Source organism: Carettochelys insculpta, chromosome 3 (genome assembly GCF_033958435.1).
Source record: "Carettochelys insculpta isolate YL-2023 chromosome 3, ASM3395843v1, whole genome shotgun sequence".
In the NCBI taxonomy this organism is placed as follows: domain Eukaryota; kingdom Metazoa; phylum Chordata; order Testudines; family Carettochelyidae; genus Carettochelys; species Carettochelys insculpta.
In genome coordinates, this window is record NC_134139.1 from 176,613,051 (window position 1) to 176,901,408 (window position 288,358).

At 44.6% G+C, this 288,358-nt stretch overlaps 3 protein-coding genes across 5 annotated transcripts; 2 read left to right on the top strand and 1 right to left on the bottom strand.

Annotated features, from left to right (window-relative positions):
* Positions 1-58,098: 58,098 nt before the first annotated feature.
* On the bottom strand, positions 58,099-74,827 carry CMPK2 (cytidine/uridine monophosphate kinase 2). 2 transcript variants are annotated; one of them, XM_074988938.1, is made up of 5 exons: positions 74,211-74,827; positions 73,149-73,263; positions 71,058-71,259; positions 65,189-65,422; positions 58,099-60,833 (listed from the first exon to the last, which is right to left on the bottom strand). In XM_074988938.1, exons 1-5 carry the CDS (start codon positions 74,790-74,792, stop codon positions 60,710-60,712), a joined length of 1,257 nt encoding a protein of 418 aa, XP_074845039.1. In that variant the 5' UTR covers positions 74,793-74,827; the 3' UTR covers positions 58,099-60,709. The 2 variants fall into 2 exon arrangements, with proteins under 2 accessions (XP_074845039.1, XP_074845040.1); XM_074988939.1 differs by lacking the exon at positions 65,189-65,422.
* A 9,072-nt stretch (positions 74,828-83,899) lies between these two features.
* RSAD2 (radical S-adenosyl methionine domain containing 2) lies at positions 83,900-89,749 on the top strand. Its single transcript, XM_074988941.1, has 6 exons — positions 83,900-84,230; positions 84,398-84,559; positions 84,952-85,181; positions 87,698-87,847; positions 88,973-89,005; positions 89,566-89,749. Exons 1-6 carry the CDS (start codon positions 83,900-83,902, stop codon positions 89,728-89,730), a joined length of 1,071 nt encoding a protein of 356 aa, XP_074845042.1. The 3' UTR covers positions 89,731-89,749.
* An 8,023-nt stretch (positions 89,750-97,772) lies between these two features.
* On the top strand, positions 97,773-214,039 carry RNF144A (ring finger protein 144A). 2 transcript variants are annotated; one of them, XM_074991229.1, is made up of 8 exons: positions 97,773-98,057; positions 167,765-167,910; positions 190,573-190,677; positions 190,850-190,910; positions 194,691-194,898; positions 197,337-197,484; positions 200,550-200,639; positions 208,922-214,039. In XM_074991229.1, exons 1-8 carry the CDS (start codon positions 97,928-97,930, stop codon positions 209,051-209,053), a joined length of 1,020 nt encoding a protein of 339 aa, XP_074847330.1. In that variant the 5' UTR covers positions 97,773-97,927; the 3' UTR covers positions 209,054-214,039. The 2 variants fall into 2 exon arrangements, with proteins under 2 accessions (XP_074847330.1, XP_074847331.1); XM_074991230.1 differs by lacking the exon at positions 97,773-98,057 and adding an exon at positions 98,564-98,627.
* The last annotated feature ends 74,319 nt before the right edge of the window (positions 214,040-288,358 follow it).

Genomic DNA, 288,358 nt, shown 5'->3' on the forward strand with positions numbered 1-288,358 from the left:
GGCCAGGGCACAGTGGAGTGGGAGAGCCTGAGCCCCCGCACTCCCACCCCACTCCTAAAGAGGCATCCCTCTCCTCTCCCAACTCACACCACTTTTGGTGTGCCTATGGCCTGGACCTGTGCTAAAGTGAACCTCTGAACCAGGGCCTGGGTGACCTAAACTGCTGTTTGTTTGCAGCCGTGCCCTTCAGCAGTGCCTCGGCTCTCTACCTCTGCTTCTTTGCTGCCCTGGCGTGAACCAGGGCCCCGGGCCACTTAAACTACTGACTGTTTGTTTGCTGCCCCTCCTTGCACCGGGGCCTGGATTCTCTAACTGTGTTTGTTTGCTGCCCTGCCCTGAACCAGGGCTTGGATGACCTCAACTGCTGACTGTTTGTTTGCTGTCCCACCCTGAACCAGGACCCAGGTGACCTCAACTGCTGACTGTTTGTTTGCTGTCCCACCCTGAACCAGGACCCAGGTGACCTAAACTGCTGACTGTTTGCTGCCCAACCCTGAATCAGAGCTTGGGCTCTCTATCTGCATTTGCCTGTTGCCCCTCGAGTCAGGGCCAAACCTCTCTAATGGTGTTTTGTTGCCACCTAGGCTCCCAGAACTGTTAATTGTGTTTGATGTTTGCCCGGGCCTAGGGCCATGACAGGGCTACAAGCCAGCACCTCCCACATCCTGGGCACATATATTAGCTGCCTGCAGCCCCATTAAAGGGGACTAGACTTCCAGGGAGATGGCTGTCTGCCCAAGATTAGGCAGCACCCAGATTTGGGAGAGGTGCAGAGGCCTGCATTGCCCCAGAGGGGGTGCACTCCACTGGCTGACACCTCTATAGGCAGTATTGGGCTAAGAGTGCCCTGCTCCTCGGCTGCTACTGGGCATGCTCCAGGTGGAGGGACAGTATAAAAGGACTGTGGTAGACAGGGAAAAGGACTTACTGGCTACAGGAGGAAATGAGGTAGATAGCTGAAGCTGTTGGAAGAGTGATTACAGCAATGAAAAGAGGGTTCTAGAAATGGTGGTCCATATTCTACCCCTCCACCTGTTTTGGAATTGGAAATTGCCAGGGGGCCCTGAAGAATGGGACATTGTCCCTCTGGCAGACTATGCAGATACTTCTAGGACTCCAATCTTTCTGCAGACAGAGAAGCCCCAGCCCGATAAGAAGTGATATAGGAGGCTGTGTAACTTGCGGAGGACAAGACCGGGTGGAATTGGAGATCCAGGATCCCCAGACTCTATTCTTCCTCTTCCCTGTTGTGAGAGAACTACAGAAGAAGAGGAAGGGACACACAGGTAGGATTGAGGTCCACCATAGGTGACTCAGCAGTGCCCCTCCCAGAATGGGGAGGCTGAAAAGGACTGTGGAGCCATGACAAGATCATTAAGCCAGCTAATGATTGAACTGACCCACTGCATGGTCTAATCTAATTTGCTTAGAGTCAGGCTGTGTTAAGCAAGGGCTGAATTTTTTTACTTTCCAGTATCTGGTTCTGCTGTCAGAGGTCTCGGGCTCTAAGCATTTTGTGATCTTTCGGTTGCTACTAATTTGATATTACAAAAAAACCATTATGTTCTTATGTGACTGGGAGTTTCTGCACAGGAAATGCGCCTGGATGAGTTGAACTAAATTTCCCCTTAACCCTTCTGAGGACTTTCAAGATCAGAACTGAGGTCATTAACAGGACAGCATGCGGAAACGCATGGCAAATAAGTACATCGTTTGCAGCTTGTGGCTATACAGTAAACTTCACTCGAAAATGTCTCAGTCCATTAATCGTTGCAAATACAAACAGTTATAATCCACTAAGAGCATATTAAACCTGTACATAGTGTCTGCTGTTGTCTGCCCAAGTTACACTGTTGGCTCAGTTTATCAACTATCTTAATAAAAACCCTGACTCTGAGGTATGTGAAGTTGGCTTTGCTCCTTTCCCCAACTCCTCAAAAAGTGAATTTCATATAATGCCTCTTGCCCATTGAGTATTCCCATTGTGTTAAGGGTGGTATGGAGAGTCACAGGCTCCAATGCTCTTCCTTTTCATAGAAGCCAATATAGGGATAGAGCCAGGGAAAAAGGAATCACTAGGGTGTTTTTACAATTCATGAACTTCACCTTCTAAAATGGCTTATAGGGAAGCGGTAGTATTTAAAACTACCTTTCCATCACTTTCCTGAACTACACCGAGCACACATCAGACCCAGCACAGGAGTTGGAGAAGAATATTTACAATATAGACTTATGCTTTGAAATATTTTCATTTGGCCAAGATATGCTTCATTGTACTCTCTTCCTGTGGATGTGCATTAGTAGAGCACTGCATTTACACCAGTGAGATCAGAATTTAGTCTGCTATGTTGATATTTCAAAAATAGCTACTGCATATGCACAGAGCCTAATTGTCATAGGTTGGACCAAAAATTACACCAATAAGCCATCACAGTTGCAGAGCTGATGCATTATGATATCAGTTATAGCAAATGGAACCCAGCCAACAATGAACTATCCAAAAAAGAATACATATGATGCTTTCACTTTCTAGGTAATTAGTTTCACCACTGAAAATAACCACATCTCTAGTAACATTAAGGCAGTGACACAAGCAAATCAAGAAAAGGCTATACTCTGACAACTAACTACACATCATACTAATTGCTTGCATGGCAATAGCAGAAGCCATGGAAGGCAGGAAGGAAATGAAAAAAATATGTCTAGTGATGTGTCGTTAATGGAAATAACTTAGCCATATTATGTGTATGGCATATAGAGCTTTTATAGAGTTTTGTTTGTTATTTTGCAGACTGGTACCCACATGAAGGGCTAATGCTCAGCTCTTGTAAAGCACTTTTCATAAGTAGTTTTCAAAGCACTTTACAGAGGAAGTATCATTACCCCATTTTACAGATGCAGAAGCTAATAACAAAAGAATAAAATGAATAATATATTTCTCTTCTTACAAGTAGAGCCCAAATACAAGAAGAGGCTGAAAGTTGGAAATACCTTCTACATACTTGCTAAAGAAAACAGTATATCTGCAAGACCTACCTCAACATTTCTTACATACTGTCATTAGCACAGCAAAACAGCACTATACAGCTTAAATCTGAATTATAGCAGAACCTTTTGATCAACAAGGATTTTCCTCCAAACTGCCATATTAACTAAAGAGAATATAAGTGTACTCTAGCATCATCTAGAAACATCACAAGATAACTCATAGCCTTATAGATTTGTTTCCAAATATCAGACTCTGATACTCAATAACTGCGCTTGAGGAGAATTCTGAGTATTCATAAACAACTGGGCACATCAAGTATCCTATTTTGTGTGGTGGACAAAGGTGCTCTAAGGTTCTGTTTGTAATATCCACATGATCATTATACTTGTATTTTAACCAGAGGAGTAGGTGCTATCTCCTTTTTTGGTATCCTGTGGCTGTGTTCCATGTATGGGCCAAATGAGATGTAAAATATTATCTCATGAAAAGGATGTGTGTCCAAGGGTTTCAATCATAAACTATAACTTGCCAAGTGTACGTTTTTCTTACCTTTATCTGAAATGAAATTCTTCTACTATGCTGAACATGATGTGGGAGCTAGAAAAAACAAAGTCCTAATTCTGGCTTTTACTTTCTCTGTGACCTTGGACAAGTCTCTTAAACTCTCACTTTTGATATTCCTCATATGTACAATGGGAAGATAATACCTACTTTATAAGGATGTTGTGAGAATTAATTCTTTCAGGCTAGGGACCTAGCTATTGTTCCCAGCCCTGCCACTGGATGACCTTAGACAAGTCACTTTGTTTCTCTGTTCTTAGTTTCCTTACCTGTGTAAAAAGGGGATAATTATATTGACCTCCTTTTGTAAAGTGCTTTGAGATCTCATGGTGAAAAATGCTGTATAACAGCTAGGTTTGATTATTATGTATTACTATTTTATTTAATAATCTCTGAATATGAACCTTGTACAATCTCTGATTTATTATATGGACCTAGTATTTTATTTGTAAATAATATGTAATCGACAGTCTTCATGACTAGCTCTTTTTATTTTTTCTTTGCATTTTATATTTAATTACATATGCATCAGAATTTTAAGGTTGCATGGTTAAGTCCTCAAATGTACCAAGAATTGCCCAAGTTAAGGTTACTCATGCAGCCTTGATTATGCTCTGCCTGTTGGAGAGTGAGGGAGTAAGTTTATTACATTTTTTACATATTGCCAAAGGGAGAGTTAAGTCTTTAAGGGGAGCTCAAGTGCCACCACTCACCCACCACCACCATCACCTATGTTGGATTTTCTGCATTGTGAGAATTTTAGTCATGTAAATGCCACATGACTGCAAGTGGAAAGCAGGGCAGGTTAGTGGATGGGATGCAAGCTATGGAAAAGCTGTCTGAAAATACCTTTGGAGAAAGACCAAGCCTGGATAACTTCCAACAGAAAAATAAAACTGTTAGAAGTTATGAATAATCAAAATTAGGGAATCAGAACAGAAGTCATTGTACAATGTTAACTACACCCATCACCGCTGCTGTTGCTTTTTTTCAAAGCCGTATTTGGTCAAATCCTCAGCTGGCATGGATCAGCATAGCTCCACTAACTTCAACTGCAGCTATGCTTATTTACACTGGCTGAGAAGCTAGGCCATATTTCCTGGAGAGCACAGTCTTTGGAAATCCATGGGTTTGAAGAAATCTCACTTACTAGAGTTTTTCATTTTGAGGTACACAGTTACATGGACAGGTTTAGTTCACTAAATAGCAGATGTCCATAAACATCATCAATGTCATAAAGCATCACAAAACACCACTTCACAAAAAGTTAAGCATGTTTAGCCTGAGGACAAGTCTACATTTACAACGCTGTGGGTTTTCTCCTGTTGGCATAGTTAGTCAACCTCCTTGAGAGGCTGTGTTTATGGGAGAATTCTCACATCAACTTAGTGCTACATATACCATGGGATAGAACTCTTTAACCGTTGCTCATAAGCCTGAACTTTCCACACCCCTGAACAATGCAGCTCTACTAGCCTAATTTCGCAGTGCAGACCTAGCCTGAGTTTATCACCTTAACTGCCCTGAGATAATGTTTTAAATTTGTCCTGGCCCAAATAACTTGGTTCATGTATATTTTATTTTCTTGATTTTTTTCTAGGATCATGCTTATTTGTAAGAGCCAAGAGTTGTTTTAGATGGTTTTCCAAGTATGGGGATTTCATAGCTACTTATTAAAAACCATATTTCATAAGAACACAAGAACATAAGAACGGCCATACTGGGTCAGACCAAAGGGCCATCCAGCCCAGGATCCTGTCTGCCGACAGTGGCTAGTGCCAGGTGCCCCAGAGGAGGTGAACTGAAGACGATGATCAAGTGATTTGTCTCCTGTCATCTGTTTCCAGCCTTTGACTAAAGGCTAGGGGCACCATACTTTACCCTTGGCTAATAGCCATTTATGGACCTAACCTCCAAAAATTTATCAAGCTCTATTTTAAACTCTGTTAGAGTGCTGGCCTTCACAGCCTCTTCCGGCAAGGAGTTCCACAGGCTGACTGTGCGCTGTGTGAAGAAAAATTTTCTTTTATTAGTTTTGAACCTACTACCCATTAATTTCATTTGGTGTCCTCTGGTTCTTATATTATGGGAACAAGTAAATAACTTTTCTGTATTCGCTTTCTCCACACCGTTCATGATTTTATATACCTCTATCATATCGCCCCTCAATCTCCTCTTTTCTAGACTGAAAAGTCCCAGTCTCTCTAGCCTCTCCTCATACGGGACCCTTTCCAAACCCTTAATCATCTTAGTCGCCCTTTTCTGAACCTTTTCTAATGCCAATATATCTTTTTTGAGGTGAGGAGACCACATCTGCACGCAATACTCAAGATGTGGGCGTACCATAGTTTTATATAAGGGAAGTGTGATATTCTTAGTCTTATTTTCTATCCCTTTTTTAATAATTCCTAAAATCCTATTTGCTTTACTGACTGCTGCTGCAAACTGCGTGGATGTTTTCAGAGAACTATCCACTATAATTCCAAGATCCCTTTTCTGATCTGTTGTAGCTAAATTTGCCCCCATCACATTGTATGTGTAATTGGGGTTATTTTTCCCAATGTGCCTTACCTTACACTTACCCACATTAAATTTCATTTGCCATTTTGCTGCCCAATCACTCAGTTTGCTGAGATCTTTTTGAAGTTCTTCACAATCTACTTTGGTTTTGACTATCCTGAACAGCTTGGTATCATCTGCAAACTTTGCCACCTCACTGCTTACCCCTTTCTCTAGATCATTGATGAACAAGTTGAATAGGATTGGTCCCAGAACTGACTCCCGGGGAACACCACTAGTTACCCCCCTCCATTGTGAAAATTTACCATTTATTCCAACCCTTTGTTTCCTGTCTTTTAACCAGTTTCCAATCCATGAAAGGATCTTTCCTCTTATCCCATGACCACCTAATTTACCTAAATCACCTCTAAGTCTTCTCTTCTGTAAACTAAACAAGCCCAAATCCCTCAGCCTATCCTCATAGGTCTTGAGCTCTAGACCCTTAATCATTTTTGTTGCACTTAAAATGCTGTTTAGGGTCTTAAATGCATTTACATGGGTGCATTTTCAGTAGTAAGTTACAAAGACAAGATGGCATTCTTTCGGGAGCTCTGAAGGAACTCAGGTAAGAAACTGCAGAACTATTAAGTATGGTATATAAATTATTGTCTCCAGTGGTAACCCTGGCAACTGCAGGCCAATAAGACTAACTTCAGTGCTTCGTAAATTTACTAAAATTATAGCAAAAAAACAAAATTATCAAATACGTGGCTGCATATAACTTGTAAGTAAAGAGTCAACATGTCTTTTGTAAAGAGAAATTTTGCCTTACCATCTACTGAAATTCTTTGAGGGTATCCGCAGATATGTTATAAGGGTGATAGAGAGGACTTTTCCAGAAAGCATTTAGCAACGTCTTTCAGCAAAGTCTTTTAAGAAAAGAAAAAAGCCACAGAATAAGAGGAAAGGTCCTCTCATGGATCATTAACTGGCTCAAATATGGAAATAAAAGGGCTGAACAAACAGTTTCCACAGTGGAGAGAGGTAAGTAGCAGGTTCCCCAGGGATCTGTATTGGGATAGTGCTGTTCAACATTTTCATCAATGATCTGGCAAAGGGCGTGAACAGTGAGTTGCTAAGTCTGCACATAATATAAAATTACTCAGGATAGTTAGTAGGCATCCTTCAGTCTGCATAGACTATGGATCGCGCCCTTTATAGTTTCAATTGAGGACTTCATTTATAGTGTCTACTGTGACTATGAAGACCCACACGAGAGTGACAGTCCTTGCTGCATCTCTTGCAGATGTGGTGGGTGTCTGGTGTCAATCGAGCAAGAGCTTATAACCGGTATCTGTTGCCTCCCGTGTTGATGTAATGCTGTTCAGCGATTCCGGAGTACCTGGGCACTTATTATGGAGACTCTGGGCTGCCCAGACACCAGTGTCCCCCTCTCAGCTTTACTGATATAGTCCAAAGGAGAGGAAAACCTCCACGTCTGGTACCAGCTCAGCTGCAGGAATTGCCGGGACAGTGCCAGAAGTTGACACCGAACCGCCTTCGGACTCCACTCCGGATTTTCTGTCAGGGTTTACTCCCTTAGGCTTGCTCCTTCCCAGGATAACCCACAAGGCAGTGGGGTGTGGAGAATGTGGTTAAGGATCCCACTACTTCATACCTCCCTGTCACCACGAGTAAGTCCAAAGCTAACTGTAAAGACATACAAAGGACTCACACAAAACTAGGCAACTGAACAAGCAAATGTCAGGTGAAATACATTGTTAATAAATGCAAAGTAATGCACATTAGAAAACATAATCCTAATTAATCATGCACAATGATGGGGTCTAAATTAGCTGTAAGCACTCAAGAGACTTTCAAGCACTGGTGACTTCTGGGGAGGAAGACAAGAAGGGTAAGAGAATCAACTTGGCCCCAGTGCACTGCTGGTTCCACCCCTTCCACTGAGCCCCCTCCCCTGAATGACATGGCTGGGAGCTGAGGGAGTAGAGAGGGCTGGGGCAGGGCTGCTTTACTTCCTGCCAGCACTGGCGAATGCATGAGTAGCCCAGACCCCTACAGTCTTCACCAAGTCCCCCATGAGTGCCCCAGACCAAGTTGCTGTGGGAAGGGGGCTTGGAAGAAGGGACAGAACCAACCCTGCACTCACTGCTGGTGGTAAGCAGAGCAGCATAGCGGGGAGGCGGGGGAGCAGAGCAGGCTGGGGTAGAGTCACTCTGTTTTCCCCCACTGCAAATGACCATGGGAGGCCCTGACTGCTCCTGCCAGCCTTAGACTCCCTTCCCTCACCACCTGCTAATCTTCTGAGTCCCACAGTCCCTTCCCCACCCCACAAAGTGCAAGACCATGAGAGGCTGAAAAACTGGGGTCTAGCTGCTGGCTGTTAGCCCCTTTCCCCTGCCCCCAATGGCCTTGGGGGGGCATGTGACCCTCCATGCCCCCATGTGTTATCCCTGCTTTCAAGTTATTCTCGGAAGTTCTCTGAAAACATCTGCACTGTGGGCAGCTGCAGTCAAAAAAATGCTAAGTGTTAGGAACCATTAGGAACGGAATACATAATAAATCAGAAAATACCACAAGACTGCTACACAAATCCATCATACACCCTCAACATGAATACTGCATGCTGTTCTGCTTGCCCTATGTAAAAAAGACATGTAAGAATTGGAAAAAATACAGAAAAGGGCAACAAAAAATGATTAGGGGTGTTGAACGATTTCCTTTTATGGAGAGATTAAAAAGACAGGGGCCGTTCAGCCTGGACAAGAGACAACTGAGGTGGGATATAGTGACGGCCAATTAAATTATGAGAGAGGTGGAGAAAATGAGTAAAAGGATGCTATTTCCACCTTCACATGACACAAGAAGCAAGGAACCCAAGTAAATTGTAGGCATCAGGCTTAAAACAAAGGACATTTTTTCACCTAATGCACAGTCAACCTGTAAAACTTATTGCCCAGTGTTGTGAAGGTCAAAAGTATAAATGGGTTGAGGAAAAAAAAAAAAGACTTGGATAAATTCAAGGAGGATAGATCTGCCAATGGCTCTTAGCCAAGATGATCAAGGATGTAACCCCACGCTCTGGGTGTCCCTAAGGCAGTGTTTCCCAAAGTGCGATATGTGTACCACCAGTTGTACATGAAAGGATTTCAAGGGGTACATAGCAAAAAATAAATTACTACAAATCAGGAGATAAGCACTGGAACAGCACTGGAGAAGGGGTATGTTGATATGGCCGAAGTCCCAAAAGGGTTACACAAATGTTTTATGTTTGGGAATCACTGCCCTAGAGGATGGATTACTTTATAATTGCCCTGCTTTGTTCATTCGCTCCGAAGCATCTGGCTCCAGTCATGTCAGACGTCATGGGTAGAGGGACCATTGGTCTGACCTGATATGGCCATTAATATGTTCTACACCAATTTTTCCCTGGCTGTGGAATTGATGCAGCTCTCTTACACAAGTTGAGAGGGAAGGAGATCCTGCATTCTGGGCCATAGAAGGAGTGATGCAGAGGACTAATTGTGAGGTTCATACTTAATCTTCACCTTGACCCCATGGAGTGATACTGGCAATATAGGAAGCTTCAACTTCCATTTGGTGGAAGGAACTTTCATGGTGTAGTTGTAAAAGCAGTGGGTAGATGAGCAAGAGCATTCCTTTCCCAACCTGGGAATCACACTCAGGTTGGATATGGATCCATGGCTTTGGTCCAAATTACATTTTAAAAATTGCTTTCACGTAAAAGTATTGTATTCAAAGTGGCATTTAAGGACCTCCCCTGGTGCTTACAAGAAGCTGAATTTGTGCTGGTTGTGTGGTCACAACTTGTAAAAACACTTGTGAATTGAAGCATGAAGGAAGTTAACTTGAAACTGGTTATTCTCTTATATCATATTGCACATAACTGAAGAAAAAGGAATAGCTTCAGGGTAAGCCAATGGAAATACGTCTCAACTCCACAGTTTATAGACACATCTTGCCAGAGGTATACAGGGGTTTCCAAACACAACATATCCAGTATCCATATAGCACGTGTTTCATAGTGGCAATAATGAGGAAGATTTGGGAGAAGGGAGTACAACTGGCCAAATCTGGCTGTAAACGAGGACCCTAGAATATCATCTCTGAAAATCAGGTAAAGTCAATTTAGGTGTAGATATAGGGATTTCAGCATCCAAATTAGCGAGGGTTTAAATAAGCAAATATTGGCTTTCGTTCTTTTAGTACTGTTGGTGGGGAGGTTGGGGGGTTCTCTTGTGCTAAGACTACTGACGCTCATTGCAGCTGTGTCCTTCCCAAGCTGTCAGACTAGCATTAACTGATATTTCATCAATTTGGCCTGAGCTGCTTTAGCAAGTGAGCCCCTGGGGAAAGAAAATCCATTAAATACAGAACATTAGTCTACTGGAAATCATATTTCCTTCAGTACTAAAGGAGCCTTCCCCAGTCCAGCTAGATAAACCACGGGCACCAAGGTGGCGTAGAGTAACGCTGATTATTCCTCTTGAATTTTTCATGTGTGTCTGCCTATGCATCTCAAAGTCCAGCCTTTACTGTCTTTTACTTATCCTTATTCCTATGATAAGGGGTGAAAAGCAAGAAAGGTCTGCTCCCATTCCCTGTCTGACTACAAGTGCCTGACATTAGGATGTCAGCATGTCTGATTTTAGTTTAAAAGGAAAGAGTCATTAGGGAAGAGTCTTTGGGGATGGAGGTGAGAATCAGTCAAAATGGACAGATGTTAGTTTGCAGCTCCATAACCCAGTGTCTACAGAATCCTGCAGTGCCAGAGGTAGACAGTTTGTAGTTGCACAGATGGTCATGGGTGATAAGATTTGCCTCAGGCAGGAGAGCTGTTCTTGCTTACTCTACCGAAATGCAGCCTTAGATATCTGTAGCTAAAGCACTTTGATTTTTTTTTATTGAAAACTCTTCAAGTTAAAAGGGTAAAGCTCAATTTACCAACAATATGTCAAAAGTCAAAATATAAAAAGCAAGCTTTCCCCAGCCCACTTAAATGCTAATTTCAGCAACAATTTAATTTGAAATACATTTAAGTCAAAGCTGACTAATCTCATCTTTTCCCATACAGTTCAAATCAAGGCTCTGCAGAGCTTTCTCATTAATGCATCAAATAATGCAGATGTCCTTTTTTTGCCCCCTTTGATGTGACATATGCTTCAATTTATTTTTAATCTTCTAAGTGATGCTGTAAGTAAAGCCGCCCTGTGTGACATATGAAGTTCCTATTTCTTCATTGCTCTGGATTTGGAGAACTCAACCAGCAGCAGCTAAACCCAGATTGAACCGGGCTGTTTAACTTAAACATCATAGAAAGAAAACTGACATTTAATTGTGAAGACATTTACAAAGGTAAACAGGATGTATTTGTCCTGTGCATTAAGGCAGTCTATACTAAATGCCTGAAAATCTCACATTTGCACTTTTCTCTATAAGTCCCATTTCCACTGCAAGAGAATCTGTAGCTATGTGGAGCAAGAGTGTCATCCAGTGGCTATTTGGTTAACCACATACTTTTATTCTCTCTAGCTTTCCCTGGGCATAGGTCCCATGCTTGCTGTGCTTCTTGAGAAATGACAGCCTGAAAATGAGTTGGCATGAATGACTCGCCCTGTTTGTCACATCGTTAAGTAATATTTCACATCAGCGAACTTTTCTCTACAGAAGCAAAGCAACCCAAACATTTTGCTTGGCTGGGGACTGGGGATTAATCAAAAAGGGTTCCACTGAAAGCTTCTTGGTGGTTTGCTTTCGAAGACCTGGGATGGTGGGCAATTAATTATTGGTTTTGCAATGTACAAATATAGCAAACTTTCGGCACTTCTAAGCTTGTTGTCATAGGTATTTGGAAGTTCTGGGCTTTGTGAACAGATTGTTTTAGGATTTGATCCTGGAAACTGTACTGGCAGTTTGTGAGACAGGCCCTTGTGTTAGCAGACATGGATAGAGGCATGCTGGAAACCTCCCCAGCATAACATGGCCTCACAACGGAAGGGCATCCCACAATAGCAGTCTGCACTCCTAGGATCACAGACAATTTTACTTCCTCCTCCTTCTCCCTGGGGATGGAGATAGGCCAGTCAGGCTGAGTATATATATCTATACTGCAGGAGGGTTCAAACCTGCTAGTCCAGATCAATGGATTTGTGCTAGCAGGGTTCAGTCTTGCTCTCTAAAAATAGCTGTGGGCATGTTCAGGCAAGAGTTCAGGCTCCAAAGCTTAGGCAGTTGAGTGAGATTTATCCTCAGCTGCCACACAATGCTCTCTGTATATTGCATGAAATGTGTGGCTGCAACGTCTTTGGAGAAAGGGTATTCATTTCAAGCCTTTCAGTTCATCTGCAAGAAGATGCTGCCAGGGGAACAGGTCAGAAGAACAGGCCTTTGGGAAACCCAAGCCATAAGACTAAAGTTTGTCTTCCTATGAATTCCCAGTGAATCTTTTAATGAAAACTCAGGATTGTGGTCCTCAGGAAGTCCTTGTTCACTCTATCCCCAATACAGGTGAATTCTATGCATAGAGAGAGAGGTTTTTTTAAAACTACTTAAGGGTGGTAGGAGCACAAGGCCTAAATATACACTGCTCTGTATTTACTCATGTGTGCCCTCCATTAACACTGCTATTTTTAGCCAGGTGGTGTTTCGCTGCCTCTTAGGTTTGTCAAAGAGTTTTGTCAACTACAGTCAATGAGAGCTGTGGGGACCATGGCTACAGACTGGGCAGTGTGCAGAGCCCCATGGTTGACCTGGGCCTAGGAGCCATAAAGACATGTTACCACTCTCCAGGAGCTGCTTGAGGTCAGCACAGCTGGGATCCCACACTTCAAACCCACACCGCTACACTCCTCAGATCCAGCCATGAGCCCCCACAACTCAAAACCCATTAGCCCTACCCTGGATCCCTCTTCTGCACCCCAAACCTCTCAGTCCTCACCTAAGAGTCTGCACCCCTAGGCAGTGCCCCATCTCCTCTGCCACAGTTGGTGAGTTATATGGGTTCCAGGTGCTCAAGTGCCACAAATATTCAAGACTGGCAGCTCAGTTCCAGCAATGTTAACTGCAATACAGCTTGAGTATGATTGTGATGAATTTGGGAGCGGCACAGCCTTTGCGGCAGGGAGATTAACATAACAAAGAGCTTGTTGTGAAAGTGAACTAAGGGTCATTAGAACAAAAAAGCAGTCAAGTAGCACTGTAAAGACTAACAAAATAATTTATTAGGTGAGCTTTCATGGGACAGACCCACTTCTTCAGACCAGAGCCATACCAGAACAGACTCAATAGTTAAGGCACAGAGAACCAAAAACAGTAATCAAGGAGGACAAATCAGAAAAAAATGATCAAGGTGAGCTAATCAGAAAGCAGAGGGGTGGGGAAGTCAAGAATTAGATTAAGCCAAGTATGCAAATGAGCCCCTATAGTTGACCCAGAAAATTCCAATCTCGGTTCAAACCACATGTTAATGTGTCGAATTTGAATATGAAAGAGAGTTCAGCAGGCTCTCTTTGAAGGGTGTTGTGAAAATTTCTCTTCAGTAACACGCTAACTCTTAAGTCATTAACAGAATGGCCTACTGAAGAAGTGGGTCTGTCCCACGAAAGCTCACCTAATAAATTATTTTGTTAGTCTTTACAGTGCTACTTGACTGCTTTTTTGTTTTGATAGTATATAGACTATCACGGCTTTCTTTCTGTTACTATTTAAGGGTCATTAGATTATCCCCAGACTTTTTCAGCTATTCTAGTCAAAAGATAAGAAGCAAAATGTGGGCTAATAGGGAAGGTGTTTGATGGAGTTTAGAGGCAGAATTTGAGGGTCATCATAGAAATTTGGTGAAATGAGGATAATCTATAGGATGCAGTAATACCAGGATACAAAATATATTGGAAGGACAGAACAGGTCATTTTGGTGAGGAAGTGGTGCTATATGTGAAAAAAAGCATAGAATCAAATGAAGTAAAAATTTTAAATGAACCAAATTGTACCATAGAATCTCCATGAATAGTAAAACCATGTTCTAATAATAATGAAGCAGTAGAGATGCATTACCAACCACCATACCAGGATGGTGATATTAACTGTGAAATGCTAAAGAAGATTTTAAAAAAATGGTAAAAGAACCCAAAAAGGTGACACTGTGGCTTAACAACCAGCTAAAAGAAACGGTGAGAAGTAAACAGGCATTGTTTTAAAAACAGAAATTAAATCCTCATGAGGAAAAGGGAAGGGAGCATAAACTCTGACACATGAAGGGTGCGTCTACACTAGCCAGCTACTTCGAAGTAGCCGGCACAACGTTGAAATAGCACGCATCGCATCTACACACACCATGTGCTATTTCGACCTTGAAATCGATGTTAGGCGGTGAGACATCAAAATCACTATTCCCATCCAAAGATGGGAATAGAGACCTACTTCAACGTTCAACATCGAAGTAGGGTGTGTGTAGACGATCCGTGTCCTGCTACTTCGAAATAGTGGGGTCCTCCATGGCGGCCATCATCTGAGGGGTTGAGAGACGCTCTGTCCAGCCCATGCGGGGCTCTATGGTCACCGCATGCAGCAGCCCTTAGCCCAGGGCTTCTGGCGGCTGCTGCTGCTGCTGCTGCTGCAGCTGGGGGTCCATGCTGCATGCACAGGGTCTGCAACCCATTGTCAGCTCTGTGGATCTTGTGCTGTGCAGGGCAAGTGTGTCTGGGAGGGGCCCTTTAAGGGAGCGGTTTGGGGCTTTGCTGGCCCCTTGTTTCGACGGGGAACGCTTGCGTGTGTGGACGCTCCACATTTCCTTCCGGGGCAGCTCTTTCCGATGTTCCAGATTGCTACTTCAACGTTGAACGTTGATGGCATCAGCCCTGGAGGACGTGTAGATGATACGCGTCAAAGTAGCCTACTTCGATGTCCTTACTTCGAAATATGCTACTTCGACGTCGTGTGCTAGTGTAGACGTAGCCGAAGTGTAAAAATGTAATTAGGAAAGCCAAAAACAATTTGAAAAACAACTACCCAAGTACTCATAAATAGCAACTTTTTAAGCATATCAGTAGTGGGAAACCTGTTAAACAAACTCCTTCCAAAGCCTTAAGCAAGGTATGGAGTTTGGATGGGGCTTGGGCTATAAGCATTTTGGGCACCACCCCAAAATTTTGCAAACCTACCGCTCCTGCTTCCCACACCAAACCTTCCTCCTGCAGCCCAGTGAAAATGAGTGAGTTAGTGAAGGTGAGGGCGAAGGGGAGATGGAGTGAGCAGGGACAGGGCCTCAGAGAAAGGGCAGAGGCCTGGGGTTTGGTTTTCTGCAATCAGAAAGTTGGCAAAACTATTGATGAAGTCATGTGTTACATGGCAGGTGTTACAGAGCCCTTCCCTCCCAGGGGAAGGGGCTAGGAAAGGCTGTCAGCTCCCCATTGCTGGAGCTCTCCTCCACAGCAAGGAAAGGCTCTAGCAGGCAGGAGGCAGGCAAGGCTCACTCTGAGCCCTCTGCCTCTCCTCTGTCACAGTCCTTTGCTGTGCACTTGCAGCTCCGTGCTTTCACTGAAGCCTCTAGCTCCCCATACCCTGCATGCTGCTGAGACTAGTGTGCAGCATAGAGTTAGGCTTCCCTGCTTTTCAAATCTCTCCCTGACAGTTCTGAGGATGTATATGCACAGAAAATAGCGACCTGCCGAATTCAGCAGGATGGCTGGTTTAAATTAGCCTGAAGCATGTGTTTGATAAACTAGAAGAAACTGAGATGTTTTATTTTAGCATATAGGCTGGACTGTCCCAAGGGGAGTGTGGGGCCTGAGGCAACTCACCCCCCACATCCCCTACCACAGGCTCCAGCCCTGCTTCTGCTCCCACTGCACCCCTTCCCCAAGGCCCACCTCTGCCCCCTTGCCCCCTCCCATAAGCAATGCAACCTGGGTGATTATGGGGACTTGGTGCCACAGCAGCAGGGTTGCTCCCCCGTTCACCACACAGGCAGCAGAAGCCAGAGTGGCCTGACAGCCTGCTCCACGGTGCTGTGTTATGCTGTCCCAGGCCACTGCACTCGGCTTCTCCACAGTGGCGGGAAGTGGAGCACCCTGGCTCCAGGGTGCTTGGCTGCCCACCACCACAGAGAAGCACGGCACAGCAGACCAGCAGACAGCAGCGTTGTGGGGCAGAGCAGACCGTTAGTTCCAGCTTCAGCCGCGTGCGGTGGGAGGGGTGACCCCTACTGTTGCCCTGCGCCAGGCCCCTGTATTCCCCAGGTACTTCTTACCATAGGACAATTGTGGCTGCCACTGTGGGGCCCCCAAAAGCAAGGGACTTGGGGCAGCTGCCCTGATTCATCCTATGGATAGGACAGCTCTGCACACAAACAGATTTTGCTGCTGCGTGCAAGGCTAGAAACAAACCTAAGAAGACAAAGGAGGACGAAGACCAAACTATTTTTTTTTCCTGAGAGCTCTCCTTAAGTGCAGCAAAATGCCAAGATGAGCAGGATGGTGTAACCCCAACAGGAATAATATATCCTTGAGAGAGCCTGAAAATGTTCCTTGACTAGGTTACCTCTTCTATAACAAAGCTCATGAAATCATCATACTAAGCTATCTCAGATGAAATGATGGGTGTAATTCTGAAGGTTTTAGGCATAATACTTGAGCTTGAAATAAAGCAAGATAAAACCATCTGTTCATTACTTATATTACGTTTCAGTTTGTGTTGAAAACCTATGATATTTTTAGGAGCTGGGAAGCGTAACTCAGATTAAAGGGTGATTTCTGTAAGAGCATACAATGAAACAGAAGAGGGCAGATGCCATAGAATCTGTGTCAGTCCAACTAGAACTGAAGGCTGGGTTTGGGGAAACAGATGAGGAGGTAATGTAATGTTCCTCAAAATGTAAACTTAGCAGGAAAGTTCCCATGGATGTATTGTGGTATGTATGCTGAGACTCTAGCTGAAGAGAGAGGATGGAAGGTTTTACCTTTAGCAGTACATAAACAGAGCTTTGTCACTGCCCTGTATACTCAGGAGAAATTGTTGGCTTTTTTGCTCAAGGTCTGTTGTCCATTGCTTTGTACTGCAGTTCAGCTGAAACTAAGCTCACCCTATCATTGCTTTTCAAACACATTTAAAAACAAAGGGCTAGCACAGGTGCTGCATTGCTACAGCCATCACAGGGCAAAGGAGGTTTCTTTTTTTAAATGATATAGTCTGATTTTAACATGAAAGCCCTCTCTCATCTTGCAAGGAACAAGACATGCTGCGGAAAGTTTACCATGCGGCAATGTTAATAGTCAGCTGGTTGCTGGTTGGTGGAGGGAGAGAGCTGATCCACAGGGGAGAAAGTGTGAGGCAGGAAGAATGTAGCCACTGAAGCTGCAGCACATTTGTGGATGATGGGGAGGGAGTGGAGGAAGGGCTGCTTGTTTCCTCAGGAGGTGGTACATGCATGAGTGCAACTATAGCGGTAATAGTAATGAGCCTGCCTAGAAAGGGTTAAATATCCATGGCAACCCAACAGCAAGGCAATAAATCTCCCTCACCTAAATAAAGGGCCTCAGTGTGTTATTCCTTTTGCAGCTCTGGGATGTCTGTCCCATACAGACATTTCCTAAGGCAGCAAAATTCTAGGGCAGTAAAACTGCAGTCTGATGAGGTGATACTTGCTGGTTTGCTTAGGCATATAACAAACACCATTAGAGCCAGCTCTAATAAAGCTTATGGGTAGCAAAAATATCCTCTCCCACTCACTGCCTATAGCACTGAGCCGGAATTTAATCAAGTGAGCTCTAGTTCCGATAAGCAGCAGAAAACAAGCAGAATGGTAATTTTCTTGCAATATATTTTAACAAATTCAATGCCCCAGACCGCCACAGTGGAGGCCATAATTCCACCGAGGGTTTCCAGTGATGTTAGCCAGCCTCTTGTATTTTTCTCTTGGTAGAATTACAGCATGATATGTTCAGATGGGTAGCCATTACTGTGTACATTATGATCATCAGCTCCTGGTATTGCCTGAAAAGATTGAAGCTTTGCAAGGCAGCTTTTAAAGCTGAGAGAGATTTTAACTGGAAATACAAAGAAAAGAAGTAACATGATTAATCTATAGTTCTCAAGATCCCCTAAAATGATAAGTAGATATTTAAAAAAATACGTTGTGCAATGTACCTTATTGTTTATTTCATATATAATCATGAAACTAAATTTTGGACTCTCTTAGCATCTGAGTACCTTATTCTGATCTTGCTCATACTAGGGTAAATCAAAATAATGTCACTGAAGTCAGTGGAAATATATTTGTATAACTCCATCTGAAGTGCCATTGGAATCAGGCTCTAAATGTAAAATGTAAAACTAATTCTCAACAGCTACTGACTGTAGGTGAAAGCTACGACTGAATTAAGGTTACGTCTGGTTTAAAAGTTCTATTCAGATGCCGCTGAGTGTGTGTGAGTGTGTGAGCCACAGAAGGCTGCCAAACTGTTCTGCACTTTGTCAACTTTAGCAGCCTAAAAATATGCTGACAATAAAGCTTGGTTTTGACAGTTGTGGGGAGGCCTCCAGTGGGGAGATAAATGGAGGGTGGAGGCTCTTGATCCTACTTGCTGCCCCCACTCAACATCTCACAGCAGCCAATTCAGATGAGCCAAAAATACATTCAACAGCAGAACTTTTCTTTTTGTTTTGAAAGTTAATCGTCTCCCTCACCAGATTGGCACTGGCTAATCCCTTTCACCACAAGCATGCACATTTGCAATGGATAACTTACTTGGCATCCTGCCCTCAGCATAGAGGTCTGAGGTACGTACTTGGTCTTTTGGCTGCCCACACTGCTGACCAACTATTAGAATTGAATGGTGCCTGCTGCATCATTTCCTGGCTCCCATTTTATAATAAGGGATTTTCACACTATCCTTTCTGTTGTATAGGGGCCTTTTACTGCACTGTCATATACTGCAGTCAGTATTATAATAACACCTTTCTAGTCCACTGCTTCTCTTCTTGGTTCTACTTTACACTAGCAACTTTTCACTTCACTGTTTATTACCTTACAGATTTCCAGAAGGAACTATTACTGCACCATTTATATACAGGGTTCAACATTATAATAGGAATATTCTACTTAACTCTTAAAATGCGACATTGCCACTTGTTATACTGGACTGCTGCCCCACAATATATATATTGCATTTCCTATGATGTTCAAGGTTTTTCCTACAGTGACTTTTTTGTGTCACACACTTATAAAGTGTAACCCACACCTACTGGGTGTGATTCACTGTTGTATGTAGTGGCACTTAGACCACTTACAGAGAGAAAGAATGAGTCACATCTGCAGCCTTAGCCAGATGGCTTTCCGGTGAAACTGTAGATGTTCATGAACTAAGCTCTAGAAGACTCAGGTTGCAGTTTGCCTGTGGGCAGTTATAAGAGCACCTATTCAAGCCTGGCAATGTGCAAAAATCACTCACAACTTGGCATGTGATGTGTGTTGAACACTTTCAACTGCTACTGATGTTTTCCTCTGACACTTTCTCAGCACATCCAAGACTGTGAGTCCCCATCTAAGACTCCCTCTTGCTTGCTAGATAAAAGAGGGGTTTCTTGTGATATTTAAATGCAGGACCACCAAGGGGGGGGTAATGGGGTAGTTGCCCCAGAAACTGATGATTCAATGGGGTGGGGACTCTGACAGCAGCAATAGCTGGAGCCCTGGGCCCTTTAACTTGCTGCCAGAGCACCACATGGCATGCTCCAGACAGTGCTAAGGGCAGGGGACAAGGGGGGAGCCGGTGTGGTGTGCCCCAGATGATGCTGAAGGTTGGCTGCCCTGGGCCACGCCCTGCACCATGCACCTTCCAAGAGCATGGAGCTGTCCACCCACACCTTGCCCAGAGGCCCACGGAGGTTGTCAGTTCCTCTGGTTGGATGTCAACGCCCTGACATTGCCAGCCCTTCAGCCACTGAAACATAATCCTTTGGGCTGTGCCACTCCCTACTTTGCCTCAGTTCTTAAACTCCTGAGCAGTATCCCTCTGTAGTATTGAATATTCACTGGAGATGAACAGACATAATCAGGTAAATTATTTCCAAAGAGAAAGACTGCTCTAAAACGTCTTTGATTTACCTGAGATCAGCTCCAAGGTAACAACACAGCCCTGGAATCTGGTTAGAACCTATGCTATCTAAAATAATTGAAAATTTAGATCAAAGGAATATTTTTCTTACACTTTTATATTGATCAACTTTGGCTTAATCAGGAAGGAATGTTTGCTAGGTACCAGACTTCACACTAAATTGAAAATGCAGAAGTGATGATCCTGCCAGTATGTCATTTGTGCACCAGTTCTGTCTCCTTCTCTGTAACAGAGAAACAATTTATTACTATAGGGCTCCCAACATGTCCCCATCTATCAGCCATACCCTTCATTATATGCTTGTACTTCAATTTCAATAGAACCTACCAAACATCATGCTTTTATTTACTAGTGTTTGACCTTGTTGAGACAGTTCCCCTGAAACTAAGGTATAGTAAAAGAATCAATAGGCTAATTAAGGCAGAATTCCAGGGACTAGATACGCTGTTTTGGAAATTATTCAGATTTTTCAGGCAGTGTCTACTGTATAACAGGTGAGTGATCTTCACCGGCTGCCACAAGCTTTGGAAAGAGACATCTGCCAAGAAGTACTGCATGTGAATCCTAAGGCCCAATAGAGGCCAGAGGGATTGGTACATAAGGTCATTCTCTTGAAATTCTATATGTACCAGCAAAAAGACCATGAGGCTAATGTCATGGAAGTATAGATATATGGATGGTGAACCTCCTGAAATCCTGTCAAACTGAAGAGAAATATTTTCCAAAGGTTGAAGTTTCCTTGTTTTATTCATGATGCTGTAACAGCTTGAGGTAATGAATTGGTGCAGTTTGTACCAGCAGATAGAACCTAAGTGAAATAAAGAGCAGAAGCTATGTTAATTTATTAAGGGTGCAGACTTATTACATTTGTTATTAACCTCTTTTTGGGCAACCCTTATAGGAAAGTCCTGTAGATTAATAGGGATTAAATCAATACGATTTTACTGAAGGACTCGTAAACAAGATTCTGAATAATTTAATAGACAATGAGCTCACGTCAACAGATTTTTTGAACCAGGCTTGGAAAGTGGAAGGATAATCTGTTGAACATGGAATTGCACTTGTATGCAAGAGAACTAGTATGGATTTCCATCTCTGCTACAGGTCTCTTGCATGTCCTTCAGCATAAGAGGTCTTTCTTATGCATCATTTTCCAACATGTAAAATGGTGCTGATACTTTCCTACTTTACAGTTAAACATCCATTAATGACTCAGGGGTGCTGTGATGGGATGCGACTCACCACACTTGTGCCTCCTGCTGGTCATTTTGCAGATCAGCTCCAAGGTTAGTATGCTGACTCTCAGTGAGACATCTGCTCCTAGACTGATGCTGCTCCAAGGACCAGAGCATCCTCTTCAGGACACAGCCCTTTCGCTGTGCCACTCTCTGTTCTCCCCTTCCAGGAGACGGTACCACAGTCCAATGATCCAACCACTTCCTCTGTGATGAGTAAGGGGATGGGGGAGATCAAGGCCTACCCACTACTCCAGGTCCTGGCATAGGAACCATGGAGGTGGCATCCATATTTTGAGCCCCCTCAAACCTCTCAGTCTTTTTCAGCAGCCCATTTCCCTGGATCAAGTCCCTGCAGCCTCAGCACCTGCTTCACCCTTGCCTCAGGGCCCCAGTCTGTAACTCCCAGCTACCAGTTCATTGATAACTCCTCTGATGCCTGCTCGTAGCATTGCTCTGTCTTGAATGCTGGTAGCTAGTCCTTCCTCCTGGAGCTCTAGGGAGCAACTGAATTTGGTTTGTCCTGCAACTTATCCTATAAAGACCTCCCTGGGCCTTCACAGACCCTGGCCTATTGGCTGCTTTCTGCACAGCCTCCCTGGGGCTCCATTAACCTGTTACAGGTCAGCATGTGACAGATGCCCCATCACAGATGCTCAGATGGTGATGAGAACTACATAAGTAGCTAGCTATAATGTACAGAATTCTATAGCAGGGATAGAATTATCCATTAAATTCTGTATCATAACATTTCTGCAGGTTTTGAACTTTTTCATAGTCTGTTAAACTCTGTATGATCCTGTAATAAGGGAAAATCCCTGAAAAAAGAATTTGGAATATTAAATATCTTGGGATAAATAAATGCACTTCCGTTAAGGTGATGACAATTGAAGAATTAGTATTTAAACACTGGGGAGTTTCTGTGTTTATTGGCACCCTAGTGGTAAATCAGATTGACCAAAAATCATTTTGCGGTCCATATAAGAAGATTTTGACTGTTGAACAGTAAAGAAATTCAGCAGGATCACTCTGTAAGTAACAAAACTTGGCCCAGAACAGCAGTACCAAAAAATTAGCCTTGTTCACTTACACTTGTGCCCATGTGTTGTTTTCGTGATGAGAAATGGTGACATTGGGAAGGGTTCCATCCATTCTTAACTCCATTTGTAAGCTCAGATTTCCAATACTCATCCTGGGAATACATTGAGACGTGGAGGTTTGAGAGGTACAAACATGATGTGATGTTCTTTTAGCTATAAACTTGCAAAGTAATAAAATGACTTTGTGATGAGTTTATACATTCTGCTACCCCAAGTCTGCCAACATAAATACATTGGAGGGCAATAGAACAATTCATGACAAATAATTTGTGTGGCAAATTAACTTGTTTTCTATTGGAGTTGTTTACAAAGTATTCATCACTCAAACTGTGTGAATTACTTTAGGGACAAATTGTGTTCTGGGTATAAGGGGTACAGATACCTCTAAAAAAGGTGATAGTGTGGGTACAGAAAATAGCCTTTAGGAGCCTCTCAGTTCTGGATTGGTCTGGGCAGTCCAACAATGTGCTGTTCTTTACTTGGGGCTCAGAGTAAAGCCACAATTTAGCCTTTAACCTTGGTCTGTAGAGCATTCCTGAATTGTGAAGAGTCTCACAGTGATGGTTAGGTACGTAAGTCACAGGCCGTTTCTGCACAGGACATTTTCTTTGAAAGTAATGGTAATACATGGCCTGAAATATGCTAATGGGGCATGGATGCAAATTTCCCGTGCCTCATTAGCATACGGTCGCATGATTTGAAGTCCAGAAGACCGCTCTTCCGGATTCCAAAACGCCTTTTAGAAGAGCAGCCCCCAGAAAGAAGGAGCCTCCAGAAAGACTTCCTTCTGGAAGCTCCCCCAGGGCTGTGCTTCTACACGGCTTTGTGGAATCCACAAGAACGGTCTTCCGGACTGCAACTCACGTGACCATATGCTAATGAGGTGTGGGGAATTTGCATCTGTGCCTCATTAGCATATTTCGGGGCAGGTATTACCATGCCACTTTCAAAGAAAGTGGCCGGTGTAGAAACGGCCACGTTGTATTGTTGACTTACATAACTGTCAAATACACTCAAAGTGAGAATTCTGAATATCACAAACACACTACTTAAAATTTCCTTGGTCAAATCTCAGTGTAAATTGGTATAGCTCCATTATCTATTCGTTATGTCATCTTATAAGGAGACAGAAACAAAACATTAAGACACACTTAGCTAACCAGCACAGTGAATTTTGAATGGTCAGTTGTGAATTTTAAAAGCAAATACATATTTCAAGACTCCCTTTTTATAACACAGCTCACTTGAGCATAGTATTTTCTCTTCCTGAGCATTTGTGTCAGTAAGGCTTCAGTATCCACATGCATAAAAATGGATGTGAAAAGGTCATTAATACATTCAAATTGAAATTTGTTTTCAAATTCAAATAAAGAGTGCTTTTTTGGTGCCTGTACCTCAGCAGCCCCAGCCATGGGAATGGCTGGTGGGCAGGGAGGCGGAAGTCAGCTAAGTACTGGCTCCTCCTTTTTTGTACAAAAAAGGCACTGCAAATAAATATTTGTAGACACTATTTGTTCACTACTTGCTCTGTAAGACAGTGATAATTTTACTGAAGCCTTTATAAAGTTTTAATTAAAAGGTTTTAGTTCTTTTTCCAGGTGAGTATTTGATTATAATAAGCATATAGAAAATATATGAAATATTTCTACAAGGAATTTCCCCTTCAGTAGAAGCAAAAAATTTAGACTAAATTTCTTCTTTTGAATAAAAAAAAAATATACCAATGCAAGATAATTGAAGAATAATTTTTTCTGTCCAAATCATTCTGTATAACTCAACTGCTTACATTTTCATTCATTCTTCTTTAAATGCAGTCTTAACTACTCACTTTACCAAGCTACTGAAATTTACCTGCAGCAGTCTAAAATCTGTAGAAATGAAATTTGCTGTGAATTGCTCATTGCTTATTTGGAAAACCTTGGCCTGATCCTTCCTTAATTTAAACTGTTTTAATTCCTTGAACTCACTAGTGTGAGAAAAGAATCAAACGCATGGGTTTTTTATTTATTTTTTTTGGTTTGGTTTGGTTTTTGGTTTTCTTTTCTCTTGAAGAAATTGTTAGATATGACTTTAAAAATTTCCTCTGTATTATTCTCATGCACTCTTTCTTTATCCAATGTGATTGGCAATACTTGCAGTTTGTTCAAATCTACTTCCTAGCTAACTTTTTACGCTGGACGCTTATAATGTGTTTCTTTCTGGAGTTGTGTAAATCAGAAAGCATCTCTTATTACAGGTTGCAAACCCTCAAAAACATGGCTACACTTAGAAGTTCAATGAGTCAAATCGTCTCCCCTTTCAAGAAAATTGGAGTTTTGTAATTTAGTTCAGTGGGGCCAGGTTTTATGCAAAGTCTTTTAGTGTGAACTGCCCAGGAACTGAATTGTCCATTTATTAGGACATTCTGACATTTTGAATTTGGCCAAAAAGCAAAAGTTTTGAAAAAAATGGGGTCACGGGAAAAGTTTCAATTCATAGGCTGGGTCTCATTAGCATAGCCACATGAGATCTCACTGCTGGCAGAGGGTGCTGCTGGCAGTAAACAGGCAGTGTAGATGTGCTTCTACCAGCAAAAACACCTTCTGTCACCAGCCCCTTATGCCTGAATTTCATAAATCACACTGGCTACGTCTACACTAGCCAAAAACTTCGAAATGGCCATGCAAATGGCCATTTAGAAGTTTACTAATGAAGCACGGAAATACATATTCAGCACCTCATTAGCATGCGGGTGGCCGCGGCACTTCGAAATTGATGCGGCTCACCGCTGCGCAGCTCGTCCAGATGGAGCTCATTTTCGAAAGGACCCCACCTACCTCGAAGTCCCCTTATTCCCATCTGCTCATAGGAATAAGGGGATTTAACGAAGTAGGCAGGGTCCTTCCGAAAAGGAGCCCCGTCTAGACAAGCCGTGTGGAGGCGAGCCGTGTCAATTTCGAAGTGCCGCGGCCACCCGCATGCTAATGAGGTGCTGAATATGTATTTCAGCGCTTCATTAGTAAACTTCTAAATGGCCATTTGCATGGCAATTTCGAAGTTTTTGGCTAGTGTAGACACGGCCACTGTATTGAATTTCAGGCATAAAGGGCTGGCGACAGAGGGGGTTTTTGTCGGCAGACACACGTCTACATGGCCTGATCTCACACAGCTATGTTAATGAACCAAGGAAATATGCTAATTTTCAGCCATTTGCAATTGCAAGATTGCTCATTACCATGGAGCTGCCTGCAGGATGTCTCCATGTAGACCCAGCCATACAGTCAAAGTGTGTAGTCAAAGGCTGTGGCTACACTAGCAAGTCCTTTCAGAAAATCGGGCCCTCTTCTGAAAGAACAAGCAGAGCATCCACGCATAAAACGTACTCTTTTGATCCAGAATGGAAGGAATGCAATCCTTCTTCTGGAATCCCTCTTCTGCTCACTGGTCAGGAACAGCGCCTCCTTTCAAATGTTTCTTTTGAAAAAGAAGCATGTATAGACGACCCATGGGCCAATTTTTTGAAAAAGCATTCTTCATGGTATCGGATTTTTCGATCCCTAGCCCATTCTTTCCAAAGATCAGGGGCTGTGTGGATGCTCTCTATCGAAAGAACAGATCGACGTTTTGATCTGCTTTTTTGTGTGTGGATGCATTCTTTTGAACGAAGTTCTTCTCAAAGAATTTGAAAGACCACTGTAGTGTAGCCGTGGCCAAACTGTTTAATTTCTGTTCCAATGTATTTATTTTATCATATATTTTAATGTAGAATATTAAATCTAGATAAAAACTCATTTGAAACAAAAAAAATCCAAATGTTCTGTTCAGAAGATATCTGAGTTTCTGTTTCAAAATGAAGTGTGCTCAGAACCTATACTTTCCCACAGAAAGCTTCCATTTCAGTAAAACAACATTTCTGATGGAAGAATAGTCCATCAAATATTTTGACCAGCTCTACTTTTAAAAGAACATGCAGTTAGGGTCAGATCCTTCAGTCTTTGTTCCAGAAAAACTTCCAATATATTCCTTGATACTTTTCACAGATATAGCTGAATGGGTCAGGTCCACAATATGTCAGATGCAAATTCCAAGATGTACAACATAAGAGCCAATTGGAAGGCATGTTCTGGGTGGCGGTAAGGAAGTATTGTATTCGTCTGAGGGGGAAGAGATAAGGGCATGGGAGGAAGGACTTGAGCTGAGATTTCACATAGAATCATAGAATATTAGGACTGGAAGGGACCTTGAGAGGTCATCGAGTCCAGCCCCCTGCCCTCACAGCAGGACCAAGTACTATCTAGACCATCCCTGATAGATATTTATCTAACCTGTTCTTAAATATCTCCAGAGATGGAGGTTCCAAAACCTCTCTAGGCAATGTATTCCTGTGTTTGACCACCCTAACAGTTAGGAATTTTTTCCTAATGTCCAACCTAAACCTCCCTTGCTGCAGTTAAAGCCCATTGATTCTTGTTCTCTCCTCAGAGGCCAAGAAGAACAAGTTTTCTCTGTTCTCCTTGTGATACCTTTTTAAATACCTGAAAACCACTATCATGTCCCCCCTCAATCTTCTTTTTTCCAAGCTAAACAAGCCCAATTCTTTCAGCCTTTCTTCATAGCTCATGTTCCCTAGCCCTTTGATCTTTCTTGTTGCTCTTTTCTGGACCCATTCCAATTTCTCCACGTCTTTTTTGAACTGCGGTGCCCAGAACTGGACACAATTCTCCAGCTCAGGCCTAACCAGTGTAGAGTAGAGCAGAAAAATGACTTCTTGTGTCTTGTTCACAACACACTTGTTAATGCACCCCAGGATCGTGTTTGCTTTTTTTGCAACAGCATCACACTGTTGACTCATATTTAGCTTGTGGTCCACTATAACCCCTATATCCCTTTCTGCCATACTCCTTCCTAGACAGTCACTTTCCATTCTGTATGTGTGAAACTGATTGTTCCTTCCTAAGTGGAAGTTTAGGATGAAATGTGGAGTTTAGGATGAAAAACCCAGCTGAGACTTTATTTATTTGTGAGGGAAGAGGCCAGGTGCATCTCAGACAATAATACCAATAAGTCTAAAAGGCATAAGAGAACTAACTTCCTAGAAACACTCTTCTAACATCCACCCCTTCCTATCCTCCTCATCCTCAGTCACCCATCTTCACAGGAAAAGGTACATTTTACAACACATCCTGTGAAGGTCATCTGATCTGGGATCTGGTACACCAGTTCACAGGAACTGAATTTAAAAGCCAAAAACACCTCCTTGTGTATGCTTGTCATATTAAGCTAGATTGGACTCAATGGGCCAAAAATATAAACATAATTTAGCTACTGCCTAATATCAAATGATGTTAAACAAGATCTGGGGTTTGATAAACAGACAGAGACTGCTTAGGACTATGACAAACATGTCATTAAAATCCTCTGCCAACTTGTATTAAAAAAAAACAGAAAAGAAGGGAAAACATTCAAAGCATTTTAAATGAAAACTATTAAGTAAGACTTCCATTTAACAACATCCCTTGTTCACTTTACCTGGAGACAGTTTTGGAAGGAAGTCCCTGCCCCAGTTATTTGACAGTCTCCTCTATAAGAATAGCTGTCCACTTCAATAAAAGAGAAAAAATTGGAGTAAGCTGTTGCTGCTGTTGTTAAGACCGAGCCCCTGTCACATCAGGTGACAGTTAGGGACCCAGCTGAAGATGATGGAGGCTGGAAATGTCACTGTCTGGTCCTAGCTGGTCAGAATAGCTCTCTGGCTTGACCAAAAAGCTCCAGGATCCTGGAAAGCAGTAGGCATGGCAGCCATTGGAGTAAAGCATGCCACAGTAACCTCAATATGGTCTGCATTTTCCACTTGAAGTCTTTCTTTAAGGACTCACACATGGGGTGGTGTGTGGGCTATCCCGCTGTTTAAATTCTGCCAGAGCTGTGCCCTGTCACCTCTGGGCTTGCCATGTAGGTTGTGAAAGTAAAAACATAACTTGAGCACCAGCTCCTTATAGCACAGACACTTGATCCTTTTTCATTACAAATTAAGAACTGGTATAGCCCATCCCATCATTACATTCTCCAGTTCTCCACAGAGGCACTTAATTCTCTTAACAATAAGGCCATCCTTCCTTTTTATGCAATCCCCTGGCACATTGGCTATGTACTTTTCAACTTACATCAAACAAGTCACGGATCCTTCACTACACACCCACCCCCTGATTCACACCCTGAGTACCATACAGCCCATGTACTGTGTATGATGCAGCAATCAAGTGGGAAAAAACAGTGTGTGGTTTTGTAAGTGGCAACTGTTATCAAAGAATAAGCCCAAAGGGGCTGAATTAAGGTTAATCAAGATATGTTAATACTGACATTTATAATTTGTGAGTGCTTGACTTCTTACCTTCAATATTCTTTTGAAATTTCTCATATGCTATGATTCCATGATATGATATCTTTTTTTGTCTGTTTGTTTTATTGTAACTTCCTAGGTTTTTAAAAAAGTAAACTGAAAAATTAGACATTCCATCATTTGGAACTTTACTGACATCCTCAGGGCTCATCATTAGCTTTAAAACATTTAAGAGCCTGCACTTGGGCTTACAGAGCACCTGATAGCAGTAGTAGGCTATAATCTTCTATGTAAACCAGTCACTAGAAAGAGATTAGGCTCAACATTTACTAATGGGTTTCACGGCTCTGATGAGACACAATCCTTCATTCTATGCTATCTTCTGAGGAGTGTGTGATCCAGTGTTTAGAGACCCTTCTGACACTGGCTAATCTCCCCTTTTTCAATCCTGGTTCCTCTTCACCTTTCTGCATTTGAGTCACAAGCTTCCTTCTTCTCCTTGCTGCCTGGATAGCAGCTGGGTATCATTGTCACTGAACAAAGGACAGACGGCCCCCGTCCCTCCTATCCGTATCAGAGGCCAGCCTCATGGTGGTCCCTGCAGCAGGAAAAAGCAACTGAAGGAAAAGTGCAGCTCAGACTTGGCCTTCAGCTTCATGACAGGGTGCGCTTACCCCACACTGGATTGGAAGGGTTAATCCTACATTGTGTGCCCCATTCACTCTGCTGGGGATGCTCCAGGTACACTGGTATAAAAGGTACTAGCTCAGCTCAGCTGGCTGCTGGAGAGAAAGGATATATGCCACTGTCTCCAGCCAAGATCAGACAAAGCCTGAGGCCATGGAAGGCAGAGACACCACAACCCAAGCAGACACCAAGGTGCCTACAGTCACCTCACTGAGTCTGGAGTCACTCGGGCAGTGCAGACTGGAGAACCTGGAGATAATGGAGATGCCCAGATTGTGGCAGCTGGAACTACAGTAAGAAGCAGCCCAGGGAAATTTGATAGGGGCCTGGTTAGTGAAGTCAATGTGCTTGAGTAGGAGCTTATTCTCCCCCAGTGACTCAGGGAACCACAAGGACCTTGGACTCGGGTCTGGTGAGGAGAGAGAGCCTAGACCCATTCCCTGGGGTACTACGCAGCCTTTCTTGTGCATGACAGCCCCCATACCAATTAACTCTGGGTTCTGAGCCTTATTACCCCACTTGGAGGGCTGAACATATAGTATCTGCCTGCTGGAGCTTCCAGCCCTGCTGACAGGGGTGAATTCATTGATTATAGCCACTAGGCATTACTGCCCCACTGAGAGGGGTGAATCTATTGTCTCTAGCCATTGGGCCGCACTGGCCGGCTGTAAAGGCAAGGAGAGTGACTTAGGCCATTAGGCTGCATCACTGATAGGCAGAATGAGTATGTTGTCTTACACTTGGGAGGCATAGACATAGGCTACATACCCCAAACTCTACATATAGGAGAAATGGGTGCACTGACCCAGCACTGGATGCGCTTTTTCCCAGCCCTGTCACAAGCATGTTCAGCCATTCTGTGCAGGGTGACCAGGCATCCCATTGCTAATGAAGCCCCTTCAATAAGGTTCCCTGGGTTCAAGTACACAGTACATACTTATGGCTTAACTCCTTTCCTGCCCACAGTGTATCTGGGAGTAAGAGGTGTCTGGGAGGAGTGAGTGGCCCACAGCAGCCTGAAGATGTTAGCTGCCTTTGGACACTGTGCTTGAAAGAAGGAACAAGCTGCATTCAGACATGGGAGTGAGGGGAGAGCTCTGCAAACACACAGACTAGGTCATCTGTTCCTCTCTCACGCCCCTCCCCATGGCTAGAAAAGAGTTCCTGACCCTTCCCTCTCACACACTGCCAAAAGGCTGCTGCTGTCATGTTGTGGTGTTAATTCTGGCAGAATTATGTGTGGGGCAGGGGGGGTGGGTAAAGTGTGACCCCTTGTGTCTGCACCGCACACTGCTTTGGGAAGCTGCCATGCCAGGTACCAGGAGAAGTGAACCAATAGTGGGGGTCCAGCCAGGCATGAAGAGTGGAGAGTTCCAAGCAGGGAGGATCAGGTTAGTTGGTCACCCACCCATGTGAAAGAGGAATAATTGTGTGTGTGTCCCCTCCTCGTGTGTATTCAACATTTGCACTACACCATTCTATTGCATTGCTGTTGAACTTGCTTGAATATGAGTGATTTTATTAGCTGTCCCATATTTAGCTTTGAGAAATATGCCCTATGGCATGGCCACTGTGCAATCCATATTTCATGCAGGTAGCAGTAAAGAGACGACTGAGCATGCTCAGTGCAGACAATATCTTTCTGGAATTTTAACGTCTCTACTGAGAATGTGCGAACAGGTTTTTTTCAGAATGTTACAACTTGGTGAGATTTGGGCAGGTTTCCTGTGGTGAAAGCCAAAAGCTTTCTGTGGTATCATGGCAAGCCCCCTTTCTCCATCAATGTTCATATCTTTGCTCCAAGCTGAAGGTACTACGGCTTCTCAATGAAATGGTTGTTAGAATTTTTTAATGTGGACAAAACAGGGTAATTCTCCCTAACCTCAATCTGAGAAACTGTTGAACTATTTTTGCTGATCCTATCTAAAAACATTCTGCTAGGGACAGATCCACCACTGAAACATTGAAACATTGAAATGGTCTGAAGGAGTGGGTCTGTCCCATGAAAGCTCACCTAATAAATTATTTTGTTAGTCTTTAAAGTGCTACTTTACTGCTTTTTTTTTTGACCATTGAAACAGTTATGGCAAATTCAGAAGCATTTGAGAACAGGGTCTTTTAATGGAACTTTAAGCATAGGTGTCAAGAAAGTGAATGTAAAATCCAACCCACTATTAACAATGGAGCCCTGACCAACACATTCATAGTAGGCTACTGCTGCAAGGGCAAATGTCAGTGCAGCCTTAACTGTGGAGCCACAAGGTTGCTTCCTTAATAAAATGTTGTAATATCTTTAACAGAATGAATTCACTTGACTTCTGCCATTATTTGCACCCTGAAAGAAATGGAGGTGGGGTGAGTTCCTACTGACTTGAAAGAGTGTCAGGGCTAACATACTATCAAAGGCAGTCCCCTTCTTTTCCTTTACGATCCTATTTGGTTGAAAGGCTGCTTTAAGGCATTGAAAATGCTTTAAAAACAGCAGGTTCTCATGTGCTATGCCAAGTTGCAGCCAAGAATGAAATTTTATAGCCCATTGAAAAATAAGATCTGATTATGGAAAATCTGACATGCCCTTAATTATAACAGCTAGAACGAACCCATTAAAATAAAGCATGCTGATAAAATGCTGGTGGGACAAAAGGCATTTCTTTAATATGATGTCAGAGCAATGGCATTAGTACACTGTTTCAGAATTCCATCAATCTTGTATTTTTGAGCCCCAGTAATGGGATTACAACGTTGGTAGCATTAGTTCAGAATGATGACATTGCACATGCATATGCATTACCTAAAAAGGTGGTAGAATCTCTGTCCCTAGCGGTGTTTAAGTCCCAGCTTGACAAAGTCCTGGCTGGGATGATTTAGTTGGGGTTGATCCTGCTTTGGGCAGGGGACTGGACTCGATGACCTCCTGAGGTCCCTTTCAGCCCTAAGACTGTAGGATTCCATGATGTCAGAGCAATGGCATTCGTACACTGTTTCAGAATTCCAGCTATCTTGGCTTTTTAATCACCAATAACAGGATGATGTAGGAAAAGCTGAAGTACTCAACATTTTTTGCCTCTGTCTTCACCGACAAGGTCAGCTCCCAAACTGCTGCATTAGGCAATGCAGTATGGAAGGGAGCTGGGCAGCCCTCAGTGGGGAAAGAACAGGTTAAGAACTATTTAGAAAGGCTACACATACACAAATTCATGGGTTCAGATTTAATGCATCCAAGGGAATTATCGAATGTCATTGCAGAGCCTTTGACCATTATCTTTGAAAACTTGTGGAGATCAGGAGAGTCCTGGATGACTGGAAAAGGCAAATATAGTGCCCATCTTTAAAAAAATGAAAGAAAGACAATCCACGGAGCTATAGATCAGTCAGCTTTACCTCAGTCACTGGAAAAATCATGGAGGGGATCCTCAAGGAATCCATTTTGAACAACTTGGAAGTGGAGAAAGTGCTCAAGAGTAATCAACATAGATTCATCAAGGGCCTGACCAATCTGATTAGCTTTTGTGATGAGGTAACTGGCTCTGTGGATATGGGGAAGTCAGTGGATGTGGTGTACATTGACTTTACCAAAGCTTTTGATATTGTTTCCAACAATATTCTTGACCATAACTTAAGGAAGTGTGGATTGTATACATGGACTGTAAAATGGATAGAAAACTGGCTTGACGGATGGGCCCAATGGGTAGCAATCAATGGATCAGTGTCTCGTTGGCAGTCAGTTTCAAGTGGAGTGGTCAGTTCTAGGTCCAGTATTGTTCAACATCTTTATTAATGACCTGGATGAGGGGTTGGATTGCACCTTCAGCAAATCTGCAGATGACAGTAAATTAGGGAAACAGGTAGATGTTTGAGGGTAGGGATGGGGTCCACAGTGACCTAGACAAAGTGGAGGATTGAGCCAAAAATAATCTGATGAGTTTCAATAAAGACAAGTGCAGAGCCCTGAACTTGAGACAGAAGAATCCTAAGCATTGTTACAACCTAGGGACAGACTGGTTAAGTAGCAGTACAGCAAAAAAGGACCTGGGGATTACAGTAGATGAGAGGTTGGATACGAGTCAACTGTGAGCCCTTGTAGCAAAGAAGGCTAAGGGCATATTGGGGTGTATTAGGAGAAGCCGCCAGCAGATCTAGAGAAGTTATTATTTCCCTCTATTTGTCACTGGTAAAGACACATCTGGAGTATTGCATCCTGTTCTGCCCCCGCCATCCCCCACAGTATAGGAAGGATGTGGATGCATTGGAGTGGGTCCATCAGAGGGCAACAAAAATGATTAGTGGGCTGCAGCATATGACCTATGAGGAGAAGCTGAGGGATCTGGGCTTATTTAGTTTGCAGAAGAGAAGAGTGAGTGGCCATCTGATAGCAGCTTTCAGTTTCCTGAAGGGGAGGTCCAAAGAAGATGGATAGAGGCTGTTCTCAGTAATGACTGATTGCAGAACAAGGAGGAATGGTCTAAAGTTACAGATGTGGAGGTGTAGGTTGGATATTAGGAAAACTATTTCACCATGTGGGTGGTGAAGCACTGGAATGCATTGTGTAGAGAGGTGGTGGAATCTCCATCCCTAGAAGTTTTTAAGTCCTGGCTTGACAAAGTCCCAGTTGGGATGATTTAGTTAGGGTTGATCCTGCTGTAAGCAGGGGGCTGGACTTGATGACCTCCTGAGGTCTCTTCCAGCCCTATGATTCTCGGATTCTATGATGTCAGAGCAATGACATTTGTCACTGTTTCAGAATTCCAGGAATCTTGGATTTTTAAGTGCCAATAATGGGATTACAACATTGGTACCATTGGTTCAGAATGATAGCATTGCATATCAGATCAGGTTGCTTCTGAATAAAGACAATACATGTGCTGTTAAAAACATAAGAGAGCCACGGTAGCTGAGGTAGTACCTTTTAGTTGGCCAAACTCTGTTGGAGAAATACAAACTTCTGAGTTCCAAAGCTTGTCTCTCCCACTAACAGAAGTTGGTCCACTAAAACATATTACCTCATTAGTGGATTCTTGTAGTGGTGGAGAGGCTTGTGTGTTTCAATGTCCCCAAGAGCAATGCTGCCTGCAGTCATGTACTCCCTTAGAGTCACCCATGTGGCAGAATGGCCAAGGGCAAGGTTCCAGACAAAATATGATCCAAGAAGTCCTCAGCAGCAAAGCAGAGAGATGATAACTATATAATGGAGGTGAAACTCTTGTGTAATGTTATAACAGCTGTGAAGGCAGATGAAGGCTGCTGCTGATAGAGGGTATCCAATCATCAAGGTGTACAAATCATTGGTTTCAAGCCCTCTAGCTGTCAAAGACAATGTGGTGATTGTTGTGCGCCACTGTAAAAGAAGTCCCGCACAGTCATCTTCCAGGTTTGGGAAAACAAAACATGCACAGGTCAAAAGTTGCATCCCAATCAACGAGTGCCGAAAGGAACAGGATGGTGAGATCTGGAAGCTCCTAGCTGCAGACCAATACACAGGTAGTGGATGTGTGATTCAGTTGTCTTGCTCAAGGACTGAGGTGATCGAGCAATTTGGCAGCTGCACCCATGACTGAGCAGTCCTTTTTGGGACCCACTCTACTCACCCCACTTGGGGAGGGAGATGAAAAAGGTGCCCTAAAGTAGTTTTGTCTCTTCCTCTTGGCTGGATAGCTGCATCCAGCAGGATCACCATCACAGCAGTTGAAAATATAAATATGTTTTTAATTTTGGAATTTGGAATATGTATATCCTGATGGACAACTCAAACGGTGACTGACAAGAGCAATATACAGCCATCACTGCTCATGAATTGAGTCAGTTTCATATCAATATTGCTACCTTGTCTGAAACTGGAGGAGCTAATGGACAGGTGAGGGAGGAGAAAGGAGGAAAATCTTTGGATGATCCTCGATTGCATGGAGTAGTGTTTGCTTTAGAGAACACGCTCATAAGGTGCATTTCCAAGGTACCAGTTGGCATCAATAAGCAGCTCATTACATTCCAACTGAGGCTCATTAAAAACCAATGGACAACTATGGTGAGCACCTATGCACCAGCACTAGATGCTGATGAGGATATAAAGGAAGGTTTCTATTCTCAGCTGGAAACCCTTTTATCAGAGAGCACTAAAGAAGACAAGGTCATCCTTCTGGGAGATTTTAATGCATGTGTTGGATGACACTCAGACTTGTGGAAAGGGAAAATCGGGAAAGAAAGAGCTGGCAAAAGTAACTCAGATAGCATTCTGCTCTTGACCAAGTGTGCTGAATATGAACGTATCATCAGGAGCATCCTTTTCTCACAAAAGAATGAGTTCAACACATCTTGGAGACACACATGGTCAAAGCAGTGGCATCTTCTTGACTATGTCACAGTTTGTGCCTGAGATCACAATGGCATACTTCTCATAAGAGCAATCACAAGTATAAATGACTTCACGTCATTCAATCCACAATGAAGATTAAGACTGCACCCAAATGGAGGCTGCAAAAGATGCAGGTCAGGTGCAAGATGAAGGTTCAAGATCTGAAAAACTCCATTAAGGCTGTGTCTACACTAGCCCAAGACTAGCCAATAGGAATAAGGGGATTTTGAAGTTGCCGGGGTCCTTTCGAAAATTTCGAAGTGCCGTGACTGCCAGCATTCTAATGAGGAGCTGAATATGTATTTCAGCACTTCATTAGTAAACTTCGAAATGGCCATTTGCATGGCCATTTCGAAGTTTTGGGCTAGTGTAGATGTAGCCTAAGTGTGGCCACTTCCATCAGGGTTTCCAGAAGAAATTAAGGAACACTGGGGCCAGCTGAAACCAGTAGTCATCAATGTCTGTGAGGAAACCATAGGCTATCAAACTAGAAAACATCAGGACTGGTTTGATGAGAAAGATGCTGCAATCGAGAAATTAATCAATGAGCAAGGAATAGCATTTTAAACATGTCAGAATGGCATGAATAGTAAGGGAAGCCCATGCCAAGGCAAGGGTAGAACTCTTATGTGAAACCAGAGAACTGAGGAACAAATGGAAGACTGAGAAAGCATAAGAAATGCAACATCTCACAGACATTTACAACATCTCACAGACATTTACAACACACATGGTTTCTCCAGTACCCGTAAGGCTTTTTGTGGGCCAGCTCATTATGGTATGAATCCCTTTTGCTCTCAGGATGGAACCACACTTTTGAAGGACAATGAAGCCATCAATTTTCATTGGAAAGAACATTTTGTAGATCTTTGCTCTAACTCTATGTTTACAGATGCAGTCTTTGAGTGAATCCCCCAACCACCTCCTAGGGATGAGCTCGGAGACCCTCCCAGTTTGTATGAGTTACACAATGCTATTAAGCAGATGTAGAACAATAAGGCAGCAGGTTCAGATGGGATCCCCGCTGAAATCTTTAAGGATGCTGGACCAGAGATAATTCAGCAGCTTTACCTGCTCATCCTTCACATCTGGATAAAGGAGGAGATACCCACTGAAATGAGGGGTGCCCTGTTTGTCACTCTCTTCAAGAAAAGGGATAAAACAGACTGTGGAAATTATCATGGGATCTCTCTCCTTGCCGTTGCAGACAAAGTTCTGGAGTCCTTCTGCCCCTGTCAGAAGAAATTTTACCCAGGTCACAGAGTGAGTTTCAACCCTGTCACAGAACTGTGGATATGATCTTCACAGCACAGCAATGGCAAGAAAAGTGTTGGGAAAAAAATAGACTACTGTATATAGCTTTCATTGATCTAAATAAAACCTTTGATTCTGTGAATTGCCTCTGGATTGTACTTCTGAAGATTGGCTATCCTGGTAAATATATCAATGTCCTAACATTTCTTCATAACAACATGTTAGCAACTGTCCTGAGTAGTAGTGGCTCACAGAAGTCGTGTCTACCTGTGCCAGCTACTTCGAAGTAGCTGCGCCAACTTCGAAATAGCGCCCGCCACATCTATACGTGGCGAGCCCTATTTCGAAGTTGAAATTGACGTAAGGCGGTGAGACGCCGAAGTCGCTATCCCCATCAGAGATGAGAATAGCACCCTACTTCAACGTTGAACATCGAAGTAGGGCACGTGTAGCTGATCCGCGTCCCGCAACATTGATAGAGAGGGGTCCGCCATGGCGGCCATCAGCTGAGGGGTTGAGAGACACTCTCTCCAGCCCCTGCGAGGCTCTATGGTCACCATGTGCAGCAGCCCTTAGCCCAGGGCTTCTGGCTGCTGCTGCTGCAGCTGGGGATCCATGCTGCAGGCACAGGGTCTGCAACCAGTTGTCGGCTCTGTGGATCTTGTGCTGTTTAGTGCAAGTGTGTCTGGGAGGGGCCCTTTAAGGGAGCGGCTTGCTGTTGAGTCCGCCCTGTGACCCTGTCTGCAGCTGTTCCTGGCACCCTTATTTCGATGTGTGCTACTTTGGCGTGTAGACGCTCCCCTGCAGCACCTACTTCGATGTGGTGCTGCCCAACGTCGACATTGAATGTCGACGGCACCAGCCCTGGAGGACGTGTAGATGTTATTCATCGAAATAGCTCATTTCGATTTCGCTACATCGAAATAAGCTATTTCGATGTACCATACATGTGTAGACGTAGCTAGAATGAATCTTTCCAAGTACAAACTGGAGTCAAACAGAGATGCATCATCGCCCCAACCATATTTGCAGTTTTTATTGCTGTAATTCTTTACCTAACTGAGGGGAAGCTCCCAGAGGATGTTGAGATCATTTATAGAATGGATGGAAAACTGTTCAGCCTCAGCAGGTGGAAAGCTAAGAGTAAATGTAGTCTCCCTCTGCCTATATGAGCCTCTGATTTTAGTAGGAGGATCCTTTGTGCTGCAGTCTAGCTCTAGAGACTACAAATTCCATGATGCCTTGGAAAAAAGAAAGGAAACTGTTGCTTTTCTGCCAGGCAGGAAGAGAAAATGGTGGTCTCCATGTTTTGGGAAGTTAGGGCCTGCTGCTGAAGACATGCTGCAGCCTGTGATCGAACAGACCGCTTTAAGGCAACTGTGGAGCCTTTTCCCAGTCTAGGACCTGCTACTGGAAGCTAGAGTCTGCTGCTGAGGGCTGGCTGAAAAAAAACACTGAAAAGAAGGGGCTGTAATTATCTGTGCCTGTTAAAGTGCCACAGGGGCCAGCTCCAGTGTCAGAGGGGCTGTTCATCTTGCCTGGACTGACACACAGAACCTGCACTAGCCTGTCTCCAATCCAGCTGCAGACCTGCAAGTGCACCAATGCAAGTAAGTATCTGCAACTGTGATATCTGAGGAGTGTACATTCTGGGCTGGGATCACTGATGGCAGTGTCGAAGCCAGTTAGATAAATTTTATTGATTTCTGAATACTTTGTTAATTGATTTTATTCAAGTTTGGTCTGTTAACCGTTTCCTTAAGTTGTTAAGTAAAGGTGTGTGTTAATTGTAATTTGATCAATTAGAGGTACATTATTTATAATTACCTTTTTGGAGTTAAACCCAGATTATTACTGGAATAAGCATTCCTGGAGGTTCCCAAGGCATACCAGTAAGTGTATGCAGGGGCCAGCCAGGTGGGGGCACCACCATTTCACATACTTTTAGGAATAAGGGACTGCAGTACGGAGATGAAAAGGGGATTCCCAACTATCCAACCTCACCACTAAGATACTCATGATCTCCTTTAATATTAAAACCATCAGGCACCCTGGCACGCAAGTGAGTGTTGCCTACTCCCGACTAACCCAGGAAGGAAAGGGGGTGGGACAATTACATAAAATTTCCAACATATCTATCATAGAACTTCAGTATGCTGACGACAAAGCAGTTTTTGCCTACTCTGAGAAAGTCCTTCAAACTATCCTGAAGGTGTTTGCTGTTGCTTACATATGTCTTTATCTCACTTTCAGCTTCATCAGCCCTCTCCAAATGAGACACCACACACTCCATCTATTAAAATCAATTGAGAGATACTGGAGAATGTTGACCATTTCCTTAATGTTGGAAGTCATCTCTTATCCAAGGCAGATATTGATGCAGAAATCAACTTTTTCTGAGGTGGTGCAACTTTTGCTTGTACACAGCACAGATTTTTTTAAGGTGACAACATTCAAACAGACCAAGCTTCTTGTTTATCAATCTGTTATTCTCCCAGCACTGTTGTATGGGTCTGAAACCTGGACAACCTACAGATGTCACTTGAAACTCATTGAGAAGCATCATCAGTGCTGCCTCTGCAAGAGCTTGAAGATCAAATGCAATGTCAGACGCAGAAAAATTAGTGTTCTGGAAGGGGCAAAGACCACCAGTATCGAGGCACTGATCATTTGTCAGCCTCTCCACTGGACTGCTCATGTTGTCTGGATGCCAGACCATACCACTGCCTCCCAAAAAGGTCAGATTTCCTCAGCTGCAAAAAAGGATACTGTAACATAAGAAGACAACAGAAGCATGATAAGGACTTGCTGAAGGATAACTTTAAAAAGTGAAATGTTGACATTCACACCTGGGAGCTATTCACCCAGGAACACTCAAAATGGAGACAAGTCCTATGTGATCATCCTCTGCATTTTGAACTTGCCTATCAACAAGCTGAAGAGCACAAATGGCCCAAGAGGAAGGAGATACTTGGTTTCAGTCCTGGTCAACAACCTTCTGCTGCACCTGGAAACATCTGTCTTCACTGTAATACAACTTGTGGTTCAAGGATAGGTCTTATCTGCTACCTGTGGACCCATAACTCCTTTGGAAGATGATCATACTCAGCAACAAGTGATTGTCCATCACTACTTCACCTACCTCATGTCTCAAATATTCTGGGACCAACACATCTACAGTGATAAGGCTTATTTTCAAACCATCCTAAGCTTAGGTCTATCAGTCTATGACAGATAGCTCCCATTACTGCACCTCCCCGTGCTTATCCTTACAACACTTTATGAGATTGGAAAGATGAAGAATTGAGGCACAGAGAAATTAAGTGTCTAGTACAGGATGACTGTAGCAAAGCTGAGGATTGAACCCAGATGCAATAGGGGTATTGTGAGGATCCATACCTGAAAGATGCGGCTCAGATACTATAATAATGAAGGCCATATAGGTATTAAAATAGATGAGTAATATCCTTCATCCAACAGAGAGAAGAGGCAGCTAACATCCATGAAGCCAGCTCCTTATGCACCTTCAAAACCCTCCTCAAAACTCTCCGTTGCCCAGGACACCTATAAAATCTTAACAATGTCTAGGCTGCTAGTGTTTTCAGACCACTTCCCATCATGCTGACCAATACTGTTTCATTGTTTCCTTGTACTCACTCCCCTATCTCTCTCCACCTGTCACCTGTTGTCTCATACATAGATAGTAAGTTGTTTGGAGGAGTGACAGGGTGGATTTTTGTGTGTGTGTGTGTGTTATAGAGCACCTTGCACATGGAGGTTCTGGTCCATGACAAGAGCCCCTAGGCACTATGCTAAAACTACTACTAATCATTAATAAAAATAATAGCTTCACAGCTGCTGAAGGCTCCTCCAACAGGGATTGTGCATGAGGTTTCTGTTTCCTTTGTGCCCCTCAGGGACTGAGAAAATGGTCCAGCACTTTTGTCAAAAGAAATCAACTGTTTTTTAAAATGTCTTCCCCTTCCATTGAAATGACTTGTAAACTCTCCTTTTGTTTGCCATGTTCTAACATAAGCACGTAACTTCTCATTTACAACCACTGCTTCTCTAGCACCCTTTTCTTTTGTGGTTTATCTCTTTAAAGTTGAAGATGGTTATCTTAACAGAAGAACCACACCTTCTTAAATTTAAAATCATATGATAGCCCTCTTTCTCCCCCTAGTGTTACAATTTATTTTCCGTGAATGTACGGAAACCTGTAAAACACATCATAATCAAATGTTATTGATGGTGCTAATCCAAATATAACCTGCTGCAGATTTGTTTCTACTCATAAGTGTATTTATATTTTGATTAATAAAATACTTAAGACTTCAAAGGCTCTGGCATTGCAGCAGATTTAAGCACATACACTGAATGAAATGTGGATCTGATTCTGCCATTAAATAGGCAACATTTCTCTGTGTTTGATTGAATTTATGGCACCAAGCAGCTTAAAATCTGATTGCTCATGTAAATTGTGTTCAATCATTTCCCTATGTGGAAAAAATTGTGTCAGACACAGGAAATTTTATAAGCTTCCCCAAACAGTCTCCACCACAGTATTTAGTCAAAGAGAGAGTGTTGCCTTCACTTCTCCTCCCTCCCCAACTCTGCCAACATAAAAGCCCATAATCCACAGAGTTTTTCCACACCAAGCTTGGGGGCTCTGCCAGAAACCCCAGTTCTTCCTTCCTGAGCTCTTCATGGCTTCCATGGAGCCCTCTCTCCTGAATTTCTCCCTAAAGAAAAGGTTCCACAACACAGAGGGGATGCCTCAGTCAGTATTAGCTCCCATCAGGAAAGTACTCTCAATGCCAAGAGGCAGCCCTCCCCTTCTTTGCTAATCTCCACAGAGATCAATGGGGATAATCGAGTTATGTATGCATACAGATGTCACCACTGGGCTAATGCATTGCAATGCAAAAGCTTTGCTGCTTATGCAGAGAGAGCAAATAGCCTCCAAATAGAGAAGATCATGATTTAAAAATACAAGGAAGGAAGGAAATGCTGCTGCCGCCATATGCTGCTATTCAATAGTGTATTTTACACTGGCGGTGTTTTCTTTTAAATATTGCCGATTTTTGACAGTTAAGTCATCCTAGGAACGGTATTCCTCTTATTGAAATAGAGGAGGAGAAGTATACTTCTAGTCTTTAAATGCTTCCCTCCCCCATTCCCCACTGAGGGCAAAATGCCCTTCTCTGATCTGAGCAGTGAACAGGTTCAGCTACACTAACTCAACAGCTGCACAATTCCTATTAATGCTACAGAGAGTAGCACCTATTCACAGACACCAGAATGATGGATTCCAAGTCCACTTTGGGGAATCCTATTAATTCTGATGTGGAAGTAAATATTGGTACCCAAAGTGATCGTCTGTAATTAGCGCAAACCAAATTCCCAGATCCAAACACCTGTAAACTGTATGGAATCAAGGGGGCACTTTAGGATAGTGTGAATATCAATATTGCAGCATGGCAATGAATTATATCAGATATCTGCAAAATTCTTAATAATGTGTCACATATGATGATCTCTCATAGGTTTGTATCACCTTTGTATTTTGGGTTATGGATACATATGCATGTCTAAATTACAAAACTTGTGCTGTGCTTCGGGGTGATAGCCACGGACAGTTTGGTAACACGCTGCCTAGCCTGCTTGATGGCCACCCCACCAAGGTCCATCAGATATTTGACTGACCCATGGAGAGAAGGCCATGTGGGAATGTCTACACTAGCAAGCTATGGCACCAGAAACTGCCTTTTGGCAACAAATCAGGGAGAGTGCACACACTGCAATGAGACTTTTGTTGGGAAAAATACTTATAGCTTCCACCGCTGTGAGCAACTTTTTTATTTTCCCTTCCGTTTATTGATGACAAAGAGGCGGTGTAGACACTGCTGTTGGCTTTGTTGACAGAACTGGCTTCCCCTTGTATCCCACAATGCTTGCTCTGGTGGCTCTTCTCAGTGTCATGATCTCATGTGCCCTGTACCCATGCAACCCACCTCTTTCAAGGGTGTAGGAAATATCTGACAGCTGAGTGAGCTGCTCAAGTTGGGGAACAAAGAGCAAATCACTTGAGTGCTTCTGTTCTGCCTGGCACTAGGACCACATGGACAGGCAGACTGTGGTTGCAGCACAGAGTTATATCCATCAGCACAGGGAGCTTACAGAGCTGCTCCAGGTGCCTCTCCTGGCAGTTGAGTATGCTGTGGAAGAACTCTGGAGGGACTCCAAGATGCATGGCGATCGGCTCTGCCTTCCACAACATTGCACTGTGGGATACACGCCCACAGTGCATTGCTGACACTGACAATGATGTGTGGACATAATCAGTCAGCAGAGGGAGCAAGTGTGAGCACCCTCTGGCCATTTTTGTTTTGTTGACTTTTGGGTGTCAGTGTAAGTTTTGTCAACAAAACTTATCAGGCTAAACAGTCTAAGGCTCCCAAACCCATGTGCTGAGCAGCCTGTGTTTGGGACAAGGGAAGTAGAAGCCATACAGCAAAAAGGATATAAAAGGCAACTGCATCTTATGTTCTGTTTTCATTCCTGCTACCTACCTCTGGAGTAACCTTTCAACAAATCAAGCTTGGACAAAGGACTGAATGACTCACCCAAGGCATGGATGTGTTCCATAGGGGTTTTCAAGACAGCCAACTTGCCTAGGATTACCATATTTGAATTTTCAAAAAAGTGGACACCCCTGTGAGGGAATGTATCAGTGTCTACCAGCTCAGGTTTTATTAACATATTATGTATACAATAACACAGTAATACAGCGTGAGAGGGTAGATACTGATACAGATACACTCCCTCTCGGAGATGTCCTCTTTTTTGAAAATTCCAATATGGTAACCCTAACCTTGCCAGTACGCCTTTGGAGTCAGAAGAATATTTTTGTACATGTGAGCAGCATTTCAATATAAAGACTCATTGTACTAGACCTTGGTGCTGATTGGGAGACATAGATGGGAATGCAATGAAAGGGGGTGGGGTTGCGGTACAGGCCAGTTACACAGGGTGGGTGTGAAGGATGCAAACTCACCCACAAACCAGGCACCGATGGCAGATACAAGAGGCAATGGGAGGTGATGCCTCTCCTGGGTCTTCGCACTCAATCTCTTCCCTGTTCCTATCCGCATTTTGACCATTCCTAAAGGCACACACAGTAGGCTTGCAGACTCATGATGCTTCCCCCCAAAGTGGCTCTGTTAATTGAAAGTCAAAAGCCTTCCAGCTTGTCAGACCTATTAGCAGGCTTCTGTCGCTCCACTGCGCTGCTTCTGGAGAGTGCAAGGGCAGTCCTGCCCCTCCCACAGTGTGATGCAGCCTGAGAGCAGCATGAGTGAGACCTGCCTTGTTCTTTTCATGCTGCTCATGGGCCACACCACTACAGGGGTGGGCCAGGGTTACCCCTGCCCCACCGCTTCCTCCAGCCATTCTGTGTGAGTCCGGGGCAGGTCCACCCCCTTCCAGAACTGCGTGGCCTATGAGCAGTATAAGCTCACTCTAGTTCATGCTGTGTGAGGTTTGCGCTGCTCTGGAGGAGCACTGGAACCACCCCTTCATTCACTGAAAGCAACACAAGAGTGCTGGAGGAAAAGGTGGGTCAGGTGGGGGCAGGTATGGGTCAATGGAGGAGAGGGGCTGGGGCAGAGGAGGGTTGTTTTGGCCCTTCTCTGGGCCACATGGCCGGTGTCCTCCCTGGAGGCCCACTCACCAGTTGCCTCTGGTCACAGTGTATGTATTACAAAGCTCAATATCACAACACTTTGGTCCCTTTGTGGAGCTGAGCCATAGTTCCTTGCTCATGGCATGACATTCCTGTAGTGCCTAATGTGCATCTAATTAGAGAGAACACGGCAATGACTGAGTGAGGTGGTTTTAATTAAAGTAGCCATGCAGAGCTGGTTCAAGTTAGCATTTTACTTCAAATAAAAAGATATTTGCCTGAAAACCATTGGGTTTATTTTTTATAGCTTTTCATCAGAAAAGCAGACACTTTCTGCAAACATTTTCATTTAATCAAAAACACCATTCACCATCATAAAAAAGATTTGCTGGAAAAAAAAATAACCAGGCCTTTAGATATACTTCATATCTGTTTCTCTTACATGGAGACGAGCCTTCTTTTCTGATTCAAAGCCAAACCTTATACTAATCAAATAGGGCTCTCTGCAGAAGCCAGGGAGGTAGTCTCAGCTTCTTTAACAGCTACAAAAGTCCTCAAGCAGCAGCATGAACAATGGCAGGAGCAAAGTGAATATAGGTAAATGTGAGCTTGTTGCTGCAACAGAGGCTGCTCCATGCATAGGGGGTGAAGAATTAATGTAAACATACTGCTGAACTCCAGGTCTTTGCTGACTAAGGATAGCAACTGGGTACACGGGGGAAGAGGGGAGTGGTATGAGAGAGGAACATTTGCTAGACTTTCACTCCACAAGGAGAAAACTCGGGCTAAGGAGACTGCCTGATGTACTCCAGGGTGAGCATTTATTTTAATCATGGTCACATGCTTTAGACTCATGGTTGAGGTGTCTTTTGGCAAATTAATCCAGGGTTCCTTTACCCTTATTATTAAATGTTTTCTTTGCTATGCATGTACTCAACTCTTGTAAGGGGCAAACTATTGCTTCTTAGAAGCGTCCTGGGGTAGTGATTAATTTTCCCAGATTAAGGGTGAGAGATTGCAACGGTTCTGTTTTGTATTGTTGAGGAACATGGTAATATTGACTCTGGCCCTTGTTGCTGCCAATTCCCCCAGAAGGGTTAAACAATTGCTAACTAAAGGCAGAAATGCAAGTGACTCTTCTTTCCTTAAAACAACATATTTTCCCCTTTGTTACTGTCACATTGACAATAAAACAAACCTCTTAAAACATAGCATTACACACCTGATACATGCATTACACAGGAATGACATCTACATTACATTATTGGGGGATAATCATCTGTGTGGCATGACATGGAACAGTTATGTGCTTGGAGTCCAGTAAAATAACCAACTAGCAAGAGTGAGAAAGCTCAAATGATCACATGGATTTTCTAACTTGATGCATCATCACAGCAGCCCACTTCATCCCATATATAAGAAAGATGAATTTGAACTGAAATAGGATAAGAGAAGGGCTACAAGGATGATCAGAGGAATGGAAAACCTATGGAGACTCAAGCCGCGTCTACATGTGCTGGCTACTTCGAAGTGGCTGCGCCAACTTCGAAATAGTGCCCATCACGGCTACATGTGGCGGGTGCTATGTCAAAGCTGACATCGACGTAAGATCAGGAGATGGGAATAGCGCCCTACTTCGACGTTCAACGTCGAAGTAGGGAATGTGTAGCCGTTGCGCATCCTGCAACATCGAAATAGCGTGGTCCGCCATGGCGGCCATCAGCTGAGGGGTCAGAAAGAATTTTCCCCTTGTCAGATAGGCAGGGACACTGGGGGTTTTTTGCCTTCCTCTGTAGCATGGGGCACTGGTCATTTGCAACTATGCTGGTGTAAATGGTGAATTCTCTGTCACTTAAAGACATTACACCATGATTTGAGGCGTTCTGTAACTCAGCCAACAATGAGGAGTCTATTTCGGCAGTGGGTGATAGTCTGTGTCCTGCAATGTGCAGGATTACATAGGTGACACATGGGGGGCGTGTGGGGTAAAGTGACCCCCCCATTTCTGCTTGGCCTGATGAGGGTGGGGGAAGGAAAGTAGTTCCCTCTTTCTCCATCTGTGTCTGCCCCCAGCACGCTTGGGCCCTGTCCCTGGCAGCCAGGCCTGGCCAGGAAGCGGAAGGGACAGGACTGGCCAATTCTCATATGAGCCACTGCTGGTCACTGATCTGTGCAGTAACAGCAGCTGCCTGAGAGAGTTTGGCAGGAGAGGAGTGGGGGGATAGGGCCAAATGAGCTCCTTCTCCTATCACATTTCTAGCTTGCCTGGATATAAGCTAACATACACTAGGTAGATTCCCTTAGCTGAGCCTAAAAATCCCATCATGTTACATACCACTAAACGGCCTCCTCAAGGACTAAACTCATGAGCCTGGGTGTCTAGGGCCAATGATCAGATCACTGAGCTATCCCTCCTCATTATCTGACCTTCTGGTCCATGAAATGATTGGAATGGAACAACCATACACTTGGAATCCTAATATGCCAGAATTGAGAAAACAGTGGTATCAAAGGTCTCAACTCTTTATATTTCTGAATTGCTTCCATCATGGCACAGGATGGCACAGGAAACTAGGAATAGGCCATTCTTTCATTTCTGGATTACTAGTTCAGAATTGCATTCAGGTCATTGCTAGTAAAAGTTGGTATCATCAAGTATTTACTGGTGATTTATAACATTCATAAGCTTGTTACACAAATCTTTATGTAACAGAGTACAAGCTGATGCTCATTCTATGGTCTAAGTACAGCTGCCAGTAGATAACATGATTTTATTTTTATTGCAGTAGCTTTTAAAAGACCCTGTTATGGAAAAGATCAATCATTTTGCAGGGTGCTCTACAAACACAGACTCAGAAAACACTCACTGCTTCATAGAATTAGCAATCCAAGATAAGAGACAAGAAGTGGCGATGTTACCTACCAGCTCTGTGTTCTTGGAGAACAACGACACAATATCTAGCACTCATGAAAGACCTCCCCATGCCTCTGCCCCAGCCTTTGCTTATTTGAGACCAGCAAAACCCAGGTTGTTGGCAGAAGGGAATGGATCTGCGACCTTATTGGCTAAAGCCACGTGCTCTACCATGAGGTAAAAACCAGCTGGCTCTCAGCCAAATCTGTAGAACAGACATCATTCTCCCTTGTCAGCGGTCTCAGTGGCTCTGGAGTTACACTTGAACCAAAGCATCTCAGAAGAAATACTAACAAAAAGCAATGAAAAGGAAGGGAAAAACAGCCTAAGCCCTGCTGGAAACTCTCCTAGCCTCGTTTACATCAAAGATGGGTTGAGAATGGTGAACAGCAATTCCAAGGCAAAAACCACACTGAATTCTGTGGCACAAAATGCAGGAAAGCATTACCTGATGGGAACTCTCTGCTGCAGATGCCAATGAACCCATGCCTGCACACACCCAGATTATTAATTATCAGACCAATTTTAAGAACAAATCATCTAGTGGTACACAAAATACTGAAACTGCCTAATTGCATTCTGAGCTCCCACCCACATTTGGGAATGATTAGTTCTTATTTTCTAGCCCAGTGTTTCTCAAACTGGGGCATATGTACCCTTGGGGTTACACCAAGGTCTTCCAAGGGGTACATCAACTCATCTAGTTGGTTGCCTAGTTTTACAAGCTACATAAAAAAAATCCACTAGTAACGTCAGTACAGTCTAAAAATTCATTCACACAGGCTGTATCTAGACTACAGTACAGAGTTTTGTTGACAGAAGAGGCCTCCTGTTGACAAAACCAGGAAGTGTCCACACTACAAATACGTTCTGTCAAGAATCTGTCAACAGAATGCTGCACATTTCCTGGCAGGCTTCTGTCATGACTGTTTGAGGTAAAGCGCCTCTGTCGACAGATTCTGTAAACTGAAAAAAACAAAAAAACACAAAAAAAGTATAGGTGCTCCGGGAGCCCTTCTGTTGACAGAGAGGGCTTCTGGTTGGCTGTTCTGTCGACAGAGTGCGTTGATGGGGAGCTTCTATTAGGTGTGGATGCGTTCTGTCGACAGAGGTTCTGTCAGGAAATAGCTACTGACGTCTGTCTACAGACTATCTAGTGACATCTGTCAGCAGAATGCTATAGTGTAGACACAGCCACAATGATTTATTTCTATTACTGCATATGCCTTGCGCTGGAATATAAGTACAATATTTCCATTCCAGTTCATTTATTTGACAATAAGATGGTAGCAAGTGAGCAAGTTTTCAGTAGTAGTCTGCTGTGATATTTATTGCATGTTTTTGTAAGCAAAGTAGTTTTTAAGTGAGATGTTACTTGGCATGCAGAACAAATCTGATTCCTGAAAAGGGTACAGTAATCTGGAAAGCTAGAGTGGCACTTGTTTCAAGACCTCAGATTACCTTGAGACCATGTTTCTTAACTCGTGGTATGAGTACATTTAAGGGTATATGAGAGAAGTCTGGGGGTGCTTATAATTTTTTTGAAAGGTTGAGAAACGTGGTCTAGCCTAAACAAAACAACTTTGGAATACTCCCTTGAATCATCAGTTTACCCACAGAAAAATCCAGTGTCCCTTCTTGAACCATTGTTATTTCACAAAAAAAAGGAAAAAAAAAACCCTACCTATATGCAAGTAAAGTGTTCTGATGTCTGGATCTAAATTCTGCATCATTTCCATTGGGAGTTCATCTACTGACTGATTGTGCTGGGGGTTCTGCTCTGCCTGTTTCCAATACTATGGACCCCCCTACCCCATCTACCATCACCATATGGGAATCTCAATCAGTGCGAACTTCTCACAGTGGTGAGATTTTCTCTCTCTCTCTCTCTTTTTCTCTCTAGGAATAACTTTCTGGCCCTACTTTATGTGATCAGTTATAGTTTGCTTGTCCTAACTTTTGTAAAATATTTAAGTTAGATTTAATATTGTAACAGCTTTGTTTGTTTGGCTCCTTTTGTACAAACTGGAAATATATAACTTCCATAGTTAAGCTGGTTACTTCTCCCACGACCCTCCTTTTTAGGGATGTAGCTTTTGGTTTCCCCGCTTCTCCTTGTACGTAAGCTAAAGGTCTTCTCAGACAATGTGTGTATGCACATGTGCATCTGATTTAGGGTGAGAAGAACCCAGCCCTGGGGAGCCAACAGCCTGGAGGATAGATTCATGGGAATTGGCAGAAGGGAGAAATACAGCTTCATATGAGAACACAAGTAACACAAGCAGCTTATAAGCATACCCCAAAGTGACAGCTGGCAAGCCTGGTAACAGCTATACACAGAAAAATACACCCTCCATAATTGGTACCTACTATATGCCAGTTTACTAAAATTTCCTTAAGCAAAGGTTAACGATCAATAATGAGGTGCATGACTATTCATTGATCAAGTCTGCATTGTGGCCCTGAACAAAGCCCACAGAACTCAGTGAAAAGATTCCCTTTCTCCTCTCTGATATTTGGAGCCACTCCTTTCTGAGTAGTCACATCCCACAGAACAAATCTTCAGCTTGCAAAAAGACTGTCAAACCTAGACTGCATTCTCTGCATGAAATTTATTTTTTTAGGAGAAAATATACCTGAATATTACAGAACTTTCCACAGTCACCAAAGAAACATACTTATTTTGTAGGCCTGGAAGGGACCTCAAGAGGTCATTGAATCCAGTCCCCTGTCCTCTCAGCAAGACCAAGCACCATCCCTAACAGATTTTTTTTTATCTATTTGCCCCAGGCCCCTAAATGGCCCCCTCAAGGACTGAACTCACAAGCTTGGGTTTATAAGGCCAAAGTTCAAAACACTAAGGCTGTGGCTACACTTGGCCAAAACTTTGAAATGGCCATGCAAATCACCATTTCGAAGATTACTGATGAGGTGCTGAACTGAATATTCAGCGCCTCATTAGCATTAGGAGGCTTCCGAATGTAGCACTTTGAAAGCGCCGCTGTCAAACGCCAGTGGCTGGGCGTGGCTACATGGGGATCCTTTTTAAAAGGACTCTGCACTTTTCAAAACCCTCTTATTCCCCCCCCACTGAATGCCTCATTAGTAATCTTCAAAATGGCCATTTGCATGGCGATTTTGAAGTTTTGGCCAAGTGTGGCTACAGCCTAAGAGTAAACATGAGACTGGATTAAATCCATACCTCTACGGGTGGTCTCTTTTGGAGAAAATTTTGGCAACACAAAGTAACTGTAAATCAGTGTCTCATTTGCATTTTCAATTTCCCTCATTTGCATTTCTCTTTACACAGCCAACCATGTCTATGTGACTGAACAGAAGGTCATAACTACCCAGCTGGTTACAGTGAATGAATTTTTACATTATTTATAGGGAATTCATTTGTTTTTTCCCCATATTACAGTGAAGCTAATATTTACATAACCTTTGCATCTGTTTAGTTAAATTAAGCCAGAGGTGATGATCTTTGTCTTTACAGAAGAACTGATTTATTTCTATTAAAACCAGTTTTCTCTATAGTAGACCAAAATAGATGCAACACCCAGGACCAGCAAATCAGTCTTATGCATTTCTTCAAATATTCAAATTAAGAATACAGATGAAGTGAGACTGGAAACCTAATACATTGAACAGACAGATGCCAATTGTTCATCCTTTAAAAAGAAATCTGCCAGATTTTGATTGCTCTCTACTGAAGCAAGGAATTTTCGATTAGCCTCCAAATTCTGATAAGGTACAACTCCTGTCAAAAACGTACCAACTCTTCAAAGATGCCTTGGAAGCAGTCTTGACTTTTTGGCACCTACCTGCAAACTGGATGGTGGCGCTTAGAAGTAACTGTGTGACACACAACAAACGAGAAAGGACTAAAAGAAACCTAGCAGTTCCATTCTCTTTTGTCATAGTATGCCCTTCAAACTCATCTAGGCTACGTCTACACGTGAAGCCTACATCGAAATAGCTTATTTCGATGTAGTGACATCGAAATAGGCTATTTCGATAAATAACGTCTACACGTCCTCCAGGGCCGGCAACGTCGATGTTCAACTTCGACGTTGCGCAGCACCACATCGAAATAGGCACTGGGAGGGAACGTCTACACGCCAAAGTAGCGCACATCGAAATAGGGATGCCAGGCACAGCTGCAGACAGGGTCACAGGGCGGACTAGCGCTTCTGGGGCAACAACTAGCCGCTCCCTTAAAGGGCCCCTCCCAGACACACTCAGCCTGCACAGCATGCGGTCTGAGGAGCCATAGGCACACAGACCCCGGGCGCCGCAGTCATGGACCCCCAGCAGCAGCAGCAGCAGCAGCAGCAGCAGCAGCCAGAGGTCCGCCCAGCCCTCCCAGCAGGAGCAGGGCTTGCCCTGCTCCATGCCATGCGGGAGGCAGCTGAGCACCTCCTTGCTACCCCGGAGGAGGAGCTGCCCCCAGGGCAGCAGGGCTCAACCCCCAACCCTGCAGCACCCCGCCCCCCCCCCCCCCCCCCGCCTCACACGCCGGCGGCTGTGGAGCTACCCCACCAGCACCGACTGGTGGGAGCGGCTGGTGCTTGGGGAGTGGGACGATGACCGCTGGCTCAGGAACTTCAGGATGAGCCAGCAGACATTTATGGAGCTGTGCCAGTGGCTCACCCCTGCACTCAGGCACCAGGACACCGCCATGCGGCATGCCCTCACAGTGGAGAAACGAGTCGGCATCGCTGTCTGGAAGCTGGCCACTCCCGACAGCTACCGATCCGTGGGACAGCAGTTTGGTGTCGGCAAGGCCACCGTCAGGGCTGTCCTCATGGAGGTAAGAGAACCCACGGGGGGAGGGCAGGGCAGGGGAGAGGAGGGGAGGGGAGGGCGGGGGAGGCCAGGGCAGGGGAGGGCAGGGGAGGGCAGAGGAGGGCTGGGCAGGGGAGGGGGGCCCAGGCAGAGGAGGGCAGGGCAGGGCAGGGCCACGCACACCCTGCTAACCCCTCATTGGTGCTGTCCCATGTGCTTTCTCTGCAGGTTGTGCGTGCCATCAACGCCATGCTCCTGCACAGGCTCGTGAGGCTGGGGGACCCACATGCCACCATCGCGGCCTTTGCCACCCTGGGCTTCCCCAACTGCTTCGGGGCTCTGGGTGGGACTCACATCCCCATCCGCGCCCCGCATCACAGTGGAGGACGATACCTCAATCACAAGGGCTACCATTCTGTCGTCCTCCAGGCCTTGGTGGACAGCCGGGGACGTTTCCAGGACATTTATGTGGGCTGGCCTGGCAGCACCCACGACGCCCGGGTTTTCCGGAACTCGGGCCTGTTCCGCCGGCTGGAGGCGGGGACCTACATCCCCCAGCGGGAGATCCCTCTGGGGGACATCACCATGCCCTTCTGCATCATCGCAGATGCGGCATACCCCCTCCGGCCGTGGCTCATGCACCCGTACACAGGCCATCTCTCCGCTAGCCAGGAGCGCTTCAACGAGCGCCTGAACCACGCGCGCCAGGTGGTGGAGCGCTCATTTGGCCGCCTGAAGGGACGCTGGAGATCTCTCCTGACCCGCCTGGATGCGGGCCCCAACAACATCCCCCTGATTGTGGGTGCCTGCTGCGCCCTGCACAATTTGGTCGAGAGCAAGGGGGAGACCTTTATCCAGGGCTGGGCTGTGGAGGACGGCAGGGCCGACGTCCAGCCACCTGCTGCCCCCAGTCGGCAGGTGGACCCCGAAGGGACCCGGGTCCGGGAGGCCCTGCGGGCCCACTTCGATGAAGAGGCCGCAGGGTGAACTCTGCCCAGGCCCCCCACTGCCCGCCCCTTCCTCCACCACACTTCTGCCCCAACGCCCACACCATGGAGCACCCAACTGCCCCCCACCCCACTTTTCCTGGACAAATGACAGCACGCACTTGTGGCTGAACCTAAACTTCTTTTTCTTTGAGAACTTTTTTTTTAACTATAAATATATAAAACAAGAACAAACTATATACAATATGTGGAAACAAAGTCATATGTACAAATAAAACAATCGTCACAAACAAGTGTCCTCATTAATAAAAAGAAAACCAGGGAGGATAAAGGGGAGAACTATTTACATGGGGGGGACGGGGCAAACGGGGGCCACAAACAAATAAGTTAAAACTATATACAAGGGGGGGGGCCACGTCCCGGGCCCCTCGCCCCTACAGTCCGGCACTGGGCGTGGGCGGCCGGGAGCCCCGCCGCGGCCACAGCCCTGTCCTGGGCTGGCTGGGGGCGGGCCGGACTGGAAGATATGCCCGGCGAGTCTCAGCTGGCTCCAGGGGTCCCTCGGCGCTCCGGCCCTTGGCGGTGGGTGGCGGGGCGACGGCGGACAGGACGGCGATGGGCGGGGCAGCTGGTGGTGCGGCTGGTGGATCAGGCACGGCGGGCGCTGCGGCGGCCAGTGTGGCATGGGGGGCCAGCTAGTCCACCAGGCGGTTGAAAGTCTCCATGTAGGCCCCCCATGCCTCTTGGTGCCAGGCCAGCGCCTGCTCCTGCAGCTGCAGGTGCTGCTCCGTGACCTCCAGCTGCCGTCGGTGGATGGCCAGCAGCTGGGGGGTCCGTCGCCGTCGGCTGGTGGTGGTGCGGGGTCCGCCGTCTAGCCCGCTGTGGGGCCGGTCGGTCCTCGGCCAAGGGGCTGGCCTGGAGCGATGGTCCCGGAGGGCTCTCCGGGACCACTGATGCCTCGCCGGCGCTTTCTTCCGGTCCTTCTGATGGTGCAGGTGCGGGACACAGGAGAGGAGGGGGGGAAGAAGAATGGAGACAGGCGTTAGTGTGGGCCCCGAGCCATGGCCTTTGTCCCCCCAGCCCTGTGCTGCAGGTTCCCCATCCCCGTCCCCGGGAGATGCTGCTGTGATGGATGGGGTTCAGGGGTCCCCCTGCCCTGCACCCCGTCCCCTGGTGGGAGCGACTCTCACTTCACTCCGCAGGGTCTGACAGCAGGAGAGGTGTCTTAGGCCACAGATACCCAGTTTCTCCCAGGAGTGACAGCACCAGCTTTCGGAAGAGACAGTCCTTCCAACCCGTCGTGGGGAGAAGACCCCAAGGGGGGCCCCTCTGGGATGCAGCTTTCCCCCTCCTCAGGCTGGCTGCCTTCCAGCTCTCCCTTCCCTTAGCCTCTACCTGTGGCCCCCGCCCTCCCCCCCCAATTCCAAGCCAGCTCGGCTCCTCCCTCCTCTTTGTTCAGGGCAGAGGTGTCACCTGCCAGCTGTAGCCCCAGGATCATCCTTTGCCCCTGGGAGCTCTTCGGCTCTTGTTGCTCATATGTAGCCTGAGTCTCCCTTTTGCACTCCCCCCACTCCATCACATGCTGCTGCTGCTGCTGTTGCTGCTGCTGCGGGGTGTCCCACCCCCTCCTCCCGGGGGCCCCTCGAGGTTCCGCTCCCCCCTGGCCCGGGGATGGTGCATGGCACTGTCATGCGGGGTGGGGGGGGGCAGGGGCTGATGCACTGCTGTGAGGGCCATGGCCATGCTGTCCTTGGGGCCATGGCCATGTGAGCATGTGGGGGGCCCTGGACACATATCTATTACCCCCCGCCCCTCAAGCCCAGGGGTGTTCACCAGAGGGGGGTACCTACCCGTCGGTCCGCTCCCACGGTCTGGAGATCCCCGGGGGGCGGAGGCCCGGCTGCTGCTCCGGGATGGCAGGAGGAGGATCTGCAGCCCGGATTCTGCAGAGGAGGAGCCCCCCTCCTCCTCCTCCTCCTGCCGCGATGTCCCGGGGGTGGGCTCTGGGGGGGGCCCCCGGGGTGTGGGGCTTACCTCCGGGGCGGACTCCGGCTGCAGGGCCTGCTGGGGCTCGTTGGCCAAGGTATCAAGGGTGGCCGGAGGGGAGGAGGTGTGCCGGGGGCCCAGGATGTCCCTGAGCTCCCTGTAAAAGGGGCAAGTGATGGGGGTGGCCCCAGATCGGCTGGCCACATCCCGGGCCCGGGAGTAACCCTGCCGCAGCTCCTTCACCTTACTCCTGACGTGATCAGGACTGCGGGCAGGGTGACCCCGGGCGGCCAGGCCCGCGGCCAGCCGAGCGAACGCATCCGCGTTCCGCCTCTTGCTCCCCATTACCTGGAGCACCTCCTCCTCACTCCAGAGCCCCAGCAGGTCCCGCAGCTCGGCCTCCATCCAGGAGGGTCCCCGCTGCCGCTTGCCAGCCTGGCTGCCCTTCTGGGTGGGCTGGCTGCCCTGGCTCCCCTTGGGGGGGGTCCCCTGGGGGCGCTGGGGGGGCTGCCGGGCAGCCATCGCAGCTGGGTGGGTGGCTGAGGGACGTGCAGGCTGGCCGCGTGTCTGGGCTGCCGCCTGCACCTTCCCTCAGCTTCCTGCACAGGAAGGGAGGGGGAGGGGACCTTTAAGGGGCCGCTCCATGCGGCCACCATTGAGCTGAGGGGCTGGAGAGAGCGTCTCTCAACCCCTCAGCTGATGGCCGCCATGGAGGACCCGGCAATTTCGACGTTGCGGGACCCGCAATGACTACACGGTCCCTACTTCGACGTTGAACGTCGAAGTAGGGCGCTATTCCTATCCCCTCATGGGGTTAGCGACTTCGACGTCTCGCCGCCTAACGTCGAAGTTAACTTCGAAATAGCGCCCGACGCGTGTAGCCGTGACGGGCGCTATTTCGAAGTTAGTGCCGCTACTTCGAAGTAGCGTGCACATGTAGACACGGCTTTACTGTGCTTACTGTCTTTAAGTTTCCTTCCCAAAAGTAGGATTGGAACCAGGAATGGAAAATGTTGAGGATTCACAGACCTCTCCAACTATTATTCAGAACTTTGAGGGTGTACCAAACTAGCTAATATAGTGTAAATCTCAGTCTGTTTAAATAGTTAACTTGCACCTCAACTCCTAGTGACCTGTGCTTTGTAGGGAAGGGGTTGAAAATCAGGTCTCCCCTTCTTTATTTTCAGCTAAAGTGAAAGTTTCAGAACACCGTGAAACCATCTTCATAGTATTGCACCACCAAGCCTGGTCCCATGCTGTCATTTAAAGGAACCGTGTCATGTCTTCTATTCTCTGTCTTTTGGGGCTTCAGGGTCCCACCTCCCATTTGTATTTGTGTGGAGGAGCGTTGCTGGCAAGAAGGTCTACTGCCTCATCCAGCTATGGACAGTGTCTTCTCAGGAGGGATAGATGTTCAGCTTCCAAACTGGTAGTGATAAGACCAAAGAAATACATTTCCTGCTTTGTCTCTTAGCAGCAGAAAACAAAAATACCTCATGGTACAATGGGTTAACAGAGAATCTTCGGGCTTGAGAAACCTGCCCAAGGGCCACCTAGACTCAGAGTAAAATCTTACTTTCTGTTTGGCCTGTCCAGAAGCTATTTTTATTCAGTGTGGGAAAAGTCTGAACATATTTCCTTATTTTGAGCTCCCTATCGTTTGATAGGGTTTGAGATTAAGTATCTGCTCATCCCTACTTCAGCAAAAATGAACTCAGCTAAGTTAAAAAGGTGTAGATAAAATGTGACGGAAAATATTTTCAGTGGGCCCTATCAAGTAAATGTGTAACCCCTCTTCTGCTTGCTGGAGCCCCATAGTGAAGTTTTTTCTTGCGACTAAGGTTCAGGAAGGTTCAGTGCAGACAAGTAGTAGCATAGCTCCCACTTCAAGACACACTTCGGTACTATAGGAGCGATAATTGGTCAGTCAAAGCTAGATTGACTTTAATGGGACTATTCACATGCTTAAAGTTAAACAAATACTTAAGTGCTTCATTGGATCAGTGTGAGTGCTCTTGCTGTTTCTATATGGGACCACTGCCTGAGCCTAGAATTACATAAGTAATAAAATCAAACTCCTGGTCCCTTGGTGTGTACCTATAAGTGCAATAAAATACCTGCAGCTGGCCCCTCTCAAGTGACTTGGGCCGTAGGATTATAAAATTTCTATGTAGATGCCAGAGCCTGGGCTCTGAGGCTCCCTGAGGTCATTAACTTCCATGGGCACTTTCTGTAGGATGGGATGGCTTAGCCCTGTGACCTTGTCAGATCCCAGCTGAGCTAAACACATACCATCTACCAAACCTGCTACCACACTTGGATATGCTAGTCTTCACTTCTGGTTCTAAGATGCTGTTCAGTGCTACTGTTTATGTTCTGAAGGGTGGCTGCTAAAGAGACATCCTTATACTTCTTTCACACACATTACAAGGATGTTTGTAAAATATAATTAGTATTCGCAAAGTGCTTTGGCAGCTTTGTAAGAAAAAGGATACAAAATCATCATATGCAGAAGTTATTAATTATCTGTATTAACAACTTTAGCATTCTGAATGGGCTACATGCAATACTGCCCACAGAGCTTTAATTCTAATGAAGAGCAAAGAAAACAAATTATCTTGAACAATCTTGCTTTATTGTACTGCTTGCTATACATCCTCAGTATATGAGCTCCAAGGAATACAAATAGTCTACAATTGTTATAGCTTGTGTGCCTAACTCAAATCTTTTACCCTTCTTATAGTACATGCAAGAAAAGCCAAAAAACAGACTGTCTGACTTAACTGGAGCTCTGCCTGACCAAGGAGTAATTGCATTCCTTGGGCAGAGCATTCAGGAGTGTAGGAAGAGTAGGAATCTGAAAGTTACAGGACATGTAAATCCCAGTTATCCAACCTCTGATTATGCAACTTTGGTTATGCTCTCCACCTCTGAAATTCCTCTACTCAAAACTGGTTACCTGAAGACTTCAGATGTCTCTTAAGACAAATGTATAATCATAACAGTGAGTTCTTATTCAATGTGTGCATGGAAGGCCACCATGCACTTGTACAAGCAATTAACACGTTTGGATGGTTTTCTTTCTATTACATTTTTCTCCCTTGCACACATTCTTTGCTGTAATGGAGGGAAATACGGTAGTGCCTTGATTTACGTGAGGGTTGTGTTCCCATGCACCCTCACATAATTTGAATTTTGCGTAAATCAGGGGGCAGCTTTTTTTCCCAGTGGAAAGCACATTGTGCAACTGGGGAAGCAGCAGGCGTACCTGGAGCTCCTTTGGAAAGGTAAGTCCAGGGGTTGCGGGGGGGGCAGTTGGGGAAGGTCAAGCCTGGCAGGGGGTTGGGGCCATAGGCAGGGAAAGGGGGGGTTAAGCTTGGGGTGGGTTAGGGGTCCAGGGGAGGGTGGAGTTGAGCTGGAGCTATGGCGGGGGCAGTTGAACCGGGACAGGGGGCAATGAGCTAGACCCGTGCATGGGTTTGGTGAGCCAGCCTGCAGGGGAGCTGACCTGGGGCTGGCAGCACAGGGAGGGAGTTGAACTGAGGGTGGGGATTGAGCCAGAGCCATTGTGGGGGTGGTAAGCCAGAGCTGTGCGTAGGAGGTTTGAACCAGGGCAGGGAGAGGGGGTTGAACCAGAGCCACGCATGGGGGAGGGGGGAGTTAGCCAGAGCTGCGTGCGGGGGTGGTGAGCCAGTAAAGTTTGAACTGGGGCAGGGGGTGGGGCGCTGAGCCAGAACTGTGTATGAGGGGTGATGAGCCAGAGCCAAAGCTGGGCACGGGGGTGGGGGGTGAGCCGGAGCCGTACACAGGTGAGTGAGTGGGGCTGGGGGGAAGAGGGTAAACTGGGGCCAGCAGGGGTTGAGCCAGGCTGGGGGCAGCCAGATTTTGACTTGTGCTTAAATCCCGTTAATGCGAGTTACGTGCAACTCAAAATTGTGCATTTTGAGGGTTTACTGTATCATGTTTAGTCATACTCATGTACACATTTTAGAATGTTTATTTTTGAGCTATTTACAGAGTAATTGCACTTATTTAATAAAGGAAATTAAATATAAGTAAGATTAGAAATAAAATGCCATTTCATTTAGGTTTCCATCTTGAATTTCAATTAGGCCCTGGTTCTGCAAAGCTTTATGCCTTGTGAGTAACCACAACGTGCATATCCATGTGTATAAAGTTGAACATATGCAGAAGTATTTGCAGAGGAGAGGCGGTGACCAGCTGCCTCGGAATAAAACACATGAAAGCTCAGTACAGAAAAGACATGGAACAACAGACTAAGATGAATGACGCAAGCAGATTCTCCATGTCTTTCTGCGTTGCTTAATGTTCTCAAAAGGCCAACAAATCACATTAATGCATTAAAAATTGCTGGGTGAAAATCTATGTAGAAGAATATTCTGTTTATTATGTACAAAATGTTTTATATTTTCATTTCCTCTCATGTCCCTGATTCTAATGTGGCAGTATGTACATTCTGCTCTCCTTCCTCCTTCCTCACTTTTAAATGATTTGACCAGCAATTCAGATCTTTCCTTTGTATGTAGTGAAATATTTGTATTTATTTACTCAGGCTCTGTGGGTTTTTTTTTTCAGAGCATGGTACTGTAGGCTGAGCATTCATCACTTCCACCAACTTCAACAGAAGTTGTTAATATTCCAGCACTTGGGCAAAATCATGTGCATGTTTATTTCACATTCTTGCAGAATGCTGCCACTCTAATATCCAAGTGCAATTTTAATAACAGCCCTGGGACTGTGGCTTTCAGGTTTCTGAGTGCCGGATCACGGAATGGCTTTACTGCTGGATGGTGTTTCAGATTCTCCTCCTGATTCTGCATTCATTGCGTGCCCAAAATTTGCACTGAAGTCAGTTGCCGTTTTGGTATTCAAGGATTGGAGGATCGGATTCTATATGCAGCCATAGAATACAATTACATTGTTAGAAATTCCAATCACCTTTTCATATGCCTTGTATTAATGAGTTGCTGGTGGATGCACCAGAAATCGGGGATAATATGTGAGTTGTGTGTTGCCATACATGCAAAATACACTAAGCCATAATGAAGGAGTTAGTATAAAAACAATGTTTTGAGTGGGTAGAGGAAAGGGAAGACTCTTCTGTCTGAGAATTCTGAAGCAACTTATTTGGATGGAAAGAAGCTAAATGCAGTGCATTTTCAGGTAGGAAAAATAGAAGAAACATAACATAAACAACTCATATAAATGCTGCCAAACAAAAAGCAGCTATAATGAACCACAGTGGTTTTTAATTAAATGCAAAACAGTTCTCAGAACCTCTTCTCTGGAGGGGCTGGCATCAACTTCTTTGCATGTAGGGTTTTCCATCCTTTTGTATGACTCTTCAACTCTAGTTTAAGAAAACAATAAAGAAAAATAACAAGTGATACATTTTATAACTACAAACTGCCATAAAATTAAAAAGGCATATCTGACTCTGAAAATGTACTTCCTGCAGACAAATTCTAGCATGAAGGCATGAGTTAAATGTGTTGCACTGTGATACAAGGCACAACAACAAAATACAAAGGCTGCATCTACACTAGCAACTTCTTTCAAAACATTTTTTGAAAGAACGTGGCTCTTCTGAAAGCTCTCACAGAGCGTCTACACACAATGGCCGTGTCTACACAAGCCCAAAACTTTGAAATGGCCATGCAAATGGCCATTTCGAAGATTACTAATGAAGTGCTGAAATACATATTCAGCACCTCATTAGCATGTGGGCGGCCACAGCACTTTGAAGTTGCTGCGGCTTGCTGCCACGCGGCTCATCCAGACGGCTCTTTTTCGAAAGGACCCCGGGAACTTCGAAATCCCCTTATTTCTATCTGCTGATTGCTACACAACTCACAGGCCATGTCCACACTAGCCCACAACTTCGAAATGGCCATGCAAATGGCCATTTCGAAGTTTACTAATGAAGCGCTGAAATACATATTCAGCGCCTCATTAGCATGCGGGCGGCCGAGGAACTTCAAAATTGACGCAGCTCACTGCCACGCGGCTCGTCCAGACGGGGCTCCTTTTCAAAAGGACCCCGGCTACTTCGAAGTCCCCTTATTCCTATGAGCAGATGGGAAAAAAGGGAATTTGAAGTAGCTGGGGTCTTTTCGAAAAGGAGCCCCGTCTGGATGAGCCGCCTCAATTTCGAAGTGCCGCGGCTGCCCGCATGCTAAAGAAGGTGCTGAATATGTATTTCAGCGCTTCATTAGTAAACTTTGAAATGGCCATTTGCATGGCCATTTCAAAGTTTTGGGCTAGTGTAGACACGGCCACATACTTCCTTCTATTATGCCTATCTGCTGATAGGAATAAGGGGATTTTGAAGTTCCTGGAGTCCTTTCGAAAAGGACCCCTGTGTGGATGAGGCGCACAGCAGTGAGCCGTGGCAATTTTGCAGTGCCATGTCCGCCCACATGCTAATGAGGCGCTGAATATGTTTTCCAGCGCTTTATTAGTTAAATTCGAAATGGCCATTTGCATGGCTATTTCAAAGTTCTGGGCTAGTGTAGACGTAGCCAAAGTGTTCTTTCAAAAGAATGCAATGCTCCTTTTGAAATAGCTCTTCTTTTCCCCTGTCAGAAAGAGCATCCCCTTTCAAAAGCTTCTTTCGAAAAAAAACGTGTGTAGACGCCCCGCAGACCCCTTTTTTTTTTTTTTTTTTCCTGAAAGACCAGTCCTCCTGGGACCTGATCTTTTGATGCCTGGCCTGTTCTTTTGAAAGATTGGGGCCTGTGCAGATGTTCTCTTTGAAAGAGCAAATCGCTCTTTTGATCTGCTTTTTTGTGTATGGATGCATTCTGTTGAAAGTTGTTCTTTTGGAAGAGATTCTCTGGAAGAGCTTCTTTTGAAAGAGCTCTCTATGAAGATGGTATTCACATTACGCACACGCACCACCAAACCAAGTTCCTGACACAAAGTAATGTGCTCATCACAGGGGATGCTCCTTTCCCCATGTCAGCTTGTGTTGAAATGGAGGAATCCCATAACCCAGCACAGCTCCTTTTTGTCTATTCTGATTTCAGTTAGGAGCTCATTGTTCCTATGACAGAACTTTCTCACATCCTCCATTTATCTTTCTACCTGCTGCATATGCAAACTGTATTATGAAAATCTTGCTGCTTGGAGGGCAAGCAAACAAGTCTCATAAAACAGGGCTCTTCTACAACTAGAACCTGAAGATGTGTGAGAGCAACGTAGGTTGCTTTTCCCACTCTCACAAAACAGATCATAGCAAAACCACTCAGGCTTCTACCTGAATGAGCAAAAGAGCAAGATCCTGAAGTTGTTCGCAAATCCAGATTGACTATGGTTGTGGCTACAACTAGCCCACGATTTTTGAAAGGGGGATGCTAATGAGCCACTTCAGCAGATGTTAATGAGGCGCTGCCATGAATACATAGTGTCTTATTAGCATAATGACAACTATGAGCATTTCAAAAATGCTGCTTTCGAAACACACGCTGCTGGTGTAGACAAGGCTCTTTTGAAAGGACCCCCTGGATTTTGAAAGCCCCTTCTTCACATTTGGTTTTGGGAAAAAGGGGCTTTTAAAATCCAGGGGGGTCCTTTAGAAAGGCCCCCGTCTATACCGGCAGCATCCGTTTTGAAATGGCTGCCCTTATGCTAATGAGATGCTGCATATTCATGGGAGAACCTCATTAGCATTTGCCGAAGTGGCTCAAAAGGCAGGGGCTAGTGTAGCCACGGCCTATATGTTGTGAACAGCAATAACTAAGACCCATATTTAAAGCAATATTTTAAACTGAGGAGATGAAAACCAAAGGCCTAATAGAAGGAAGGACAAATGGCATCATACTGTGCCCTCCCATTACTCTTTCCCAGATCCCATGGTATGAGTCATGTGGGGGTAGAGCTCTGCAGTTGCAGAGGAGCGTGGTCTCAAGTCAAATTTGGGCCAACCGTTATTGTACCTGGCATTATGGAAAAGCACCGTAGGACTCTCCTATGGAAGCTACTGCAGTATTAAGCTCCTCTTGTTTCCCAGCTGTGAAATTTCTATGCTGCCAAACCCCTGACAGGGAATGAGTGCTACCTAAAAGCTACTGACAGACTTGTTGAAAAGGAAACTGTGTGCTGCCAGTCTGAAGAGGGTCCTGAGGAGTGACACAGCACTAGACAGATACCCAGAGATCTGAGCAGATTTCTGAATATCTAATATCTACATAATAGCTAAGGCAATGCCCCCTTTCCACTCCACTATAGTTAAATCCTCTTGAAGAATGCCTACAGATCTGTTTTGTGAGTAACTTATTTCTCCTCCCAGGAGACAAGATTATCTCAAACCAACCAAATAGGCTAGTCTTTGGCACAGATAATTATAATATGTAAGATAGTTAACCAGAAAGTCTGATTAGCACTCTCATGCTGGGATGGAAACATGCATCTGCCAATGTTATACTTTTTATTGTACAGGTTGCACCTCTGAAATCCAGTACTCTCTGGTCTGGCAACAGCCGTGGTCCTGCTGGAACATGGCTGTTGCCTGACCAGACAGTCTGGCATCCGGAGCAGGATCCGACAATGGCTGGGGAGCTACAATCAGGAGTGGCAGCCCAGCAGTGATGGGGGAGCCACACGGCTGGGATGCCAGGGAGTCACGTGCTTGGGAGCTGATGAGCCGCTGCTGGGGAATGGCAGCCCCAGCTCCCAGCCCTGCCACGGCAGCCCTGGCTCCCAGTCCTGTCACAGTTGTCATGGCAGCCCTGGCTCTCAGTCCTGCCATGGCTGTCCCAGATCCCAGCCCTGCCATAGCCATAGGAAAGGTGGGAGTAGAGACCACTGCAGCAGCCACAGGGGGCCAGGGCAGCCTGCAACAGGGCAGGAAGCCAGCCTGGGGCAGCCTGCCAGGGGCAAGCAGCAGGGTACCAGCTGGCCAGAATTGCTTAGAGGCCAGTAGCAGAGGAATGTCCCTGGTCCAGCAAATTCCCTGGTTCAGGACTGGTCTGGTCCAGGAAGGTCCAACCTTTAGTGTTTGGATTCTCCTTCCAGATTGTTTTTAGTTCATCCTCATGTGTAATTAATGGAGCATAAAACACCATTTTTACAATTTGGCAAAAGCAGTGAGACTTGTACGGTGTCTTGACATCACTGTCGAGGTCAATTTTAAGTTTATGAAATCTAGCTTAACCTCCAAAATGAGATCATTAAATTCTGAGGAGTCTACAGCTTTTTTTTATGAAAATGGTCATCATTGCACACCTACAGAATTCAAAAACAAAACAGCTTAAGCTAAATTCTATCATTAATAATGAGTTTTCAGCCTTGTGAAATACTTTGACACATTCACAGTCACTCTGTTAATGCAACAGAACATAGTGATGTCAAAAATGCAGTCTCTCTCTCTCTCTCTCATGTGAGCTCTAAATGCAAGGTTCTGGCTTCTTGTAGTTGTCACAAATCTCAAGACTGACCAACAATGGGGGTAATTACTTGAGAAGAGCCAAAACACTACCTTAACTATGAATTTCTTTCAATATGGGGTAGTAAGGAAGTTATTTGCTTGAAGCCCAGTCACTCAAACTGACAGTACTCTGTACCATTGTCAGTCAGTATTGCTTGAGTAACAGGATAATCTAGGCATACGGAAATCCTGGCTCCATTGGAGTAAATGGGAGTTTTGCTATTGATTTTAATGGAATGAGGATTTGAGCTCTGGTCTTATGCATTATCAAGACATACTTTTGGCGAAACAAGCTATTAGCTTCTAGCTCAGTTTCCTCCTGTGTTTTCTCCAGCCCTCGTCCCTGCAGTCTCCGGATCCGCTCCTCAGGACTAACTGTCAAGAGCATGACAAGATCAGGTTTGAGCAGGTCCTCCGGCCACTGGTACACTTGATGGTGAGCTGGAGGAAGATTTTGCACTTTTCCACTTATTTCAGTGGCAATTGCATAAGCAGCTGTGCTGTGCCAATACCTGTCAGGAAAATATATAGGAGTGGGATGCACGCCTGATCATTTAAAAAAAAAAAAAAAACATTAATAGGCCAAAACCTCCTAACAGAAGGAACCACTTACATGAAACAAATCAGTAGCTTTTCATAATGCTAGCCTGATACATGATCACAATGCATGGGGGACTGTGAAAATTCTATACTCCTAAGTAATTTATCAAAGTTAAAAAAAATATATACATATATTTAATCATTATTTGTTACTGGTAAGACATCAGAAAGAAGCAAAGAGTGTTAGCCAAAGAGTTCTCCAACTATTTCCAATAAAATCCAAGCTTGCAAAAAAACAGCAATTTTCTGAGCTTGACCTATATCAGAAACATTCACTTTTCCTTCTCCAAATACAAACCCAAAAACATATTTTGTGGATACTAATCATCTTTTTTAAAGCAGAGGTGATGCAACAATTTGATAGGGAATGTGCACTCCAGTTTTCAACCACATGTACAGAAAAAAAATGGAGCTATACTTATATCACAGAACTTGAAGGACCTCAAGAGGTCATAAAGTCCAGTCCCCTACCCTCTTGGCAGGGCCAAGCATCCTCCCTGACAGTTTTTTTTTTTTTTTCATGTTTACCCCAGGCCATTAAATGGCCTCTTCAAAGACTGAGCTCATAACCTGGGGTTTACAAGGGCACTGCTCAAACCACTGAACTATCCCACTGTTCATATAAACAGAAAAGTAGCTTTATTAAAGGTAAGTAATTTATTTTACGTATGTGTTTCCCTCCATTAAGAAGTTTTGTTTGACAGCTGCTTCCACTGGGATACCAAATAACTATTAACATCTTTCTTCAGGTATCTAAGCAGTTGGTTCACCTGATCATTGGTATGTTTTCAATATGTAGATAGGTTGGATTTCTCATGTCGTAAGAACAGCCTTACTGGGTCAAACCAATGGTCCATCTAGCCTAGTATCCTGTCTTTCAGCAGTGGCTCTTTCTAGATGATTCAAAAGGAGTGAATAGAACAGAGAGGATATGGCTACACTAGAAGCGTCTGTCGATAGAAGTTGCTGTCAATAGGGTAATCTCAACAGAGCCTCTGTCAACAGATTACATCTGTACACAACTTGCTCTGTCGACACAGAATTGCCAGACTGCACTGCCCTCTGGTGCCGGAAAGTGGAATGGCAGCTCTGCAAAGAGGGCTGCTAGGCAACCAGAAGTCCTCCCTGTCAACAGAAGTCTCTAGGCTGCACTTTTGTCGACAGCACTCTGTCCAGAGATTGTTATGCCTCAAATTTTTGAGGGATAATACTGTCGAGGAAAATGCAGAGTTCTGTCAAGATTTTGTCGACGGAATGCTTCAAGTGTGTACACACTCCCTGGCTGTTTCTACCCAGGCCACTTCAAGTGGCATGCTAATACATGGAGCGAAAGATGCTAATAAGGCGAGGCGCAGGGAATCTGCATCCGCATTAGCATAATGTCACATGATTTGGGGTCTGGAAGACCATTCTTCAGAGTCCAAAACGCCATGTAGAAGCACGACCACGGGCGTGCTTCCGGAAGGAAGTCCTCCTTCTGGAGGCCCCTTCCCAAAAATTTTCAGGAAGAAGGGGCCTCCAGAAGAAGGACTTCCTTCCAGAAGAAGGACTTCCTTCCAGAAGACCCCCCCAGGGGCTGCACTTCTACATGGCATTTTGGAGTCCAGAAGAACGGTCTTCTGGACTCCAAATCATGTGATGATATGCTAATGAGGCATGGGGAATTTGCATCTGAGCCTCATCAGCATCTTTCGCTCCGCGTATTAGCATGCCACTTCCAAAGGAAGTGGCCTGTGTAGAAATGGCCCCTGAGTTATGTCGACAGAAGTCACGTCACCCCTGCCCCCTGCATTCTGTCGGCAAAACTCTGTAATGTAGACCCAGCCAAAAAGTATTCAAGTGATCCATCCCCTGTCACCCAGCTTCAGGCAGTCAGTCAGATTAGGATACCCAAAGCATGAGATTACATTCCTGACCATCTTGGCAAATAGCCATAGATGGACCTATTGTCTATGAACCTATCTGGTTCTTGTTTAAACCTATTTCCACATTTTGCCTTCACAACAATACCTACCAATGAGTTCCACAGGTTGACTGTGATATCCTTATGTTTGTTTTAAAACTGCAGCCTGTTAATTTCATTGGGTCACCCCCTAATTCTTGTGTTACATGAAGAGGTAAATAACACATCCCTATTCACTTTCTACATATCATTATTGTATAGGCCTCCATCATATTCCCCTTCAGTCATTTCTTTGCCAAGCAACTGGAACGGTAAGATGTATTCTAGATGTGGGCATACGATTGATTTACACAGTGACATATTTTCTGCCTTATTATCTAACCCCTTCTTAATGGTTCACAACATTAGCTTTTTGTGACAGCTGCTGCACAGAGCAGATGTTTTCAGACAGCTATTCACAGTAACTCAAAGATCCCTTTAATAAATGCTAACAGCTAATTTATATGCCCATCATTGTGTATGTATAGCTAGTATTGTTCTCCGGTGTTTGTTTCCTTGTATTTATTAACACTGAATTTCATTTGCCATTTTCTTGACCGGTTTTGTGAGCTGTCTTTGTAATTCTTTGCAATCAGCTCAGATTTAACTGTCAAATAACTTTGTAATGTCTGCAAATTTTACCACTTGTTTACTCCCTTTCCCAGATCATTTATGAATATATTGAACTGAACTGGTCCCATTACTGACTCGTGGGGGCCACTACTAGTTACCTCTCTCCTATTAAAAAACTGTCTATTATCATTATGCTTCTATCTTTTAATCAATTAATTGAGCCATGAGAAGACCTTCCCTGTTATCGTGACTCCTTTCTCTGCTTAAGAGCCTTTGGTGATGAAAGTCTATACACACTGTATCAACTGGATCTCCCTTGTCTAGATGTTTACTGTCCCCCTGCAAGCATTCTAGTAGATTGGTTGAAATTACACTAAATAACTGAATTATCAGACATAGATTCAACATGAATGATGGGGAAGAGTCAAAGCAGTTTTTATAAAAGGAAATCGTGTTGTACCAATCTGCCTGAAACTGAAGTCAGGCTTACTGACCAGTAATTGCCAGGATTGCCTCTATGGCCCTTTTAACAAATCCACATTAAATCAAGTCAGGTTACAGAGACAGGTGCAAGTGTTATGTTATATATCACATTTGGCAATTCTACTCCTGCATATCTGAGATCCTTCAGAACTCTGTGTGAATACCACCTGCTCTTGATGACTAACTGCTGTTTAATTTATCAATTTGTTTCAACATCTCTGCTAATGAGGACTCAATCTGGCACAGTTCCTCAGATATATGACCTAAAAAATGGCTCAGGTGTAGGAATCTCCCCACATCCTCTGCAATGAGAATCAATGCAAATAATTAATTTAGTTTCTCTGCAATGGCCTTGTCTTCCCTGAGTTCTTCTTTAGAACCTCAATTGTCCAGTCACACCTGTAATGGTTTGGCAGGCTTCCCAGCTTCTGATATACTTAAAAATCATTGCTAATTTTTATGTTTCTCTGTTAGCTGCTTTTCGAATTTTTTTTTCTGCTGCCTAGTTATACTTTTGCTAGGGGGAGAAGGTTCAGATTCAGCTAGTTTAAAAGCTCCCCTTCAACCTTTTTAATTTTACACACCAACAATTTTAGTTAAGATGGACTTCACTCTACCTGTGGAGCCTGGATGTTCGAGAACTAGACAGTAGTCCCTTGCAACACAACAGCATCACACACAGTAATAGAACTGCTTTGGTGTTTAGAGCATCATCTTTTGAGATGCACAGCTGCCATAATTATCTTGCTGTTATGCTTTGTGAGTCAAGTTGAAGATGACGATGGAATTAGTATAGTTAAAAAGGCTGATAATAAGTGGCAGTCCTTTTCACATGAAGTGTATAGGTAGCTCAATGTTGAGGAAGAGATTACAATCTATACCTACAGAGTCTGCTGTTTATAACTCAGTCTCTATGCCTCAAGACTGATATGATGGTTAACGTTGAACTGGGAATGTCACTGTTTACTATTGCTCACCAGTGTGATCCATTTATTGCTGATGACTCAGCTGTCAGTATCGGTGCTGTGCTGTTTCAACTTTTGCTTCCTCTACTGGTTTCTAGCAGCTTGTGAGAAGTGGATTCACGGTGTCCTTGAAGCATTTCTTATTGCCATCTTGTACACAATTGCTGATTTTCAGTTCACCAAACAATGGTTTTGGCATTCTAGTGTCATCTATCTGCCACACATGCCTGTCAACCACAGCTATGATGAGATAAGCATGGCTTCACTCCCCATGGAGTGTCTATGTTACACAACTTCATTGCTGGTAACTTTATTGTGCCCACTTTATATAGAATAAAATGCGTGTTGTTGATGGTTATTGTTCGTTTCACGTAGGATTCCCTGGAACTCTGTCTTTTTCAGATTGTCAGCCTGAACCCTTCTGCAGAATCTGCAAATCTCTCCATAATTAATCGTATCTCTTTTAAAGTATGTGCCTCTAGAACACAGTTATCAGCTTACAGTAGCTTGTGAACAACTGCCTCAAAGACCTTCATGGCACAGACTGCTCAGAATAAATAGTTTTCCAGAGGATTGGAAATGTATCCTAATATAATCATTCATATCTCTTGTAGCATCATTGAACATTACTGCATGTGAGAAATTAAACGAGCAGACCATTTACACAACCCTGTCTAGGCTATGGTTACACGAGCGAGTTTTGCCAACAGAACCCCAATTTTGCCAACAAAACTGGTGGAATGTCCGTACACAAAATGCATTTTGTTGACAGTATGTCGACAAAAGTCAGCACTTCAGCCGACAACCTTCTGCCTCTCCCAGATGAGGAAGAGTGCCTTTTGTTGACACAAATGTTGTGTGGATGCTCTGGGGGGGTGCCTTCTCTCAACAGACAGGGCATCCAGGCCTACTGTGCTTCTAGGTATCTGTTTTGTTGAGAGAGCAGCTAGGCAGTCTGGCCGCTCTGTTGACAGAGTGGAGCACTCTCCCAATTGGCTTTTTTGTGTGGCTGCACTCTTTCGACAGAAGTTTTGTTGGGAAATCTCTTCTAACAGTAACTTTTGTTGACAGATAACTGTAATGTTGTGTGGCCTCAACAACAGGAAATATGTCAGGCAGAACACCATCCGTACGGATTTTTTTGAGCATGCCATCATGCAACAGCCTCATAATGTTAATGATTTTTTCTGGACAACCAAGCTTATGTAATAATTGCCACAGCCCAAGTCTGCTGTTGGTGTTGACTATGTTAGCCGGGTCAGTTAAGATGTTATAAAGGTCCTGCTGCTGTTGTCTCCATTTTCTCCTGCACTGATGGCCTACAAATACCATAATATGCCTGGCTGAATAGAATACAATCAATTTGTCTTTTTCATATGCACTTAAAACCAATTACCAGAAGTAAGCAGCAATACATAAATAAAATGTCCACACCAATAAGAAAATATTTCTTAGAATACTGACATTTTCCATGCTACCACCAAATAAGAAAGATAAGAAAGAGACATCAGGTAGTTTTGCCCGTCGCATTGAAAGAATGGGTGGTCACAACATTCAAACAATAGGAAAGTATATTTTACAGACCTGTCTACAATCACAGGTGATTTGGTTGATGCTTTTGCTATCTCTGAAGCAACAATGTAGTTGCCCAAAGCATAAAATGCCCTCCTGATGAGTGTTGGTTCATCATCAAAAGTCTTCCTCCAAGAGCTGATACAAGTTGGTGGTGACCGTAGCAGAAGTGCATTCAGTGACTCCTTGACAGACTGGGTTACAGTAGTTTTGCCTGCAGTTAACATACAAATAAAAACACAAGAAACACCTTCAAATACAGAGCACAGCACATAACTAGCTTTAATTTTTAAAAATGCAAAGGACAAGTTCTTATTCGTTAAGCTACAAAATACATTTTAACATAGATATCCAATATCTTATTATGTGTCTTGACTGGGTTATTATAGGGCAGGGGTGACCAAACTCTGGGTCACAAGCTATATGTGGCTTTTTCACCATTACAATAAGGCAGATCATGCCTCCCATGCTCCCCTCACCCTCTCTCTATTTACAAGACTGGGAGCATAACTCAGGACCTTTGCCTTGCACAGAGATATTGGGGTAGGAACTTTTGAGCCATGGGGTGTGCCCGCCAAGGCTTTAGGCTTCAGCAGGAGTGAGGTTGCTGCCCCAATCTCTGTTAGGCACCTCGCACAAGGCTGAAGCACCGAGTCTTGGCAGGTGCATCCCAGCTCTCACTGCAGATCATTATATGCAGCTGAGAGAATCATTAAGTTTAGCACCCCAGTTAAAGGGGTTTGATTGTATTACAGTATGTGTCTGTCTAACTACTGGGAGTTCTTATTACATTCCTTGTGTAGTAGCCATAAGAGAATATCAGAGCTGTATTTACTGGGAGGGATACCTTTACCTGTATTTTATAAATAAATATATAAATATTGTATAAGTTATGAATAAATATTTTATTTATTTATACCCTGTGCCATTAAATGTGGTATCCAGTCTCTTAAGTGACTTGGAGCTCTGCTGAACAGATCGAGGGAAATACAGTAGGGACACAAAAAGTGGTCCCAGGAGGGTAGTTGTATGTTGTGTTCCAGAAGAGCGAGCTGGTGTGGAGCTTTTCCAACGTATGTTTGGAGGTTTCTTTATATTAAGCTGAATAAACCCCCCATTTAAAACACCCCTGCTTTGGAAATGTAACACCTAGTCCGAGTCATGCCCTATTGCCCTTTAAGCCATCTGCTCATATAGTGACTTCTCTACATTTCGGTTTCAATAACCTTAATGACATGGCAAGGTACACAGATGTTGCTGAATTAATTTATCATACAGGTTGTACCTACCTGGTCCAGTACCCTCATGACCTCAATCATCGCGAATGAGGGATTTTGCCCGACCAAGGGAGGCTAATACCCCTGTCCCTCTGGCTGTGCTTCTCTGGCTGCAGGGTGCCACCACAGCTAGCCCCCCAGCACTCAAGCCCTTCCTAGGGCAGCTGGAGAGAAGCTGGCACTCAGATCCTGGTCCTCCATGGGGGGCTGCCAGGGGAAGCTGACCTCCAGCTCAGCCTCATTGCCTCCTGTTGAGGCTGTGAGCTGGTTGTCCTCCTGCCCCAGCTCTCTGGTCCAGGAACATCCCTTGTTCTTATGGATGAGAGATGTTGCCAGATGAGAGAATGCTTTTTTTTGGAGGTGCAACATGCTTGTTCTGTTCACTTTGGTGGAGTGACATCATGATGAATGTTACCCTCTGATTAAAGAGATTTTCTACAAATGAAAATGCAGAAGGCACAGATCTTCAGAATCATTTATGAGGTGTGCTTTGAATAGCCATTAAAGGTTGTTCAAGAGTACTGTGAGTCACCTCTTCTCCAGGAGACTAAGGGCTGCCCTTTGCACATTGAGTCTCGCTTCCAATATTCTGCTCTGCCTACCTGGGTGCCCTTCCACTGACACGAATAGGAAATTTGCACCAGGAGTGAAAAATAGCTCTGCACATGAGATCGGTCATGTAAATCAGAGAGATTTTTGATCTTTGTGACTTGCTCCTCTAGACTCTCCTAATCATTTCTGAAGTATTAATTTTGAACATACAATGAATCACAATCAGACATTATTTTAACAGTTTTTAAATTCTATATTCACATTATGCACCTACCTGTTGCATCTAGTCCTTCAATAACTATGACAGGAAATTTTCCCTTTTTTGAATGTTTGGGGCATTTATCCACTAGATCAAGGACAGCTTTTGCTTCAGGGATCAATGATGTACACTGTAATGAATACATAACACTGATTACTCAACAAGCACCTGGCAAACAGGTATTTTTCAAAAGATCATATTTAACACTAAAAGATACCATTTAATACACAAGAACAATATAAATTTAAGATTGACACAAAAATCAAAGTCTTTGGTTTGAGTAATAGAAATCCTTAGTACAGATGTCATGGTTCTGCTCCATTTCTTCTTGAAAACAGGGACTTTTGCTTTGTTTTGTTTTGTTTTTTGTTTAAAGGGAAGAAGATAGTAAAGAAAGGTGGAGCAAATGCCTCTGGTGTTAGAGACTGCTTAAGTTACTCTAAAAATTATTGGAAGGCAATGGGGGTAGTACTTTTAGATAGGACTCCATTAACCAGCTTACTAATGGTAACCTGTTTATATACATGTAACTTGTTATTACACTCAAATAGTTGAAAACCAAGAAATGTGGCTTATTGGATGATGCACTGCACTGAAACTCAGGATACCTGGCTTTGCCACTGGCCTGCTGGATAGCCTCAGGCAAGTCACTGAGTAATGTGCCTCAGTTTCCTCTTCTGTAAAATGAGGATACTTACCCATACCTCCTTTGTAAAGCATGCTGAGAGCCGCTCATGAAAAGCACTAGGTATTACGATTTAACAGCCTTCGGGCCTGATCTCATGTAGGCTGGTGCCAATCAGAAGCAACGTCCATGTAAGTCAGTAGGAGAACTCTGGGGTGTAATCTTAGATTCTTGCCTCAGACTGTCCGAATGCAGGAGGCCAGGACCCAAGCGAAGACCTCCAAGTGCTAAGCAGCCCCGCCAGGCCACAAGGGTTAAGGAGGGAAGAGAGCTGATGCACGTGCGTCGATAAGCAGTGGGGTTACATGCGGGAAAGGCCCAGGCTGAGCTCCCTCCCCAGCGAGCTTCCTTCTCCCCCCGCTCCCCGCCACGGCAGCTGCCCGGGCCCTCACCTGCTCCACCACGCCGCGGGCGGCCTCCAGGCAGTGAAACACGGCGGCGCTGCGAAGGCTGGACACTGCTGGGTGCAGCGGCGGCTCCTCGGCGGCCACCACCTGGGCCCTGCGGAGCAGCTCTCTGCCGCCGGCGCGTCGCAGGGCCCACAGGCTCTGCCACAGCTCGCCGCGCTCGCCCGCCTCGTAGACGCCCAAGGGCGGCGGCGGCTGCTCGCCTTGGCTCCGCAGCAGGTCCTCCAAGGCGCGCTCGGTCTCGGGGCCCCCCTGCGGGTCCTGGATGAGGAAGCCCTTCTCCACCGCCGCCGGCGCCCCCCGGCCGCTGCTGTAGCAGAGGAGCCCCAGGAGCCGGCACCGCGCGAACGGCCCCTGCCGTAGGCTCTGCTGCAGGCGCCGGTGCAGCCGGGCCGCCGGGACGCTAGGGGTGGCAGGGACGCAGAGGGAATAGCACTTGGCGGGAGCGGGCAGGAAGCAGCGGGGCTCTGGCGCCTGGGCGGCGCCCTCGCTGCAGAGGGTGAAGTGGATCAGGTCCGGCCCGGCGCCCTCCACAGCGAAACAGGGCCCGGGCGGCGCGGCCACCATGGCAGAGAGCGCGCGGGGCACCAGCCGGCAGCTGGGCAGCATCCCGCCCAGAGAAACGAAACCGAGCCGGAGCTGGGGCCGCCCCCGCCGGGCGGGGAAAGGGAAACCGCACGCGGGGGCGGGCGACGAAACGAAAGCGAGCGGGCTGCGTGTCACCCGCCCGCTGGCCGGGGACATCGCCCCAGGGCGTGTGAGCTGGACGCCGCAGGCGCGGCTCGCCCTCGAGCGGCAGCGGCTCGCCGACCCGACCGCCGGCTGTTGTGCGGAGCAGCCAGCCCCCTGCAGCGGGAAAGGGGTAGAGGGGCAGCTGCTTTGGAGGAAAGAACCGCAACTGGCCCAGCCCCGGGTGCGAGGTGACTCCTGTGCTGGCAGAGCGGCCGTTTCTGCCCCTGCCCAAGGGGGTGACTGCGGCGGTTGCCCACCGCCCCCCACGGCCTTAATCAACAGCAAACTGCCTGGGCCCTCAGAGACTCGGAATCCCTGGGCGGGCAGGGCCCTCCGGAGGTTAGCAGCCCAGCCGTCCACCCAAAGCAGGGTCAGCCCCAACTAAATCATCCCAGCCAGGACCATGTCTAGCCGGGACTTAAAAACCTCTAGGGATGGAGATTCCACCACCTTTCTAGGGCTATGTCTACAGTAGCCAAAAACTTCAAAATGGCCATGCAAATGGCCATTTCGAAGTTTACTAATGAAGCACTGAAATACATATTCAGCACCTCATTAGCATGCGGGCGGCCATGGCACTTCGAAATTGGTGCAGCTTGTCCAGACGGGGCTCCTTTTCGAAAGGACCCCGGTTACTTCGAAGTCCCCTTATTCCTATGAGCGGATAGGAATAAGGGGACTTCGAAGTAGCCGGGGTCTTTTCGAAAAGGAGCCCCATCTGGATGAGCCGCGCGGCGGCAAACCGCATCAATTTTGAAGTGCCGTGGCTGCCCGCATGCTAATGAGGCGCTGAATATGTATTTCAGCACTTCATTAGTAAACTTCGAAATGGCTATTTGCATAGCAATTTCAAAGTTTTTGGCTGGTGTAGACACGGCCTAGGTAATACATTCCAGAGTTTCATCACCGTCCTGGTGAAGTAGTTTTTTACTAATATCTAACCTCGACCTCTCCCAGGGCAACTTGAGACCCATGCTCCTTGTTCTGCCATCTGTCACTATTGAGAACAGCCTCTCTCCATCCTCTTTAGAGCCCCCCATCCAGCCCACTTTTAGGAAGCTGAAGGCTGCTATCAAATGGCCCCTCATTCTTCTGCAGGTCAGTTTGGAGTACCGAGCAACCACTGTAGGAAAGCACATCTTTAGACAGGCTAATACCTGCTGATGCCTTACTGCAGTAGCAGCTCAGACCATGAGAGGCACACCATTCATATCTTAGATAGACTCAAGGCAGGTCTACGCTGTGGGGGAGGTTTTAGGGAGATACACACATCTCATAGAGCTGGAAGGGGCCTTGGGAGATCAGAAAAGCCAGTCCCCTGCCCTCTTGGCAGGGACAAGCATCCTCTTTTTTTTTTTTAATCTATTTGCCCCAGATAACTAAATGGCCTCCTCAAGGACTGACCTCACAGCCATGGGTTTAGCAGGCCAATGCTCAAACCAGTAAGCAAAGTGCACTATTATAGCTATATTACTTACATGGCTGGAGTTGGCATACCTTAATTTGGGCTTCTGCACTCCAAACACTTGGGGAAGATCAACTTCTTCAGAATCTATCTTCCGGGGTTTGATGTAGTGCACCTAATGGAGACATGCTAAATTGAACCATCAGGGCTCTACAGGCAGCCCTGGTATTCCTCATTGGCTATGTCTATGGCTACACTAGAGCATAAAGTCAATTTTAAGGGAGTTAGGTGGATTTTATAATGTACCTGTCTTCACTACAACTATTATTAGGTCAATTTTAAGGGGTCATAAGGTTGAATTTTCTACTCCATCTTTTTCACAAGAAGTAATGCCAAATTCAAATTTACGAGATTGACAGCATGCTATTATAGACACAGCATTATTTAATTTGATTTTATTGGCCTCCATTGTTGCAGGGAGTAAGGGAAGTTGATGGGAGAGTTTCTGTGTGGATGGACAGAAAAATGGATCTAGGACACACTGAGTTATTTATAAATAGCTGGAATTTTTGTCTTAGATTGACTTTTCAGTCTTGAGTAGACCTGGCATAAGGGAGGTCAACAGAAGTGTTTGCTCCATCAACTTCCCTTACTTCTAACCAGGGGCAGTAATACTGGCGCCAATGCAGACACCCTCTAAGTAGAAGTAGTAGTGGCTTGAGAAGAGAATGAAAAGTTAAGAAAGCATTACAAGATCAAAAAGTTGAGGAAAGCATGAAGGGACTCCCTTGTCTCTCCTAGTACGGAGAGAGAGCCCGCAAGTTCCATTTTTTTGAAGGAAATCTTCCCCCAAGCCACGCAATTTGGGAAGGGAGAGTACTGGTGCCTGGGTGTGTGGTGCATTGGGGAGGGCCAGCGCCCTAAAACTTCTGTGGCCCACAGCCAGCCCCCTGGCACGTCATGCATTGGGGCGGGGGGGGCAGCCCCAAGACTGTAGAGTAACCTTTTGACATGGTTCAATCAGTTGTGCACCTGGGGGCCAGTTGTGCACACACACAATTTCTGTGTCGGGGGCCAGGCCCCCAGCACATGGTGTAAATTGCAGAGGTTGAAAATTTTAAGACTGTGAAGCAGAAAAAACAGGCTTGTTGCAGAGAAGAAGCCTTTACCCCACCTATGGCTGGACATGCTACTGTCTGGAAGCATGGTCTGCACTGCACAGCTGGCACATGGTGTGGTGGGCTGGAACTAGCCTGCCAACTGCATGGCACTTTGAGGGGACAAGGGGGGCGTTTGCTGCCTTGTACAAATATGTAGCGCAGAAAGTAAGTTTCTTGGCCTCTCCTGCTAAACCTGTGCAGGGAAGAAGCCTTCACTCTGTGGAAGGCAGGATATGCCACTGTCTTTAAGCATGGTCCCACCAGCCCAGCCCCCATGTGGTGTGGTGGGTGGGGGCTAGCCTGTCAGCCGAATGAGATCCTGGTTCTCCTGATGGTTCCATGCTGGGGCTCTTTTGCAATCCTGAGAAATCATGGCTAGATATGCTGGGCTTCCTGTTTCTTACTTCATGCACACCTGCAGAGCAGTGGAGATGGAAGCGGTCAGAATGGACACATTCAGGGCATTGTGGAATACCTCTGAAGGTCGATAAAATCTATTTAAAGTAACACTATTTCCACACTAGTCTTAATTCAACATTTGAAATTCAGCCTTGGTGTTACACTGCATCAGAGGGGCTGGGCGAGAAAGTTGATTTTAGTGCTCATTAAAATCAACCTAATGATATTTGCAGTGAAGACATTCACATTGTAAAATCAAGCTAAGTGCCTTAAAACTGACTTTATGCACTTGTGTAGACATAGTGTCAGTGTCAGGGAAAGAAGACACAGCACCTATCTCTTCTGCCCTAGGAAACAGCATATACTGCGTTGTCCTGGTTCAAGTAGCCTAACAATACAAAGGACTTGAAGCTGAATAAAGTGACTGCCCGAGGGGGAGGGAATCACTCAACATTCAATCAAAGAATGAATACGAGGTTGTGACCAACAAGTATTGGCCTTGTAAGATAAACCTAAGAACGAGTATAGGGGTCAGACAATGGTGCATCTAGCCCAGTAACCTCTCTGGCAGTGGCCAGATGTTTCAAAACTGAAAAGCCTGCCAGATTCTCTGTGTGCAGGAAAGATGACCAACTGGTAAGCGGGGCATATAAGCTATTTATTAAGCTATTTATTAATTTAAAGATAAGGGTTTTTGCTAAAATGCTTTGGTTCTACGTAAGTAGTGCTTTGCTTTGTGAGAGATGATGGGTCACTAATAATCGTCATGACCTTATAACACTGCCTGGGCCTGGGTCACCAAAGCCGTGTCTACACGTGCACGCTACTTCGAAGTAGCGGCACTAACTTCGAAATAGCGCCCGTCACGGCTACACGCGTTGGGTGCTATTTCAATGTTAACATCGACGTTAGGCGGCGAGATGTCGAAGCCGCTAACCCCATGAGGGGATGGGAATAGCGCCCTAGTTCGACGTTCAATGTTGAAGTAGGGACCGTGTAGTCGTGCGTCCCACAACTTCGAAATAGCGGGGTCCGCCATTGCAGCCATCAGCTGAGGGGTTGAGAGACACTCTCTCTCCAGCCCCTGCGGGGCTCTATGGTCACCGTGTGCAGCAGCCCTTAGCCCAGGGCTTCTGGCTGCTGCTGCTGCAGCTGGGGATCCATGCTGCATGCACAGGGTCTGCAACCAGTTGTCGGCTCTGTGTATCTTGTGTTGTTTAGTGCAACTGTGTCTGGGAGGGGCCCTTTAAGGGAGCGGCTTGCTGTTGAGTCCGCCCTGTGACCCTGTCTGCAGCTGTGCCTGGCACCCTTATTTCGATGTGTGCAACTTTGGCGTGTAGACGTTCCCTCACAGCGCCTATTTCGATGTGGTGCTGCGCAACGTCGATGTTGAACATCGACGTTGCCAGCCCTGGAGGACGTGTAGACGTTATTCATCGAAATAGCCTATTTCGATGTCGCCACATCGAAATAGGCTACTTCGATGTAGGCTTCACGTGTAGACGTAGCCCAACTGGTCAATTGCAGTCAACTGGCTGATCCTGAGGAGTCCCCAGTCAGTTGTGATCACTGGTGGTGGAATAGGGCTGCCGATAAGGAGGGCTTCCTTCTTGTCCTGGCCGCACATCGCCAGTCCATTCCTGGAAGCAGTCAGCACAGCCTCGGGTGTGTGAACAGAGGGTCAGGAATCTCAGTGCACTGTTCCTGCCTTCAAGTACTGCTCCCTACAGCTTACAGTAGCTGGGGGGAAGCTGTAGCCAATGCAGCTCACTCCACCCCATGACCACAAGGCTGTGTTGGTCCCTTCCAGAAATGGTGGAAGTCGGGGGATATGGGGAGCCTGTCTTAGCCTTGCTACACCACCAACCATTAGGCATCTGTAAGTACCATTGGTGGAAGACTAAGAGGACTCAGCTGCAGGGCCACACAGCTGCCTATTAAGCCCCACACAGGGCTGTTGTGGGGACTCTGGAGGAGCTGCTGCCCTTGCACAGAGCTGCTGGGGCTGTCAGAGAGATGCCTTTCTCCACTGGCCCCAAGTCAGAGCTGCTGGGGCTGGGAGAAAGGTCCCTCTTGCTAGCTAATCCCAAACTGGAGCTGTGGCCAGGGAAGGAGTGCCTCTTCCTGACAGCCCCAAGGCAGAGTTGCTGTGGCTGGGGGAAAAGCACTCCTTCCCTGGCTCCCTACTCAGCCTAACCCGGCCCTACCCTGGCTGGTCAACAGGCACCTATCCCTTAGCACAGCCTGCTGGAGTTGGGCTCTCGCCCTGCCATGCGGGAGGCACTCCCTTTCTGCAGAAAGTGGCTGCTCTGCGTGTGCAGCTCCTGGTTGCCCCATGCCTCAGGGCTCTGGAAAGAGGGCTACCACCCTGTGTAGGAACTCCCTGGCTTCTTCCTACTTCTAGGCACTGTCAATGGGGCTGCCACCCTGCCAGAGGGATGAGGGTCCAGCACATGAGGCTTCTGATTGCCCCATGTCTCAAGCTCTGGGAACAGAGCTCCCTGGTTGTCCCATGCTGTGGGGCCCTGTGAATGGAGCTGCCACCCTGCAGGTACAGCTCCCTATCTGTCCTATTTCTTGGTGCGCTGGTAACAGAGGTACCACCCAGCTGGTGGGTGCTCATCAGCTGCAGAAGGTGGCTGTCCGACAGGGGATGGGGACTCCCTAGCTGCAGGGGCAGCTGGCTTCTTCTGCTGCTGCCTGCACACCTGCCAGTGAGTATGTCATGCATGTGTTGTCTGGCCAGCACTTGGTTGGTTTTACCTGCAGCTGTGCTGGAAGGGCAGCTCAGCGGGGGAATGAATATGAGACAATTAGCACTTTTGTTAAAAAAAAGTAGGAACTCCTGCCTGATGACTAAAATATGGGACTGTCCCAGGGAAAAAGAGACAGATGGTCACCTCACCTGGAACTCTCAAATAACTGGCATTTTAATCCTAAATTAATTTTAATTATGTTTCCTGTAAGAACAAGATAGTGAAAGCAAATACAAATAAACACAGCAAATACAGTATAAGTTTAGAGTGTACAGTACTACTGTTGGTAAATAAAGTACTCTGCATACATTTTTGTTTGTTTATTAATAACTAATCTTGTTTTTCTTTAGTGTTCTGTGTTGCTAAGTATACCTCTCTATCATCCAGCATATTTGACTGTCTGGCAACCTCCCAGTTCTGGAGTTGCTGGATATGAAAGAGTTTACTGTTCATTGTGCGCAAAACTATACTTGTGTTTTTCCTGCATTGCTCCTGAACCTGCCAATGTCTGAGCTAACAAAAACAAACAAGCAGTCCTATAGCACTTTAAAGACTAACTCGGGTGACCATCCATCTCGTTTTTGGGCAGGACTGCCCCATATTTCAGGCACCATCCTGACAGCCTGATTTATTTTGCCAAAGGGGCTATTTGTCGCATATTCCACTTCCTTACTAATGCAGGTGGCTGCCGTCGAACTTTCTTGTGGGGAGCCATGAACTGGACCAACGTGGTGGCACAGCTGCCACCCAACTACCCCCAGCTGGAGGGATCCAGGAGCCAGACCCATGCAGTGGTGCAGCTGCTGCCCAACTTCCCCCAACTGGGGGGAACTGGGAGTGAGACCCGTGCAGTGCCCGCCCCTCTTCCCCTGGCTGAGGGGAGCTGGGAGCCAGACCCATATGGTGGCAGGGCTGCTATCCAATTTCCCCTGTGTGGAGGGAACTGGGAGCTTTGCTGGCAGGATGGCAGCCTAGTTCCTGGTGCCCCAAGACATGGGACAGCCACGAGCTGCAGCTGCCCCCCATGGCTCCCCAGCAAGGTGGCAGCCTCCACAGGGCAGCCATTGCCTGACTCCCAGGTAGGGTGAGCATCCGTTCTGTTTTGGCTGGGACAGCGTCATTCCCCTGTGTCCCATATTTGGCCAGGGGAGATATGGTCATCCTAAGACTAACAGAATAATTTATTAGGTGATGAGCTTTTGTGGGGCAGACCCACTGCCTCAGATCTGGAGAAAGTGCTATACTGGAAAGGGCATGATGGGTTTATAACACAGGTTAAAAAAATTGAAATAAAAACTGACAAGTCAGACAGAAAGAGGGAGTTGAAGGTGTGGGAGGAGGGGAGCTAAGTGTCCTACCTGAGATCATTACAAATAAAAGATAGGGAAGGTGACTTTGTAATGCTTGTGGTAATTGCTATCTCTGTTGAGATCTAGCCTCAACGTATTGAATTTGAGCATAAACTGCGGTCCACATTTCCCTTTGTAATCTGCTATTAAAGTCTCTTTGTTGTAGGACACATATTTTCAAGTCTTTAACAGAATGGCCCACTCCATTGAAATGCTCACTGACAGGTTTATGTGCATTCAGATTCCTAATGTCTGCTCTGTGTCCATTCATTCTTTGGCAAAGTGATTGTCCAGTCTGTCCAATATACCTAGCAGAGGGGCATTGCTAGCATATGATGGCATATATAACATTGGTTGAGATATAGGAGAATGAGCCCCTAATCCTGTAACTAATGTGCTTAGGTCCAGTGGATGGTGTCTCCAGAAGAAATATGTGGACATAGTTGGCAATGGGGTTTGTTGCAAGGAAAAGTTCCAGAATTAGTATTACTGTGATATTGACTGTGGTTGCTACTGAGAATTTTCCTGAGGTTAGATGGCTGTCCGTAAAAGTGAACAGGCCTCTCACCTAGGGCTTCTCTGCGTGTCACATCATTTTCTAGTATAGCTTGTGGGTTGTTGATGATGCACTGCAGGGGTTTGAGCTGGGGGCTATAGGTAACAAGTGGTGTTCTGTTGTTGACCTCCCTGAGCGTATCTTGAAGTTGTTGGTGTCTGGGTATTCACCTGGCTGGAAGAATATACCAACATGCAGTCAACAAATACCTAGTTTTGTTTACCAGATCCAGTATGCAATACTGTTACAGCTGCTACCTGTAGCATACATTTGAAGTTGGACTGGCTTAGGTCAGAGACACAGATTTGGATACATGGTTTGCTACTCTAGAGCTGTGAAGACACATGCCTGCAATCAGACCTGCTGGCTGGGTGTGGTTGGCAGACCCACCAGGTATTGTGTGAGGCAGTGTTTTTCAACCAAGGGTGTGTGTAGCCTTCAGGGTACACTGAAGTTTTCCAGGAAATATGTCACCTCATCTAGATATTTGCTTAGTTTTACAACAGGCTATATAAAAATCTTGAGTAAAGTCAGTACAATCTAAAAGTTCATCCAATGACTTGTTTCTACTGCTTCATATGCTTTAGGCTGAAATGTAAGTACAATATTTCTATTTCAGTTCATTTATTTGACAATACGAGGGTCTAAAGTCAGCAAGTTTTCAGTAGTAGTCTGCTGTGATATTTTGGCATGTTTTTGTAAGTAAGTAGCATTAAATGAGCTGTAACTTGGTGCTATGCCAATCAAATCTGATGCCTGAAAAATGTACCCTAACTTGGAAAGAGTGAATGACACTTGTTTCAAGAACTCCGATCACCTTAAGACCATGTTTCTCAATCCCTCCTATGTGTAACCCAGTCTGGGGGGGACTTAGATTTTTTTTTAAATTCATAAAAAAAGGTTGAGACACACTGGCCAAGGAGTCCCAGGTGGGCCCGTCTCTTGCAATCAGAGGTCCCGCTCCTTTGTGGGGGCGGTGGGAAGCAGAGCACTGACCAGCTGAAACCAGGAGAGCGGTGTATTTCCCAAGAGCCTGTTTCAGAGCCCTGTGCGGGGCAGGGGCAACGCTCCGGAGAGCGGGCAGGGGGCGCACGGCAGGCAGCTGCCGATAGACCAGGAGCCCGGTGTAAACGAGCTCCCGGCGGCTTCACACATCTCTCGCGTGCTGCCTCCCCCGGAGCCAAGTTTCATTTCTCTGTAAAGGAAACCGAAACCGCCCGGTGCTCTCCCTCGCCCGCAGCGCCCGTCACATGCTCCCGGCTATTAAACAGAGCCCGCGCCCTGCGCGTCGCCCACAGCGCTGCAGCCCGTGCCGCGATGCGTCTGGCCACGATGCGCGCCCTGCCCCAGCCGCTGGCCCTGCTGCTCTGCTTCCTCCGGGCGCACCTGAGCGCCCTGTGGCTCTGCCTGGCGCCCTTCTCCTGCCGGCTCTGGGGGGTGCTGCTGGCGGCCCGGAGCCCCCCGAAGGCGGAGGAGGGCGCCGGGGAGCCGGGCGGCACCAAGGCTCCCCCGGTGCCCACCAGCGTCAACTATCACTTCACCCGCCAGTGCAACTACCGCTGTGGCTTCTGCTTCCACACGGCCAAGACCTCCTTTGTGCTGCCCCTCGAGGAAGCCAAGCGGGGCCTGGCCATGCTCAAGCAGGCGGGTGAGTCTGCCCCACTGCAGCCCCCTAGCACCTCCGGGGTGAACTCCCCTGCTGGGACTGCTGCAGCCTGCCTGGGGCATCCAGTTAGCAGCAAACACTCTGCCGTGGTGCCAGTTGTGATGGATTACTGTTGTTATTATGCATTTCTCCTTTTTGTCTAATATTAGGTATGGAGAAAATAAACTTTTCAGGAGGAGAGCCATTTCTGCATGAAAGAGGAGAATTTGTAGGGAAATTGGTCCAGTTTTGCAAGCAGGAATTAAAACTGCCCAGTGTTAGCATTGTAAGCAATGGCAGCATGATTAGAGAGCGATGGTTCAAGCGCTACGGTAAGAGGAGTGATCTAGACGTTTTAAAAGATACACAGGTTTCATAAGTCTTCCCTATTCAAGTTCATAATACAGTGTCCATTTGTGGATATTTTGTTCTTAGCACATTTAGAATGAATACAAAGAAAAGTGAAAACATGTATTTTTGAATCAGATGTCTTTAGACTGATTGACATTAGCTGAGGAGGTCCCTATGCCTGTGTCAAAAAGGAGTGATTCTTTCTCTGAGATGCTCTCCAGTCCTCCCTTGCCAACATGACATTGTCTTTGCCAGGGTACTTAATAATGCATTTTGAGGGTGTATTTTGAGGTGGAAGAGGGCAGAGCAGGGCACTTGATGGCTACACTTTACTAGAGACATTGAATATTATCTAATGTTCTCTCTATTTCAGGTGAATATCTAGACATTCTTGCAGTTTCCTGTGATAGTTTTGATGAAGAAGTCAATGTTTTAATAGGCCGTGGGCAAGGAAACAAGAACCATATAGAAAATCTCAAAAGACTCCAAAAGTGGTGCCGAGATTATGCTGTGGCTTTTAAATTAAATTCAGTGATCAATAGATTTAATGTTGATGAAGATATGAATGAACAGATTAAGGCACTAAATCCCATCCGATGGAAGGTAAGCAAGAAATAAAAGGACACAAGTCTCCCCTTAGGGAAAGGGGGGAACAGGAAGGTAGGGTTGCCAGGCATCTGGTTTTTTAGCCAGAATGCCTGGTCAAAAAGGGACCCTTGTGGCTCCAGTCAGCATCGCTGCCTGATCTGGCTCTGTATGGCTCCTGTAAGTGGCTGGCATGTCTGGCTCCTAGGCCCAAGGGCAGCCACAGGGACGCTGCACTCAACCCTGTCCCAGGTAGTGGTGTTGTTCTGGAGCTTGCATTGACTGGGAACCGTGACAAATGGTATCTTTTGGGGTTGCACCTATGGCCACAGGCAGTGTGCACAACCCTCTGGAACCTCCATCTGGCACCTGGACATGTCAGCTGCTCCAGGAGCCACCTGAGGTAAACATCCCTGGACTGGAGCCTGTGCCTCAAATCTCCTCCTACTGCCCAACCCTCGCCCCGGGTCAGAATCCTCTCTTGCACCCAAACTTCCTCATGTATCCTGCACCCAACCCCCTACCCCAGCCCCCTCCTACACTGCAAACCCCTCATCTCCAGCCACAGCACAAAGCCCCTACACCCCAGCCAGAGCCTTCACATGTCACTCCTCAACCACCTCCCCCAGCCCTGAGCCCCCTCCCATACCAGGCCCGTAGGCAGAAATCCCTCCCCCACCCAAACACAGCTCCTACTCAGCCCAAACACTGCACCCTCATTCAGCCCAAACCCCCTCACCCCTGCTCAGCTCAAACAACCACAGCCCCTGCTCAGCCCAAGGACCACCCCAACCCCAGCTCATCCTGAAGATTCACTCCCACTCCGACCCCCTGCTTGGCCCAGCAGTGGGAGGATTACCTGGGGCAGGGGCCAGGGGGTGATGGCGGGAGCAGCAGCAGGGGATCACCTCCCCACAGCCTCTGTCCCCCTCTCACCAGCATTCACCACATGACACTCCACCTCAGCCTCCCAGCTTGCTGAGACCCGCTTCTCTGTGGGTGGCTGGGAGCCCTCCAACCACCCAGCAGGGATCAGCGGGCCTGGAGGTTGCAGTGGGGTGCCGTGTGATGAGTGTAGGTGGCCGGGGGAGACAGCGGGGAGGGGATCCTCTGCAGCTGCTGCTGCCACCACTTGCCCACCCCGCTCCAGTAATCCCCAGCCAGGTTGGTTGATGAGGGAGCCGGGGGTCAGGCTGGGTGAGGAGCAGGGAAGGTGTGGGGTGGGGTGGGGTAGGGCAGCCTATTGGGGGAGGTGCATTTGCACCCCTTGCACCTCCACCCCCATGTACAGGCCTGCATACTATGAACTCCTGCAACCCAGCCCAGAACTCCCTTGACTCCTCAGCCCTGGCCCTCCTCCAGAGTCCATACCCCCAGGCTGGAACCCTCATCCCCTCCTACATCCCAACCTCCTTCTGTAGCTGGAAGTCCACTTCCAAACTCCTCATTTCCAGCCCCACTCCAATGCCCACACCCCAAGCTGGAGCCCTCAGCCCTCCCATACACACCCCCTCCTGCCCCAGCCTGATGAAAATAAGTGAGGGTGGCTGAGAGGTAGTGATGGGGGTGGGGTAGAGTGAATGGGGGCGTGGTCTGAGACAGGGGGTGTGGCCGCAGAGTCATTGTGGGACAAGGGTGTTTCATTTTGTTCTGTTAAAAGGTAGACAACCCCACAGGAAGGGAGCCCTGGTGGAGCAGAGCTCTGCTGGGTCAGATTTTCCAGTTGGGTGACTCAGAGTTGTGTTTCTAAGTTCTGGTGACACTTAGTATCAGGGATCCATAACCAATTCCCAGACAAGCCACTGGTCTCACAGCATTTGGGTGACACTCAGATACAGTCAAGACTTTGCCCCTTTGTGTTATTTACAAGGAAATGCTTTTCACCATAAAGACATCTGGTGACTTTGGGACATCTAGGGACAGTCATGGATTTTAAAGGGGAAAATTGAAAATGTCATATTACTTTGCAAAAAGGAAGTTGTTTGAATATGTAATATTGATTGTTAAGTATATTTTTTTTCATTAGAAAAGTGTTAAATAGCTTCCCTCAGTTAAAATCTTGCAAGGCTAGCATGCTTTTAAATGCACAGAGACTCATGGAAGTGTCTTTCTCAACAGCTAGAGCCTGATCCTCCAGTCCATTAGAGTAGATTTGTGGCATTTTAATTCCATTGAAAAAATTTAATTAAACCAGCATAAAACTGGTGAAACAGAGCAGGGGAATCATACAGTTTGATCTCTAGGGAAAACAATGAGAAAAATGTTGGTCCCACTGAAGTCAATGGCATAATTCCTATTTACTTCAGTGGAGCCAGGATTTCACCTTATTGTTGTATTTTGTTTACACTGGGTTTACACTCCATGGTATGCTGGTGTCACTCTGCTGACTGCACTGAAGACTCAGACAGTAGAAACCTTTGTGGAAAGAGAGACCTAGGCCCTCTCAGTCTGGGTGGGGTTTATGTTTTGTTTTTTTTTTCTCATGGTCATTATAACAGATACACAACCTTCATCATATACTGTCTGTGTTTAAGGTATTCCAGTGCTTACTCATTGAAGGAGAGAACACAGGTGAAGATGCTTTGAGAGAAGCAGAAAGATTTGTTATCACCGATGAAGATTTTGAACGATTCCTAGACCGCCATAGAGAGATCTCCTGTTTAGTACCAGAATCCAATCAGAAGGTAAAACAAAGCTATTTTTGATAATTCAAAACAAAAAGCAGTCAAGTAGCACTTTAAAGATTAGTAAAATATTTTATTAGGTGAGCTTTCATGGGACAGACCACGAAAGCTCACCTAATAAACTATTTTGCTAGTCTTTAAAGTGCTACTTGACTGCATTTTGTTTTGATAGTGTATAGACTAGCACGGCTTCCTCTCTGTTACTATTTTTGATAATTGTTATCAGAAACTAGAAAACAGTGTTATAGCTAATACTTTGCCTGCTAGTACTTGCTTAGAAGTTAACAACATCATTCCTTTAACAGCTGGGAGTTTTTTATACTTGGAGATTTTTAAAAAAAGTCTATTCCATATGGTGTGATGTGGGAGTGGGCTCAGGGCTGCAAAAGGTGGTTGGGGAGTGAGAAGGGTGCAGGCTCTGGCTGGAGTGTGTGGGCTTTGGGGTCTGGATGAGATACTTACAGGTATGGGGCCCGATTCTGTCCCCATTCAAATCAGTGGAAACTTTGCGATTGATTTCTATGGTAACTGGACCAGGCAATGTTGGTGGTGCTAAAATAGGTGGAGGCATTAAAAAATCCAGGACAGTAGCAGTAAAAATGTAGGTTTTCTAACCCTCATAGTGCATTTAAAACAAAAAACAAAACAAAACAAAGCGAAAAAGACATAATCCAGAAGAATTTAGTGCCAGATTACAACCTTTATGGATGGTCACATTTTAATAGATGATAGTTAATAGATTTTTTTTTTAATTCTGAGCCCAGTTTTTAAATATGGATGCCTTCATAGGCCACATCCTGCCTTTCTAAGTTCCTATAATCATTAAAACATATAAAATGGGTATTCACTGTATATACCTAAGTGCTGATGCGAAGAGCTGCATGAGTGATTGGATATATTTTAAAAATACCTGTATCCTTTTGAGTACTCATATTCCAATCTGATCCAAAGTTCATCAAAGTGAATGGAAAAACTCCAGCTGATTTCAAAGGGCTTTGGATCAGCTGCTAAGTGAATAGCTACTAGTTATGCCTGTACTTTACTTCTTCCCTAATTTTTACTTAAAACATATGTTTTTGTTTATGTAGTAATTTTATAGGTTTTTATTTCTTGTGCTTTTTACAGATGAGAGATTCGTACCTCATTTTGGATGAATATGTAAGTTTTTTTTGTTTGCAGCTTAGGGAGTTAATATTTGTCAGTTAATATGTGCTATACTATTATTCATAGTAACAGTCCAAAATCCAATTATTTCAGTTTAATGTTTATCCCTATATCGCACTTTCCACCTGTATCCACATGTAGCATACCATTCTTGCAGAAACAAGGATGTGTTCATCATGAACATTTGGGCTATGTCTATACAAGTCAGATGCTGGACCTGATCCTGTAAATGGATCTGAATGTGCAGCTTTACAAGTTCGTGGGGTCCATGTGCACACAACCAAATGTAGGATCAGGACCATAGTTAACATAACTGTTATATTTGATTCTCACTGTAAAAGGGAAAAAAAGTCTTAGTCTTAGTCCTGCAAATATTTACTCATATACTTAACTTTACACTTATGAATCATTTCATTGGCTTTATTGGAATTACTCAAATGCATAGAGCTAATCATGTGCATACGCCTTTATGGGATTGAGGTTTCAGTTATTTAATTTTGCAGAATTACTCCACTTTTAGCTACTTTCTGATTTTCTTAATTTACATTTTCTAGATGCGTTTTCTGAACTGTAGAAATGGACGAAAAGAGCCTTCCAAATCTATGCTGGATGTAGGTGTACAACATGCTATTAAATTCAGTGGATTTGATGAAAAGATGTTTCTAAACAGAGGAGGAAAATATGTGTGGAGTAAAGCGGATATGAAGCTGGAGTGGTGACTCAAAGCATTGTTTTTCATTGTATATGCACTTTGTAGTACCATAATAATAGATATTATTTTATATGTTTCTTTTATATTTTTGTTTTACGTATATACCACAGACCATTTTAAATTAAAAAGGGAATAATTTTAACTGCAGAGAAAATAGCATATGTAACTTTAAATTTTAGCTTCCTTAAAATTAATTTTTTTGACATTTAGATTAGTTTTATTTACTATGTATTCAGGCATTGCTAATTAATGACTGAATTTACATATAAGATGACTTCCCATATTTAGTAATTTTCTAGTTTCTTAAAATTCTTAGACCACACCTTCCACAGTGGCAGGGGTTCCCAAACTTGACTGCACCTGCTTCTGACAACAGAAATTGCTCTGTGATCCTAGGACAAAGCTTGAGCCCAGCAGGGGGCCAAAGCCAAAGTCCAACAATTTAAGCTCCCAGGCCTTTAAGCTCAGCCCTGCTGCCCAGAGCTGAAGCCAGCAGACTTTGGCCTCAGCTTTGGCTCCAGACAGTGATGCTTGGGTCTGCTCTGGGTGCCAGCACATTTAAACAGGTCTGGGGACACCATTAAAACACTGTTGTGACCCACTTTGGGATACTGAACCACTGTTTGAGAACCGCTGCACTCTGGTGAAATAAATATATAAAGCACAGAGGTCCAAAAATTGTTATCAAGGTTGACAAATCAGAAAAATTGTTATCAAGGTTGGCAAATCAGAAGAGCAGAGGGGCAGCAGCAGGGGGTGTGGGGTGGGGAAGTCAAGAGTTAGGTAAAACAAGGAACTTTAACGATCATTTACACAGAGAGTGCTCAAAACTCTCATTTATATTCAAATTTGACACACTAACACATGGTTTGAACCGGGACAGCAATTACCTGGTCCATTATAAGGACTCTTTTACATATTTTTATCTAACTCTTGACTTCCCCAGAATACAGACTAACATGGCTGTCTCTCTGTCAATATCGTAAAAATATGTGTAGTTCTAGGCATAAAGACTATTTAATTAAATAAGAAAAAGTCACATAAGAGAGAGTTTTTAAAATAATAAATTAGTGCCCAGAAAAACAGATACAACAAATGCAACATCATAATACATTCCTATAATGATCAAGATTTCCTATCATAAAGCTTGTTCTGCCTAGTTCTTAAGAAATGACAAGTTCCAATTCCCAGCCAGGTCACTAGGGGGCAAAACAGTAGTGCTTTGGAGGCAATATTGACTTTTTCTTGACTATTAAAGCAGGCTAGTGAGGCATAGGCTAAATTAAGTGAAATGAAAACCATTTCCAAGTGAAACCTCCAATTTTATCTTTGCAACATTCATTTGTGAAAGTGCGTATCGTATTTTGTCTACTATATTGACCCACTGCAATTTACATTGGCAACACTGGACAGTCTCTCTGTAAAAGAATAAATGGGCATAAATCAGACATCAGGAACGGTAATGTACAGAAGCCTGTGGGAGAACACTTTAATCTCCTTGGACACTCAGTGGCAGATTTAAGGGTGACAGTCCTGAAACAAAAAAAATTCAAAAATCAAATGGAGAGAGAAATCTCTGAGCTGCAATTTATTTGCAAATTTGACTCCATTAACCATGGATTAAACAGAGTCTGGGAGTGGCTTGCAGCTTACAAAGGCAGCTTCTCTGCTCTGGGTGTTAATATCTCCCCATTAGACTCTGACAAAGGGTCACATCCCCCATCTGATCTGACTTGCTTTTTCCCCTTTTGATAAGTGCTGTTGATACTGGGGCATTTCCACCTTGCTGAATAGACCTTGTCAGCTCTGGCCCTCTCTTTTACTGGGACCCCACTCTTTAAATACACCTCTGAAACCACCCCCCACTTGTGCAGCTGATGAAGTGGGTCTTTGCCCACGAAAGCTTATGCTCCTTAATATCTGTTAGTCTATAAGGTGCCACAATACTTGTTGTTGTTCTCAAAGCTACAGACTAACACAGCTACCTCTCTGATACTTGTCCACTATTTGTAAATGTGGCACAGGGTGCAATTTTCTCTTATTCCCAGGAGAGCACTGCTTTTGTCAGGGCAGAATATTAAATTTTTCCCAAGATATAATCATGTTTTTATCTTTGATAGAAAACATTTTTTTCTTCTCTGGAAACAAACTGAATTTTTCAATGGGAAATAGCCTTTTGTTCAACAAACTATTCAAGATGAAAAATAAATGTTTTGCTTTTTTACATGAGTCCACTTAAATCTAACTTTTTAAAATGATTTCCCCCCCATATCTAGTTCTCCTGGGGGTACTCTATTAGAATGAGTGGGCAGAATTCTGTAATAGCTGCCTTGTGTTAAATAAATGCTAGAGTTATTTGCTTTATATTTTGCTAAGGCAGGAAGTCAAAAACCACAAAGTTCACATACTGCATATCTTTATTTAGAAGCCAACTTGCATTAGTAATCACCCTTATTTTGTTGCTGCATCAATAAAATAAAATCTCTAAGTGAAGCCAAATAAATTGAAAACAGCCAAGTTCGATTTAAGAGGAGAACTTCAATTTGAAATATAGTGAACTCAAAAAACATGAGTTAGAAGTAATTTTAGTTATTATAATTGTTCCTGAGTCCTGTTGCCAATTCTTATATATTTTTCTTTTCCCTTACTTTTGTGTGTAAAACACGAATACAAACGGGCAACTCAGTGATGATCTTGTTCCTGCAGACACTTATGTATAATAACTTGCACTCATTCACATAGTCCAATTCAACTTAGGCCTGAATTCTCAAAGGCATTTAGGTTCCTAACTTCCACAGAAATCAGTGAGAGTTAGACACGTAATCTCTGAGAATGTTGGCCTCAGTGCTTACAATTATTTGCATGCCTAACTGTTCATAGCATCTGGACCACAGTGGCTACGTCTACATGTGCCCCAAACTTCGAAATGGCCACTCAAATGGCCATTTCGAAGTTTACTAATGAAGCGCTGAAATGCATATTCAGTGCTTCATTAGCATGCGGGCAGCAGCGGCGCTTCGAAATTGACGCGGCTCGCCGCCGCGCGGCTCATCCCGACGGGGCTCCTTTTCGAAAGGACCCCGCCTACCTTGAAGTCCCCTTATTCCCATGAGCTCATAGGAATAAGGGGACTTCGAAGTAGGTGGGGTCCTTTCGAAAAGGAGCCCCGTCGGGATGAGCCGCGCGGCGGCAAGCCGCGTCAATTTTGAAGCGCCGCTGCCGCCCGCATGCTAATGAAGCGCTGAATATGCATTTCAGCGCTTCATTAGTAAACTTCGAAATGGCCATTTGCGTGGCCATTTCGAAGTTTGGGGCACGCGTAGACACGGCCAGTGTGTGTCAAATGCTAGTGTAAACAAACAATGTGGAAATATGTTTTTCTCTAATTTATTTCAATTACAGTAGTTTTACTTGTTTTAGATAAATAATGAAAGGTAAAATATTTTCAGAGAGAAATGAAACTTTTAAATTGAATTTTGGGGCTTCAGGACTAAATGATCACGATGGTCTGTCCCTTCTTGCTTTGGAATATATAAAGGAACAAGTAGATAAATAACATAGAAGCCACAGCTTCTGTATAAAAATATATTGTGTTACACCCAGTTGAAGAAATGGGAAAACACTTTTAAATAGTAATTTCTGAAGTCTGTTGTTTTATATTGTTATAACTACAATGACATAGAGTCCTTAAAGAACAAAAGAGTGCTGTGGGTATTTTGCAATTATCTCTCTCTATACAGAGATATTTTTTTTATTTTTTCTCAAAGCATTTTAACTGCTGCAGATAAAATTAAAAGGCTTGAGTGTACAAATTTAAGGCAAAATTCCCCATGACTTCTATTGGAATTTTGCCTGGTAAAGACTGTGGGACGAAAAACAAAAACGAAGTGTATGCTTGTGTATTTCAATGTGATTTTTTTCTCATGGCTAAAATCTTGGATCCAACATTATCCTCTGCAGTCAGATTGTGAACCGAGGAGTTGGAATTCTCTGATTGCTGGCCCAGTCCCAGCTTGAGGAATGGCTAGTGTATCCTTGCATCATTAAATCCATCTTGCTACTGCTAACTCCAAAAACCTAGTGCCCAGTAGCATGTGAGGTAATTTGAAGCACATACAGATGCATACAACCCCCACGCAGGCTTTTTTAATCTTACCTCTATTCCTACTCCTGTGCCATTTGCAGAAAAGAAATGCAACATTTGCTGCAGGAAAATAAATACACTAAAAAGTGAATACAAAAGTAACTAAAATGTCATACATTTAGAAACTTTTGGAAAAAAACTGACGAAGAACCAAAATTTTTAGAGAGTGCAGTGAAGAGAGTTCTGATTTGTGTTATTTTCACATGGACTTCAGTCCTGTGCATTTTTTGTTGTTGTTACTATATTATGAAATGAAAAACCCAGACCCCATTCTATGTGGCATTGCTTCCAAGGAGATGAAAATTGTATGCACCAAAAATACATACCAATGAGAACTTGCTTTTGTTTTTAATGTGCTTGGAAGTCTAAACCTTGACATTTTTTATACATTTTAAAATTTATGCTGCTTCTATATGAAAAAAACCTCATTTAAAGTTTTATGTTTTGACTGTAATAAAATGAAGAATTTTTATCTATAGAATTGAGTTTCAGTATTAATCTGGAGTGGTATATGCGATTTTTACATAGGTGCAGTATATGGATGTGGTTCCTATTAGAACAAACTGTATATTTTAGGCCCAGATCCTACGAAGATTTATACGCATGCCTAACTTTAAATACAGGTAGCAAGAGTTTAATGTACTTGAAGGCAGTCGGAATATTTCCTGAGTATGTAATGTAATATATGCCCTATTTGAGGTGATTAGCTTTCATTGTAAGATATAATGTGAATATTTTAGTATGTTTCAGAAATGTCATGTTGAATTTATTACTGAAATTTTAAAACAACGTTTTGTGAAAAGTTTATATTAATATATTGTATGTTGTAAATAAAGTCTTTCCAGTTTCTTAAATATACTTAAGTTTTATTTTTGCAACATATAACCCAGAACCATATAATCTATTACATTCACAAGGAATGTAATATCTTCTGTATCTAAGGTCCTAAGAATGCCTTGCTCATACAGTGCTCATGCGGGGCTAAACATAGATTCTTCTCTTATTGCAGTGTGTTTTGTTGTGTGAGCCTGGAATAGGAAAGATCTGGATTCTGTTTCTAGTTTTACCACCTTGGAGAAGTCACATTCTCTCTCTCTGCGTGCATGCACATGCACTCACGTGTGTGTGTGTGTGAGTTTCCCCATCTATAAAATAGGGTTAATGGTATCAACCACCCTTGTAAGTCCTGTGTGACTTATTGACCAAAAGAGCAATATAACAGCTGGATATTACTATTATATGGTTTAGTTGATCACTCTGTGGCTACATCTACACTACTGCAGGTGATCAACCCGCTCGGGGCGATCTCTTGGGGGTTTATTTTATGCATGCATGAAATGGCACTTTCCAGGGTCAAAACTGACAAGGATTAAGGAGGGTCAAGGGGAGAAATCAACCATGTTCCATGTAGACAGACATTGAAGTTGATTGCTGATAAGTCGATTATAGCTACGCAATTGGCATAGCCCATGTTATGAGCATAATTATGTTACATTGTACTCTTAACATGACCGGCTAACATAATTGGTGAAAATGGAGAGATGATATCTTTGCCTTTACAGATAGAAGTGGCAAAACCTGGTGGATCCAGGGTGGTAATAGATGAAAGTGATAGCCATACAGCATCTGTGGGATACAATGTAGGCTCATTCATTGGTGGTGCAAAAGACAGAGGGGGTTCGCTGTTCTTTGGGTAGACTTGTATAACTAGACTTACCATTTTTCACCCTATATTTTGTGATACTAACCTTTTATTTTCAATGGCAGGGATGTAGTCACCGTCAGGGTATGAGCAACCTTTCGGAGGGGGAGTGTCACAATTTGACCTTTTTACCTCTGTGTATAGTCCAAGTGCTAGTGATACTTTTTAAAGTCACTAATAGTCTTTCTTACAACAGCTTTGTTAATAAATAAATAAAGATGAGGAGCTTTACTGCTTAGGGGGTGGTTGGTAGAATTAGCTGATCTTTTGTTAATCCACAGGTGGCATGGCTTTGAGCAAGCTCCTGGCTGCATGGGGGAGAGGGTGGGCCTGAACTCCTGCCTCACGTGCTAACAAAAATGGGTTTGCATGCCACTCTTGGCACATGTGCCAGGAGTTGCTGACTGCTGATGTAGGTGATTTAATAGAATGTCTTCTATTTCTAATGACTATGATTAACTACTCTTGCTGCTGTTCCTCTCATAGGCCACATCTCCATGGGCAGCTTCTGTTGACAAAACTGGGTTTTTGACAACAAAACTTGCCAAGCAGCTACACGGTTAAAATGCTCAGTTGAGAGTTTGTTGACAATACTCAGCTGTTCAGCCGGCAGCGTTATACCTCTCCTGGATCAGGTATAATGCCTCTGTCAATAGCGTTTTATCAACAAAGTGCCTGCGTAGGTGCTTCTGTTGAGAGAGAGGGTTTCCAGTTCCGCAGGCAGCCCTGTTTGCAGAGCTTCCAGTCAGCTGTTCTGTGGATAGAGGGCAGGGCAGTCTAGCTGCACTCTGTTGACAGAGCAGATTGCACTTTTTATCTGCTTTTGTGTATAGACGCCATTTGTCGACAGATGTTTTGCTGGGGTTTCTCTGTCGACAGTGACCTCTGCTAACAGAAGCTGCCCGTGTAGACACAGCCCTGATGTCTTCTTCAAGCTTGTGGAGAAAGGGAAAGAGAGAGGAAAAACACATGTCTTTGTTTGATGTCTCTTCTAAAATAGCCAAGGTTCCTCATACACCTTTTTCACTGCTTCTCTATCAGACAAATCTAGTCCTTAGCTGGTATCTATTTTTTTTCTCCTCATTTTAATAGTCTCTGTTCTGCTGCAGAATGATTTGATGAACCAGGAAGAAAAAATGGTGCAAGCACCAGGCATTCAGATCGGCTACATGCACACAAGAAGGTTTTTCGGGCAAAATGGCTTTTTGTCAGAAAAACCCGTGGAGCATCTACAAGCAAAACGTGCTTTGTTGACACACTGTCAACAAAACTCAGCACTTCCCTGGGTAGTGTTATACCTTTGTGCATTCAGGTATAACACCTTTGTCCACCATTTCCTGTCGACAAAACAGCTGTGTAGACACTCCGGGGCCCTTTTGTCCATAGACAGGGCTTCTGGTTCACTGGGCAGCCCTGTTTGCAGAGCCTCTGGTCAGTTGTTTTTTCGAGAGAGGGCCAGGTAGTCTGCTCTCTGTTGACCACGTGGATTGCTCTTTCGATCTGCTTTTATGGGTAGATGCGATCTGTTGATGGAGGTTTTGCCAGGAAATCCCCTCCAACGGTCACATCTGCCATTGGGGTGCTGAGGAAGGAAATCATGTGTTTGGTGAATAACAAGAAGTCTTGTGGCACCTTATAGACTAACAGATATGTTGGTGCATAAGCTCTTGTGGGCAAATACCCGCTTCATCAGATGCAGGGGGGGGGTGGTTTCAGCAGGGTATTTAAAGCATGGGGTCAGCTCTGGCCCTCCCTCTTACTGGGACCCCACGCTTTAAATAACCCTCTGAAACCCCTCCCCCACTCATGCATCTGATGAAGCGGGTCTTTGCCCACGAAAGCTTATGCGCCAAAATATCTCTTAGTCTATAAGGTGCCACAAGACTTCTTGTTATTCTGTGACACCTGTTGGATGTTTTTCAAGTCAGAGGGGGCAGGATCACCCCTAGTTCCAGCACTTCTGTTCCAATCCCCAGGGAAGGGCAAGTTAGGCCAGTTTGCATTAGACCAGTTTAGAAACGGGAGCTTAGTGTATGCCCCACACAGCCCCAGCCCGCAGCAGGGGGCAAGCGCGGAGTCTCCTTAGCTGTAGTTGGGCTGCAGAGGGCGCTGATGTGCGCGTCTGGGAAACCAGTGGCCGCTTCAAAGGCAGCAAGTCAGCGGCTGCAAAACAGCTGAAGCTTAATGGCGTCTTTGTGCTTAGATTAGCGCCCCGCCTCCCGGGGAGGAAGGAAAGCCCCGAGCGGGGCACACTTGCCTGCACGGCTGGCGGGCAGGGGCTGGGTTCGCAGCAATGCCCGCAGCGCGGCCGCCGCCCTGCCCCGGCTGCTAAGCGTGCGCGCGGAGGTTGCATGGTCCATGCAGGCGGCCGCAGGAACTGCCCAGGCTGCGGGGCGCAGAAGGCGCCCGCTTTGGGGAGGCAGCGGGCGCGGGCACGGGCACGGGCACGGGCACGACAGCATCTCTGCTTCCCCGCCGCGACAGACGGGTAAGGGGCGCAGCATTGCGGGCATCCCTCTGTGGCTGCAAAGCGGAAAGGTCGATGCGGGGCTCAGGCCGTTAGCACCTCGGCCCCAGCCGCGCGGGGGCGTTACAGGGGGCAGAGCTCTAGCTCCCCGAGCCGCGCGAAGTGTGTGTGGGGGGGCCACGATGGGCTCTAAGCCCGGCACGTAGAGGGTACGGGGGAAGTGGGGGGTGCATCGCTCGCGGGGAATGCATCGCAGGGAGCTTGGGCGCCTTGGGGCTGGGGTGTCTCCCAGCAGCCATCGTGCAGAGCAGCGGGGCGAGTGTGTGCAGTTGTAGCCCTGCATCGTGCGTGTGATTGCACCATGGCGGGCTCCTGTCCCAGCTGCGCTGGCTCCACCCTGCTTTTCACGGAGCTGGATTCGCTGCTACTACCTGGGCTGCTGTGGGTCCGCCCGCCGCTACTGCATCTCTAGCCCCAGAAGCAGGCAGGGAGCAGAGGGTTGCCAACAGTCCCTTCCTCTCCATCTGTGTACTAGACGGGAAGTTGCTGAGGGTGGCAGAAAGCCGCAGGCAGTACCCCTGGAGAGTGTAGGTAAGTGCTGCTGGCTATTGTTATTAATATACTCTCTGGAGGAGGGCTGAGAAGGGAGCGATAAGAAAACAGCCCTTATTTTTGAAATACAACATTGGCAACCCTAGACTAGTCCAGCAGCAGGAGGAAGATGCCGCCAGGCGCTGCCGCCTCTGTTACTCTGGTATCTCCTTTCCACTCGGCTTGTTAGTGGAGAAGCAGACAGACAACCAAAGGGACTAATCCTTTCAAGCAACAGATAATCTGCAGGGGGCGGCAGGGAGGGGGCAAGACAAGAGCAGCCAGCCCTTGGCCCTGCCTGGAGTTGGGAGGGGTGGCTGTCTGGTGGGTGGGAGGGGAGGGGCCAGCTAGGGACCTTTTTGGTGTGGATGGGGCTAAGTAATGACCCCTCATCGTCTGACGCCTTTGTGCTGTGTCCAGCTTTCTGTTGGACAGGAAGAAGTTGTACTTTGCTGCCCCCAGCCTCCTCCACCTGTGTGTAGTGCAGGGGGGTTGTGATCAGATGAACATTTTGCCTCTTTGTGATACTGGTAGGACCGGTGTAGGTTTCTTGTAGGGAGCCTTTCTGCAGGCTTAACACGCCGGAATGGGCAGAGATGGCTCAAGCTATCGTAGAAAGAAGTAAAAGAGTTCATCTGTGGCCATCCTCTTAAAGGACCGAAAGGTGGAAGGCTCCCTGCACACTGGAGCCCTGTCTGCCTAGTCCTAGGTAGGACAGCTCCACTTACTGAGAACTCTGCTGCTGCTTAGGATCATCGCCTGTTCTTGGTCTTCCTAATTCAAACAAAGCCTAATAAAGGCCATGCAGGAAATCCATCCTGTGTTGCCAAGATCAGTAAGTGATTGCATTAGGGAGAGCTGGTTGTAGGCTGAGTTGGGGATGGAAAGAAATGAGACTGCCTAGTGTATTGTGGAGTGTTGCTCTATGCCCTTTTGTCCCTGGCTGTTCAGCTGTGCTTTCCTTCTATGCTGGGTGGTACCTAGGGCACTGTTAGTTAAGCTTAATGGCCTTCACAGGGTGTTTTAAATCCACTTACATAAATGGTTCTATTTAATTCTGCATGCCTCCAGTACAAGTGTGAATTCGTGTCACTGGTTTGGGTCTTTTTGAAGAATAATTAAAAATAAATGTGTTTGTTAATCTGATCCTTCTGTTATAATTTTCTTCCTTTGTACAATACATCTCAAAGAAATATGACTTTTGTGTTCTGACTTTTCTTGGCCAGAATGGTGCTATTTCAGTTTAAAGAAGCTCTGACACAGACTGTTCAATTTTGGAGGTATTACCAAACCATAACAACTATTATGAAAGACAACAAATGATGAAAGATTGCTGCAGAGGTTACAGTTTAGAGGCTATTTACAGATACTGTAACTAACAAAATCCTTTTAGTCCATACATACTAATATTCATATCTTCTGGCCTGATCTTCTCTGGAAGGCTAAGGACCCCCAAATCCCATGGTAATCTGGGGTGCACCTTTGAAAAGGGCAGGCACTGTGTCTCCATGTGTAGTACAGGCAAAACCTCTCTCGGCAGGCAACACCTATAATCTGGCATGATTTTATTTAGCTGGACGACCACTTATCATGGGTGTCGTCAAGTTTCCTGTGGTCCCATAAAGTTTGTTTATAGCCATCTGTCCTGGCTGTCTGTGGTCAGTGCTGTTACTTAGCTGTAATTTATCCTTAAATGTCTTCAGAGTCCAATAAGCAGTGGAAGTGTTGGTAATGCTGCTAGACAATATTGACCTCCGGTGGTCCAGCACATCCTCTCATATGGCACCAGTCAGGTCCCAAGAGTGTCAGATTAGGTTGTACCTGCCTCTGGAGTCTGGACCATTGAATTGAAGAAGGAGGTCAATGAGGCAGGAAAACAGACATTTAGTTGTTTGTATTTCCACTAGATTCCTAGATGATCAGCCACATCCTTTTGTGGAACGAGTTGTTTGACCTTCACAGTGATAACTGATGAATTTTATCTTTATTTACCTAGTGAAATGAATAGTGTGTAAATGTTATGGCTTCATTTGATGTTTACTTACAATGTCTAATCTGAAAGTGTCTCCCTCTGATTTTACAGTTTTTCTTGAAATGGCTCTCTAATCTCTTTTTGTTGTTGAGTACTTTTTGATCCCATGTGTGAAGAATGCTGGTAAAAATGGCAGAAGTGTTGGTTAGAGGAATACTGCTACTGGATTTTTTTTTTCTCAATCTGACTGACTCATAAAACTTCCAATCATAGATCTCCCATTAAATAGTACATTTTGGATTTTTTAGAAATACCTTTGAAAGAAAAATGGCTCATCTACACACAGTATTTGTCAGGTTGTATATTAGTTATAGATATTGCCACAAATGATTGAGACCAATAATGTTGGAATTTAAGCTAATAAAAGATACTTTCTTTGTGTTTGGACAGTTTGACAGTAGATTAGCATTTCTGCACATTAACACTGTAGTTATTAGGCAACATTGTCTCTTTTTTTCTGTTAAATTAGCAACTTATACACTTTTGGGTACAAGGCACCCTATTAATATTGTTGATTTTGTTAACTTTTAAACTTAAAATATACAAAACATGCATTGTAAAGGAAAATGACAAAGATCTAGCTTACTTTTATTACTACTTGTTCTAATTTTTTTCCTTTATCCAATTCTGTGGTTGTATTATTCTATAAGCACGTTACAAGATTTAATATCTGGCCACCCAACTAAACTCTTGGCCTTGCATTGTTAACTTAAGCATCAGTTTTTTTTGTCTGCCCAATGCATATGGTGTGAGAATGGTGCTACTATAATTGCTTTTATGTAGAAAAGGCCCAGAGACCTCTCTTGGCCTGGAAGAAGTCTTCTTCTGTTTGACTTATCAATGCTAATGCATTGCAAAAACTAACCCCGATCCTATACATGGATCCCCCGCAAGCAGATCCTTCTGCCTTTGTTCCTGATAACAAATTTGGAGCCTAAGTGTTCCATTAGTTACTAAATTTCTTACCACCAAGAAAATGAGGCTGCAGTATTAGTCAATGTGTGTATATGCATGTGTTTTTTTGACCACATTATTTTCAGTTTCCTTTTATAACTCTGAAACTGCTACAAACTAACTATAACCTAGCACAATACTTACTCAGTTTCAGTGGTTTAATAATTGCACAGTATGCTTCTTGGCTTGTTGTCAATTGCTGCTTTTCTAAACAGGCCATCTCCCTACGTGGCTGTGCAGAAATTAGTCTGTGTTCATCTCTGTGTGAGCTGGTGAGAGCTTTCTGAGGTAGCACTGACTAGATGATCACAACAATCCTTTATGACCTTAAAATCTATGACCTTGGTACAGCTATTGGCTACATGGTAGCAACACTGAACATTACTCTAGTAATGGGAGTGCTTTTTTGCTTCTGGAAGCCACTTAAACTAGTTCATATGTGGTATGTCACAACCCTTCAACCTCACTGCAAAAGGATCACATTCCACTACTCATGACGCCAGGATTTCCTTTTTTTTCCTACCTCTTAATCCTTCTCCATCTCTCCAGGAAAAAAAAATGTTTTTATGAAAACCATGGTGTCATTGGTTTGAGTTGGGTGCGATGCAGTTAGAAGTGCTTTCATAAAGGTCAAGCACACATCATTGTGGAGGAGTGGGGGTGGTATCAAAAGACTTACATGCAGCACATTCATGTGGTTGCCTGCTCATTCATAAAGCTATTTTTCAAAGCCTTCCTGATTGCCATTGCTTCTGCATGTGCATCGGTGAATGTCCTTGTGTCCATCTGTGCCTCAGTGCAACCCAGGGCATCTGGCTCTGCAACCCAGGCTGGCATGAAATTTTCCCCCTTTGATTCACAAATATTATAGAGAATATAGCACACTGTAGTCACAGTGGTGATGCTGGTTTGACAAAGAGCCAAACAGGTCAAAAGGCACCAGAATCTGTCTTCTAAATGACGAAAGGCACATTCCATTGCCATTCTGCACTTGCTCAGTCTGTAGGTGAAGCGCTGCTAGTTGCAGTCCAGGGCACCTGTGTATGGCTTTATGAGCCAAGGTAGCAGAAGGTAATCAGGGTCACCAGGGATCACTGTGGGCATCCCCATGTCACCAATCTTAATTTTTCTGGTCTGGGAAGAAAGTCCCATCCTGGAGCTTTCTGTACAGGCCTGAATTTCTAGAGATGTGTGCATCGTGTGCCTTTCATGATCATCCCACATAGATGTTGTTGAAATGGCTGTGTGATCCACCAATACCTGCAACATCATGGAGATGTACCCCTTTGTGATTTATGTACTCTGAGGCCAGGCGGTCGGGGCCAGGCATGTGGCATGTGGGGATGTGCATGCCATCTGTTGCTCCACTGCAGTTAAGAAACCCTATAGCAGCAAAGCCGTCCACTATGTCCTGCACATTGCCCAGAGTCACAGTCTTCCTCAGCAGCTGGGCACTGATTGCCTTAGCTGTCCCCCACTGTAAATCTGCCCACCCCAAATTGATTTCCCACTGGCCAGTAGCTGTCTGCAAACTTCCACAGAGTGATTACCACTCACTTGTGAACTGGTATTGTTGTGCTTCAGGGCAGGGGACAGCAAATCACAAAGTTCTGTGTAAGTGGCCTTGTGCATGCAGAAGTTCTGCAGCTGTTGCTGGTCATCCCAGACTTCCAAAACAATGCAGTCCTACCAGTATATGCTAATTTCACGTCTCCAGAACCTGTGCTTCACTGCAAGCAGTGCAGCCAGGGCAGCTGGCAGCTCTGCATTCCTGTTCTCCAGTTTTTCGTTATCATCATCCCAATCATCCACATCCATTTCATCTTCCCATTCGCTTTGTCTAATAAAATGCTGTATGACACTGCAGGAAGTGGCCTTAACATACTGTGCAATGACTCTACACTGTTCAGGATCAATGCTAGCAACCTGCAGTGGCATGAGCTGGGGGTAGGTTTTGGGAAAATGGCTCAAAATTCCTTTGTTTGCCATTTGTTTTCCAGTGGCAGGGGTTGGGGGCATTGCACTCTGGGTTGATGATGTCGGACACCCACCGGCACTTGCGGCACATTTTTTCCCATAAGCTACTGGCACAAAAACAAAAACATAATGCAGCTGGGCAACAGGCACTGTGAGATAGGTACCCACAATAGATTGCTGATGCTGTCGAACGTAGATAAGGCAACCGAGACACGCTAAGTTGACTTTCTGTACATTTGCAGACACTCATCTTTGACTTCATAAATTGTACGGGTATAAAGTTGACTTCAGTAAGTTTGACTTTATTTTGTAGTGTAGATGTAGCCCCAGCAGAATTCTCCTTGTAGCTGTCTCACTTGAGGACTGGTCCCTGAATCTCGGACATGGCTCTGCGTAATGTTCTCTACCATGAATTCAGTTTATTTTCGCGTTTTAACCTCTGTGTGTTCACATATGTGAATAGGTTAGTCAGTCTGTGGTGTTGTCAATTCCATTGCTCAATCTCGCACACTAACATCTTTTCAATGCTAATTTTTTTGTGTTCATTATTTTCGTATTGTGTTGGATATAAATGATGGAAGAAGATGCTAGTGTGTTGATGCATTTCCAATCGTGTATCCAGAGCACGCTGGGTAAAATTCCTGCCCTTTTTTTAATTTTCGACTTGTTCAGCTTGCTGATGTAAGACCAAGTCCTGTTCTGATTTAACCTGCAGAAGCCAGCTGTCTTCCTGAGTGGAGATGAGGAACGAATGGCGTAGCATAAAGTTGAGTAATGTCACACCTGGATGCCTTGTTTAATTAGAGGGAGGCCAAGTAATCCATATTTAACTCTTCTTAGTCTTTCCTTGTAAATCAGTCTCTCCAACTTGCTTAGTGCTCCTCTTCTTTCATCTCCCTACCATTTGTTAATAGGTCCTCCTAAAATGCTCAAGAATTCCAGGAGCAATCTTTCTTCCATAGTCTAACTCGAAGGCTGGGATTAAAGATATAGTTTTGACATGAAGGTCACGTATTCCATGACTTTTGGGATCTCTGTTACTACTTCTGGGGCTGGGCTGGAGCAGCAGCAGTCAGCCTCCGCTGCAATAGCATGTGTGGGGGAAGGGAATGGGATGGCTGGAACATCTGCAAGTCCCCAGCAGTGGTCTGTTTTTCCCTCCTCCCCACCCACCCCCATCCTGGGGCATTTTTAGTAAAAGTCAGGGACAGGTTACAGGCTCCCGTTTGTTTATCTCCCAGGGCCTGCCCTTGACTTTTGCTAACAATACTGCTGACAGAATTTCAGCCTTATTTGTGGTTGTACCAGCCCTGTGACTGTACACATTTTGCCTTGTTGGGGGGCAGAGAGATGGAGATCTCCTCTGTGGGTACTGAGACAAGGTAGGCAAAGACAGGAGAGAAGAAGATGGGCAGGGCATTAGACCAACCTTTGAGATACCTGCGTTTGATTTTATGCTTTGCCACAGGCTGCCTTTGTGACCTTGAGGAAATCACTCATTTTATACGTGCCTCATTTTTCCCATCTGTAGATTGAGGATGATACTTCCCTAGGTCATTGGACTGTTGTGAAGATAAATGCATTGAAAGCTGAAAGGCACTGCGCTATTACACTAATGAAGGCATGTGACAGCTTCTTGTCCCTTAAGAGAGTGTCATGCATTACACTGTGCAATCAGTAAGGGTAAAGGGTCATCACGACTAATGTTCCACCCATCCATGCTCCTTTTGCTGTCTAGTAGTAATGGAAGTGTGATGAATCCATCCAATTTTGACTTGGGAGGAACAAGTTTTGGATACTTTTGCACTGGTGGTCAAGAGAGATGGGCATCGCTGTCTTCCTTTTGACCTGGGCAAGAACAGCCACAGTGTGGCCTAAATAATTTAGCTTCTTCACTACTTATTATCTTGCTGCCATGAAAAGCATCAGATATACCTACCTCTTCTTCCTTTTTTGTGGACTTGATTGTTCGCTGCCCTTCACCTTGTAAAGTCCTTTAAACCTTTGCAAGAGTTGGAGTAAGACTGTATCAAAGCAGAGAACGCATGACACCCACTTGCACTGGATTAAATGGCTGAGAATCCTCCCTTGAGGTTTCTGTAAAAATTCTCTACGCTCTTGATTGTCAATTTGGAGAAAACTTCTAGTTCCTCTTGTTTCTTACATGCTCTCCGTGCATCTCTGAAAAGACACTTTTAGCACAGTAATAACCCACTTTTGACTCTTCGTCTTTTGTTTCAGGATGACATTCTATTTAAAACCAACTTGTTGGAAGACTAGTTTCCTAGGGATCAGCAATGCAGTGTAACTGGAGTGTACATTAAACGTCTAAGTTAAAATCTAGTTATGACAAATCTTCAGAAGATGTGTGATCATCTTCTTAGTAAATTGTCAGTTGATGCTAAATATTTTTCCCACTCATTTAACATTTCCATTAACTCCTTAAACTGTTGATGCTCAAAGATTTGCATGAAGCTTAACATGTCTGCTGGTTGGTGTTCCCTGTCTTTTGATTTAGGCTAACTACTACTGTTAAATATTATTTTATTGCCTGATATTTCTTATTGTAGTTAATAGCAGAGGGATTCTCCAGGGTGGCTTTTGTCACCCAGAAGGTATTGTATTTGCTTAGCCTCTTGGCAGGCTGCCACAGTGCTGGCCTCTGGCCTCCAAGTCAACACATAGCTGTTTTCTTTGCCGTTGTGTCAGACTGCTCCAGTTTCTGTCAGTAAGAGGAAGAGACAAATTGTTGTGTCAGGGACAGGCCATCAGCATTTATTAATAGCAGCAGTGCTCTGTTTCCCTGACAGGCAAAGCTACCACTGGTGGCAGCCTGGGAGGGGAAAGGAGTAGGAGGGTCATTTGGGATCTCTACTTTTCTCTTTCTCAGAATTTCTTCTTTTTTCTTCATTTGAGTTCCCATGTTGGGCTGATCCATTCTTTCAGCTATGGAGGGCTGGGTGTCTTTGGATTCAGTTAATTACATTTTGGACCTGTTAAAGAGCAGTGAAAATGCTTTGCGTAGACAGAACTGCAGTAACATTGAAAATGTCATTAATGTGAAGGTGGAGTGGACTTGTGGAAGAAAAGGAGTAATTAGAGAATATGCATCTGTACTTGCTGCTGATGGAGCCAGCAGTAGCTAACATTTGAGTCCAGATGCTCTCCTGAAAGTTAAGGAACTGTTGTATTTGTTCGTGTATGATTGTACATCTGTTTGATAGCAATAGTATGGGAAGCATACAGTTATTATATCCTTGCTAATACTTATGCCAAGTTCTAGTGTGTTTTAGCTGAGATCCATATGTTTAGATCTTTTGGTGACTTGAGTGCATTCTTGTTTTTTTTCTAACAAACATTCATGTATCTATATAGGCAAAACCAATTGGGAAAGTAATTTAGTAGAAACACCTAGCTCAGTAGACGTCTTTCAAGTCACTTGCAGTCCCAAACTTTAAAGGAAAGATGGTTAAGACACTAGCCTAGGGCTTGAGGGAGAGAGATTCAGTTCTCTGCTTTGCTACAGACTTGTGGAATTTTGGGTGTCTCATTTAGTTTTTATTTGCCTCAGTTTCCATCTGTAAAAATGGGGATAGCACTTCCCTATTATTTTACAGGAGTTTGTGAAAATAAGTTCAGTAAGGATTATAAGATGCTCACATATTAGGTTGATGGATGCCATATATGTATCTTAAATACATCTCCTGTAAAGATTTCTGCTGGGGAGTATCCTTTGAGTTCTAATTTTTATGGTCTCCTCACTGGCTATGGAGCATAACTAACAAACACTAATCTCAGTGCTTTACTTTTGTACTATAAACCAAGGGCGTATCTGTAAAAATGGTACAGTCTTGAGCTGTTCCAGGAACAGTGAACCCGTATTTTCTATTGCCTTACATCTTGGGTATTGTGTAGTTATCTGTACCAGTCCAGGGTGAGTGTGTAGACCTACTAGCAAATGGGAATAGTCCAACCATTCATTCTGGCAGTAGATTTACACTGGCTTTGCACACATGTGGCTGACCACACTTGGCATAAGGAGGTGGAAAATGAAGGCTCAGTGTTTATGCAACACAAAAGTGCCACATAAAGAAACTTATCTGGTACTCTTTTAAAAGCTAGATAGGAATAACAAAGGGTGTATGTCAGGGAGTGGGGACAGGGGAGAGGGTACCAGAGGTGATGTCTGCCACTAGGATCTGCGGTATCAATGCTGTTGGGATGGTGATTGAAAGGAGAGACAGCTACTTCTCCCCCCTTATGTTTGGAAACAACAGAATTGGAGGGAGGGAGAGAGAGAGAGAGAGAGTGTGTTAGCATGCATGCACACACTAGAAGCCAGCGTCCTCTGTGAAGGGCAGCTGTCTCCTAATTGAAAACACTAAGGAGAAGATTCTTCTTCAGGTTGCTTCACTGACTTTTGTGGACTACTCTGACTTGCATCTATGAGTCTGTTAGATTTATCCACTTTTTTCTTTCTTACTTTCCCCTTCCTTCTCCAATTATTCCAATATTTGTATGGTAGAAAATTGAAAGTTGCCTTTCAGTGTCGCCTGGTAAAGTATAGCTCAGCTTTTATTATCCATTTGTGGGTGAATCTCCTTTAAACTTAATAAATATACCTTTTGTAAATGAACATGTTAAGACCTAGGCTTTACTTCTTTCCTGTTACAATAGGAACGGATATAAATGAGGTTAAGAAAAGAAGGCGATTTCTGTTTGATTTATTTGTATTTGAGATAGAACTCTTCTTGAATACCAAGATCGGGATGCTAAGTGTATATATGTATAACTAGTCATGGAAGAGATTATCAAAGTAACTATCTGCTTTGGTAGCACCAATGAATACTTTGAGATTCTCAGCAAGAAATGAAGAACTGGCTGTCCCTTTAATCTTGAAGAAGTTTCTGTAATTTCATTTTAATATGGCTGGAGTTTTGGGAACTCTTTGTAGCGATCCGAACATGTCTTCTGAGAACTCTTCTAACTGTAGTGTTTTCTAGCTCAGTGTTCCTTAAACTATGTTCCACAGAACACTGGTATTCCATGAACAGATCTCAGGTGTGCTGTGAATGTCTGACACTTCTTTATAGCATTCACTGATGGTATATATTTTGTGTTATTAAAACCGTATACAATGTTGCTTCTTCATAGCTCTGATACCTGAGTAAATTACTCCTTTTTTGCTTCTAGTGTATAGCTGCGTCTACACGTGCCAGCTACTTCGAAGTAGCCACGCCAACTTCGAAATAGCGCCCGCCATGTCTACACGTGGTGAGCGCTATTTCAAAGTTGAAATCGACTTAAGGCGGCGAGACGTCAAAGTCGCTATCCCCACCAGGAGATGGCAATAGCGCCCTACTTCGACGTTGAATGTCGAAGTAGGGCACGTGTAGCCGATCCGCGTCCCGCAACATCGAAATAGCGGGGTCCGCCATGGCGGCCATCAGCTGAGGGGTTGAGAGACGCTCTCTCCAGGCCCTGAGCTCTATGGTCGCCGCGTGCAGCAGCCCCTTAAAGCTCCCCACCCCCTGCGTTCCTGTGCAGGAAGCTGAGAGCGTGTACAGGCGGCAGCACAGCCACGCGGCCTGCCTACACGCCTCCCTGCAGCCCCAAGCCACCACCCCCGCTGCCCCCCAAGCGCCCCCAGGGCACCCCCCCCACAAGGGGAGCCAGGGCTCCCAGACAGCCAGCCAGTCTGGGAAGAGGCAGCGGGGCCCCTCCTGGACAGAGGCCGAGATCCAGGAACTGCTGGGGCTCTGGAGCGAGGAGGAGCTGCTTCAGGTAATGGGGAGCAAGAGGCGGAATGCGGATGTGTTCGCTTGGCTGGCCGAGGGCCTGGCTGCCCGGGGTCACCCTTCTTGCACTCCTGACCATGTCAGGAGTAAGGTGAAGGAGCTGCAGCAGGGTTACGCCCAGGCCTGGGATGTGGCCAGCTGATCTGGGGCCGCCCCTGCCACTTGCCCCTTTTGCAGGGAGCTCAGGTCCATCCTGGGCCCCTGGTACACCTCCTGCCTGCTGGCCACTCTTGACACCTTGGCTGACGAGCCCCAGCAGGCCCCGGAGGCGCAGTCCTCCCTGGAGGCAAGCCCTGCACCCCAGCGGTCCCCCCAAGAGCCCACCCCTGGGATGCCGGAGGAGGAGGAGGGGGAATCCTCCTCCAGCGACGGGGGGCTGCACATGATCCTGCTGTCCCGGAGCTCCAGCAGGGCGTCAGCCCAGAGGGTGTCCCCTGACCGTGGGAGCGGACCGTCAGGTATGTACCCCCCCGGTGCACACCCCTGGGGTTAAGGGGCAGGGACAACAGACATGACCAGGGCCCTCCACATGCCCAGATGACCATGGCCCCAAGGACAGCAGTGGCATGTCCCTCAGAAGAGTGCATCAGCCCCTGCCCCCCCCCAGCAGGACAGTGCCATGCCCCATCCCTGGGGCTGGGGGGAGCGGAACCTAGGGTCCCCCGGGGGGAGGGGGTGGGACACCCATCATCATCATCAGCAGCATCTCCCGGGGACGGGGATGGGGAACCAGCAGCAGAGGGGTGGGGGGACAAGGGCCACTGCTCAGGAGCCACACTAACAGCTGTCTCCACTCTTCTTCCCCCCCATGTTCCGCAGCTGCACCATCAGAGGGCCTGGAGACCGCCGGTGAGGTCTCAGTGGTCCCGGAGAGCCCACCGGGACCATCCCAGCAGGCCAGCCCCTCGGCGGAGCACCAACCAGCCGCAGGACGGGGCCGATGGCAGAGCCACCACCACCCAAGGACGGCCACGGACCCCCAGCTGCTCGCGACCCTCCGGCGTCAGCTGGAGGTGTCGGAGTGGCGCCTGCGGGTGGAGGAGCGGCAGCTGGAGCTCCAGGAGCGAGCGCTGGCCTGGCGCCAGGAGGCATGGGGGGCCTTTATGCGCACGTTCGAGCGCATAGCAGAATACCTGGCCCCCCATGCCACGCTGCCCGCCACTCCACCCGCTGCTCCGACCGCCGTCCCACCACTGTCCGCCACCCTGGGGCCTTCTGCCGAGGGGGACCTGGGGCCTGCTGACACCCGCCAGCCATACCTGCCGGTTCGCCCTGCCCCCAGCCAGCCTTGGCCAGGGCTCAGACTGGGGCGAGGGTTGCACCCGCCAACCCTGGGTGCCGGACAGTAGAGGGGTGCGGGGCCCAGGATGTGGCCCCCCTCTCCCCTTTTGTACATATCCCCCCATATAATATATTTGTATATAGTCTGTGTTACACCCCTGTTCTGTTATATGGTACCTGCCCCCCCATGTAAATAGTTCCCCCCTTTTGTTCTGCTCTCTCTATATATATTTTTGTTGTATGACTAATAAGAGAAATCACCAGTTTTTGCTTTCAAAAGGAACAGCTCCATTTTTATTTGCAAGAAAAGGGGGGGGTTGTGTGCTCTTGGGTGCTCTGTGGTGTGGGCGTGGGGGCAGGGAGTGTTGTGGAGGATGGGGGGGTGCAGTGGGGGGTCGGCCAGCGTTCACCCTGCGGCCTGGTCGAAATGGGCCCGCAGGGCCTCCCGGACCCGGATCCCCTCGGGGCCCACCTGGAGACTGGGGGCAGTGGGTGGCTGCACGTCAGCCCTGCCAGCCTCCACAGCCCAGCCCTGGAAGAATGCCTCCCCCTTGCTCTCGACCAGGTTGTGGAGTGCGCTGCATGCACCCACAACCTGGGGGATGACGGTAGGGCCTGCATCAAGGCGGGTGAGGAGACACCTCCAGCGCCCTTTCAGGCAGCCAAAAGTGTGCTCAAACACCTGGTGCTCATGGTTCAAGCGCATGTTGAAGCGCTCCTGGCTGGCTGAGAGATGGCCCATGTAAGGGTGCATGAGCCAGGGCCGGAGGGGGTACGCTGCGTCTGTGACGACGCAGAGGGGCATGGTGGTGTCCCTCAAAGGGATCTACTGCTGGGGGATGTAGGTCCCCGCCTCCAGCCGGCGGCACAGGCCCAAATTCCTGAACACCCGGGCATCGTGAGTGCTGCCAGGCCACCCAACATAAATGTCCAGGAAGCGGCCCCGGCTGTCCACCAAGGCCTGGAGGACCACCTAATTGTAGCCCTTCCTGTTCAGGAGGCGTCCTCCGCTGTGCTCCGGGGCATGGATGGGGATATGGGTGCCATCCAGAGCCCCAAAGCAATTTGGGAAGCCCAGGGTGGCAAAGCCTGCGATGGCGGCATCCGGGTCCCCAAGCCGCACGAGGCTGTGGAGGAGCAGGGCATTGATGGCGCGGACGACCTGCAGGGGAAGGACATGGGAGAGCACCAGTGATGGGTGTGTCTGGCCCTCCCCACCAGGTCTGCCCTCCCCCGAGTCCTCTTACCTCCATGAGGACAGCCCCGACGGTGGCCTTGCCAATGCCAAACTGCTGGCCCACGGATCGTTAGCTGTCTGGAGTGGCCAGCTTCCAGACAGCGATGCCGACCCATTTCTCGACCGTGAGGGCACGCTGCATGGCGGTGTCCTGCTGCCTCAGTGCGGGGGTGAGCCACTGGCAGAGCTCCAGGAATGTCTGCCAGTAGCTCCACAGCCGGCGGTGTGTGCGTCGGGGTGGGGGGGGGGGCGGTCGGAGGGCAGCAAAGTCTGGGGTTGCTTCCTCCTCCCCTGGGGGCAGCTTCTCTTCTGTGAATAAAAGGTGGTCAGCTGCCTCCTGCATAGCATTGAGCAGGGCAAGCACTGCTCCTGCAGGGGCGGCTGTGTGGACCTCTGGCTGCTGCTGCTGCTGGGGGTCCATACTGCTTCAATGGGTGTGCGTGCCTGTGGCTCTGCAGACCGCTTGCTGTGCAGGCTGCATGTGTCTGGGAGGGGCCCTTTAAGGGAGTGGCTAGCTGTTGCCCCAGAAGTGCTAGTCCGCCCTGTGACCCTGTCTGCAGCTGTTCCTGGCACCCTTATTTCGATGTGTGCCGCTTTGGCGTGTAGATGCTCCCCTGCAGCGCCTACTTCAATGTGGTGCTGCCCAACGTCGATGTTGAACGTCAACGGCACCCTCCCTGGAGGACGTGTAGATGCTATTAATTGAAATAGCTTATTTCGATGTCGCTACATCGAAATAAGCTATTTCGATGTAGCATACATATGTAGACATAGCTTATATGTTGCTATTTGTTTTTTGCTTTTTCTTTTGTCTGACAGCAATTTTTTTGAAGAAAAATTTCATAGGTGTTCTGCATAAAAATATAATTGTTTGGTGTTCCATGGTCTCAAAAGGGTTATGAGACACTGTTCTAAAGTAGCTGCATCACTAATGAAAACAAACAAACATCTCCCCTGCCCAACCCTTTATTGCATTTTCTTGCATCAGTCCCAGACATCAAAACGAAGACAGTTGGACAATTTGAAGATGTAGGGTATCATACATGGGTTAATTACTTTATTTCAATAATGTACTTTATTTGCCATTCTTGAAGCTTGGGTCATGCCAATACCATTTTCTTAACTTCATGAAAGAATAATGGGAATGTAGAGGTGGGGCCTTTTCCTCCAAACGCGATGGGTGTGTCTACACGTGCGTGTTATTTCAAAAAGACAGGCCATCTTTCGAAAGAACAGAGGGAGTATCTACACATGCCATGCACTCTTTCGATTGGAAATTGGAGGACTGCGGCCCAGACGTCAAAAGCTGAGCCCCGATCCCGTAGTGGGAAGTGCTTCCCTGTTGACAAACTACGTCGAAAGAAGGCAGGTGTAGACACTTCACAGCCCGCTCTTTTGAAAGAGGCATCCTCCATGGTGGTGCCCAGCTGAAGTGTGGAGATGCTCTACCCTGCTGAGCAGGGCTCTGTGACCTGTGCAACTGGCTGCTCTTAAAGCTGCATGAGCCCAGAAACCCCGTGGCAGGAAACTGAGAGCCGGTGAGCTGCAGGTGTATGAGCTGCCAACAGGTATGCGTGCTCAGCTGCCCCCAACAACTCCAGAAGCCACATGGCCAGTGCCTGGCAGCCTCCCAAGCCCCAGAGCCCCCCAGCAGAGCCCTCACAGGGTTCACAGGAGCTCACCCTAGAGAAGAAAAAAAGGGCCCCCTCCTGGACAGACCCTGAACTCGGAGACCTCCTAGGTCCACAGAAAGATGAAGAGATACTCTGGGAGATGGGGGTCCAGTGAGGGAATGCTGCAGCTTTCGCCCGCCTGGCCCAGGGACTGATGAGCCATGGTCACTCATAGTGGACCCAGAATCAAGTCCGTAGCAAAGTCAAAGAGCTCAGGCAGGGCTATGCCCAGGTCTGGGATGAGGCCGGGTGCTCAGGCACAGGTCCCACCACCTCCCCCTACTACCGGGAGCTCCTCTCCACCTTGGGTCCCTGTGACAGCTTCCCACTCCCAGTGGTCCTGAATACCTCTGTGGATCAGCCCGATCCAGAGAGGCTGGAAGATCCAGGATCGGCCAGCCTGAGCCAGAGGGGTGGACACCATCCAGGACTGGTCCAGCAAGGAGGGCGACCTCGTCATCGATGTCCTCTTGCGGTCATCCAGTCAGGCTGCAGGGAGCCAGGCGTCACTGGAGGTCATCATGGGACCCCCTGGTTAGTGAATGGCAGGGCTGGCACCCCGGCTGACAGGGTGGAGGCGGTATGGCCGCCAGCAGGCCATGCACGAGCCCAGAGGCCCAGGGCCAGACATCCTGGCCAGCTCTGGCCCATAGCATGCCCCTGGCATCCTCCTGCGCCACCGAGCATGTGGGCCCATGGACAGCTCCTGGCACCCAGATGCCCAGTAGGACATACGCAGGCTGGCCCACCCTTGGGGATGGTCTCACCCGAGGGGGAACCTCTGTGCACACCAGATGCCTTATGGATGCTGTGCCCACCATGCCGGGGTCCTAGGGGGATGGGGTTCCAGGGGGCATGGGAGGATGGAATGTACTCCACAGATTCCCCTGCCGCACCCCATGCCGATGCCTCTTCTGACATCCCCCAAGGCCCCTACGTTTCGATACTCCCCGCCCCATCCCAGCCCTGCTGCGGAGGTTGCAACCAGGGGAGAGGGGATCCTGGGACGGACAGGACTTTTAGCCCACAACCCTTGTCCCTGAGTGACTCTCCTGGTTTAGGCCCCTCCCTGCCCCACAATGTAATGTCTGGCCCCCAACCCCCATTGTAAATAATTAAACGTTAGCACAGGCACTGGGTTATGGTTCATGCTGGTAAACATTTATTGCACACCAATGCCTGTGACCCATGGTCTTGTGGTGGGGGAGGCATGGGTGTGGTGGTGGTGCCTGTGATGGGCGTTGGATGCATGGGAGGGATGGTGAAGGGTGGGCTCAGGGGGCAAAGGGGTCAGTGCAGCCCAGGAGTGAGGCTCACTCAGAGGGCCTCCCAGGTCTGCACCCCGTCATGGTTCGCCAGGTGAGTGGCGATAGCAGCTGGTTGCTTGAACCCTGTGGTAGCCTCAGCCACCCACCCCTGAATGTAGGCATCCCCCTTGCCCTCAACAATATTGTGGAGGGTTCAGCAGGTGCCCACCACCTGTGGCAGGTTGTGCACCCTGACCTCAAGGTGGGCAAGAAGGCACCTCCACCGCCGCTTGAGGCGCCCAAAGGCCTGGTCGACCATGTGCCTGGCAGGGTTGAGGCAGGTGTTAAAGGCCTTCCATGGGGTCAAGGTGGCTGGTATAGGGCTGCATCAGCCAGGGCAGTAGGGGGTATGCCACATCTGGGGATGAAGGTGCCGGCCTCCATATGGCACAGGCCAGAATTGCAGGAGACCCTGGCGTCGTGGGTTCACCCTGCCTAGCCCATGTAGATGTCCATGAATGGGCCTTCTGGTCCACCAGGGCCTGGAGGACTACCAGGTGGTTGCCCTTTGGGTTGATATAGTGGCAGGCACTGTGTGGTGGGTCATGGATGGGGATGTGCCTCCCATCCAGGGCACTGAAGCAGTTCGGGAACCTCAGTGAGGAGAAATCCCCAACAACTGCATCCAGGTCCCTGACATGGCTGACCTGATGCAGGAGCATTGCGTTTATGGCGCTGACAACCTACATGGGAGCAAGGCCATGTGCTCTCGTGAGAGTGTGGCAGGGTGTTCCTGGCCAGCATCCCCGCCCTGTCACCTTCCTGGCCAACGGCCCCACGGGGTCCCTATGCCCAGGGGCACCCCCAAACACCCTGTGCTGGGGGTGTGCCTTGGCCTGGCTTACCTCCATGAGCGCCGCTCTGATGGTGGCCTTGCCCACCCCATACTGGTGCCCCACTGAGTGACAGGAGTCTGGGGTGGCCAGTTTCCATATTGTGATTGCGACCCACTCCTTGAGGGGGAGTGTGGGCTATGTGGTGGTGTCCTGGTGCCTCAGTGCAGGGGCCAGCCAGTGGCATATTTTGTGGAAAGTGTTTCAACTCATGTGAAAGTCATGCAGCCGTGTGGCATCATCCCATTGCCCCAGGACCATGGCACTGCTGGTATGGCTCCATGGGCGCCAGGGTGCCAGGGGGTGGAGTGCGGGCTGGGGGTGGGCAATGTCCTCAGGGGAGCTGCTCTGTTTCCTGAGGAGGAGGGGGTGGCCGTGGTGACCTTGCAGACTAGGTGGGCAATGGTGTCCACAATGTTGGCATCCAGTGCCAGGAGCAGGGTGTTGTCGGCCATGGTGCTGCTGTGCTGGGGTCTGTGTCACTGCTGGCAGCTCAGCAGGCCTCTGCTCGTGCAGGGTGAGGGTGCTGGGGGGCCCCTGTAAGGAGGCGGCTAGCTGCGGGCCCCAGAAGGGCTTGGCAGCCATGTGACCCTGTCTGTGGCGTCTCCCCCTCCCTACTTTTGAAAGAGCACTCAGAACGCCCTTTCAGAAAAACGGGACAGATTGCCGAAAGAGGGGGTTGGACCTGCAATCCACCTTTGCCATGTGGTCTCGCGCTTTGGATCGCTGGGATGTTGATTCCTGGCTTTCGGTTTTGCCCTTTTGCCGGTGGGCTCCCATATAAATACTACCAATGAGTTTTGGCAGATACCTTCTATTCTGGGTATGTACTACATAAACAAAGCACATACTGCAAATGCAAAAGGAATGGCTGCAGGGTAGTCTGCTTGAATATGAACAGGAACGCTGGACATCTTAGGCATGTTAAAATTCAGACACTGTATTATCTAAGGCACAGAGACTTTGTATGCATGTGCAAATGGTGTGTCCTCACAAGGGCGTAAGATGGGATGCTACAAAGACTGGGACTGTTACTTCATCTGGGCCGTCCAGTGCGCAGCATGACGGTTGACCCAGTGTTAATTGTGGCCTTTGCTTGTTATTGTGACATAGGTATTGTGGCAGGATCAGGCCAGAAGGGTCCTTCAGAGTGGGAGAAAGGCAGTCCAACATGGGGAAAAGAGACTCTAACTAGAAGCCGAGGGCAGCAGGGCAATTAGAAGCAGCTGGGAGGGAGCTGGCTCAGGCAAACTGGGGCCGGCTGACTCCACTGCTGCCTTGATGAAGCTCTTTAAAAAGAAGGGTGGAAGGTGGAGAAGAGAGTGGGAGGAGAGGTGCAGGAGAGAGAGAGCAAAAGTTTGAGAGTGAGTCAGACCAGCTTCAGTGGAGAAACAGGAGGGGAGGCAGTCCCAGGAGGAATGTCTGGGCTCCACGACACAGAGACCTGCTGTAAGCCCCAGCTCTGGGGGAAAGGGGCGAGAGATGAGCCAAGCAGTGACCTAGTTAAAGAGGGGCCCTTGCCACAGTACCTAAAAGACTATGCAGAGCCAAGTCAAAAATGATTTACATTGCTCATTTGTAACTGTTGGATATGGTGGGGTGGAGAGGCAAGATGCCTCAGAACTGTGATAACTTACCTCCATTGTTCTTCCCTTTGCCCTTCATTGCCTGTATAGGACCGGATATAAGACTTGTTTATATGGGCACTGTTTTTGGAGCTGGCTGATGTCACTTCTTAGTTGGCCGACACATGAGTTCATTGTTTTGGTAATTGGACATGCTCTCCTTTTTCCAGCTTCCCACAGTTTGCTCCAAGCTAGGCACTCTGCCATCCAATTGCTGCTGGTCCAGCTAGCCTAGGAAGTGTGTCAGTGCCAACAGCAGTTCTTAGTACCTGTGCTGTTGTAACTGCCCACAGGCAGACTTGAACCTCGGACTTCTGGTGCTTAGTGTAGGTGCCTCTATGGCTTGAGCTAAAGGCTAGCTGGCTTTCAGCTGAGGTGGTAGAGGACGCTTATTCTTTCTCAGTGAAATGGTCTGGGTACCACTACATGAGACAATTAACCACACATAGCTGTGTGGGTTACACTGTGTCTTCATTCTTAGCACATCCCCCATGCTAATGTAGGCTTTGAATGTATACCCTACGCTCCAAAAACACCCGAGGGATCATTAATTTATAGTTTAGTTTGTTTAGTTTAATGTTCTGATTTCAAAACTGCATAGTCTGCCAAATCCAACCACACAGTGAAAGAAATGAGCAGCTAAGCCTTTCAATATTCCATCTCCACTGTACCTTTCCCTTCCGTATCTGAACTACCTCCTCTCACCGTGCACTGCTCTCACATCCCTGTCCTTAACTTGAGGAGCCCATCACAGGACCTGTGTTTATTGGCTATATGTTGAAGTATGTTGATGATTAATTGAGTATTGCAGTGGCTTGTATAAGTATCAGCTAGGCCTGTGGCTAGTAAAAAATTGTGTGTGTGTGTGTGTGTGTACATTGCGGCTGTGTCTGCACTTTCATTCCTCTTTCAAAAGCGGAATGCGAATGAGGAAAATTGAAAATGCAAATGAGGCTCTGATTTATGTATGCTTCATTTTCATAATCTCTTTTTGGAAGAGTTTTTTTTTTTTTTAAGCAAAAAACAGTGTAGACAGGGCTCTTTCAAAAATAAACCCTATCTTGGAACGAACCCTTTTTCCTGTTTTTTTTTCAGGAAGAAGGGTTCTTTCGAAGATGGGGTTTATTTTCGAAAGAGCCCCGTCTATACTGCTTTTTTTCTTTTGAAAGCATCTCTTCTGAAAAGAGATTATGCAAATGAAGCATGAGATATGTAAATCGGTGCCTCATTTGCATTATCAATTTCCCTCGTTTGCATTCCTCTTTCAAAAAAGGAATGCAAATGTGGATACAGACTATGTGAGGCAGTGTTTCCCAAACTAATTCAGCCACAGAATGCTTTTGGGTTTGGAACAGATTGACGGAACACATACATGCTAGTCCAGAGGGGAGGGATTTCATACTCAAAAATTGCCACGCGTAATGCTCAAAAGTTGATTTAAGAGTTAGGGTTTTTAGATGTTTTCTATTTTACAAAGAACAAAAAGTAACAAGAGAAAATCATCTGAATGAGCAACTAATGTCCTTGTGAGAGGAGGATGGTTAGCAACTCGATAATTAAGTATAAAAATGAAAAATTAAGTACAAACCCAAAGCAAAACATCAAAGTAATAGCTAAAAGAAGGATGGTTAGTCTCATTCTTTTGTACAAAAATAGAAAGGACAATATAATTCATAAAGAGCTGTTCTTCCTTGAAGCTTAAAAAACACTTTTATGACAAAAAGCGCAAAACAAATTAGGTATGGCAAATATTTTTAAAGTTTGTGTTTTTATAAATTTGTTATTTTTACAGAAAATTACTGGAAAATAAAAATAAGTAATGTTTGACACTTTTATAAGAAGAGTGTTTTGCATCTCTGTTTTAGTGCTAGTCTTATAATAACTATAGTATTATGAGTGTATTATAAATATTAAAATACCTACAGTCTAAATGCTATTCAAATACCTTAATATTTTTGATACACACATAATTTTTTCTTCCTTAATATTTTAGAAGAAAAAATATTTCTAGCATAGAAATTTCCTCACAAAGCACCTATTCACATTGCGCAGAAGACCAGTGTCCATGAAACACAGTTTGGGAAACACCGATGTGAGCTATTAACAGTTTGTAAGGCGTGGTGGAGAGAAATTTTTTGCCCTGTAATGTTCATGAAAAGATTTGTGAGACAGAGGTCACCCTGAAGCTTAAATCAGCCCCAAAAGCAGCAATGATCTGTTGCTCTTGTACAGAACCTTTCACTTGAGAACCTTGGAACCTGTTGGAGATGGGTCATTACTCATTTTTGCAGCTGTGGAAACTCAGTCACAGAGGTTAAGGCCAGAAGGTAAATGTTGGTATTCTATTTGAGACACCTAGGGCCTGATTATCAGAAGTGCTGAGTTCCCACAGCTCTAAGCAAAATAAGCAGTAGCTTCATGTGCTCCTCACCTTTTTAAAGTCAGCCTAAGGTGTGTCTGTTTGGGCACCCCAAATTCATGGAGATTTAAAACCTAAGTGTGGAAGAATAGGGAATGAAACCTTCATTTTAGTCAACTCCCACTCCTGTCATCAGTCCACTGTCCTCTGCTGATGAGTGCAACATCTGTGACGAAAACAGTTATTTTAGTATAAAAACTAGGGGGGGCGGGAGCACCAAAAGTTCAGAATGCATTAGTTCTGCAGTTGCATTGAGGGGCAGACCAGCATTTCATCAGGGACTGCCTCTCACTTGAAAACACGACACAATGGCACTCTGCAGGTAACTGAACTACATTTCTTACCTGCTTTTTTTTTTTTTTTTTTTTTTTTTTCGTTTTGTTTTTATGTTATGTTCTCAACAGTCAAAATTGTGACCTTAAAACACCTTACTAAGTGACCGCATGTGGGAAATTTTTCTCCCTTACGCATTATGTTTGGTCACCTGGTCAAGACTCTTGCCTTAAATTCTCAGAAAAGTAACTTACATTTCCTACCGGGTACTGTCATGCTGCAACCTTATTAATGAGAATTAGAAAGGGGCTGTATTAATAACAATGTAGAATTGTAGATTAGTCCGATAAGCCTCTTAAACACATGTTTAGTTTTTAAATTGAGAGCTGTGTTTATCTGCCCTTCTAAATTGTGGAAAAGGGACTTGCTCTAAAACAGCTTGTACAATTTCTTTTGTTTTAGTCATGCTGTATCACTTGACATTTGCCTTCAAATATTATTTAAATTCTTCTGAAGTTTTGCCTTGAAGCACTTAGTTACCAAACCACCTCAGAAAATCAGTTTTCTATTTAGTGTTGGGCTCTTAAAAAACCTGATATGGGTGTTCTGCATGTTGCATGATAGGAATCCTTGCAAAGCTGCTAATATTAATTCAGTTCTGTGGCAGTCAGGGGAGGAATGACAAAATCAGAAGCATATTCGAAATCTACTCAAGCAGGAAAATGTCAAGGCCAGATTTCATTATTTTAGGATGGTGCTCAAATATTTATTCTTTGTATTGGAAAAACAAAGACAGGAAAGCCACTGTTCGTTCCAGCTTCTTAGCACTAAGTGTCACAGACTAGGGGGAGAATTATTTGCCTTTAATTGCTTTGCTATTGTGTATAATAAAGTAAACCCACTTCTAAAAGTAATCAGCCATTTTCAGAAATCATTTTTTTTTAATTTTACTTTTGTCTGCCCACATGAAAATCTTGGAGTACTAACCCTTGTTACATTGAAGGAAAAGCTACTAATGATACCTCCTGACATAGGTTATGGCACTAGTGTGTTTCTTTACTCCTTATATACACAAGCTCAGATACACTTATTTTGAAATTATTTAAGTGAATGAATCCATTACATGATCTTTGAACTTTTCTGTCCTTGTGAAATCAAGTTGTTAATGTCTTAAAGATATTTTTTTAAATCTAACTCTTCCCATTCTGATCTGATAAAAGCATATTATTGTCGTGAATCAGTCAGATGAGTAATTAAGCTGCTGTTTCACATTCTGTGTGTAAACATTTCCAGGTAATGTTGGGAGATATTGAGCAAGGACTTAGGTGGTTGGTGGGCAAGATTTTCAAAAATGGTCCTGGTCAGCTTAAATCAGCTCCCATTCAAGTCAACTGGAGTCTTCCCTTTGACTTGAATGGGGTCAGAGGTTTGACTGGTACATCCCAATATGGCCTAAGATACCTCTCCCTGTCACACTTTCCCTTGTGTCCTGTGCTTGTAAAACATGTTTCCGAATGCAGCTTAGGTATCAGGAGATGGCTCAAGCCATGCACAGTCCCTATCTCGAGGGGTTTTTTTTGTTTTGGGTTTTTTAGGTGTTGCATGAGAAGGAGTACTTAACTATCCTGTATTCTCACTCTGAGGACTGGGGAGATGGAGGTTTCCGGCTGGATGAGCAGATTGTGAATGTAAAGCAGTAATTTTTAGAATGAGTTCCAAAATGTAATTTGTGGCTTTATAATTTAAGTACTTTGAAATGGTCATCTTGTTTCATAAACCATACTATTAATTTAAGGAAGTCCACCCTTGTCTTGTCTGGATATAGATTTACATCACAGAAATTTTCAAAGGTCACCTCCAAGGGATGATTTTTATGACAGAAATCTGCCTTCTGACACTTGAATGTAAGTAGTCACTGTAAATTTAAGCAACCAATCCAGTGATGTCCCTCTAAAAATAATGCTGCTGGATGATTATGTAAATAGTAAGTAATGTGTATGGGAAGTGAAACAAGCTGCTGCCAGTTGTTCTGCACTTAATTAACTCTTACCTCTACTCCACCTTCCCATTTTTTTCTGTATTTCTAAGCACATTACAGTCCAAAAATTATATTCTGTTTGAGCGCACTTGCCCTTTCCACAGATGCTAATATAGCTTGCACTAAAATGTGAAGACATGGAAAAGGGTTAATGGCGTGAAGTTGTGCTGAGAGCTGCAGTGCCAGGTCATAATTTAAAGGTTCTTTGACCACAGAGAACTGCTAGTTCCATTTTTATACTGGCTGTCTCCATAAAGTTTGACCCATATTTTCCAGCCTTTATACTCTGTTGATCCAAATTCCTAGATTGGTTATCTCTTCTCATAGAATCCCTGTGACTGACAAAGACGAGATTGTTGAGTTAGGAGATTGGATTATCTGCCTTGGACACATTTGGCTGTGCACAGACAGACTCAGTTTCTAATACAACTGTTCTTTTATAAGAAGTTGATAATAATGGAACCTAGAAGAAGGTTTTAATTATGGGTTTCAGTCACAGTATTGACTGGAAATGCTTGTGCGTTAGACTCCTTTTATAAAAATAAATAAAATGAAGTCGTTACATTAAAGAGGAAAAATCTGATGGATATTGTTATTTAATTAAGTTTCTTTAAACTTCAAGGGTCTCTCTTCTTTACCAAAATGAGCAGAAGATGATGACAAAATGTATGTACCAGTTACCTTCATAGTGGAGTCCAAAGCTCACCAGGAAGGATTTGATTCCGTTGTTGTTATTTGGCTAGCTGCAAAGTACAGTTGCATGTTTGGTGTGTAAACTGGGTCAGTTTTTACAACTTCAGAAGAGCCTCCCTGCTTTTATATATGCTGCTCAGATTTAAAATAATGTTACACAATAAATGCATCCCCCTCTTTAAGTATCACTAAATCATCATCATCATTATCATCATCAACCGTGGGCTCAGCGCCTGTCGGTGTCTGGTGCCTCTCTCACTATTTCCTTCCAGCCTTCCCTGGCCAGTGCAGAGTGGCTTAGTTTCTGTAGACTAGCTGCGCCCCAATCTGATATATCATCTACCCATTCTCTGTGGGGTCTGCCTCTCCTATTCGAACCATCCATTATGCCAAATACCAGGGTCTTGATTTTTTGTTTGTCGTTCATTTTGCAAATATGCCCAAATAGCCATAACTTCCATTGCATAACCTTCTGCAGTAGTTTCTCTTTTGGCTGTATCTTCTGTTATAACTCCTCATTGGTGGCCTTCTGCATCCATCCTATTCTCAGGACCTTTCAATAACAACTTCTCTTGAATGCCCATATTCTTCTCTTTGAATCTTTCATTATCACCCATGTCTCACATCCAAACAAATGCAGCTGAATTACACACGTTTTCAAGATACTTAGTTTTGTTCCTAAGCTGATCACTTTGCATTTCCAGATCTTATCCATACTTTGCCTTCAAACTCTCTCTCCTTTCACTATTCAAGTCGCTATTTCTTTCTTACAGTCTAAATCATACGTTATGTTGCTCCCCAGATACATGAACTTCTCTACATTCTTTAGTTCAATTTCATCTGCACTGATCTTCCTTCCTATTTCCTTATCTCCAAATACCATCATTTTTGTTTCATTGAAGTTCATGATCAGTCCGTACCACTTCCCTTCTTCATTTAGCACGTGCAACATTTTGTCTAACTTCTCTCATCTTCCTCAGTGATAACTATACCATCCAGGAAACTCAAGTTCTTAATTCTTTTCTTGTGCATGAATATCCCTTCTACCTCTTCCTTGATTGTGTCCATCTCTCTCTCTAGACATGTGAGAAAGATACTCGGTGATATTGGATCTCCTTGTTTCATACCTCTACTTGTTCTAAACCAACTTCCCAACTCCCCGCGCATTTTCGTCACTGCCTCCTTATTGTCAATGATATCCTTCAACAACCATATCAGTCTGCTATTCACTCTGCACGACTCCAATAATGCCCAAGCCACTTTCTTATCTATACTGTCAAATGCCTTCTGCAAATCAGCGAAGCAAGTGTAGATGGTCTTGTTCTTCAAGCTTTCTCCACTATCAATCATAGTGCCAGTATCTGTTGAATGGTACTTCTATCTTTCCTGAACTCCGCTTGCTCGTCTGCTAGATGTTTTTCTTTCTGTGATCTTAGTCTCTCCATCAGTATCATCATCAGCACCTTGCCTAGATGACTTCTTAGGGCAATTGTTCTGTGGTTCTTGCATTTCAATGCACTTTCTTTCTTGTGTATTGTCAGTAGCACAGATTTTGTCCATTCCTTAGGTGCTTTCCCTTCTTTCCGTGCTATATTACATAGTCAGTGCATTTCCTGAATCATACTTGCTCCTCCATATTTGATCATCTCTCCTGAGAGCTTATGATTTCCAAGGCTCTTGATCTGCTTATTGGGTTTCTAGAAGACATTTAGGGGTAAGTTACAACTAAGTAACAGCACAGACCACTGACAGCCAGCACTGGTGGCGAAAAACAAACTTTATGGGACCATGGGAAACTTGCCCATACCCATAAGTGGCCATCCAGCTAACTTAAATTATGTCAGATCATAGATGTTGCAGGATGAGAGATTGCTGGAGAAGAGAGGTTCAACCTGTACTATTTATCAGGACTTGTAGTTTGTAAATGATCACCTTATGATTTGAGATTAGAACTAAAAAAATGCTACATTATAGTCAGCCTAATACACACCTGTATACAGAAAATAGTTATATTTTTGGGTTCTTCATTGCCTCAGTCTCATAATTAATGCTTTTTGCTACTTCCCACTCTGCATTCTGTCTGTATGTTTGCACATCTTCTAACATTAATATTTGAAAAGACTTTATATGTCATTGTTTTTGCTATAATGGTTGTGCAATGGCAGCTCTTTGGTAATTCTGGTTGCTCAAAATATATACTTCCTCTCCCCCTTTCAAACCTGTTATCAGCTTAGCCCCAGCGAGTGAAATCATGTTCTATTTTGCTGTATCTAAGCAAGATAAATACCTCACACAATCAAAATGATGTAACGTTTCCTTCTTTTTATGGAGTTTGTGGGTTTTACATAATAAGTTGGGTGTTTAGCGAAGAAGCTGTTCTTTCAGATACATTTTGAAAATATTGTTTGCTTGCAGAGCTGTCTTGAAATATTTTCAATTAGCTGTTTTCTTATTGATCACATTTATCTTTCAGCAATTAAATTTTTTATTTTGAGAAGTTTCTTGGCTTTTTTTTTCCATTTCTCTAATTTTTTCTAATGGAGGGGTCAGTGGAGAGAGGAGGAGAATAATAATGCACAGCAACCTTATTCCAAAATAAGCTATTCCAGAAGAGCTATGGTGAAATAACTTATTTTGAAATATTTATACTACACTCAAAATCCATTTTGAAATATCACTTTTAGTTATTTTGAAATATATTATCTAAACACATAGAACCTATTCTGAAATACAGCTATTGGATGAACTGTCACTTATTTCAAAACAGGCTCTACTCCCTGTCTTAACACGATTTATTTTGAAATAGGCGCTATTCCTCATAGAATGAGGTTTACCAATTTTGAAATAAGTCAATTGCTATTTTGAAATTATTTCAAAATAGCAGTTGCGTTATGTACATGCTAGGGTAGTTATTTCAAAATATCTGTGCTGTGTAGACCTACCCTAAGAAAAGGGACAGAGGGAGGGAGAAATAGAGCAATGAAATGGAAGTTTTGTATGAAAACAACATGAAAACTTTCATTTCTGTTTTTAGTGGTTTTGATAATTAAAGGAGAAATTTAATGCAACCCCCCCAATCAGTTTGGGACTTTCATGGGAAATTTTACAATCTCATCTAGCCAATCTAAACTTAATTCTCCTTACTGTTCATCCAGCTCATCTTACACATCATAGATGGTGATCTGGTTTTCAGCAAATTTATTTAACTAAAGATGTGCTACTGAATAAATGTATTTGTTATCTAGAGCTGTAGCACTGTAATGCAGATATTCACTACAGCAATAGATGGACTTCCTTGTCACTGTTATAAATCCCTTCCTTTGAGAGGAGGTAGCTAGGTCAATAGAAAAGAAATCATCCATCAAATGTGTATTTTCTTAGTGTAACTAAAATGCAAGAACTGTGCAGAGGTGAAAGCTTAGTGAAAACAAGATGCTTTAGTTTAACCATGAGATAAACTTGCAACATCAGCTTTGTTCCTTCAGCTGGGGTTGACCTTAATAACTTTATCTCCTGGCATAACTGAAGTGCCTTGTCTTCACTGTGTTCTTACCTTGGGATAGCCCTCAGGACTAAAAAGGGAAGAAAAACTTTTTTAGCAGTGAATAAAACATATCAGATATTTGTCTCTGTGGATGTGTGTACACTGTGATTAAAAACCCGTGACTGGACCAGGCCAGCGGGTCTTGGCCAAAGGGGCCATTTAATTGTGGTATAGATGCTTGGGCTGGAGTCCAGGCTCTAAGGCCGTGTGTGGTAGGAGGGTCCCAGAGCTTTGGGCTACAGCCCAGGCCCAAATGTCTACACTGCAATTAAACAGCCCATATGCCTGAGTCAGCTGGTGAGGACCAGCTGTGGGTGTCTAATTACAATGTGGACGTAGCTGTCAGGTTGAATTTGCAAGTTGTGGCTTGATGCTAAATCTTTTTCTATTGCCTGCCTACTTTATTCATTGTCACTATGACTGTTCCATAGACATTCTTCTGAAGGGCTCCTGAAATCTAGGATATGTTGATAAGGGCCTGTATTGACAATATACTTGTGTAGATGGAGGATCAGAGGGTTATCTTGAGGGATGCACATAGCAGATTGAAGTATAGCATGCACAGTGTAATATGCAAAGCACTAAATAATCATGGACTGGAAAGAAGATACATATTGGCATCTAGTTTTCCCCACCTGGCCACAAGCACCAAACCAGAACTCTGGCAATATGACATTGAGCTGTTATACACTCATTTTTATGGGCAAAAAGAGATATTAGTGGAAAATGAAGCCATCAACTGTGAACGGAAGCTTGGAAATCAGTGGAATTACTGAGTATATATAACACACCCTCAAAGATACAAACCCCAGAATTAAGGACTGACTGATCAACTGGACGCTATGTGGAACCAGAAATAATCAAGCAGTAGCAGAGACAAAATAAAAACCAAATCAAAGTATGCCCCCTCCCTGCAGCAAATACTGTACTGTAGGAGTTTTCTGCCTTTTTCTTTCTGAGCCTCCCTACCTATATACTATTAAAAACTCCGGGGCCCAGTGGGGGAGAAGGCTTGGGACTTCAGACCAGGGAGGCGAATTAGTGCTGAAGCCCCATGGCTGCATCCCTGGATTAGCCATGTGGAGGGGGAAGGGCTGTGGATCAGCGCTTTGGCTACAGGAGGAGCACCAAGGCTTCTCGTTGCACTGCTCCTGGTTTCAGCTCTGAGCCGTGGTACGCACCCGCCCCTGACTGAAACAAGAAGTGGAACTGTGCGGCGCCCCAGTGCTTCCTGCAGAACTGGACCTGAGAACGGAGCTGCTGGCCTGATTCCCAAGACCCAGCAGTTCCTCGGGGTCCAAAATCCTGAGCTCCTGCTGCTCTTGTGGATCAGAAGCCCCAAGGCCCCTTGCCCAGGGCCCTAACAGTCAGAAGTCCTAAGCACCCTGCCCCTGTGGCTTCAACTGCCAGCCACCCCATGGCTGAAATCCATAACCTCTTTTTCAGAGTTGCAAACGTTTCAGAGTTACAGTAAACTCTGTTTTATTCGGTATTCAGTGAACTGGATCTCTCAAAGAACTGGCACAGCTCTCAAACCCCGAGCCGTGACGTTGCTTCCCCTTCTTACTCTGCCAGAGAGCAGAACTGAGCATGTGAGCAATGCCCCACCCCTCGGTAGCTGGCCTGCTCAGTGCTCGCCCTGCATCCCTCCATGCTGCATGTGTGTGCAGCTGACCAGCTCCTCTGCTTTACCGCCTGGCATCTGCTGCTCCTAGCAGCTCCCAGTGCGACTCAGCCACGTGCACGTCCCCTGTCGTCATCTTCAAGCAGCTCCACGCTGTCCCCACCAGCCAGGTAGGAGGAGCAGTTGAGTGGGAGCTGGTGATGGGGTGCAGGGGGAGCTGAAGTTTGTTATTGGGGGGCGGCAATGACCCCCGCCTGTGCCTCCACCCCACTGCTCTCTATTAACCAGAGTATCTGAACATCCAGCAAACTCCTGGTCCTGAGGTCGCCGGATATGAAAGAGTTTATTGTACTAACAACCTCCATTGCCAATGTGTCAGCAACTCTAAGGTTCTGCTGAAATGAGGTTGACTTTAGAACTGTAGGCAATCTAAATGGCACCCTGTGAGGCTTCTTAAATAACTGCACCAGTGCATTTTGCTGTGGCAGAGGGAATCAAAGTTTCACTCCTTGGCTTTGCTTCACACATTGCCATAAAAGTTATTCCTTTTGAGAAAGCCTTAGTGGTACCTGGGAAGCACAATGGTGATAAACTGTGCAATATTAATGGTTTAAGTCTAGTAACAAACACACAGTTTGATTTTTTTTCCCCCGTTCTCTTTAATTAAAAATTACTTAAACCTTGGGAAACTTAGTCAAGTCATTATGAAAAGTACAAAAATGTCCCTCTGTTTTACTTTCCTGTGTTCTGATTTGGAAACTGATAATGGATGGGTTTCTGAAGATGTGTAAGTATAACCTGCCACACAGATCAGGTTTATTCATGGTCTCTGAGAGGAAGGAAGAACTATCTTGCAGGGGTGTTAGAACTTATTTTGTGGTGAGGACCAAAGTAGCTCTTTAAATTTATGGACTGTGGGCTAGAACAACAGAATTAAGGCTATGTATTACTCATAGTCCACAGATGATAAAGGAGGTGCTGTACAAAGATTGAGCAAAAGGTATGGCCTTCATATAATAGCTAAGCTTTCAGTGAATACAGTTATACTAGGTCACTTTAGAACCACCACATCTGATTTTTGATTACTTGGCTGTTTGTGCAAACAGTTGTGTAATCACACTACTTAGCACATCTCTGCGTCACTGTCTTAAGTCAACATGTGGCAGGTGGACTTACAACCACAGAATAATGTGGTAGATGATGTCCACACTGTCATCCTTCTGTTGGTAGCGTGAATCTTCACCAGTACTGCTTCCAACTGAAGTGTTGAGGGGAACCTGAGCACCAGGGTTCTCAGCTCCATGCAGTTCCCTGCCGGGGCTCAGCTGTTATAGGGAAGGCATGCGAGAGGCTCGGAGTATCATGTGCAACCCCAACACCATGTGGGGGGCAGAGAAGGTGGGGCAAGGGGTCGTCCAGGGCCTTCCAGAAGCGGGAGGCTGGAGCAGTCCTCCCCCCTACACACACCATTCCCCCACTCCCTTACTCCCTCCTTTACTTGGACCAAGGGTTACCTGGGGCAGGGTGTGTCAGCAGCAGCACAGGGCCACCTCCAGCACACAGGCAGCTTGGGCAGCAGCATGCTCTGTGGTGTTGTGCCCTCCCAGCTCGGTGTTGTGCCTCTCCATGGGCAGGGAGCAGAGCAGGTTGCCGCTTGGGCTGTCCAGGTGGGGACTGCAAGGGGGAGCAAGGGGAGGTGATCCCTACTGCTGCTGCCACCACACTCTACCCCTTTAATCCTTCCCCCTTTGCTCCGTACAATGGCTGGGGTGGAGGCCATCACCAGGCTCCCAAAAGTGCTGGGTCTGGAGGGGCCACCCCAGTTCATGCTGGAGACGGGATGGCTCTGGCATGAGCAGCCAGAGGCCAGGCTGCTATGCTCTGTGAGGCAGCCTCTGCTCACCGCGTCTGAGCGAGACAGAGGAGGTACTGTGTCCATTTCCCCACCCTTCTCCCTTGCTGCCAGGTAATGGGATTGGGATTGAGGGGGAGGAAGGGACCTGTGGAGAACAAAAGGAGTCAGCCACTCAGGGAAAAGGGCGACCAATGGCAGGCCAGGGAGGGTGGTTACTTGGTGGGGGTGGAAAGGGTGCAGCAGCTGGGGGAAAGGGAGATGTTTGGGATGTGGGGGTTGTGCTCAGCATGGTAGCCCAGAGGCAGCAGCAGTAGCGAATAACAGACAAGTCTCTTTGGTTAAAGACACAGCTGGGCCCAGGCCAGGACTTAGATGAATGGTCAGGGGTTTGGAGGAGTCCTGGTTTGGACAGAACTTGGGTGGGAACAAAGACAGGAAGAAGGTGATCAGGGAGGTAAATCATGGAGGAGGGTGGGCAGGCCTGGATTGGGGGTGAGGGGTCTTAGATTGTGTGATGTCCCATCTGCTATTACACAGTACTTTAAAACATGATATCAAAAGTAGTCCTAGAGACTAAAATTCCTTTGTTTTGGGAATATCCACCATGAATCCCGCTGCATATCACCATAACCTTTTAACTGTGCACCCTTACTATCAGCAGTTACGGGTCACCACTGCCAGTGTCCCTTCAGGCTTCTTGCCTCAGGGCAGCCACCCAGGGCTTCTCACCCTCTAGCAGGGAGACCAGTGTCCCAAGTCCAGCTTGCTGATAAACTTCTGGCAGACAGCCAGGAGCCCAGGCAGCCACCTGCATCTGGTGGCAGGTCAGTCCCACTTGGAACAAAGATCTGCAGCACTCCAGCTGGTGACAACGGAGCCAACAGCCAGTGCGAGGAGTATGGTGTCTACACAGGCAGTGTGGATGTAGCAGAGCACTTATATTAGTAGGAGCAAGGCTACAGTGCAGACATTCACACAGAGAGGTCAACATATGCTGCCTGACAGGGACCTAACTCCAGTTTAGACCAAGCATTAGATGCATAATAGTGCACCTAAATTATTTACAATTCTAGCTCTGAAAGTATCATCTTTTTACCTAACGAGTTAACTCCCCACTGAAAAAAATAGGGGCAGATTGCAGCCATGGGTTTTTGTTTCAGCCTGTTTTGTGTGCATACAAATGAAGGAAAAACAGCATTGGGGTTCAGTTTTTCTCTCAGTCATAGGGCTATCAGTTTACTTGCTTTTGCTTTATACAAATGTTTGTGCCTCTTTCAGGCCAGATAAACGTCTGATCTGTGAGAGATGTCATATGTGAAACTAGGTCTGGGAATAGTGTGGTCCTCTGTATGTGTGTGGGGGGTGCTTTTATTCTGTTATGGGGGAACTTGGAGGGGTTAACAGGAGAGGTGCTGTATAATCAAGTGTCTTTTCCTGCTTCTTTCTGTGTGGGGTGGGAACAGGGGCAAAGGTCACAGTGACCATTGTTGGTACAGGCCTCTCCATTTGTGGAGCAGAAATAGCAGCAGCCAGGTGCTGGAATAGGGACAGGGGGAGATAAGATGCCAGGGAAGCTATTGTGTACCTGAGTTGTACCTTTCAATGTGCTTGTCAATCCCTCCTTTGGTCGGCCTACTCACGTGCTGCTGTGTCAGGATCCATGCATATAACAAGCCCAGTTCTTGGCCTTGTGTGCAGAGCATCTGTACACACTTTGCTCTCTGAAATAGAGAACCATATTCATGGTGAAATAAGCCAGTTTATTTCAGCAGGTCTTATGCAACTTCCTCTTCACCTTCTAGCCTGCAGAGTAGGTTTGTTTACAAGCCAGGCTTCGTTTAATTTACTTTACCACATCTGCAATCCTCAGTCAGTGAATCAGCTCTGCCTTCCCCCCAAACAAAGCCAGTGCTGATTCCCTCCTCTAATACACGTATCCAAGTTGCTGTATCCTGGATTCTCTTCCTGTCCCCAGGTGAGTCACACTTACTGGGCTCCTTCTACCTCCCCACTCATGAATTCTGGCTTTGTCTCTAGCATGTCCCATCTAAGCCTCCCTGGAAGCCGTGGGGAATGTGGCTTTCCCTTCAACAGGAGTTACCCCTGGGAACTGACTACTCATGTGTTCTGCCTCTGTATGGCAAATGAGACCTGAACGTTGGACATTCTCTTGTAGCCTTTGCCGCCGTATTCTGGCTAGGAGGCCACTTCATAACTGTTACACAGTGGTAAATGGTTGGGTTCAAGATCCAAGTCCTTAGCGCCCAGGCGCTCCTTGGCTTCGGCTCCTGATATCCGAAATATCATTTAACTTTTCAGGAGGAAGACAGTGGTCTATAATCTTGCTCCTTCTGGCACAGTGGAACTTTCTGCCACATGAGTAAAGGTCATCTGTGCAGGGGACTGCTTATTTTTGGGGCTCTGGTTGCAGTGTGGAATGAACTGCTCTGGAATTATGAAATGTCTTAAAACTAATGACTTTCTGCAATGAATGCAAGGCACGTATCTTGACCTTGTCTTCGCTAATGTAATTACAGAGCTGCATGCATATTTGAAAAAAATCCACTCCAAATATAATCCTGCCAAAATAAAAAAATTCCATTGCACACAGTGTTCTTCTGAGGAAAGAATGAGAGAACAACCCACATGTGACAGCTGTGTAGTTCTGTGTAATGCACTACTGGACGGTGCTCAGTTATTGGAATTATTTATACGGGGTACAGTAAATGCTTTCATATCCAGCATCCCTGGGACTGAGAGGCTGCTGGATACTCGAATATTCTGTATAATAGAGGCAGCCAGGCCTGGGAAGTGGCTGGGTCTGGATGTGGGGAGCACTGCACTGCCTGGCTCCAGGGCTGTCTTAGTGGAAGGATGATGAGAGAGAAGTAGCGACTGGATAGGCAGGCAAGAGATTTGCAGCAACTATGCCAGGGGGCTCAGGCACTACCAGCCACTGTCATGAGCTGCAGCAGCGGGCACTGTATGCTCGTCTTCCTCACCAGCTGCAGTGGATGACCCAGCCTCAAGTCCTGCTTGGGTCATGCAGGTAGACACCCTCTTTGACTTTTGACTCTAGCATCTAAATGTTAAAATGCTGGTTATTGGAGCATTCTGGATGACAGAATGCCGGTTAAAATAGAATTTAGTGTATACGCACAATGCTAAGAGGTTAACTGGTATTTACACAGTTGCTCTACCCGTACCTGAAAGGTCTAAATAATAAACAAATTACTAGAGTTTGCACCTCTCTGGTCTGACACCCTCAGGACCATAAAAGTCCCAAATGAGGGATTTTGCCAGACCAAATGCCTCCCTGGTCCCTGGCTGCCCCCGCCTTCCTCCCCACCAGCCTCTGGCTGCAGCTCCACAGTCCTCAGGCCATGGCTTGCATGGCTGCCTGGGGAGTGCTAGCACTCCGACCCCTGCGGGGGGGAGGGGGTGCTGCCTCCAGCCCTGGCTCTGTTGCCGCCACTCGTGGAGCTGCTGGGGGACGCTGCCTCTGGCTCTGCTGCCCCTTCTCTCAGGATTGCCAGGAGGCCAGCGCAGCTTGTTCTTCTGCCCTGGGCCTCTAGTCCAGGAATCATCCCTCGTCCTACCGGATGAGGGATGTTGCCAGACCACAGAGTGCTGGTTTTAGGAGGTGCAAACTGTACATCTAAACCAGAGTTTTTTACAATTTTGTTTGGACACGGAACCCTTTAAGAACTTTGCAGAACCCCGTGCTCAGGATCTATTCCCCGCTTGGTGCCCAACCCTGCTCCCCTCACCCACCAAATCCACCCCCCCGTCCCCAAGTTTTATCTCCTGTCACATAAACCCATCCCCAGCCTTAACCCCTCTCAGCCCCAAACTGGTCCCCGGAACTAACTCATCTGTGGTGCTGGCTGGCGAGCTTGCGCCGGGCAGCCATGTGTGTCCAGCAGAAGGCAGGCTGGTGTGGAGGTGTTTCACTGGCAGGGGTGAGCTGAGCCATGCCCACTGGAGGTGTGTGGCCGCTCAGGTAGAGGAGTGAGTGAGGGGCTCTCTGCGGCTCCCTGCCCTACTGCCTCTGAAGTAATGGAACTGAATTCAGTTGACTTAATGTCTGGCTCCCTCCCACTGCCCTGCTGGACATTAAACTAATTAAATTTAGTTCTACTGTTTCAGCAGCAGCAGGGCAGGGAGTCATAGAGGTATTTTTTTCCAGAACCCTTATTTTCACTTTGTGGCACCCCGGAGCTCTGCAGAACACCATTTGGGAATCACTGATCGAAATAATAACTACATATAAGCTTTTGATCAAAATACTGACAAACTGGCTAACCCCAAGAGTGCTTAGATCCTAGTTGGTTCCAACTTTGTCAGGTGTGTATTATCAACGAAACCTTTAACATTCTAATTTTATACCCTTTATCAAACAAGTGATATCATTGCTGATTATGTGACTTTTAGATGAGGCAAGATGAAGACGTTTCCTATACTGTAAAGCTAATTATTTACTGCACCTGGCACCCAATTAATATTGATTTATTTCTATCACTTCAGCTCAACCCTTAAATAAGAGAACACTGGTATTTCAGAGTCATTACAAATTCAATATAACTCTTCATCTTTGTCATTATCTCATTCTTTTTGGTCACATAGTTAGGGCCTGTTGCATGTGCAAATATCTCAGCTCAGTTTAAAACCAGTTTATCAAAAATATAGTATGGGCCTATACATTTACAGATGAATGGCAAGTTTAGTGTAACAGCCTTTATAGATTAGACTAGACCCTCTCAACTAATGAACCCTGAGGTCTCCCCACTTTTATTAAATTCCTCCCATATCTAGTAAGTCATTCACCCTAGCACATCATTTCAGTGCTTTGATTCTTTGCCACAACTGCTCCCACCACTATTGCATGCACTGAGACGAGCAGGCAAGGTACAGCCTGCAGGCTGGATTCAGCCCACTGCCCACCCCTGCAGTACAGGGCAGCTCAAAGCATCTGGCTGCTCCCTGTGGGTCTTTGGCTGCAGAGTGTGGAGAGCTTTGTTTCTCCCCCCACTCCCCAGCAAAACTACTCAGTTTCCATTGGCCAGAACCTAGCCAATGGGACCTGAGAGATTTTGTTGGGGGTGGGAGCCGTGTAGCTTAATTTCTCAGTTCCTGTTGGTCGGTTTATGGCAAATACGAGCAAAGAAATTCTGCTGGAGGCAGGGACAGAGCGCACAGCTCTCCCCTCACAGCACAGAGAGCTACATGGAACAGCCAGCTGTACTGAGATGTTGGCAGGCAGGGAAGCTTGCATGCAATGCTGCTGGACAGAATTGCTCAGGTAAGTGCCTTCTGGCCAGAGTCTGCCTTTGGGATAGCACCGTAACTGCCTTCCAGACACGGCATCTCCTCCTGCACCCCTCCCCCAGGCCAGAATCCTCTCACATGCCCTTTCCCCCTCCTGGACCCTGCAACCCAATATCCTGCAACAGGTCTCAACCCCCTCCTTCACCCAAACTCCCTCTCAGACCCCACACGCTATCCTGCATCCCATTCCCCTCCACCAAGCTCCCTTCTTCACCCAACCTCCATTGGAGACCCCATAGTTTGATGTTTCCTCTTCAGCACAGTTGTTTCATTGATAAGGGTTTTTCTCCATTAACGGGTGGATGGATGCTGCAGGGGTCAATCCACTGGCGGTTGATTTAGCAAGTCTAGTAAGGACCCACTAAGTCAGCGGCTGATCACTCTCCTGTTGACTCTGGTACTACAACAGAAGGAAATGTGTAAGGGAGAGTCAGTAGGAAAATTTTACCTCTGTGGACCCTGCAGGAAGTAGATCTACGTTACATCTCTTTAACTTACGCTACTAATGTAACTAAAATTACATGGCTTAGATTGACTTGTCCTGGTAGTGTAGAGCTGCCCTAAAAGGGCAGTCCAGGAAAAAATCATGGGTTCTTTCTTTGAGAATTTTCAGCTATGTAAAACCTAACATCAGACGTGATTTCTACTGAAGGATTTGGAAGACTCCTAGATCTTTCTTCATTTGTCTTTCATCTTTCATGTATTGCCTCCTCCTCTGGGAGGGATAGATGGGTTGAGTTGTAGGATCAATTCTGAAGTTATACTGTATGGTATTCATGGTACAGATCCTACATAGAAGTATTTCAAATACAGTTCCTATTAATAGTTTCCTAGATTGCTAGGTGGAATAAAATCAACCAGGAGACAGCAGTCAAATTGACTTTGTTGGTAGAAATGACCAAAACCAAACCACAAATGCTAATTTAAGTAACAGAATGTAATTCTGGTTGTTTAATGTACAAACACTAGAGTAAGTGCTCTTGAAAACCAGGTCCTAATTTTAACTTTCAGATGGTAAATCAGACGAGCGTGACTACTGTTTCACTGCCATGTTTATATTAAGAAAATGGTGGTCATTAAAGTAAATAGCAGAGGGCAATAATTAGAGTTTACCAAAAAAGTTTCATTTCTCACTGCACTGGATAGTCTTTAAATAGGAGTCTGTGTCCCAAGAGCTGATTTTGTTTTGCCACGTGACTTGGATCAGGTTCCAAAGGATGGTTTCATCTGTGATATTCCCAAAAGGTGAAAAGCGGGCATGTCACCATGATTCAGGGTTTGATTTGGAAATCATGAGTCGAAGTTGGAAAGATTCCTGTTATCTAAAATATTCAGCTAACAGTCTTTTTACCATATACAATATCTTAAGCAGCATTTTTAGCAGAGACCTTGAATAATCACTTTGTCCAGTGAAGAGTTTGTTGAGCTAATTTTTATTATTGATTGAAATAATGCTGAGTGAGCATGATCATTCCTATTTATTTATGTCCAATAAAGTAAATAAAATCCAGGTCTCCAAATTTTTCAAGCCAGTATTGTTTGTGTGATCTTCTCTTCCAACTAACACTAGAGTAAACGGCTGCTAGAATTAACCAAATATTGATTGATTGGAGAGAGAGAGAGAGAGTCTGTGATAGAGAATTCAGTTTAAAGTGATATTGTTTAGATAGTTTTACTGTTTTTAATTTTATTTGTATTGCAGTAGTTCCAAAAGACTGGGGACTCATTGTGCTAGGTGCAGTACAAATATATAACAGGAAGACAGTCTCTCCCCAAAGGAGCTTACAATCTAATTCCAAGACCAGAGGCAGCAAGAGGACAGGAGAGAGACTGGGGGATGTGGATGGAGGTGCATGGGAGAGAACAAAGGAATAGTGACAGTCATGAACAGTGAAATAAGAAGCAACCATAATATATTAGCTTCCTAATTTTCAAGTGTTCATTGGGCACAGTAACACATTGGGCTTCAAGACAAGGGTTAAAGAAGGATAGCTTAGTGGCCTTATGGACCTTTACGGGGTGCTTCTTACATGCATGTGAGGTGGTACAGGAAGATGCAGAATGGTACTTCTCAGTGCTTTTAAATCTGGTTTTTAATTTTTGGGTGGCGAATCAGATGGCTAAATGTGGCAGTGATCATTTCTTAAACTGTAATCAGAACACCCTTTAAAATCAGATGTCAATTACCCAAAGAAGCATGATGGGTCCTTAACATTATGAACCTTGGAAGAGTACTTTATTCCACAAAATCCTTTCAAAGACTATGGGCATGAGACTGAGACCTTGCCTACAATAACCCCTCTGCCATAATCCCCTCCCCTGTCAATCTAAACCACACCACTTCAGCTATCCAAATAGTGTAGCTGAAGGTGACATATTTACGGTAGTGTCTTCATAGTAGGAAGGTTGGTGGGGGCTGCTGTCCCATTGATTCCAGCTGCCCTTCACATCCTGGTGGCATAACACTGTTGATGGGAGAGTGCACAGAGACTGATTTATCACATTTAAGCAGGCATGGTAAATCAATGACTGGTGGATTTATCGCTGCAGCATCAACCCACCACGTATTGGAGATATGCCCTGAAACTGTCCTAAAAATATTTTTCCTCCTAATGCTGGAAGAAGACCTGAAATTAACTGCAACACAGCTGAACCTTTAGTGTCTTCACTGGAAAACTGCTACAGGTGCGTCATGAGTAAGCACATGCAAACCATTTCTCTACTTTGAATACTCCATATTTGTAAGTAGGTAGAGCATTGAAACCTGCTGAGGTTCAGTTTGTGAACCCCGGTATACTTACAGTTACAGAGCAGGCACGTAGAGTGTACGGATTTTGCAATCACACCTGCTGCAGGTAGGACCTCAAACCAAAACAAGGCTAGTCCAACTACCTGCACTAATATACTTGATCTAGCATGATTATCATGCCACGACTTTGAAAGCCTGCTTTTTTAATCTATATATTCTCAGTGCTTAGACACAATGATTAGTAGTGCAGCTGACTCCCGTCTTTTAAACAGCCTTAATGAATGGTGGGTGTGTGTGTGTGTGTGTGTGTGTGTGCACACGCGCATGTGCAGAAGCAGTATGCGGGGGAGAAGTCTTTGTGTTGCACCCATCCTGATGATGGTGTGGGGAGGATACATTTAGCTGAACACCTCAGGTAAAAGGAGGCAGAATCTACCTGCTGTGCGTAGGTACCTGCTGCTGGCAACGACTCTGACAGGGCAAGAGGCATGTACTGGGGGAGAAGCTTTGGCAGGAGAGGTGGCAGGAGCTGCCAGAGCCTTTCCCTATTAAATCTCCCATCAGTCTTTCTCTGCAGCAGAGACATAGTCTCACAATTGTCAGGGATTTTTCATCCCTCAGGCATAATCGTCCCCGTGGGCCAGGGGAAACAAGCCTTGGGCGTTTAATATCATTACAGGGGCAGGTAGACTCTAAAAGGTACATAGGCTGCCAGTTAGCAGCCCCCTGTAACGGTCACTCTGTGTCAGTTGGTTTTACCGGTAACCTGAACTCACAGACATTTCAAAATCATGGATTTAAAATCCAGGCTCCTCATTGGACAAAGGTGAGGCAGCTTCTAGAGAAGGACCTGTTTGAAAGCAGGACCTTCAGAATGTCCGTATGTAAATAGACTCATGAATAATGTATGAGATCAGGAAATATAAGGCAGCGCCCCACAGCGCTCGGGGGACTTGGTACCAGCTGCCTCTGAGGCGAAGACTTTTTGAAGAGCTCCTGCCTTTTTGAAGATTCCCTGAAGCAATTCCACCTCCGCCTAGCAGGGTCCGCCCTGCTGAGGTACTAGCTGAATCACTCACACTAAAAGAGCTTAGGCAGCAGCTCTGAGGTAAATTGGGTGAGGGGCGAACTGGCCTCACCCTTAGGGTGGGGTACTGCGCTCTCGCTCGTTAGTACCCAGAGCCTGTCAAATCACTGCGGCACCCCCGACCTCGCCGCCGACAAGCAGCTCAAAGGTGAATTTGGTGTGTGTCGAACTGGCTTCACCCTTAGGGTGGAGTACTGCGCACACATCAATTGAAGCCTAGAGCCTGCCACCTTCGCAGCACCTACGCTCTCGCTGCTCGTCGCTTTGATTCTTCTTCACCGGACGTGACCAACGCACTCAACTAGACTACCGGACTGGACCCTTACACCTGATTGGACACGTAAAACCCCCTCTACACCCTGAGACACTAATTCTAAAACCTAATAATTCGGGCTGTGTAGGGGGATTTAACAGACTGTGGCTCAGGTTGCAGTTTTACCGGATCAACTAAGAGCCATAACCCGGAGTTAAAATTATTTGCTCCGAGCTGCGCAATTGATTAATAAGCCCATAGTCAAGGCTTTGTTAGTTAACTGTTATTGTTAAGGTTTCTCTTTTTCCTCCTAACCTTCCCTCTTTCCCTCTCCAATCCCCACTGGGAAATCCATCATATATTATCTCAGTTGGGAGGAAACCTTGATAGGCTGGACCTCAAGGTTTTCCAATAGGGTGGCTCATCTAGCCATCCAGAGCATATAGGGGTAAAAAGCTAATTTATCTTCCCTAGCTCGGAGAAAAACTCACTTCAAAACTCATTAAGTCTCTTTACCTTTTTGTTTTATAAGAGAAATCTCTCACAAATTCCTTCCATGGAACTCTTGTTGGTGTTTAGTGTAAGTGTTTAGAATATGATTAGACGTAGTTAAGTTAGTGAATAGTTCTATAAGTTTAGTTTACATACTGTGTTGTTTGTTTGTAAGTTGCTGTTTTTGTTAATAAATATCATCATCATTTTATTCAGTCTTCCTCTCCTCGTCTCACCCTTGCCTTTAACGAGCGAGCCAGCTCCTGACCTACCGGGAATTAGCGTCTCCCCAGCCTCTCCCCTCTAGCACAACGCTGGTCTCTAGGCCCCCTGCCGGAGGTGGGTGGGGTTAGCCTGCTGAGGAGCGGAGCGGCCTTTGCCTGTCGGCAGGCTTCTGCCGTCTCTTCTTTGCCCTCGTCTGAGGCCCTGTGGGGATCCGGACGGAACGCTGGTGCGGGGTCAGTGGGGGGTTTGTTGCCCGCGATTCTGCCCGCACTGACAACAATGAGATGCCACACTGCTAAAAATAGCAGTGCAGACTGAGGAGGCGCTGCTGGGGCATATAGGGAGCCATGTGGGTTACATACCCCAGGGTTCAGTATGTCGTTACTTACCTGAGAGCAGTGTCTCCCCATCTACACCAGTGTTTCCCAAACAGTGTTCTGCAGGACCCTAGGTTCTGCAAAGTGAGAATAAGGGTTCCACAAGAAAATTCCATTACAATAGCTGACTCCTCTGTGGCTCCCTGCCCTGCTGCCACTGAAACAGCAGAGCTAAATGTAATTGATTTAATGGCCAGCAGGGCAGTGGAAGGGATCTGGCCATTAAACCAACTGAATTTAGTTCCATTATTTCAGTGGCAGCAGGGCAGGGAGCTGCAGAGAGCCCCTCACTCACCCCGCTACCCCTCCAGTGGGTGTGGCTCAGCTCACCCGGGCCAGGGGAGACACCTCCACACCAGCCTGCCTTCTACTGGGTGCACACAATCGCCCTCTGTAGGCTCCTCAGCCAGCGCCAGGATGGGTTAGTCCTAGGGGTCAGTTTGGGGCTGATGTGGACTAATGCTAGGGATGGGGAGGCAGATTTGCAGGATGGGGATGTAAAGCTTGGGGGCAAAGGGGCAGATTTGGGAGCCGAGGTCTGAGGCCTGGAGATGGGGACTGGGTTTGGGAGGCTGAGGGGTTTACAGCCTGGGAATGGAGTTCTGCAAAACTCTTTTGAGCTTAAAAGAGTTCTGTGGCCAGATAAAAATGGGAAACACTAATCTATACTGCCATCTGCACACACACTGTATCACAGGTACAATGTATATATTCTGCAGGTCACTGTAAAAGATATGCAGTGTAGCTGTATTGTTTGTGAATGTGCAAGTAATTGTCTTCTGTTGTCCTCTAGTCTCTTTCAGATATCCTATCACATTCAGTGGAAGACGAAAATGCACCTTTTTAAAACTTATTCTACACCAGCGCTTTTTTTGTGCTGGTACTTACTGGTACTGAGTACCAGCACCATGGCAGCCACAGCCATGGGATTGGCTGGTTGGCTGCAGGTAGAGGGCGGGGAGCCGGCTGAGTACAGGCTCGTCTTTTTTTGTTTTGTTTACACAAAAGGCATTGTTTTCACGTTTTCATTAATAGACAATTCAGTATTTTTATTTTGTTTTGACTAACTCAAAAGTCAGATGTTCCAAAATAATAGCGAATATCCTCCATCATCTCTGAAAAGCAAGATACTTGTGCGCCTTGGCCCTCCTTACCAAAAAAGAGACAGAGGCAAGACAAGCCACATAAGAAATGCACAACAGCCAGTTATGCATTCGTGATTTTGTCAGTGAGGGGAAACAAGCTATACTTTAACCACAAGAACATCTGCTTTTATTATGTCTTCCCAACTGTATAGAGAAAGCCAAATGAAACTGAAAATAGCAACCCCATGGACCAGATCCAACTCTCACTGTTTCTAATAGAATTCTGTGGCACCTGATAGACTAACAGATTTATTGGAGCATAAGCTTTCATGGGCAAAGACCCACTTTGTCAGATGCATGTCGTGAAAATTGCAGAGGCAGATCTAAATATACAGGCACATGAAAAGAAGGGAGTTACATATCAAGAGGAAGGCCAGAGTTAACAAGGTCAGTTCAGTCAGGGAGGATGTGGCCCACTCCCAGCAGCTTATATGGAGATGTGAACACCAAGAGAGGAAAAACTGCTTTTGTAGTTGGCCAGCCGTTCCTAGTCTTTGTTCAATCCTAAATTGATGGTGTCAAATTTGCAAATCTGCAGTTTCTCTTTGAAGTCTGTTTTTGAAGTTTTTTTTGTTGCAGGATGGCTACTTTTAAATCTGCTCCTGCGTGTCCAGGTAGATTGAAGTGCTCTACAGTTTTGGTATGTTACTATTCCTGATTTGTGTCCATTTATTCTTTCACTCAGAGACTATCCAGTTTTGCCAATGTATGTGGCAGAGGGGCATTGCTGGCACATGATGCCATATATTATGTTAGTAGATGTGCAGGGAATGAGCCCGATGGTGCGGCTGATGTGGTTAGGTCCTGTGATTGTTTTGCTAGTGTAGATATGTGGACCGAGTTGGCACTGAGGTTTGTTGGAGGGGATAGCTACCCCTCTGATATTTAATAGAATTGGGATACTAATTGCAAAGCAATGCAGTAAAGATTCCCATCTAACTGGGCTGCAATTTGGTGAATGTTTACAAAGTGATCTTTTTATAAAGTGTCTGTCATCTCCCTTGCTGATGTTCATAAGGATTTTTTGAGAAGGAAAGGCGAGAAAAACAAAGGAGCAGTAAAGGTTGAACCTCCCCAAACCGTCATTCTCTAGTCCTGCAACATCTGTGGATCAGGGGACGCCAGGGTAGAAGGTTAGTTAGGGGGAGCCTGACGGCCTTGGGCAGGGAATTCCAGCAGGGCTTGTGTCCCTAGCCAAAGGTGGCAGCTGGCTGGGGCTGCCCTCTGTTGGCTAGGGCTGCACCCATTGCCTGTGAGGCCAGGGTTGTACTGACAGTCTGGCCAGGGCTGCATCTAGTGCCCACAGGGCCGGGGCCATGCAAGCAACCTGACAAGGCCCTCAGCAAGCAGCCAGCCTCCAGGGCCGTGCGGGCAGCCCAGAGCTGACACCCATGAAGCCATGGCCACATCCAGAGATAGAGCCCACAGAGCCTGGGCCATGTCCGGCTGGGGCTGGAGCCATCCTCCACAGCTTGCAGACTGAGGTGGCTGGGGTGGTGTTGGTGCAGCAGGGGCCAAGGTCTGGGTAGGAGGTAATGGAGCCCCAGGGCTGGAGTTGGCAGGGGGAGAGGAGCTGGCAGCAGACTGGGTGGCCAGAGTAAAGGGCCTCTCTTTATTTGGCAAATTCTGTCATCCAGGACTTGTCAGGTCCCAAGGGTGCTGGATGAGGGAGGTACAACCTATACTATCAAATATCCTTGGGTTCATTCCTTTTATTCCCTTCGCTTTCATTTCTGTGTACATGCCTGGGTTTAATTGTAGCCTAAGCATATTCTGTACCTTGATAACACATACCACATTTCAAAGCAGTCCAGGTAACCAGATTTTAGAGCACTGGAAGAAGCTGACCTTTAAATGGAAAGTTGGTTTTAACTTCAACTACAGGAGAGCAACAAATAATAGCGGAGTGACTATGGTAGACCTGCAGTCTGTCTGACTGTTTTGTCATATGGTGACAGCATTTTAGCAAGACAACTATTTAAGGCCTCTCTACCAGTAATAACGTATAATTTCAGTTGTCCAAGTATAGACTGGTTGAATGTCACATGGCTCAGTAAGAAATTTTCTTGATATTCTACCAACAGTAATTTCTCACTGGAACATGTAATTCTGAGACATGCAAAAGGAGACTCTGGAACAAATGCCAGTCTGTTCAGGAGCCAGTGTGGCTGAGCTATTAACAGTGCCATAATAGCATTCAAATCCACACTGCTGGGCTATGAAAAGGAAAACAAAAATTTCAGAACTAGTCTCTGAAAGGAGATTCTTCTGTAGCAGTCTTCTGGTGAGAGAACGAGACTTTCCCCGCATGGCCAAGGCAGGGCAACATGACATGCGACACATAAGGGACTGATACACTCAGCCATTTCGAATGCCATTTTTATGCAAGTCTTTATATGTGAAGCTGGAACCTGGCTCGGAAAAGGGAAAGAAAAGATGACTAATGAAGCAAGTGGAGTTGGAGGATGATATGACCCGAGTGGGAAGGAATTTGACAGGCAGCACTTTGTGCAGGGAAGATGATAAGGAAGAGGAAAGGATCAGCTTCAGAGATGGTATGTAGAAAAATAAGTACCAGGCTGTGGAATGGAGGGAGAGGAGGAGACTGCAAAGTTGGGTGTCTGGAGGGACTGGGAAGTTACCACGAGTGATGGAGATCAGAAGCAGTGGCTGGGCTGTGACAAGCATGAGCTAATCCTTGGTATTGTTCAGCAAGAGAAGTAAAAGTGACATTTGGAGAGGGGAAAGAGACCTGGGGATGAGGTGGTAAATTAGGAAATAGTCAGCTTCAGTGAAACTGAAGATGCAGCTGATACCACTGACTGTCTGTCTGGGAAGGACCTGGCTAAGTTTCCTCGGTACCGTATATTGAGAGGCTGTGACTTTGTTGTGCTCTTATGTGATGACTTGTACGGTACATTAAAGTCTAAACTTCATTGGTTCTATTTGCCATCACGTTGCATAAAAAAAATAACTGGAGTTCCCAGTTAGCACCAGTCTTGTGCTAAAGCCAAATGATTATGGTACAGAGATTTCAGAAACTTTTATAAATCTGTGGTTGTGCAGGAGGAAAAGAAGGTTCTTTGCTGCTATCCATGCAGATTGGTCCCAACATTATTATTTGTTGAGCCTCTGCATGTGATACGAGAATTTGTCTCTCACAACTTGTGATCTGGTTTCAGCATGTTGTTTGTGGTTCCTGCAGTCCAAGAGGGCTTTTGTGGCTGGGCAGAATACTGACTGGTGTGATGTAGCCATAGCCACCATCTCTTCTTCTGAAGTCAGTTAGTAATGGTGACAGTCTGTCCAACTTTTGACATGTATCTAGTCTCCCATTTTTGAGCAAGATTTGAGAAGAGATTGTGGCGAGACACAGTGGCTCTTACAGAGCTTCAATGGCCAGAAGACATGTGACTCTGCTCTGTGAGCATTATACTTCAGAGAGATTGCATTGGTGGGGTTAATCAATGGTGCCTAGTCCTTGCATGAGTTACAATTTTATAATGCCTACTAAAGTTGGCTGGAGGGCAACATACAACATTTTTTGTGAAAGTCCCTCTTTCTTCTTCCTCTGTGTTTTGATGAAATTTTCTGACAAGCCCTATGACATACAGTCACTTTTCTTTTTTACTCTTCTTTTCTGATAAACGTTGCTCACTATGACTAACTGTTTACTGCTGCAGGAGTATCCATTTTAAGGACTATGAAACACCTGAAGCTGTTCAAGTTGTCACCCACATAATTACTATCTCGATGCAAATGTGATGCTGTATTGTTGCCAGCATTTAAGTAAGAGAAAATGAGGAATTTTGTTTTTAAATGCACTTTGAATCTTTATTCTGAGGCTTTTTATGGTGCTTTACAAACATTGTGTATGTTCCACCAGACCCCTAGTAGATATTTTGATTCAGTTTTACACATTTGGAACTGGGGGGCGGGGGAGGGTTAAATGGCTTTCTGAAGCTGACAGAGGAAATCCAAGCCAACCCTACACCTCAGTACTCCAAACCCTCACCTTTGCTCACTTTCTTGAAACAGGATTTGTCACGTGCCTTTAAATACACAGTAGACACCCAGCTTATGTGGAGATTGCATTCTTGCACAACCCTGAATAGTCAAATTTCGCATTTCTCGGGGAAGCCAGGAAACTGACCACTGCAGCAGTGCTGGTCAGTTTCCCTGATCCTGTGAGCAGCAGGGAGCTGCAGCCTGGCTCTCAGCTCCCTGATGCAAACAGGAGACAGGAAACTGACCAACCTTGCAGTACTGGTCAGTTTCCCCGCTCCCCTGAGGGCAGCCCAGAGCCAGGTACCAGTTCCCCACCACCCTGAGTCAGTTAAACCGAAGTACACATATCTCGGGATTCTATTCTGTAGTCTAGCTTCAAGCTTTCCTTGTCTTCCTCTTCTTGCTAACTGAGGGAAAAAAACCCACAGAACTCAGATTCAGAGCCATTTGGGCATTGTGTAGGCACAGTAGTTGTTTTCCTAAGAGCCTATACTTGACAAGAAGAAAGTCCTTGTCATATGCTACAGTGTGAAACTGTTTTTTGGTAAGTCATTGCTGTAACACAGGACTGCTGCTCCTTGTAAATCCAGGGGCTAGGAGGAAATGGGGGGAAGCAGGAAAGATGGGTGAGGGGTTAAAAGCAGAATTTCAACTGGGTAGACTTAGTAGAAGATATCTGAATCCAAAATGACAGCTAAACTCAGAGCCCCTTGTATCTGAAATAGCATGGGGCGAGGGCTTGAACAGGTCCCCCCACTCCTGTGACTGCCATCACCAATACAAGCACACACGCAAGTCAAGATATGTAATGCCTTCTGTGTCAGTATGTTGTCTACCAGAGTTTTCATTTTGATGCAGTTTTGAGGCCTTTGCTATGTCTCTCTTATGAAACTTGGACTGTAATTGCCTTAAAGCAGGAGATGGCTTGTTATTGCATGGAACAGTGTCTAGTTCAGTATCTGGATCTGCTCTATGATTTGACAGATGTGAGGTGCTACCACAGTATAGATCATATGTGTTGTCTATTTTTATTCATATGGAATTTATCTTAAAGTACAGCTTGAGCTGTCTTTGTGTATCAACCAGGTTTTGTGTACTTTCTCTCTCACAACTTTGAATGGCCGTGTCTACACTAGCCTCAAACTTCTAAATGGCCATGTGAATGACCATTTCAAAGTTTACTAATGAAGCGCTGAAATACATATTCAGCACCTCATTAGCATGCAGGCAGCTGCGGCACTTCGAAATTGGCGTGGCTGGTCGCGACAGAGCTCCTTTTCGAAAGGACCCCACCTACTTCGAAGTCCCTATTCCTATGAGCAGATGGGAATAAGGGGACTTCGAAGTAGGCAGGGTCCTTTTGAAAAGGATCCCCGTCGGGATGAGCCACGTGGCGGCGAGCCGCATCAATTTTGAAGTGCCGCAGCCGCTCTCATGCTAATGAGGTGCTGAATATGTATTTCAGCGCTTCATTAGAAAACTTCGAAATGGCCATTTACATGGCAATTTCAAAGTTAGGGGCTAGGGTAGACACGGCCAATGTGAATCATATTTTCAAGGCTGGTGGCTATAAAAAACAGAAAAGCTTTGTAAATATGAAAGTTTGGTACTTGCCTTCTGTGTGGTAGAAGCATAATCCAACTACAGTCAGCTGGAAAAATGAGTTCTGATTGTTGTTTATAAACTATTTTTTCTTTTTTGTTTTAATTTTCAAAAAAGTGAAGAAAACAATACGTTTCTCTTTTACTTGGAAGAATGTCTCCAGATTGTTGCTGATATTTTCTCGAGCATCTGTCGAGATGTTTATTCATATCTTAACTCCCTTCAGGAAAGATTACATCATCCTGCTTTGATTTATAGTCTGGTCTCAGCGGAGTTCAGATTCATGCTGCTAATAGCTGGGCCAAGCCTCCTTTTTCCATGATCATTACGCTGGATCACTGGCTCCATAAATAGTGAATATCTGCTCCTGATCTGGAAGGTTTATTACTGCAGTTTGCTGTCCATATGGTAGAACCATTTATTTATTGGTTAGCTAGTCACAGCATTACTCCATCTAAAGTCTGATAGGTCATGGCTGCTGTTTGATGTGCATCATAGAGCTTGGAAATCTTTTGAGCCACCGCCCACTGTTCCCTTGAATCTTTTCGGTCCACGTGCAGATTATTTCCATCCATGTGTGGAATAACTTTGCATGTTCACTGAGTCATGTGGATGTGCACCACCAATGCAAACAAAAACTCTGGGAGCTCTGCTAGTTAGCTGGGTGGCATTTGACTCTCTCTTGAGCAGCCACACAAACAGTTTACGGGTAACACCCCTCAGCACTGTGAATCAACTTGTTCCCCTTTCCATCATCCAGATGAGTTTTACCTGTGCTAGCTAGGAAGGAGATCCCAGCTATTGCCAACCTTTCCACCACTCAAGCACTCTCACCTGCTTATGCCAACTCTTCCTTCCCCTTGCACCTTGTTGCTAACCTACATCTCAGTCCCCTTGAATTGCTCCCTTGTGGTAGACAGTTCCTGACACTGGCTACTCTCAGACATTCCAGCTCCTCTGACCCCACAGGGCAGTGTGCCTGAGTTTATCAGTTTTGCCTTAAACTGCTGCTCCTATAAACCACACAGCACTTGTGAGCACACCATGGGAGAAAAGCAGGTTTATTTAAGAAAGAGTAAATATTTACATAGAAGTGAGTGAGAGTGATGGAAACAAATGGTTACAGCCCGAAGTAAGATCATAAAATGTGAACCTGAGTCTGGTTACCTTTCTTAACTAATAAAGTAGACTACACCCAGCCCCCACCCCGCCAACGTTCAGTCTATTGCACAGCTGGCTGGTTTCATAACAACCGAGATCCAAACATGCATGAAAGCATCTTCCCCCTCATCCTCCCTCCCCCACCCCACCCTGGCGTATTCTGTGGATGAATACAAAGCTTTTTCCCTGTTCTGTGTTTACACTGAAAACTGTCTTTTGTTTCTGTTCACAGGCAAGGAGAACCTCCTCCTTGTTGAAGAGGTGTTTTTTTTAACCCTTTAAGTGGGTTCTATTGTTTAAGTATCGGAGGCGTAGCCGTGGTAGTCTGGATCTGTAACAGCAAGGAAGGGTCCTGTGGCACCTTATTGACTAACAGAAAAGTTTTGAGCATGAGCTTTCGTGAGCACAGACTCACTTCATCGGATGCTGGTCTTGAAAATCTGCAGGGCCAGGTATAAATAAGCCAGAGCAAGGGTGGGGATAACAAGGTTAGCTCAGTCAGCAAGGGTGAGGCTTACTACCAGCAGTTGATCTGGAGGTGTGAACACCAAGGGAAGGGAAGCTGCTTCTGTATTTAGCCAGCCATTCGCAGTCTTTGTTTAATCCTGAGCTGAGGGCGTCGAATTTGCAGATGAATTGTAGCTCAGAAATTTCTCTTTGGAGTCTGATCCTGAAATTTCTTTGCTGTAGGATAGCTACTTTTAAGGCTGCTACTGTGTGGCCTGGGAGATTGAAGTGCACTCCTATGGGTTTTTGTATATTGCCATTTCTGATATCTGATTTGTGTGCGCTTATTCTTTTATGTAGCAACTGTCCAGTTTGTCCGATGTATATAGCAGAGGGGCATTGCTGGCACATGATGGCATAAATTATATTGGTAGATGTGCAGCTGAATGAACCCATGATGGTGTGGCTGATCTGGTTAGGTCCTGTAATGGTGTTGCTGGTCATTTCTGATTGTTCTCTGTTTACTATCCTAGGATGTAGCCAGGATATACAGTAAAACCTTGTGTTACCTTGCTCACTAACTAGGGATGGAAGACCACTCTCTCTTATTTGAATGAGGCATCCCCAAGACATGTTTTCCCTGGGGACTTATTTCTAATCAAAGTTTATAAAGCATCCTTTCTATGGAAATACATTATTAGTACTACCTGTATGTACATCTCACAATGGTTCTCACCCTTGACAAATGGTGAGCTTTCTGTAGATGTTGCTATTCATGGATAAGTATCCTGTAAGGTGCGCTTAGTGTTTTGAATTTGTCGTGTCTGAGATGAGAGGGTTTTGTAAAGAAATATAGCGGGAGTGGCTCATATTTTATACATTGATCTAATAGTCACAATAGTGAAGTGCCTGTTGGATTTTGTGGTTTCTCTGGCACTTCCTTTTTGAGATGAAAAGCTGTGCTTCAAGGTAAGGTTTTTAGGTCTGAGTTACATAGAAGACAAGAGAGAACATTTGGGTAGAGGGAGTGTCAATGTGGCATCATTATTTTTACACTGAAAAAGTCTTTCTGTAGAAGAAGGTTTTGTGCCATTTCCTGAAGTCTCTCACACTCTTCTATAGCTCAGTCTTCAGAAGAGAGCTAGTCAGACCCCTCCAGCAGAGAAGGCAATGTCTTCAGCTCTCCTTACCCTTTGTCCTGGGCTTTTTTGACTGGCATTCTCCCAGAGGAATGCAGCTGTCATAGTAGTTTGTATATTGAAATTCTACTCTAGCTGGGGTTTGAGCTACTCACTATTTTGAGGAGTAGGGCCAAGGCCTTAAATGACTATCAGAAACTGGCTGGGAGCCAGGGACTTGAGTACAGGCCTGAGGAGAAGAGGACAATTACATTCAGTATCAGGTGGATGGGTGCATTGTCTTTCCATTTACAATCTGCTGCAGTGAATCGTAGTAATCCAGCCCAGCATTGACGCATGCAGGCCCTCGTCTGATAGAAAGAGATCACATTCTCAGTGAGCTGGAGGAGGAAGAAGGCATTTTTAGACACCGATATGACCTGGTTGTAGATGCTCAGTGAAAACAAAACAGGTCTCTGAGACACCACACCACACTTCTTTGATAAAGGGAGTACTGCCTGTCTTCATTTGGAAGTGAAGGATCGTGTCTAAGCTTTTCAAAGCAGTTTATCCCTTCCAATCAGCAGCTTAAGCAACTGTTCTTCATCCGGCAGCTGATCTCTAGAAGGCACATAAATGTCTTAGCGGTGGCAGTGCTTGTATTAGTAGAGATTGTGTCATGCAGTATTTCCAATGGAATGATGAGCTTGATGGAGAAATTACCAGTGGGTTTTGTTGCCTGTGTTCCACAGCAGGCTGTATATGTTTGAGACTAGAAAGGACCATTGCAGTCTGTGAATAAGGTAGCTGAGTGGATGTCTGTTGCATATGGTTGAAATCTGAGCCCATGGAGTTTTGCCGTGTCTCTCAGTAGTTTTGTGTGGTTATTTGGTGATAGTCTAGGACAGGGTTTTCACAGAGGAGCAGCAGTTCCCTGTCATCGCACTCTGCTAAACTTTCTGGCTGTAGGTTTACTAGAGAAATGGAGGAGAGACAGGCAACACCAATGAACCTTTTGGATAGCGCCCTGATGCAAAGCCCAAGAATTTCACTCAGCTAGTGAGAGGTGAGGCTGGTGCAGGGATTTTTACCAAGGTGCTCTCCCAGGCCTCTGCATTCTTCTCCCTCCCTTTCTACCCATCTCAGCTCAAAAAGATACTTTGACATTGGAGAAGGTTCAGAAAAGGGCAACAGAAATGATTAGGGATTTGGAACGGGTACCATATGAAGAGAGATTAAAAAGACTGAGACTTTTCAGCCTAGGAAAGAGGAGATTAAGATGGTGATATGATACAGGTGTATAAAATCATGACAGGTGTGGAAAAAGTGAATAAGGAAGAGTTATTTACTTGTTCCCATAACATAAGAACTAGAATCAGAGAGGTAGCCGTGTTAGTCTGTAGCTTCGAGAACAACATGAAGTCTTGTGGCACCTTATAGATTAACAGATATTTTGGAGCCCATAAGCTTTTGTGGGCAAAGACCCACTTCATCAGATGCATGAGTTGGGGTGGTTGTTTCAGAGGGGTATTTAAAGAATGGGGTCCCAGTAAAAGGGAGGGCCAGAGCTGACAAGGTCTGTTCATCAAGGAGGAAATGGCCCAGTATCAACAGTACTTATCAAAAGAGGAAAAAACAAGTCAGATCACACAGGGGGATATGAGCCATTGTCAGAGTCTAATGGGGAGATCTTAACACCCAGGGCAGAGAAGCTGCCTTTGTAAGCTGCGAGCCACTCCCACTCTCTGTTTAATCCTTGGTTAAAGGAGTCAAATTTGCAAATAAACTGCAGCTCAGAGATTTGTCCCTCCATTTGATTTCTGAAATTTATTTGTTTCAGGACAGCCACCTTTAAATCTGCCACTGAGTGTCCAGGGAGACTGAAGTGTTCCCCCAAGGGCTTCTGTACATTACCATTCCTGATGTCTGATTTATGTCCATTTATTCTGTTATGTGGAGACTGTCCAGTTTTGCCAATGTAAATGACAGTGGGGCATTGCTGTCACATGATGGCATATATTATATTAGTAGATGTACAGGTAAAGGAGCCCCTGATGGTATGGTTGATGTTAGGTCCTGTGATGATGTCACTGGTGTAGATATGTGAGCAGAGTTGGCAGCGAGGACTGTTGCAGGGGCTGGTTCCAGGCCTAGAGCCACTGGTTTGTGACTTGTAGTGGCTGGTGAGGATTTGTTTGTTTGGCAGACGGTCTATAGGTGAGGACAGGCCTGCCTCCCAAGGTCTGTGAGAGTGAAAGGTCATTGTTCAGGATGGGTTGCAGATCACTGATGAGGTGCAGGAGAGGCCTTAGGTGGGGGCTGTATGTGATGGTCAGTGGCGTTCTCCTGATTTCCTTGCGAGGCCTGTCTTGTAGCAGGTGGCTTCTGGGTACCCATCTGGCTCTATCAATCTGTTTCCTTAGGTGGGTATTGTAGTTTGAGGAAAGCTTGGTAAAAGTCTTGTAGATGTTCGTCTCTGTCTAATGGATCAGAGCAAATACCGTTGTACCTTAATGCCTGGCTGTAAACAATGGATTGTGTACTATGCCCTGGAAGGAAGTTAGAGGCACATAGATAAGCATAGCGGTCTGTGGGTTTGCGGTATAGGGTGGTATTTGTGTGACCGTCGCTTATCTGTACGGTAGTGTCCAGGAAGTGAATTTCTTGTGTGCACTGGTCCAGGCTAAGTTGATGGTGGAGTGGAAACTGTTGAAATCACAGTGGAACTCTTCAACAGCCTCCTTCCCATGGGTACAGATGATGAAGATGTCATCAATATAGCACAGGTAGAGGAGGGGCACTAGGTGATGAGAACTGAGAAAGCGTTGTTCCAGGTCAGCCATAAAATGTTGGCATACTGTGGGGCCATGCGGGTGCCCATAGCAATGCCACTGATTTGAAGGTATAATTTGTCCCCAAATCTGAAATAGTTGTGGGCGAGGACAAAGTCGCAAAGCCTCCGCCACCATTTGGTCACCAAATGAAATGAAGAGATAGCAGGTTTAAAACAAAATAATTTCTTCACGCAATTCAGTCTACCTGTGGAACTCCTTGCCAGAGGATGTTGTGAGGACCAGGACTTTAACAGGGTTCAAAAATGACTAGATAAATTCATGGAGAATAGGTCCATCAGTACTAGCCAGGAAGGGTAGAAATGGGGCTCCTAACCTCTTTTTGTCAGAGGAAATTGGTAACAGGGAGGGATCACTTTATGATTACCCATTCTGTTCAGTCGCTCTGGGGCATCTGGCATTGGCCACTGGCACAAGACAGGATATGGGGCTAGATGGACCTCTGGCTTGAACCAGTATGGCCCTTCTTATGATGTTCTTCCCTTCCCAGCCTCTTGGTTGCTGTAAATAAGAGGGAAGGTCTCTGCTACTCTATCTCTTTCTAACTTCTCCCTCCATGGAATGCCCCATGCCTGCTGCTGCTCATAGCTTTCTGAAGTAGCAACAGAATGAAATCAGTTTGATTATCTTTTAAATGTACATTCTTTGCTGCCTACAGTGTTCTGGATAACAGCTGTGGAACAAGACAGAATCTTGTTTATTCTATACTGCTGTTGCTTGGCCAGGCTCTGCAGGAGCAGCTCTGGAACTGTATGTAGACTCAGGAAGATGCACAAAAAACAGAAAATGTGTTTTCCCCAGTGATTTTCATTGTTGTTCTTGCATAAATGGGTGTTATAGAATAAATCACAGGACCTTTCATTCAACAGGGCTTGCTTCCCACGTGCTGGAACAGTAGGTCCCATGCATCAAGCTTTTGGGATAATCTTAAAGACTTCTGTGGCATATTTTGTGTGCATGCTTTGAAAGGCAGAAGGGCAGTATTGTAGAAACTTTAGGAATCTGCATTTGTTTTATTCTTTTATGTTTATCTACATTTTTGTATGTGTTTGAGGGAGGGGACTTTCATAGTTTAGTAAGTGCTTTCCATTCTAATCCCAATTTTAAAAATTCTTTCCTCATCATAACTATACCAAATCTCTACAGAAAGCTGGTAAGCTATCAAGAGTCATAAACATTGTGCAATTTATGCGCAATACATAAGAAATAATGTAACTGTGTTGAAAGCGTGCTTTATGGTCTTGATCTACAGGTTAGTCCCCAGAGAGCATGTTTCAGTGATGGCATAATGGGGTGTGTTAGGTAGAGTACTTCCAGCAGATCAAGAAAAGTTATTATTCCCTTTTATTCAGCGCTGGTGAGGCCACATCTGGCGTACTGAGACCAGTTCTGGGACAGCAAATATAGAAGGGATGTGGATACGTGGAGAGGGTCCAATGGAGGGCAACCGAAATAATTAGGGGCTGGACCACATGACCTTCAAGCAGCAGCTGAGGGATTTGGGCTTACTTAGTTGGCAGAAGAGAAGTGTGAGAGGTGATTTGATAGCAGCCTTTAACTTCCTGAAGGAGGATTCTGAAAAAGATGGAGAGAGGCGGTTCTCAGTAGTGACTGGTGGCAGAACAAGGAGCAATGATTGAAAGTTACAGTGGGAGGGGCTAAGGCTGGATAGTAGGAAAAACTATTTCACTTGGAGTGTGGTGAAGGACTGGAATGCATTACCTGGAGAGGTGGTGGAATCTTCATCCCTAGAGGTTTTTAAGTCCTGGCTTGACAAAGTCCTGGCTGGGTTGATTTAGTTGGGGTTGAGCCTACTGTGGGCAGGGGGCTGGACTTGACCTCCTGAGGTCTCTTTGGCTATGTCTACATGGCAGGAGCTATTCTGGGGTACCACGTTATCCCAAAATAGCTGCCCCAAGTCAATGCAGAGTTCCTATCATTTCAAAATAGTTTTTGAAATAATGGGCACGCAATTTTGACATTCCCATATTCCTCCTCACAGGAGGAATACAGGGATGCCTCGAAATAGCACTTTATTTTGACATGTGGCACTGTTTAGACAGCACCACATGCCGAAACAGCCTATTTCAAAATTGACTCAAAATAAGTTATGCAAATTGCATAGTTCATTTTGATTTTAGGCCGTCGTGTAGACGTAGCCTTTCAGTCCTAGGATTCTATGATTCTGTGTCAACTCATGCAAGAGGGAGTTATTTCCTTTAACTGTTTAGTGGGTTAATGTTTTTGGGGGTGGTATCTACTGTAACCATTTGTTTTCATAACTCTATTTTCTGTCTGTTCAGCTTTTTATTCTTTCTTAAGTAAACTTACTTTTGTTTTATTATAACAGCACCCAAGTGCAGTGTGTTAGATAGGAGAGGGGAGGGTTAAGATAAAACTAGTAAACTGGGGAGTGTTGTGAGTAGAGGATCTGGGATTCCAATGATTATGCAGTGTAAGGCACTAGATACCACAGGGGAATAATTCAAAAGGCATGGAAGAGGGTTTAGCCCTACTTGTGACTGACTAGCTGCTTTCCAGGTAATGGGTTGAGAGCAAGGTTCAGGCTTGCAGATCATCTAGTCCTATGACAAAAGATTAACAAGGTGCTCAGCTGTAAAACAGATCCTGTAGGAGAGACCCAGGGTCAAGAGAAAAGACAGAAAAGGAGCAGGCAGCAGGACCCAGTTTAATCTGCTTGATAAATTGTGCTCTAATTTTGTTGGATCATTTTGAGAAATAAACCCATCCCTATTAAAACCCCTGAAATTCTGTTGCGGTTGGTCCACCAATATATTTGCAGTTCAGTATGAGCCATTATGGTACCTTGCAAATACATTTTTTCTTGTTGGTTCTGTGAGAAGTTAGTACTGCATTGACAGTAGTTGTATGTAGATACTACAGTAACAATTATTTTAGAAATGTTTACTAAATTATTTCAGATTTACACAGGCGGGCATCTGCTTCCTTCCTTCCTCCTCCCATATACAACCCCACCTCTGCCTTTTAGATATCTTGCAGCATCATAGCTTATTTTATCAGTGAATTAATATGGCCATTTGTCTTCACACAACAAACAGCATTCCTTCCCTTGGGGCAACTCTTTCTACAGAAAGCCATCTTATCTTCATTATGATGATTTGGATCATTGGGCTTTGCAGAAAAAAAAATTAAAGTAAATATTAGGTTGGAGGAGGGTGGGTTTTTTCCATTTGAATGTGGATACACTGGTATTTAAATAGTCATGCTTCATTAACAGAACTCTAACGAATCAGTGAGTCACTCTTGGGACTGATTTCAATTCCAGGTAGCAATGTGCAGAGCATGGTTGGTAATGAACCAAATCAGATATTTTGAGGCAGCTTGCTGATTATACCAGAGAAGATAGCTGAGTAGCTTCTGGATTTCTAAGTAAAGTGAATACATCGCTTTTCATGATGATCTCTCTTCCCAGTATTCAGTAGAATGCTATTCTAGAAAAGGAAACGTTACCCCGGCATGTTTTATAAATTCAGTGTCTGATGGTGTGGTGGGCCAAACTTTGCTCAGATATATGCATAAAACTGCCATCAACTGCAGTAGGAATCTGGGGGTGAATTGTAAGATCAAGCTGAACTCTTATTTTCACCTCTCCTTATGGGGGTTTACTTAGGGAAACTACCTCTTCGCAAAATCTGTTCCCTGGGTGGAGCACACTACGTGAGCAAAAGACGTTAGTCTGGTGTATTTGAAATGTACTTACGGGGTTGTTTCCCAGGTATTCTGACTCAACCAGCAATTATTTTGGCACCCAGCAACAGCTGACCAGCTGCTTAAATTCTTCTTGTCCTTACTGTAGGCAACATTTTGTGTCACTAAAAGGCTTTATGGACACACTCTGTACTCTTAAATAATCTGGGGTCCACTGGAAGGATCACTTGGGTGAACAGACCTTGGCAGAACATGTTTTTCTTCTTCGAGTGGTCCCCGTGGGTGCTCAACATTAGGTGTCGGGCTTGCCCTGGCGCCGCATATAGAAGATTTCCGGCTGTATCTCATCGGGTCGCGCATGTGCTGATGCGTGATGGTCCTTTGCGTGCTTTCAGTCATGTGCACGATCCGGTCCACACCAGTTCCTCTCAACCGCCGACTGCAGATGAAATCCGCTCTGGCTGCAATGCCTGAGACAGATAAACTCATTTATAATATAGTTATTAGTTTCTTTCTCGTTCTGTAAGACTGTTAAAGTTTTTTCTTGTATATAATTAAAAAAAAGAAAAGAAAAGAAGAGGGAAAGAAGGAGGAGGCGGCTGCCTCGGGCGGCCCACTATCTTTGAGGCTGTAAACATTATCTGCTTTGCTAGCTGTTAGTAGCTGTTAAGTGTACCTTGAAAGAGATGTCTTCACGGGATTTAAGATATGTGAATTGTGCTGCGAAGCTATGCCTGCCTCTGATGGCCATAGTAGATGCATTCGTTGCTTGGGAGAGGCCCATGTCCCCCAGAAATGTCCTCACTGCTCTAAACTAACCGCCAGAGCAAGGAAGGACAGGGAGATGAGGTTAAAAATGATCTTGTTCGATAAGGCCCTCCAGCCTGAACTGTTGGAGACACCCCAGAAGGAAGGGACCTCAGGGCCGCATAAGAGGAAGGCAACCTCTTTGACCTCCTCTATGCATAAGAAAAAGAAGGTATCCCCAGCTTGCTCCTTGCTAGTGGTATTTGTGAGCAGAACGAGCGAGGCACAGGGCCAAGAACCGCTGGCTGTTCAAAGCAGCGAGAAAGCCACACAACATAAAGCAGTGCCTGGGGCTCTGACCAGTAAACAGTCGGCACCGAGAACCCTACAGGCACTGACATGGCAGGCACCGGAGGCTATGGCACCGAGACTCGCAGCACCAAGAGCACCGGAACCAGAGACCCCGGCATAGGGTCTGATGGTGCCGGACACAGCTACGCCCACGGAACTGCATGCAGTGGCACAGGGCGTGGCACCGATGCCCCCACTGAGGTCCCAGGCACCGGAGATGGGGGCACTGACCACACAGCCTCACAGACTGATGAAGGCAAGATCGAAGACCCGGCACCGCAGCCCATCCCCAGACATTCTCGGGATGCCACTTTCTCCCAGCTCTCCTCCTGAGATGGGTATGCCAGAACAGATGGCAACACCATCAGCCTTCCTGAGACCTCCATCTCTATTTCTACAACCACTGTCTCCCTGTCTCAGACATCCTTCACCAGTCACCTTAACGGAACCGCATGAGCGCTTCTATAGAGCATTCCCACTGATCTCTACATCATCAAGGAGATCACACTCCTCTTGGGGCTGTGCATACAGACAGCGATCATGGTCTAGATCTCCATCACCAGGGCCCTGCCCCTGCTGCTAGGTTCACTCATATCATGGTGAACATTATAGCTGCGTCTACACGTGCACGCTACTTCGAAGTAGCGGCACCAACTTCGAAATAGCGCCCATCGCGTCTACACGCGTCAGGCGCTATTTCGAAATTAACTTCGACGTTAGGCGGCGAGACATCGAAGTCGCTAATCTCATGAGGAGATAGGAATAGCGCCCTACTTCGACGTTCAACGTCGAAGTAGGGACCGTGTAGACGATCCGCGTCCCGCAACCTCGAAATTGCCGGGTCCTCCATGGCGGCCATCAGCTGGGGGGTTGAGAGATGCTCTCTCTCCAGCCCCTGCGGGGCTCTATGGTCACCGTGGGCAGCAGCCCTTAGCCCAGGGCTTCTGGCTGCTTCTGCGGCAGCTGGGGATCTATGCTGCAGGCACAGGGTCTGCAACCAGTTGTCAGCTCTGTGGATCTTGTGTTGTTTAGTGCAACTGTGTCTGGGAGGGGCCCTTTAAGGGAGCGGCTGGCTGTTGAGTCCGCCCTGTGACCCTGTGTGCAGCTGTGCCTGGCATCCCTATTTCGATGTGTGCTACTTTGACGTGTAGACGTTCCCTCGCTGCGCCTATTTCGATGTTGGGCTGAGCAACGTCGAAGTTGAACATCGACGTTGCCGGCCCTGGAGGACGTGTAGACGTTATTCATCGAAATAGACTATTTCGATGTCGCAACATCGAAATAAGCTATTTTGATGTTGGCTGCACGTGTAGACGTAGCCTATCAGTGCTGGGGCTCCAAGTCGAGAGACAGATCCCCGCCTCAACCTTTGCTACATGGCCACATCTCCTCCCTCACTTCTAAAACAGCACATGCCTCGCCAGCGGGGACGGGTCCAGAGTCGTTAGACCTACCCCTAGAATTCTCAAGGGAACGGACGCAGGAGGTGTCCGAGGAACAGGAGGAAGTTTATCACAGTGACGCGTCCTTGTCCTCCCCAGTTGAGGTGGTTGTTCCTGGGGATATATCTCCCCCAGATGACCTCAAGCAATTTCAAGAGCTTTTTAAGAGGGTGGCGCACACTCAGGACATACAGATTGCGGAAGTGCAGGAGAAACACCATAAACTCTGCAAGAACCTGAGACCCGCCCCCTGCATCATCTAAAATAGCCATCCCACTAAATGAAGCCGTTATGGAAGCTGCCACAAATATATGGCAGACCCCAGCCTCTATTCCACCTACGAACAAAAGGGCAGACAAGAAGTACTTTGTACCATCCAGGGGTATGGAATTTCTGTTCAACCAAATTCCCTAGTAGTTAAATCTTCTCAGCACGGATCAAAGAAACCACAATACAAGTCTGCAGGGTCCGACAAGGATGCAAAAAGACTGGACTTATTCGGGAGGAAGGTATACTCCTCATCCACGTTATTGCTGCGCATGGCCAACTACGCCGCCCATCTGTCTAATCATAATTTTGACAATTATACTAGACTTACTTCTCTCATGGACTTCCTCCCGGATGATAAGAAACCGGTCTTGAAGGCGATAGTCCAGGAGGGCTATGCAGCTTCACACACAGGTGTCCAGATTGCCCTAGATGTTGTGGACACAGCGGCACGTTCCACAGCCACAGCAGTGGTGATGTGTAGAGCGTCGTGGCTCCAAACATCTGGCATCCCCAAGGATCTGCAAACGAAAATCGTAGATCTTCCGTTTGACAAGGAAAAACTATTTGCTGTCTCCGCTGACTCAGTCGTACATTGTAGCAAGGACTCGAGGACCATGCTCAGAACACTGGGGATGTACACCCCTCCCTATAGGAGGCAGAGATTCTACCCACAACAAAGATTTACACCTACCAATCCCAGCGCTCGCAATATCAGCGGGGTTACGATCAGGGACGCCACCACCAACAACAGCAGAGGACATCCAGGCGACATCCCCAACAAGGATGTATATAGTCGGAGCAAACCCCAAGACAGCAAATTTGATGGTTATGTTGAGGACTGCAATACCAAGAACATCCCTCGCTGCCAATCACAGCATATGTTCCACCACCAACTCAGACATTTTATTGACAATGGGAAAGCATTACGATGGACAAGTGGGTGTTGGAAATTATAGTGAAGGGATATACCATGCCTTTCCGATCCCTGCCCCCACCAAAACCCCTACCCAGTCCCTCTGCAGGGACCTGTCTCATGAGGCAATGTTAAAGCAAGAGGTAGACCATCTCATATGTATAGGGGCAGTGTAGAGAGTCTCGGATGAATTCCAAGGGAAAGGTTTCTGCTCCCGATACATTCTAACAGAGAAAAAAACAGGAGGCTGGAGGCCAGTCCTGTACCTACAGGCTGTCAACTGGTATTTGCGCAAACAGTACTTCAAGATGACTACGATCACCTCCATAGTCATGGCACTGGACGATGGGGATTGGTTTGCAGCCGTTGACTTACAAGATGCGTATTTCCATATAACAATCCATCCGGCACACAGGCGCTTTCTTCACTTTAAAGTGGGCACGGAGCACTTCCAATACAGGGTCGTTCCATTTGGTCTCTCTCCAGTGCTCAGAGTCTTTACCGAGATGCTTGCAGTAGTGTCAGCTTACCTGCATCAGCAGGACTTGTTCATTTTCCGTATCTGAACGACTGCCTTCTGAAAGGGGTCTCACGGGCAGATGTCCTGTGCATGATAGACATCGGTACAAGGACCTTCCTCTCGCTGGACCAAGTCATCAATTTCCAGAAATCAACGACGGAGCCCACACAAAAGATAGAGTTCATAGGGGCACGCCTAGACTCTACTACATCGAGAGTATATCTGCCCGATGCACGTTTTCGTGCCGTCAGATCCTTAGTGCAGGTGATGACGTGCAGCCCCACAGTGCCATTCCTAACTTGCTTACAGCTCCTGGGGCATGTGGGCACCACCACGTTCGTGGTGCAGAATGCCAGACTACATATTCGAGGCCTCCAGCACTAGTTGAGGCCAATGATTCATACCACTCACAAAAAGGTATCGCCCACAATGGTGGTGCAAATGTCTCTGGCATGGTGGGCAGACCCCAAGAACTTGCTGTCAGGGGTACCCTTCCACCAACCGCAAATCGCAGTTTTTGTCACAACAGATGTGTCCCACATAGGATGGGGAGCACACATGGGCAACAAAGTGACACGGGTGATGGTCCCCCACAGAGATGGCAATGCACATAAACATACTGGAACTCACAACAGTGTTCAATGCATGCATGTGCTTCCACAAATACCTGCGGGACAAGGTAGTCAGAGTCAATACCGACAACACCTCTACAATGTTATATATCAATCGCCAAAGCGGAGCCAGATCTTCTGCATTATGTGCAGAGGTGGTCCGACTATGGAATTGGTGCATCGCAAACAACATAATGCTGAAAGCCTCATACCTGCCTGGCGTCTGCAACATGAGAGCAGATTGACTAAGCAGGCATTTTGCTCTCATGCACGAGTGGCAGATCCGCTCTGATCTACTCCGCAACGTATTCGACAGATGGGGGCTTCCCCACATCGACTTGTTTGCCACCTACACCAACAAGAAATGCCCTCAATACTGCTCCAGAGCAGGCATTGGGCAAGGTTCACTAGGGGAAGCCTTCATGCTCTCATGGAAGGGCCCATTGCTGTATGCATTCCCTCCCACAAGGCTCATTCACAAAGTCCAAGAAAAAGCAAGGAGGGAGAAGGCGCGCCTAATACTCATAGCCCCAACATGGGATCGACAGCACTGGTTTCCTCTGCTGCTATGCATGTCATGCTGCCCACCACTCCCCCACCTGATAGTACCAAACCTTCTCACGCAGAGTAAGGGGTCCATAACACACCCTCATCCTCGAATGCTCTGCTTGAAAGCATGGCTAACCCATGGCTCAGTGCCTTAGAGAGAACATGCTCAGAAGCAGTAAAAGAGGTCCTGAAATGCAGTCGACGGGCCTCCACCAAGAAGGCTCATGCACGCAAATGGAAACATTTTACATCCTGGTGTTCATCTGAGCAGTTGACTCCTCTGGAGTCTCCATTCCCACAATCCTAGAGTACTTATTGGAACTGAAACAAGGCGGACTCACTTTATCGTTATTAAAGGTCCATCTTGCAGCTATATCAGCTTTCCAACATATGGAAGATGGGTCAACTGTATTTGCCCATCGCATTACCACACGGTTTCTAAGGGGGCTCGCAAATCTATACCCCCCAGAAACCGTTATTGCCTTCATGGAGCTTGGACCTGGTCCTCGACACGCTGTCTAGACCACTCTTCGAACCATTGGCCCCTGTACCCCTCCGGCTTCTTACCATAAAAGCAACTTTTCTTCTTGCAATTACATCAGCCCTCAGGGTGAGCGAGCTGGCAGCGATAATGGCAACGCCACCCTATACAACTTTTTCGAAGGAAGTGTTGGTTTTACGATTAACACCCGGCCTTCCTTCCAAAGATTGCCGCAGAGTTCCACATTCATGAGCCAATAGTTTTACCATCAGTCTACCTGAGACCGCATACCTCAAGTAAGGAAGTGCGGCTGCATTCACTCTATGTGAGGAGAGCTTTGGCCTTTTACATAGACAGAACTAAACCCTTCCGGAAAACAGATAAGCTCCTGGTGTCTATTGCACCCAGATCGAAAGGGGAAGGCCTATCATCACAAAGAATTTCAAATAACATTTTATCCTGCATAAAAATGTGCTATGAGCCCTGTAAGACCCCTCTGCTAGTTCCGCCCAGGGCTCACTCCACTAGAGCAATGGCGACATCGACAGTCTTCTTCAAAGGAGTTGCATTAGAGGACATATGCAGAGCAGCGACATGGTCATCCTACGACACCTTCACCAGACACTATGTAATACACTGGGTGTTGGATGAGGATACGCGTCTATCAACAGCAGTCCTTTCAAGGGCAAGCTGCACATAAATCTGGTACCCACCTCCATTTTTGGGGTCACTGCTGGGTAGTCACCTAATGTGGGGCACCCACAGGGACCACTTGAAGAAGAAAGAGAAGTTACTCACTTGTGTGGTAACTATGGTTCTTCAAAATGTGTCCCCGTGGGTGCTCCACTACCCACCCATTCCTCCCCACTTCGGAGTTCTGCTTTGTGTCTTTCAAGATCATCCAGGGCGGTTGATAGAGGAACTGGTGTGGACCGGATCGTGCACATGACCGAAAGCGTGCGAAGGACCAACGCGCATCGGCACATGTGCGACCTGACAAGATACAGCTAGAAATCTCAGATCTGTGGCACCGGGGCGAGCCGGACACCTAATGTGGAGCACCCACAGGGACACATCTTGAAGAACCATCGTTATCACACAAGTGAGTAACTTCTCTTTTCTCAGCTTCTGTTGGTGTTGGTAGCTGGATGGTCTTATTACATTTGTGATGCGGGGATTTGTTATTTATATTGCGGTGTTGTCCCAAATGTGCTGAGCAAGCACAAAGAAGGCCACAGCCTGTGCCCTGAAGAACTTAATGCTCTATACTTGTCAACAGAGAGAAAAATACAGTGCTGGATTTGGCAAACATTTTTCCACTAACAGGTTGACATGTTTCTTTACTCTTGGTTATGTGCCACAGATAAATATGAATATTTTCTTACTAGTGGTTGCCAGACTTCCTTCCAAAGAATGTGCTAGTAAGAACTTGGCAGAGATTCAAGCTACAATGGGTAATCATTTTGGAAGCTTTGGATTAAGAGTGTAGAAAACTGAGAGAGAAGGAAAGAGAAATTCTTGCATATATGCCTGTTTTTAAAATGTGTGAAATGCTGTACTATATTGAGAAATTGAAATTTAATTCTTGGGGAAGAAAATGACATTAAGCAATAATGATTCTTGAGAAGAACGTGAGAACAACTGGTGGTTTCATAGCATTGCATTATAATTGCACTTGATGTTTATCTTCCTTTGCTGTGTCTCCTTGACACAGACTGAATGTTAGTGTGTTAGTTGCTGGGAGCAAACCTGTAGAGGCACCCTCTGCCTGTCATCTGAACCTTATGCCAAATTCTCCTTACTTACGTCTTTAGTCTCACTCAGATTCTGTAGAGTCTCATGCATCTGATTAAGTGGGTCTTTGCCCATGAAAGCTTATGGTCCAAATATCTGTTAGTTTGCAAGGTGCCACAGGACTTGTTGTTTTTGAAGATACAAACTAACTTGGCTACCCCTCTAGTACTAAGTTCAAGAGCCATCAATCAAATAGCAGCTGTTCTAGGTAACCAATTTCTGCTGAATGCTGAAGTGCTTGCTTGAGACAGATGTCACAGAGAAATAACTGAGGAAGAAGAGATGTTTCCAAATGAGATGGCAAAACAAAGGAAACCTATTCAGTCTAAATGTAACTGCAAGAGAAAAGTTGTTGCAGTAAGGCACCATGGAAGGACACGGACAGACAAGTTGTGGGGGCTGGAATTGTCTCCATGCTTGTCCCTCCTAGTGACTAACCTCAGATTTGTTTGAGTTTTTTGTTTGAATTGCTTGAGCTGTCACCCTTCGCATGGGCTGGAAATCCCACAAGAGCCTGTAGTATTTTGGTCATCCTGAATAAAGCAAGTGCATCCATAACTCACATATCTCTTCCCTCATGTGCGTTCTTATTCGTCCTTCTGTCTGTTATCATAAGAAACACATGCCAATGCACAGGAGCCCAATGCACTCATAAGTGATGCTGGTGCAAACTCAGAAGTGTGTGTGTGTGATCATTCAGATGCTTCATGGAACTGTGTGTAAATGTAAAAATGTCAGGTGAATTAGCATTTGGTGTGGAGAAATCATTTTTGTTGATGTTTATTCCTCTAATACATGTAGTAGGGTTAACAAAAAGGAAACTGTTTTTTATCTGAGCCTTACTGCTAAGCCTTGCAAAGTGCTAAAACCTGCGGTTCAGCTTGTGACACTGCAGGCCTGGTAGTGCTGGGAAATGCACAGATATAGAGAGAGGCCAGGGCAACACTAGGAGGTAAAATTGATTTTTAGATATGCAAATACAGCTACGGGAATTGTGTAGTTGGAGTTGACTTATTTATAATCAAGTTTTGCCACTGTTCATGCAGCAGGAGGTTGATGGGAAAAACTCTCCTGTCACCTTTACTTACTCCTAACGAGAGGTAGGAGTGCTGGTGCCGATATAGGTGCCCTGTAAGTTCAATTTAGTGCATCCCTACTAGGCATGCTAAATCAAACTCAGAAAGATTGAAGAGTGATCGATCTTCTCTCTAGTGAAAACATACCGTAAGTTAGAGCCATGTGCTTCCTGGCTGATTAAAGCTATCGTAGAAAAGCTGTGGCCATTTTTTGTAGCAGTCATTTCTTTCTTGAGGGAAGGCAAGGTATGGACATATCTTGGAAAAAATAGCATAGACGCTGCTCAAGAAAGTATTTTCTAATGTAGGCAATCTTTCTAGGTCTATCGACCTTTTACGGATGGCTCTTTTATTTTTTTTTTTTTTGAATGTTATCTAACTTCACAGATCTGGTAAAGCATTCCCAGCAGCACCTGAGACCTGGGGTCTTAGACCTGAGGCATTTTTGTTGGGGGCATACTCTGAGCCAATTTGCTTTCTTTCTGAGTGGTGATAGGCAGCTGCTCATCTCACCTAAGGTCTGTGTCAGATTGGGGTTCCACAAGGTCCTGTTTTGTCACCCACTTTTGTGGGACCTGCATGCAGGGGGGATTAATGAGGAAGTGTGGGTGCCAGTGTGGTCAGTATCCTGATGGCCCCTAGCTTTACATTCCAGTCCCATTTAAGTAAGTGCAAAGTGCCTATACCCAGTGTCTAATAGAGACTAGAGCATGGATGAGTACTAGTCCATTTGTTTAGGTCTCTAAAATCACTCTGAAATAAAAGTGGTGATGCAGTCAACCTGCCGCTGGTTGTAGGAACAAAAATATTGGCAAATATTGGTTCTTACAATGCAGTGCAGCTTAAGGAGTGGACATAGTGAATACTGAGCAATCCACAAAGGTGATTGCTATCAGTAGAGGTTCTCAGCCTGTCTGGTCTTAAGGCATCCCTGAGTCTCAGCCTCCACTACAGAGGAGCGCATGTGGCCGCTCTCCTACAATAATGACTAGATGCTCTTAATGGAAGCCACACCCAACTGCAAATAGTTTCTCAAACTGTCTCTTTGGACAGATCATGAGTTGTATCATATTTGGCTCTACTAGTGCAGTGCAAAGGCAGCGCACATATTCCAAGAGAGGAGAAGGGAGAATTTTGTTTTTCTTTTTAAATAAGCAATCAGACAGGGTAAAAATAAGAAGGGTTGCCTTACCTCAGCCAGGAGAACAGGTGACTGCAACGTTGTACCATTTGAAGCATGAACTCAAGAGGAAAATAAGTGTGTCTGAGGCCGTACTGTATGAGTTATGCTCATATGTATTTGGTAGGCCTCGCTTTGTTAATTTTCAACCATTGAAGTGTCACTTTGTAGACAAGAGCCTGCAGCTGACTGGCATAAGCAGCACATCACATCCATACACACACAAGCCTCGTGGAATTTTCAGTTAATTACTACTTTGCAATTACAGCTTAAAACATCCAATGATTTTAACAATGGCTGAACTGAAATATTGTTTGCCATGGATCATGTTTGCCCTGAACAAAGCCTTTTCCAGAGTGTATTAACACTCTGTGGCATTTTCAGTGATGGAGAGTGACAGTTCTTTAGCTAGAAAGTAGAAAAAGCAATGAAAGCCTATTCTGTGTTGCCTCACCACTGAGCCTTGCCACTTACCTGGGAGATCTCCTCTGCAGAGAAAGAGGGTTGCTTACTCCTTGGTCCTTCTCCTGAGGTAATTGATAAAGGTCCCTGTTAGAAGCAATTATTTGTGAGAGGGTTTTGGTTAACTGCCCACTGAGAAATGGATAGAGCCCACACGTTCATTTATACAGGCCATGTAAGTTAACCTTTTCAGATTTTTGGGCATGGCCCAAATGGACCAGAATTAAATGAATGACCTGCAAGTGAAATTTTATGACTGAGCTATACACTTGTATAATTAATTGACGTTCTGGCACTGTGATGCTATACTTGTTTGCTCATGAAAGGCCTGACTGAATCCCCTTGAAGCTTGTGGAGATATTCTCAGGGCTAGATTTTCAATTTAAGTTAAGTAGGCATCTAACTATACAGGTAGGCACCTAGTGAGGTTGAGTAAAGCAAATTAGGCACCTAACTCCTACTGACTCCAGTCAGGCTTAGGCACTTAGCTTTCCGAGGCACTCTTGTAAATCCCTTTAGACACTTAAAAACCTTTGTAAGTCTGGCCCCCAGTGACTTCAGTTAACTTTGTATAAGGCTCTCATATGGGATGGAGGCTCAAATGTGGGTGAAAGGAAGCTGGTATACATTGTGGAAGAAAGATGGGGGCAGAATTATGGATGGGGTAGTTGGAGTTTAGTGTGTATCTTTCAGCAAAGAAAAATCTGCAACTAGTAGGATAAGGATGTTTCTTTGTCAGCCATTCTTGTGGTCACTTTGCTTGTATGATGCATCCCTTTTCCCCAGTTCTCATCTCTCTTTTGTCTCTATAGCTCATGTGTTCTCTCAGGTCTGGGACTGCACCTCTGAGGTGAATGCAATTCAGTATGTTATATACTACTCCAGTATATAAAATAGTAACTATTTAGTATGTTTAATTTCCTAAAAATTGGCAGACAGCACAAATATTGAAAATAAGTCCTTCTACTGGCCAAGGCTACTAGTAAAATTTCTAATGGAAGTGTTTTTATTTTTGTCATTTTTTGTTGTTGGTTTTTCTTTCAGACTGCTCTGCAATGACTACAGCAAGATACAGGCCTACCTGGGATTTGGTACTTGATCCTTTGGTGTCCTGTAAACTCTGTCTTGGGGAATATCCTGTGGAACAGATGACGACAATAGCACAATGCCAGTGCATCTTCTGTACTCTGGTTAGTTTGCTCTTTTCTCTACTATGCATTTGCGAGAGTTAGTTTGTCTGTCTGTTTGTCTCCAAGCCAGGGGACATGTACCACTCTCCTGGCTGTGCCTGCTGCAGAGGCCCTGGAGAGAGACTTCACCCCGGCCCTAAGCTGCTGTGGTGAGAAGGGGCTGGGTTAGTCCTCTCTCCCCAGGGAACCCTGTCTATTGCACTCCTCAGCCTCAGCCTCACCCCAATGCAATGATTTAAATGAAGAAAAACATAAATTGAGTTACAGGCCCAAACAATGTCAGACTAATCTAGTGGGTGTGCGCATATATAAAATATAGCCTTGTTGCATCTCCAGGTGAGGATGAAGCATTATGTTAATGTAAGTTTTCGTAGAGTGTAGTTCATCAACAAGTGTTGGAGGTGCAGAAGATCACCAAGCATTGGAAGCGCAACAGTGCCATGGAACCTTTAGGCCCATGGGGTACTGGGCAACTCCCACCCTGTGAAAATTACCTAGAGCCAGGCTCACATTTCCCAGTTTGGAAGGTGAGAAGGACTTAGAGGATGGCCAGTGGCAGGAGAGAATTATCTGGTACACCTGCATTCACACACAGACTCAGTGGTCATAGATCCTTGTGCAATAGGTATGTAAGGAGTTCTATTGGAAATTCACTAAGAACAACAGGAAAAACTCACTAAGTCAGGCAGCTACGTTCTGCTCTGTGTAAGGGAACAGAGCCTGCCCCACACCTACCTCTTCAGGAGGGCCCCTAAAGCCCCACCCCTCCACGTCAAACATCCAAAATAGCAAGCAGTAGGGACTATATGACTTTCTTTCATGCACAACTGCCCCACCCTCTCCTCCCCAGTGGTGATTCTCTCTCTACTTGCTGCTACTCTCTTTACTGCCTGCCCTGCTGAGGAGAGAGCATATCATCAATCTCACGGCTGCCATATTCTTTCCCATAAGAAATCATTTTTCTGTGGGGAAGCAAAGATATCTGCAAGAGCCATGAATTATGCACATAGAATTCTGTGCTGTTATTTAGTTTTGTTTTACCCCTAAATGATTTCTGAGAGCCCAGAAGGCAGTGGAAGTGTTAGTAATGTGCTAGACAATTTTGACCTCCCATGGTCCGGCAAATTCTCTTGTCTGGCACTGGGGAGAGAAGTTCAACCTGTAGTTGTCAGAAGGTTTTTAAAGTGATACTTAACAAGCAGCAGCATCAACACGTTGTACAGAAATCAACTGACTAATGCTCTCAGAGCTGCTGTGTGACACGAGGCAACATCCTCATTTTATAGATGGAGAAAATGAAGTAGAAGAGCTGCAGGAGCAGAGAGGATAAGGGTGAGAAATTGGATGTTTCTGTTTAACAGCAGTGTTTCAAACAAAGAAATCAGAGAACCCTATTAACATCTGCACTGATTTGTTTTTTACATTGACTATCCTAAAAACAAGACACCAACTAAACACCGTTCATTGAAGTCACTTACTATTTGTTATTGCTGCCTTCTCTTCTGATCCTCTCATTTATGGCGCTTCTGCATTCTCTGTTTTGTTAAGATGAACTGTTTTTGCTGTGCTTAGTAAGGGTTCTTTTTAAGGCTTCCCCTCGGGTGCCCTCATTTCTTCACACGAGTGCTTTGATGAGTGTCTGCACTTTTGTGTGTGGAGTGTATGCCCCAAACATGTCCAGTATTTCCTTATGATTCTGCTACGGATGAACTGCTGGTCAGTGACTCTTGGGTCTCTTTGTTGGTGATAAGGTCATTCTAACCCGGTGGTCTCCAGGGTTTTTGTGGCTCAGATCACATTTTGAATGTCAGGGCAGCCCAGGATGACCCTGTCTCTTCCCCGAGGCCTCACTTCTCCCTGAAAGCCCTCCCCACTCACTCCACTCCCTGCCCCTCTCCCCTGCATTGACCCTCCCTCAGCCTCACTCACTTTTTACTAGCCGAGGAAAGAGATTGGGCTTTGCGATGGTTTGCAGGCTCTGAGATGGGGCTGAGGGATTCAGGTACAGGAGGGAGGGAAGGTGCAAGCTCTGAAGGGAGTTTGGGTGCAGGAGAGAGCTTGGGGATGGGCAGAGTGTTGGGGGTGCAGGAAAGTATACAGGTCCCTGGCTCTGAGGGGGCGGTCAGGGCAGGGCTGCAGGAGGAGATGAGAGTGCTGGCTCTGAGGAGGTACTGGTCTGGGGCAGTATGTAGAGGGTGCAGCAGGGGGTATGGTGTGCTGGCTCTGGGAGTGGGGTGCAGCCTCCCGCTGAGCAGCACTTTTTACCGGCGGCTCCGAGTTGGTGAAGTGGAGCTAACACAGGCTGCCTGTCTGCCCTGGCCTGCACCATTCCAGGAAGGGGCCAACAAGTTTATGTGACTTCTGTGGGTTGGGGGTGGGGTGCATGTGGTTCCTCCCAGGAGCAAGAGGGAGCAGCGTGGGGATGAATCTCTACACCCGTGCAGGCCCGCAGTGCTGGAGGGCCTCAGGAGTGTGAATGCACATATCCTGCAATCCTCCAAAGTATAGGGAACTATTAACCCACTTGCACTGATGGGGAACTGAGAGAGCCTGACTTCCCCAAGGTTGGACAGGCAGAGCTTGGAATTCAGTTGAGAATTCTTGAGTGCCTTAAACACAAGGTCTCAGTCCTTGCCCTGACATGATTACAGTTTAACAAATTACATTGAAGTCTGCAATTGAATGTATTGAGGGCCAAATCCTAAACCTGTTGAAATCTGTGGAAAGGCACCTGTTGACTTCATTGGTCTTTGGATAGCGTCTAACTACAGTAGACCAGCTAATCCTTGTACATCTCCACCATGTCAATGGAAATACACCAGTGAAATATTTAACTTGATGTGTTTTAAGTTCTTGGCAAATGAGTGTATGCAATGTTTTTGTCTAACTAATACAACAGAAATAAAAAATAAGAATGGAAAAAAGTATGTTACCATATTGGTTAAAATGTGAATGGTACTTTTGTGATAATTTTATCTGTGTTCATCCTAGAGTCACTTTAGAAACAATTGTATGTAGAGAGAGCAGGAGTATTTTACTCATAAAGCAATCTTTCAGTGTAGTACCATCAGTATAGAAGCAGAATTTAGATCAATACATAGATTTGCACAATGAGAATATTCTACTGTTGAGGAATCTTGCCCCCTCCCTGAGCCCAGATGTGCTGGGGTCAGAATCTGGTGAGGGATTATATGTCCTCTTCAACACAAATAGCACAACATTGCTGTTCAGAAAGATAGAATGAGGGCATTGTTTTCTGTTGCTTGACTTGCCAATGAATTGAATTGAGCAGATTATGTCTTATCAGCAGAGGAATAGCAAAGACATTACAATTAAGCATCATATTATATTTAGCCAATTGTGATTGTTAGTGCAGTACTCCATTATGGGCTTTACCAATCTGATTGCTAATGACTGTGAGCTCCCTCTAAATTTTGTGTACACAGTGCACTCCTATGGGACTATATCAGCAGCGGTGTAGTGTAGTGTGCTATAGTAACAAAAGTCTAGGGAAGAGGGGAGGAAAACAAACCACCTGCTGTTAATGTCCTTTTGAATGTTGGTCACAGGGACAGCTGTTATCTTTGTCCTCCTGGAAGCCAAACTGTGTCTAAGCTTTTGTTGTTTTTAAAGCTATAGGGCCAGTTTTCCACCCCAATGTACCCAAAGCCGGTTGTAATTTTACATTCTACCAACAGGTAAAGTTACAATTCATCAGGAGCCTAAATTTAGCACATGCCGCAATACAATTTCCTCCTCTATTCACAAGGTTTAAAATGAATAAAAAACAAGCTGTCCCGTAACACCTTCAAGCATAGCAAAATTAGTTATTAATTAATGAGCATTTGTGGGACCCATGAAAGATGGTTATCTAATAAATTATTTTGTTAGTCTTTAAGGTGCTTACAGGATTGCTTGTTTTTGTGAAGCTAAAGATTAACATGGTTACCCCTCTGAGGCTATGTTTTGAATAATACCTTTTGTACTTACCAAGACAAAGCCCTTGGGCAAAGTTCCCATTGGTTTTCTCATTGTTTAAAACTTTTCTTTTCTCACACTATGCCGATCACCCTGAACTCTTGAGTTTCTTCTGTAGGAACCTCATGTATCACCTGTGACTTGTGGTTCTTCTTCCTTCACCTCCTCATGTGTGGCAAATGTGTGGGGATTTTTTTTTTTAAAAGAATCCATTTTTATACCCTTACGGTGTTTTGTTTTTTTTTTTTTTTATAGAAGCAAGCATGAGGTCAAAGAAGCATGCGTGGCATTTGCAGTAGAAAGTGGTGTGGTTTTGAGGTGGTGCTGAGCTCTTGCCCAAGATTGCTCCACAGCTTTGGACAATGTCCCAGAAAGTTCTGCCTTGTGTACTGAGTAGCTTCACCCTTGTGGACAGCTCCTTTGGCTCTGAGGAATGCAGGTGCCAACCGCAGTCCTCAGCTCTGCAGACCTGACTAATCTTTCCAGAATCCTATCCTCTCTGATTTCTCTGTCAACTAGATAGAAGCATATGAAACTGTCTTTTACTCTGAACTCTGCCTGACATGTGGGTAGTGTCTCCCAGCTGTCACTGGGCCCCTTTCACTAAAACTACCATCTGCCTCGCTTTGGCCTTCCTGGTTCCACCACTACCTGAGTAACTCAGGTCATTGATTTATTTAGGCCCTTTTTCATTGCTGCAGCTTAAAGATATTTACCTTATAAGAGCAGAGTCTCCCCTTCCTTTCAGTACCTTGCATTCATGATCTTCTGATAACTGGCAGTGGCCACTTTCCTTCTGTCATCATGATTGGCACAGAGTGCTCAGAACTGCTTAGGTCTTGGGTTGGGAGTCAGGCAAGAGAGAGACTCAGTTATCTTGTCTTCCCTCATTCCAAAGCTGTAGATCCTCCACCTCCTTCTGTAGGGATGCAGACTGAAGAAAGAACAGTTGGGAAGTGAACAGATAAGGTTGGCTTCTCTCCCAGTTAGGCACTGGTTATCTCTGGTTGCCAGGGGAAACCTGCCTTCGGGAGACATCTCCCTGCTGTGAGACACCACTGTTCTAAAGCCAGGATCTCTGCCCCCTCCAGCGAATAGTGCTATCCCTATCATTTTAAAGTGTGTGGTTTTCAAGAGATTTTTTTCCTTGTGAATGTTTGCAGGGATTCATAACATTTTAATGGACCTGTTTCCCCATCCTCACCAGCTAGCTCTTGGCAAAATACTAGCACTTGCTTCTATGTCTTTGAGCCTTATTGAGCAAATCTTTTGTTTGTATTAACTCAGAATTATTCTTCACTATTCCTTTGTGTTGCATCAAACCCTTTCACTACACAAATTCAAGGACTCTTCAGGCAAGATGAATGTAACAGGGGAGTTGTTTGTACAGCATCCAACACAATGGCTCCTGAGGCATGACTGGAACTCTGAAGTGCTACCAAAATTTAAAAAAATAATAATAATGAACATTAGGAGTCTGATGCCTGTTAAAGATTAACAAATTAAGTAGTCTAATCATGGAGCAGGGGTCTGCAACCTGCGAACCTATGTCTCTGGAGCCATATGCGGCTTTTTAAGGAGTTCTTTGCAACTCCTGATGTTGTTATTGCAAAGTTTAAAAAAAACAAACAAACTCCTAATTACATTTGATAAACAGTGAATGTCTAAAAGCCTCAAAATGAGCCACTCATATCTCCATAGCAAACAATGTGTGATCTCACAGTGCTGGATAACTCTCCCAACTGTCCTCCCAACAGAGAGAAGGTTCAGGAGTGAAAGTCAGGAAGACAGTGGTACATACATGCACATAAAGTGTGAGGAAATAGAATATGTAAAAAGTTTCTGGACATCCTGCAGTAAACAAGTCATTGTGTTTGCTGTTCTTAAAATAGGAGTTACAAAAAGTATAGTTTGACATTATTTATTAAGAACTGTCTCTTATTCATATGCAGTGCGGCTCTTGAATTATGATTATTATTATTACTACTACCGAATTGGAAAAATATGGCTCTTCTTGCTATTTTGTTTGCTGACTCCTGTTCTAGAGGAATGAACTTGAGCTGGGTATCATGGACTCCTGACTTTCTGTCAGGCCTTGGTGCAGTCTGTTCACCTTACTCTTTGCTGTCATGTGCAGCATGAGGTTAATACTTATCTTCATCATTTGGATGCCATGATGAAAATTAGTGGGTTGTTATCTGTGTAAGTTTGGAATATGTAAAGTGCAGGCCAGGTATATACTTCTCCAAAACCAAGAACATTCATCCTGCTGTGTCATAAGAAATCAGCCTCCAACTGCATCATATGGGAAACTGTAATCTGTTGGCAATAATGGGGGGAGGGGTTAGAATTCCTTCCTACATAGAGAGTTGTTGAAAACAAACTAAAATCTTTAAAGAATATATGCAGTTTATGTGAATCAAAATAAAACTAGAAGCCATCTTCTTTAAATATTATATATTTTTTCTTCACCAAGAGCTACAAACTCTTTTATTTACTGTCACTTAGGAAAGGATTCAGTGGCCTTCCTTTTTTTTAATAATAGAAGTGCTGAAAAAGTAAACGTAAGAGCAACTGATGAATTGCTCCAGTGGCCTTAGATTCTGACTTGGAAATACTGTTCGTGGTGATTCACAGTGACATCTTCATCATCTGGATCCATGGGACGGAGGCTGTTGAGGAGTTTCACCGTGATTTCAACAGTTTTCACCCCACCATCAGCATTAGCCTGGACCAGTCCACACAAGAGATTCACTTCTTGGACACTACTGTGCAGATAAGAGATGGTCACATAAATGCCACCCTGTTCCGAAAACCCACAGACCACTATACTTATCTACATGCCTTCAGCTTCCATCCAGGGCATACTACACAATCCATTGTTTACAGCCAGGCACTAAGGTACAACGGTATTTGCTCTGATCCATCAGACAGAGACAAACATCTACAAGACCTTTACCAAGCTTTCCTCAAACTACAATCCCCACCTAAGGAAGTGAGGAAGCAGATTGATAGAGCCAGACGGTTACCCAGAAGCCACCTGCTACAAGACAGGCCTTGCAAGGAAAACAAGAGAACACCACTGACCATCACATACAGCCCCCACCTAAGGCCTCTCCAGCACATCATCAGTGATCTGCAACCCACCCTGAACATTGATTTTTCACTCTCACAGACCTTGGGAGGCAGGCCTGTCCTTGCCTACAGACAGCCTGCCAACCTTAAACAAATCCTCACCAGCCACTACAAGTCACAAACCAATGTCTCTAGGCCTGGAACCAGCCCCTGCAACAGTCCTCACTGCCAGCTCTGCTCACATATCTACACCAGTGACATCATCACAGGACCTAACATCAACCATACCATCAGGGGCTCCTTTACCTGCACATCTACTACTATAATATATGCCATCATGTGACAGGAATGCCCCACTGCAATTTACATTGGCCATACTGGACAGTCTCTTCATAAAAGAATAAATGGACATAAATCAGACATCAGGAATGGTAATGTACAGAAGCCCTTGGGGAAACAGTGCAATCTCCCTGGACACTCAGTGGCAGATTTGAGGGTGGCAGTCCTGAAACAAATAAATTTCAGAAATCAAATGGAGGGACAAATCTGTGAGCTGCAGTTTATTTGCAAATTTGACTCCCTTAACCAAGGATTAAACAGAGACTGGGAGTAGCTCGCAGCTTACAAAGGCAGCTTCTCTGCCCTGGGTGTTAAGATCTCCCCATTAGACTCTGACAATGGCTCATATCCCCCTGTGTGATCTGACTTGTTTTTTACTCTTTTGATAAGTACTGTTGATACTGGGCCATTTCCTCCTTGATGAACAGACCTTGTCAGCTCTGGCCCTCCCTTTTCCTGGGACCCCATTCTTTAAATACCCCTCTGAAACCACCACCCCAACTCATGCATCTGATAAAGTGGGTCTTTGCCCACAAAAGCTTATGGGCTCCAAAATATCTGTTAGTTTATAAGGTACCACAAAACTTCTTGTTCTCGAAGCTACAGACTAACATGGCTACCTCTCTGATACTTGAGTACTTAGCAGTGTTTAATGAATTTGTGGTGGTATTATGTTTATAGTTCTGTCTGACAACAATTTTCAGAAGGGGACTTGGGATCAGACTGACTGACCAAGTCTCCCAGTATGTTAGAGAGACTTCAGTTTCCAGATAATTGATTTAATAATCCTGTTGCCCATATAAAAGCTACATAACGCAGAATGATACGTGTCATCCACACCTACAAGTCAGTGAAAGAGACAGATGCATGTTTGTGCAACACACAAGCTTGCGGATAGTGAGGTTGACTTCTGTTTTTGCTTTTGCCAGAGGAGGTTTGGGGCTTGGCAGTCAGTGGCAAGGTAGGGGAATAGATTTCACCTGTGAGGATGCAGTGTTGTGTGTGAGCCCAGGCAACACAAAATGAATGGAGCAGGGTTGGACTGTAAGTCTGGGATGGGGTCATTCTCCCCGCAGCTTTGGCTGCAGCTGCAAGCAAGGGAAGGGGGTCCAGTGAAGGAAACGATCCAACTCACCTTGGAAGTTTGAGGATCAGTTTAGTGGGTGAGGGGTTATGTCCTGTTTTCCCCAGACATTTGGATGCAGCAAGAGAGGGACTGAGAAGGGAGTGGGCCCATGATCTTCTGTACTACTACTTCAGACACCCTGCTGAGAGTCTATAAGGTGCCTCAGGACTTATTGTTGTTTTTGAAGATACAGACTGGCTCGGCTACCCCTCTGATACCTGCTGAGAGCGAACATCTTTTTTCCCCTTCCCTGGGTATAATTGCAGCTGTGCCTCCCCAGATGCTGCCTATGGCTGAGATAATAATAGCCTGGCGGAGAGATGGGTTGCAGCTTTGTTCAGCTCACTGTGTGGGAGTACAAGGCACTGGGTGGGGAGGGAGACTGAATGGGCTGGGGGTGAGCTAGGGACTGTTAGTGGGGCTTGCAGTGGAATTGTTACTGGGGTTAAAGGGGCAGTGGGATTAGCAATGAGGGGTGAAGGCAGTGTCAGGAGAGAACTGGGTTTAGGAGCGGGAATGCATCCTGAGATTAACGTGAAAATATAGGTGAGTGTGTCAGGAACTCACATTTGAAAATGGGATGCAGCAGTGAGAGAGTGGGAGCAGAGAGCCCAGTTCCCAGCTGTTTGTTGTCGGTGCACGACCATAGAGGACAGGCATACTGGCTCATTTCACTTTGCCTCCCATCATGCCGCAGCAGGACCAGAAAGAAGTACATCACACAGCTCCCTGCCTAGATGTCATGCCCCAAAATGTAGGTGGAACTTGGCCGGGTAGGTTGCAATGCACCATTGGCTGTCTTTAGAGTGACTGTCCATAGTGACCCATGAGTACCTGATGTGCAATGGTGAGAGGCACTCTGCTCAGAACTGACTGGGGCATCTGCTGGACTATTATTTATTTTCCATTACTGTGGTCAGGACCTTGACCTCACAGTACTGTGCACAGTGCAGACACCCCTAGAAATAAGGTCTCTGTGCTCATTTTCTGACAAAGGCTGGGATTTACAAAGATGGGAGTGATGGGTCAAAATCATGTATGTAGAATATTTTGTATTCGTAGATTAGCTTCCACTGTCTGTCCTGCTAAGCACATAAAATGCCAAATACCCCCATCTACTCCTCCAGCTATTATTAACTGGCTGATTTCTTACAAGCATCACAACAAAAGTGAATCCTGAGGTTTTTAATTTTAGATACGGCTTAGACAGTCCAAGGGCAGTGTTCCCTTCCTCTTCTTTCTTGAGATATTTGACTGGAAACAGACTTATGTTTTTCAACTTATTTATTTCCTGCTTCATGGTCTTCTGCACTGGCATGCTAATGATTTCTGGAGCCATCAATTATGATGTCTCAAAGGATATTTAGCTTCAGCTGTGCTACGTCTTGTACTGTAGAAGCCAACAGGTCTTCTCTGCAGAGAAACCTGTGTATAACCCCACCTTTGATGGTGGAGCAAGGAGGACTGTATAGCCGTGTCTACACGTGCACGCTACTTCGAAGTAGTGGCACTAACTTTGAAATAGTGCCCGTCACGGCTACACGCACCGGGCGCTATTTCGAAGTTAACTTCAACGTTAGGCGGCGAGACGTTGAAGTCGCTATCCTCATCAGGAGATGGGGATAGCGCCCTACTTAGGGACCGTGTAGTCGTTGCGCGTCCCGCAACTTCAAAATAGCGGGGTCCGCCATGGCGACCATCAGCTGAGGGGTTGAGAGACGCTCTCTCTCGAGCCCCTGTGGGGCTCTATGGTCACCGTGGGCAGCAGCCCTTAGCCCAGGGCTTCTGGCTGCTGCTGCGGCAGCTGGGGATCCATGCTGCAGGCACAGGGTCTGCAACCAGTTGTCAGCTCTGTGTATCTTGTGTTGTTTAGTGCAACTGTGTCTGGGAGGGGCCCTTTAAGGGAGCGGCTTGCTGTTGAGTCCGCCCTGTGACCCTGTCTGCAGCTGTGCCTGGCACCCTTATTTCGATGTGCGCTACTTTGGCATGTAGACGTTCCCTCGCAGCGCCTACTTCGATGTGGTGCCGCGCAACGTCGAAGTTGAACATCGACGTTGCCAGCCCTGGAGGATGTGTAGACGTTATTCATCAAAATAGCCTATTTCGATGTTGCTACATCGAAATAAGCTATTTCGATGTAGGCTTCACGTGTAGACGTAGCCTATGTGACTTTGACACCCATGGTTTTTAGGGCACCTCCCTCTGCTCATACTAGTGCAGAAGTCTTGTAATGCTGTGCAGTGGTGGTTGTATTGCCCAAGGATAGTAGGTTTCAGCAAGGCACAACAGAGGAACGCTTATCTGTTCCCTTAACACTGTTCCCTAGGGGTGTTTTGTTACAGCAGTGGGGAAAAGAGCAGGCACATGACTTAGAGCCCTATCAAATTCAAGGTCCATTTTGGTCAGTGCTTTTGCTCATTGACCATTATTTCAGCTTATTAAATCTTGCATTTTACAGTGGGGCAGTATGTGGAAGGAGTGCATGCATGGTCACATTCCCCTCCCTACAATGCTGAAGCGGTGCAAGGGGCCAGTTGCAGATCCAGAAAGGTGAAAGTGGAGCCAGAGCTTTTTTAGTTCCAGCTAGAGGAGTACAATGGCTGCACAATCCAGGCAGCTGCTGTGTTTCACTGGGCAGTGTCCCAGGTAGGCAGCATGGCTTGAGACTGCCTGGGAGAAGACAGAGCATCCTCAACCTTCACCAAGAAACGTGCCATGGGGAGGGGACAGGGACAATGTGGGCACCCTGGGCTGGGGGCAGGAACAGGCCATGTGGGAGGCCACATACAGAGGGGGTTACATTTGCCCCCCGCAGCTGGTGCCCACTTTGTTGTGCTCTCACTCATCGCCCCTGATTTACAGTGTTGTAACTGTAGGGTCCTGATGCAAAAAGAAGGGGGTCAAAAGGTTATATGGGAGGTGAGGGCTGCAGTTGTGCTACCTTTCCTTTTGTGCTGCTGACAGTGGCTTTGCCTTCAGAGCTGGGCAGCTAGAGAGTGTCTGCTGAAGACCAGGATCCCAGCTCTGAAGGCAGAGCAGCTGCCAGCAGCTGCACAGAAGTAAAGATGGCATGGTTGGGAATTGTTACCCTTACTTCCGTGCTGCTGCCAGCCATGCTGGGCCCTCTGACGGTCAGTAGCTGCCACTCTGGCTGTCCGGCTCTGCTCTGAAGGCAGAAGCACAGCTGTGAGGGTGGCATGGTCTGGTATTGCCACCCTTCTGTGCCACTGCTGGTGGGCTGCTGCTTTTAGAGCTGGAGGTCCAGAAGTAATGGCAGCAATATTATGACCCCCCCTCCCCTTTTGGGTCAGGACCTGAGTTCTCTCTCAGCTAAACAGCCGCCTAACAATTCCCATGCAAGGGCTCAGGGCTGCTTCACTGAGTGTTGTTTGCACCCCAGCACAGAGCACCCACCGCCTGTGCCCTAGATGCAGCAGATCCATGCTGGGAATGGGAGGGGCCCCTGTTCCCTAGCTATGACCAGAGGAGCATGCCTCTCCTCCAGCTGGTGTCCAGTCCAGAGCTGCCACAGCCAGGGCAGAAGGTGCCCCTTCTCTGGCCCCCACCTACCCTAGCCCAAACCTACCCCATGGGGGTGGAGTAGGGGGGCAATAATCCCTCCCCCAGCTGTGCCTTCTGGATCTGCAGCAGCCCCTCTCCTGACCCCAAGCTGCTGCAGTGAGAGAGGGCTGGGGGTAGTCATTTTTCCCTGGGTCAGCCTGCACCCCAGACCCTCTCATCCGCAGTCATAGCCCACACTCCCAGTCCCCTCTGTCCCAGCCCTGAATCCCCACTCCCACCACCGCAAGCTGTCTGTGGAATGAATTTTCTTATGTGATACATCCCCTCCATATTGGTGCAAATAAAGAAAATCGTTCGTCACCTGGACACAAGGAAATAAGAGGAAAAGCTGCTCAGGACCCACAGTTTCACTAACGCTAGTCTTGCCAGGAAATCTGTATTGTGCAGGTGAAAGCAGTGGAGGTCACATGTGGCCCATTGGAGTGCTATATGACCTGTAAGGTGTTTTGCTTACTCTTGGTCGTGCATGGGGTAGCCAGATGTTGTGGTTTCCATCCGCATAGTATTTTTCTCCTGGTGTTACTACAGTGACACACATGTGGAACAAGGAAACATAAAGTGAGGTGTGTGCTGGTTGCACAGAATATTGACTGAGAACCATGTGCTCCCGCTGCACCTAATCAATTACTGCTGCAGTTCATTCAGCACATCCAGCTACACAAACAGAGCACAGTTAGTAAACCTACCCTTTCCAGGGAGACCATCTTGGTTACAACAATCTTGTGGCCCCCTAAGAGGAAGGAAGGTCACTCGTGTGATGCATTCGCTAGCCTAGGTTGCCCATCACTGGGTCAAAGCAGACAAAAGGCTAGATTTCACAGTGGGAGACCAGATTTTAAAAAGGTCCATGATGTGTTTTTCGTGGCTGTGTATTTGGTAGGCCCTTACGTGTCACTACTGAGATCTCTGATTACTTGGATTTACTGGCTAAACATGCCAGGATAATGGAGGCACTTGGGCAGCACTCACTAATACAGTCTATAGACTATATGGGAAGATCTGCCGCTGCACTGGGTTTCTTTTTAATTAGGAAATTTGTGCAACTGGAGACCTAATGGCCACTTCACTTTTCTTGGTTCTACCAGCTAAAGGGCTGCGTTAAGTAGTATCCAAGGTTTCATACAAGTCCTGCTGGCTAAAGCTGCCTGCTAGATCCACTGAATCAATGTGTCCTGGAGAGTTGTGTCCACATCTGTCCCCTGACTAGTGCCACCCATTTTTGGGACCATGTTGGGTCTTTGAAGCTGGAATTGTGGGCACCTTCATCCACTGGAGCCCCTATTCTGAGCTGATCAGTCAGTACCGAGATCTGTGGTGTCTGGATTATGCCAGCCAGCACAAATTATCCACTCTGTGGAGTATCACGTCTCTGTTGCTTCCCAGCAGAGAGGTTGCCTTGCTGACATGAAATATTAACTCATCAAGGCTAATGGATTCTCTTTGACGGTGTCATCTCTGGTGTCAGTGCCATATACCAACTCAGACTAAGATGCATACCTATCAACTCTTGTCCTTTTATATTGCTCTGAAACCAGGGTCTCCCTAGAGACACAATGCTGGAGGCTTTCAGTGTGAAACAACAATGATGTATTGAAGGCAAATCATGGTTTCGTCTCATTATGAATGAGGATGTCAGGTAGTGGACCAACCAGCCTCCAGTGTCTTCTCAAGCAACTCACCATCAACTCAGGTGACTTTGCCACCTGTGTCCTATGCTGGAGTTCATACTGTCCCCCAAGCTTTGTGCTCAAGCCAACAACAGCTGGGCAGAGAAGGTCTCGCAGACAGCCCCACGCATGCTGGAAGACTGTCATGACTTCCAGCCTCCTCTCCTCTGGCCTTAATGTAGAGAACACTGCAGTGTTGGTGGGAGATCAGGCTCTCTACAAATACATCATCCAGTCTGCACTCCATGCTCCATGGGCAGGAAAATGAATGTCTGAAGTCTGCATAGTCCAGGGCTGAATTAGAAGAGACTAGTGGTTTTGGTAACAAGTATCAGAAGGGCAGCCATGTTAGTCAGTACCACAAAAACAAGATGTCCTGTGACACCTCAAAGACTGACATTTATTTGGATGTAAGTTTTTGCCCAAATAAATGCATTGGTCTTTACGGTGCCGCAGGACTCGTCATTGTATTAGTGGTTTTGGGTGTCTCAGATTATGGCTGCCCAAATATAAGACAGCCTTAATGAAACCTGATTTTCAGTAGGTGGATGCTCAGCACTTTCAGCAAACGAGGCCCTTGTAAAGTCTGGAAACTGGATGCTGCAAAATGGAGGTGCCTTGCATCAGCAGTCACTTCTGAAAATCTTGGCCTTGTGCTTTACAGTCTAGAATGATACCATGATCCTTTCAGTGTTTCCTGTATAGTGCACAATTACTTAAAATTTACAGAGGAGTCTAGAGTTTGGGGAACAGCTGCAAATACACCTATTGCTTGTAACAGAGATTTTTTTTGTTTTCTTTTTCACTTCTCTGAGCAGCAAGGTGCTTGATTTAGGAGTAGTAAGTAGTGTTCCTTGCCAGATAATAGTTTCACAGAACTGTGTATCAAAAGCTTGGGTTCAGGTTATTTTTATGATGCATTTCACTACTGATGGGTGTTACTCATCTGCAAGATTGCTGGAAATTGGCATTGCTGTAGTGGAAACTTCTTTTGGGTTTATATTTTTCATTTCAAAGAACAAGTCTTTAAAAACGATCATTTTCTAAAAGGAATAACTGGGGTACAGATTGATCTAACACACATCTGTCACCTGGGTATTTAGATGATCTGTGAGAATGGATGCAGTAATACGTTACCTGACCTGTTAGTAGACATATGGTCAGTTACTGCTGTTGACCATGGTCACTTCAGTTGCTTTGTACAAATCTCTCTGTGATCAAATGTGCGTAGATGTTGTATAGTGAATTGCATGTCAGCCAAGTAGGATTAGTGTGGTACTAAGAGGAAATACACCCAGATTTGTAGGTCTGCAGCAGAATGTCTTACACTCCGGAGAAGCAGCGTTGAGGGATGTAGGTATGTTGGCACTTCTCAAGTTTATTAAGCGCTTTCTCCTGCCCAACTTTCACACAGTATAGTCACGTCAGAGCTTCAAAACCAGCAAAGCTACCTCTTCTGCATTTTCCTTATGTGCTTTAGGAATACATTGCACACCGCGTTCCAGCTCTGCTGTGTAGTCTAAAGCCAGATACGAGAAGGTGACCTGTCCTTGTGAGGGCTATGGGTCAAACTGTCTACGGCTTTAACCATTTCATCTGCTAAACTGCCTGTGAAACTGAAATTGTCAGGCTATGATGATTAACGTTACATAGGACATCTAAGTGTATGCAGCAGCAAGGGCATGAATCCAGCATCACATTATGAGTTCTTTTTGGAAAGGAAAATGTTCCCCCCCCCCGCAAATTATTTTTTTCTTATTTTACATCTGAGGATATGCAACAAAAATACACAGAAAGATAGTTTGGTAAAGCAGAAGGTGATCTTTGATAGCAAAATGAAACAAACCTGTAAAATGTAGCTATTGCAAAAAAAAAGGTAACATTTTGTATCTTCTGTGCTTCCACTTGTCATTTCTGTATGTCTGACCCCATCGCTGTAACATTTGAGCAGCTCTCCAGTGTACTTTCACAAGAGGAGATACCATGGGTTAGAAAATGGATTGGATGATTCAGCAAACCACATGTAAACTTCTCTGAGAGCCCTATGACATCACAGATTTCATGCTGTTAAGGCCAGAAGGAGCCATCATGGTCATCTAGTTCCACCTCCTTCATCATATATGTCATAAAATGTCAACTAGCAATTCCAATATCTAGCTCAATAAGCTCTGCTTGAATTATAACATACATATTTTTTACAAGGACATCCAATTTAGATTTAAAGGGTCCAGGTAATAAAGAATTTGCATCCCTTGACAATCCGTTCCGGTAGTTAATCACCTTACTTAAAAAACATTCTTAGTACCTTGGTTGAATTTTCCTCCCTATTTTGGCTTTCGTTCTTACCTTCTCTGTGTTCGTACAGGCTCACGAATTTCTACTTAGCATAGGCCCGGATTCACAAAAGTAATTACGCATCTCTGTAACTTAAATATGTGTATGATGGAGTTGGCTCCTAGCAGTGTTGCCTCCTTGTGACTGCTGTGCTCTCTTCCATCAGTCACCTGAACTTTGACACATCATCTTCACAACTCAGCGCACTCCCTCTTTGTGACTCAGCCCTCCAGCCACGTCATTATGTAGTTGGTCCCTTCTGAGGTAACCAAGGCTTTTCAGAATCATCTGTATGATTGGCATCTTCATTGCTCCTGTGTCACTTCCCAGGGGAATCCAGTCCCTTCTTCAACACTCTTCCAGTCCCAGGATCCTATTACAAGCAATTCAGAGCTGCACAGGCCTATTTCTTGCAAGTATTTCTCTGGGATTCTACCTAGCAAGCTCTTTGACTTCCTTTTCTCATATCTCTCTTGAGTCTCATCATTCTTCCAGGGATAGAACCCCAGGGCTTATTCTCCCACTAAGGGCTTTCTTCTCTGCTCCTCTCTGCTCTCTGTCTCTCCCTGCAGCCACTTTCTGTTGCAAACTTCCTGGCTTTATGTTCCAGACTACCCCTTCCCCTCTGAGTTTCTTATTCAGTTAGGCCTGGCTCAGCGTCCAGGCTGCAGCAAGGTTCCTAACTCATTCTTCAGGCCCCCAATGACCCCTTCAGGGCCTGTGAGGATTAATACTCCATCACAGTGTGCTTATGTTCTTTTTTGAATTGGGACACAATGGCTATGTCTACACTAGAAGCATCTGTCTACAGACATTACTGTCAGATCATGCCTACACATAAAAGTGAATCTATCTTTTGGTCTGCTCTGTTGACAAAAGGGCCCCTGGAGTGTCTGCACAGCTTTTTGTTGACAGTTTCTATTGACAAAATGCATTTTGTGTGCAGATGCTCTGCAAGTTTTATTGATAAAACTCTCTAGTATAGACATAGCCGATAGATATTTGGGCATCTCCATTGATGGTGGTTTGCACAAGATGGCATTACAAGCGCTGGGTCCTGTGCTACCATAAATCAGTGGTTCCCAACCATTTCAGTAACATGGCACATTTCAATTAAACAAGCAATTCCAGGGCACATGCACTTTTTTCAGCTGAATCAATTGCTCATAAACTTCATATTTGGTTACATTTATTATGGTTTCAATCTTACAAGAGAGGCTGCGACATAGTAGTGTACACAACAAGCAAAACAAGGATAAAATGCATTATGTTTCAAATCCACCACAGAATACACAGTCTTAGACAGCGAACACAGGCACATTGTCAAAATCTTCTCACTACCATGCTAGGGATGTTTAGTAAATGAGTCACCACTGAAAGCAGGATCCCCTTCCTGCCAGCCCATTGGAGCCAGAACATGACATTAAACTGCATCCCAGCTCCAACAGTCTCCCAACCTCTGACCCTCCCCCTTGCCATAGCAGGGAGTGGGGGTAGACTCCCTGTTAGCTCGTTTAGGGCTGGGAAGCTGCATTTCACAAACAGAGTCCTGCAGGGTCGGCATTTCCCATCATTGTGGCTCTACAAAGAGCCACCATTGGGTTGGAGGTGGAAATTGATGAACCTTGCTCCACCTGGGACACAGGCAGCCTTGCTGCTTGAGCCCCAGCCCGCACGGGGTCATCAGTTTCCTCCCTCTGCCTGCCACACAGAGGGGTCTGCAAGCAGCCACAGGGAGGGGAAATTAACAAAATTCCAGGACACACTTGGACAGTTCTCACAGCACACCAATGTGCCACAGCACCCTGCTTGAAAACCACTGCCTTAAAACATCCAACACATGTTCACTTATGTAGCTAACTGCTTTGATTACCTTAATTTTAAATGTCTCAAAATTACTGTGGCTTTTTTTCTTTTTGCAAGCTTAGTAAAAATGAGAGAGTTTTGTCTGTTCTCAGTAGAAGTTCTTTGCATTTTATCAACAGTAGCATTGATTCAGTTTGAAGAAGGGTATTATACCAATACCAAGTCTGAGATGTGCTTCTAATTTAATTTCTACTGTTTTATATTTGATAGCAAAGGTCAAGGCAAATGTGTCTGTATTTCCCCTTTGGGGTTCAGGAAGGGCACCGACTCCAGGCTCCTCAGCCATCACCTGTCTTGAGCATATACATGCTTCCAGCACTTTTTTACTCTGCACAGTTCCCTGGCTACACTGTGAGTTTCCCAACGAGTGTCAGACTGCCTAAACAGATCTGCTTTGCTTTCTCCTCAGTGGTTATAAACAGTGTAATTGCACATTATTTTAAGGTTACACAGGTTTTTTTAAACAACAAGCACATTTATTTGTATGCTTGAATATGTTAATAAGGAAACATATCAAAACAATAGCAGAATTTAGTCGCATGGTCATAAATTTACCCCAGAGATTATTCCACTTCAGTGCTGTTTTGGTAGGAGTCAGGCTTTCAAAACTCACACAGAGGCTATTTCTATGTTAATTTCTTTGTGTAGTTAGGTTTTTGATCACATTATTCCTAGAAGAACAAAGGGACAACCTTATCAAGGGTATAAGAGGAGGGAAATCCAACAATAAGTTTACTGGGATGGTTTAAAAGGGTTAGTTACTGAGCTGTAGAATGTGAACTAAGCGCAGACTTTGTTGTGTATTTTGTTGCCTGTGCAGACATGGTAACATGCTCATGCAGTGGGGAATTTCTGCTAGTTTTGGTTTTCCAGTGTTGGCAGCACCTCATGCATTCACTTGCAGGCAGTGATGGGAGGGGAGAGCTCTACCCAACTGGAGGAAGCATCACTCTGATTCTTCTTTAGTTCCAGGGGTCTCTATCTGAACATAAAGGGAATTCTGAACAAAGAGAAAGAACCTAGCCTGAAATAAAACCTCCCTGTGACAAGACCTGGGGCAGATTCTTCCTGACAGTGGTGTCAAGGCAGCAGTGGTGCTCCACGGCAGAAGTAGCAGGAAAAGCATATTTTGCCTTGGCTGGTAATAAGAGTATGTGAAGCTCAATGGTAGGTTAATGGATAGAGAAGGCCCTGAGTATTGTACTGGGTAGGGATGAGCTGCTGCCTCCCTAGATGTTAGAAAAGGGAAACAGATATTTGATGGGTTTTGGCAAAGCTCCCAGTCAGGGTGAGGAAGAGAATTGCCAAACTAATCATTAATGAGGCTAAAGCGCCCTAAGCTCAAAACATGCTCTTTTAAATGCTAAGTGTTGTCATTAAAAATAGATGTAGGTTCCTCTGAATCCATGCTCACCATTTACAGATGGAGAGGGGAAGAGCTGACAATAGGGTCATGGTAGGACTGATACCCGTGCCGCTATTGGTGCTGTGATCCGCAGCCCAGTACCCTGGTCTCACAGCTCTCAGCTTTCTTTGGCAGCTGCCAGCCATATCCCCGGCAGCCCAACCCCCTCAGCAAAGTAGGAGAGAAACATTTCCAGTAGGCAAACATCCCCTGAAGTGAATCCTCGTCTTTGTTGCTTTTGTGCTGACAAAGATGAGGAGACAAGCATTAAAATACTGTCTGCCAAGACGCAGAGTTATTGTTGCTGTGGAAACAATAACTTTAATAAGTATCCCTTGTTCAGTCTCTTTCTGTTTTTCTCCTGGAAGCTGAGATATTGTGTCTTCTGGCAAAAAAACCCCTCACAATGGGGAAGGCTGGTTGAAGGATTTGTTTAGCTATAAAGGGCTCTGTTACCATCAGTGGAGTAACACGCTTCAGTGGTTGAAATGATGACATAGGGAGAAAGCAAAGATTTTGCCAGTCAAGATGCAAGAGAGAAAAGCCAAAATATCAGTGTGGAATAAAGAACAAACCCTGGCAAAGGAGCCGTGCAGGCAGGCTTAAAGAATGCAGCGTGAGCCTGGGGAAGACTGAAGGAACAGCATACAAATGGGATCTCTGCAGTTACTGGGTGCATTGTATACTATGGCACGTTTTAAGATGGGAGGACTTGTTCACCGCTCCTTATTTCAGTTGCAAGCAAATTAAGGGTTGTTTAAAGGTTTATTATTATTTTATATTTAATTGTGATTCGCCCCTGTAGAGCAGAGGGAGAGGTTTGAGTTGGTACTGTATTTGTAAGCATAACGCAAAACTCCATAACTCAAGTAATTTCTGGCAGTAGGTTGGTTGGGTTAGCTGATCGCCACAAGCTTCTCAGATACTTACCGTTGCACTGGATATACTCAATGACTGGAATTAAAGTAAATAAATAAAGGTGAGATGTCTTGGGCCTTACCAAATTCATGCTCTTGAAAAAATTTCGTCATGGACAGGGAACTTTGGTCTCCCCTCATGAATGCTGTTTGTTTTGTCCCTTTACCCTGTACTATACAGTTCGTGGGAGGAGAACGCTCTTTCTCACATTGGGGGTTCAGACCCAAGAGGGACTTGCAGGGGGTCACAGTATTGGCACCTCACTCCCTTCAGAGCTGGGTGGCCAGAGAGCAGTGGCTGATGACCAAAGAGTAGCGGCCCAGCTCTGAAGGTGGCACCCCTTCAACAGCACAGAAGCATGGGTGGCAGTTCTGCAACCCCTTCTACAACCATCTTGCAACTCTCACCATAACTCCTTTTTGGCTCAGGATCCCTACAACTAAAACAGCGTGAAATTTCAGATGTAAATGGCTGAAATCATTTTAACATCCTAGCACAGTGAAATTAACCAGAATGGACTGTGAATTTGGTAGAGCCATAGAGAGGTCATTATGGGTTGTTGTCCAGGCTGTGTCTGTCAGTGGGACTGAAATGATAAATGTAATTTTGGTACTTTCTTCCCTTGCTTGGAACTGGAGGGGGGATGGTTTAGTTGTTTGAGCTTCACTTACACTCTCTGGAATCAGTGGAGTTTATTCCAGAAGAGTTAGCTCATCCCTTCCCCATTCCAAGGCAGATTATAAGAAGGAGCGGTAGGTTCCAGAGAAGAGATATGTGAAGAGAAGAGGATGTCCAACTTCTCCAGCAGCAGCTTGGCGCCTATTGGCCGCAATCTTTCCTCTGTAGCATCAGCAGCACCACCACTGGTGGTAGGGGTTTTTGAAGCCTGGCTGTGGTTAACTTTTGAGTTAAAAGCTTGAATGAGCTCTAGCCTTGCCCCAGCCTCACTCTCTCTTCCATGGGGGGTTGTGTGAGGGTGAGGTTGGGACAGGGCTAGAGCTAAATCAAGCTTTTAACTCAAAAGTTAACCACAGCCAGGTTTCAAAAATCCCTACCACCAGTGGTGGTGCTGCTGATGCCACAGAGCAAAAATTGTGGCAGCGAGTAAGGTGAGAACTAAGGAAAAAGCCAGGACAAGAGAGCAGCTGAAGGGAAATATGACTGACTAAAGGCAACAAAAATTTCAAAAAAAGCCAGTATATAACATGATAGTGGCTTAGTCTGAACCCTGTGTGGTTCTTTTTTTCTAAGCGAAAAGTTTTGCCCTTTGCCAAAAACACCCCTTTCCTCCCTCCAGCTGTTGTGTGCTTTGCCATGTCTTTTAGAAACTGCATTTTCAATTATGCTTTTTCTGAAGCTCAATGGGAGCTATAATTATTTTATTATGCAGGAAATTCCTATGGAACTAGCTATTCTTCTTTGAGTCCTCATTTGTGCATTCTTCTTTCACATTGAGAATGAAAAATATCCTCATGAAATAGTTCAATTGGTTATGTCGTCTGGAATGGAAAGCAAGCCACACACCCTTGTACTTGACAGACGAATGTTAATGGGTAGCTTACTGCATTCTGAGCTGTGTCTGGTGGTATAAAACTGACGGATTTATGAAAACTGTTTAATTTAATTTTATATTTTAATTTGATAGCTTTCCATTTTACTTGCCTTTTATTGTGTAATTTTTAATGGAGGTGCAAAGCTATTTAATGAAAAGAGCATGGAAATGGATTTCAGGAGATCTAGGTACTGACACTTACTTAGGTTAAGCTTGGTTTACTCTACAACGTTCTGTCTACAGAAGTCACTGTCCACAGAGTTTTGCCTACAGAACACCTCCACACCTTAGAGGGGCTCCCCCTATCAACTCCCTCTGTCAGCAGAGAGTGGCCAGACTGCCCAGCCCTCTGTCGACAGAACAACCAACCGGAAGCTCTGCAAATAGGGCAGCCCGATGAACCGGAAACTCTCTCTGTCGACAGAGGCTCCCCTGGATCATCTACACTATTTTTCTGTCTACAGAATCTGTCTACAGAGGCGCTATGCCTCAAACTTTCAAGACAGAACTCTTCCGGAAAAAGGTTGTGTTCTGTCCACAGAGTCTAGACAGAATGCATATGTAGTGTGGACACTCCCTAGTTTTGTTGACAGAAGGCCTTTTCTGTTGAGAAAAATTTGTAGTGTAAACACAGCTTTAGTCTATAACCCTGGAAAGTCTCAGAATATGTTTGTCTGTTTCTCAACTTGTAAAAGGGAGATAATATTTACCTACCTCTGAAGCAATGATTTGTAAACCTTTGTGTGAGCAAGTCAAAACACAGTTGATATTCGGAATAATTTATGTTTGGAAAAGATAGTTACACACTCCTCTTTTGCAGTGCCTGAAACAGTATGTGGAACTTTTGATCAAAGAAGGGCTAGAGACAGCAATTAGTTGCCCTGATGCTTCCTGCCCAAAGCAAGGTCATCTACAAGAAAATGAGGTATGTTTTTACCTCACTTTTTTTTTTTCCCCATCTATTCAGTCATGTCTTCCTGAGGGTGTATTGCAGCTGTTGCTAATTGACGGCATATGTTTGAACTGTTTTATAAAAGGTGAATGCTGGATCTCCTTTCTTATTGGATTATTGTAATTTCTCTTTTCCTTTTGAACAGATTGAGTGTATGGTTGCATCAGATATCATGCAAAGATACAAGAAGCTACAATTTGAAAGAGGTACAGTATTAAACCTCAGGACCAACAGCTAGCTCCCAAATCTATAGGAGTAGTGCAACCCTCTTCCCGCCCCCGATTGATCCATGTCACAGAGATCAGAATGATGTCCTGTGTGTGTTTGTACAGTAGTGCTGGAGCCTTATAATTTGTGAGTGGAATAAAGCCCAAATTGTTTCTTCCTTCATGTGGTCTTGCTGTGGTGTGCATGGTGCCATACACCATTTAATGGAAACTGCGCTGCAAACAGAACAACGCTACATATTGTGTTAATGTGTTACTGAAAGGGGCATGCACCTGTCTGCTTTATATCGCACTCATGATAGGATGGAAGCACTTACCACTGTGTGTAGAAATGCAGGAGTCTTCTGGTAGAATTCAAGTGCTAGAATCCTGTAATTGTTGCTTGCAGCGTGGTAGCTTTGCTGGGTCCCAGGATCCAGAGAAACAGGACAGGTGAGATCATGCTTTTTTTGACCAAGTTTCTTTGGTGAAAGAGAAGCTTACGCGCTACACCAAGCTTTTCTTCAGGTTTGAGGTAATTCCTGGTAAGGCACAGGGACAGATGCATCTTGGTAAGTCTGATCTGAATATAAGAGGAGCACTAGGAGGCAAAGGGGATTTGAGTCTAGGTGCAATATCTTGAGAACCTCTAACACTAGAGAGACACAATGAGGTTTATATTTGGTAATGGTTCTTTCAGCAACTGATCCAAAACCCACTGAATTCAATGAGACTCTTTCTACTGACTTCTATGGGCTTTAGATCAGACCCTGAAATACCAGTAAAACCAGCCACCTGGAAAGGGGTAAAACTTGATGGCAGGTTTTTGGGTTATTTTTATTTATATATGTATGATCTTTATTATCGCAGTGCCTACCAATCAACTTCAAATGGTGTCCTGTTGAGCTAGATGCTGTGCATCTTTTGAGCTAGATGAGAACTTCACATGCCTACAAATATGAAATAGGTTCTGTTAACTGTTTAAGAAGGCTCTAGCTGACAGGCCTGTCCTTTCCTATAGACAACCTCCTAACCTAAGAAAGATTCTCACCAGGAAACACAGGCTACATCACAGTAGTACTAATCCTGGAACTTTTCCTTGCAACAAACCCTGCTGACAACTTTGTCCACATATTTATTCTGGAGGTGCCATCACTGGACCTAACCATGTCAGTAACAAAATCAACGGCACTTTCTCGTGGACTTCCAGCAACATTAATTATGCCATTATGTGCCACCAATGCCCTGACACTATGTACATTGGACAGACTGGGCAAAAACTTCACCAAAGAATAAATGAACACAGAGCAGACATCAAGAAACTCAGTACATATAAACTGGTCAGTGAACACTTCAGTGGAGTGGGCCGTTCTGTTAAAGACCTGAGAATTTGTGTCCTGGAGCAAAAATAATTTAAAAACAGACTAGAGTGAGAAATTTGTGAATTGGAATTCATATTCAAATTTAACACATGGTATGAACAGAGACATCAGTTATCTCACACATTACAAGGACTGTTTCCCTTCCTTTGATGCTCGTAATTATCTCAGACAGGACAATTAACATCCCCTCGCCCTTCATCCCCCTGTGTCAGTTTTTATTGCATTGTTGTTTTTTTGGTTCTCTGTACTTATAAATGTCAGTCTGTATTGGAAATGAGATTGATCTGATGAAGTGGGTCTGTGCCACAAAGGCTCATCACTGAATAAATCATTTTGTTAGTCTTTAAAGTGCTACATTTCTGCTGTTTTGTTTTGTTTAAGAAAAAAAATTATTGAACAAAATTTTTTAAAAAATCCCCTCCCCTTCTCAGAGAACATTTTAATCTCTAAATTAAAAGTGAGCACTATCTTTGACTAACACAGTTATCATGGACAATAACAGAGAAGGGATGCAGATCAGGAGAAGTAAAGAACATGTCAGAGACCAGTCACATCTTCTAACCAATTTGAATGATTTCCAGTCAGCAGAGCCTGATTCTGTTCACTTCGGGGTGCTGACGGAATTAAGTGAAGAAATCTCAGAGCCCCTGTCAGTAATGTTTGCAAGCTCAAGGGTGACTGGAGAGGTCCAGAAGACTGGAGAAAGGCTGACGTAGTGTCCTTCAGTTTTCCCTCTCTGATTTTCCATTCATGTGCAGAATAAATTTTATGTACACTGAGGCATATGCAGATGTGCACCACCAGTAGAAACATTAGCGGGGTACCCACAGCCACCAATGTATCAGCTGAGCGGCACCTAACTCTCTCCTGGGCGGCCGTCTAAGCACTCAACAGTGGTCCCTGTCTTTTCAAGTGGTGGCAGGAGAGGAGCTGAGGACTTTTGGATCTGTCAGCCTTACTCCAGTACCTTGGACAATATCATTTGCAGCTACCTGGAGGATGAATGGGGTGATCACTAGCAGACACCACGAATTTATAACGACAAATGTTGCCAAAACTACTTGATTTCCCTCTTTACAAGGTATCTGGTTTGATGGGTAGGGGGAAGGCAGTGAACATAATGTACATGGACTTTAGCAAGGGTTTTGACGTAGTCCCACCTGACATTCTGATAAGTAAGCTGGAGAAAAGCAGGCTTGGTAGAACAACTGCAAATGCATAGTTACTGTTAGTGGAATATCATCTCATTGAAAAGAGGTCTCAAGTGGGGTTTCACAAGGATCTGTTCTGGTGTCATTTAACATTTCTATTAATGACTTGTATGTGGGTATAAAGAGCTTATAGGTCAAATATGTAGATGACACAAAATGCAAGGGCAGGGAGGAAGGGTTTGCAAACAATTTGGAAGGGAGAGATAATATTCAAAGAAGTGTGGAAAAAACTGCAGAACTGTGCTAGAGATAAAATTTAACAAAGACAAATGTAAGGTGCTACAGTTAGAGAAGAAAATCCCAAATTCAGAATGGGGATTAACTAGCTTGACTGCAGAAATTCTGAGGCAACAATGTAATGCTGTTACAAAAAAGATAGACGCAGTTTTGGGTTACATTAACAAAGCCAGAGCAGTAAGTCATGGGAGATAATAGTACCACTCTACACTGCATTGGTTAGGCCTCAGCTGGAGTCCACTATATAGCAAGGGTGTACAGAAAATGGAAAGGATCCAGAGGCAAGCAACAGTGATCAGAGGGAGGGGATGAAAGTCACATGACCAAAGTTTGGATGAAGTGGTAATTTTTAGTTTGAAAAAGAGGAAATTAAGTGGAAAAATGATAGCTTGGTAGGCTGCCTTTGAATAGATTGGATTAAAAATTGGCACAGTGTTCAGAACTATAGCGTAACAAACATTTAGATTAAATCTCAGGAAAAAGCCTTCCTAACTGCGAGTGCAGTAAGGCAATGGAACAGACAACCTGCAGAGGTTATGGAAGATTCTTCACTGGAGGTTTTCAAAAGGAGGCTGCACAGCCATCAGTCCGGTATAGTTTAAACACAACAAATCCTGCACCATGGCAGGAGGTTAGACTATGTGACCCTGCGGTCCCCATGGTCTGTGTTTCTGTGACTGTAAAAGCAGTTACTTCAATCCATCTTCAAAAATTCAGTATTAGAAAGAGACACCCATATTTGCAAAAGTGGCCTCAATTTTAGGTAGCTCTGATGCCAAACACATCTGCAGATTGGAACACAACTGTGCCAGACTGAGCAAACAAAATTGAAATCCCTGGTATGAAATCAGCTGGTCAGACAAGCAAAGTGACCGTGCGTAAGCAATATTTCATGTAAAGGACAGTCATTCAGCTGTCACTGATTCTGATCACTTTATACTCTTTTGCAGAAGTGCTATTGGATCCGTGCCGGACTTGGTGTCCCTCTTCTGCCTGCCAGGCAGTTTGCCAACTCCAAGAGTCAGGACCTCAAAATCCCCAGCTAGTCCAATGCAAGGCTTGTGACATAGAGTTCTGCTCATCGTGTAAATCCAATTGGCATCCAGGACAAGGCTGTCAAGAAAGTGTGCCGATCACCTTCCTCCCAGGAGAGACAAGGTACAGGGACAGCAGCACAGGTCTACTTGATGCATAGCAAGAGAAACGTAACCTCAGCTCAGTCAAGGGGCCGTTTTCTCCAGAGTTTTTTAAACCATTGCCCTCAGTGTCCATTCCAGCTGCTTTCTTTTAAGACACTGTGCTTGACACAGAAATGGATGGTGACAGCTCCCTTTGTCGCTGGGCTGCCCCACTATCCCCATCAGGGAGCAGGTGGAGCCAGTTAAAGCAGCACAGAGGAACAACCCAGGCTCCTGGCACCATCTGTCACTCTCCTTGCTCACCTTCTGTTGTCTCTTTGATGCCAATGACACATTCAGCCATCTCAGTTGTCCCTCACTGCCCCGGCTGCTGCTGTTCCTGAAGCTTGAGAGTGGTTGACTCTGGTTGGTTATTTTAGGAGGCCTCTGCCAGACCACCATGAGTGCTGCTCTTCCAGCAGCGAAGGAGATAGGGTTGATTCCTGATTGAGACACGGGTAGAAGAAGGGGCCTCCAGAAGGAGGACTTCCTTCCGGAGGCCCCCCACCCACAGGGCCGTGTGATGTTATGCTAATGAGGTGCAGGGAATTTGCATCTGCTCCTCATTAGCATATTTTGCTCCATGTATTAGCATGCCACTTCTGAAGGAAGTTGCCTGTGTAGAAACAGCCTAGTAGAAAATGACCTACCCACCTGGATAAGGCAGGTCACTGTTTGTGCATAACACCCTGTGCCCTGACTCCCTCTTTATTCCTGCATCAGTTCTAGGTGGTTGTCATAGTTGTTTAAAGCCATGAATGGTCTGGCAAGTGACTGTTCCCTAGACTACCTCTCTCCCTATATCTTGTAGTGACAGCTGACTGGTTAGGCTGTTCTTGTTCTCAGTTCCTGGTAAACACCTCCAGGGACTTCAGTGTGTTTCTCAGTGCACCTACATTTGGTACATGCTCTGCCTCGTGTCCGGCCAAAGCTCCAGTGTGGTGAGCTTCATGGCATGATCTAGGACTCATGTTTTGTTTAGTGTTTTGGTTGATTTGTGTTTCTTTTTGGAGGCTTAGAACATGTGGCATTTGTCCTTGCAACTTGCTCGTGACCATTATGCCAGCAGCATTTTGTGCCAGCATTTGCTGGGAATGCGACTTGTAATTTGTGTTTTTTGAAATATTTTTCCATGGTATAGTTGTCACTGGTGTGTGTCTCCTCTGATCTGTCATTTAGGAAGTAGCAACCAAGTTGGAGTCATGACTTTGTCCAGTCCCCTCCCTCTCTTGTCATCATCCTATGGGAAATCTGCTAACCTCCTTTTATTGTGTTTGTACTACCCACTGGAGTAGCTGTTGTTACCTTTGTCTGAGGCACTGTCCTTTTCTCCTGACCGCTGAGTCTTAAAGCGTTCACCAAGCAGGAAGAGTTTGAAGACCCTTTCAGGAAACCAGGAAAGAAGATGTTCCTTGGCTGCCCTCTCACTCCTGAGCCTCGACATGGACCCACTCTGAGTGGAGTGACCCTGAACTTTTGTATGATGGGAATGCAGGCAGGAGTGAGATGGAGAAGCAGCTTTGTGAACCAGGTGCTTGTACTGAGACTCAACAGCTCCTTGTCAGATGGAGATAGATGCTATCATAGATAAGTCAGTTACCTGCAAGATCTCTGGCAATATTTATGTAGCAACTTATAACTGAGGGTGATCCCTCTCTTTCTGTCCTTTGGGATAGAAAGCAATGCACTAAGGCTGGTCTGGTTGAGCATTCTGGCATGCTGAGGGTATCGCCGTGTAAATAGGGAACTGTGCAAACTGGAGAAGGAGGGAAAGAGATGATGCCTATCCAAGAGAGGTGGGAGCTGGGAGCTTTAGATAGGTGCTCTCGATGGACCACTGAGGAGAATATAGATGCAGTTGCCCTGAACTGTGACAGAGGGAGACAGCCGTGGAGGAACAGGGTATCCAGGAAAACCCAGTGGACTTGGCTTGGAGAGCAGAGTCCTAGGGAAGAAGGCAGGAGACACTCAGTCTCTCCCTTTTGCTTCTCATACAGGGAATCCCTATGCCCTGGGGCCATATCTTGGGTCATCTGGGAACTGGCAGCCTCCCTGTTCACCACACTGGGATCCTTTCTGCTTCTTCTATAATAAAAGAGTAGGAGTCAAGAAGACAAGTAGGCTTGTATAAACCTGACTCCAGCTTGGTTTCACATGCTCAGCTGAGAAATATGTACACACGTCACCAGGTCTTAGAAAGTAATTGGTAGATGATAGAAGTGTGCATAGATGGTAAGTAGATAGCTGTTCTATAGGCACTGTAAAAATTAATTGTTGTACTAGATTTGCTTTCTTGGCATTGAACAACAAAACAAAAATAACAAATAAAATTAAAATGCAAGATTGATCTTTTTTAAAAAATTAGGCTATTTATTTTTGCTTCACACACCCATAAACTTATGCAAATATCTCCCACAGTTCTGTGCATAAAATGGAAGATGATGACGCTCCAATCAAACGCTGTCCAAAGTGCAAAGTTTATATTGAGCGAGATGAGGGTTGTGCCCAAATGATGTGTAAAAACTGCAAGCATGCCTTTTGCTGGTACTGTCTGGAGTCTCTTGATGTGAGTATACACTGGACGAATATTGTAAACATGCAAATTTATTACACAGACTGAAGATCGCCCTGTCCTCACTAGCTGCTTTTCACGGTCTGTTTCTTCTGAACTTTTTGTAAATCTACTGTAGCACCTACTTCTCTTCTAAAATGCCTGGGCAAGAACAGAACTGCACCTGAGTTGGTTACCTGAGAGTACTTGTGCACTTTATCCTACTTGCCTCCACCTCAAGAGCTGCTGTGCTGTTAACCTTTTGCATAAATGAGATGGAAAGAAGTTGAAATGTGAAATTTCCTGAAAACTGGTTTTCCTTTTGCCATCTCCAGGGTTTGTTTCTCACTTTTGTGTGTATGCAGTACAGTATTAAACACAATCAGATAGCTCCTTCCTGAAGAATTTCTACATAATGAGTGTTTGCAGGATGGGTCAGTTCTGCATGATGGCGTATGATAGCCTGAAATACAGAGTCACCTGTAGAATGCTAGTATTCCTTTTAGTGTTGAACTTCAGTTGTGAGAATTGTTTCTTCATATTGATTTGTTTTGGTTAGTGCATCTCTCCCGCAGGATAAAGTCAGAGAAAAACCCCACGTACTTGTGTCTAAAGAAAACATGTTCTGAAATCAGTAGGACTTTGATTTAACTCTAAAGCTGCTTCCTGTCTTGGGCTTAAACATTTTAAATGAGCCAGCAGCTTATTGTGCCCAAGCACTGGAGTATATATGATATGCTGCAACAGTTCCCACACATTAGCCAAGGATATGTTTTATTGCAAAATGTAGTTAACAATGGCAAAGGAAATGTTTTCATGTTCCAAAAATGTACCCTAAGTGTTCCAAATCCTGCAATTGTCATGTTTGAGTAACTACCTTACAAGTTTTAAATCATGGCCACTCCCATACTTAACTTAAAAACTAGAGGTTCCCAGTGCCTGCGTTGGTTGCTGTATTGAAATGTAGCCAATCGAGATCTAGAAGCAGATGCATCTTTCTCTGTAGAACTGTGCAGCTATCTGCCTTAGTTTGCTTTCCCACCTGCAGAATAAGTGCCACATTTGAGAGCCTTGGAATCCACGAAGTAGCTCTTCTGTTTGCGTGTTCTATACCTAACATGGCTGGCATTTTCAAAATCTGTTGCTTAAACTCCTATCTATTCATTTAAATAAGAAGGTTGGTTTTCAAAAGTGATGAGCACCAACTACTAAAGAACAAATCATGCCAGACCAATCTGATAGCTTTTTTGACAGGATAACAAGTCTTGTGGATAAGGGAGAAATGGTGGATGTGGCATACCTAGACTTTAGTAAGACATTACACACAGACTCTCATGATCTTCTTATGACTAAACTAAGCAAATACAACTTAGATGGGGCCACTATAAGGTGAGTGCATATCTGGCTGGATAACCATTCTCAGAGAGTAGTTATTAATGGTTCACAATCATGCTGGAAGAGCATAACAAGAGGGGTTCCACAGGGATCTGTTTTGGGACGAGTTCTGTTCAATATCTTCATCAACAATTTAGATACTGGCATAGAGAGTACGCTTATTAAGTTTGCAGATGATACCACGCTGGGAGAGGTTGCAAGTGATTTGAAGGATAGGGTCATTATTCAAAATGATTTGGACACACTGGAGAAATGGTCTTGAGGTAAAGAGGATGAAGTTTAATAAGGACAAATGTGAAGTATTCCACATAGGAAGGAACAATCAGCTTCATACACATAGAATGGGAAGCAACTGTCTAGGAAGGAGCACTGCGGAAAGGGATTTAGGGGTCATAGAGGACCACAACCTAAGTATGAGTCAACAGTGTGATGTTGTGATGATTCTGGGATGCATTAACAGAAGTGTTGCAAGCAAGACATGAGAAGTCATTCTTCTGCTCTACTCAGCACTCAGTAAGCCTCAATTGGAGTATTGTGTCTAGTTCTGCGCACCACATTTCAAGGAAGATATGGAGAAATTGGAGAAGGTCCAGAGAAGAGCAACAAGAATGATTAAAGGTCTAGAGAACATGAGCTGTGACAAAAGACTGAAAGAACTGGGCTTGTTTAGTTTAGAAAAGAGAGGACTTAGAGGGAACATGATAGCAGTTTTCAAGTACCTCAAAGAGGGTTGCAAAGAGGAGGGAGAAAAGTTGTTCTCCTTGGCCTCTGAGGATAGGATAAGGAGCAATGGGCTTAAACTGAAGCAAGGCAGGTTTAGCTCAGACATTAGGAAAAACTTCCTACCTGCAAGGTGGTTAAACACTGGAATAAGTTACGTAGGGAGGTTGTATAATCTCCATTGCTGGAGATTTTTAAGAGGCAGTTAGATAGACATCTGTCAGGGATGGTCTAGACAATGCTTGGTCCTGCTGAGAGGGCAGGGAGCTGGACTTGATGACCTCTCAAGGTCCCTTCCAGCTGGTGTTCTATGATTCTATTTTATTGACCTCAATGGTGGTCCACAGCACCTATGAAAACCAGATTACTTAGTAAGTTTCTTGAATTGTGGCAGATTTGAGAATTCTTTTATCCTTATGATTCTTGAGATCCAGTAGCTTTGCTAGACAAGGAAATCCAAATGATCTGATATAAAATAGGGAAAAGGATGAGGGGCGGAGGAATTCCATCTTGACTTGATGTGTATGGATGTCTAAAAGACATGAAAGTAGAGATATTAGTTCTTCGTTCATTGTTCATCTGCTGGTATCTTCTTGCTGAAAGGTTCCCACAGTGCTTTATGCTGATCTTCATTGGCCTCTCTGCCTGACATAGCACAACTCATTCCCTTTATCACCAAAATGTATTTTATTTGTATTATGTTAATGTTATGAAATGATTTCCAACTAACCTAGTGGGGAGCAGCTCTGGAAAGGGCTATTTGTCCCTGATCCGTGTGATGATGTGAATCCAAATGTAGTTGGTTTTCCCACTCTGAAACTTTTCTCTTCATCTTCAGTGCTTTGCTGGGAGAGTCAAACTTATTCCCTTCTGTATGAGTGAATTTTGCTGCCACAGTCTGCTCCGTGCTGATAGAAAGAGAGACCCTTTATTAATTGCCAATGTTTATGTTTCATGTTTCATAGGATGATTTCCTCCTTATACATTATGACAAAGGACCTTGTCGAAACAAGTTGGGTCATTCCAGGGCATCTGTTATCTGGCACAGAACACAAGTAGGTGCAGCACTTTTTAAAAGTTCACAGTAAAATGGTGTTTTTCTCTCAGTTGTTTCTCCATAGAGATCAAAACAAGCACGTGAATCTAAGGCGAAGTCTACCCCTAAGCTACCCTGTAGCAGCACTTTTAAGTGAAAGTATGGCCACTGCAGCAGTGCAGGGAGAGTGCTGTCCCAGACGCCCTGCATGAGCCTGCTGAATGAGCCTCCTGGGAGCCCATTTACGCTAGGGTGACCATATTTCCCTAAGCCAAATACAGTACACCTGGTAGAATTGCTCGGACTTCAGCGAGTTCAATGCAAATCAGTCAGATCTAAGCAGTACAAATGTTCAAAATAACATTACATTTCCTGAGCACCTTTTAAAAGCACATGCTACATTGTTAAAAGTAGTAGGTAAAAAAATAAAAATATGTGTTTACAATTAAACAGTTACTGCTCTTTAGAAGTGCTGCCTTGTCCTCATCTCACTGTCCTCCAGTACGTGATGATTCCTGTAGACTGTATTTGGCACATGAAGCAATTTTTCCAAGAGGTTCTTCTCCCTGACTGCAGGGGTGGCTTCGCAGCCATGAACACCAGGACTGTAGCCCAGCAGAGAAGGGGGCCAGCTGTGGGGGGGCTGGCTGTCCCACACTGGGGGGGGGGTCCCTGGCTGCCTTGTGCAATGGGGCACTAGGAATGGGGCTGCAGCCCCACAGAGGAGGGGGAGAGGGCTCCACCGCTGCCCCACACCAAAGGATGCTGGGAACTGGCTGCCTCCCTGCTGCAGGGGAGCTCCCTGGCTACCCCAGGCTGCTGGCAACCAGGGCTGTCACCCTGCAGGGGAGCTCCTAGGCTCTGGGGTGGTTACCCTGCAAGCGCTGCAACTTTGGTCGGGGTGGCTCCCCAGCTGCAGCTGCTCTATACTGTGGGGTCTGGGAATGGGGCTGCTGTCCTGCAGGGGAGCTCCCTGGCTCCAGGGGTGGTTGCCCTGTGAGAGCTGCAGCCCTCTGGCATTCCCTGGCTGCCCCATGCCTCAGAGCACCAAGAAGAGTGCTGCCACCCTTCAGGTTCGGCCCCCAGCTGCCCAGTGCCTCAGGGCACCTGGAACGGTTCGGCTCCCGGCTGTCCCATGCTCCGGGTCACCAGGGAAGTGACTTCTGCTCTGCCCTGGTGGGGGAGCTCCCTGGCTGCAGAGGTCAGCTGCCCCACAGGAGGATGGGGGTGGGCTCATTACCTGAAGGATGGCTGCTCCGCAGGGTTAGGGCTCCCCGGCTCCATGGATAACTGTGCTGCAGCAGGGATGGGGCTGCCTCTCTGGAGTGGTCTCCCTGGCTGCAGGGGCAGGTACTCCATGGAGCGGTGCCAGGTACCCTAATATTAAACAAGGAGTGGGGAGAAGCACATTGCTCCTCCCCAGACCCAACATAACCTGCTTTACTCTGTGGCAGGGCCCCTGGCATCCTCTCCTGCTGCTGCCTATATACCTGGCTAGTCAGTATGGTACTGTACATGCTCTCTGGCCAGCCCTTGGTTGATTTTACCTGCAGCTGCACTGATGGGAGGAAGGGCAGCTCAGTGGGGGGACTGAATATATGGGACAATTATCACTTTTATTAAAATAAGTTGAGACACATACCTAAAACATGGAACCGTCCCAGTGAAAACGGGAAGGATGATCACACTGATTTACACTGGCTCTTTACAGCTCTGTAACTTGCTGTGCTTAGCGGGGATTTTTTTCACAGTCCTGAGCAAGAAAGTTGCAGTGCAGTTAAAGTGGCAGCATCGAGTTATGCTAAGTGTCGTAACCATTCAGTAGCAAAGGGAAGGGCATTGTGGTACAAGGATTGACTTCCCATTATTCCTTAGTAATGTCTGACTCCTTCCTGGATTTCGACTCCTATCAGACATGTCTGATTTAAGTAGGACTGATTGAGTCCCTGGCTGGCTGGATCTGCATGGACGATAGGTTGAATCCTCCTCTGGTGTGAGTCAAGCAGTAAAGAACCAATCATGAAGAAGGGGTTTTTGTATCCTGTCCTCCTCCTTCACCTGCTGCAGATTTTCAGTCTCTCCCTGTTTCTTAGTGAAGAAGGCAACAAGTGTATTTCACTGAGGTGCCCTCTTTTTGGCATCTGCTTTAAGAAATGTGGAGGATGTGGCATGTACGTTGGTGGGGGCAGTAAGCTTGCAGGGGTAAAAGCGGAGACAGTTCCACCTCCTGCTGGTGCTTGATGTGAGCTGTTGGAATAGAACTTGGAACTTCTGTGTTTCTAGCTTTATGGGAATCTGCAAGGCAGCTGAGTCCTGTCTTCTTATGGCGAATGCCTCAGTGCAAGTAGCTTTTGCTTTCTTTTTATATATAAATAAGGTAGAGAACATTTGACACACAAACAATCTGTAAAATTGCCCCAAATTTGCTGAAGTTTAATGATCACTAAAACAGACAGAAACTGAATAAAAAGAACTCTTTTCACAAATATTTGCCCATGTCTATTTCTTCCATCATTGCTGCATGGTGTTGTGGTGTAATTAGTTACATGACTGATGTTGCTGGTGCTGCTAATGAGGAAGACCCTACCCCAAGAATTCTCATTCTATGCCAGATCAGTGAGCACTGCAGTTGTTAAGCCTTCTTGGAATATTAACCAAGCAGAGGGTAACATGACAGCATCATGCCTTTCACTTTGATGTTGTGCAAGTGTTGTGCTTCCAGTAAAAAATCACTTCTAGACATAACACATACTAGGGCATAACCTAGTGTTCTACAGCAGCCTGGTGAGTCCAATGGAAAATGTATTGCTGATGCTCACCAGATAACCTGTTCATCTGATTGTAAAAATCCTGGTTAAGATGGCATATCTGGGCTGAATGGAGAATGTAATCTAGCTTCCTGTCTGACTGTAATGAGCACTGTTTGCCAGTCTACTATATTGTTAAATGTAACCTTGTTTCTCCTCAGCTAATGGTGCATCATAGTGCAGAGTGAGAAGATCCAGTAGGCATAGTATACTTAGATTTCCAGAAAGCCTTTGACATGGTCCCTCACCAAAGGCTCTTATGTAAATTAGGTGGTCCTGGGATAGGAGGAAAGATCCTTTCATGGATTGGGAACTGGTTAAAAGATAGGAAACAAAGGGTTGGAATAAATGGTAAATTTTCACAATGGAAGGGGGTAACTAGTGGTGTTCCCCAAGGGTTGGTCCTGGGACCAATCTTGTTCAACTTATTCATCAATGATCTAGAGGAAGGGGTAAGTAGTGAGGTGGCAAAGTTTGCAGATGACACCAAACTGTTCAGGATAGTCAAAACCAAAGCAGACTGTGAAGAACTTCAAAAAGATCTCAGCAAACTGAGTGATTGGGCAGCAAAATGTCAAATGAAATTTAATGTGGGTAAGTGTAAGGTAAGGCACATTGGGAAAAATAACCCCAATTATACATACAATATGATGGGGGCAAATTTAGCTACAACAGATCAGGAAAGGGATCTTGGAATTATAGTGGATAGTTCTCTGAAAACATCCACGCAGTGTGCAGCGGCAGTCAGTAAAGCAAATAGGATGTTAGGAATAATTAAAAAACGGATAGAAAATAAGACAAAGAATATTTTACTTCCCCTATTTAAAACTGGTATACCCACATCTTGAGTACTGAGTGCAGATGTGGTCTCCTCACCTGAAAAAAGATATATTGGCGTTAGAAAAGGTTCAGAAAAGGGCAACTAAAATGATTAAAGTTTTGGAAAGGGTCCCGTATGAGGAGAGGCTAGAGAGACTGGGACTTTTCAATCTAGAAAAGAGGAGACTGAGGGGCGATATGATAGAGGTATATAAAATCACAAATGGTGTGGAGAAAGTGAATACAGAAAAGTTATTTACTTGTTCCCATAATATAAGAACTAGAGGACACCAAATGAAATTAATGGGTAGCAGGTTCAAAATTAATAAAAGAAGGTTTTTCTTCACCCAGCACACAGTCAACCTGTGGAACTCCTTGCCAGAGGACGCTGTGAAAGCCAGGACTCTAACAGAGTTTAAAAAAGATCTTGATAAATGTTTGGAGGTTAGGTCCATAGATGGCTATTAACAAGGGGTAAGGTAGGTGACTGGCCTTTTGTCAAAGGCGGGAAATGGATGGCAGAAGACAAATCACTTGATCATTGTCTTCGGTTCACCTCTTCTGGGGCACCTGGCATTGGCTACTGTCGGCAGACAGGATACTGGGCTAGATGGACCTTTGGTCTGACCCAGTATGGCCGTTCTTATGTTCTTATGATAGCCCATACACCATTAACCAGGTGCAATCCCCAAAAATCACTTTGGGCTGCAACTCAGTAGCATTTAAAGGAAGCTCAGAGAAGTGTCTATGCTTTACTTGCACCCTTTGGTGTCAGCAGGTGCCCCAGATACTTTAAACACAGATGCATCCGATTAGCTCCCTATCTGGCCAAGGATGCGTGAAGAAAGGTGCTTAAACATAAGATTTTAAAGCAATTGTTTTCAGAAAATAAATAAAATTAGGGCATAGAAGTTTGAGATTCATATCCTTGGAGAGCTGCAGCCAAGTATTTTATTTAGAAATAAAATTATTGTCTTATATTACATAATAAAGCGATGGGCCACTTCACTCCTCAAACTTAAGTTTGTTCAGCAGCGCCACCTGCTGAAAACAGTTGGCTTTTGGCCCTGGAATAAAAAAATAACTGCATGAATAAAATTGGAGAAAGAAATCCACAGTGTTCAGGAAGAAAAATAGTCCCTGTTAGAGCAGCATTAATTTAAATTCAGAGGATGTTTTATACATTATGGTAAATTAAATATTTGCCAATTAATTGGCGTGTTTAGCATCTGACGAGAGCTGGGAGAATTCCTAATAAATTATATGATTTGTATTACTCTAGTTTGCATTCCTGTAATGCCCAGGGAACCATAGCATTCAAATGGCAATTGTTCACAAACGGATGATTTTTCTCAGGTATTCGTTATTCACAATTATTCTGTGAGAATTTCTCAGTGGGTTTCCTGAATGACTTGCAGACCTGCTGCAGTAAGCAGGCCTTCCAAAACCTGCTCTCTTGTTTGCTTAGGGGAAGTGGGAAGCTTTCTCACGCCATTAGAATCAGCTTAAAAAATTAACCTTCCAAATGTGAAAGGAGTGGGAACCAAAGAAGGAGTTGCCTTGCTTAAGTGTGTGGTGCTTCTGTTTCCCAGAGTAGAGCCCAGCAACCCAAGCTAAAATGGAGAGGACCCAGCTACATATGGGGTGAGGAGGATCATAAAACAATCTGACCCATCAGGCTGGGTTTGGTCCCTTCTGATTGCTTTCTGCCCCGGGGGTCAGTGCGGCAGCAGCATGCTCCACTCCTGCTGACCACTGCCAACTTGTTACAGTATGTGTGCTATGGTGTGAGAGTACATCGAGACCCAGTGCTCCTCACTTTCCAGAGTGCCCTGTACAGCAGGGAGCAGCAGCAAGGAGAGTGGGGTTAACAGCAGCCATGCTGACCCCATGGGCTGGAGGAATCGGGGGAGTGTTGGGTTTGGTTTGGAAAACAATTCAACTTTCTCAAGCTTGGTTTGGGCAGGTTGCTTCTGAATTGGCCTTAAAAATTAGGCCCGAGCTGTCAGTTTCCACTGCTGCTGTTAGGAAGGCTGTGAGCATCAGTGAAGCTGCTGAGAAATGGGTCAGTTTCACTTTGGTGCTGCACTGGAACTGTCTGCATAGCAGCGGGCACTAAAGCTGTTCATTGAGAAGGGCTCAAAAAAGGAGGCTGTGGGAGAAATAGACCCACCCACCACCTTGCAGCAGGCAGGAAGCTGAGGGAGAAGTAGACTATGCTTGGGTCTGCAGTCGCCATGGAAGATTGAACCCTTAGGTTCGATCTTCCAGGGTGCCTTGCAAAACAGTGCATTCTGGGCTGAATGTTGACCCTGGAACTCCTTGTGAGCAGTAAGATTAAGGAATGCCGACAGGAGGAGGCAATCTGCCGTGGGGACAGGGACAAATATTGACAGCTGCATAATCTAATTTTGCTACGCAATTGGCATATATAAAATTGTGTGGCAGATGTTGATATTTGAGTGTAGACCCAGCCTATGGTGAGATAACTCTGACATTCTAATAGCTGTCTGGCAGCCTAGGGGTTGGAGGAAAGAGCTGGAAAGAAAAAAAGAAAAAGGAATACTCCTCCTTTCCATCAATCAGAGGAGAGGAGACAGAGGGGAATCAAATTTATTATGTACCCACTAGCCAGGACCTGATGCAGGTTTTGATGCCTCAGAGAAAAGTCCCAGAGACTGCTTCTTGGTAGAAAATCTTCCCCCTTCCTATCAACTGTATGAGTGATTGTATTTGGTTACTTCAGTGACAGAGGGAAGAAAAAGGATCTCAAACTTTAGTTATGTTGACAAATGCAGTGCTTAGCAACCTCAGCTGTATAAAGATTTTAATCTTCTTTCAAAGGAACTTTAAAAAATGCATGCTTACTGCTTGCAGACAGCATGTGATTACGTTAAAATGTCAGCCAACATTTCATAGAACTGCTTGTGTAGGGATAGGTGCTATAGAAATAGCTAAGATGGCTTCCTGCTGAATTTTAAATAGCTTGAGACCAAATATTTGCTCTCTGGAAGAAAGTGTCCCTTTCTGAATACCTGTTAGAATCTGCAAGTGGAACTTCCCTAATAGAAACATTTGCCACCAGCAGCAGCAGAATTCTTCAAACACCGCAGACACCAGAGGCTTAAAATTCAAATTTTATGGATGAAAAAAAGGAGAAAGGGAGAGAGAAATAGTCACTTGCGTTGAATAGGAGTGGCCAGGTATAGCAGACATAACATAGCCATCCCGGTCTTTTTGATCAACGCAAATTAACGCTTGCTTAATCTCTAGCATGTAGGTGGCTCATTGTGAATTCTGATTGATATAGTGGAAGAGGACCATTGCAGTCTTGTAACTATTTCCTCAAGATTAGAGCCTGCTACCATTTTCCCATTCTGAAAATTAATACAGTAAACTCTTTCGTATATGGCAGCACCGGGACCGGGAGGTTGCTGGATATTGAAATATTCTGAATAATAGAGAGGTATACCTAGCAATGCATAACACTAAAGAAAAACAAGATTAGATATTAAGAAACAAACAGAAAACTATGCAGAGTACTTTATTTACCAACAACAGTAGTATTGCACACTGTAAATTTATCCTGTATTTACTGTATTTATTTGTATTCATTTTCACTATACTGCACTTATAGAAAAGATAACTAAAATTTGCAACAAACCTCACTGCCAACTCTGCTCACATATCTACACCAACGATATCATCACAGAACCTAATATCAACCACATCATCAGGGGCTCTTTCACCTGCACATCTACTAATATAATACATGCCATAATGTGCCAGCAATTCCCCATTGCCGTATACATTGGCCAAACTGGATAGTCTCTATGTAAAAGAATAAATGGACATAAATCAGACATTAGGAAAGGTAACATGCAAAATCCTGTAAGACAACACTTCAGTCTCCCTGGACACTCAGTAACAGATTTAAAAGTAGCAGTCCTACAACAAAAAAGTTTCAAAAATAAAATGGAAAAAGAAATTTCAGAGCTGCAATTCATTTGCAAATTTGACTCCATTAACCAAGGACTGAACAGAGACTGAGAGTGGTTGGTCCATTACAAAAGCAGTTTCTCCTCTCTCGATGTTCACACCTTCACATTAGTAACTGACAATGGGCCACGTCACCCCTGACTGAACTGACCTGTTTTCTCCTTTCTTGATGTTCACAACTCCACATTAACTGCTGATAATAGGCCATATCCACCTGGACTGAATAGACCTTGTCAGCTCTGGCCCTCCCCTTTACTGAGACCCCCTCTTTAAACCCTCCTCTGAAACCCCACCACTCATGCATCTGACAAAGTGGGTCTTTGCCCACGAAAGCTTATGCTCCAAAATATCTGTTAGTGTATGAGGTGCCACCAGACTTCTTGTTGTTTTTAAAATTTACTTGTGGTTAAAATGGTGGTTATTTGAAGGTTCTGGATAATAGAATGCCAGATATAAAAGAGTTTACTGTAATCATCTTGCCAGCTGTAGTTGTATATGAAAGACATGAATCTTCTGTGATGTGTAACTGTGGTGAAATCTCTGTTGAAGTCCATGGGAGTCAGGCTATTGACTTCAGTGGGGCCAAGATTTCTCCCTGAGGGCATTGACTTTGTGTTGAACTTGACCCCCCTGCTGTGCCGTACTGATGCATGCCATTGTTCCTTATTTTTTTCAGGTGGTTGGAATCTTCGCAGGATTTGGTCTACTGCTCTTAGTGGCCTCACCTTTCCTTTTACTTGCTACCCCATTTGTCCTTTGCTGCAAGTGCAAATGTAATAAAGGAGATGATGACCCTCTACCTACCTAGATTATGAGAAGATGGGATTCATCACACGTTTTCCCCCCTCTTGCACTTACATTGTTGTAGCCTTACTTGCCCGATTCCATTTTTCTGTGACAGTGCCATGATTCCCAGAACTGTTGTTAGTGCAATTACATAGTCCAAGTACCAGTAGTCAAGTCAGGTAGTAGAAGGCAAGTCAGGAGGATGTTGTGGAACAAGATAAGTATCTGAAATTAAGAGATGAAGATACTGTAGGTAAAACAAGTAGTTTCATGTTCCCCTCCAAATGCTTTATTGGTGACTAGGAACTGTGCTGTTTTACATCAGCAAAACAATCAAAAAATAAATCAAATCTCATTTTTTCACATATATGTTTGCATCTAAATGAGATGTTTTATTCATATTCCTATATGAATCACAGGTCATTTAAATGTGGCTTTAGTATATCTGTTTATTACAACTGTGTTTTTATTAATACTGCTGTGGCAAAAAAAAAAACAAAAAACTTTTTAGTACTTATTTTTTCAAAGGATAGTGGAAATCAGTAAGGTGCATATTGGCCATCATATGCCTTTCTTGATTTTTGGGGAGGGTACAGCTGGAATTGCTGCCTTCCAGGAATTATAGGAAGTCTCACATACTGTTTTTTTTATCAGAAGTACATTTAAAAAATGAATATATGAACGCTGTGAGGTTGAGTGGTGTCACAAACCTGCTCCCTAATGAGGTACTTTAAAAAATGTACAGTTCATATCGATTATCACTGGATCACCAGTCTTTTTCTGAATGGTTAACTTTTCTGTTATTAAGGAGTCTGCTACACTTACAGGGCTACATAACTTCTAATCCAGGTATCTGAATCTTTTATTTATATATTAAAATCCTAATTAAACCAAATGTGTAAATATCAGTGTTGTTGAATATTTGGAAGTTCAAGATAGCTTGCTTCTGTCTTAAAGGCAGGCTTGTGAAAAAAAAAAGTACAGGATTTATTTTGTTTATCAGCTGATGCTTAGCTCAGCTATGATTTCTTTCTTTAAATATATGAAAAATGCTGAACTTCCATATAGTTAGTAATAAGAACAGCTGGGGTATTTTTGAAAGAGCTAACATTTATAGTATATTCTCTATTTTCCAGAGTGTGTATTGTGTAATGTGTGCCGTTAATAATCATACTGTGAGAAAACAAAACACATTTCTTTATAAGGATTAGTTTGTTTTGTTTTGACATTACATGGTATGAGGACTTTTTTTTTCCCCCAAGGGCGGGTAATTTTGCAATGTTGTAAGTTTCCAGGGTAGTAAAATGTCTAAATCAACATATATCTAATATGCAGAAATTACTCTTCTGCAATATTTTGTGGAAAACAGTAAGACCCCCTTTTGTAAATTCAGGCTTCAAAAACAGCAAAAGAATCTGACAAAAATGTAATGTTATGACTGTGGTCATGGAATTGGGTACATACGGGCAGATTTGCATCCAAATGGAGCCCACTGTTGTGCAGAACATGCAAGTGGAAGTTGAGTTGTGTTTAAGAAACTAAAGATACAACGGAGTAGGAAACAACGCAAATTTGTGTGAAATCAGTGGAGCTCATCACCAAAGACACAGTGGTCAGCCATAACACAAAAAATATTTTTTTGTTTGCTTTGGCTGTTTCTACACATGCCACTTCCTTTGAAATGCTAACAAATGGCCCGAAATATGCTGCTGAGGCACGGATGCAAATTCCCCACACTTCATGAGCATAAGGCCACGTGATTTGGAGTCCGGAAGATGTTCTTCCGGACTCCAAAACGCCATTTAGAAGCGTGGCCCCTGGAGATCCTGCGGGTTTTTTTTTAAACTTTTTTTTTTTTGCTTAGCTATTCAGAAACAACCAGTGAGGGCTGAATGACACCCAAGAGCTTATCACTAGAGTAGGGATATTTTGATTAGACACCACTATTGAGGCCAGTCTAGCTGCATCTACACGTGCACGCTACTTCGAAGTAGCGGCACCAACTTCAAAATAGCGCCCGTCGCGTCTACACGCGTCGGGCGCTATTTCGAAGTTAATTTCGACGTTAGGCAGCGAGACGTCGAAGTCGCTAACCTCATGAGGAGACAGGAATAGCGCCCTACTTCGATGTTCAACATCGAAGTAGGGACAGTGTAGACGATCCGCGTCCCGCAACATCGAAATTGCCGGGTCCTCCATGGCAGCCATCAGCTGGGGGGTTGAGAGACGCTGTCTCTCCAGCCCGTGCGGGGCTCTATAGTCACCGTGTGCAGCAGCCCTTAGCCCAGGGCTTCTGGCTGCTGCTGCTGCAGCGGGGGATTCATGCTGCATGCACAGGGTCTGCAACTCGTTGTCGGCTCTGTGTATCTTGTGCTGTTTAGTGCAAGTGTGTCTGGGAGGGGCCCTTTAAGGGAGCGGCTGGCTGTTGAGTCCGCCCTGTGACCCTGTCTGCAGCTGTGCCTGGCACCCTTATTTCGATGTGTGCTACTGTGGCGTGTAGACGTTCCCCCGCTGCGCCTATTTCGATGTGGTGCTGCGCAACGTCAATGTTGAACATCGACGTTGCCAGCCCTGGAGGACGTGTAGACGTTATTCATCGAAATAGCCTATTTCGATGTCGCCACATCGAAATAGGCTACTTCGATGTAGGCTTCACGTGTAGACGTAGCCTCTCAGTCCAGCTCTTAAAGTGTACGTCCTTATTGCAAAAGACTAATTGAATTAGGAAAGCACCCTGATTCACGATACCACATAACTCCACCACTGGAGGAATAACTAAATTTTCCACATCTGGGGCAGGTTGTCAAGGTAGGAGGGCTTGAACTCTGGCCCTTATTCTTCAATATGAGCTGCACAGGGCAGATGCAGTTGCAGTATTACAGAATCTGTGAGGCCCTTAAATAGAGAACTTCACTCCCAGCAGGGGTCAGTGACACCTTTGCAGAGCACTACCTTTACATCAGTAATTAAAGGGGAGAAAAACAGGCTGCATTGTAGATATAAACATTTTTAAAAGCGACAAGAATCCCCGTGGCACCTTATAGACTAATAGTATCTTGGTGCATAAGCCTTCGTGGGCAAAGACCCACTTCATCAGATGCATGAGTGGGAGGGTGGTTTCAGAGGGGTATTTAAAGAGTTAGTTACAATTGATGATTAGCATTAATATGGACACAAATGACTGGGTTTATCTGATCCTATCCAACATACATGATTGTGTAGAATTGCAGCATGCTTGGGTACACTGTGTAGCTTTTTGGGCTTCTCAGCTAATAAATCTGGATATTCAGGTAATTATGTGTGTATATTCACAAAACGTGCTGTAACTGCTTTTAGGCATCTGAATATCATACCCTTACATCTTATTCTTGAATGTTCAGTTTTGTTTCCTAAGTGTGGATGTCTTCAGTAATCACTGATCTACAAGTTTTGTTGATGCTCTGGCATTTACTACCCTGAAATTAGACTGTAAGTGAAGCATGTATTGTTTTAAACTCTGACATTACTACATCAGAATAGTAGGTTTAAATAAGTTAATGCCTTTGTTGCATTTCTAAGGAAACTATTATTTATAACAGATTTCAGATAATCTGTTATAAACCTTTGTCCGAAAAATTGAGATTCACTGCATGGTTTCTATTGAGTTGCAGATCTATCCTACTTCATTTGCATTGCCTTAAAAGCTTCTTTTAGTGGAGTTTAACAGAGCACATGGTTTGCATGCTCTGTTTGGAAGGATGAGTTTCTTGTGGTTAGAGCAAGCCAGAGTGGGGTCAGAACTCCAGTGTGTGTGTGTGCGCGTGTGGGCATGCGCACGCATCATGCACGTTTATTTGGGTCTCCCGCTGCAGCCCTACTGTTGACTTGGGGCTCAGGCCTGTTCCCACTGAAGAGAGTAGCAAAGCTCTCATTAACTTCAGTGGGAGCAGGATTGGGTCCTCACAGTGACCTTGTACAAGTCCCATATCCTCTCTTTGTCTCTGTTTACCCATCTGTAAAATAAGTGAAACAATGTTCACCTACCTCACAGGGTTGTTGTGGGGTTTCATTATTTTTAAAGCTCTTTGAGATCCTCTGATGGAGGACACTAGGTAAAGTACTTAGCAGTGTTATTTTCTGTTAGTATTTCTGTTATTTCTAACTATCTTCACTGAGGAGCCTTATATTGTATCATTCAAAGTTCTGTTTTTTTCAGGCATCATATTCTTTCCTAGAATACTTATTTTAAAATCATGATGGATCACAAAGAAGAAGTGAATAGCAGTATTTGTGGCATACGATTAATAACCTGTCAAGCAGAAAGTATTTAAAATTAAGAAGCCTGAAATATTTTCTCTGAAGAAGGAAGAGGGAAACAATATATGTAGATCAGAAAAAGATATTACATTTTGTGGATTGGAAAAAAAAAGTGGAGTTTTGTGTATTTCATAGGTTCTCCCTTTTCTATTAAAGATATGCATGTATTTAATAAAAAGCCATTCTTCATTCTGGTAATGTACAATATGCATAAAGCTTCATGGCAGTTTGCTTTTTGAAACCAAACACGATACATTTCATATATATTCTAAAATCCCTTCTGAAAATGGACAGAACATAGAAGTTGTCATGCAGAGTGACGCAAAAGATACCAAGAAAAGCCTGCATCACTGTTTCTTTGCTAAGTAATGCATGCTGTTTTGTTTAAAGCCCTGTGATCTTCATCGTTGCTTTGATTTGTGTATCTCTTACAGAATTCCAGAAACATTAAGTACAGGTATGTGCTACATCACTGAACCTTTCTTGCTCCTTTTACTATGGATGTATTTTAATCTTGTATAGCGATAAGCATGAAGGAGTCATGCGTATGTACAAATGATGATGTACTTGACCAGTGTAAAAATAAGTTCTGTTTATGTATTTGAAATGTAAGTACTTTTCGTGCCACTAACACTGTGATGTATAAAAGAGCTGTTGAATGCCTTTTAATGTTGTGTTTTGTACTTTGAACCATACTGAAAGTTTAATTTGTAATTTCAATAGATATTTTAAAAGAATGTGTCTCCTGTAATTCTTCAGAGTAAGTAATTTGTAATTTATCAGTACACTTTAAAGAAACTAGAAGTAGTTTCAATAATTATATATAGTGTCTACTCCTTCCAGCAGAACAGAGAATGCACTCAATATGAGTCTGATCCAGTAATCACTTCAGTCAGTCGGAGTATGGCTTAATGGCTTAATTTGATGCTCAGAGCATCTGTTTGAAATACCTGTAATCCAAAGCACCACAGATTCAAATCACAGCAAGGTCAGCTTTGTCCATAACTTTTCCCACAGTGGGCACTTTGAGTTGCTGTCTGTTCAGAGTCTGGGTGTTTCATGTTGTTGCAAAAAATGGTCATGCTGGGTCAGTATAACCATCCGTTTAGCCCAGTTTCCTGTCTCTGGTAGCAGCTGGTGCCAGATGTTTCAGAGGAGTGAACAGAATAATGCAGCTTATAAAGTACTATCTGTCCTGTCACCCAGTTCCAGCTTCCAGAGGTTTAGGTGCATCCAGAGCACAGGATTGTGTCTCTGACCATGTTGGCTAATAGTCTGTGATGTCCTCTGTGGACTTATCTAACTCTCTTTTGAACCCAATTATACGTTTGGCCTTCACAATGTCTCTGGCATCAAGTTTCACAGGTTGTCTGTGTGTTGTGTGAAGCACTTTGATGTGGTTTGGTTGTTTTAAATCTGCTGCCTATTCATTTCATTCAGCGATCTCAGATTCATATGTTATGTGAAGGGATACATAACATATCTCTATTCATTTTCTTTACGCCACTTAAGATTTCACAGACTTCAATCATATCCCTCATCGGTTATCTCTCTTCCAAGATGAACAGTCAGGCTATGTCTACACTATAGCATAAAGTCAAATTTAAGGGAGTTAGGTTGATTTTATAATGTGCCTGTTTTCACTACAAATATTAGGTAGATTTTGCGGGGTCCTAATGCTAACTTTTCTACTCTAGCTTTTTCATGAGGAGTCCTGCCAAATTCAAATTTACAAGATTGACTTAATGCTAGTGTACACACAGTGCAATTTAATCTGATTTTATTGGCCTCCAGAAGGATCCCACAGTGCTCCCAATATGTCTGGTCTGACCATCGCTTTCACTTCTGCTGCTCTCCAGGTGAGCGGGAAGCAGCCTGGGCTCTCCAGCTTGACCCACCTGCACCATGCTACTGCCAGATTCTCAAGCTGCCCCACTTCCCCACACCCATGCAGCTACCAGGCTCTCCAGCTGCTCCCGGCACCATGCGGCTTCCTCCCTCCCTCCCAGCACATGGCTGCCGGATCAAAATGAAATGAATCAAAATAACACTATCAAAATGAAGCATTTCAGCAACACCAAAAAACAACTTTTCCATAGCTCCAAATTGAAACTTTTCCGAGTTTTATTTCTGCATTTTACATTTCTCAGGACTGTCCCACTAGCCTGGTAACAGTGTCTGCCAGGGCAGGCTGTGGAACAGCACCACCCCCCTGCCTTTTTTTCTTTTTAATTAAATCTATTTACCTCAGATCCCTAAATGGCCCCTCAAGGAAGGACTCACAACCGTAGGTTTAGCCGGCCAATGCTCAAACCACTGAGCTATCCCACCCCACGGGTAGTAGGGAAAACTTTTGTTTCTTCTTCGAGTGGTCCCCGTGGGTGCTCCACAGTAGGTGTTGGGCTCGCCCCGGCGCCAAAGATCGGAAAATTTCCAGCAGTCTCTGTCGGGTCGCACATGCGCCGATGCGTGCCGGTCCTTCACGCGCTTTCGGTCACGTGTGCGATCCGGTCCCCGCCAGTTCCTTCTCCAACTGCCAACGGCTGCAGACGGAATCCGCTGCAGCTCCAACGCCTGAGACAGATAAAACTGTGTTTATTACTGTTAATAGTTATTAGTTGATAGTTTATTTAACACCGTTGAACCTGTTTCGTGTTAGATGCATATATAGTATAAAAAAAAAAAAAGAGAGAGAAGAAGAAAAGGGGGAGAAGAGAGGACAGAGGTGGCTGCCTTAGGCAGTCTGCTATCCTAAAGGCCGCGAACATTATTTGTTCCAGAGCTGATTACCTGCTAAGTGCCCTATTAACATTCAAAGACTTAAACGCCTGGGCAGGGATGTTTTCGCCGGGGTTTAAGAAATGTGAGTCATGCCGCGAGGCCATGCCTGCCTCAGATGGGCATAGCAAGTGCATTCGTTGCCTCGGGGAGACCCACGTTCCACAAAAGTGTCCTTACTGCTCTAAGCTTACAGCCAGAGCCAGAAAGGACAGGGAAATGAGGCTGAAGATGATTTTATTTGATAAGGCCCTCCAACCTGAACCACTGGAGAAGCCCCATAAAGAGGGGCCCTCAGGGTCGCACAAGAGGAAGGCGGCTTCCCTAACCTCCTCTGTGCAAAAGAAAAAAGATGCTCTTCCCAGCTCGATCCTTGCCGGTAACATCTGCGAGCAGGACGAGCGGAGCACGGGTCCCTGACCCGCTGGCTGCTCATAGCAGGAAGCGCACATAGCTGTGCAGGGGCTTCCGACCATTAAGCAGTCGGCACCGAGGGCTCCTCAGGTGCTGGAATCGGCGGCACCGACTTCCACGGCACCGAGCCTTGTGGCACTGACAGCACCAGAGCAAGGGTACCCAGCACGGGACTCAACAGTGCTGGAGGAAGCTACCCGCACGGCACCGTGCATAGCGGCACCGAGCACGGCACCGATAACAGTGCCGAGGTCCCCAGCACTGGAGGGGGTGGCACCTGCTTCTCAGGGACAGAGAAAAGCAAAAGCCAAAACCCGGCACCACAGCCCATCTCCGGACGTCATCATGTTGCTGTTATCGCCTAGCTCCCCCCCCCCCCCCCCCGAGATAGACACAGCACACCGGGCAGCAGCTCCAACAGCCTGCTTCACACTTCCATCCCCGTTCCTTCAACCACCATCCCCCTGGCTTAGGCAGCCTTCACCAATCTCCAGGATGGATCCCTATGAATACTATCACAGGACATCTCTGCCATTGTCAACGTCATCACGGAGGTCACGCTCCTCTAGGCACCATATGTACACATTCCGATCGTGGTCCAGATCTCCATCACTGGGCCCTTGCCCCTGTTGTCATGGCCATCCTTACCATACTGAACACTGGCACAGGGGGTCCAGATCCAGGGGTAGATCCCCACCCACACCTCACCAACACCCCTTCATACAGTCTCACTCTGTGAGAAGAACACAGCCTTCCTAGCGGAAATTGATCCAGAGTCCCTGGACCTTCCTTCAGAACCCTTGAAAGAGCAAGCATATGAACAAACTCAGGAACCAGAGGAATTAGATGAGGTATATCATAGCGACGCCTCTTCGTCCTCCCCAGATGAGGCGGTTGTAACCAGGGATATCTCCCCCCCGGATGACCTTAACCAATTCCAAGAGCTGTCCAAGAGGGTAGCACACACACAAGACATTCAAATAGCAGAGGTGCAGGAGAAACATCATAAACTCCTGAAAAATTTGAGACCCCCGGCTTCATCCAAGATCGCCATCCCACTAGATGAAGCGATTATGGAATCAGCCACCAACATATGGCAGACTCCGGCCTCCATCCCACCTACAAATAAGAGGGCGGATAAGAAATACTTTGCTCCAGCCAAGGGCATGGAATTGCTGTTTAGCCACCCCCAGCCAAATTCCTTGATGGTCGAATCATCACAGCATAGTTCCAAGACACCCCAATATAAATCAGGAGGGTCAGACAAAGATGCGACGAAATTAGACCTGTTCGGCAGGAAGGTCTACTCCTCCTCTATCTTATTACTGAGAATGGCAAACTATGCGGCACACCTGTCAAACCACAACTTCGACAATTACTCCAGACTTACCTCCCTCATGGATTTCCTTCCAGAGGACAAGAAACTGGTGCTAAAGACAATCGTCCAGGGGGGCTACGCGGCCTCACGAACAGGAGTTCAGATTGCCCTGGTTGTGGCGGACACAGCAGCACGCGCCACAGCCACAGCAGTGGTAATGCATAGGGAATCGTGGCTCCAGACGTCCGGTATTCCCAGAGATCTGCAAACAAAAATTGTAGATCTTCCATTTGATAAACAAAAGTTATTCGCAGATTCAACCAACTCGGTCCTGCACTCCAGCAAGGACTCGAGAGCCACACTTAGGACCCTGGGCATATATACCCCCCTGTACAGGAGGAAGAAGTTTTACCCCCAACAAAGGTGCTACGCTTATCAACCACAGCATGCACAGTATCAACGGGGCTATGACCAAGGCGCCACCAACAGCAGCAACAGTATAGGGCCCCAGACGACGTCCCCAGCAGGGTTGCACACCCTTGGGGCAAACCCTGAGACCGCAAGTTTGACGGGTATGTTGAGGACTGCAATATCAAGACCATCTCTCAATGCCAATCTCAGCACATGTTCCACCATCGGCTCAAACCGTTCTATTCTCAATGGCAAAACATCACAACAGACAAATGGGTACTGGAAATTATAGCCACGGGGTACATGATCCCCTTCCAATCACTACCGCCACCAAAACCTCCCACCCAGTCCTTCCTCAAGGACCCCTCTCACAAGACAAGGTTAAAACAGGAGGTAGACCATCTCATATTTATAGGGGCGGTGGAGACAGTACCGGAACAATTCCAAGGGAAAGGTTTCTACTCATAATACTTCCTAACAGAGAAGAAGACAGGAGGCTGGAGGCCAATCCTGGACTTACGGGCCCTCAACCGATGTTTGTGCAAACAGTGTTTCAGGATGACTACAATTGCCTCCATAATCATGGCACTGGACGATGGAGACTGGTTTGCAGCCCTCGACTTACAGGATGTGTACTTTCATATAACAATCCACCTGGCACACAGACGTTTTCTCCACTTCAAAGTAGGCAGGGAGCATTTTCAATACAGAGTTCTTCCGTTTGGTCTCTTTTCGGCACCTGGAGTTTTTACCAAAACGCTGGCGATAGTATCAGCTTACCTACACAGGCAGGGTGTGCTCATTTTTCCATACCTGGACGACTGCCTACTGAAAGGGGTCTCAAAGGCAGAGGTCCTACGCATGATACACATCACTACAAACACATTCGCCTCGTTGGGCCTAGTTATCAACCTCTCGAAATCAAAGACCGAGCCCACGCAAAATATAGAGTTCATGGGACACTCATAGACTCTATTACGTCAAGAGTATACCTGACCGATGCCTGTTTCCGCACCATCAAATCCCTGGTACAAGTAATGACGTACAGCCCCACAGTGCCAATCCTAACATGTCTACAACTGTTGGGGCACATGGCGACCACCATGTTTGTGGTAAAAAATGCCAGGCTACATATGCAAAGCCTGCAGCATTTGTTGGCAAGCGTTTACAGACCAATAGTCCATACCATCCACAGGGCAGTATCGCCCACAACGGAGGTGTGAAGATCGCTGGCATGGTGAGCAGATCCCAAGAACTTACTAGTAGGGGTGCCCTTCCACCAACCACAAATTGCGATTTTTCTTAGAACAGACACATCCCACATAGGCTGGGGAGTGCACATCTGCAACAAAGTAACTCGGGCTATGGTCCCCCACGGAAAAGACATTGCACATAAACATACTAGAACTCAGAGCAGTGTTCAGTGCATGCAGATGCTTTCGAAAATACCTGCACGGCAAAGTAGTCGGGATAAATACCGACTACACCTCCACCATATTTTATATCAATCGACAAGGAGGGGCCAGATCCCGTGCGCTATGTGCGAAGGCAGTCCAGTTGTGGAACTGGTGCATTGTCAACAATATAACGCTAAAAGCCTCATAGTTACCCGGTGTCCACAACGTGAAGGTGGACCAACTAAGCAGATGCTTTGTGCTCACGCACGAGTGGCAGATCTGTTCCGATCTGCTCCGACAAGTATTTCACAAATGGGGGTTTCCCCAAATCGATTTGTTTGCCACTCACAACAACAAGAAATGCCTTCAGTACTGCTCCAGAGCAGGCATAGGACAGGGATCCTTGAGGGATGCCTTCATGGTTCCATGGAAGGGCCCTCTACTCTATGCATTCCCTCCCACAACACTCATCCACAAGGTTCTAGAGAAAGCCAGAAGGGAGAGAGCATGCATAATACTTATAGTCCCAACCTGGGGCTGACAGCAATGGTTTCCTCTGCTTCTGCACATGTCATGCCGCCTGTCACTCCCCCTACCAGTAGTGCCGGACCTTCTCACGCAGGCTCAGGGGACCATAGTGCACCCACATCCTCAAGGACTCTTCCTACAGGTGTGGCTAATCCATGGCTCAGTGCCTTAGAGAGCACGTGTTCAGAGGGAGTAAAACAAGTCTTGGAGTACAGTCGAAGGACTTCCACCAGAAGGACTTACGTGCAGAAGTGGAAACGATTTATCTCCTGGCGCTCTTTCAAGCAGTTAGCTCCTCCGGACATCCCTACAACTGTAATTCTAGAATACCTGCTGGAGCTAAAACGAGACAGACTCTCCCTATCCTCACTAAAGGTCCATCTCGCAGCTGTATCAGCGTTTCAACGCAAAGAGGAAGGGCCAACCATATTTGCCCATCCTATTGTCACACGGTTCCTAAAGGGGCTAGCAAACCTGTACCCCCCTCAGAAACCGCTGTCACCGTCATGAAGTTTGGACTTGGTCCTCCACAAGCTGTCGGGACCACCCTTTGAACCATTGGCCACGGTACCCCTCCGGTTACTTACCATGAAAACAACCTTCCTTCTCACGATTACGTCAGCCCTCAGGGTGAGCGAACTTGCAGCAATAATGGCAACGCCGCCCTGCACAGTATTCTCAAAGGAAGCAGTGATCTTACGATTACACCCAGCCTTCATTCCAAAGGTTTCCTCAGAGTTCCACATTAACGAACTAATAGTATTACCCTCATTTTATCTTAAGCCTCACAACTCCAGCAAGGAGGTGCGGCTGCACCTACTAGATGTGAGGAGGGCGTTGGCCTTTTACATAGACAGAACTAAGCCCTTCCGGAAAACGGACAGACTCCTGGTGTCTCTCGCACCCAGGTCAAAAGGGGAAGGCCTATCCACACAAAGAATTTCAAATCACATTGTGTCCTGCATAAGACTGTGTTATGAGCTCCATAAGTCCCCTCTGCTAGTTCCGCCCAGGGCTCACTCCACCAGAGCGATGGCAGCATCGATGGCCTTCTTCAAAGGAATCGTGTTAAAAGACATCTCCAGAGCAGCGACTTGGTCATCTTACGACACCTTCGCCAAGCATTATGCCATGCACTGGGTGTTCAATGAGGATACATGCCTATCGACAGCAGTCCTTTGAAGGCCAAGCTGCACATAAATCAGGTACCCACCTCCTTATTTGGGGTCACTGCTGGGTAGTCACCTACTGTGGAGCACCCACGGGGACCACTCGAAGAAGAAAGAGAAGTTACTCACTTGTGTGGTAACGATGGTTCTTCGAGATGTGTCCCTATGGGTGCTCCACTACCCACCCGTTCCTCCCCACTTCGGAGCTCCGTTTGGTGTTTTTTCAGGAGCATCCAGGGCAGTTGGTCAAGGAGCTGGCGGGGACTGGATTGCGCATATGACCGAAAGCGCACGAAGGACCGGCGCGCATTGGCGCATGCGCAACCCGACAGAGACTGCTGGAAATTTTCCGATCTGCGGCGCCGGGGCGAGCCCGACACCTACTGTGGAGCACCCACGGGGACACATCTCGAAGAACCATTGTTACTACACAAGTGAGTAACTTCTCTTTCTCATATCCATAGAAGATGAAGTGCCACATTTGTTAAAGAATACTATATGAAATTAAAGCAGCGTGTAGGGGAATTGGGTGATGGGCTACTTGCATGGGTAGGAATCTGATTTTTGTTGCATACAAAATGGGGACACAACTTTTGTAATTTAAAATTCAAGTGCACATGACTGCCCACTTAATTGTTCCTTTCATCCTTTCTTCATTGCTGACTGTGGCAATTGTTCTCCACACACAGCGGCTGTGGCCGCACTAGCCACTCCTTTCAGAGGGTCTGTGGTAGTGTGGCACTTTGGGATAGGCTAATGAGGTGCTTCCATGAATATGCAGCACCTCTTTAGCATAATAGCAGCTGCATATTCTTCGAAACAGCCGCCCATGTAGTCAGGGGATCTTTCAAAACAACACCCTGATTTTGAAAGCCCGTTATTCCCATAACCAGATGGGAATAACGGGCTTTCAAAATCAGGGTCCATTTCAAAAGGCCCCCCAGCTACATGGGTGGCTGTATTTTGAACTGGCAGTTTTGAAACTGGCTTCCATTATGCTAATGAGGCACTGCATATTCATAGCAGCACCTCATTATCCTATCCCAAAGTGCCATATTACCATAGCCCCTCTGAAAGGAGGGGCTAGTGTGGCCGCAGCCAAACAGTTTAGGTGTTTCAGTCAAGTATATGGGTAAGTTCCTCTGTAAATACCATAGGCTTCCAAAACATATTATTCAGACAGTATGTCTAATGCTTGTACAGTATGAGAAGAACCCTTATTCTCCAGTAATTCCACTTTCTGTTCCCACAAAGTATGGTTCATAATCTTCATCTCTTTTGCTGAGGAATTCACTTCAGAGAAGAGGTGCAGTTTGCAGAGAAGTATGCAGCTTGCACCCCACTTGTTTAGCCTGTGGTCATTTCCACTATCACTGTGCAGGTTTCATTTTTTGTTTTGTTTTGTTTTTAGAAGAATTTCCTGATCTGTGCCTCTAATTGTGTGATCATCCTCCTACATGGCATCTCAACAGTCAAGGAATTCCCTGCATCCCAGAGACAGCACTAGAAATATTTTTGCACAAATGTCCATTTCTGATTCATCTTAAGCATGGCAGCCAGAGATTCTTTATCCACACAACAGATACAGCTTTGAACCTTCAGGAGCAAGAGTCTCCAAACCCATTCTGTCCTGACAGGTGCCAATTACACTAACATTATCTTATAAAGTTCTGATAACAGTTGGATTGAAACCAACAAACTCATTTTATATAAGCAATTAAACACCAATCAGCTGGCTGAAGTCAGCTGGTCACACTCACTGCTGACCTAGGCTTGATATAGCATAGCAACTTTGAGATGTATGGATGTATTTGTATACCAGTCCCTTTAGCAATCCAGAGGCCAATTTTTGGGGTACCTTAAAATCATGATTTTCATTTGGATCTAGCACAAGCTGTGCCTCCTAAAAGATGCCTCTTTTGAAGCACTCAGATGTTCACGTAGGACAGGGCTCAGCAACCTTTCCAAGGCGGAGTGCCGAAATTTGACCTTTTGACCTCTATGCATGGTCCGAGTGCTGGTGATATTTTTTTAAATTCACTAATTGTCCTACTTACAACAGCTTCCTTAATGAATTAATTAAGATGAAGAGATTTACCATTTAGATTGGTAGAATTAGCTGGTCTTTTGTTAATCCACAGGCGGCGTGGCTTTGAGCAAGCTCCCGGCTGCACTGCAGGGGAGGAAGGGTGAGTCTGAGCTCCAGCCTTGTGTGCCAATGTAAATCTGCTCTCGTGGCACTACTCTTCGCATGTGTGCTTGGGGTTGCGGAGCCCGGTGTAGAATTAGCTAAAACAGTCTGCTATAGGTTATGTATGCTGCTTCCAGATTAGTTCCATCACTCTGTGCATGTGAGACAAAGAATTGTATGTGAGGCATACATATGTCATAGATTTTTTTTTCCCTCAGAAAAGGGAGCCAGTAATCAGCTGGTTCCTCCCTGCCCCTTGCCAGCCAATCTTGTGGCTGAGGCTGCTGAGGTGCCAGTACTGAGTACCAGCAAGTACCAGCACAAAAAAGCACTGAGCAAATTAAACAAATGCATTCTTTGTTAGCCTCTATTTGTTTCACATTTGAATAGAAACTTTCTTCAATGGTCTATTCTCGAAAATAGCCGAGAAGGAATTTTTCATGTCTTTATTCGCCCGCTGCGCAAGAGGAACAATGTAAAACTTCTGCTAGTGAGTTCTTTTCTGGTGTCCTCAGATGTGATCTGTGTTTTCAAATCCAAAATAAAATCCACACACTACAGAACCACTAAAATGGGAAAATATTTCAGGAGACAGGAGATCCCCACTATATACAATCTGGTTGCTCAGCCTTTGTTCTGGTTTCCAAGATCTGAATGGATGTATCTAGGTGTAGCCAGACAGCCAGCCCCCTCTCAGACCAGCATTGCTGGGAAAACAAGGGAGCCAAAACAACAGGGCACTTAACATAAATTCCAGCACAGCCTTTGAAGCTGTGAGAAAGCACAGGTGTGCTGCTACAATGTGCCTCTGGGAACATATACAACGATTAGGCTCAAGGCAGACAGAGAAGCTGTGACAGACATGGCTCTTAGCCCCTACTAAATAACGTGATGCACACACACCAGCATCCTAGGTGGGAAAATATTTACCCTAATAAAAGGAATGTCCAGTAGTTGAAACTTATTGTTTCTCTCCTTTGCAAGTGTAAACTACTCTTGCGAGAGCTGGCGTCACCCAGACAGACCAGCCCCAATTTGGCATAAGAAAGGAGAAAGAGATTAAAGGAGTACGGAGGTATAAGTATGGGACCTACAGCACCATGATTTTTGAGTGCTTTTCACTATCTATCTGCTGGTCAGATAAGTGACAGCCTCCCAAGGCTTCTGCAGCTAAAAGGGTCCCTAAGCCTTGTCCCTTATTCGTCTTTCCGCGGAATTGAGTGACCGATCCTGGCTTGGCACCGCTGGAATCGAGAGATGCAAGGAGGGTGAGAAGCACCCACACCTGATCTCCTATCTTTAGTGTACACATATTTTGAAATAGAACTCTATACTTTGTTTTCTTTCTTTGGGATCGTGGCTTCAGTTTTGTAACTTGTTTGTGTGTGTAACATCTATACATTTAAATAAGTAGGCACTAGCAATTTTGTAACCACATGATTAGAATCTAGTTTAATAAATTTTGGTAACCGTTTGTGCATAAGCCTGACTAGTTTCTCTGGGTTACTGTAAAGCAGCCAACACAATTAAAGAACCTCAGCCATTTTGGCTATAAAGCCTGGCCATTAGGTGAGAGTACTAAGAGCCTAGCGTTGACTTGTGCCGCCTCCACGGGGCAAACTCTTGGGGCGCCTGTCAGTCAATCCTGACTGCCCGCCGCGAAGGGACAGTGCGTCCTAGCGGTTAAAGTCATGGGTGTTTAGGACCTTGGGGCATCCGTCATCCTGGCCCGGGCTGCCCACCGCAAAGGGACAGTGAGTCCTAGCGGTTAAAGTCACGGATGGTATAAAACGGGCATAGCTGGCACCTCACCAAACATCCTTGGCCATCGGCTAACACTAGGTATAACTGATATTTTCAGATATGCTTACATAGCAGTCGCACTGTGACAATGCTGCAGCTGTGCCACCATAGAACAGCTACTTCCTATATCATTGGAAGGCAGTTGCTGTGTCCGTGGGATCATTCTGCTGTCTATATAGCTGGGTCTACCTTGGGGATTATGATGCACAGAGTGAGATGCATGATGTAGCTGGATCCAGGCTTGCTGATAGTGGGGAGGGCAAAGAGGCAAATGTCCCAGGGCCCAGTGATTCGAAGGGGCCCAAGGCTCCAGGCCAACACCACCACTGTGGCAGTGGTGGTGGCCGGAGCCCCACACCCTTTAAATTGCTGCTGGAGCCGGGCACAGCCCAAACAGTACAAGTGGGAGGAAGGTCGTCATGACCTGGGAGGTGCTGAGGGCTGGCTGGCATGATCCTACCCCTGCCACCTTCTATGAGTGCAGAGCCCACACACACACCTTGCTCAGGGGCCCTGCAGGCTGTTGGTTCACCTGGCTCAGTCATCCTAATTATTAGGGGTTCACCAGACCACAGTTCTCCATTTTCATCTACAACAAATTTTCTCTCTCATAGATTCAAATACACACACACACACGCTCAGTCACTTTCACCATTGGCATGTCTTTTAACCTACATAGCACACTTAGTTGATGGGAATGGACAGTTCTCATGCCCAGCTGTAATTCTTCAGCACAATTAATCCAGTTTTTTCCAGTGCTATCTTAATGTATGCAACAAATGTGTTGAGGCAAGTGCTAAGACAATTTTGTAAAAATAATCTATATTATCTGAAAGAAGTCTTGCTATAACTCCATTTGTAACAGATCATTTTCATCCTTTTGTTATTGGTAATTTCATTCTTTATGCTTGGTCCAGCTGAATATTTAAGGAGGTGAAACTCGGTCTGACTAAGGATTTTGTAGAATTGAATGCTCAGAGCCTGACCAAGACCTACTGAAATCAGTTAGCCTTTCTGTTACCTTCAGTTCATTTTGAATTTGGCCTTAGGTGAGCAATAAATAACTACATATTTCTCTTTGTACTTCCACAGATCCCTTGTAAGAGAAATGTTTACTTGACAGGATAGCCTCAAAAATTATTTGTTTCAGCTACCAGAGCCTGTTCTAATGTGGTAGGGAAGAGACTGACTTAGAAATGGCCTATATGAAGAACAGAACGTAATCCTTTCTGCCTCAGACTGCAAGTCTAAGCTTCTCAAAGTAGTCTAAACCGTGTGGTGAGCCAGAGATCAACCCTTCTGCATTTTATTCGTGAAGCTAATTAAATTTTTTTTTCTTCTGTCCCTTTTGCTGATATTTTGGGGTGGGGGGGATCTTCGTGCTGCTGAGTCCAACATCCCATTACACATCATGAATGACCCTGTCATTTTGTGGGATTGCACACAAGAGGAAAAACACAATGGTTTGCAAAATTCCTTCTTAAAATTATCAGAGAGGCAGGCGAGTTAGTCTGTATGTTCAAAACCAACAAAAAGTCCTGTGTGGCACCTTATAGACTAACAGATATTTTGGTGCATAAGCTTTCATGGGCAAAGACTCTCTTCGTCAGATGCATGAGTAGGGGGGCGGTAAAGAGGGAGTCTCAGTAAAAGGGAGGGCCAGAGCTGACAAGGTCCATTCACCCTGACTGAATAGATCTTGTCAGCTCTGACCTTCCCTTTTACCGAGACTCCCTCCTTAAATCCTCCTCTGAAACCCCCTCCACTCATGCATCTGACAAAGCAGGTCTTTGCCCATGAAAGCTTACGCTCCAAAATATCTATTAGTCTATAAGGTGCCACAGGACTTCTCATCTTAAAATTGTCAGGGCAGAAGGGTATGCTTGAGCAATTTTTAATACTTCACTAATTGTTACTTTGTTCATTTTTAAATGCGGTATAATTACATAGTTATAGGGCCACAAGAGTGATATTTGAATGGGAAAAAATAGGTTTGGGATTTTCTAATGCACACTTAAAAATCCAAATCTGTAACTTGACTTTTGACTGAAGTTTTCATTTTAATTGTTTCTGTTATGAGCCAGCAGGGTGCACTCTGCGAACACAGTATTAAGCCAAGTAAAACGGTTTCCTTTGTCAATATTTAATATTACGTACAGAAGAATAAATCTGACTACAAGCTCCTACTCTTAAAGCAGCAGTTAATTTGAATATGAAGTGGCAGAGAGTTAAGTGCAAAGATAATAGCTAAAAATAACACAGTAGTGATGGGCATTGTGAACTTGTACAGTAGGCATCCTTGCTGCCCGTATATTATCATGTTCTGTGGTTGTAAGAATACACCACCCTTTTCAGAAAGGCACCAACAGAAACAACAAATCACTATATTCTTTCAGAAAACCAAAGTAGGTACAGACAGGTTGGTGTGCACAGCCAGCAGAAGAAAGATGCAGGTCTGTTCTTCATGGTGATGTGTGCAAAGGTAGTGAACTATGCTGCAGTGATCTGAAAAAGCAGCTGGTTGAAAATAGTTCATGCACTGGCAAGTGCCTGTCTTTCAGAACTGACAGATCTCCTAACTCACAACAGAGAGATTAGTCTCTTCTGCCTTCTCATCCACCCCCTGTCCCCTGCTTCAGAAACTAGGCTTCTAACTGCAGATGTTCGGCAAAGCCAGTGCAACTGTTCAAATAATAATTTTCTCTCCTTTTAGCAATCAACATGAAATTTGGCTGAGAAGCCAACCAACTGAACGTACATGCTGTGAGCCATTCTGTTTCGCTTTTACTAGATCTATTAATACACCTTCCATTGCTGGTGTCCCTTTTCCCCAAAATAGTCTGAAGACAGACAGAAGAATAAACAAGAAAATGTTAGTTTTCTCTTTTTTCATGTCCCAAAGTTGTGTATCAAAATTCTGTCAATACCAATAGCAAGTTGTAACTTTTCTTAAATTTGCACTGAACGTCATTGCTCCTGTGGTGTCCATGTCCATTTTTCCTGGGGACTGACAAATATCCACCAACCCAATGGTGCTGGGAACGTTTCTAGATCTTACTAGGTGAAGCATGTTTGGAACCCCTATGAAGGGCAAGTTTTTCTTCTTTTTGGCTAAGGACACCCTTCTTCCTTAGCATAATTTTTCTTATAGATCTCTCAAGAGGTTTCTGGCCTGTTAATGGCCAAAGTGAATCCTAGGAAAGACAACCAAGAAAGTTATTGTATAAGATAACATCACCTGTGCAAACATCTTGGGCTCATTCCCGTCTGACTCCAGGACAGTGAATGACACTAAAGCAGTTCCAGTTGTACTATGGGTAACATGTTCATGATAACACAGCTGGAATAAAGATTCTGATACTATGCTATATACCAGTCATCTTGGTTGCACGCCCAGATGGGGCTTTTTCTCGGTAGATCTCAAAGAGCTTTACAAACTGAGGTAAGTATCATTCTTCCAGAAGAAGTTTGTTCCACCCTTTTGGGTGAAGATCTGGCCATGATAATTTATACATTTGTCTCCTTTGATTGAAGATACTGCAGCTTGCTCTACCTGACCTCACACAAGAAATTCACAAGCTAGTCCACACTGCTGCTAACAAGCATAATGAATGTAACTGGCTACACCTCTCCCAGCGTTCATTTTATCTTTAAGCCCTGTAAATCACTTTGTTTCCTGCAGGGAGAATCACTTGGTAAGATGAGAACAGCATCCCTAGTTAATGGAATTGATGCCACTGTAGTCCCAGTTTGACCAGCAGTCATCTCTCATGATCATTAGGCTGAATCCACTGTTGCCACTGGTGCCCCAGTTCAATCTGACATTGTTATAATGCCTTTCATTCCAAAGCACTTTCCCAGTTGGACACAGAGAATGCCATGGAATGGTACAGGTTGAACATCCGTAGTCTGGCACCCTCTGGACCTGACTGGTGCAAAATTAGAAAATTTGCCAGGCCAAGGTAGGTCAATATTGTCCAACACAGGGGTTGGCAACCAAAATAACAAGAAAAGCCATTTTTTCCAATTAGGGAAAAAAAATCAATAATTTAAGAGCTGCAATACATGTGAATACAAAATAGTCCTCAATAAATAACGTCAAACCATACTTTTTGTAACCTCTATTTTAAGAACAGCATACACGCAATGATTTGTAATGCGATACATGTTTACTGTAGAACATTCACAAACTTTTTATATATTCTATTTCCTCATGCTTTACATGTGTGTATGTACCACTGTCTTCCTGTCTTTCTCTCCCCAAACTTCTCTTTCTCTGGAGGACACAAGAAGGAGTTATCCAATGTTTTGAGATCACATATTGTTTGCTGTTTAGATAGGAGTTGTTCATTTTTGGGCTTTTAGATGTTCTCTGTTTATCAAAAATAATCTGGAGGGTTTTTTTTAACTTTGGAAATACAATATTGGTAGTCACAAAGATCTCCTTAAAAATCTGCGTGCGGGTCTGGAGTCACAGGTTGCAGGCCCCTGGTCTAGCATCATTACCAACACGTCCACTGCATATTGGACTCTTAAAAGACATTTGGGGCAAATTGTAACTGAACAACAGCACACAACACTGAGAAACAGAACTGGTGGCTGTCAACAAAATGTATGGGACCACAGGAAACTTGGTCACACCCACGGTAAGTGGTTGTCTGGCTAACAAAAATCATACTGGGTTATGCATGTTGCTGGACAAGAGAATGCTGGACTGGAGAGGTTCAACCTGTAGGGCTACATCTACACTATCCCAAAACTTCAAAATGGCCATGCAAATAGCCATTTTGAAGTGTACTAATGAAGCACTGAAATACATATTCAGTGCCTCATTAGAATGCTGGCGGCTGCAGCACTTCGAAATTGCCGCAGCTTACCACTGCATGGCTCGTCCAGATGGGGGTCCTTTTTGAAAGGACCCGGCAACTTCAAAATCCCCTTATGCCTATCTGCTGATAGGCATAAGGGGATTTTGAAGTTGGTAGGGTCCTTTTGAAAAGGATCTTGGTCTGGATGAGCTGCGCGGCGGCGAGCCGCAGCAATTTCGAAGTGCCATGGCCGCCAGCGTTCTAATGAGGCACTGAAAGTGTATTTCAGCACTTCATTAGTAAACTTCAAAATGGCCATTTGCATGGCATTTCGAAGTCTTGGGATAGTGTAGACACGGCCTAGAAGGTTTTGGGATAGAAGTTGCGGTCCACATTGCACTGCAGCATTTTGGGAATCAGCAACATGGGATCGAACCCCTCTTTTTCAGAGAAAGCTTCACGGTCGCTTTAAAGTATGTAAACTGCCACTGGAACTTGAGGGCCTGAATCACAGTTGTCCCTCGGGCCCCGTTTTGCTGCTTATAAAAGGGTTGTAAAGCAGGCTGCTCTCCTCATGGAGTAACACTTCCTTCCTGGTATTCTGCCAATGCTGAAGAGCCATTGCAGCCCCCAGTCTAGTGGGTGTACAAAGGTGTGTCCACAGGGCATTGTGTTCTGGTTAATCTCAGCTGTTTAAATGGCCCACTGGCCCGATTACTGCACAGTAGAAATCAGAGCAGTTTCTAAAGAAGCATTCACCAAACCTCATTTTATGGGAGCAGAAGTAGCCACAGAAAGGTTAAATAAGCAATCTTTCACAATTAATTTGTTTAACCAGCAAGAGTTTTGAACGTATGCCCTCACCCAGATGAGCTGCTAAATTGATCATCTCTTGGGGAAATGTAAAAGGCACATGTTTTTGTGGTTTATTTTAATAAAACTGAGTTTTCTCATCATTTTAAACAACCAAACAAGTTCTGGAGTTAGAGACAAACCATTTCTGATCTTCTTTCGTGCATGGCGGCATGGCAGCAGGAAGAATTCAAAATGAATTGTAATCCAGACGAGGTGGCCTCTGCTTAAATTAGATGTTGGTTTTATCCTTGTCTTGTGATTTTATTTGTGCCAAAACAAGATGAGCAGAATTCTTTGCTGCTAAAAATTTTGTTTTCCAGTGGATAAGTCTTGTAGTCACTCATTTGAGTATGCAGCAAGCTGTCAATGGGAATTATAAGAATTAGTAAGATTTAAGATACATAACAAAACAAGATTAAAAAGGTAAAGCAAGAAATGATTAAAAGAAAGTAATATTGTTATACTAAACTCTGCAGGTGAAACCAAAATAATGTTTTTTGGCAGAAAGAGCAAAAATGATAGTCATTGACAGTTTATTTTTACTTCCATACATGCATCCATGGCATTAGAACATATTTCAGTTTAGAAATAGTTGATACTTTCTTTTGAGTAGTTGATGCTTTAGCTGTAAAAACAAATTGATACTGTGCAATGACACCTTACATCAAAACTCATTTTTCTGGACCATAACAGGTATTTCACTCACTCATTCAACAAGACGTTATTATGCTTCTCTTCTTCAGTATTGCTCCACAAAATATTAATTTGCTTTCAGAATATATTTGTTATGTTATCAGTGCATTGCATAGGACTCACATACAGATTGAACCTCTCTAGTCCGGCACCCTTGGTACCTAACTGGTGCCGAACAAGAGAATTTATCTGACCGTGGCAGATCAATATTGTCTAGGGGCATTACCAGCATTTCCATTGCTTAGTGTAGACCTGGCCCTAAACTGGGTGTAATTGAACCTGTAGGAGTTACTCAGGATCAAGCACATTTGAAATACGGATGCATAGTCAATATTCATAGATACAAAAATGATGCATGTATACAAACAGGATAATAATTCAGTAAACTATACATTTTCTACTTCCACTTAACTTATTTTGTACGAGATGCCCCATAATTAAATCAAGAACAACAAGAAGTCTTGTGGCACCTTATAGACTAACAGATATTTTGGAGCATAAGCTTTCATGGGCAAAGACCCACTTCATCAGAAAGACTAAGACGGCTACCTCTCTGATACTTGTCATAATTAAATCGTAACTTCCTGCACCACTAATTCCAGTTCCTCCATTATCTTGCCCAAACTCCTTGCATTCTTGTATAAGCACATTAGTTGTTTCCCTCAGATTTCACCCTATTTTCTAGTTTAAATTGGGCTAGGCTTCTGGCTAACTGAAGGACCAGGCTGATTACTACTACAATAAATGTTTGTGCTTTCTTGCTTCTTGCTGTCAGAACCATATGCAATGATGTTCCATTATCCCTTCCAATATCTTAGTTGAGCTTATTTTCCACCTTCTGGTTATTGAACCGGGTTGAAAAAGGAACTAGATAAATTCATGGAAGTTAGGTCCAGCAATGGATATTAGCCAAGACAGGTAGGAATGGTGTCTCTTGCCTCTGTTTGTCAGAGGTTGGAAATGGATATCGGCAGAGGGATTGCTTTGGTTCTTGTTCTGTTCACTCCCTCTGGGGCATCAGGAATTGGCTTCTGTTGAAAGACAGGATAGTGGGCTAGAAGGACCTTTGGTCTGACCCAATGTGTTTGTTCTTACATTCTTGCGGGACTTCATGAGCCTCTCCCCACCTTATCCTTTTATCTCCTAAATTAAAGCCCTTCTTACCAATTGTGCTAGTAATGATCCCAGAAAGTCAATATCCTGGGTATTCAAGTGGAGTCTATCAGTCAACAATACGCTTTTTTTGTGAATGCCTCCTAATGATTAAACATCCCAAAATCTCCTTCATAGCACCAATCCTCAAGCCATCTGTTGCACTTAATTTATTTTCTCATGCTTCCACCTTCTTTCTCTATGAATCAGAAGTATTCAATGGATGATCAACTGAACTTTAAGCATATTACACAGCCAAGTGTGGCCCAGCTATGCAGTGTTTGCTCTAATGATCAGCTGCAAGTTATGGAAATACTCCTAAATATGTATAATAGTTAATAAATTCAATGTTGAGTTGTAAAACAATATGGTGGCATAAAAGAGAGAGAGACTTTAAACACCATAAAGAAGGGGAGGAATTACTAGGGTGGTTCAAGAAGTAAAAATTTATTCCAATCATGAGGCTTACCTCAGTGCCTTCCACCAGGATGTCACCCTGCTTAAGTGATGCACAAACACAGAACAAAATAGGGCCCCAGTCCTAAAGATAAGTATAAGACAAGATACAACAGATTGATACGAAGAACAAGGGAACCACAAGATGATAATGATAGTATGATAGGAAGTGCTCACAACCCTAACAGCTGTCCATTCTTGTAGGCATCCCAGCAAAGGAGAGTTTTCAGAAGGGATCTGAAGAAAAGGGAGGTTGCTTTGCGGATGTTTATGGTGACCTCCTCCAAAGCTTGAGATGATGAAAGCAAGTAAAGTGACATTCAGGAATAGAGAAAAATTTGGTACTGGCAGAGGATGGGCTACACTCCTAAGATAGTAGGTCTTTCTGGGTATGTCTATATCACAATGGTACTGCTTTGAACTGGTATTAACATATCCTCTGATCTCACCAGCTGATCCAGACTGATAAGGTTACTGCATCCTCTCCAGTCAGTATCCATTGCACCATTAGTACCAGCACTGCTTGCTCCTGTGATGGATATGGGTGAGGACACCTAATCTGTGGTGTCCATAAAAGTCTTTTCTATTTTTCCATGCCAGACCCTGTCCCTTGAGGAAGTTTACTTCCTCCCAAGCTCTGCCAGGAACCAAGGCTTCCAGCTGGAGCGCTTAGTGCCCGGACCCAAGATGTGTCTAACCGTAAACAGGCACTACCAGAGGTCTTTATGCCCCACACATGTAGGTTAAAACTAGTTGCCAACAATTAGGCTTTGAATTTTTTAAAAGGTGAAGATTAAGAGCTGAGTGACAGTATTGCCAGCTCCAGTCTGCACCCCTTTCCTGCACTGAAACATAATATGAGTTTGAATTAGAGAAATGGAAAGCAGCACTCTAGAATTCATGACTGTTCTTGTTCTATTTTATAAGGGCCAGTGAGCTTTGCTCCCTGTACAGCAAACGGATAATCCCACCAGAAACATGCAGAACCATCTTTGCTGCTCATCTCTTCAATATGGTTCATATTCATAAAATATTTAGCTACATTTTTTTTCCCATTTAAGGGCTCAGATTTCAGTATTTTCACTTCAAACCCAAAGATCCAAATACACATTTTAGGACTTCAGCGGTTTAAATCAATACCATTTTAATGCAAATATTCCCTCTCCCTTTCCCCCAAGCTTCTTTGTTTCCATGTTAGGGTCCGACTTCCAAAGTAAGCACAAAAGCATTGATATAAAAAGTCATATGTCTTCACTTGGAATATTTAGAAGTGGTTTATAAGTGCCCTTTGTTCTATTGTATCTGGCAGATCTTTGTTATTTTTTTTTCCAGCAAGTAATCATTTTAAATATAAAATGATATATTAAATTCAAGTATCACAATGATTGATGTGTACTTTGATGGATTTTTATTCTAAGATGTGCAGAATAATAATTCTTTCTAATATGTCTCCCGATAAGAATTGCTTATTGTATTTATCTGATCCTGAACATTTTTGTAGGCCAACATGTTACTTTATGACTGTACAGGGAGCTACAAACCTGGTTCCAACTAAATGCTCATACTATCAGCATTAACATATTTTTGGCAAGCCCTAGCTGTCTCAGGTATTTCTGGCTAAATACAAAGTTCATGTTTGCATGTCAATTTCAGCTTTTGTCTAAAAGTATTACCTTCTCCCCTGTTTGTGCTGTTCACTTACTACTATTCAGAAAGTCCTAGGCCAGAAGGGAACATTGTGCTCATCTAATCTGACCTCCTGAATAGCACAGACCAGAGAACTTCCACGAAATAATCCCTAGAGCAAATGTTTTAAGAAAAGAATACCCAATCTTTATGTGAAAATTGTCACCACTACCTGTAGTAAGTTGTTCCAATGGTTAATTCTCCGCACTGTTAAAAACTAGCACCTATTTCCAGTCTGGTTTTTTTTCTTCTAGCTTCAACTTGTAGCCATTAGATCCTTTTATACTGTTCCCTGATAGACTGAAAAGCAAAATACTATTAAACATTTGTTCCCCAAGTAGGTACAAGCTTACCTACTACAGGGGGTCTTCGACATACATCGTGGATAGAGACTGTAAAGCTGTGACTTAAAGTGAAACAATATATAATGAGGAATTTCTCCCCCCCCATGAGAAATAATGTAAAATAGAGGGGGATAAGGACCGTAAAAGCATAAATTTTGCACGTGACCATTTAAATCTTAATGTACCACTCCCTGACTGTGCCAGACATTTAAAGAATTTTAAGCAACATCTGAAGAACCAATCTAACCCAAAATACATTTTAACCCATTTTTACCCTGTGTGCAGTATAAGACAGAGGAGAGTTGCAGAGGATGCTGGGATTGTAACGCTAATTTTCTGTTTGCTAAATGACAGAATGACTTAAGTGCAAGGGATTTTTACATTTTGTTCCTCAAAATTTCAATGGTGCAAGTGCAAAACAGCTTGCATTGAAGTGACTTACATTGAGGACTGACTTTATAATTAAATTAATAATATAATTAATTATAATACCCCGAATAATTTTTTATTAATTGAGTGTTGTATCAGCTGCCCCATTTTCTTGGCTGGGAGCAATGCCAGGCTGGGTCTATAATTACCTGGGTAATCCTTTTTACCCTTTTAAAACATTGGCACCATGTTAGCTTTCTACCACTCTTGTGGAAGTTCCCAATTATGCCAATGGGAAAAGAGAGAAGAAGGGTACACAGGGATTACAAGAGTCTCCTGAATCTGGTATTTACATTCTGGCTCACCGAAAGCATGTCATGTCAGGTCCCAAAGTACAACCAGACTCACACTGATGATCTGTCTCATTGCAAAATGCATGTATTGATACGTGTAAGGAGATATGTATATACACTGAAAACTATAAGTTCCATGTCCAGGGACTGGTTGCCAGCAAAGATAAAAAACTGATTTCCTATCAGATAAGAAATATTTATAGTGCTAGCTGTTTACATGGAAACTAAAAATTGTAAAGTACACCGTGGGTCTCTCACCCTAGTCTGAACTGAATGCTAATGGAGGATTGTGAGAACGTCAAAGTTGGACACTAACAGGAAGAGGAAACAGTGGCAGTAAGGGAAAGATCTTTAGTCTGAGGTGTACATCAGAGGTTTGTTCTACTGTTTGGGAGACAAAGAAAGGAGCCAAGTATCCTTCACCTCAAAAGTAAATGGACAGTGTGTTTGCTTCAAGAGAGAAGCAAAGCTGTGTGTTTGCTTCAACCTACCTTTGTTAAAAATGCTGGAGAACTTTGGGTAAGATAAGGTTGTTTATATACGGGCTAAACTGTTAGTTAAGTGTCTAGAAAGCCGACCACAATTTTGTTCTTTGTGTAACCATTTGTTTCCAATATTCTTTATTATTATTAGCTCAATATCTGTTTTTGAAAATAAACCTATTCTTGTTTATACTGTAACTGTATCTCAGTTCTGCAGTGTTACATGAAATGATGATCCTGTGTTGAATCCTGTAGGCTGGTGTGTAATTTTCCTTTAAGAATGGCAAGTCTGGTAAATCTGTGTGTCCAGTGGATAATAGGCTAGACTCTGCAGGAAACTCTCTGAGGGTCTGAGGGATGGTGTTTACCTACTGCTATGTCTGTGAAGAGAGCAAGGCCTGTGGAATGGGAAAAGTCAGTGTTTGTGCTGTCAGAGACTGGGAATTTCAGGGAGCTGATTTACAGCAGGCAAGGACAAGACTTCCTTGTGCTAACGACTCGTATTTGTGCGGTGCCTCAGAACCAGGGCTGTCCCTTGGTGGGAGCCTCAGACAAACCCCCCCAGAAGCCTCCCCCCCGGCCTTTCCCACCCCTAATTTGTCCCCACTCTACCCCTTTCCCAAAGTTCCTATTCTACCACCACTCCACCCCTTCCTATGTGTCCCCCCTGCACCCGTCCCCTGAGCGATGCAGTCTGAGAGGCTGGTGGGGTCTGATGTTGGCAGCAGGGGTTGGGTCGAGCCCACAGTCACTGGAGGCCCCAGATCCCAGCTGTGTCACACAGGGTAGGGGCCTTGAGGGAAGGGATGGAACTGCTCCCTCACCCTCCTGTAATGGAAAGCAGAGCAGCGCACTGTGAAATGGCAGAGTAGAGAGAGCTGGGGCTGGATAGGTCCACTTCCTGCCACTGCCAGGGTGGGCCTGACCTCTGTTCCCAGCACCAGGCCCCCCCAATAGTCCCTGGGCTGTGTTGCGTTGGAGATGGGACTTAGGGGAGGGGTGGGCAAATCTTACGTACAAGTCAAGGTAAGTAGTTCTGGTGGAAGGTTTTCTAGTATCTAAGTGTATGTGTTCTACCTTTACAGAACAGGACAATTCTAGCCCTATGGGCCATTGAGGATGTTCTTCCCAGTAACTGTCCTTCAATAATAGTGGCTTGGAATTGTTCCCTTTGAACTGGAGGAAGGTGTTCAATAAACAACGCAAATTTCATGTAGTTGGTGATGTACTTAATTACAAACAGTTGGCAATTTGCAATGTGGAATTGCAGTGTAAGCAATCAATAGGCCTTCCGCCCCAGGAGCTTTAGGTCCCTATGATAAAGGGGTGGATTTATAAATGTTGTTGACCTCCACTGGTCAGCAACCTAAGAATTGGGAAGAGAGTGTGAGATTAGTAATTCTGAGTTTTTGATGGGGCCATCACCCCTCCCATATGGTTGTTGTGAGTTCCACTGAGCCTCATTATTAGTAAAGGCAATTGTAGAGGGCAAAATGGGAGTCTCAGAGGTCAGTGTGCCATCCACTTAGCAATGCCCTGAAACTGCAGAAAAAGCAGCAGCAGAGAGGTTCCTCATCACCCAGTGACACCACTAGAGCTGAAATCACTAAGAACTAGGTAAAGTGTTGGAAGTCAGAATAGTTCAGTGAAGTCAGTGGCAAGTGCAGGCAGCAGCGATGGTGAGGGACTATTATAGAGGCATCAGTTGACAGCCATCCCCTGGTGCAAGACATAAAACTACCTAAATGCACTGCTGAACTTTGGCACTTTGCTGACCTTGGACTGTAAACCATGAGTGGGACTTCATCTTGAATTTTGCATTTTTCCACAAGGGTGGGGAGAATTGAACAAAAAGTTCCCACCCTGGGGAAATTCTGTTTAAGGAATGGGCAGCAAAAATGACTGTCCTCAGTCTGTCTTCACAGATGCTCTGGACCTCAGGAGGACACGTGAAATGATGTGGGGAAAAAAAAAACGGCAACGAAGGAGGGAGAAGCTGCTAGATTGGTGTGGACAGTAAGTGGCCACTGGTCTGGATGTGGCTGGCCAGGTTAGTTGCTGGCAGGTCACCAGATGCTTTATTTACCTGAATGTCTACAGACATGGCCACTTGTAGCAACCATTGTCTGCAGAATGCCATTCCCAGCCAATCAGCGCTGCAGGAAGCAGTGCAAACAGATCAATAAAGTGTTTGGCTGCTTGTTAGAGTCTATGTGTGGCCACCTATGTCTGGACTGCTGGTTACGTATTGCCCACATCTATGCTACACCCAGGGCCTTAAAAAAATCAGCTCTGGCCTGAGAAGAATTTTACCAGAAATAGGAACTAGTGTGAGCAGTTATGATTTTAAATATCTCTTATTGTAACCCTTCTGCCAGCAGTAGTCAGCAGCAGCCAGGGCTGGACCACCCCATCAGATGAGGGGAGCCCTGTGTGATCCATATCTTACACAGTGATGATGGCTGCCCTGTACCCCAACAACAAGTTAAAGCATTGGTGAGACTCCATAATTATTACACTGAGTGATAGGATAAGTTTGCCTTTACAACATGTTGTTTACAATAGACAAAATCCCATTGCTTCATCTGTTACCCATCAGGCTTTGTTTGCAAGACATTACATATGCATGCCTTTGCATTTTCATGCAAATAAGCTCTAAAGAACACGTTCCTCAAATTCCGTCAGCAGGATTGAGCTGCATCCTTACAATTGTATTAGGCTTAGGTGGTGTGTTTTGTTTTATTCTAGCTTAGTAACTTACTTTGATCTGTCTGTGACCACCTGCAACCACTTAAACCCTACTTTTCTGCTTAATAAAATCTCTTTTGTTTATTATCAAATCCAGTGTAAATAATTGTTTTCTAGCTGGGAAGGAAAAACATCTGTGCATAGCTGTCTGATAAAGGGAGCAAATTTAATGATCTTTTTCTGAGTAAAACTTCTATACAGAGTAAGGCCGATTTATCTGGGGCTTTGCTCCAACTGGATCTGTGTATCAGGGTGCTATGTCAACGCCCTGGGACTGACCCCACCTACACCTGAGCTGTTTTCAATACTGATGTTACTCTGCTGTGGGCTGTTATTCCAACTCTGTGTCTTTTCTGGGGGAGACCAGAGCTTGTGGCTTAGCAGGACAGGGTGGTGGGGCATCCCAGAGGGCAGGCAGAAGGACTCAGTAGCATGATCAGCACATCAGGGGACATCATCAAGAGGAGCTCTGTGACCCAACTTAGATCATGTCTACACTACAGCAATGTTATGAAAGACGATCTTTCAGAAGAGATCTTGCAGAAGATCTTCTTTCAAAAGAGTGCCATGAGGACTGCTCTTTTGAAAAAAAGGGCCCATGGAGCATCTGCACATGCTTTTTTTTTTTTTTTTGAAAGAAGCTTCCAAAAGTACGTGCTCTTCCTAATCCAGTAGCAGAAGAGGGTTTCAGGAAGAAAAGAGTGGGGTCCCAGAAAAAGGGAGGGCCAGAGCTGACAAGGTCTATTCAGCAAGGTGGGAATGGCTCATTATCAATAGTTGGTATCAAAAGAGGAAAAAACAAGTCAGATCAGATTTTCCTCTTTTGATACCTACTATTGATAATGGGCCATTCCCACCTTGCTGAATAGACCTTGTCAGCTCTGGCCCTCCCTTTTTTGGGGACCCCATTCTTTAAATGCCCCTCTGAAATTACCACCCCCACTCATGCACCTGATGAAGCGGGTCTTTGCCCACGAAAGCTTATGCTCCAAAATCTCTGTTATTCTATAAGGTGCCACAAGACTTCTTGTTGTTCTCGAAGCTACAGACTAACACGGCTACCTCTCTGATACTCCTTTAACCTAGTACTTTCAATGTTATAACCCGCTGGATCTGTAAATCCTATTTTTGTGCATGTATCATTTGCGTAGGTGAAGTTCTAAATATAATCCACATACTTGTGTTCAAAATGTCTGTCCCTACGAAGCCCTCAACAAGAAGTGTAGCTACCCTACTGTGAGAGTTTGACTTGCAAGGGGATAGCCGTACTTAGCCAACAAAGGGCCTTTAATGGGTGCCAATTCTACATCTGAGGAACCTGGCTGTAAATATGCAGTTCAGCAGGCAGGCAATAGCTGATTGTTTAACAAGAACTTGGACAGGGGACCTGCTCATGTGACACACTCCATCTTGGAGTGCACTCTTACACAAACAGAACAATGCAATTCCCTCCACAGGGAAAAGGTATAAAGAGGGCCTCAGGGTTCCTCCATCTTTTGTCTTCTACCTACCTTGGGAATTGTCTGACACAACCTAAGAAAGACAGAGAACTTCACTGGAATCCAGGTCAGGTTACTACCACTTCTGACCTGAAGATTTCACCTGATATAAAGGCAGATGTTTAGGGTAAGAACTCACAAGTAATGAGAATTTTAGAGGAACAGAATTAGCTATGCATTCTCTCCTTTGTTAATTTGGTAACCCACTTAGATCTGCCTGTTTTCTTAAAACCACTGACATCCTACTGTTTCTCTTCAATAATAACAATAAAAAAGCTTCTGTTTATAATCAAGCCTGGTGTAAATTGTTGTTGCCTAAGGACGGCTACCACTGTGCATATCTCCCTCTCATTGGTAAAGGGGACTTACCTAATGAACTTCCCCTGTGCAAATCTTTTGCACAGAGAGGGATTTATCTGGCACTTTGATCCCTTCTGGGGGTGCATTTCCTGGGTGGTGTGCCCAAGACCTGCATCCATGCAGAGCTGTGGTTGAACAGAGCCTATGCTGTTCTGTGGGAAGACAGTAACCCCAACTCTGTGTGTAGTCTGGGAAAGACCAGAAAATCTGGTTCAGCAGGACGGTGTAGGGAGCCTCAAAGAGCAAGAGGGTGATATGACCAGCACATCAGGATATATCTCCAGGGGTTGCTATGACTGCAGCTGTCCATGGTCACATTCATTTTCACACGCTAAAGAGCTAGAAATGTCCTGTTTAAAAATATGGATGATAAGATTGTCCACTGCATTTCTCACAATCAGGGAGGTGGAAAATAGAAGGGTGGCCACATGTTTCACAAGCCGCTCAAGCCATTTCTCTGCTACAAATGATGGGGGACAGTATAGTCACCTTGAAGGGGCAGATCTGGTTTCTCAGAGACTGGCAGCACCTGTCTAGCCCTCCGCCATCAGTGAGAGGGCACCTGTGGTGCAAAGATTTTGGGGTGGAAGAGTAAAACTGCCCTAATCAGAGGAGTTTCTTGGATCCAAGAAGCCTCAACAAAGCAAGAAACAGTTATACTGAGGACTGAGATGAGGAAGTGTAAGGGGAAATATAATGCCCTATGTCTGTGTTAAACTGTGACAAAACTCAGCTGAATTGTCTAAAAGGTCAGATATGGAGCTGGGATGCAATAAAACTGTAGTCTTGCAATGTCATGCTGCTTCTCACAGCGTGATGTACCACATGTGACATGGTGACTGCACTTTACAGTGGAGTGGAATACTTTCTGGTCAGCTACAGGACTTATCACTTCAGATATCAGACTGTGAGGAAAAGACTGTATGAGGAGAATGAATTAGCAGACCACAAAATTTGTTATGTCAGGTTTATCTGGGGGATAACAGAGTAAATCTTTATTTTCTTTGTCTCCTTATTGTTGTAGCAGGATGAAATCAGCTCTAAAATGCCTGTCACACCAAGACATTTCCTGGTTCTAGAGACCTTTGCTGAACCTATACACTCTCTTCTGAATAACAATAAATACTAGTTGTTGCTTCCAGTACATAGATCAAAGTGAAGATGGCACCCATATGGACATGTTGGCAAGCCACTGTTATCCAGGTGTCACTGTATTCTTTCTCAATTCCTTTGGGCAGCTGTGAGCTAGATAATTATATTACAGAACAATAACAGCACTGAGGACCAGTAGTCAGGGTCAGCAGTGCTTATGCAAATCTTGCACCGATTGATTTCACACAATGCTTCACTGGCTTTATGTACCAGCTGGACCTAAACGTTTCCCACAAAACAACAGAACAAAATCCCATTAATTTATTTGTCCTTTGAGGTTAAAAAAAGAGTGTCAGGTGCATTTTCATTTTTACAGCACATTTGTTTTCATTAGCAAAATATTAAATGGCAGGAAAATGTATATATGAGGGATGGCAGCAAAATGATGTCTCATGCATACATCACAAATGGGGGCTGGAGGTTTGTGGGGAGGGACAGAATTGTTCCACACAAAAGCTGTCATAAATAGAGCATTAGTTTTTTGGAGTTTGAATTTTTTTTAGTTGCCCACAGTGAAAACAGCAATAAAATAAGAAAAAGAAACAAGAAGACACCCCGCAGGTCACTGTAGAATTAAATCTTTTTGAGAATTTCCTAAAATAATATTTGACATCTGTTTTATGGCTTCATGTTGAGCGAAGGAAACAGAACAAAGAAAAGAGAAACAAGCCATAGGAAGCAGGGAAAGATGACCTGCAAAAAGTAGCATTCCAGACAAGAGGATTACCACATGAAGTCAGGAAATTGTCATCATGTAGCAATGACATTGGTCTTCAGTTGTCTCCAGCATTGTTTTACTATGTCTATCAGCATATACACAACTCACCATGATGTCTTTGCAGGCTCCTTTAAAGCCCTCTGAAACCAGTAGGGGTTAACATGAGTGGGCTTTGGGGTCTGGTGTGTAGGGGTGGAATCACATGAATGGCAGAAGTATCATGAGGTCATAACCTAACTTTGTTCCCAAGGACAAAATCTAAAAACGTCTAACCGTCACAAGGAACTCTTATCCCTGTTAATGGTAGGAAGGTTGAGTGGACAGTTTGCAGGAGACACTGAACTCAATGACCACTTATTTAGATGATGCTGGTGAGTGCTCGAAGAAAATCTCATGGTGAAAGTGACTATGGCTACATTTAGAACTTGGGAGTAGGGAGCTGTGAAGCTGCTCTTTTATAAATAATAGCACTTCTAAACTCCCTTCATCAGTAGCCACCACGAGAGCCTTGGTGAACTCATAGTTCTTTGTTTGTGTTTGGAGGAACTGAACAAATTCATCCTGATGTTGTACGATGTTATGAGTAATTCTTCCTCTTTACTCTGCACTTATTAGGCTTCAACTGGACTATTGTGTCCCGTTCTTGGTGCCACTTTTCAAGAATGATGGCTTTTTCTCCTGGAGGAATGCGCATTGTACAGCTGGGGAAGCAGCCAGAGCACCTGGAGCTCCTTTTGATAGGTAAGTCCAGAGGTTGGGGGGGGGCAGTTGGGGAGGGTTGAGCCTGGAGGTAGATTGGGGCTGTGGGAGGAGGACAGGGAGGTGAAGCCTGGGGTGGGTTAGGTCTGCAGGGGGGCTGGGGGTGGAGTTGAGCCAGGGATGTGCATCCCTGAAGGGGGTGTGAGCTGGGGTTGCATATGGGGGGAGGAAGGTGAGCCAGAGCCAGACCCAGACCCAGACCCAGACCCAGACCCAGGCCGCTGCTGGGGGTGGGTGCGCGAGTTGGACCTGGGTCACCGGGGAGGGGGTGGGGGGGTTGAAATGGGGCTGCTCAGGGCCAGGATGTGTGTGTGTTGAGCCAGGGCTGGTGGGAGCAGGATTTTGAGTTGCACTTAATTTTGAGGGTTTACTGTATTATGCTTTTGGCCTGTGTTGTCTCATGCCCCAAAAGGTGAACTTACTTGTACAAAGACATTTAGTAAGTCTACGGTAAAGCTGAGAAGAGATGTCAGATGTCCATATTCCTAGTTTTAAATGTCTTGGAAAAGCAGAGTACAGGGACCAATGCCCCAAAAGGGTCAGACATGGGAGCACTGGCCCCTGCACTTTGCTTTTCCAAGACATTTAAGACTAGGAATATGGACATCTGACATCTCTTCTCAGCTTTACTGTAGACTTACGATATGTTTTTGTACAAGTAAGTTCACCTTTCTCTACTTCAGTTAACTCAGAAGCTCAGCTGTTACTTTGGCAGCAGTTTAGGGCCCAGCAGCTTATCTCAAAATTATTATTTATTTTATTTATTTTATTTTTTATTAAAAAATACAGGATCTGGAATGCAGAATAATGGTGAGTTAAAAGTGGTTGATAGGTCTGCAAGCTGTCACTGAGGTATTTGCATGAAGTGAAGCTTCTACGTATAGAACTGAGAAAATATAGGGCTAGAAAGGATCTTGAGATGTCATCTAATCTAATCCTCCAGCCTGAGACAGGACGAAGTGCATCTAGAGCATCCCTGACAGGCATTTATCAAACCCCCATTCTTAAAAACCTTCAGTGATGGATGAGGATTCCACAGCCACTCTTGGTAACCTACTTCAGTATGTAGAAACCCTTACAGCTAGAAAGCTTTCTGCTAATATCATACCTAAATTTCCCTTGTCGCAAACTAAGCCCATTACTTCTTCCTTTTCTTCAGTGTAAAATGGAGAACAACTGGTCATTGTCTCTACAGCAGCCCTTGAAGTATCTGAAGACCTATTGATCCCTTCTCAGTCTTCTGTTCTGAAGACTGAAGTGTATATCCACTTTTTTAACTGTGCCTTATAACTCCAGTTCACTAAGATTTCTATAATTTGTGGTGTTCTCCTCTGGAATCTCTTCCATTTTTTCCTTATCTCTCCTACGCCGTGTCTACACGTGCACGCTACTTCGAAGTAGTGGCACTAACTTCGAAATAGCACCCGTCATGGCTACACGTGTTGGGTGCTATTTCGATGTTAACATCGACGTTAGGCGGTGAGACGTCGAAGCCGCTAACCCCATGAGGGGATGGGAATAGCGCCCTACTTCGAAGTTGAACGTCGAAGTAGGGACCGTGTAGTCGTTGCGCGTCCCACAACATCGAAATAGCGGGGTCCGCCATGGCGGCCATCAGCTGAGGGGTTGAGAGATGCTCTCTCTCCAGCCCCTGTGGGGCTCTATGGTCACCGTGTGCAGCAGCCCTTAGCCCAGGGCTTCTGGCTGCTGCTGCGGCAGCTAGGGATCCATGCTGCAGGCACAGGGTCTGCAACCAGTTGTCGGCTCTGTGGATCTTGTGTTGTTTAGTGCAACTGTGTCTGGGAGGGGCCCTTTAAGGGAGCGGCTTGCTGTTGAGTCCGCCCTGTGACCCTGTCTGCAGCTGTGCCTGGCACCCTTATTTCGATGTGTGCTACTTTGGCGTGTAGACGTTCCCTCGCAGCGCCTATTTTGGTGTGGTGCTGCACAACGTCGATGTTGAACATCGACGCTGCCAGCCCTGGAGGACGTGTAGACGTTATTCATCGAAATAGCCTATTTCGATGTCGCCACATCGAAATAGGCTACTTCGATGTAGGCTTCACGTGTAGACATAGCCCTAATGTGTTACACTTTGGACACAGTACTGGAGATGAGGTCTCACTGGTGCCACATAGCTCAAGTCCTTTCCATTAATTTCAAATGTCTTTAACCCAAGGAGGGTCTCATATAAACAGTTTGGATCATTTAAAATGTTGTCTCCATTACTAAGCAATGCCTAGAAAAATGGATTTCTTATTGAGCACTTCTGTGGAATGCTTTGTATTTCATGAAGGAGAGATGCAAATTAGAATAGGCTTATTATCAGGAAAAGATGTCATGAGACTTTTAGTTTGGGTGGAAAAAATATGAACTATCTTTTTCTATGTGTAGTTCAAATATGACGAATATGTTTTATTAGGATTCAGATTTTCTAAAGCTAATTATTAGATTTATGTCAGATTCCACGGCCACAACCCTGCATCTGACTTCAGCACTGTGGGCCTGAGCTCCTTTGTGGCATTCTATAGCAGGGGGCTTCTTCATGTCCTTATTCCCGAGCAAGGCTTATATCTGCAAGTATTTTAAACCAGCTTTAGCAAATAGGTAGTTCTGAGCCAGAATATTAATACTAGTCAGATGAGTCATGTGATTTTTATTTTCTGTACATGGAGTCATTTTTATGGACAGTAAAGATATTGTCCATTCTCACTGAATAAACTGTATTTTTAGTCTATTATCTCCCATCATTATTGTAATGTTACTCGATAAAACTAAATGCTTTATTTGTTCGGCAGAGTGACAGCGTATTTCCTTAACAACACAACATCATTGTGTGCCTGAGGAAACAGCTGCACAAGCCAGTAAAGTGATGACACATACTTGGAATTTTCTCCATCTCTCAACCACATTTTGATGAATATCCCATGAAATGAATAAAAGCTATCTGCTGTAAATGTCAGGCAGGTGCTATCCAGCTGCACACCAAACATGAAAAGTCTATTCCATGAGAATCTATCTACAGTATCTCTCTCTCCATCTCTGTACTGCATCTACTCATCTAAACCTTTTCTATTCCATCTATCTAAATGATATCTATCTAGTCTATTTCAGTCTAATGAATCTGTCAGATTTATTTGTTTCTACATACGTAGAAGTTTTACTTTGTGCTTCATGAATGTACAAATCCTTCTTTGGAGGGTTTTGGGAATAATTCACTTTGTAGACTCAGTGGTGACTGGAAATACCCTCACAGGGATACACACAAGAGCTCAGCTCCCATTTAGGCACTCCATTAAGTGGCCAAATTTTCCTAAATGCTCAGTATGGTGGGTGTTGATCTGTCTTGAAAAAATGACCTAAGGGCTCAAGTATGTCTCAGAGATGCCAAATTCTCATGGGTTTTAGGGGTGTTTTGCCTGTGTAAGGAATGTAGGACAGGGATAGAAGAGGAGTTTTTAATTCCTTCTTCCTCCAGTTACTATCAAAATTATTGTGTTGATTGCAGTCAGCTCCCAAGCAAATATATGTTTGCTTCATCACATCTTGATATTACATGGGATGGCCTCATGGGGTGTGTTATTCTCTGTACACACTCATTGTCTGTGGCAGAAGTGGTGAACCCTCGGCCTGTGGATGGAATTCGGAGATGGCTCCCCTGGCTTCAGACCCCGAGGCTCAGGGCTCCCCACCACAGCATCCGGCCTGCAGCAGGGTGTTGGTGGGCAGCGGGGAGTCTCATAGGCTGGATCAGGCAAGCCAGGGCTAGAAGCAGTTGACAAACTCTGCCGGGGGACAGGAAGCAGTTCCACATGGTGCTACTGCCACTTGCTGCTATTACCCCAGCCACAGAAAGGGGAGCGGGAGGGGGAGCGGGAGCAGCAGCACTGCCCAGAGGCTTCATCCCACAACTCTGATTGGCCAGAATTCTCTCCAGTCAAAATAAGTGCTTGGGACTGGTAGGGGAGGGGTAAACTGCATCCCAAAACCGAGACTCCAGGCCACCAGACCGCTCCTATACCCTCTCTTGCACAGGCCCCACTCCCACTCCCTCTTACACCCTCCCTCCTTCTCAGATCCAACCCCTATTCTACTGCTGCCGCCTCCCTCTAGACCCCTCACCCCACCCTCACCCCTCCTTACAGACTTCACGCCCCAAATCCTTCTGCACCTTTCTTCCACCCAGAAGCCCCACTCCTGCACCTTCCTTCCCACCCAGACCCCACACCCCCAGCCCACTTTCTGGCATCCCCCTCCTCCACTGAACCCCTCATTTTTGGCTGCACCCCAGAATCTAGAGAGGCCCATAAAATGTACTGGCCTCATACCCCTAGGCCCTGGGGTTGATGTGTGAGGGGAATGAGGAGAGTATCTTCTTTTGTGTGTGGCCCCTGACTCATTTGTCTGTGGGTCAATGGAACAGTTTGCCTCAAGGGCCAAGGAGAACAGGTTGGCCAAGCCAGGGAGCAGACAGGAAGCCTTCTATTGGCTTTGGCTGAGGAAAGGCATTGTATTCACTGGAGCCCTACCATACTTTAATATGCTTAGAATCAGCTTAAAGGAGTGAAGAAGACTGTGCAATGACATGGGGAACTGATAGAATTGTTGGGGCACTGTGCAAAATGATAGGCGGGGAGGGCAAGAGAGGTGTCTCAGTGTCCCAAAAGAGACTGGGTCTCTGGTGGATGGAGTAGGGCTCAGGGCTAGCTTCCCCCAGCCAGCCTCTGGCAGCCATTGAAAGGACCTGGGGCTCTGGTCACTGCTGCTGCAGCAGTAGCAGCAGTGGTGGCCAGGAGCCCTGGGCCTTTTGAATTCCCAGCCTCCAGGATGGTTGTTCCCTTTGCCCTCCCTCATTGTGAGGCCTGGCTGGCCTAAGTTCAGAAAGGGTAGGCACCATGCCCCCACCTCTCTGATGATGCTCCCTGCTATTTGGGGAACTCTTACCCAACACCTGCTTGCACTATACTTGGTCCTAACACATCCTTTGTAGCATGTACTGACCTATAGGCCATAAAGCCAGCTGATAAAGTCAGGAGAGTTACTGTGTTTTCCTTAGGTACTAAGAAGAAAAAAAATGCCACATTTACTGTTGTCTGGCAATGAGAGAAGAGACAAGCTCTTTGCTTTTCTGAAGATGTGGTACAGAAAACATAACCACTTCCCCACCATTCGTGAAGAGTGTCTATAAAAGATGTGGTGTTTGTGGGAAAGCCAGTGCTTCATTTGTGCCAGGGCTGAACCCCAGAACCTTCAGACTCGGGCAGTTCCTAGCCCCAGCACCTTGGGACTTGCTGTGTTAGTTAGGAAATTAAAGAAGTTGGTTGAGCCCCCATGCATCCTTCATTACAAATGAAGCACTGAGGAAAGCTGCATCCATTGCCCAGCACTACAATCTGGCTCTCTTCTTCCCAATACAGGGATAAATGGGGTGAAGGGAGCCCTAAAATCAGCATAAGTGACAGCAGAATCAGGCCTTAAATATTTACTGCTCAGTCCATCTGTGACCTGGTTTGACCCCGGGGACCCAGATGTGAAAAGCCCACGAATAAGCATATTGTGCTAATTCTCTTTCTTTCCCCTGACTTGCAAAAGGACCTAGAAATTGGGAGTTTCTAACCATGACAGGACCTTAGCTGCAGTATTTATCTATCTGGTAATACCAAATCTCATTGAATCAATCTGCCCCCATCACTGTAGTTTTACAATCTCCAGGAATTTTGTGGATTAAAAGAAAGTGAAGTCCTACCTCTGAGATGAACCAGGACAATGACAAACATTTTGTTGCCATTGACTATTTATTCTGAGGAAATGTTGTGTGGCTGCAGTAGCTTAAGGCTGATTTTTTTCCAACCTTCAACAGGAAAAAAAGATGACAATTATTTCAAACCCAGTACAGCTGTATTATAGATCTAAAGGACCTTACAGTTCCATAGCTGTTCAAGTATCTGAAAAAACCCAGTGTCTTGCATGATGAATAGTAACCGAGAGGTAGCTGTGTGAGTCTGTATCTAAACAAAACAGAAAAGCAGTCATGCAGCACTTTAAAGGCTGTGCAGCACTGTCTCCAGACCCGAGGCTGTGGCTCTGCCCCATGAAAGCTCATCACCTAATGAACTGTTTTGCTAGTCTTTAAAGTGCTACATGGCTGTTGTTTTGTTTTGGGGAAAAAACAAACAACAACATCAAAAACAAACAAACAAAAACAAAACAAAAAACGATGGGCTGTTTTGTTCCTGGGGGAGTGTAGGCAGAATGGGCCTCTGTGCCTAACCCTAAGGGTTTGCCCTGGCAATTATGCGTTAGGAGGGCCCAGGGCCTTTCACTCTGAATTCCAACTGAGGGGCTCCATGTGCACTATCAGGAAAGAGTCCACTACCAGTGATCCAGTTAATGCTCTCTCCTGGGCCTCTTTCTATTACTCTGCCCCACCTTTGGGATGTTGTGGCTGGTAGCTGTCCCTGGCAGCCTCATCTGGGGGTCTCAGCAGGGGAGGGAGTCTCACCTGCACGTCACAGGTGTACCCCGGGTATACGTCCTGAAACAGTCTGCCTGCAGCAAGAAGAGCAGCTCTGTCTTTCTACACACACCACCCTGCTCTGTTTTTAAGTCCTGCCTCTAAATGGAACATGGTCAGCAGGAACGTGGTTTCTGGTGTTCCTGGACCCAAAACTGTTCCTGTATCTTTAACTCTCCAGCCTGTGGTTTTTCCATGGTATCACAGGGAGGTAAATTTCTGATGAAGAAAACTGATTTATCACTGTCTGAGTTATTGCAGGCGCTGCATATCACATATAATATCCTGTGAGACAGAGAGAACCTTTCTTGACTGAAAAGCCTCATAAATTAGTGTGACCAGATGTCCTGCTTTTATAGGTACTCTCCTCATATTTGGACTTTGTCTTACATAAATGCCTTTTACTCTCTACCTCTTCTCCTAATTTTTCACCTTTGATATTTGGTCATCCTATCATGTTATGTACACCAATGTGTGCATGAACATCTTCTCATCTCTGGGTTTAATGAATTACAAGTACTGGTAGTAAATAATGGGCCTGACAAATGAAACAAACAAAAAAAAAAAACAAAGCTAAAAACAAGAGGATCTTGTTCAACACGTTGTTTCCAACAAGATTTTTTTAAAATGTCCAAAAAACTGGATGGAACATTTTAAAATAAAAATTTTGAGTCATTGCATTATATTGTATATACACACATTACTATATATATATATATAAACTACAAATACTGTATATTTAAAATATTATATATAAATATATATTTACAAAAATATATATATACATTGGAATTTTAGTGAGCAGTGGCAGATGTAAGAGATCACCTTACAGGGTCTTATGTTTCCCAGCTAAAAGCATGCACCTAGTTGTTTTGTGGGTTTTTTTTAGATTTTTTTAACCATTCAGAGTATATAAATAAAATCAGCTGAAAGGTTAACATTGGAACTAATCTTGAAAGTAAAATGATGCCTTTTTAAAAGAACTAGAGAGCTATTTGCCACATTTTGCAGTGACTAATTTTCCACAGTGCTCTCTCCTTGCATATGATCAGGGCAGTTAAAATCAGATAATTGGCTTGAATTAACTGTGCCTATTTAGACATTTGCAGACTTTAACTGTAACAAGCCATTCTCAGCTTTGACTTTTGGTTGCCATTGGTCCAACAGACAACAAGCCTGTTTGTTTTAAGATGAGTCTGTAATCCATAACTTTGTGCAGCTTGGGTAGGAAACCTGTAATTAGATAAATAGATTATTTTTGCCTGTGATTTAAGGAGGAGGGATAATTGAACCTGATATAAAGTCCCTTAAATTTAATGGACTTTTAAAGGGTAATTAAGTTTCTATTGACTTCAGTGGCTTTCAACTGAGTCCATTGTACGCAAGTACTACTAGGATCAGATTTTTTAAATGTCCAGTCAAAACAGATTTCACGTATGCTCATTTGGTTTTCATTTAGTTTTGCAACCTCAAAAAGTAGCATGAGGAGCTTCCCAAAACCTCAAACTCCAAAAGCTTTGCTCAGCTCTGTTATTCACTTTTAAAAATATGAACACGTGGTGGCAGATGAAGATGTGGAAATACTACAAAAAATATAACACTACAAATGTTAGTTTTTCAACTTGCCGCACTATTATTTCTTCTAAATGAAACCAGAATTCCATCTGCAGTGCAGTAGAAGTTCCAGAGCTCAAGTGGAGATGACACTTTTTAATACTTTTATATTAACATTTCTCGTCTTGACAGGCATGAATGTTCTTTTGTCTTTTTTAACATTCCTTAATTTTAGTGGAATTTTTAAAATGTCTTGGTGGCTGCCAGTGATCCCCTCAGATATGTGGGCATAGTGCTGGAACAGCAACAGCTCAGTGTTACTTCATGGGCAGCAGGAGAAACACAAGAACAGTACATTATTTTGGTCCCAGTAAAACAATGGATGCCTATTTTATTTTTAACTTTTTTTTTTTTTATTATGGGAGTAATGCTGCTTCCTAATTCAGATGTCTTCGAAAGACTCACTTCTCCTCCAGTGCCTGCTGGAATGAGTCTGTAGTATAAATAAAGATGAAAATAAAAAGTAAACACCAATTAACCCATCACCTATCTCCTCTGATACCTTCAGCTGACGGCATCATCTTTTCTGACTTTGTAGACAACAGGGAGAAGGTGTCAAGTTCAGCAATGAACAGAGTTAGATACTCAATCTCTGCAAGCTCCTCTTCTAGATTCATGGGACATAATCCACAGTTTTGTCCTTCTCTGCATCCCAGTTCACCATGTGCATCTGTTTTGGCCATCAGCCTTTTTCTCTATGAACTCTCTTGTGAAATGTGCTGCTTTTCTTCCAGCTCCTGGATCCATTCAGCTTCTACTCCATCCATTGCATTCCACTAAAACTGCTTCCATCCATGTTGAATAGTAACAGAGAGGAAGCCATGCTAGTCTATACACTATCAAAACAAAAAGCAGTCAAGTAGCACTTTAAAGACTAGCACAATAGTTTATTAGGTGAGCTTTCGTGGGACAGACCCACTTCTTTAGACCAGCTGGTCTGAAGAAGTGGGTCTGTCCCACGAAAGCTCACCTAATAAACTATTGTGCTAGTCTTTAAAGTGCTACTTGACTGCTTTTTGCTCTCATCCAGGGTTTCTAACAACCTCTAAGGGTCTTTACTCCACCCTCATTGTACTTTTCTTTGCTGCTTTTTCCATTTTCAGTCACTCCCTACTTCTCAATGTCTTGTCCTCCTTATTTGATTCTGCCTCCATGGCCATTTCTTCATTGTCTCCTTCAGCAGGTGGTCCTCTTCCTTTCTCCCACCTTCCACAGGTTCTCACTTGGTTCTAGGCTCTCCCACACCTCTTATTGCTTAAGCTCTTTCTTTGAGTATTGTGATCTGTATACATGGTTTCAGCTACTGTCTTTGTGGTGATGGTTGACATATCTGCTCGGCCTACCTCTATCCACTTAGTATTCACTGCATTTCAATCCATTTCCCTGAAGTCTCCTCCTGGATATCTTGCTGTCACCTTTAATGCACGCAACTGAATTCCTAGTCTTTCTTTCGAAACTACCCATGTTTTCCTTGCTCTCTGTTGAGAAATCCACCGTCCACCCAGTCTCATAGACTTGGAAGCTGGAAGAAATGTTTGATGCGTCTCTGTCTGTAGAGCTACAAATCCTGGTTGTGTCCACATCCATAGTACTCCCTCCACAGCATTCCTAAGGACTTTGCTTTCTATCCTTACACCTAAAACTTTCATCAAGGTTTCATGGTCTTCTCTCCTGATTATGATAACTTCCGTTTCTCTGATATGCAGAAACAACCATGACAATTGCCCCAGTATATATTAAATGTAGCTGTTAAGACTCCACTTTTTATCCCTCATTCTGACTATAGCATCCCTCACTCTGAAATCTCTTCACTAGTTCCTGCCCCTCCAGTGCATTATGCCTGCCTTCCAGCTTCTGTGTATCTCTTCTCCTCACTAATTAACAGCTCTTATTGGGTTTTTTGTTTTTTGATTTTCTTTCAGTACTTCATCCCCCACTGATACCAATGATACCAGCTTCACGACAGCTTGTCTGTTTCTCCCACCACCATCTCTCAGTGTACATGGAGCACCCTTCCTGAATTTATCCACAAGACCATCCACCTGCATTGTCCTGATAAACTCAGGGTTGTGAGTTCAATCCTTGAGGGGGCCTTTTAGGGATCTGGGGCAAATGGCAGGGGGATGGAAAGGATGGTGCTTGGTCCTACCAACAGGGCAGGGAACTGGACTTAATGACCTCCTGAGGTCCCTTCCAGTTCTATGAGATACGTGTATCACCTCTCAGCATTCAAGTCCCCCAAGACATCACACTCCTACAATGACATGTACAGTAAATTTGCAGGCTAGCAAAACTGACTCAAAGGAACAATAGATGATATGATCAGAAGATAAGTCTAGTGAGAGGAACCATGGACTGGGGACCTGGGTGTCAGTCTTGGCTCTGCTTCTGTTCGTTTCTGGGTGACTTTCCACAAGTCACTTCACTTCCCCATGCCTCAGTTTCCCACATGAGAAACAGGAATAATAATTCTGAGCCTCTTTCATAAAGACTGACTGTTGAAAAGCTTAGGGTAAGAGTCAAAATATTGCTATTTATTTTAAAATGCTCTCTCAGGATATGGCCCATTGACATCCTGGCTAGTCTCCATTCCTGTTCCTATTTTTTGTCTGTCTGCTTTAGATCCTAAATTCATCAGAGCAGGAATACTACCCTTTCTGTTTTTTTTTTTCATGCCTCACCCATTTTGGGCTCTAAAGGAAAATAAGAATAATCATAGGCTACATCTACATTACAGCTATCTGTTGACAGAAATTACTTTTGGAAGAGATCTTCCAGAAAAACTTTTGTTGACAAATCATGTCCACACACAAAAGTGGATTAAAAGAGCAATCTGCTCTGTCGACAGAGAGGCCAGACTACCCCGCCGCTCTCTCAACAGAATGGCTTCCGGCCAAAGCTCAGCAAATAGGGCTGCCCAGTGAACTGGAAAGCCTGTCTGTTGAGAGATGCCCCCTAGAGCATCGACATTGCTTTTTTGTCAATAAAAACCTGTTAACAAAGGCCTTATACCTGAACATGGAGAGGCACAGCACTGCCTGCGGACGTAACTGGTTTTGTTGACAGTCTGCCGACAAAGTGCATTTTGCATATAGACGCTCCACGGGTTTTTCCAACAAAAGCCCGGTTTTGTTGGAAAAACACTCTAATGCAGATGCAGCCATAGTTAATAACAACGGCTCTTAGCAATAGAGTTCACCATGTGGTTGGTGGAGAGAATGTCTTTATTTTTTATTCAAATAATTTGTGCTAAAGAAAAAATATACAAAATAAATTTTGTGAGGTGAGGGGAGGCAAAAGTATATCACATATTTATATTTTTCAGCAAGCCTACTTTAAAACTAGTCAGAGAGTAGACAATCAAGCGGCACCTCAGGCAAAATAATTTAAAAATAAAATATTAAAAATGACAGACAAAACTAAACAGCAAATCGAAGCTGAATGCAGCCTTGTACTGCTATGCACTTTCTTTTGACTGTACTAGGAGTTTGGGTTCCATGCTAGTCTAAATCCAAAGGGACAGCTCTACCTTCTGTATCCTTCACTTCAGCATTGTGGGCATTAAAAATAATTCATGACCTTTCAGAAGGGTATTAAGGAGATTTACAGAATACTATTTCAGTTGTCATGATGTAATGGCAATAGCTGAAGTAACATCTGTCCAGGTGTTTTTGATATGTAAAACGTGAAGGCTTTCAAAATTCTTTTCTCTGGTATTTTACAAAAATCACATAAAAGATAGTCTACAGCTGATACAGACATGTTTATTGCAATTAGTCATGGCTTTTTTGCTTCTTCAACTTCAAAATGCTTTGATCCAGAGATAGGTCTGAAAGCCTGGCTCCACTGACTTTTGCCATTCATCCAGAGTGCTTTCCAGTCTCTTATGAAACTGTACCGTGCAACATGAAGTATATCTTTCAAGGATTTGAAATGTATTAAGAAAGTCACTGATCCATATGTGGTTAGAATGGGCTGAATTCAGCTGAGGAATAAGTTTCTGAAATCAGCTGATAATTTTTATCTGTTTTAGAATTTTAAATAATAATTGTAATAAAAATGATTGTACCTCATGCCTTTGTTGAGAGTATCAGCACAGTAAGCAGATGAGAAGTCATTATTTAAAAGAAGTGTCCCTTCAGTAAGGCTACATCTACACTTGCATTCCTCTTTCAAAAGAGGAACGCAAATGAAGAAAATTGAAATGCAAATTAAGCTCTAATTTACATATCTCATGCTTCATTAGCATAATATCTTTTCGAAAGAGATTCTTTTGAAAGCAAAAGAGTGGCTTTTTTGAAAATAAATCCTGTTTTTGAAATAACCCTTTTTCCTAAAAGAACCCTTATTCCTAAAGGAAATTAGAAATAAGGGTTCTTTCGAAAATGCAGTTTATTTTTGAAAGATCCACATCTGCACCACTTTTTTTCTTGTGAAAATCTCTTTTGAAAAGAGATTATGCAAATGAAGCAATATTTCATTAAATGCATAGCTAAAATTCAGATGAAGTGACATTACGTGGTGTTTTTTTGTCATGAAAAAAGAAAGAACATTTTGTTTAATGTTGAGCTTCAAAATTTCATTTTTTTAATATCTGCATGAGACCTTGTGGCTGCAAACACCATTTATCATGTGAATAATCCAAATGAATGCTTCAGAGGAACCACTTGTTTAGAAAGCAGTGTTCATAAGATAGGGCCCCAATGGTCTCTGCTACACTTTAGGAGACTGACCATTGAGGAGATATTCAGAAAGATATTCCAAGTGGCACAGTGTAGTGAGCCTTAAATGTACTGCAGACATTACGGGAGTGCCCTATAAAAGGGATGTCTGCATGTAAAGAGTTCTTGTGTAGATAATGTGCTGACGGTGCTGAAGAATGTGCAACGCTGTTCATGGGTTTCCTAGGATCAGTACAAATTGTTGCCGGGAATGGGTGCCCTTTGCATGGATTTCTTAACGAAATAAATAAATAAATAATTCAAAGTGAGCACAGAGAATCAGTGGCAGTGGAAGTTTTGCCACATGAAAATGTTATTGGCTTGAAGCTGCTGAAGCATGGCAGAGTTGCTTCGCACTCCAGTTTTGTAAACATAGCTTGAATCCAGCAAAAAAACTTGAGGAACTAGGAAGGGGATCTCCTTCTAGCTTGTCTTCTTGAAGACGCTCGTGAGGAAAGGGGAGGAGAATATAATAAAAATAAGCAAAGGACAAACCAAATCAGCAGAACTTTCGGACAAAATTTTCATAAGTACTTTGGAATTATGCTAAATTTGCATTTAAAGCTTCTGGTTACCACTGTTGTGTATTAACACAAGAGACCCTTTGTTACACTTCTGAGTTATTTTCTACACTATCTCATCTGAACATAATTTTCTGAACTGGAAATTTTTTGCCTTCTCTTAAAAAGACAGTAAAGAAGCAAAAAGACTGGAGCAATAGAGCTTCATCTACACTAGAGAGTTTTGTCAACAAAATGATTGTTTTGTAACGCTAAAAATGTGTTCGGTTGACAGTAAATAGATAGAATGTGGCAGTTTTGTTGAGGGCATTTTGCCTCTCCACCCAGGAGGCAGAACACCTTTTGTTACAGAATCTGTCAACAAAAAAGCCATGTGGATGTGCTGGGAGGGGGCCCTCTGTCTATAAACAGGGATTCCTGTCACTGGTCAGCCCTGTCTGCTGTGTTTCTTATTGTCTGTTTTGTTGAGAGAGCATCCAAGCAGTCCAGCTGCTCTCTGTCAACAGAGTGGGTCACTTTTTCGATCCACTTTCCTGTTTGGTCACAATCTATTGAGTTCAAGGCCTGTGGACGGTGTGAGGCCGGTAGTGGCCCCTGGCGCGCTGGGACCGGGTCTCCTTGGAGTTGGGTTGCTTGGGAATGCAGCCCAAAGTGGGTGGTAAACTCCATCTGAGGCTAAATACCGGCATGAGACCCATAGTCAACAAGTATCGTAAGGGAGAGTTGAAAAGAACTTTGAAGAGAGAGTTCAAGGTCTGTGGACATTGTGAGGCCGGTAGCGGCCCCCGGCGCATCAGGACTGGGTCTTCTTGGAGTCGGGTTGCTTGGGAATGCAGCCCAAAGCGAGTGGTAAACTCAATCTATTGACCGAAGTTTTGTTAGAAGATATTTTCCAACATTAACGTCTGTCAATAGATGGCTATAGTGCAGACATAGCTTACGTCTTTTTAAATGCAGGAGATACTATAAAACAGTCAAAACTCTGTTTGTGAATCACATCAGATATTATGCTTTGGAGTCCTTCAGTTCATTTTGAAATGAGGCTCAGGGTTTCATGGTGCGGCATTTGTACCAAAAGAATCAAAACCAATTCAGGAATTTCTCATCTATAGGGACTTATGGGGTTGGGTAGGGTGGAGGGGAGGTGACTGTGATGGAGACAGTCTTCATGGGATGGTGTGATGAGTAGGCAATGGTTTTTGAAGCTGGAGATCAGTAGGCTCAATAACAGTAGAAATAATTATGGATTCTATTAAAAGCAGGAAAAATATATGTGAAAAAGGAACTGTGGAAGGATCAAGGAATGTCAATGGGAAGATAATCTCAGCAGGATTAGTGGGAGAAATCACAGAGGCTGCCTAGTGAAAGAACATACTGAAACATGCATTCGTTTTAAGGGGACATAGTAGTTTTCAAATACAGGATTTTTAATGTGAAAAAATTTTCTTCTTTCATGTTGCATAGCATACTTTGAATCAATAGGGCTCAATGACTTCATAAATGTTCAATTTACTTTTCACCATTTGCAGTTTTCCTTTTTTGCATTATCTCACTGAGGATAACGAATACAAAGTAATCAGTTTCATTTTACTGCAAGTCACTTTCTGATCAACTTTAATTTAAATTTTCCTACTGCCCATTGTACTAGCATAATGTTGCAAATAGTATGTTTAAACACTGCATGCCAGTGCTAATTTACTGACTCCAATTTGAAAAAACCAGAATGTTTACGCAATCATGGGAACTTTGCCTTTGGGTTTAAGATTTGAAAAAGCATTTTTGGTTAAAAACAACAATAATAACAAAATCAATTTTTTGCATAATTTTGATTCCATGAATTGTTTCTGGGTGACTAGAATGTTTGGTAGTAGCAAGGATACACATGTACACGTTTTCCAGCAGATGGAGCTGCAGTACTTTAACTACACAGGTTTCCTTAGAAGCTGGGGGAAAAAAATGCTTGTTAAAGTGATTTTCGTGCTGCTTGCTTTTTCTTTGATTTTTCAGAAAAGCAGAGTTCTTTTCCTTTCCTCTGGATCAAAGCTGATTTTCTTTTTGAAGCCATAAGAAAACAAGCCTTCCAGGTTTGCAGACATAGTAATTTCATATTAGACTAGGAGTCAAGAAGGAATAACAGGAGATGAGACCAGGTCACAATGTTTGGATCTGGCTCAAATTCCAAAACTTGAGATATTCAGAACCAGGATGTTAGTTCTGCCCACTCTAAAACTACAGGCAGGATTTCTTTCTGAGCTTTTTCAGAGTTTGAGGATGTTTGGATTTGGGGATGGGGATTGGCCCATCTCTGCTGTGAGGACACTCACCCAGACATTAAATGAAATACTCGGCTTTGATGGCAAATTATTCTTTTAATTCAAACACAGTCTGTCCTGATGGTTCAAGTGGAGCGTGCTGGGTTTTACATTTTGCATCTGTTTTGATAGCAAATCATATTATTCATGTACCTGGCATCATCCACCCAGTCATCTGTCCCTTCATGGTCCTTTAAAATTAAAACCAAGATGAAGCATTAGCTGAAATAAGTTATTTTAAAATAATACTGAAATGAAATACTCAACCAAATCAACATTTTGCTCTGGCTTTACTCTCTTTCTTTATGTACCCATCAATGATTTTACCAGATTGATGTGTGTCATACATGTACATCAGATGCAAAGAAGGCAGGACTGGCCTCCTAAATCAGCTATCAAAGAGAAAGGCAGTAAAGAGGCAGGTGAGTGTCCCACCCTGAATTATTCTGGAAGTCAGATAGCTTTTCCCTTCCCCCATTCTCCAGGGGCCATCACTGCAGTTTTGATTTATGATCTTGTAAATCTGGTCAAGTCAGCCCTAGGTGCAGACAATCTGTAGCTGGCTATTAATTCTTGGTCATGGAATTGTCTGCACAGAAACTATTACAGGTGGAATAGTCTCTTTTTCCATCACGATATCCAAATACTGTCTTGGAAGTACCACAAAATGCAAGAATCCCTAGATACAGTCTGATGTTCATGTTCCTGTTTGCTTCAGGGGTCTATTATTGGCATTGACAAGAATGGGAAGGAAAATGCTATTTTATTTTTTTTAAAAAAAAGAAGACGTGGAAAATGTGAGGCTTTATAAAAAGGTAGAATTTTGGTTTTCCAGTGCAAAACTAGTAAGTTGGGAATTTTTAAAATAGGAAAATTTTAAATAATTTTTCTGTGAGAACTTTCAGTTAAGAAAGGCAATTTTTTGTAGAAAAAGGCTGCAATGAACAATTTTCAATTAGCCCTAGCAGTGACATTTACTGACTCACTGTGAGTCCTTTAGAACATAAGAATATCCATACTGGCCCAGACAAAAGATCCATCTAGCCCAGTATCCTGTCTCCCAAAAGAAACCAATGCCAGATGCCCCAGAGGGAGTGAACAGGTAATCATCAAAGCAGTCCCTCTCTTGTCATATATTTCCAGCCTCTGATGAATAGAGGTAAGGGACACCATTCCTACCCACCCCGGCTAATAGCCATTGATAGACTTAACCTCCATGAATTTATCTAGTTCTTTTTGAATTTTGTTAAAGTATTGATCTTCACAACATCCTCTTTAATCTCTCTCTGCCTTAGTTGCTCCATCTATAAAATGTGTGGAATACCAATTACCTACCTTAGCTGAGGCATTTAGATTCATCTACTTTTTCCCAGATGTCTCTGGCTAGCAGAAAGAAAACTAGAGTTCTTCCTCAAAGCAGCAGTAAAGTGCTTTTCAAACCAGATTCTCACCAGAATCATTATGAGAGTTCTATTGGCCGTCTGTGCGACATAAATGGGGCTGTCTATTTCCTATGTGACTCCGTTAAGTAAGGGCAGGGTTTTGCTCTTTCAGCTCTTTGAGCTCCTTGGAGAAAAGATGCTGTATGAGAACAAAGTGAGTACTATACGGTGCTCCAATGCCTTCCAGACTGTATGCTCTATCGCACAATATGAAAAAGGATGTGTGCCTATGCAAGAAGATATACATTTATTTATGCTGCTTCACAGGGTGCCCTGAATGTCTGAAGTTCAGAAGAGATGGGTTTTAGTCTCTGCCAAAAGGATGGATTTTTGGTTTGTTTCCAATATACACCTGCAAGGACATAGAACACAGATATTCTTACGCACAACTCACATCTGCATTTGCTTCCAGATGTGGACACAATCCCCCTTTTATAATATGTGGAGCACACACTGACACTTGGGACCCAACATCAGATGTAATGAACACCAGGTTGCTAAGTATCTCTGAAAATAAGGACCACTATATTTCTGCACATTCACTGAGCTAAATTTACCTTACATTTAGATAGACTTCTGTCTCTAAGAACCTTAGTATAGAACCCCACTGAAAGGAGATTGCAGTGACTAAGGCTTTATCTACCCTACACACCTCTGGGTGACATGGCTGTGTTGCTAAAAGTCAGGCAGTATAAACAATTATGTTGACACTTTTGCTGACAGAATACTTCCAGTCCCAACCAGCAGGGATTGTATTGTTGCTAGGAGATCGTTCTTGCCAACAACATGCCGTTTAGGCTATCACTTGCCATGGTAAAACTTTTGTCTTTCTGGAGGGGAGGGGGCTAGCAGCTCTAAATGACAAACGGCTTGTCACTTAATTGCCAGTGTACACTGTAGACATGGCTTCACTCTTGTGCTGAAAGCTGTGTAGGAAATTTGTGGACATCAGAAGGGGTGGGCACTGATTGTTCAGAAGCTCAGATAGAGGGGTGACCACATCCATATGCAGTGATGCATGGTGCTTATCACTGGCAGCAGTGAGGAGCAGCAGCAGAGGGGTGGCTAGAACTGATCCTCCTCGCTGCTGTGGGTCCAGCCTCTGTACCAGGCTCCCTCCAGCCCACAGGGCATGCCTGGCTTTGCCCTGCTTTGGCAGCCCATGTCCCTCTCAGGGATGGGGAGTGACACGGCAGCCAGGGTGGGCTCAGAGGTGAGAGCTAAGTGTGGAGGGGACTCATCTAGTATGGTGCTAGGGCCAGCAGCTGAAGCAAGGATAGATCCCCTTTGATTGAGGCTGTGCTACCAGGAGAAACATTTCTGGTCTGCTGCTCCTCTTCTGGATTCCCTGGTGGGAGCTAAAGCTTGCAACCCAGCAAGAATTCCAGAGGAGAGAGGTGGTGGAAATGGGGATCAGGCACACAACATGCTTTGAAAATATAACAGTAAGCATGGTCATTGTATGTGTTGTAAAACTAGTAGTGGAAAATATGTCTTCCTTCCTGAATAATAGGTTTTCATGGGAGCAGTGTGATAGCTAGCCCACTTTTGGTGAATAGGGAATGAAGACTCATTAACGTGGAAAGGGAGAGAACTGAGTCAAGAAAGGTTTGAGTGTGTAAAGTCTGCTAATCTTACTCTTATTTCTAGTCTTACTCTTACTTCTAGTCTTGGATGAAGCAATGCAGGGGGTCCATTGCCTCTGATGTCCTACCCAGTGGCCACTCCCACCCAGTGTTCTCCCAGCTCCCCCTTAGGGTTTCATGGCTATGTCTACATGTGCCCCAAACTTCGAAATGGCCACGCAAATGGCCATTTTGAAGTTTACTAATGAAGTGCTGAAATGCATATTCAGCGCTTCATTAGCATGCGGGCGTCAGCGGCACTTCGAAATTGACGCGGCTTGCCTCCGTGCGGCTCGTCCAGATGGGGCTCCTTTTCGAAAGGACCCCGCCTACTTCGAAGTCCCCTTATTGAATGAGAGTTACACTTATCTCTGAGTTTCTCCCTGTTCCTCAAAGGCCTTGCCTCAGGGTTCTACTCAGAAGCTAACTTGCTTCTAGGGGGGCAGTTTGATTTCCTCTGGCTCTTCCCAGAGAACTCTCCTTGTTCCTCCCTCCAGGGGTTTCTTTCTCTCCTGCATTCCCAGCTGTATTTAAGAAGTGCTCTCCTCAGGGGTTGCAGCTATGGTTCGTCTTTCTAATTAAGCCCCATCACACTGAAAGAAGGATCCCACATTAGCCTTTATGCTACCAGATGATTGGTGCAGCTGATAGATTGCTGCTGAACTTCAGGAAAGAGTGAGGCAAAGCCCAGCTTTCCTCAAAGAGCCCACCAGCCTGCCTGGGATGAAATTGTCTAAGGTTCATTTCTGGTAGAAGGCAACTTTCAGGCTATGTGCTAAGATCATTAGCATGTAGCTACATGTTTCATTAAGATAAGGTACAACTCAAACTAGCCAGGATGTGATTCCCTTTTACATTAGCATAACAAACCCCACCCACCACTAATGGCATGTAACGTCTCATGAGTATCTCTACACTGGAAAACACACTTGTTGCTGATGGTTGTTACCAGCATTGGGTACAAATGAACAAGTGCTGAAAATTGTGTTACAGTGTGTATGGAAGGATCCAGCCATGTTCATTGCCATTTCAGATGCCATGTTTGAACCCTGCTTGGAGCAAGTTTTCTGCACCAGTCCTGCTGATGCCAGTTGTCAGTAACAGGTAAATTTGCTTGTGCTGACAAAGCAAAAAGACAAAGCACCAATAAGACATTATGGTGTGCTAAGTATAATAAATATAACAAACCAGTTTATTCAATGTCAGTTTCTCCTTTGTTCTTAGATTTCATAATCACAAGATTACTCTCTTAAATAAAGTATTTAACAGCTACAGCACACACATGTTCATATTGCTTTTCCATTATCTAGCATATCAGAAACTCAGCCAATTCGCCACCCGTTTTGATTTTTCAGCTGGGTGTGGCTACACTGTGTAATAAGAACAAGGTTTTCCATGTACAGAATGAAGGTTATGATGCATGGCTTTGATTAGGCCTGGTTATTGGGAAGCCAATGACAAAACCATCAATTTTTCAAAGACAGCTATAGCAAAATATTTCCTGTTCCGTATGGTTATGAAGGATAAAGCTGGGATATATTCTATACCCTCTTTTTATATATAACATATGTTGGTGTCTGTAGTTCTCCATCTTACAATGTGTCTTTAAGAAGCACAAGGCCAGGATGGGACTGTACATGAGAGACCACTGTGAAAGGATGGATGTAGCCTTCAGTTCTGATAATACATTATAGAATAAAACCATATTTTTTAAAAAAATGCATAAACAGCACACAAAAGTAAAATGACTAAAAGATTTTTAAAAAATTGAGTTAAATGACATTCCATAAACATTACTAAGCAAATATCAAATCACATCCTGTTTCTTATTTCATAGTTCCATCCAGGCTGTGAGTGCGTGCAGGGTTGACAGCCAACAAGTCAGGCAAGTAGCACAGTGTCTACACAGACACTGCATCAGCCTAACTACATTGACCTTAACGCTAGGCCTCTTGCATAGCTGTGTTATGAGGCTGTGATAGTGAACAGCTTAAATTGGTGGGAACAACATTGCAGCGTAGATGCTTACAGAGTGAGGCTGACATAAGCAGCCTAACAATTGTGCAATTTTTGTGAAATGGTTAATGATAGAATTAAAGTGAAGACCTGCTTAGGGATTCACCTTTGTGTTACACAGAAAAGATAACTGACTCATGGGGAAATAAAAACATGGGTTGTCCTTGCTGGAACAGAATGATCTGCACATTCTTGCAGCTGCCCTGATGGTCACAATAAAGGAAACAGCCTTCAAAACTCTTGTGGCAGGGGACTCATGCTAGGGTTCAAGCCCCTATCCTGCCCACCTTATCCCACACAATTTATTCTGTATTTAAAACAAACCGGCATATGACAATAACAGTCTTGGTTACTTGATATCATCCTTGGAAACTGGAAACAATTTGGAAAAAAATTCACCAGGCAGTTGGAGGTTAACATCTGTGCTACTTCTTTGTGGTGGGTAAGATCATGCAGATGGGTCCTTTGTGCTTTCCTGGATCTATCAGAGCCATTGTCAAGTTGGCCTTGTGTGTAGCAATAATATACATGGTGAAGATGTTGCTCTTTACATTATTTATTTAATAGTGTCAATTACTTTATAATTGCTATCTGACTTTGCTATTTAACAACATATTTGGAACTGGGATCTGCTCACCTGTTAGTTATTTGTTTTAGCCTAGAATAACTCCATTGACAGCAGTGGAGTTATACTGGTGTAAAACTGGAATAAATTGTAACTCAGAGCTATTCCACATGGAGCTGTGTTATACCTAGTTTGGTGGCTGGGCAACAGAGATTGAGCTTGCTAACACTATGTGTACCACCAGCAGGTCTTTTAACTCAGGCAGTAGATGCTCATGTGTTAAGATTATGAATTCTCAGCTTCGATCCCCCACAGGTGACAATCCACCCAGAGGCTCATTGTTACCATCGGGTCTTATAGGCCCAAAGTCTCTCAATGTTATAAACTCTTTCACCAAGCTCCTCTGCTTTCTAGTTTGAATTATAATAAGTTGATTCAGTTATTATGAAAACATGTAATAATGAATCCTTTAACCACTTCTCCCCGTTTCTCCCGTGATTCACTTCACAAATTTAATATTCATTAAAGGTAAAATTCTGGTTGGATTGAAGCCATTGGATGACTCATGAGAGCTCAGGACTTGTTTCAGTATGTAAAGTTGCTTCGCTGGTGCATTTTTTTAATGGAACAGAGCAATTCAGGTACCCTCGTGGTACTGTGATATTTATTCCTCCTTGTCTTTCTGTGAAAATGTCAAAAAAGTAAATGTTCTGGCTTCATCTAAATGTAAAACTTCTCACATGCCTCTCAGGTCTTGTCTACATTTGTGACAAATAAATAAATAAATATAAAGTGGAGTGTTCATGCTGCTATTCATGAAAAGTTGAGAGAAGAGGGCTTTCCCCTCAAAATAATAATTCCATCTCTGCAAATGACTTTAATTAATCTCCTCCCCGCTTTCAAGGTCGAAAATTAAGTGTGTGAACCAAGCACAGCTATTATCGGCTTATGTGAATGTTCCCTTTGAAATCCTGTGGCTGTGAACATGTCTGAAAATGAGAATGCTCCATTATGCAATGCTGTGACTGTGTGGATGTAATTTTTCAACTTATTTCAACTTTGAGATGTTGAAAAAAATGTGAAGACACAGACTTAGAGACAACAGAGCATGTGACCAGTTGCATTCTGGGAATGGTATCTCTTACCTGTCCCGCTTTCAGTTGCTCAGATATTAGCCTTGCCAATATCTTTGCCCAGGGCTGGTTTTTTTTTTTTCCTGAATGGACTCTGGGTTATTCCACAGGCACTATTGAACTATGTGGATTATGTGGTAAATAACTTTGCTACACAAGGCCCAAGACTGAGAAAGGTCAGGTAATGTAATATGATAATGCATAAACTCTTTTCATTAACCGCTGAAAACAACATCTGTTTTCCTTTAATGCTGTAAAGGTTTCACTTCATTAGATGTCGGTTGGTTAATGATTATAAAATAATGTGCCATTTTTAAGCAGGTGCTTCTCTATAGGACAAAAAAAATCATTCTTGGGTGCCAACAGGCAAACAGCATTGCACAGCAAAGAGCCTTGCATATAAACTAGTCAAGAGCTGCTGGAGGGGAAGTTCCTACGCTCTGCATAACTAACAGTCTTTGCCCCTGAGATTTTCTCTATTCAGTGTCTACTGACATAAATGCAGACCCAGGAGAGCGTCACTGGAATGATGCCAGGGTACTGACCATCAACAGTTTAGCACTGGGGAGAGTCCCATCTGGCAGCATGGAAGGCCAAGTGAAAAAATTGCTGTGTTTGAACCAGCATGCTGAAAAAGAATGTTCTGGTAAGGGGCAGCTGCATGTTACTGCACATAGGACTACAGAGTTGGAGAATTTGGAAGCAAATGCTGAAGGATTGATTGCATCCTTTTTTAGCTGTCTTACATGTCTTGGGGCTCTTTGATAAGGTTCTTAGCAGTATATTTTTGCCTAGGAGTTGCTGTTTTGGTGTATAAAAACAGGGTGGTCAATATATCTATCTGACTGTGTTTTACAGTGATACGTGCTCTGTGTAGACAACAAATGGTATTTTTCTCCTTGGCTGACATCAAATAGCCTATTTTACATGAGTGCTTTCCCAGCACCCATGGAAGGCATATAACAGGTGGCACAGACAATTCTTAATTAAACTGGTATAAATGCAAAGTAACACCACTGTGAGTTTGATTTGTCTATCTGACATGACAACCAAAAGATTCATAAGATGGGCTCTTCGAATGGTCATTAACACTAAGCACAACATTCTTAGCTCTATATCCTCTAACCCAGTTCTCCTTCTCCCACCAATGTATTGCAGACTTAGAATGGCAGTTGGAAATAGAGTGGCCATGAGGAGATCACTCTCTAGCCGTGTCTACACGTGCATGCGACTTGGAAGTAGCGGCACTAACTTCGAAATAGCGCCTGTCACGGCTACACGCGCCGGGCACTATTTCGAAGTTAACTTCGACGTTAGGTGGCGAGACGTCGAAGTCTCTAACCCCACGAGGGGATAGGAATAGCGCCCTACTTCGACGTTCAACGTCGAAGTAGGGACCGTGTAGTCGTTGCGCGTCCCACAACTTCGAAATAGCGGGTTCCACCATGGCGACCATCAGCTGAGGGGTTGAGAGACGCTCTCTCTCGAGCCCCTGCGGGGCTCTATGGTCACCGTGGGCAGCAGCCCTTAGCCCAGGGCTTCTGGCTGCTGCTGCGGCAGCTGGGGATCCATGCTGCATGCACAGGGTCTGCAACCAGTTGTCAGCTCTGTGTATTTTGTGTTGTTTAGTGCAACTGTGTCTGGGAGGGGCCCTTTAAGGGAGCAGCTTGCTGTTGAGTCCGCCCTGTGACCCTGTCTGCAGCTGTTCCTGGCACCCTTATTTCGATGTGTGCTACTTTGGCATGTAGACGTTCCCTCACAGCGCCTATTTCGATGTGGTGCTGCGCAACGTCGAAGTTGAACATCGATGTTGCCGGCCCTGGAGGACGTGTAGACGTTACTCATCGAAATAGCCTATTTCGATGTTTCTACATCGAAATAAGCTATTTCGATGTAGGCTTCACGTGTAGACGTAGCCTCTGTGTCCTGTAAGGCTGCCGATAGCTTGAGTAGCTTCTGAAGGGAGAATAAGGAGGTACATGGCCCACAGATTGGCCTGGGGTTAATGTAATCTGTATGGTTTTACTGACTATTTAATATGGAATATTGTGACTGCACTTAATTTCTGTAGGGTTTGAACTCATGTAAGAGCTCAGTGGGAGAAAAGGAGAGAGGAAGTATAAGAGGGAATCTGCTGAGACCAGGAAATACAAGTGCCTATCTATGTAAAACCAGAAGTTAGTAAAGTCTGAAAACAGACTGCTCCATCTGAGACCTCTTTATTTCCATTAATTCAGCTTGTCGCTAGTGTGTTCTCCCCACGATGCACAAACTCAACTCCCATTGGCATTCAGGGGATCGTAGATGTTAGAGATGGAAAAGGCATCTTAGATCATTCACTCCATGTTACTGTAAAGGCAAGACAAATTATTGCATTACTCATTCTCATTCAGGTAAAAAATGGACCCAGAAGGTTCAAACTTACTTTTCAAAAGTAGCACATGGCTCATCATTATGTAGAAAACCACACATCGTTCAGGTATTGTGTCTGAGATTCAAAAGCAGTGACTGATTTTCATAAAGAGTTCAGTATAGGGCATATAAATAAACCAGTGCCTGAATGAGAGCAGAGCAAATATCATAGACAGAAATAGGGTCCATTTGAAGGATAAGCACAGATATTATAATGTTAAGGAGGATTACAAGGTGGCTGGGGGACTGTCTATGAAAGAAATCTGAGCAGCTGAAAAACATGCAGTTGCTAGTTAAATACTGAAGCCTTACCCCTTGCCTCCCTTCCTCCCTACCTCTTTCTGCCTCCTCCCCGATGTGTGCCCCATCCCTGCTCCTCCCCTGCCCTCACAGAGCCTCCTGGGAAAAGCTGTTCTGTGGCACGCAGGAGGTGCAGGGAGGGATGGGAAGGGGTTGATAAGTGGGGTCTGTCAGCAGGTAGGAAACGGGGGAAGCTTGGCTGCTGGTGCGGTAAGCACCCACTAGTTTTAATCCCTCTGTCTTCTAAGCGCCCTTTGGTGTTTATTGTGATGGCTTATTTCAAATCTTTCTTGGATCCTCCTGGTGGTTCTCCTGACAGCTTACTATTCAACTAAACCAACATATTTATACAGTAAACATCCCAGGAAGCAAGCCACATACGATAGTCATGAATTATTACAGCCCCCACCTCCATCACATACTTGATAAAAATGCTGAGAAATAAAGTTGCCAACCTCTGTTTTCACATGATTCTTGTTCCCCACCCAGAGGTGTTTGTTTTTCTCATTGATCCATCCTATTCTCTTCCTATTTAAAAATAGTTGTAACAAGGGGTTAGCAGTATTTCTACTTTCTGGTCTAGTTATTTATATTTTTGGAATGTTCTGAGATGTTTGTTTCAAGTATGCTGAAGAGTTGTGTTTTTCTGGTAGGTGGCTCATTACTCCATAAATCTGTGATGGAACTGATATAGGCTGGGGAGCAACTTTGCTGCTTCATGCATCATGACCATGTATGTATGGAAGTACCTCTCTGGACCAGCTGCTTCATCCATCTGCAGCTGGGTCTAGGTACAGTGATCTATGGTCAGGATCTGTATTGGGAGTAGCTTTATAGCTGTTTGATAGCAGCTGGTGTGAATGGCAGTGGAAAAATGTACTATCAACTTCCCAATCATCAGGAACAATCTAAGAAAGAAAAATAAACACCATTTTTGTTAGTATGACAGGGAAATCATTTGCAACATTGCAGTTGTGCATTTCTCAGTATATCCTCTATAAACCTATGCTTTTAACTCCACTGGAAATCACCTCATGCCAAAACTTTGACTAAAATATGTTTAGAAAGCTAATAGTTTTAGAATTCTCTTAGATCCTCTTACAACTAAGTAACTGGTTGCACAGGAAATTTACTATTGATTCATCTATTGTATAATTATTTGGGGGGAACATATGAATTACCTAAATAATTCAGTTTTAAAACCGGCTATAGTGGGCTTGCCAATGGGAGAGCTTGCAACGCTAGGTCAGGTGAAATCCAGCTCAATATTAGTAGTGCTCTAAAGAGCCAGAGCCTGCCAGATGCCTAGCACTTTAGTGGAGCAGGCTGAAAGTTTTCCATAATCAACAAAAACAAGTGGAAAAAAATCTTAATTTCTGTATCTCCTATTTTACAATCTGTTCCAGCACTTCTTTATTTGAGCAGTAATACTTCTTAGAAGTTACTCAGAACCTAGAAGTATAATGACCTCATTGAGTTTGAGGTTCAGTTCCTAATGGATGAATTTTAAGCTACAATTACAACTTTGTATGCTTGTATCACACCCCCTATCCTGGTGTCTCATACCCTATACAGAGTTTCATCATAGAGACCACCATGAGTGGGCAAAGTTAACGGTTATGGAGCTGTCCAGGTTTTCCCAGAAATGATATACTCTAAGCAGTATCTCAACCCCTTGATATGTTTCACAGATAAATACAGGAGGGGATGAGATACTTTGCTGGCCTTTGACTACAAGGTCTTTATCCCATGTTATTGTCCTTCAGACAGCACTGACTGAAGATGATACGCACTATCAGTGCACTCAATATGTTTCCCAGGAAGAAAACACAAGCATTCCCTGCTCCGTTAGTCTATCAGGTGCCATAGGACTTCTCATTGTTTTTGCGGATACAGACTAACACAGTTCCCCTATTATGCTTGCCATCATGCAGGTATAATAGATTTATATTGAGGCTCTGAATTTAGATGTATGGAGTGGAAATCCATCAACCTCATGAAAAAGCTTGCACAGATGCAGACAGACATCATCTTCCTCTCCAAGTACAAATGGATGGACATGATACCAAATGAACTGAAAGTGAAGAATCCATTGCAATTGACATACATCATGGACTATGATGCGAGATTGTGCCGTACTCTTTCAAAAAAACTGAAGAACCACCTGATCAGCATCCTGCACAGCAAACAAGAAAATATCAAAAAAGCTTTCTCAAATCTGGAGACTCTCAGTTAAAACAAAAAAACACATTTCACACAAACCTCCACTTGGCAGGACTTTACTAAAACAGCACAGGATATTTACAATGAACACTTCACTTCACTTCTCTAAAGAGGAAAAAGGACTGTAAACTATCTAAATTCCTACTTGCCACATGGGGCCATAATAGTGGTACCCTTAGCTCACCCAGCAATATTGTCAATCTATCCAAGTACCCACTCAGCCTGGCAGAAGAGTCTGTCCTATCCAGGGACTCTCTTTTTACACCTGCACCACCACAAACAAGATAGGAGTCTGAGGTGATCTGGAAGACTATTTTCACTGTCTCTGACCGAAGGAATACTTTCAACATGACACTGAACAGTGCACTCACCCACAGAAACCCTCCAACCAACAGTACAAGAAGAATAAAAAGTCAGACTACCAAAAGGAGGCTGCCAGACAACTCTCCAATAACATATTCTACAGGCTACTATCCTCTGATCCCACTGAGAAGCACATAAAGAAATTACATCATCTGCTCAAGACCCTCCCTACAAAATCACATGAACAAATTCACACGGACGCTCCCCTGGAGCCCCATCCAGGGTTATTCTATCTATTACCCAAGATCCATAAACCTGGAAATCCTGGACACCCCATCATCTCAGGCATTGGCATTCTCACTACAGGATTGTCTGGCTATGTGGACTCTCTACTCAGACCCTACACTACCAGCACTCTTAGCTATCTTCAAGACACCACTGACTTCCTCAGGAAACTACAATGCATTGGTGATCTTCTTGGAAACACAGTCCTGGCCACCATGGATGTAGATGCTCCCTACGCCAATATCCCACATGAGGATGGACCACAAGCTGTCAGGAACCGTATCTCTGATGATGCCATGGTACAACTGGTAGTGGAGCTTTGCAACTTTGTCCTCAACCACCACTGTTTCAGATTTGAAGACAATTTATGCTTTCACATTAGTGGTGCCCTTATGGGCACCCACATGGCCCCACAGTATGCCAACATGTTGATGGCTGACCTGGAACAACACTTCCTCAGCTCTTGTTCCCTAGAACCCCTCCTCTTCATCATCTGGGAAAGGGGCTCTGTAAGAATTCCACCGTGATTCCAACAGTTTCCACCCCACCATCAACCTCAGCCTGGGCAATTCCACACAAGAGATCCACTTCATGGACACTACACTGCAATAAGTGATGGTCAGATAAATATCACCACATACTGGAAACCTGCTGACTACTATGCTTACCTACATGCCTCAAGCTTCCATCCAGGGCACACCACATGATCCATTGTCCACAGCCAAGCATTAAGGTAAAACTGTATTTGCTCCAGTCTCTCAGACAGAGACAAACACCTACAAGACCAAGCATTGTTACAACACAATACCCACCTGAGGAAGTGAGGAAACAGATTGACAGAGCCAGACACGTACGCAGAAGCCACCTGCTACAAGACAGGCCCAATAGGGAAAATAACAGAGCACCACTGGCCATCACATACAGCCACCCAGTTAAAACCTCTCCAACGTATCATCAGTGATCAACAACCCATCCTGGACAATGATCCCTTACAGTCACAGACCTTGGGAGGCAGGCCAGTCCTCATCTACAGGCAGCCTGCCAACCTGAAACAAACTCTCACCAGCAACTATACACCACACCACAGTAACTCTAACTTAGGAACCAATCCTTGCAACAAATCTCAGTGCTTACTCTGTCCACATATCTACACCAGCAATGCCATCACAGAACCTAACCACATCAGCCACACCATCAGAGGCTTATTCACCTGCACATCTACTAATGTAATATATGCCATCCTGTGCCAGCAATTCCCCTCTGCAATATACATTGACCAAACTGAACAGTCTCTGTGTAAAAGAATACATGTACACAAATCAGATATCAGGCACGGTAACATAAAAAAAAAACATGTAGGAGAACACTTCAGTCTCCCTGGACACTTAGCAACAGATTTAAAAGTAGCCATCCTGCAACAAAAAGAACTTCAAAAACAGACTCCAAAGAGAAACTGAAGAGCTACAATTCATTTGCAAATTTCACACCGTGAATTTAGGCTTAACCAAAGACTGGGAATGGCGGGCCAGCTACAAAACCAGTTTCTCCTCTTTTTGTGTTCACACCTCCACAGCTGCTGTTGGAAGCGGGCCACTACCTCTTTGATTCAATTTACCTGATTAACTCTGGTACTCCCTTCTTCTCATGTGCCTGTATATTTATACCTATCTCTGGAATTTCTACTACATGCATCTGACAAAGTGGGTCTTTGCCAACAAAAGCTTATGCACCTATAAATCTGTTAGCCTACATGGTGCCATAAGACATCTCATTGTTTTTGCAGATACACACGAACACGGCTACCCCTCTGATACTATTCCCTGCTAATAGTAACAGAGAGTAAGCTGTGCTAGTCTACACACTATCAAAACAAAACAAGTGCTACGTGACTGCTTTTTATTCCCTGCTAGTGTACTTAGTAGATGTTTGATTGCCCAAGTGGTGTTGCCATCCTTTGTTATGGATGACCGAATATTGTGTGTAAACAGGAAATCAGTAGAGTTCCCAATGCCACTCACACCTGCTGTTTGTGAGCACAGGCACCTTAGCACATGGTGTTTAACCTGCACAATTTCTGCAGAAAAGGTTCATTAAAATACTGGCAACACACCAGCATCCCTCATAAAATTTCCGTGGAAGAGGTGCTATACTAGTAATGGCTTTGCTGAAGTCAGTGAGAGTCTGCCTGGGTGTAAATTTGGCCTTCCAGAACTGTTTGCAAAATTGATGTTTGTGCCAGTCTGAACTGTCCACCAAACCCATTTTAAACAGTAACATCTGTTAAAAGGATGTTTCAATACCATAAAACAAAATATATACCCAACTCTGCATTGTCATACAAAAATGCAACTGTTGCTATCTCTGTGTTCCAGGCAGTACATTTATTAAAATAAATCTAGGTCTTCTGGCTTTTGTTGGTAACATTTCTGGCACTACTTAGATCTGGTTTTAGTAGTCAGACATTTAAAACTGAGCCGTTGGCATCAGTCAAAGGACGTCATGCTGAAGACAAAATGGAATGGTACAAATCCATTAATTGTACGTTACAACTAAACTCAGGAAGAAACCACCAAAGTAACACCTTTGAAATGGGGTAGATGGAGGATTAGAAGCATAGTTATGATCCAAATCTGGTTGTTCCTGAGACTTCATTCTAAATCCTGAATCTAAAGCTACATCTACACCAGGGGTTTTTGTCAACAAAATGTTGGTTTTATTGATGAAACTCACAACTTGTCTACACTAAAGATGCATTCCACCGACAGTAAATCAACAGAATGCATCACTTTTGTTGACAGCCTTCTGACTTTCCCCCATGAGACGGAATGCCTTTCTCAATAGAATCTGTCAACAAAAAAGCCATGTGGATACTACAGGGGGCCCTCTGTCAACAGACAGGGCTTCCTGTCGGCTGTGCTTCCAGCTGGCTGTTCTATCGAGAGCAGATCACGTTTTTAACTTGCTTTGCCGTCTGGCTGCAATCTGTCAATAGAAGTTTTTTTGGCAGATATCTTCCAACCATAACTTCTGTCGAAAGATTGCTGTAGTGTAGATATAGCCTAAATTATTATAACTCCCTTGAAGTCAATGGAGCTGAGCCCATTTTCATCAACTGGCGATATGGCCTTTATTCTTAGAATGTTTGAATTACTCAGCCATAGCATTTTTAATATGGATCTCAAGGAGTGGGAAGAGATAGTTGCAACTACTGCGTGTTCCCATGGGCATTGATAAGTAAAGGCTGAGACAGAAGTTATAGGTAAAAATTTAGAATGATTATTGCCTATTTCAACATGAAAGAAAGTGAAGAGCATTCCTGGGGTGTAAAATAATGTGAGCTTATATAATCAGCTGTTCTTCCATCACCATGCACCATTTAGAGCTACAGAACTAGAAAATGCTACTGTAGATTCTATGGGAAAACTGGTCCCTTTAGTGTTTCCCAGTCATAGTGACAGTCTGTCTTCCCCTAGCTTGGTGCAGAGGGTCAATTTAAATCCTCTAAAGTGCCAAGAGCACCATCTGCTCTTCCATCTGAAATGGGAATATTTTTGCTCTTTTTTATTTTTTAAAACAACTTGATTTGGGCTTTTGGCATTTGTGTTACAGCACAAACAGCCCAGATGCCAATAATGAAGAAAATATATTAAGTGATAAGGGAAAAAAACAGAATTTAAAGTGAACGAGGTAGCAAAATGTTAAATGAAAAAAGGGAGCTGATTGCAATATCCAGCCCAGGTGTGGTTGAGAATTAAAGTGCTTGTCTGAGAGATTCTAACACATATATCCCATAATCCTACACATCTGGGAAAGTGTTGGTCAAGACAGTCGTGGAAGGTATGCCAAAAACACCTTCAAGATATTCCACACAAAGATCCAGCCTGCTGCATACTACAGCTGCTGTTTATTAGTGATGCTCATATTTTATGTATGCTAGCACATAGGAATTTGGTGTGTGTGTGCGTGCACGAGTGTTTTCCATTTCCACTGCTTGTGTAAATTTCTGACATGCATTTTGCTGCATTGTTTTATGATTTGCAATCACATAACTCCATTTTCTTTAGCTGGGCTGTAGGTAAATATATTTTTAAAAGACAGTGCTTTAGTTTCCTTTAACGAAGCAGCAAAATAGACCTGATGTCAGTTTTCCTTGGGAAAAGACATTAAACAACAAAAGCTACAAAAAGCTCCTTCTCTTCTCTACTTACTCTTTGTCTTTATTCAGAATTTCAATGTTGTCTTACTACAGTAGACTGGAAAAGTCAGCATTCTGAGGTCAGGGCAAACCATGCCAGCTGTACCAGTATATGACCCTGAGTCCCCTCTGCATAAAGGTCTCCTCACTATTTATGTTTCTCGGTATGAGAAGGTTGTGGCCAAGGAACAATGGGTCAAATTTTCAACAACGCGTAAATGCTATTTTCAAAAGGGACTTGGAGTAAGATTTTCAAAAGGTATTAAGGTGTTTAGCTCAATGGGAGTCAAGCACAAAACCCTTCAAAAATCAGGCCCTTAGACATTTGGGAGCCAGGGGGTATATATACACTACAAGCAAAACTGTGGTTGCTCCTTGGCCAGGCCTACCATCTTTAATTTAGCATCAAAAATAGAAGTGAAGACACAGGGTTTGGCTTCAGTTTAGGCTGGCAATACAAATGCATACACAGGGGACCAGGTGGGCTTGTACAGACTGCATTGAAGCCTTTACTTTCTTGTTTTTGCTGCTCCTTTTACCCATGCTACCTAGATTAAAGCTGCAAGGGGTGTGCCAACCGTAGATACAATCATCTTTTATACAAGTGTAAACAATGTACCCTGAATCTCTTGTCAGGGTCAGTGGGACTTAGATTCCATTTTAAAAATGTTACCTCTTGTCTTTGAATCTTTTTTTCTTTCATTTCTTTCCAGCTCACTTCCAAAGGAGAAAATGCAAATCCCAGATGCTGGAGGCCTGTAAGCAATCTTTGGCCTGGGAAAGAACGTCTGTTTCTTTGTTTTCAACTTTGCTTTCAACAGCAGGTGTCACTGCAGTGATAGAAAATCTTACAACTTCAGGAGACTTGGTCAGCAAAGTCGTATCTGCAAAATGAAAATAAGAAAAGAACTCCAGACACTAATACTCCATTAAACACTGTATATTGTGTAAGCAAAAGATTTTGGATGCGAAAGTGCTATAGTCATTGGGATGATAAAGCTTAATCTAGACTAGATAATTATTAGACCATACCATCTATGTCTACACTAGCCCCCCCTTCAAAAGGGGGGTGCTAATGAGACACTTTGGGATATGCTAATGAGGTGCTGCAATGAATATGCAGCACCTCATTAGCATAATGACAGCTGCGGCACTTTGAAAATGCTGATTTCAATCGCATGCAGCTCATCTATATGGGGTCCTTTTCAAAAGGGCCCTGCACATTTCGAAATCCATGTATTCCTACAACCAAATAGGAATAAGGGGATTTCAAAGTATGTGGGGTCCTTTTTGAATCGGCACTTTCGAAGTGCTGCAGCCACCATTATGCTATTCATTGCAGCACCTTATTAGCATATCCTGAAGTGTCTCATTAACATCCCCCTTTCGAAAGGGGAGTGCTAGTGTAGACACAGCCACTGTAGTTTAACTGGTCATGTTCTATATTTAGTAATTGGCTATAATATGCAGAAATAGTATATTAGAGCAAACTATAAGATATGAACGATTAAACACCTCAGTTGCTAAAGATCATAATGTCCAAGTTTAAATGAAAATGCACTTGTCCCTGCAATATCTGCATGTCATTAACAAAACCACTCATGATCGGTGAAAGGAAAATTGAATTGAAGTACTGTGGTAAAACCTTGAAATTTAGATGACCAGAAGCTTGTTTATATGTAAAAGAAACTCAGCAGAACATTCCTCTTAAATTCTGAATTGCTATACCAGGGCCAAATGTGAAGCTGAGTTTTACCAAAATTTCCTGTGCTAGTCAGATTTTTTTTAATTGTTAACTTCCCCCCCCACAAAAGAAAGAGGGAGGGGAGGAGAAGGGAGAAAAATATTTTTCCCACTATTTGTTTTATGTTTCGACCAGTTTTATAGCCATTTGAAAAAAAGTTTAAATTTTCAGGAAACAAGAATAAAAATCAATGCTTCACAAAGAAAATTATTTGCTTTTTGACCAGATCTAGAAATATCAATACAAGAGAGTGATTGAAAATCCTTTTGTTAGTCTTCCCAATGCTGGTGGTTCTGTTGAGTTAAGGGAATTAAAAGAACTACAAAAATTTTCCATGCAAAACTCAGAGTTGAACTGATTAGGGTAGATATTGCTAATATCTAATTGAAAATAGTTTTTGGTGTTTTGATGGAACTGGGAAACCACTGAAACAAATTAAAACAAGAGATACATTTAAAGTAAATGATAGAACAGTGGTGTCCAAAAGAAATTGAATGGATCGCCACATGCTCCACCCCCCTTGGGTCCTTCTCTGAGCCAGGCACTGCCATCTGCCCCTGCCCGCCACAAGATTACTCACTAGAGCTGCCACTGTGCAGCTGGAGCTGCACTGCCATGCGAATGCCCTGTGGCAGGAGCTGCACCACCAAGTGAGCGCCCTACAGCTGGAGTCACCACCACATGCGGCTGCAGGAGTCCACAGGTTGGAGCCACCTCCACTGCTCCTGCTGGGTACTTGTTCCACCAAGTAGTGGGACAGATATACAGCACTATGGGAGGGATACCTCACATGCGTGGCTCTCCTGAGCTGCATTCACTATATGCTGCTGCCCCATTTGCCACATGTGGTGAATGGGGAGCCTATTGGACACTGTGGTGATGGAGGAATGTTCAGAAGAGAATGTAAAGTTTTCTGTAGACATTTCTTGTCATGCATTTATTTATTTATTTTTTCCAAGGCTCTGACCCACATAGTTCTACAGCTCCTGTCCTGCAGAGCTAGATTGGTGTAAATAATCTGTTAATTTCAATGGGCCCACTTGCATGAGTAAAGGTGGTAAGAGTTAGAAGCTGCCTATGTATTCTAATATGGTTTTGTTCTTTCCTCCTTGAATGGAGCTGAATTTAAGACAGCAAGAGCTGGGTTAAACGATCCGCCTTAATGAACTCACTCTTGGCATAAAATGGTCATGTCACTGAAGCTGTCTAGAAATGTGTTGATATAATTTGATTAACTTTCTTTAGTTTTGCACTGGAGAAATACTCTAGGGTGCGTGCTTAGTAATAAATACAATACTCTAAAGTTAGAAATAACTGAATGGCATATCCATTAAAGCAATCTGAAAAGTTTTTCAGTCCCTAAATTAATTGTGTTGAAATGCAACTGATAAAGCAAAGGTCAGAAGATGTAGTGTGACAATTCAAACTGAGGTCTCGAGTGTGGTTGTTTCACACTACCCCTCCTCCCACCAGGAAAAATAAAAAGAGAGAGAAATAGAATGAATTCGAGCCAGAATCCTTAATCTTTGAGCCATAGTTCTTGATACAGGGCCTGGTCCACAGTCAACTGAGTTCAAAGAAAATTTTTCTATCTACTCAAGTGAGCTCTGGATCATGACCATAGTACATATGCACCCTGGTGAGCAAATGCAAATAGAAACTAAATAGAGGCAGAAGTAAGTCATCAACTTGTTGGTTTGTTAGTTTACCAGCTCTGTTAATCACATTGGCTGTGGCTACACTAGCTGCCGACTTTCGGAAGGGGCATGGTAATGAACCCCTTTAGCAGGTGCTAATGAGGTGCTGTCATGAATATTCAGTGCCTCATTTGCATAATGGTGGTCATGCGTGTTTTGAAAGTGCCACTTTTGAAATGCACACCACCCGTGTAGACGGGGCCTTTCGAAAGGACCCCAAGACTTCGAAAGCCCCTTCTTCTGAAAACCAAATGGGAAATGAAGAAGGGAAGAGGTACGGACTGATTATGAACACTGATAAAACAAAAACAATGGTATTTGGAGATAACGAAATAGGAAGGAAGATCAGTGTTGATGATATTGAACTAGAAAATGTAGAGAAGTTCACATATCTGGGGAGCAACATAATGTATGATCTAGCCTGTAAGAAGGAAATAGCGACTAGAATAGCAAAAGCAAGAACGAGTTTGAAGGCGATGGATAAGATCTAAAAATGCAAAGTAATTAGCTTAAAAAAGAAGCTGAGCATCTTGAAAACGTGTATTCAGCAGCATGTTGTATGGATGTGAGACATGGGTGATAATGAAAGATTCGAAAAGACAAATCTTCGAATCTCCTTGGCATTCAAAAGGAGATGTTATAGAAAGCTTCTGAGAATAGGATGGATGCAGAAGGTCACCAATGAGGAATTATATAGAAAGATACAGCTGAAAGAGAACCTGCTGCAGAAGGTTATAAAATGGAAGCTACAACTATTTGGGCATATTTGCAGAATGAACAATGAATGAAAAATCAAGACCCTGGTATTCGGCATAATGGATGGTTCGAATAGGAGAGGCAGACCCCACAGAGAATGGGTAGATGATATAGTAGATTGGTGCAGAGCTAGTCTACAGAAACTAAGCTACTCTGCCCTGAACAGGGAGAGATTGAAGGAAATAGTGAGAGAGGCATCAGACATGAACGGGCGCTGAGCCCATGGTTGTTGATGATGATGATGATGATGATGAAGGGGCTTTCAAAGTCTGGGGATCCTTATGAAAGGCCCTGTCTATACAGGAGGTGTGCGTTTTGAAAGTGGCAGTTTTGAAATGCACATGGCTGCCATTATGCTAATATGGCGCTGCATATTCATGGAAGCACTTCATTAGCATCTCCCAAAGTGGCTCATTACCATGCCCCTTCTGAAAGGGGGGGGCTAGTGTAGCCATGGCCATACAGTTTTTCATCTTGATCAACTTGTTGAGTATCTCCATTTTAAAGGCACATGTAAGGAAAAGGCTTGCGCAGCAGTAGAAATACATGTCTGTGGTTTGATCTGTTCTTTCTCTGGATTTATTTTAGGGTCCATGCATCATATAAAAGTATGTTTCTGTCTCACTAATTTTGAAAATAAAGGCTTTTTAGTTTTATTGTTATTATTATTCATTTATATATTATTAAAAAGTCTGTTCCGTCTCTTCAGTGTGCATTGGAAGAGACAGAACATTTCATTGGAAAGCTAGGGAAGTGGGCAGGCTCATGTAAGAGATGGGCTTATGCCTGCCATTGCTAAAGGCTCCTCCCCCAGCCAAGTGGGAGGGACGACTAGACTGAATGGGCACACGAGACAACTAATAAAAAACAGGGCCAGGAGTTCAGGTCAAAGTGTGACTTCCCTCCAACCCAGAAGAATAGGAACCACCCCCTGTGCCCAAATGGGCAGTGCCAGATCTGCACTGACCCTGTCCGCATAAGTGGAAGAGTGGAACAGAAAGTTTAAAGGAGAAACTCTAGTACAGTTGTAGCTGAGACAGTGAGGGAGACAGACACATTCTGCTTCCTCCAGGCTGCTGACTTTGCTGCCTAACTAAGACTACGTCTACACTACAAGATAAATTCTAATTTATCAATATCAAATTTTTAATTCTGGAATTTATAAGTTTGAATTTGGCCATGCTAACTTCCCACATGCCCCTCACAAAATTGAATCATAGCTGTCACACTCAAATTGGCTAACATCAACTGTTGCAGTAGTGCATTGTGGGAAGCTATCCCACAGTTCCCTCAGCCCCTAGAATTCTGGGTATGCTTGCTGGTCTTGACATCATCTTCCCCTCCTGATCCCTGAAAATATGCCGATCCCAGACAATAATGCAGGGACCCTCAAACTTAGATGAAAGAGGATAGAAAAGTCTAGGAAAATAGAAGTTTTAGTTTCACATTACAGTATCAACACGGGTGCAGCTACTGTATTCTCAAATCTCCATCCACTTGTCTCACCTCCTATCATTGCATGCATGTGATTCCTGAAAACAATACAGGGTCCTGGACTGTATTTTAAAGCGAGAAGAAAGAGGGTAGAAAAGTGTAGGAAAAAAAGACTTTTCGGTTTCCCTGTTCATTATATTGGTATTGGTGAAAGTCTTTGGCTTTCCCGTGCACTATAAGGCTTCCGTGCAACAGCTGTGTTCTCAACTGGCCATCCACTGAGTATCCCATCTCCCATCATTGCATGTGATCCTTGAAAATAATACAGGGGACTGGACTGTTTTTTCTTTTTTTTTTTTAAGTGAGAAGAAAGAGGATAGAAAAGTGTAAAGAATGTTTTTGTTTTGTTTTTTGTTTTCCTCCCACATCGCCAAAATGACTGCAGCAACTGTATTCTTAGCTGGCCATCTAATGAGTGTCTCACTTTGCATCATTGCATGTGAGCCCTCCAAATAATATGGGGGCCCACACTGTATTTTAAAGTGAGAAGAAAGGGGACAAAACAGTCTAGGGAAAAAAGAAATATTTGGTGTCCTGACCCATTATATTGCCCACACAGATGCAAAAACTGTGTTCTCAACCGGCCATCCACTGACAGTCCTCCCACCCATCATTGGATGAATGTGATCTCAGAAAATAATGCAGGGACCCAGACTGTATTTTAAAGTGAGAAGAAAGAGGATAGAAAAGTGATGGAAAAAAAGAATTTTTGGTTTCCTCCTTTATCATAGAATCATAGGGCTGGAAGGAACCTCAGGAGGTCATCTAGTCCAGCCCCTGCATCAAGCAGGATCAACCCCTACTAAGTCATCCCAGCCAGGACCTTGTCAAGCCGGGACTTCATTACATTTCTGTTGGGAAAAGTCTTTGGCTTTCTGGTGCACTGTAAGGCTTCTGTGCAATGACTGTGTTCTCAACTGGGATCATTGGAATGAAACAGAACAACACAGAAAGAATGTCACTGTAGGTATAACAAGGTGATGGTGGAAGCCCCAGATCTCCTTGATGGGCTGGGGCAGTCCATGTTTTGTGGGTGGTGGGGGCAAGCACTGAGGGTCCAGTTGACATGATCCCTTCATGGGGAATCAGACCCCCAGCTCATGAGACTCCCCCCCTGCTGCAGCAAGCCCCTATGTTTCTTAGCCATGAGGGGAGACTTTTCCCCAGCAGCAGCAAGCCCTGCTATAGGCATGGGAGGGTTCAGTAGGAGTCCAGTGGAAGTGGTCCTTCCCCATGGCAGCAGCAAACACCCAAATATCTTAGCTGCTTGGGAAGACTTCCCCCCCAGTGGCAGCAAGCCCTGCTATGTGGGTTGTGGAGGCAGTTAAAGTGGTCCTTGCTCATGGTAGCAGCAAAGCCCCTTCCATCTTACCTGCCAGGGGAGACTTCCTATGGTGACAGCAAGTCCCCAAATAGCTTAGCTGCTTGGGTGTGGGGAGACCTCCCCACAGTGACAGCAAGGCCCTGAATATCTTAGCTGCTGGGGTAGACTTCCCCATGGCAGCAGCAAAGCCATGAGTATCTTAGCCACCAGGTGAGATTTCCCCACAGCAGCAGCAAAACCCCCAGTATCTTAGCTGCCAGGGGAGACTTCTCCATGACAACAGCAAGCCCTCAAATATCTTATCTGTCAGGGGAGACTTCCCCATGGCGGCCGCAAGCCTCGGAATATCTTTACTGCCCTTGGCGGCAAGGTCAACACCGAACAGCAGGCACATCCTTTTATTAGGTTGGGGGCTACCCATATGGTGGGTAGATGGGAAGTTTCAAAGATGGTGTTTACTTTCAAAAGAGCCAGTGAAATGTCCCTCATTTGCATGCTTCTTTCAAAAGAGGACTGCAAATGTAGACACAGCCTTGGGGTTTGGTTGTGTTATTTCACAATGGCTACGTGTACACTAGCCCAAAACTTTGAAATGGCTATGCGAATGGCCATTTCAAAGTTTACTAATGAAGCTCTGAAACACATTTAGCACCTCATTAGAATGCCAGCAGCTGCGGCACTTCAGAATTGATTCGGATCGCTGCCATGCGGCTTGTCCAGATGGGGCTCCTTTTCCAAAGGACCCCGGAAACTTCAAAATCCCCTTGTTCATAACAGCAGATAGGAAGAGTCTTCCGGACTCCGAAGTAGAAGTGCAGATACGCGGCCCGCAGGAATCTTCCAGAAGGAAATGCTCCTTCTGGAAGCCCCTTCTTCCCCAAAATGGAAGTGCCATCATTACCCAACAGACAGTGACTCCTTCCCACCTTCTGCATGTGTACTTCAGAGTACAGAAGAATTTCTTCCAAACTCCGAACCACGTGTTGGTATGCTAATGAGGCATGGAAAGTTTGCATCCATGCCTCATCAGCATCTTCCAGATAGCTCATTAGAGTGCCACTTCAAGAAGAAGCGGTACATGGAGACACAGCCAAAATGTGTATTGAAATAGAGCTCAGCTATTTTGAAATAGAACATTTGGGGTGCATCTACACTAGCCGGCTACTTTGAAGTAGCCAGCACAACATCAAAATAGCATGCGTGCCGTCTACATGCGCCGTGCGCTATTTCGACGTTGAAGTCGACATTAGGTGGTGAGACGTCGAAATCGCTATTCCTATCCGAAGATGGGAATAGTGCCATTCTTCAACATTTAATGTCGAAGTAGGGCACGTATAGACAATCCACGTCCCACTATGTCGAAATAGTGGGGTCCTCCATGGCGGCCATCAGCTGAGGGGTTGAGAGACGCTCTATCCAGCCCCTGTGGGGCTCTATGGTCGCCACACGCAGTAACCCTTAGCCCAGGGCTTCTGGCTGCTGCTGCAGCTGGGGGTCCATGCTGTGTGCACACGGTCCGCAACCAGTTGTTGGCTCTGCGGACCTCATGCTGTGCAGGCTGTGTGTGTCTGGGAGAGGCCCTTTAAGGGAGCAGCTTGCTGTTGCCCCAGAATGGCTAGTCCAGCCTGTGACCCCATCTGCAGGCTTTGCTGGCCCCTTATTAAGATGGGGAGCGCTTGTGTGTGTGGACACTCTGCATTTCCTTCTGGGGCGGCTCCTTTCGAAGTTCCCTGTCACTACTTCGACATTGAACGTCAACAGCACCAGCCCTGGAGGATGTGTAGACGATACATGTCGAAGTAGCCTATTTCAATGTTCTTACTTCAAAACAGGCTACTTCGACATACTGTGCTAGTGTAGACATAGCCCTAGCCACAATACAGCCCATTTCGAAATAGAGCCCTTGGACACACTATGGCTTATTTCCAAATAGCCTCTATTCCCCGTCTATACAGCCCCTACTTTGAAATATCTTTTTTGAGTTTAGCACTCTTCCTTATGAAATAAGTTATCTGTGATTTGGATCCCTTCTAAGAGCTCTCATTTGAACTCCAGAGTCTGATAGCATACTCTGTCCTTGCTTGTACTACTGCTGAAATTAGCCTTGCACAGTTGGCACATCTCATAGGACAAATAACTGCCTTCCATGCTTCCATTGTGCATGGTGTTTCCCTCAATGACAATAATCGCAACAGTGTTATCTGTTCCGTGATCAAATGAAAGAATTTTAGTACCAGACTCATTAGTTCCTCCTGTAGAAGAACCATTGCGTCAGAACTTAAGGAAGCATTCTGATTATGAAAGAGAACAGATGTTATGATTCATTTTTAAAAGGCACATCAGCCTCAAAATCCAAAATAGACAAAGGCAGGAAAATTCAGAATACAGTACAAAGATGGCCAGGGGAAGATGTGTCTTTAGGCCTAGTCCCTTAGTGAATGTTTGCAATATATACAAATAGAATGCAGTATTATAAGTGTACATACCCCTAAGTCTAGTAACAAAAAACAAAATCTTTCGGAGTCATTAGCGTGTTTGTGTATGTTTCCTATGAACAGGCACAAAGGGGATAAATTGGTCGGAGTCAGTAGGTCTGCACTGCTCTGTGGATGCAGATTAACTTTCCTTGCTCTATATCAGAGAGGTAGCCATGTTAGTCTGTATCTTTGAGAACAACAAGAAGTCCTGTGGCACCTTATAGTCTAACAGATATTTTGGAGCATAAGCTTTCCTGGGCAAAGACCTGCTTCGTCATCAGATATCCGCTAGTCTATAAAGTGCCACAGGACTTTTTTTTCTGTATATGAATTCTTGTTTACCTTGCTTGAAATGAGTATTGCAAGCACTTTGCTCCACAGATCAAAAGGGTGACATATTTTGTAAGTACTCTAATGCCACAATTTACATGTCAAGGATCCTGGAAAGGGTTAGCGTTTGGTCTGCATTATTGCACTCTGCTCACTCCTGTAGATTATTTTCTCTGTGCCAAAAGAGTGATGTTTTCCAGGTAACTGTAAAGTATATGGATTGGTGGCAGATGAGTCAAAAATTTGGCTGATGTACATTGTTTAGCCTCTAGAAATATCCTATAAATACCAAGTGATATTGCTTAGGGATGTTGTGGAATCTCCATCAATGGATATTTTTAAGAGCGTTAGACAAACACCTGTCAAGTATGGTCTAGATGGTACTTGGTCCTGTGATGAGTGCAGGGCACTGAATGTAATGACGTCCTGAGGCTCCTTCTTGTTCTAGTATTTTATGATTCTATGATAACCTATAAATTAAATTAGTATATAATATTAGAGAGAGTTTGTCTGTCTGTTAGTCTGCCTGCCTCTCAGTCTGTCTATCAGTCTGTCTTTTTGTTCAAGAACTGCTCCTTAACAGAAGAGCTAGGACCACCAAATTTAGCATCAAGCTTCCTCTTACCACAACTTAATGAAATATAAGAGTCTGATTGCACCAGAACAATGGGGCGTGCCAGTAATGAGGCTTGTTTCTCATCAAACAGAAAGGGAATGCTCTTCTAGCAGTGACGGTTATACTGCATAATGACACACAGCCAGGGGCCAGAGATGAGGACCAGGACTGTTATAACCCCACTGAGGCAGCAGGAAGCAGGGGTGAAGAAAAGGACACCTATCTACTATATAGTTCAGAGAGTTTGTCTGTGTCTCTGTATCTCTGTAACTGCAGAGGCCATGGACAGGTCCTTTTCACTTGGCTCCAAGCTGCTGTGCTGAGAGATGGTTGGGATAGTCCCATCTCTCCAGGGCACCCTGCATACTGAACCCCTCATCTCCAGCCCCACCCAATGAAAAGACTCAAGCAATGTCTCAAGCAAAATTGAGCTGGTGGAGCAGAGCTGGAATGTGTATGAATGTATCTCTGGCTCCCACAGAAGGAAGGATAAAGATTGCTGCACAGTGGATAAACAGCAATTCTCACATTGCTGCAGCATTTGCCTCTTTGTTACAGATGCTTGTGCTGTTGTTCACATGCATTTTGTTGCTTTCACACATCACGAGCATTTGGGGGCCCAGAGCGTGGTTGTATTGTGTTTCATATAGCCTGTGGAATACACTCCTGCACTAGCAACATCTGGCTCCATTGCATACTTTATAGCCAAGGTACCTATGAGCTTTCCAACTGCCTTGGGGCAGCATGTGAAGACATTTGTTGAGGGAGATGTTATTATCCTGTTTGCTCCTCTGAAGTTCCCTATGATTCACCTTTGATCTTTCAGTATTTCCACAATAGGTTTGGTGTAAATTTCTCTAAAGTACCTATGTAGACTCTTTTGAAGCTGGGAAGTAGAGGATCCCATAGGCACTGTTTGTCTTCTGTACAAAGCCGGAGTGATGACATCAGAGGATGCATAAGTTACTCGGGCAACACTTTTGAGTCCGAACACTAATTTAACTCATATAGCCTTTGTGCTTACAGAAAGAGAATTGGCCATTAAATAAGAATATATACTTCAGAGACATAAAATAAATGTTCATATTTTAATGTTCGGAATTGATGTGGCCATAATTCAGATTAACTATAGAGTATTCTCTGATCCAAGGTTCTCAAATACTGGGTTGATGAGTATGTTATAAATAATTGGAAAGGGACTGAAATCACTGGCAAAATTACTTTTAACCCTCATTATGTGGAGGACCAGACCAGTGTTCCCTCTGCTATTTTCCATCCATGTACAGAATACATTTTTATGAGTACTGAGGCACATGTGACTGTGCACCACCATCACAAACAAAACCGAGGCATGGGTGCTCTGCTAACTGGGCAATATTTGAATCTCTCCTGAGTGGTGCACCAGCACTTGTCTTACAGGGAACTCGGGACTCTAAACTTTGCGAAACGCAATGTTCTAAATTCCCATTATGCCAGTGGTTGTTAACCTTTACTGAAGCCTGCACCCCTTTGGATCCCAAAATATATTCTCGCACACCTTATCAAAAATCAAAGATGTTCTCACACCTGCCATCAAAAATCAAAAATGGAGGTGGGGGTCCTATACACTTTTAAATGAATATTAAATATACGTAAAATAGTTTTATCTTATTACTCACCCAAATAATAGTACAGTAGGCATACAAAAATACGCAAGTACTATCCAGAGTATTGCTGTGGAAGTAAACTGTAACTGACATGCTAACAGTGGCTAACTGAATTCATACATAGGTTTGATGAAACAAAGTAATTGTACTTATGTGCCTGTGCTTTATTTGTGTTTTCAATGATTTACCTTCTAAAAGAATCTGGCATGTCTCACACTGTCAAAAAGGGCAGGGGTGCATGCACCCCAGGTTAAGAACCACTATATTGGCTCACGCAAACGTCTTTTTTAGTTGTGAGTGCCATGGTTTGGCATTCCTCTGACATT

What these genes read in the sequence shown, in the direction of transcription:
- CMPK2 (XM_074988938.1), bottom strand. Translation starts at nt 74,792, where the DNA reads ATGGTGGCCGCGCCGCCCGGGCCCTGTTTCGCTGTGGAGGGCGCCGGG. An exon ending in CCCGCGGCGTGGTGGAGCAG is followed by an intron (nt 73,264 to 74,210) that starts GTGAGGGCCCGG and finishes TATTCATTACAG; the next exon opens with TGTACATCATTGATCCCTGA. An exon ending in TCACCTGTGATTGTAGACAG is followed by an intron (nt 65,423 to 71,057) that starts GTCTGTAAAATA and finishes TTTTCCTGACAG; the next exon opens with GTATTGGCACAGCACAGCTG.
- RSAD2 (XM_074988941.1), top strand. Translation starts at nt 83,900, where the DNA reads ATGCGTCTGGCCACGATGCGCGCCCTGCCCCAGCCGCTGGCCCTGCTG. An exon ending in GCGATGGTTCAAGCGCTACG is followed by an intron (nt 84,560 to 84,951) that starts GTAAGAGGAGTG and finishes TCTCTATTTCAG; the next exon opens with GTGAATATCTAGACATTCTT. An exon ending in TAAATCCCATCCGATGGAAG is followed by an intron (nt 85,182 to 87,697) that starts GTAAGCAAGAAA and finishes TCTGTGTTTAAG; the next exon opens with GTATTCCAGTGCTTACTCAT.
- RNF144A (XM_074991229.1), top strand. Translation starts at nt 97,928, where the DNA reads ATGCAGGCGGCCGCAGGAACTGCCCAGGCTGCGGGGCGCAGAAGGCGC. An exon ending in ACTGTCTGGAGTCTCTTGAT is followed by an intron (nt 197,485 to 200,549) that starts GTGAGTATACAC and finishes CATGTTTCATAG; the next exon opens with GATGATTTCCTCCTTATACA. An exon ending in TTATCTGGCACAGAACACAA is followed by an intron (nt 200,640 to 208,921) that starts GTAGGTGCAGCA and finishes TATTTTTTTCAG; the next exon opens with GTGGTTGGAATCTTCGCAGG.